The sequence below is a fragment of the Clytia hemisphaerica genome, unplaced genomic scaffold, assembly GCF_902728285.1.
Source record: "Clytia hemisphaerica strain Z4C2 unplaced genomic scaffold, Clytia hemisphaerica genome assembly, whole genome shotgun sequence".
Classification (NCBI taxonomy): Eukaryota; Metazoa; Cnidaria; class Hydrozoa; order Leptothecata; family Clytiidae; genus Clytia; species Clytia hemisphaerica.
In genome coordinates this window covers 558319-831845 of record NW_027104293.1, presented here as the reverse complement: position 1 = coordinate 831845, position 273527 = coordinate 558319, and the positions used below count along the sequence as shown (strand labels likewise).

Below are 273527 nucleotides of genomic sequence, written 5' to 3'. Positions count from 1 at the left end.
CTAATTTTTGAGTGGCAATAAAGCTCCTGGTGATTATTATAGTCAGGTAGAATTAGTTGAAATTTCACCACAACCTGGACAAAATTGCCATCAAGCTGAAAATTGGCACAGATGTTCTTTAGGGTATACTGAGTTAGCAAAAAAAAAGCCCCATCAATCCGGACAGGGGAAACCACTTTTTCGGACAGTTTTAAACCAGACATGTCCGGAAAATATGTCCGAAAAAAAAGTTGTTCAAATATACAAGGATTATATATCAAAAGAAAGATAATTTCAAGACAAACAAAAAATTTCCTTACAAGAAGTCATGAAAATAAACACATAAAGAGTTATGAGTATCAGAAAAAACCCTACTGTCCAATTATTTTTGAATTATGTAGTAGTATTCCCTATTCTCAATGGCAGCGAATCTCCTTACAGCTTCAAGCCAAGTGTTTTTAGACCAGCTCCTGAGTGCCGGGTAGCGCCAACCTAGAGGGGTAGTAACTTTCTATACGATTTTCGTGCTGCTCAACATCCAGTTTATGGAATGAAGAGGTAAATAGCGTTTTAAGGGGACTTTTGAATTAGGGGGTCTTAATAGAGCTTGGGTAAGGAATTACTATTGAGAAGCCGTTTTATGTCAGTAACATCAGTCCATATCTTTTTAGCTTAGCCATGGGAATGTCTTGAAACTTGTTAAATATACTCAAAAGAAGTAGTAAAACAAAAAGCTTCGAAAGATGTTTTCCAGGTGCTCGCAAGGAGAAAAACGGGTAAAAAGAAGCCGTTTTTGCCTATTTTTGGCCTGTTTTGACCCTCTTTAACAAATTACACGCTTTAAAATACTCAAAAACTCGACAAAAACATAGAAAATGTTGGACTTAATCGAAATCGTTAAGGTTACGTTGTTATTATTGGCACTTTTTAACGTTTCAGGTGGTAAAAATGCTATTTTTACCTATATTTCTCCTATTTTGTTCACTTAACTTAGTTCGAGAGCGCACCGTCATTCGTCATTCAAAACAGCTTTGACCGCCACAATCACTAAGACTTAGTAATGAGGAGCAAGGTAAAACAACACTTTACGACCTAAGCATTAAAGCAAAAAAAGTCCGTTACAAGAACTTTCCCAGAGATCTGCTTGGATGATATATTGTCGAACAACCCGTACGATACAGTTCCTTAGACATGAAATAATTAATTTGGACCCAACTTTTCCGCCCGATAAAAATCAACTTGCTATACGGTCAATTGCGAACCCTGAAAACAAAACGTTGAAGCAAACCATAGTGTAAAAATGTAATACTTGGCTACGATGCGCGAGGTCGTAGGTTCAATCCCTGGTCGGGTCATTTGTACTTGATATTCACTGCTTAATGCTCAGTATTAGAGAAAAAGATAAAGGGTAAGTGGAGTAGTCCAGGGAGAAAGAGTGGCACCTTCCCCCACCTCTGGGTTGATAGCCAAGCTTTCGGGTCGCATTCGAATGCAGCCATGGTCTATTAATACAAGTGCATATCGTAACAAATAAATAAATCATATTCTTGTAAGAGTAATTACCATGGTGACACATTTTTTTTCAATTCGACAAACATTGTGTTGAACTCATGCAGGTCATTAAAAGTGGGGGGCGTACGGTTTTTCGGAATTGCGGAAATCGACCCTTTTTTCTTCGGAATTTCGGAATTCACGCAAAATTTCTTCTGTATTTCGGAATTCTGAAATTGTTTCGATATCGGAAATCCATGAACTTTTGCTTCAAAATTTCGGTATTATAAAGTTTTTATCCCCTTTTTCGGAATTCATACATGAAAAATCAAAATTGATGAAAAATTTGTCAAAACGAGGAAAAATACCCAAAATAATCGGCATCGGAATTGCAAGTATTTTTTTACGGAATTTCGGAAATTTTGGCAAAATTATTCGGTATTTCGGAAATCACAAACCCCGTACGCCCCCCCCCCCCTTAAAAAAATGAACTAGATCTTTATATCATTAAGAAAGAATTGTTGAAAATAAATGACCAGACAACGAAATTAGTGAACGTGAGAAAAAAAACAGATATTATGTTCAATGTTGGAGGTACCTACTTACCGGTAGAGGGAATACTGACACCAAAACATCACCTCAATCAGAACATGACTACCGTGAAAATCACATGTCGAAATCATATCCGACATGTGACAGCGAATATCAATTCTATTCAGCGCGCATTCAACGCTGTGAAAAGTAAGCATGGCGAAAATCTAAGATCTTGAATTAAGTTTAAAGTTGATACTTTTACTCACGTCGTGGAAAGCATATCTCAAAAATATCATCGACGCTTTTAAAAAAGAGTCAGTGATAGAGAATGATAACATAAAGATCTGCGCATTATTTCGATTCCATTAAAGTATAATTAATAAATTGTGCAATTACTGTTATACATTTGGAATGATGTAGAGGATTTCTTTTGAAAGAAACACATTTCAAACATTTCAATTAAACTTGGAGGTTTCTGGGGGAATTCGTCAATAGTAAGCATGTATACTGATACAATCTGCTAGACGTTAATACGGCATTATGCTCTTCATCTTTAATTCTCTCTATAGTGATTAGATTGACACATGCGCGATAAAATTTCTATACTTGGTCGTCCTGAGGTTGATACTTAGGGTACAACATGGAGGTCGGAGAACGCCCCGAATTTTGCTCCCTGAGATGCCAAAAAGTGCAAATAAACGTGTCGTGAAATTGTAGTACGAGTTTTATATTGGTCAAACCTTCCTCACTTCTGTCCAGGATTTTAAACATACTTTGAGCTCTTCATTATTCAATTAGGTTATGTAGCAAATATAGGCGAAAAAAGATGATGTGCACATTATTACCCCCTGAAAAGTCAAAAAGTGCTAGCAACAATGCCACATCCTGGTTGAGATTTGTATGATTTTTACATTGGCCGCACTTCTATGAGGTTTTTAAACTAGCTAAGTTAGGTAAGCAAAATTGGTGAAAAATAGGCAAAAGTTTTGAAGTTCAATATTATCCACACTTCTATGAGGTTTGTGATCATTCTTGAGCTCTCCAACTAGCTTAGGTAAGCAAAATAGGCGAAATATAGCAAAGAATAGCATTTTTTACCCCCTGAAACGTTGAAAATTGCCAGTAATGACAATGTAACCTTAATTTTCTTAACGAATTCGATTAAGTCCAACGTTTTCTATGTTTTTGTTAAATTTTTGAATATTTTAAAGCGTGTAATTTGTTAATGAGGGTGAAAACAGGCTAAAAATAGGCAAAAATGGCTACTTTTACCCCTTTTTCTCCTTGCGAGCCCCTGGAAAACATTTTTCGAAGTTTTTTGTTTTACTACTTCTTTTGAGTATATTTACCAAGTTTCAAGACATTTCCATGGCTAAGATAAAAAGATATGGACTGATGTTACTGACATAAAACGGCTTCTCAATAGTAATTCCTTACCCGAGCTCTTTTAGGACCCCCTAAATCAAAAGCCCCCTTAAAACGCTATTTACCTCTTCATTCCATAAACTGGATGTTGAGGAGCACGAAAATCGTATAGAAAGTTACTACCCCTCTAGGTTGGCGCTGGTCTCAGGAGCTGGTCTAAAAACACATGGCTTGAAGCTGTAAGGAGATTCGCTGCCATTAAGAATAGGGAATACTACTACATAATTCAAAAATAATTGGACAGTAGGGTTTTTTCTGATACTCATAACTATTTATGTGTTTATTTTCATGACTTTTTGTAAGGAAATTCTTTGTTCGTCTTGAAATTATCTTTCTTTTGATATATAATACTTGTATATTTGAACAATTTTTCTTTCGGACATATTTTCCGGACATGTCCGGTTTTAAACTGTCCGAAAAAGTGGTTTCCCCTGTCCGGATTGATGGGGCTTTTTTTTTGGTAACTCAGTATACCCTAAAGAACATCTGTGCCAATTTTCAGCTTGATGGCAATTTTGTCCAGGTCTCAGGCTAATTCTACCTGACTATTAGATCTGTTTCGACTTGCTTGTAACAAACTAGATTTTTAACCAACTGAACAAAAAATCTTTGAAATAGCGCGCCATTTTGAAACAACGACGTCATCGAAAAAGTTTTATACGGATTATTTTGTGTGCTACCGTATAAAAGATTACATCATGAATAGATGATGGAAATTTTAAGTCCTACCTTTTTTTCATTCAAGAGAAGCTTAACTTTTAATTTTCCAAAATTTCCTTGTTCTTTGTGCAGAAAAATTTAGTAGGATATTCGAAAATGCTGACGTCAGCAAATACAAAATCTTTGTATAACCTTTTTGGAAAATACACCCAAAGTTGGCAAAAGTCACAAAGTTTCGATACCATATTAGTACGAGCTGGATAGCCATGTGAAAAAAGTTTGAAGGGAGGATGATTTGTACCCCCTCCCCATGCCAGTAGTGTTAAGACATTGTGTTTAAAGGGGTGTCCGTCTACTACGCACCGCGAAATCAGTTCCCTTAGTAGGGTATTTCCCGTCCAGGCAAAAAATCCCGCAATTCCGTACAAACATTTTTAAGGTTGAGAGATGAAAGATTCACTTTAGCCCTTTCGGGGCTTTAAATTCAAAGGGTAAAGAACCACAAATTCGACAAACGCTCCTGTATTCCAATATACATGTTTTCGACAATTTGTTGTCCGTTTACGGGTGTTCAAGGAATTACTAAAGATCGAAATTTTATGTTTGTGACACTTTAATTAGAGACAAATTTCATTTGGGCTAAAATAAAAATCTTTTTTATACATCAGTAACAATACCTACAAATATTACATGTAAAAATACTACTGTTGACAATTACATCTCATATGTCTAATTGAATAAAAAACAATCCCAGGAGCTCGAGTTGAATGCAATGCTGCTTTTTCTGGGGAATCCAAATTATAGACGTCCAATTGTTTGATCATTGATCCTGACAATGTAAATAAAAAAGTCAACAGCAGCAATAAAAAAACAAAGGATCTCTTAGGAAATTTCAATTTAATTTTGATTATTTTGCCTAGAAAAAAATTTGGCAAACTGAACGTTTTTGAGGCAATCCCGTGTAGCACCGTTACCCCGGTATTCTCGTATATAGTACGTTCACTCTAACTTGGATAATAGCGAGGTTAAGTATCGGTAGATAACTCAGGACGACGGACGAATTTTTGAAGCCTTCGTTCGCGCTACGGCACTTTTCTACAGTCTAACCCGGAAGCAAGGCAGACATACCCCGGGCAAATATATCGGGTTTGCTCTAGAACACGTTTCCGTTCAGTTTCTCGTTCTAGAGCAAATCCGATATTTTTACCCGGGGTATGTCTGCCTAGCTTCCGGGTTAGCCTGTAGAAAAGTGCCGTAACGCGAACGAAGGCTTCAAAAATTCGTCCGTCGTCCTGAGTTATCTACCGATACTTAACCTCGCTAATGTCTTTTTTACAAACACTCAATTTCCATTGTTTTCGGTGGTTGAAAGAAAAAACTTCCACCTGAAAGTCATTAAAAAAGTTAAAGTAGACGGATTATATTTTTGACCATTATTTGTAAAAGCTGGGCCTTCACGCCCTTGGGCGCCTTGTTTTTTTTCAAACACATTTTTTGAGTTTGTAAAGTTCAATGATTAAACAAAAGGGATAATAGTGTATTTATCAATAAGAAACTAATCATAATTAAAGTCAATCAATAGATACAATTTAAATTTTGCGCAAAGTTTAATTGATCTTAGGGGTCTTAAGGGAGCACGTATACAAAATTGGGTACGGGACGTGGCGCTGGTCGTGGTACCTTCTTTAGGCTGTGTAGATATCTGAAAGGGTCCTAAATTTTACTAATTTTCAAGATCAGATGTGTATCTGACAGACAGTGATGTTCTGGCAAGGAGGAGAGGTTTGGGAAGGAGCTTTTTTGAAGGAAATTTTTTTTCCCAGAACGACACTGCGGTCACAGGGTGGACATTTGGTCATTTTGGACAATTTTCCTCCTACATCAAATAATCGAAAATTTTAAAAGGAAAAAAACAGTGATTCACTGATTTTAACTGCGAGTTAGTAGCACGTTATTTGAAAAGAAATCAACATGAAAGGGGTTGCGGAACGAGCGTTCCGTTTTCGCAAAGCGAAGTTTTGTGACTCAGGAAATTCAGCGCTCGCTGCGCTCGCTGCTAAAAGCGATAAAAAAACATACTTTTGATTGCCTGGCTAAGGTTATTGACAAATCTTCCAAAAATGTAAAAATACTTTCGATTTACATAAGAAAAGGAATGAGAAAATTGCCAAAGATTACCTAACGGATTCGATCCACACCAAAAACGTGTAGTTTGTAAAACGCAAGAATTCCTTCACAACTCGAAGACGCAGAAAGTAAAAATTCTAATACACTAATTTTTTTTATAAGCATACGATAAATTTCGGCTGAAGCTTACTATGCCTAAAGCTCAATTTTGAGCCTCGAGTTATGCTTAACGCTATGCTAGGTAAGAAATTTATGAAAATTATGGTTCTAAAAATTTCTTTGGCTCAGCCTCAATGTATGCTTAGTATATGCTTAATTTTTCTGGAAATTTGAGCTTCAGTATGCTTATAAACGTTATGCTTATAAAAAAATGAGTGTACTAAGGTATCGAGCACTTCACTAAAAAGCGGGATTAGGTTAATAGAAATAGGGTAGCTTTTCTTCAAATCAATTTTGCAAAAAGAAGTCCTCAAATTCGACAACGTAACAAATTGGACCATTTAAAAAATACGTTATACCCAATGAAGTATAAGCCTAATTCTATCCCTCCGGGCTTATACTTCATTAGTTATACCCCTTATGTTAAGCTTGACAGAGTTTTAAACGGCTAGGTCTTAGCAATGGGCATGAGATGTATTGAATTATTCTTGATATCAAAATTTTCTGTTATGATATTGTTTACATTTTTTAATAGAATATTATCTAGTATAATAATTTAAAAAAACTACAAATTTCTTTTTTACTGTGCATAATAAATATAATAAAAATATATAATAATTAATAAATAATATATAATAATACTCTCGGAATTTTTCACTCGAGAGTAGTTGTATAAAACACAACTCATTTTACTAAATATCGATATCATAGATATCACACAAAATAGGTCCCTCACAATTCCTGTTGAAAAGTTGAAAGTTTGTAGATGAATCTAATTCAGGACACAAGAGATTTAGGTTGCTGGGCTTAAGTCTGAGCCCTGAAAGAATTTGCAATGTTTAAACTATTTATCAATCCAGAACCAATTAAGACAATCATGGATTGTGAGGAAAGAACTTGACAACTTTAAAATCTAGTATCAAACAAACGAATTAGTTGTGTTCGAACGTTGCCCACAAACTACTAATCAGAACAGATCAGAAAGCAAAGCAATAAATCTATTGCAGAGCGAGTATGAGAAATAATCTTAACGAATGAATAAACCAGCTGGAAGTTTAGCTCTCTAAGTGATTACACATGCACTTTCTTGCTTAAACAACCAAGCCCATCCCCCGCCCACTCATCCTCAACTAAAAAGTTCAAATTGGAGCAAGGAGATAAACATTTAGAAGTCAATATTTCCAAGTTCTATAAATTTATTTATTTCTAAACTTGCCAATAGCGAAGCAATGATGTGCCCCGTTGATTTGATTGTCCGGATAATATTTCGTTAATGGATAAACTTTCGCGAGGATTTAATTTCACGATTGGGGCCTACCCGCGAAATTTAAAAAATTTTGCAGGGATCTTACTTCGCGGGTGGCAATATTTTCACGATTTGTGACTTCTTAATGTCAAATCGTGCATTTTTTGTTGTTGAACATACACATTATTAGCACTTCTTTGATGCCAGTAAACATTCAAAAAGTATTTGCTTGACAAATTTTGAGTTTTGTTTAGAAATATTTCGCGGATGAGGCCTTTCCAAATTTCCATTGAGACTTAATTCGCGGATGACACCCAAATCCACGAAATCAGCAAAATTTAATCCCCGCAAAAGTTTATTCCATTAAGCCACGGTTTTTAGCTAAGCATTATTTTTTTTCTGCTGGGAAATACTTGGAGAAGAGTAGGATAAACCAAATAAAATGGTTCAATAGTGTGTATGTAATAAATATTGTTATATTTGGAAAAAACCTGTTTCGCATTTAAAAATGTTCAAAGGAACGGTCGCCCCAGCCAATGAAATTACGACAAAGTCCAAAAAATATTATTTTCAGTTATAACACTGAAAAATTTCTCCGATCTTGTTCAAATTTACGCAGGAATTGTGATTTAGTATCCTTTACTGAATTCTCATAGTGAATATGTTTGTAAAAAATCTGGGTTCGGGTTTGAAAAATCAAAGGAACGGTCGCTAGCCGCGCGCGGAAATTACGACAAAGTCCCAAAAACTATCATTTTCAGCCATAATTACTGTGAAAATTTCTCCAATCTTGTTTAAATTTACACAGGAATTGTCTTTTAGTATCCTTTACTGAATTCTCATAGTGATATGTTTGTAAAAAATCTGTGTCAGGTTTGAAAAATCAAAAGGAATGGTCGCCAGCCGCGACGAAATTACGACAAAGTCGAAAACGATCATTTTCAGCCATAATACTGTGAAAATTTCTCCGATCTTGTTCAAATTTACACAGGAATTGTGTTTTAGTATCCTTTACTGAATTCTCATAGTGATATGTTTGTAAAAAATCTGTGTCGGGTTTGAAAAATCAAAAGGAATGGTCGCCAAAAATGATTATTTGGGTTGGTCTAAAAAGCAGGGTAGCCAATGGGGTAGCCAATTGGGCTAGGTTATGGGGTACCTCTTTTTGCCTAAACTTTTGAAATCTGAAACTTGTTTAATGTGGAAATAACTATTACAACATCTTGTTAATGATTCCATGTAATAAAATTTAAGATTCCTTTCGAACTTCAGCCACAATAGCCTTTTTTCCAAATGTACTGAACTTTGTTACTTCTCAAGAGACCTGGCGCCATTTTGTCTTCCTTCTTGGCTTCGATTGAAAATTTACAGACCCAAATAAAAAATATATACAAAACAGTTTTTAATATTTTAGATTTAGATTTTATTTATGTTTTTAATTGTTATTTCCGTGAAGCTGTAATTCGATGATAATAGCTTTGGAATCGCCTTTAGGCCATATGATCTCTAATCTTGTCATATCTTAACAATCCTTTGTTATTGAATCTATTGTTTAATTTAAATCATGTTTAGATGTTTCAAACAATTAATTCCTTTCAAAATTTTTAAATATGGCAGCTTATAATAGGTACAAAAGGTCTTTTGAAATAGCTCTATTATAATGAAGCTCTATTTCTTACTCCTCGTGCATTAACACGTGGTAATCTATATCTTTGTTTATCTTTGGAATCATACATGATCAATCTAAGTATCAATCAGATTCATGCTCCCTGGTCAGTAAAATGTGGTTCTATGCATTCATTTTCGGTATTTCTATTCTGGTCTGTAAAATATTTAGGTACCCCACAACCTAGCCCAATTGGCTACCCCAATTGGCTACCCTGCTTTTTAGACCAACCCTGATTATTTTCAGCCATAACACTGTCTGACTGTGAAAATTTCTCCAATCTTGTTAAAATTTACACAGGAACTGTGTTTCAGTATCCTAAATTGAATTCTCATAGTGATATGTTTGTAAAAAATCTGTGTCGGGTTTGAAAAGTGAAAAGGAACGGTCGCCAGCCGATGATGAATACGACAATAACAAAGTCCAAAACAGGATCAATTTCAGCCATGCATAACACCACAAAAAATACTGTGTATCAATGGCTGTGTGTTTGAAAGTTTCATTGTCAAGTTTGAAAATCCAAAAGGGACAACCACCAATTATATCATCATGAAAAATGACCAAAAGTCCAAAATAGATCATTTTTACAGCATAAAATCATGAGTCGATAAGAAAATGACTACTACTACTACGATTTGGTTGATACTTTCAGCTTTTGGCTATCGTTTAGTAGCAAAAGAGATCTTTTTGGCTTTCGTTTAGCAAAGGAGATATTTCACGTGGTAACCTGATTGACTTTTTGATTTTTCAAGCATATACAACAAAATTCCCACATCTCGCATGCGCAGATCTAGAGAAAGGATGCTCCACTCGCTTCGCGCGCTTCGCGCGCTCAACGCTCGTTCCGCAAAAATCTAGAAAATTTGAAAAAAAATATAAATCAAAAATTAAGTTATTCCTAGTCACCCATGTCCTTTGTTAACAATTTATAATATCAGAACCAAAATACAAAAATTAATTTTCCCTAAATTTTGACTGCTTCTTCGAATATTTTGATCAGTGACAAATTACCACAATAACTCTTTTTAACAGCTGAGGCAATCTCCACATTACTAACAAAATCTGCACGTTTTTTGGCAAATTTGTTTAATCATATCGATAGCACATGTCACACCTTCATAAGATAATAAATCTCCACATTCCGCATTCTTATCCTTGCACACTACAAAGAAAGAATAAAAATAGAATAAAACCACGAGAGTCCGTTTATATGATTTATCTTCTTAAATCTGCTTACACAGTATTTTTTAAACAATGGAAAAAACCCGGGGAGGGGGGGGCAGCTGGGCAAAAGGACCGACGGGTATGTGCGGGTCCTAAGGGTACCTTCTCCAATATGTTTAAAATACACTGTAAGGGTCGGAAAAACTAGAGATGCACTTCAAGGGTAGAAATTTTAGAAAATTCTGGAAAAATCTAGATATTTTGACGAAAAATGCTAGAGTTTTGACCATTTTTTGCACGAAAGGGATCGAAAATTCGGGGGAAAATGCACTCTAAGGGTATGATTTTCACTGATTTTTGCTGCACTGTAAGGGTGCAATTTTAAAAGCCAATTTTTGGCCCGCACATACCGTCAGTCCGCAAACCCAGTGCCCCCCCCCCGGGTGGAAAAAACAACTTTCTCTTTTCAATGCGGCGCACCGCGTGACCAAAATAAAGTTATGTAATCAAACTACACTGTAATGGTTAGAAACGTTCGGTAAAATGCACTGTATGGGTACTTTTTCACTACTCAAGAGCTGCACTGTACAGGTTCCGATTATAAAAGCCTTTTTTTGGCTGCACGTGCCGTCGTTTAGAAATTGAGTACTCTTGTCTCCCGAATAGATGGGGGGGGGGGGGGCGAATAAGCAGGGGGTAGGAAAATTTTCTAAATTCTAATAAGCGGGGGGGGGGGGGTGGAATAAGAAGGGGGTAATTTGAAGACATGATTTTTTTTAACTTATATCAATTTCAACATCAAAAAAGAAACTTTAGCAAATGAACACGTAAAATAAGAACCAATACTAAACAAAAAGGAAAATTTTAACAAGTTTAAGGTCTATCTGCACTGTAATAAAATATTGAATTATTCGAATTGAATTAGCAGGGCGGTCTTAATAAGAGCGGGGAGGGGTTGATTTTTTTTTCTCTTAACAATTAGCGGGGGGTGTCTATTCGGGAGACAAAAGTACCAGCGAGCAATAATTTCTTGCGTAGAGCAAAGTAGAGCCTAAAATTGTCCTCGATTTGTATTACAATGATTTAACCTTTACCACGCCTTCTCTCTGGGAACTTCACCCCGTGCACGCCTTGTCGATTTGGGAAAAATGACAGTTTTACGCTTTCCGTCATAACTTTTGATCTACTAAACCGATTCAAAAAAATAAGCCCATTCTGGAAAGCCCAACTATCCTGCTTTCCAAAAATGTTAAAATAAAGGATTTTCCTCTATCAATGGTAACACAGTAGTCTTCTGCCTTAGAGTTGAAAAAAATTCAAAACGCAATTTGTGATATTTTTCAAAGTTCCGGTTAAAAAAAAGTGGGGAGAACATTTGCGATACCATAATTTTCTGGCTCATTGTTTCCACCATTATAACTACAACTGCTAGCCAAAAAATCACAATCATACCTTTACTAGAAAAGGCAGAATTCATTTTTAAAAAACCTTGGTTTTCGAGAAAATTTCCACGTAAATCAGAGGCACGTAAGGCAGAGGCCCCTTGAGGTAATTTTTATGGGAAATATCCCTAAAAACAGCTAGAAATGACTTTCCTATCATCAACCAGCATGAAAACAATAGAAATAACATAGTACATACACTTTGAAACTCTTTGCAGCCTTATCAGAAGCCTTAACTTGGGTTTCGGTGACGGTCGATGACGGCCGACAAGCCTCCGGTCCTCACCCTTAATGTACCGTCATACTAAAGAATAAGGAGGCAGAAACTTACCTCAAACACTGACTAAACTACAAAAAGCAATACATAACATTTCCAACCAATAAAACAAACCATTTTCCACTAAATAAACATTAAAAGTTAGTTACAACAGTCAATGAGCTCATAATTTCCAAAAGAATATTTTGCCTGATTTTCAAGTTTGTTTTGACCACTGACCTTTATATAACCCTAGACCAAGCAATATGTGCCATCTTTGATTGGTGTTTTTTTGGAATTGGTACCCAAGGAGAAGCCATTGCAATGTTAAAAATTAACGTCTAACGCCGCTACATCATCAAAAGAATTTGAGGAAAAGTAGACCTATCGCTCTCGATGCATTTACACCGCTATCGAGTAGTGCCGCCATTAGGGTACCAATTTTCAAAAAACTCCAATCAAAGATTTTGCTTGGCTGGGATTGAGAAGCTTGGTCCAGGGTATATAAAGGTCAGTGGTTTTGACAGTTAAAATCGAAAGTAGCTGGTTTACATTTTCTCTCCGTCATATAAGACATTTCCCGGGATTTAAAGGCGTCTTTAAGGCGGTAGGGCGGCTTTTCTTAAGACCGCACAAAAAACGTATATTTACGGCCTCGGCTATAGCTTAAAACGTAAATTTAAGGCCTAGGCGTGGTAAAGGTTAACACACTTCCCTGAGAGATAGTAGGTGTTTTAGAGTCCGTAAAGCCTTAAAACTTTATAACTTGTTCTGTTCGGTTGAGTTTTTTTCCCCAGATTCTTATTCATTTTTTCAATTTAATCTGAATCACATTAGTTCTATTTATACTGAGACAATTAATTTGTCTGGGACACGAGCAATTTAGAAAATGAGCATTATGGAGGAGTGTATTTTCCATTCATGTTTCAATAAATAGGATCTCCTCCACATATCACATTTTACAAAATTCTCGTCTCGGACGATTTCTCCGTCTCAGTATAAATAGAACTATTACTAAAACCATTTTTAAGATTAAAAAAAAAAAGAGAAAAATACCTTTTTTGTTTGGGTCCACGAAAGGAACATTAGCAATCAATTTAGCAGTATTAAACTGGTTTCCAGCCGGAGAATATCGACATACAACAACAACTCGCCATTTTCCTCCATAATGTTTTGATCCAATTGCACATCCAACATTCTTTGTGCTTTTCCATGACCTGAAAAGAAAGTAGGAGAAAAAACTTTATCAAAACTATGTATTATTCTTCTATGTGAAAAAGTCAAAGAAAATTGTCTCAGATTTTCTCCTAAAACTGTCAATTCTGCCAAAAAAATAATTTGCAAAAATTTAAACATTGTTGTCTTGCTAGATTAATTCATAGTATGTACCGCTTACCATTATACATCCCTTGACGAAGCTATTTTCGCCATCTGTCATCGATGTCTTTTTGAATTGGTACCCGCTATAAGAAGCCATTGCAGTGCTAATAATTAACGTTTAACGCACGACGCTACATAATCGAAAGTATTCGAGGGAACGTAGATCTAGCGCCCTCGACGCATTTACACCGCTATTGAGTAGTGCCGCCATTAGAGTACCACTTTTCAAAATAATCCTATATCAAATTTTTTTTTTGACCGGGATAGAATAATTTGGTCCAGGGAAATTGAAGGTCAATATATGTACAGAGATTTTTTAAATCACGTATAATCTATGTCCAAAACTCTCATTTCTAGACGAAAAAAAGAAGCGTATTAGATTACTTTGTCTTTCGCCAAAATATCACAAAATTTAACTCCTTTTTTAAGATTTTTTATGGATAAGAAAATCTTTCACTTTTTACATCCTCAAAACACCTTAAAACGATCATCTAATTGGGGAGAATAATAGTTTTTGTGGTTTGATTTTGAGACCAAAGCTTAAAATAGTAATTTATAAAAAAGAGTCATTTATGGCGTTCTGTAGATTTCGTCGATCCAACTTATCGAACTTACTGAATAAGAGATCAGAAATTATTACCAAATGTAGACACAGACGAAAAATTTAGCTTGATATCTTTGAACCACCTGATGACGCTCAAATGTGAAGTCAAAACATTTTGGAAGACAATATATTGTATTTTATTTTCTAACATCTCATTTCACTGATGATTGGTAGCCTGAGCACCATGAAACTCAAACAAAGATATTGTGTCAACGCTTTATTAAAAATGTATACAAGAACCAAAGAAAACCATGGTCAATTGGACCTATACAATATGCTTATAAGAAAACTTATCCCTCTATGTATGTCTCTCCTCTCTTTTTCTCTTAATTTCTCATCCACTAAATCACATATTCATGTTTTGAGAACGCAAACACGGAACTAATTGTTTAAATTCGTATCGTATAACATTAATCAGTGAAAACCGGTATAACCGCAATGGGAATTCACGTGAGTTGAGAAATGTTTATACTTAAACTCAAGAGAAATGTGAAACTGCGTAATAAAATTCACTCATATCTCTAATTAGAGGAAAGTCCTCTTCTTTTACTTCTCCTCTACAACTCAAGGGAGAGGGAAGGGAAACATAATAAAACTAGCAAGTAGCTGTTGCTATGAATGCCCCGCCGATAGCAGATATTAGCCCATAGGAACTTAGCCATGAAGAGAGCAAGGCAGCAAGGGAATCATAATCAGACTATAAATTGGTGAAATGAGTCTTCATAAATAGTGATCAATGATACTAGAGCTGTTTAAAGTTAAGAAACACGAGCCGATGCGGTTAAAATTTTCTCAGTAAGATCCATACATAACGAAAGTATCAATCTAAAAAAAACCCTGTTAAATCTACACTTTCTGATACAAAGTGACCTAAATTAAAACCATTACAGGATTCGCAACATGTTAAGAACTAGAATGATATCAAAGTTAATTTTCTTCAATCACCAGATAAAAATCACTTTTGAAAACCCAATCATAAGAATATGTACTATGTGAAACTGAAAGTGCTTCCCTCCCATAAAGAATACATAATGCAGATTAAAGGTGAATTCCAAAATGAAATTGAATACAATTTCAGTCATTTGATTTGAAATTTAAAAAGTAAATAACTTTGGACTGGTGGCATACTTTAGATATAATTTATTTGTATCAAAGGTTACTGAAATTTATCTGAAAAACTTTAACAATCTTTATACGTGTTTCTGCAAAAAGTTTTCAGTTAAAATAAAATCCTAAGAAAATCTGAAAAGGGGCCTTCAGCAAAGATTAGTCACCATGAAAGTATTATAAAACATCATCTAATCCGCCACTGTACACAATTTTTTCTATTGCTGTAACCCACTTCCACTTCCATGGCAAGCAAGAAAGCGGAGATTCTTCAACGAAATGACTATTAATACATAAAAATACCAAAACTTATTTTATCACTTTTTGAAAATAAACTTAACTTAACGTGGGAAAACACGAAAATAAGTCCTTATTGCGAAAAGCTTAAATTTTGTGGATAGTGGATGCCCAACCGTGAACGTATAAATTAATGGTAGAATAAATTATTATGCGGAATTAATCAATGTGAATGGCTGAAACATTGCCAAATTTAAATAATGCGAATTAGGGCCTAATTAATTAATCCTGCATTAATTAATCCTGCATTAATTAATCCTGCATTAATTTGTCCTCCGCATAGATTTATACTCTTAAGGTAATTCCTGCGAAATATAAATTGATCCAATTAAAGTAGTGCCAGACTTTGTATTTCAACAAGTGTGTTTGTTTCACTCCCATAAAAACAGATTCATCTTGTCTTCAATCAATATGTTTTGAAAATAAAGGCCAAGGGAATTTCAGATACCGTGTCCTGTTGTAACCACCGTCAAAATGGTTAAAAACTTTTCACTTCATAGGTAGGTACAACATTGTGTTTGTATTTTATTGGACGTCTGGTTCTAAAAAGTCAAAAAGTTTGTTCAGTTTTGATTTGAGCAAAGTATGCTCCTGCGTTCAACATCAACACAGTACAGTGTGCAGTGGTGGTATTAGTAGAGAGAGTGTTCGAATCTGTTCATAATATGAGGCTGAAAATCTTCGGCGTACATACATATCGAAGTACCCTTCTGGCACAGCAGTGACATAAACAGCATTTTCAAAGTTTGCTAAAGCTTCAATATTGGCGTAAAGAATTATTTATAAAATAGCATCAAATACTACATAATGCATCGTTTTTCGGCTTTTGTTCCGCTTTCAATTTAATTTCCTTCAAAATGAAGTCACTATATAGGTAAACAATATGAATTATCGGTCAATTTCCCTTTTGTCTATGCCTTTATAATATCAGTAGGGTTTCGGTACAGAGTAGCACATAACACTGTGTGTGAAACACACTGTCATTGAAGATGTCCGTCGTCCATTCTGACAATCGTATAAGGTTTGATCAAATATCAGAAGTTTGATAGTGATTCATTCAGTAGCAAACAATGTCCCTCAAGTAAATCCAGCTGAGCAACTACGTTAAAAAGATATTAACCAAGCAAAAATCTTGTGTGCTGTTTGGTTTGTTGTTTGTGAAAGGATTCCTTTGTGAAAGCTTAGCTGTATGGACTGGCAGTGCAGACGGAACTTTCGATTTCTCGCTTTCACCAACGCTCTGTGTAAAATGCACGAAAGTTAAAAAAAATATCGCGAAAAAAATCGGAAGAAACATGAATTCTGAACATGAATATTTTTCTGGCGAGCAGGTCCGCTACGTGAAGCAACAAAACACCCTGCGGGGCAATAAGGTCGTCACTTACAGCTTATGGGATAAATTCTGTGGCTCTCTAATAATGAAAGCCTCAATTGAGATGACCATCCAATGACCCAATGAGCAGAAATCAAAATATCAGACAAACAAACAAACAAATAAAAGCCACATTTCAATATAGTAATTCATTTGTGTTATCACTTGGAAAATTAATCTTGGTAGAGTCTCCATGTCGTGTATATTTAGGCCGATATACATGTGTTCTTTGTTTTTTGAGCTAAGTTTTAGAATCAGGGTTGAAATAGATTTGTCCGAAACATAAGAAAATGCAAAAAGACTAACCAACCAACCAAGAATTAATTATTCTGAATGAGAATTAATTGGAAATATTATTGAAGATTTCAGTCTCCATAGTTCGAATATATTATTATCAGGAATGGTTATAAATCATTACATGATTTAATACCTGAAAAACCCTATTAAGAACCTTATTAGATCTACTTCTACAACATAGCTATTTTTCGGAATTATTCTGCCCAGAATGCAGCTTTCAATTTCTGAATCAAATCATATAGCATTTAAAAGTAAATTTTTCTTTGCATATGCAATATCTTAGTTATAACCTATAGTAACCAAAAATGCAAAGCTATCACGATGATATTTCATGAATGAAGAATTAACAATAAAAGGATAAATCTGAAAAATATGTCAGCCCCCCCCTAAACCCTCAAAAAACATTTCGAACTCCGCCCTCCCCCCAAAATCCTTTCTCCCCCTAGTAGATACTTTTTGACCACTCCCTAATTCTTTCCATGCGATTTATAGGTGTTGGATAAGTGTTATTTATAATGAGTGGTCCCGGGGGTAGTAGGGTTGCGAGCTGACGGGGGGGGGTGCCCGACTTTCGAACTTTGGAACCTTACCGGGACTAAAAGGGAGAAAACAAAGGAAAATTTTGGGAATTTTACGACCCTTAGCAGGACAAAATTGACCAAATTTCGATCTTTCAGGGGGTAAAAAGTTGAAATTTTCTGATTTCTCCTACCCTTAGCGGGACTTTGGAAGTCCAAAAAAGGTAACCTCAAGGGCAGCACATACCGTACCCTCCATTTGCCTATGTATCCCCCCCCCCCGGGTGAGTGTTTAAGTTGTTTCACCACCTTGTCGTAATCTTTTCGCAAGTCAACTCGCCTTTTTTTCTTACACAATTTAGTATGTTTAAATCGCCCTCATTTACTCTCTTTTTTCCATAATATGGTTTTAACATCACACGATTCCTTTGATCAATGTGAATCTGCTCAAAGTTACACCTCATAATAAACCTGTTGCTTCTTTCTGTTCAAGGCTTTGCTAAAATTATATATTTTCCTGAAATAAAAGACCTGTGGTCTTTGATGCATCTAAGAATAAGCATCTAAGAAAGAGAATTTTTTGCCACTAATAATGGCGGCAAAGTTGATACGTCACATCTATTGTTTATGCGCAAAGATTACATAATGAATATCATGAATGTTGAATCCATTCGCCATAGTTTATAAAAAATCAAAATTTATTTCACTACATAAAAATAGAAGCTTTTCGGCTTACGCCATCGTCAGTATACAAGAATGGTAAAAAATCACATATTTGTATCTAAAATGTTGAAAAAATTGCCTAATTAATCTACAAACAAAAAAGTCATTAATAAGCGCTTAATAAAAAAATCGTTAAAAAACATAATGGGTAATAAAATTTTATTTTATTCCGTGGAGTAAATCAAGTGATGCCATTTCTAAAAAGTTGTAATTGTTTTGTTTCTATTTGGTTGTTTAATGATGGTCCCATAGTAGCAATAAATGAGGCTTCCAGAAATTTCCTTTCCTTGTCGTTAATTGCAGCTTTTAAAATGCATCTCCATTGGAAATGGTGGGTGGGGTTTTCCTTTAAATGTTTTGCGGGCTCAGAATTGTGATTAACATTTTCGTGTTCAGCCCATCTTGTCGTAACATTTCTCTCTGTTTCACCGATATAATTTTGGCCGCATGAACATACTCTCTCATAAATTTGGCATGCCATGTGGGGATTCTTATCTTTTAAAAAGAATAAGTTTTTAACTTTCTTAGTTTTCCAAATAATAGAAACTTGATAACGATTATCGGTGAGTTGATGGAATCTTCGGAGGAACTTTTTCGAGGCATTTTCGTTGTACCGGGGGATAAAGATTCTTGTGTTGTAATAATGCGAAGAGATGATTACAACAAAAAACTTCAGAAGAAGACGAAGATAAAAGAGAAACTTGATGAACTTGAAAACAAAGGAATAATAGAGCCAGTGAACACACCTCAGCCCTGGGTTTCCAATATTGTTGTTACACGCTTTTTTTTTATAAGAATGGTGTTTTTTCATTTCATCATGGACATTCTTAACTTTTTGGCGAAAATCATCCAAAAATATTCTTGCGCTATTCTTAGGTTAAGATCGAAATTGGCAATCTACAGGTTAAAATGCATTAAAAATGGCATTCTTAGGTTCAGTTTCTAAATTTCATGATGGTGATATTCTTATCATATTCTTAATTTTTTGGCCATTTTCATCATGGACATTCTTATAAAGTGTATTCTTATAAAAAAAAAGCGTGTACACCAAAAACAAACGGAGATATTAGAGTTTGTTTAGACGCAAGAGAACTAAACAAAGAAACCAAACGAAAAATCTTTTCCAATACCTACACTTGATGGTCTGCTCGATGACATGCATGATTCTAAAGTGTTTTCCGAGATCGACCTTCGTGATACTTACAACCAAATCGAATTGTCCGAAGAAGCTAAAAACCTTACCACTTTCATCACGGAGAAAGGACTATATCGTCATAACAGACTTTGTCTTGGTATATCAAATGCTAGTGAATTATTTCAGTGCGCTTTAGAACACCAACTTGGAAATCTTCGTGGAGTCAAATTTATCAGTGACGATATTGTTGTTCGTCCACCAAATGGTTAACAGCATGCTGAAGACTTAAAAGGTCTGTTCAAACGTATGAAAAAGGACAGCCTTACTGTAAACAAGTGAAAATGTAAATTTTTTTCAAAATGAAATCAAATTCTATGGTATCATCATCGGTCAAGATGGTATCAAACCTAATCCAGCGAAAGTCGACGTGTTACGAAATGCAGCATCACCATCCAACGTTAGCGAATTAAGATCCTGTTTAGGACTATGCACCCATTTATCACTTTTCATCCCTGATTATTCGACAAAGACAGCACCACTTCGTGAACTCCTTCAAAAAGGAAAACATTTCAAATAGACAGAAATTCATCAATCAGCTTTTCAGCTACTTACACGTGAAATAACAAGTGATACCAGTACCCAGTTCTTGCCATATACGATCCTAATAAGAAAAGTATCTTCATGGATACGAATACCCAGTCCATTATGTAGGAAACGCTCTCAGAAATCATGAGAAAATATACAGTACCGTCGAGAAAGAAGCTTATCCTCTAGTTTGGTGTATCGAAAAACTTCATTTGTATCTATATCAAACAGACTTTGATGTGCGAGTTGATCACAAACCACTTGAATTTATAATTTTGGTTAACTGCTAAACTTAGTGCTCGAATCAAACGTTGGCAGTTACGTGTACAACCATATCGTTTCAATATAATGTATCACAGAGGAAAAGAGAATAAGTGACTTTATTTCGAGAATCAAAAATCTACCCAAAGCCAGTCGAGACAACTAACACTGTGACGAGAATTACGTCTGCTATATCCAGGAGTCCTCTTTACTTACAACCGGCTTACAACATTAATGCTGAATGAAATCCGAGCGGCTACCGTAAACGATCCTGAATTAATTGAACTTATGGAAGCAATAATAACTGGAAAGTTTTATCAATACCCATCAACGAGAATTTATGAAAAACTAAAATACGAACTTTGTGTACAAAATGGGATAATTCTTCGTCAACATCGTATCGTCATTCCCAGCTCCCTTCGCCAAAGAGTTATTTCACTCGCGCATCAAGACCATCTTGGAATCATCAAAGCAAAACAACACCTGCGTGCCAAGTGTTTTTGGTTCTAAATGGACAAGGACATTGAGACTGCTATCAACAACTGCCAACAATGTCAACGTTTATCTAGACCGAACATTCCACCACCAATCAATAGAACAGAACTACCAAAGTCACCATGGAAAGAGACTGGAGCAGATTTCTACGGTCCTACACCCGACAACAAGAAACTTTTAGTTATCATTGATTACTTTAGCCGTTATCCAATCGTCGAAATCATGACAACCACAACAGCCGCAATGATCACCGATAACGGACCACCATGGAACAGTAATGAAATAAAGCTGTATTTCAAATCAAGAGGTATCAAACACACAAAAATCACACCTCTTTGGCCCCGAGCCAACGGCTTAACCAAGCGTTTCATGCAGAATCTAAGCAAATGCATCCAAACATCAATCACCGAAAACAAGAATTGGAGGGATCAACTTCGTAATATGTTGATCAACTATCGTACCAAGCCACACGTAACAACTGGTTATCAACCATTACAACTTTTCTTCGACCGTAGAGTTCGAAACTTCATTCCCGACAGTCAACAGCAACAGCAAACATCGCCTTTCTACGTTAAGTTTTTGTTCATGAAGAGATTGCATCGAAGCGAAAAGACTTGGTTGACGCTAGAAAAAAACGTTGTTTGAATGTCCGATATGAATAATAATAGTAATAGCGTTAAGTTTTCGTTCGTTGTTGTCATTAATTCTGCCCTTGCAGTTTGATTATTAGAAAAAAACATTTTTTGGTCACTTGCGGCCCGCTCGCAAGGGTACTCAAAACTTGTTAAAGTCATTGCATTGAAGATATCTAGACAAATAATCAAACTACGCAGGCAGAAAATAACAACAACGACCTCAAACTGAACGCTATTACTATTATTATTCATAACGGACATTCAAACAACGTTTTTTTCTAGAGTCAATTTCGCTTCAATGCAATCTCTTCAACAAATTTTTAGCACCTTGCGAGCGGGCCGCAAATGACCAAAAAGTGTTTTTCTGACGTTATTTTAGTCACTTCGCTTCAATGCAACGACTTCGATCCAATTCTGAGCGGGCCGCAAATGACGTTATTGCCCTATACCCGGGTGGTTAATGATATTTCAGCCCTCTGAAGCCTGGTGCTTTAGTTTCCTAAGCGCAGGTATGAAAATTTGAGTCAAAAAAACCTTTCAATACCGCCCACCGAGTGAACCTTTAATGGCTTACTTAATGACCGCTATATGGATAATAATGCAGTCATCATGAAAAAAGATCAATGTACCTCGAAATTTGACAGCTACTTCTACAATACGAACTTCACCGTAGTAGCAGTTAAAAGAACTATGATTACGGTAGAATCAAAGTCTGGAAAACGCAAAGGGGAGGAAGTACAACATCAACAAGCAGAGAAGAAACAATCAAAACAACGGACTGAAACGAAACAAAAAGAAACCACTGAGCCTAGAGTTTACCCAAAACGAAATAGAAAGTCAGTAAATCGATATGGAGTCTGAAACGGTTACTCGAAGTGAATTCAAATCAAACGGACTTGTCAAACGAACGATTAAAACAGTAAAACTCGGATGTGTCAAATCAGCTGGTCTGATAGTGTTTTAAACTTTTAGTATATTCTTTTGTTAGGAAAAGGGGGAAGTGTAATATCTTTAATATCATACGGTCCTTATTTTACACGCTATTTTGATTTGTATAGTTAGGCCGTCTTTATATATAGAAGAATTTTAGTTTACATTCAATATTCCACGTGTCTGGTTATACTGCTATTTTACAATGCTGAACTGTAAATTTCACGCCACCACGCCTAAAAAAATCAAATTTCACGATCACGTTGGCACTTCATTTTCAGGCCATCACGCCGTTTTGTTCAAAATTTTACACCATCACGCCACGAAAAACCCTCCATCACGCCATCACGCCAACTGCTGGGGCGGCTTCTATAGACATTGAGAAAAAAAATCTGGGGAGGCTGAAGTCTACCCGCTTCCACCGGGCCTGATCTTTCTAAATAAAGCGAGTCTTTGATTCATGCTAAATATGCTAAACGTGTTTTTGTTCTCCTTACTTGTTATTGAAAACACTCAAAGATCCTAAAAATTACTAAAGTACACGTTTTTTTATAAGAAAAAACTATATAACTATAAGAACATAAGGTTTCGTCTTTAGCCAAAATGTTAAGGACATTTTAAGGCTTTACAGGCTCTAAAATGGCCAATTTCTTGAGGAAATGTACAAAAATGCTCAGAAAATGGAGAAAATAAGAACATGTAAAGAACATTTTAGGCTTAAAACTGAAAAAGTTAAGAACATCATGAAGCTTCAAAAATGAAGGTGTATGTGGACACTTCAGATTTTGAGCATTTTCTCAGCATCTATATTAATGTATCCTGAGTATCAGAGGTTAAGTTTTCAAAGAATATATTACCCTCTCAAGACCAATAATAGAAATTTTATCGCGCATGTGTCAATCTAATCACTGTAGAAAGAATCAAAGATGAAGAGCAAATATTACCTTATTAATGTCTAGCAGACTGTATCAATATGCAGTTTACTATTTACGAATTCACCAGAAACCTCCAAGTGTAATTGAAGTGAGTTTCTTTCGAAAGAAATCTTTTACATGATCCCCAAATGTATAACAGTAATTACTAAACTATTAATTATGGAAATGTCACTTTTAATTGAATCGAAATAATAGACAGACTTTATGTATGATTCTCTATCACTGACTCTTTTTAAAAAGCATTGATGATAATTTTTAGTTGTGTTTTCAACGACGGGAATAAAAATATCAACTTTGAACTTCATCCAAGATCTTGGATGGTCGTCATGGTTACTTTTGTCTTCGTTGGTTGCGCGATGAATAGAATCTCGATTCGTCGGCACAGCCTCAATATATGATTTTGACCCGTGCTTTTCACGGTAATATTAATGCTATATTAGAAACGGTAGTGAAAATTTCTGTTCCGATACACACATACATAAAGTAAACTTATGTGTAAACTGTTGAACACGGTTTTATTTTTTCTACTGACAAAATAATGGCAAATCCAGCTCGACAACTGAACGACCAGACAATCGCCCGTTCTTTAGAATGTAATATCCTTCCATTTGTGAGTAACAATTAATTTATGAGTAGCTTTATTTTTTTTATTTTTCGTTTCATAAATTCCTGATCTTATCCATGGTTCTCAAAACTATATCCTAAAACATCCTCTCTCCATTTTAGATAAAAAAGACGGATACTGTTACTGCATGTCGTGTGATGCTGACGGATAACAACAGGCTTCTGGTTACAGACATAAGGCATAGGTTGGACGATGCATTGGCAAATATGGAAATCAAATTTTTCATTTCTTGCGTTTCCGGGACGGAGTCAAATGCAAAGAAACCAGTCGAAGAACAGCCAGTCAAACCTAATTTCCGAGCATCTATCTCATATTTCATTGTCCATGGAAGTAAACTTAATCTGAACAAAATTAAGCAGCAATTCCATAATACCTCCAAAATTAACTTTGAGATCAAACCTTTGAGATCAAACAGTAAACACAAAGACACTGAGAAGAAAAGTGCTGAAGAAATGACCCTATCTGTTCACTTGAAACAGATAGTGAAGGTTTAAAATCTTTATTTCATTTCGCTTTTGTTTGGGTTTTAACAATTTTTCTCTTTTTTAGTGCTGAATAAGACCCTTAAAAATGTTACGTACTTTTAGCCGAAAAAATTGAGGAAATTTCAAGTAGAAGTAATGACTAGTTTTTTATGGCTCAAGTCCAACATTTTTTTGTAGCGCACATTTTATTTATTTTATAATTGTATTTGATCAGGACCATAACCAAAAGTGCATCAAAGACCTGATCTTCCAAAGTATGCTTCATTGCTTTAAGACGGCCAACCCTTTGATGAAGGAAGAAGATGCTTTAGAGTTATGTCAAAACAATATAATGAAACCTTGCCGTCTCTACTGTGGGGATGGAAACATAATGAGATCTTTTACAAACGCCAGCAGAAATTTGTTGACAGATGGACTGGTCCATGTTAATGATACGTCAGACGAAATCCCACCTTCAGTGTCTGAATCAAAAACAACAATTTCTAAAGTGATTGACAAGATTGCAGCGACCATGATGGAACTCAATCATCGGCTTTTTCATGGCAATATTTATCAATTGCACAAAAAAGGTCTGGAATACTTTTCGAGTTGTTGATTGATACCACTGAGTCACATTGCATTAAATTTTTCAAAGGGATAAGTCTATTCTTTATTTGTCAATCTTTATTTATTAAAGAATCTTTTCTTTTTGAGATTTAAATTAAAAATTTGATATTTTTCAAACAAATTTATGCAACTCAAAATTTGGGTTTGATTTTCTTTCAGCTCGATTCACCTTTATGCTGTTCCTTGATGTCAATGCTTATCTTTCGAAACTACAACTAAACCCTGATTTGCGAGAATCTATCATGATCCACGAAACTAAACTTAAACAAACAATGTCCAACGAACATACAGTGGTATGTATTTTGACTTTTGAAATTTTATTTTTTTTCCTTTTCAAAGAAGACCATTTGAAGACCAGTAGCCCAAGACGTAGACCGTCGTTTTTATGAGACTTTTGTACTGAAAAGACCGTTGGCCCGTCGATACTAGGGGAAGTCGCTTTGATTTTATTCACACTTTGAGACTTAAAAGAAATTTCTATCATTTTGAAAGAAGACCATTTGAAGACCAGTAGCCCAAGACGTAGACCGTCGTTTTTATGAGACTTTTGTACTGAAAAGACCGTTGGCCCGTCGACACTAGGGGAAGTCGCTTTGATTTTATTGACACTTTGAGACTTTAAAGAAATTTCTATCATTTTGAAAGAAGACCATTTGAAGACCAGTAGCCCAAGACGTAGACCGTCGTTTTTATGAGACTTTTGTACTGAAAAGACCGTTGGCCCGTCGATACTAGGTGAAGTCGCTTTGATTTTATTGATACTTTGAAACTTTAAAGAAATTTCTATCATTTTGAAAGAAGACCATTTGAAGACCAGTAGCCCAAGACGTAGACCGTCGTTTTTATGAGACTTTTGTACTGAAAAGACCGTTGGCCCGTCTATACTAGGGGAAGTCGCTTTGATTTTATTGACACTTTGAGACTTTAAAGAAATTTCTATCATTTTGAAAGAAGACCATTTGAAGACCAGTAGCCCAAGACGTAGACCGTCGTTTTTATGAGACTTTTGTATTGAAAAGACCGTTGGCCCGTCGATACTAGGGGAAGTCGCTTTGATTTTATTGACATTTTAAGACTTTAAAGAAATTTCTATCATTTTGAAAGAAGACCATTTGAAGACCAGTAGCCCAAGACGTAGACCGTCGTTTTTATGAGACTTTTGTACTGAAAAGACCGTTGGCCCGTCGATACTAGGGGAAGTCGCTTTGATTTTATTGACATTTTAAGACTTTAAAGAAATTTCTATCATTTTGAAAGAAGACCATTTGAAGACCAGTAGCCCAAGACGTAGACCGTCGTTTTTATGAGACTTTTGTACTGAAAAGACCGTTGGCCCGTCAATTCTAGGGAAAATCGCTTTGATTTATTGAACTTTTGAGATTTTTAGGTTTTTGACTGACCCTTTATTCACTTTTGTAAATCTTTACGTCCCTTTTTTTAAGCTTTTGTACTGTGTAGATCGTTAGACTGTTGATTTTAAAAATTTATATAAATTTTTGAATGTTTATTTGTTTTTCTTTAGCATTTTCCGAACATCAAAATTGATTACGACTACATCGAGGTTCGAAACAACGTTTATCTTAAGCTGTCAAGTCGAGCGTATGTGGAATGTCCCTTTACAGGAGAAGATTTCGGAAAAATAACTCCGAGAAGTTTCCAAGATTTCGACGCACATCGAACAAATTCTCATGGTTGGTATCTGGCGTCTGCAATGGAACGATGGTGCCCTACACTTAAATCACAGGCGAAGCTTGCCCATAAGATCTACCTTTGTTTATTAACCTATCAGGTGCCTTACAAAACCAAAAGGCTTGTTTTAACAGGCGACATTGACTGTGGTAAAACCTCGGTAGTCAACTTGTTCTTTGGGTTGATTCCAAGATCTAAAATTGCCATTATCACCAAAGAAGGTGTCTTTGGTTTGCAGATGGTCCGCCCAGACACAGAGCTGCTATTCATTGACGAATGGAGCAAAAAGATGGCATCAGCAGACATGGTGAAGATGTTATTTCAAGGTGGTTCATTTCCTCAATCCATAAAATATGGCAGCCCTCTTATGCAAGAAATGAACGCAGGAGTGTTTGTGACCTGCAATCACATCCCTAAATTCCCTCAAAAACAACGAAAATCTGTCAAACGGCGAATCTCTAAAGTGAAATGTCGCAAACTTGAAGAAGAAATCCCTGAGGCTCCATCCTGGATAATGGAGAACGCGATGCATTGTTTGACCTACTTGATCAATCTGATCAACAACAACTTGAATGTGATTGAGCCCTCTGAGTTGACCTACACGCTTCCAACGGACGTCAAATGTGAGAAAACCGTGCCAAAGGATGACGTCGACGAAGAATCTCTTGAGCGAATTAAGAACTGTTTCGTTGATCCAGATGAGTCCGTCCCTTTGGCCGATCAAACGAACGACGAGTTGGAAGTGTTTCGTGTGGTTGAACAAGAAGACATGGTATTGGAAGATGGTAAGCATAGATTTCATTCATTTTTCGTTGGAAAAATAACCAGTAGAGTTTCCATTTTCTTGGACCTTGCAGTATCTATGCAATGACATGTGATACGTAGATTGCAAAAAAATGATCCTATAAAATATTCTTTTAACTCTAGAACCGAGCGAAACTCACGACGAAGGAATTTCTATTTTAACATCTCCTGATCATTCAGTGTCTAAAGGTATGCCTTCTTTTAAAATTTGTTTTGGATTATGTCAAGTTTTCAAATATAGTTTGGACCAAAAATCTTCGAAGATACGTCAAATGTATTGGTTAAATAAATGTCTCAGAAATACTTCTTTTTTCATTTAGACGAACTTGATGCCGAGAAACTTATTGGTTATGTATCATCAACAACAGACTTTGAATCAGATATTGAGCCCCCACGAAAATGGGCACGTGGAAACACAATCAGAAGCCCTGTACAAATGCCAAGTACATACACAGTCGCGAAGACTGTGTTGGATTCAATCGTTGAGCGAGTTGTCGAAATTGAAAAAAATGGTGAGAGTTTTCTCTATTTATGTTCCATTTTCTCAGCAATCTTAATTCTTTATTGTTCCTTGAAGACACAGATTAGACTTTGCAGTAAGGAAATTCAGCTTGTTTTTAGCTTATTCTATTTGTTTATTTCAAAATAAAACGAAACTTATCAATTTCTTTTTTAGGAGACGTCAAGTCATCAGAAATGATGTCGACGTCAAAGTCAATGGATAGTCAATGCTCTAAGCTACACGGTAAGTTCATGTCATTTTTCTATTCTGAATATAGTGAGCGTCATATTAACCAGTTAAAGCAAAGCATAAGCACTTGTGGTATGGAAAATTGACATAAGGTATTCTCCCTATTTCAGCCAGCGAGAGTCCAGTCAAGGAGAAGACTTCAATCAAATATACACAGCGTTTCCAGCTTGATCTCATCAATGGAGCCCAGTATTGGCAACTGGTACGTGCCTATCTTGAGTACAACCTTGGGTTTGGAACGTTGAACGACGCCGTGGCTTTCTCGTTGTTTCAAACCTATGACAAATTTCAAGCCTCGATGAACAGCCCGAGACCACCAGCGACGGCCGATCCAAAGATCGACGCCTCTTTGATAGTAGTTAACAAACTACGTCCAAATTTTGATCTGCCTGGATTCTTGAAAAAGTATCCGTCATGCGTCGAAACCATCAAACAAATACGCAAGAAAATTGGCGTCAAATTCAATGCTTCTATTTTGTAAATTTTTTCATATATATTTTTCACTAAATGTCTTCACTGGAGTAGCTCTTACAAGAATCAAATCTGTGCCTTTTTTACTGATGATTTTTTTATGAAATTTGGATAAGTATTGGCGATTTCAACAGTCTACTGGTCTACTTGGTACAAAACGCTTAAAAATTTATTGGTCTTCTACATGGTCTAATGGTCCTTAGGGTGGTCTTCATTTGAGTTCTTTTTATCTTTAAAATTTTGATATACACATTTTAGAACATATTTTTCTTCTGGACAATTTCAAACATACCTCAAGAATATCAGACTTTGAAAATTCATCATATCCTTTTAAACTCTGACAAATCTGACGGCCTAACGGTCTACTCTATAGAAACTCTCATAAAATCAACGGTCTTCTATATGGTCTAACGGTCTACAGTATGGTCTTCACTTTCGAATGAAATTAGTGTAAAGTTTCTGATTAGAGACTTTGGATGTTTCGAAAAGTTTTTCATTTTCTCTTAGCCCTGTGATCTCAAATCAGATGGTCTGACGGTCTACTCTATAAAAACTCTCATAAAATGAACGGTCTTCTATATGGTCTAACGGTCTACAGTATGGTCTTCACTTTCGAATGAAAATGATTTAAAAGATTCTGAGCAGAGACTTTGGATGTTTCGAAATGTTTTTCAGTTTCTCTTAGCCCTATGATCTCAAATCGGACGGTCTGACGGTCTACTCTATAGAAACTCTCATAAAATCAACGGTCTTCTATATGGTCTAACGGTCTACAGTATGGTCATCACTGTCGAATGAAATTAATTAAAAGATTCTGAACAGAGACTTTGGATGTTTCGAAAAGTTTTTCATTTTCTCTTAGCCCTATGATCTCAAATTGGATGGTCTGACGGTCTACTCTATAAAAACTCTCATAAAATGAACGGTCTTCTATATGGTCTAACGGTCTACAGTATGGTCTTCACTTTCGAATGAAAATGATTTAAAAGATTCTGAGCAGAGACTTTGGATGTTTCGAAATGTTTTCATTTTCTGTTAGCCCTATGATCTCAAATCGGACGGTCTGACGGTCTACTCTATAGAAACTCTCATAAAATCAACGGTCTTCTATATGGTCTAACGGTCTACAGTATGGTCTTCACTTTCGAATGAAAATGATTTAAAAGATTCTGAGCAGAGACTTTGGATGTTTCGAAAAGTTTTTCATTTTCTCTTAGCCCTATGATCTCAAATCGGACGGTCTGACGGTCTACTCTATAGAAACTCTCATAGAATCAACGGTCTTCTATATGGTCTAACGGTCTAGAGTATGGTCTTCACTTTCGAATGAAAATGATTTAAAAGATTCTGAGCAGAGACTTTGGATGTTTCGAAAAGTTTTTCATTTTCTCTTAGCCCTATGATCTCAAATCGGATGGTCTGACGGTCTACTCTATAGAAACTGTCATAAAATCAACGGTCTTCTATATGGTCTAACGGTCTAGAGTATGGTCTTCACTTTCGAATGAAATGATTTAAAAGATTCTGAGCAGAGACTTTGGATGTTTCGAAAAGTTTTTCATTTTCTCTTAGCCCTATGATCTCAAATCGGACGGTCTGACGGTCTACTCTATAGAAACTCTCATAAAATCAACGGTCTTCTATATGGTCTAACGGTCTAGAGTATGGTCTTCACTTTCGAATGAAAATGATTTAAAAGATTCTGAGCAGAGACTTTGGATGTTTCGAAAAGTTTTTCATTTTCTCTTAGCCCTATGATCTCAAATCGGACGGTCTGACGGTCTACTCTATAGAAACTCTCATAAAATCAACGGTCTTCTATATGGTCTAACGGTCTAGAGTATGGTCTTCACTTTCGAATGAAAATGATTTAAAAGATTCTGAGCAGAGACTTTTGATGTTTCGAAAAGTTTTTCATTTTCTCTTAGCCCTATGATCTCAAATCGGACGGTCTGACGGTCTAATCTATAGAAACTCTCATAAAATCAACGGTCTTCTATATGGTCTAACGGTCTAGAGTATGGTCTTCACTTTCGAATGAAAATGATTTAAAGATTCTGAGCAGAGACTTTGGATGTTTCGAAAAGTTTTTCATTTTCTCTTAGCCCTATGATCTCAAATCGGACGGTCTGACGGTCTACTCTATAGAAACTCTCATAAAATCAACGGTCTTCTATATGGTCTAACGGTCTACAGTATGGTCTTCACTTTCGAATGAAAATGATTTAAAAGATTCTGAGCAGAGACTTTGGATGTTTCGAAAAGTTTTTCATTTTCTCTTAGCCCTATGATCTCAAATCGGACGGTCTGACGGTCTACTCTATAGAAACTCTCATAGAATCAACGGTCTTCTATATGGTCTAACGGTCTAGAGTATGGTCTTCACTTTCGAATGAAAATGATTTAAAAGATTCTGAGCAGAGACTTTGGATGTTTCGAAAAGTTTTTCATTTTCTCTTAGCCCTATGATCTCAAATCGGATGGTCTGACGGTCTACTCTATAGAAACTGTCATAAAATCAACGGTCTTCTATATGGTCTAACGGTCTAGAGTATGGTCTTCACTTTCGAATGAAAATGATTTAAAAGATTCTGAGCAGAGACTTTGGATGTTTCGAAAAGTTTTTCATTTTCTCTTAGCCCTATGATCTCAAATCGGACGGTCTGACGGTCTACTCTATAGAAACTCTCATAAAATCAACGGTCTTCTATATGGTCTAACGGTCTACAGTATGGTCTTCACTTTCGAATGAAAATGATTTAAAAGATTCTGAGCAGAGACTTTGGATGTTTCGAAAAGTTTTTCATTTTCTCTTAGCCCTATGATCTCAAATCGGACGGTCTGACGGTCTACTCTATAGAAACTCTCATAGAATCAACGGTCTTCTATATGGTCTAACGGTCTAGAGTATGGTCTTCACTTTCGAATGAAAATGATTTAAAAGATTCTGAGCAGAGACTTTGGATGTTTCGAAAAGTTTTTCATTTTCTCTTAGCCCTATGATCTCAAATCGGATGGTCTGACGGTCTACTCTATAGAAACTGTCATAAAATCAACGGTCTTCTATATGGTCTAACGGTCTAGAGTATGGTCTTCACTTTCGAATGAAAATGATTTAAAAGATTCTGAGCAGAGACTTTGGATGTTTCGAAAAGTTTTTCATTTTCTCTTAGCCCTATGATCTCAAATCGGACGGTCTGACGGTCTACTCTATAGAAACTCTCATAAAATCAACGGTCTTCTATATGGTCTAACGGTCTAGAGTATGGTCTTCACTTTCGAATGAAAATGATTTAAAAGATTCTGAGCAGAGACTTTGGATGTTTCGAAAAGTTTTTCATTTTCTCTTAGCCCTATGATCTCCAATCGGACGGTCTGACGGTCTACTCTATAGAAACTCTCATAAAATCAACGGTCTTCTATATGGTCTAACGGTCTAGAGTATGGTCTTCACTTTCGAATGAAAATGATTTAAAAGATTCTGAGCAGAGACTTTTGATGTTTCGAAAAGTTTTTCATTTTCTCTTAGCCCTATGATCTCAAATCGGACGGTCTGACGGTCTATCTATAGAAACTCTCATAAAATCAACGGTCTTCTATATGGTCTAACGGTCTAGAGTATGGTCTTCACTTTCGAATGAAAATGATTTAAAAGATTCTGAGCAGAGACTTTGGATGTTTCGAAAAGTTTTTCATTTTCTCTTAGCCCTATGATCTCAAATCGGACGGTCTGACGGTCTACTCTATAGAAACTCTCATAAAATCAACGGTCTTCTATATGGTCTAACGGTCTACAGTATGGTCTTCACTTTCGAATGAAAATGATTTAAAAGATTCTGAGCAGAGACTTTGATGTTTCGAAAAGTTTTTCATTTTCTCTTAGCCCTATGATCTCAAATCGGACGGTCTGACGGTCTACTCTATAGAAACTCTCATAAAATCAACGGTCTTCTATATGGTCTAACGGTCTACAGTATGGTCTTCACTTTCGAATGAAAATGATTTAAAAGATTCTGAGCAGAGACTTTGGATGTTTCGAAAAGTTTTTCATTTTCTCTTAGCCCTATGATCTCAAATCGGACGGTCTGACGGTCTACTCTATAGAAACTCTCATAAAATCAACGGTCTTCTATATGGTCTAACGGTCTACAGTATGGTCTTCACTTTCGAATGAAAATGATTTAAAAGATTCTGAGCAGAGACTTTGGATGTTTTGAAAAGTTTTTCATTTTCTCTTAGCCCTATGATCTCAAATCGGACGGTCTGACGGTCTACTCTATAGAAACTCTCATAAAATCAACGGTCTTCTATATGGTCTACAATATTCTGAAATTAAGACTTGGAAGTTTTGAAAAAAATAACACGTTGCTTTGATTTGTTTGAATTTTAGCGTTTTATTTGGTATATAATGGATTTTTTGTAAATTCGGACCATAATGTTTTGTCACAGTTTAGCAGGAGGACACTCTCCAGAATTATTGAAAACTTTCCTTTTGGTAGAGATGGCAGATTTGAAACGTCAAAAAGAAGAGGAAATGTTCGACTAAAATTGCACATGTTTTAGCCAGTACACTATGGAGAAGCTATACGGAGCGAAAAAAAAAAGGTAATTTTGAATATTTGACGCATTTGACGCAGGATCTATTGATGCGATTTTGATATAGAAGTATTTCGTTATGTTTCTGCATTAATTTTAAGTCCAACATTTCACTAATATCAATGTTTTTTTAAATTTCAGAACCTGAGGTGATTGTCATTTCTTCAGACGATGAAGGATGTAGCGGCAAAGACGAAACGCTCGTTAAAAGAAAGGTTTCCAAGAGAATAATCGAAGTGAAGATAGAAATTGAAGATATTTTTTCAAAGAAAAAGAAAAAGAAAACTTTAAAATGAAACAAAAAGGATGTTTTCGTTGTCCCTGAACTCATTTTTATCCTTTAGGAAAATCCGTCTTCTTCTGTCTGTAATCATTTTCGAAACAAAAAGATTCAAAAAGTGAAAGGGCTTCAGTTTGAAATTTTCTGTATGCTCTCGTATATTTCCAGTAATATATTCTAAATAATAAACACAATTTAAGCTGTCTTAAGTTAAGTCAATTTACAAGTTTGGGCCCTACGACATAATGTTGCCCCCTGTCTTGAGGAATGAAATTTGAACTCGGGATCAGCCAAAATTTTTGACCATGCACAACCGTATTTTTGAATTCCTAGTTTTAAAAAGTTATCTTCGGCTGAAGAAAATGCAACTTTTTTCTGGCGTTTTTGAGTCTTTTGTGTTATTGATCCTGATTGTTCAATATTGAAAATAGGGGGTGGGAGCTTCGACATATCCAATGTTTCTGTAATTTTAGAGAGGGCATTTATTGATGGAGTCACGTTCGTTAATTTCTCCATTACTTTTTTTCCTTTTGATGCAACATCTCTTGATTGAAGCTTTTGATAGTGGACCCGCGCAACAAACGAAGTATGTTTTTGGTCCTGGGAAAGAACATGCTGTTCTTCGACTGTTAATTTCGCTGCGCTTTCCGTTTCAATGATCTGTCGGTATCTAGTTGGATTGATGTACTTTCCAATAGCTTGAAAAACTAACCTTCCAAAGACGTCACTAAGACGTGAAAGTTGCGTTCCGTTTCTTGTAACTAGAAGATAGTCACATGTCGGATTCATCCTTGGTCTAATACATTTGATGTATCCATTTACAATATCTAAGACTTGTTTTGTAAAAATTAAAGTGTCAAATCCGTATTTTTCCATAGTTTTGAAAACTGTTTGGTCGATCATTCCATTTTGGTCAACATTCTCTATCATTTCTACAGTCAGATATTGAAATGTCATAGGTCTAGTAGCTTTCACCAAAATGAACAGAACTGCAGTGAGAAACCCAGTACAAAATGACAGATCGTGTGACGATGGACGAAAGTCTTTAGTGGAGGTACTAAGTAAAATTTGAGTAAATCTTTCGGCATGATGAGGAATAACTGATTGCATATCTTCTAGGCTTGCCCAGCAATCTATCTCAGACAAATAATCGACACTAAGCAAAATGTTCCATTCACATCGCATTTTTCGAGCCAGCGTTTTTTTAACACGGTCAATATAAATCTCTGATACCACATATGTTTCGTTAAGTGCTGTGCTGTTCATTCTCCTAAAATCTAAAACATGTGACAATGAGTTCATATATCTTATTAAACCAGCATAACCAACATGCCAATCCTTTTTTAAGTATTCAATAAAGTCTGAGATAGAAGAAATTGAACCGACACAATAATCTACAATGGTTAGTGGTATATCCCACTCAGGGTAGCAATCTTGACAGCAAAATTTCAAGAATTTCAAAACTCTGCAACTAACTTGACTTGACTGTTTATAGCTTTTTGGACCACCGACGGCACTACACAGCCAGGATTTAAAGGAAATGTCAAATGAACAGTCTCGATTAAAAGATGGTATATCGGTAGTCCTGCTGCGCTTCGTTCTTGTTAGGGTTCTAGATATCACAACATGTTTCGGTAAAACATCCTCTACATTTGGCTTTGCGTCAAAAACCACCCATGTCTCTGATAAACATGCTTCCTGCAACCTCGTTGTGTTTGGTACGATTCACTATCACAACTTTTTACAGGACAATTAAATAACCCATCTTTATCTGGAACCAAACTCAAGCGTTTTGGCTTGGAAGCAGCTCCTATAGCATCTTTCCAAATTTTCTTTGATAACAGTTTCTTTGGCATTCCTTTTCCACGCACAATATACAAATAAAACCAATGTCGACCGAATCCACCCGTTTGAAAAGAAAATTGCATAAAGTTTCAAAGCGTAGCATAAACACCCTGATTTGTATTCAAAACAAAGAAATTCCGGGGATAGTCAATCAGAGTCAATCGCTTATTAATTTTGAATATAAATTAGCATAATTTAGCAAAATTTAAATTTGAACCAATCTCTATCCAGTAAACGAGTCGGCCGGTTGTACCCCCGGGCTTTCTTTAGAAAGAAATTATAAGAACGAAAATGTTTTCTTAAAAAGAAGACCCCCTTGAATTTCGAAAATTCCAGCTTGAATTACTAGTTTCAGCTTTTTAAAACGGAGGTACTTGATGGGAAATTTCTTATAGATAAATGGGAACTACAAAGTCAACTAAAACCCCCTAATTCTTTCAAACAATCAAGCTTTTAATATGAGGCTATTAAAACATCCAGGGTGTCAAAAGATAAAATGAAGCTTTTTAGAAGAACATATTTCAAAACAGTCTTAATTCCTCCCCTTTTCGGTCAGTAAAATGCTCACTCAACATAAACGGAGTAACGTTAGGTAAAATACTCTTATTCCAAGATTTTCTTATAAATGACAATAACTTTTAAGAGGAACGAAAATGACCTCATTAGATGCTCTCAAAGGACCGTTTATTTTCTTTCGATTTCTAGTAAAAAAGGAATCATAAAGTCCTTCATTGAAACACAGAAAGGAACGTTTGTAACAATTTAATTGAATACCAAAGCAAATATACTACAATCTCCTTTGAGACGCCTTGTACCTTTTAAAGTATTCCCATCCATAAAAATAGCAGATATACATTTTGGAAATAAAAAAAAACAGTTGATTTTGACTTGAACAAAAGGAACATAATTATTATGAAACGTATATAAGTAATTCACCGGTGGAAAGATTATTTCATTAACCAAACCCGAATGCCGTACATACCTTATATCAAGGAAAAAAATGTCGGGGTTTAAATTAGTCGGGGAAAAATCTCGTCGGGGAAAAGTTTCGTCACCTAGAGGCATTTTATTCGTCACTTTTCCCCGACCAAAATTTCAAATTCGTTACTTTACCCGACTATAAACTGTCCAAAAGAGATGGTCTCCTTCACTAGCTCGAAAATGGTACCCTGAGTATCAGAGGTTAAGTTTTCAAAGAATATATTAACCTCTGAAGACCAATAATAGAAATTTTATCGCGCATGTGTCAATCTAATCACGGTAGAAAGAATCAAAGATGAAGAGCAAATATTACCTTACTAGTCATAGCTTTCACTAAATGCCCCCACATAAAGATCATGTCATGCACTTATAAAGCTTTAATGCTTTAAAGATTAAACATTAAAAAATAATCAGGAATAATTGATTGATTTAATTATTGATTGATTGATTGATTGATTGATTGATTGATTGATTGATTGATTGATTGATTGATTGATTGATTGATTGATTGATTGATTGATTGATTGATTGATTGATTGATTGATTGATTGATTGATTGATTGATTGATTGATTGATTGATTGATTGATTGATTGATGATTGATTGATTGATTGATTGATTGATTGATGATTGATTGATTGATTGATTGATTGATTGATTGATTGATTGATTGATTGATTGATTGATTGATTGATTGATTGATTGATTGATTGATTGATTGATTGATTGATTGATTGATTGATTGATTGATTGATTGATTGATTGATTGGGGCGTTTGCTTGAAAAAAAATTATATTCCATTATAAAAAAAATACATACTTGAAGAATTCATGCAGCTTGATAACTTAATAAAATTTAAGGAAAAGCTGGAAAAGCCTCTCAAAAATATAATTAAAAAGTTATGGTATCATTATCTTACTGATTTTCACATCTCCTGTTTGTTTGTTTTTTCTCCTAGTTTCTTTCTTATAACGATATATGTCATGATTATTATTCACTAAATAGACCTTTTCTAATAATGTAGCAGACATCTTAGATTGTAGGCAAAATATATGGACATACGCAGTGAATAAATCCACAAGGTAACCAATCAGAAATAGCTTTTTTTTTTCATTGGCTGCTATATTTCAACATTTCTCTATTGCTACTTTGCCTAATAAACAATAGTCAAGAGGATACTGCGTATAAAATTTATCAAAAAGTTCTGCACCATCTTAAGTTGGGTGAAATAGAAACTCACTTATCCTAGTTAAGACCCGGGCTCCACTAGCGTACGCTGTGATTGCACTTCTCAAGCTAAATCTTCTATGTTGTTGGTCAAAAGAAAAGTAAAAGAATGCCATTGTGTGGTTCATTCAGACGTACAGTCGAGAAAAGTTAAAATGCGCCTAAATTTCTTTTCAAGTGCATAGTCCTTTTTCATGATGCAATCTTTTCTTCAAGCTGATCGCAGCGCAGACAATGAAGAGACGTGCCTTCAGGAAGCTAGACTTTTTGAGTTCATAGCTAGCGATATACTTTCCTTTTATGGTGTTTCTGTATGACTGTCTGTTTACCTAGTCTAACCACCGTCAAATGCCTTCGGGAAGGTCTCTCCTGACTTAGAGAGCCAGAATTTGGAGCTATTTCACCAAACCACTGGAGCGTAAGTTATTTAGGCTATATCACAACTGCATGAAAAAGTTTAACGTGCGCATGTAAAGTTTAACGAGTAGACAAACTTTTTTCAGGTTTTTGAAAAATATTTACCACACTGAAAAGACGTAAAAACACTCTAAGGCAAATACTTTTTTATTTATTGGTTTACGGATCCGCCGACGTTATTTTTGCCAAAATAAAAAATAAATAGAATGGAGATTTCAAAAACTTTTATTTACTTTTTCTCCTCCGACCTTCAAAAAAGAAGAAAGAAATAAAAAAACCTTTACTTAAACAGGAAAACAAAAGAAAAGAAGAGAAAAGAGTGGGGGTTAAATAATCTAACACAGCTGTGCTCTATTCTGCCAATGTAAAGATACTTTGATCCTTCCCTTAATGTCAGGGAACTTCCCCATGGAATTTCCCTATCCACAAAAACTCCAAGAGTACATTTTTCCTGCATATGTGCTAAGAAGAAGAGGTGTTGAAGAGAGACTTATTTAGATACTTAGCAAATTTCATAAAATTTTGTTTTATTATTTCCTCCGATTTCTGATTTTAAAAAAGAAATAAAAACAATTTAAAACATCAATTTTATTTTTATTTTTTTTCCATCCTCCTGTCCAAAACTTTTCCTCATAATGTCCGTAAACCAGAAAATAAAAAAGTAATTGCCTTAAATAGTATACTGACAGGAAAATGCATAGCAGGGTACGTAAATTTGTCAGGAAAGGTGCATTGAACTTTTAAAAACTACATATATTGCTATCGCGTACGGGACAAATTTTGAGCAAAATCCAAAAAATTCCCAATAAAGAAAATCACCGGGAATCTTTTTGCTTGTTCCAGCAAAACAACCCCATTACACTAATTTTTTGGCCAAAAAAAGTTTACTTATCTCACAGTGAGCTCAAATAATCTGGAAAACCGTGTCATTTTTCATTTTGGAACAAATTTGCGCAAATCACCCACAATTAGTACAAGGAGAGTTCGACACTAAATAACTGGACCACAATATTGCGAAAAACATTGTCAGTATATATAATATTCAATTAAAGTTTGATTATCATTAGCAAACTTTAATCGGTTGGCAAAGTTTGATTAAGTTTTTTCAACAAAGTTTGACTAAAAATAACCTGATCAATTTAAATTTCGATTGATAAATAAAGTCTGGAATATGGCGGTTATAGCGGAACTCTCGTTGATTGTAGTAAATGTACTAATCATACTTAAATTGCATTATCATTATCAAATTTTCAACACAATTCTTAATCTTATAGAATGCACCCCCCCCCCCCTCCTGAGCTTAGGGGGGCGCTAAACCATTTTTTGCTTGATTGGGGGCTGTATTTTTCAAAGAATACTGGGGGCTAGCTTTCTAGGGGGGGGGGCTGCATGCTTTGTAATAGAGCTGGGGGGCAAAACTGATAGGGTTATATATATTTTTAAATTATGTTAAAAATCTATGCTGTAGGGAAGGTTTTAATCCTCTTAAAAAAATTCTTTGATATTTTAGTCTTTGAAGAGGAGGGCTATGTTTCTAGAATTTACCCGGGGGCTATTTTCCTTAGCCCACCCTCCCCTGGAAAATGCTGGGGGCTGGACCCTTCTGCACACTATGAAATTTTTTTCAAAAGTTCGACTAATCAAATTCAAAAATTAATTAACTTTTGTGTTTGTATCCCAAGAATAAGGTGAATTTTGAGTTAGAAAAGGATAGTCAGATCAACACATCTCAACTCAATGAAATAAAATTTTAACAGTCTCTGGTATCTTCTATACTAGTTCTTAACCATACAGGCTAAATTTATCCAGCCATGAAAAACGAAATGATCTAATTAATAGTCAGGTAAGTAGGGATTTCTTTTTAGAGCTGGGTAATTTATTAAATATGCTACTTTTGATTTAGCTTTAGAAATTTCCAATCAGGTCAGATAATTAACTTTTTACTTCTTACTCAAGTAAGGAATGATTGTTCTCACTTTAGACTGTATAATTGAGCACCAGAGTTTGAAAGAGGCTTTATTAAATAAGGACTTCATTTGAAATTCCTCCTTCATGGAGTGAAGATGTGACAAATAAAATTAAATGCTATTTTTCATAAAGTTGATCTGACTGCATAAAATCTTTGTTTTTAATAAAGTGTGGAGGTTTTTCTCAGGAGTATGGCCACTCCTCTGGCAGAATGTACTCTGCACGCGGGGCATTCATAGCGACAGCTAATTGCTAGTATTATAAAAAAAACCTGTATCGAGGGAAAGAAAGGAAAATATTTGTGATATGATTTAAATGAATTGGTAAGTGGCGTGAGAATGAAATTTCGCAATAACAACAAAATGACAGCGATTTTAAATGACCACAGAGTAAATGTTTATACAGTTATTTGACTAAAAAAACAAGTATCTTAGCAACAAGACAACAGAAGTATCAAGTATCCTATCTTACATATTCTAAAGCATTACACGTGTTTTTTTTTAATTTTAGTATGTATTTTCATAGGAAGAAAGAAGGAAAATTTGCGTGAATGCATGAATTTCGAAAAAAAACTGCGTGATTGCGTGAATTGAGAGTCTGCTGGGGGGGGGGGGGTTCTCTTAAATTTTTAGGAAAAATCATTCTGAAATATTCTTATATAAATTTTTAAGTATTCTAAGATTAGGATGCAAATCTTACATAATTCTAGCATGCAACATATACCTCAATCTAAAATTTGGCATTTTTGTGCAACCTTAGGGTAATTCAATGGTTAAATGCTATAAAATGGCATTCTTAGGTTCAGTTGCCAAATTCTATGATACGTGTGATGGTGTATGGTGGCCCATAAGTGCCAAGTAATTTTTTATTGAAAAACTCAGAAAAATATTTTTTTTATAAATGAAAATAACTTTCATTTTACAATTTAAATTAACTTTCATTTCAAAATCAATTTAAAAGTAATTTCGTTTTCAAAATGACTTTAAAAACAACTTAAAATACGACCCAGCAAGGCCACACAAATGATTTAAATTTTGTTTTAATTCTCATTTACTTTTAGATATCATTTTAAAAAGCATTTTGATTTTTTATTTTTAAAATCACTTTTCTCACGTAGCCCATCAGTGCCAAGGACAGCTTTGTCTCCAGACCCCTACAGGCTTAAAAGATTGAAGTTACTATGGTTACTTATTGGTTTGTTTACAGTTCACGGCCCATCAAGGCCAAAACAACTTAGTGCTTAAACCCCAAATATTTTTACAAATGTGTAGGAGAGTATAAAATGATATCCTTTACTCCAGTGTTCTATGGTACCATAAATGAGAGATTTTATGTCCGTCACAGTGCTTTTCCTTTCTATTGTTTATTGTTTGGCTGGTGGGTTGTATTGTCTTGAAAAATTTACTTCTTTTTGCAGACAAAATTATTCATCAAACGATGGGGAATATGAAGAGCCTTTGTTTTGATGTGTAAATAAAGAGTCGAATTTTTTCTTAATATGCAGCATGCGAGCATAAAAGGAAAAATGTTGAGAAGAGAGGAAATACACATTTTTTATATAAGAACAATTTAAGAACAGTGGAGAGGCTGAAGTTAGAGAGTTATAGCAAAAAGAATCCCTGGTTGCCCTGGTTTCTAAAATCCTCTAAATAGTAAAGTAAATAGCCAAAACTTGTTTTTTACCTTGGAAAAAATAAGAAAAAAATAAGAACAATTCAAGGCTCAAAGTGCCAAAAAATTAAGAACAGCCGAGCCTCAGCAAAAATTTACTGGTTCTTATAAAAAAAGAGTGTAATAAGAGGGAAGTTTTATTTACTTCCAACCCCTTTCATGTTGCCGCCCTGGTTCGTTCTATTATCAAAAGAAACTTTATCTGTTGAAATTTACTCATTTCTATGAGTGGCCTCAATGGGCTGTCAGATCAATTCATTTAAAATAATTTAAAATTGATTTTAAAATGACATGGCCTCGATGGGCTGAGTTGGAAATCTTTTTTGAAAACAAACCCGTTTTTAATTTGAAACGAAAATAGAAAGTAAATCAATTTTGAAATCAAAATTTAGTTCAAAACTGAAATTAAAAGCTATTGCAAAAATGAATGTGAAAAGTAAATTATTTTGAATTTTTTTTATAGAAATGTCAAAACAATTTAACTTGGCTCCCATGGGCCACCATAGTGGTGTTATTCTTACCATATGCTTAATTTTTTGCACAATTTCGTCATAAATATTCGTTTAAATCATTTTCTTACAGTATAAAAAAAGTGTCTCAACCTCAAAAATCTTTTTTCTTGGAGGGCAATATGACACACCTGTTCCTTTGGTGAATATCTGGGGGCCTTTTTTCATTTTTCAAAAATTTTGATTTTTTTTTTGACCTGGGGACGAGTTTTTCGCCAAAACGAGGCTAAAACTATGGGGCAGCCTGGAGACTTCAAAAATTGTTTGATCTGGCGCTGAATTTCGGCTCGCTTGTCTTGGCCAAACTTGTTCCTGGCCAAAGTCTGGAAATATGTAGAATTTCAGGTTAGATTGACTGATCTTTATTAAATATCTTTTGTGACTTCAATAATGAGTTTTAAAGTTAGTTTGTTTTGCTACAATCTGGAGTCTTTTTTTGAATAATTTGAAGCTACTGAAGTTGAGCCCAGTGCATTGCGCACGTTCGACTATTCTGTCACGCTATCCCAGAAAATATTATAAAAAGTTTGTTTGATTCAAAGATTCAAATTCTGCAAATTTTATCTTTCCTTATAAATTAAGTTCTATTTGGCCAATGAAAACACCCCTGTTTAACTCATCTCTCTGAATCCTGCTGTAGCATCTTTTACTCAAAGATAATAATCGACATATTGTGTTACACGCACACTTTTTATAAGAATGTCAAAGCCTTTGGTGTTCCTGACTTTTTAGACTTAGGCTTGAACATGATTTTAACATGCTCTTTTTTAGTCGAGTATCTAGAGTAGCCTTTGAAGAAATGGGCTCTTCCAGAAAAAATCTATTCATGGGGGGTGGAGGATATATTATTTTTTTCATGAATTAGCCCTGGACATTTTGATTTTAAACCCCCTGGACACGGGTTATACCCCTGGGCAAACATCAAATCAACCCCTTGGATACAAAAAAATTACCCCTGGACATTGGAATTTACCCCCTGGACATTGCAATTTTTTGGTATTTTTCAATACCCCTGGACAATTCATCCTCCACCCCCCATGAACGGATTTTTTCTGGAAAAGCCCAATACACGCTTTTTTTATAAGAATATCTGCTATGACATATTGTGTTGCACGCAAACTTTTTATAAGAATGCCTTTGGTGTTCTCGACTTTTTAGACTGAAGCTTAAATAAAAACACATGAAGCTTGAACATGATTTTAATATGCACTTTTTTCTGCGAGTATTTAGAGTAACTTTTGAATAAATATGTTCTAATTGCCCATTAAGTCTTAAAGTGTTCTTATATTTCTGACCCCGAAGCCTTATGGTTAAGTAAAATGTGTTCTTATATCGAAAAAAAAAATGTGCTTATAACAAATTATAAATTATAAAGGTATACAGTAATTGGAAACCACAGGCTATGTTATTATAGCCCATTAGATAGAGTCTTTTGTTCCATCTTGTGAAATGAAAATATTGGAATAGCAGTGTTATATGAAATTCTGTTTGTTTGTTCGCTTTATAAAGAAAACCACAAAATATCCTAATGTCTTACTATACGTTTTTCTTATGAAAACATCCAGAGATTTTGAAACCTCCGGATTTTTTGGGTTTTAAGGGTAAAAGTATTTTTGACATCTCTTCTTTTCGCCATTTTGTAAGTGTTTTTGCTTTTAGAGTCAGTTACTTAGAATATATCAGACCTTATTTTGAATAAAATTTCTTAATGAGGGTCCCGTGGTATGTCTATAATTGACAAGAGTCTGTTTATAAAGCAAACAAGATAATTTCGAATCTTTGAACTATCACTTTCTCTATTCTGATAAAAAGGCTATTAATGTGTTAATTTTAATATCTACTGTTTTTTCTATTTGCAAGTTTCTTTAAAAAAATAAAATGGCATCACAATTGAATTTACAACAGAAAATCAATGCATTGAAATCGAAGAATATCAATCCATCAAAATGCACCAAACGAACATCATTGTATAATCAAATAGTGACAAATGCACAGTCTACCATTGACAACCAAAACCGCAAGTTCAACCTCGGGAATGGTCAGTTATTTAACGACCCTATTCTTGCCGCTGATCAGCTTCTCTTTAGAGAATATGCTGATTCAGCATTATTCAACACCAACCGCCACGATCCTGTATTTATTCCCCCGGTTTTTCAATCACACCAATACGCGAAGAAGGATTCAACCGTGCATCTCCTTGATTACGATGTTGACATAAACACTCTCAAGAAATGTTTGGATAATTTGAAGAAGGATTCGCCAGACCATTGGTTCACACGTGAGCTCCAATATTTCCATTATCTCCATTGGTTAACAAAGGGACCTCAAGCTTTCTCTGAATTGCAGGAAAACAAAACTGACAAGGAAATCAATGGAAAAGAATTCAGCAATTGGATTCTTAATCTAAAGATCAAGTATCTAATGGTCAAAGAGTTGGCAACAGTTAATATGACTCTACCATCAACAACTGAGGACAAAAACACATTCATCCAAGCATGTATTCAGGAATTGGCTTCAAAATCACCAAGATCAAAATTGGAACAAACTCTCAAAAAGGTAACATATCAATTATTTGTTTCTCGAAATTTATAAAAATCCTTCTTGTAGTGTAACAAAGGACATCTGAAGCTAATCGTGATTATTATTGTCAATTGTCTTGTGTTGAATCTTTTCGGATGTTTACTCCATGCAGGCAGTACTGAGCCTCTCTTTGAATACTTTGTGACTGGTTTTGCCTCAGCGACAATTTTTGGCAGTTTATTCCAGGTTGGTATAGTTCAGTAAAAGAAGGAATCAACGGAATCCATCGCTTTCAAAGAGTAAAGTTGTTTTTAATCCCTAATTTCATTTACAGACGTTAAAAGACGTTAAAAAAGAAGTCGAAAACTTGGTCAATCAAAACCCACCATCTCATCCAACAATAAAACGGCTTTTCGAATTAGTTCTATCGGAGCTCGGTGAAAAAGGCGAACGCTCGTTTTTCGAAAAACTCTATTCGATCAAAGATGACCCTGTTCTTGAAGATACTGTGATTCTCAGTTCCATCAACTTTCTCACCAATGTCCAAAAGAAAATGCATCAGGAGATTGACGTCCTTCTTTACTCGTGGGCCAAGAAATTAATCATAGGCGTTGAAATCAAACGGACACTGACTATAAAAGCTTTTGACCAGTTGGATAAATACCATAAATTGATAGAGGAGAGATTGAGTGATCAATTGGGACAAGGCTGGACGTATCATCCAGTCATTTTTGTTGAGAAGGACAACCTGTTCTTCAACAATCAACATTACATTGACCAAGAAGCAGATTTGAAATGTTGGTTATCCAACTTGCTTGCGAAATATCCGACCGTTCCCTCTGGAATCATTCCACCAGTAAATCAAGTTAAAGACCTCCTAAGAATTGTTGTGTTTGCCATTCATGCTTCAAAAACAGCACCCATTACGACATCGAACTGGGTAGAGTATATCTCAAAAGCCATAGATACCGTCTGCACTACTGACAACATACTCTTTTACAGTCAGCGTCAACTTCCCATCATGAAGACAGACACTTCTGAATTCAATAAGATCCTCTTTTGTGCTCCGTATGGATGCGGAAAATCCTTCATCCTTCAGGAGAAAGCAAAACAATTGAGTGAAATGACGGAATACAAAGGACGTGTTATGTATGTCATTGAGAGGAAATATGATTTGGAAACCCTTCTTGAGTGGAGATTGAAAGACGAATTGGGAAAAGAACATGGAGTCGACGTCTATGGATACAGAAGATTCGAAGCCTATATAGTAAGTTGCATTTTGAATCTAATTTTGAATCTTTTTGAAATCTAACCAAATAAAAAAGATATAAAAAAATTCTAGTTTTTAAGACTTTAACGTAGGTTTTCAATGATTCATAATTAGCTTTTTCCAGCATCTTTTTACAAAAAAAAAACACCGTTCAAATTTGCATGCTGCAAGAGTGAGAAAATTTTAACTGTTTCTATATGAACATACGTGAACATTTTAATCAAAAATGAAAAAAAACTTATAAACTACATAATAGTGCACTGTTGTGATCTTCTTCTCCTAATGTTACTGATATTGTTAAAAAAAGTCAGAAACGCTTGAATGTTCGATTTGGTCGTGAGCTTTTCCGTGGCAGATTTTCCTTAGATTATTTGCAACATCGCATTATTCCATATTTTTGAAGAGATTTTGTTAAAATAAAATTTTTCTTTTTTTACAAACAGCAAATTGAAAACCTGATGAAAAAGATTCGAACGAAAAACATCAACGCATTATTCATCGATGAGTGTGACATTACCGGTAATCAATTGAAAGAAATGATAACGAAAGTCAAACAACACGTTGATGTGATTTGGATTGCATCAAATGGATACAGTCATCGGGAAATTTTAAAAGGTGATAAAGATTTTTCGATGTATGACGATTTCATGAAATATGAATTTGACGTAAATCTAAGAAACTGTGAAAGCATAGTAAAAGAGGCATTAAGCTTTGAAGAAAGAGAAAGTTCTGAATATAAAGAAGGTTTAGTACTTCCACCACCGAATCACCCTAATGGAAAGCAACCCTACCATTCCAAATCATTTGAAGATGCCATCACAGAAATGAGAAAGATCACGAACGATGGAGTGCTAGTGATATCTGATATTCCATACGAGAAGGATGATCTTCAAACATTGAACAAGTTGCAATTGAAATGGAAATGGTATGGAAAATATCTAAGCGATTTCAATGAAGGTGAAAGTCCATATCAACATCTTGTAGATGGAAACATTTTATTGATGAGGGACTATGGATTAATTTCCGGTTTCGAGTGGAAGAACATCATCATTATCAAGGAAGGAAAGATGGGTAAAGTTGATTACCATCCATGTAATTACATCATGAGATGTACCACGAATCTCATGATTGTTGATGAAAGAAGAAACCGGTAAGATTTTTTAGATGATTAAGTTTTAAAGTTTTACCAAAATCTTAAAACATAAAATTCACAGTTTTGATATCAGATTTTTCATATCTTGTTCACAATATTAAATTTTATGAAATATATAGAATCTTTTCTCACAGTCTTTCTCGATGTGGACGAAATAGGTTACTTAATCAATAATATATTTTAGATGGCCGTCTTATAACGTTTACTTCGATAAACCTTTTGTCACTTTATTCATTTTTTAAAACTACTTTTAGCTTTAATAGGCATATTTTATAACCATATCATTTCTCTTGTATACTTATGTAATAGCAAATCACCAAACGTTGTGTAGTTTTATTTTAAAAGAAAAGTTTTAAATACAAATGTTATTTCTTTTTAATTTTTCATATTTTAACTAAGGAAAAAAATCAAATAAATCACCCCAAAAAAACTTGTTCACATATAAAACGGCAGTATCCTCTTACAGGCTTTTTTATTAGAACGTCCAAAATTTTGAAGCCTTCGGATGTTCAATCAATTAAAGAAAATTGTCATGGGAAGTACGGCTCCAAAGCCAAATATATCAAAATTTATTTTTCTTTAAAAAAAGCGACCTTCGGAAATTCTGAATTCTTCAAATTACCCTGGAAATGATTTTCAAATTTTCTTAATTTTACTAATTTGTGAATATTTTTGTGCAAGTTTCAAAAAATTGACTGCTTCATAGTCCATTAAAAGCTTTAAAACTTTTTTTAACTTGTTTTTAACATTAAGGCCATCGAAGCATTTTTTCTCAAATTGTTTGTTTTAGCCAAAAATGTGTAATCGATATTCCGAGAAAATAACTAAAATGATACAAATCGAATGTTTTTGGCATTGTAATGAGTAAAGGTCAACTTAAATTTTGATATACCTTAAAAGGAAGAAATTTTAACGGGAATTTAATTTTGCTGATTCGGCGGATTTTATTAACTTCCCGTCAAAAAATTTTATTTGTAATCCTCCAATTTAACCCTTTGGATCCGAACATAATTTTTGTATTTTAGGGTTCCTTGACACCTAGGCGGATGCGATGAAGAATGATTTTTTAATTGTTTTATATACACCTGTAAAACTATACATTTTCTGAAAGCATATGAAATGTACAGTCTGAATACATATTCGAAAGTCAATGATATTTTGCTCCTAGCAACCAAAATTTCTGAAAAATTTTCGTCAATTTTTTAACTTTGAAGTCATCTGAAGTAATGATTAGTTAAGTTTAAATTACGATTATCCACATAAATAAGACCAAGTATTGACCAAATGCAGAAAAAATATTTGAAAGACTTGTCTAATTTCCAAGATATTGTAAGAAGCTGAAAGTCAAAAGTGCTAAAAATGGATATTCCCTTGATAATTAGTACGATTATTTTAACCTGTGATAGAGACAGAAAAATTCATTGACTTCGCTCTTACAAACCACTCAAGAAACATGGTTTTCAGATGGGTATATTTTCTTGAGACCATCTGGTGAAAATTTCATAGAAATCCAGCAACCTAATCAGATTTTATGGTAGTTTGTTTTTGACCCGTCACGGATCCAAAGGGATAAATTCCCGCCAAAATTAATTTCATATATTATAACATCACACAATCCAAAGTAATTTTCTTTAACTTAACGACCATATTCCTTATCACTTTTTGATCAATTAACTTTTTGACAGCTAAGGTCGGTCTCCACTTCTGGTTTCTTTTGTTGCGCCCGCTGCGATCGCACTGTTTCTCTTCAAGCCTTTTTGCTCGGAAAAAATATTTCGTCATATCAAATGTAGCGCACGCTCGAAGAAGAAGTTGAATACATTTCAACTTTTTTCAATCGTTACGTCAGATCGCGCAATTGCTTCATTTTTCTTTTTACCATTTATCGCGGAAGCTTTGCTCGAAAAAGTGCAATCGAAACGCGCGCAAGTGGAGACCGGCCCTTACTTTCTCACCATATTTATACTAGGCTTTAGAATTATTTTCTGTATTACCCCTTTTTACAACTTTTGTTTTAGTGTCGTCGTCATTTTCGAATGGACTTTGATACACAAAGACCCTTGTCGTATCATATAAAGTCAAATTGACGATAAATTTTGTTTTTGATGACGTCATTTAAATCAAATGCTTAAGTGAGCAAAAAAACCGAAAATTCTCTTTGTTTTCCAAAAACTGTTTAGAATTAACAAAAGCTTTTTTTTTCAAACACATTTTTTGAGTTTGTAAAGTTCAATGATTAAACAAAAGGGATAATAGTGTATTTATCAATAAGAAATTAATCAAAGTTAAAGTCAATCAATAGATACAAAATAAATTTTGCGCAAAGTTTAATTGATCTTTGGGGTCTTAATGGAGCACGTATACAAAATTGGGTACGGGACGTGGCGCTGGTCGTGGTACCTTCTTTAGGCTGTGTAGATATCTGAAAGGGTCCTAAATTTTACTAATTTTCAAGATCAGATGTGTATCTGACAGACAGTGGTATTCTGGCAAGGAGGAGAGGTTTGGGAAGGAGCTTTTTTGAAGGAAATTTTTTTCCCCAGAACGACACTGCGGTCACAGGGTGGACATTTGGTCATTTTGGACAATTTTCCTCCTACATCATAAATATCGAAAATTTTAAAAGGAAAAAAACAGTGATTCACTGATTTTAACTGCAAATTAGTAGCACGGTATTTAAAAAGAATTAATTAGAAAAAATTAGAAAATTTGAAAAAAAAAAAATCAAAAATTAAGTTATTCCTAGTCACCCATGTCCTTTGTTAACAATTTATAATATCAGCAAAATACAAAAATTAATTTTCCCCAAATTTTGACTGCTTCTTCGAATATTTTGATCAGTGACAAATTACCACAATAACTCTTTTTAACAGCTGAGGCAATCTCCACATTACTAACAAAATCCGCACGTTTTTTGGCAAATTTGTTTAATCATATCGATAGCACATGTCACACCTTCATAAGATAATATATCTCCACATTCCGCATTCTTATCCTTGCACACTAGGAAGAAAAAATAAACAAATAATAAAACCACGAGAGTCCGTTTATGATTTATCTTCTTAAACTTGCTTACACAGTTTTTTTAAACAATGGAAAAAACAACTTTCTCTTTTTAAGGCGGCGCACCGCGTGAGCAAAAAAAGTTATGTAATCAAACTACACTGTAATGGTTAGAAACGTTCGGTAAAATGCACTGTATGGGTACTTTTTCACTACTCAAGAGCTGCACTGTACAGGTTCCGATTATAAAAGCCTTTTTTTGGCGGCACATGCCGTCGTTTAGAAATTGAGTACCCGCGAGCAATAATTTCTTGCGTAGAGCAAAGTAGAGCCTGAAATTGCCCTCAATTTGTACTATTTTAATTTAACACACTTCCATGAGAAATAGTAGGTGTTTTAGAGTCCGTAAAGCCTTAAAACTTTATAACTTGTTCTGTTCGATTGAGTTTTTTGCCCAAGATTCTTATTCATTTTTTCAATTTAATCTAAATCACATTAGTTCCATTTATACTGAGATGATTAATTTGTCTGAGACAAGCAATTTAGAAAATGAGCATTACGGAGGAGTGTATTTTCCACTCATGTTTTAATAAATAGGATCTCCTCCACATATCACATTTTACAAAATTCTCGTCTCGGACGATTTCTCCGTCTCAGTATAAATAGAACTATTACTAAAACCATTTTTGAGATGACAAAATAAAAGCAAAAAACGTTTTTTGTTTGGATCCACGAAAGGGACATAAGCAATCATAGACGATGTTATCGTCCGTTACAGTGATAGTAAAGGCGGGAAAAAATGGCGGTATCGGCGGGAGAGTTTCGAGAGCAACTTTACCGACTGTAAACTCTTTTCGGCAAAAAAACCCGTTTGCGAATTTTCTTCGGCTTTGGGCTTTTTTCTTTCATAGTGATTCGTCTTAGACTATAACATAGTCTAAAGCAATCAATGCAGCAGCTGTAAACTGGTTTCCGGCCGGAGAATATCGACATACAACAACAACTCGCCATTTTTCTCCATAATGTTTTGATCCAATTGGACATCCAACATTCTTTGTGCTTTTCCATACGACCTGAAAAGATAGTAGGAGAAAAAACTTTATCAAAACTATGCATTATTCTTCTATGTGAAAAAGTCAAAGAAAATTGTCTCAGATTTTCTCCTAAAACTGTCAATTCTGCCAAAAAAATAATTTGCAAAAATTTAAACATTGTTGTCTTGCTAGATTAATTCATAGTATGTACCGCTTACCTTTATATATCCCTTGACGAAGCTATTTTCGCCATCTTTGATCGAAGTTTTTTTGAATTGGTACCCGCAAAGAAGCCATTGCAGTGCTAATAATTAACGTTTAACGCACGACGCTACATAATCGAAAGTATTCGAGGGAACGTAGATCTAGCGCCCTCGACGCATTTACATCGCTATTTATTGAGTACCACTTTTCAAAATAATCCTATATCAAATCTTTTTTTTTGACCGGGATTGAATAACTTGGTCCAGGGAAATTGAAGGTCAATATATGTACAGAGATTTTTTAAATCACGTATAATCTATGTCCAAAACTCTCATTTCCAGACGAAAAAAAGAAGCGTATTAGATTACTTTGTCTTTCGCCAAAATATCACAAAATTTAACTCCTTTTTTTAGATTTTTTATGGATAAAAAAATCTTTCACTTTTTACACTCTCAAAACACCTTAAAACGATCATCTAATTGGGGAGAATAATAGTTTTTGTGGTTTGATTTTGAGACCAAAGCTTAAAATAGTAATTTATAAAAAAGAGTCATTTATGGCGTTCTGTAGATTTCGTCGATCCAACTTATCGAACTTACTGAATAAGAGATCAGAAATTATTGCCAAATGTAGACACAGACGAAAAATTTAGCTTGATATCTTTGAACCACCTGATGACGCTCAAATGTGACGTCAAAACATTTTGGAAGACAATATATTGTATTTTATTTTCTAACATCTCATTTCACTGATGATTGGTGCCTGAGCACCATGAAACTCAAACAAAGATATTGTGTCAATTCTTTATTAAAAATGTATACAAGAACCAAACAAAACCATGGTTAATTGGACCTATACAATATGCTTATAAGAAAACTTATCCCTCTATGTATGTCCTCCCCTCTTTTTCTCTTAATTTCTCATCCACTAAATCACATGTTCACGTTTTGAGAACGCAAACACGGAACTAAATGTTTAAATACGTATCGTATAACATTAATCAGTGAAAACCGTTATAACCGCAATGGGAAATCACGTGAGTTGAGAAATGTTTATACTTAAGGGCTCTGACCATAGTGAATTTTTCATAATTGCCGTGTTTAAAATGTGTTTTCTGACTGATGTAACCAACAAAACTATGGCATGTTATACATTTTCTCTTAGACAAACTATTCCTGAATCTGAAAATTCAAAAATTGCAATGAAAAAATTTGATGAAGAAGAAAAGGAAGACTTTTGCGAGGAAGAGTATTTCAACTTTGAAGAGCTTAGTTTCGGCGAAGAAAAAACATTTTGAAAATTTTTTCGCAGTAGATGGTGTATCTTTTAGCGAACAATAAAAATTTTTGCGGAAAATTTTTGTAAATGCTTCTTTGTCTCAAAATCTTCAAAATAGTGGTTTTTCATCAATTTTTCATCTGGATTTTGCTTAAAAAACAGTCATAACTTTTGACACATCTTTTTAGAAAAATTTTCCGCAAAATTTAAAATAGTTCAATTCTTTGCGGACAGTGTAAAGAAATTTTGAAACAAAAAGGTTAATTACCCATTAAAACTTAGCACTTTTTATAAAAGAAGGTGATGCAACATATTATTAACGTCTTTTTAAAGTTCATAACGTCATTTCTGCAATTAAATTCTTAATTACTCTGAAGGGAATTGATTAAAAAGCAATTTATAAAGGCAATTCTTTGTTAAAAGTGTTAAAGAACCTAAAACATAACTTTTATGTTCAAATACTAAAATCAATTTTCCGACTATGGTCAGAGCCCTTAAACTCAAGAGAAATGTGAAACTGCGTAATAAAATTCACTCATATCTCTAATTAGAGGAAAGTCCTCTTCTTTTACTTCTCCTCTACAACTCAAGGGAGAGGGAAGGGAAACATAATAAAACTAGCAAATAGCTGTCGCTATGAATGCCCCGCCGATGGCAGATATTAGCCCATAGGAGCTTAGCCATGAAGAGAGCAAGGCAGCAAGGGAATCATAATTAGACTATAAATTGGTGAAATGAGTCTTCATAAAAAGTGATCAATGTTACTAGAGCCGTTTAAAGTTAAGAAACACGAGCCGATGCGGTTAAAATTTTCTCAGTAAGATCCATACATAACGAAAGTATCAATCTAAAAAAAAACCTGTTAAATCTACACTTTCTGATACAAAGTGACCTAAATTAAAACCATTACAGGATTCGCAACATGTTAAGAACTAAAGTCTATTCACGATAAGTGTGCACTCTTTTTTCATTTACCTATAACTTTTGAAGGAATTCTTCAATCTTTATAAATTTGGTATCATTGGAAAGATATTAGTGAGTGGAACAATTAGAAATAAAAAAACTTTAAAAATATTATAAAAATGAAGATGAAAATGAAGAAGAAAAAAATGAAGATCTTGTAGAAAAGTGCTATAACTTTCATTTTCACTGGAAAGATTTTTTGATCTTAGGAGATCATCACTGTGAAGAAATTTCATTAAAATATTTATTCAATATAAAGTTATGATACAAAGTTAATAAGTGATTGACCCCAAAAAACTGCAAAAAACTGCAGAAAACAGCGTTTTTAGACGTCAATCAGCTTATAACTTTGTTTGATATCTTTTGACTGAATGATTATTTTTGAGAATTTTTTTCACAGTGATGACGTTCGAAGATTAAGAATTCACTTCAGTGAAAATGAAGGTTATAGCACTTTTCTACAAGATCTTCATTTTTTTCTTCTTCATTTTCATCTTCATTTTTATAATCTTTTTAAAGTTATAGGTAAATGAAAAAAGAGTGCACACTTATCGTGAATAGACTTTAGAATGATATCAAAGTTAATTTTCTTCAATCACCAGATAAAAATCACTTTTGAAAACCCAATCATAAGAATATGTACTGTGAAACTGAAAGTGCTTCCCTCCCATAAAGAATACATAATGCAGATTAAAGGTGAATTTCAAAATGAAATTGAATACAATTTTAGTCATTTGATTTGATATTTAAAAAGTAAATAACTTTGGACTGGTGGCATACTGTAGATATAATTTATTTGTATCAAAGGTTACTGAAAATTATCTGAAAAACTTTAACAATCTTTATACGTGTTTCTGCAAAAAGTTTTCAGTTAAAATAAAATCCTAAGAAAATCTGAAAAGGGGCCTTCAGCAAAGATTAGTCACCATGAAAGTATTATAAAACATCATCTAATCCGCCACTGTACACAATTTTTTCTATTGCTGTAACCCACTTCCACTTCCCTGGCAAGCAAGAAAGCGGAGATTCTTCAACGAAATGACTATTAATACATAAAAATACCAAAACTTATTTTATCACTTTTTGAAAATAACTTAACGTGGGAAAACACGAAAATAAGTCCTTATTGCGAAAAGCTTAAATTTTGTGGATAGTGGATGCCCAACCGTGAGTATAAATTAATGGTAGAATAAATTATTATGCGGAATTAATCAATGTGAATGGCTGAAACATTGCCAAATTTAAATAATGCGAATTAGGGCCTAATTAATTAATCCTGCATTAATTAATCCTGCATTAATTTGTCCTCCGCATAGATTTATACTCTTAAGGTAATTCCTGCGAAATATAAATTGATCCAATTAAAGTAGTGCCAGACTTTGTATTTCAACAAGTGTGTTTGTTTCACTCCCATAAAAACAGATTCATCTTGTCTTCAATCAATATGTTTTGAAAATAAAGGCCAAGAGCATTTCAGATACCGTGTCCTGTTGTAACCACCGTCAAAATGGTTAAAAACTTTTCACTTCATAGGTAGGTACAACATTGTGTTTCTATTTTATTGGACGTCTGATTCTAAAAAGTCAAAAAGTTTGTTCAGTTTTGATTTGAGCAAAGTATGCTCCTGCGTTCAACATCAACACAGTACAGTGTGCAGTGGTGGTATTAGTAGAGAGAGTGTTCGAATCTGTTCATAATATGAGGCTGAAAATCTTCGGCGTACATACATATCGAAGTACCCTTCTGGCACAGCATTAACATAAACAGAATTTTCAAAGTTTGCTAAAGCTTCAATATTGGCGTAAAGAATTATTTACAAAATAGCATCAAATACTACATAATGCATCGTTTTTCGGCTTTTGTTCCGCTTTCAATTTAATTTCCTTCAAAATGAAGTCACTATATAGGTAAACAATATGAATTAACGGTCAATTTCCCTTTTGTCTATGCCTTTATAATATCAGTAGGGTTTCGGTACAGAGCAGCACATAACACTGTGTGTGTAACACACTGTCATTGAAGATGTCCGTCGTTCATTCTGACAATCGTATAAGGTTTGATCCAATATCAGTAGTTTGATAGTGATTCATTCAGTAGCAAACAATGTCCCTCAAGTAAATCCAGCTGAGCAACTACGTTAAAAAGATATTAACCAAGCAAAAATCTTGTGTGCTGTTTGGTTTGTTGTTTGTGAAAGGATTCCTTTGTGAAAGCTTAGCTGTGTGGACTGGCAGTGCAGAAGGAACTTTCGATTTCTCGCTTTCACCAATGCTCTGTGTAAAATGCACGAAAGTTAAAAAAAATATCGCGAAAAAAATCGGAAGAAACATGAATTCTGAACATGAATATTTTTCTGGCGAGCAGGTCCGCTACGTGAAGCAACAAAACCCCCTGCGGGGCAATAAGGTCGTCACTTACAGCTTATGGGATAAATTCTGTGGCTCTCTAATAATGAAAGCCTCAATTGAGATGATCATCATCCAATGACCCAATGAGCAGAAATCAAAATATCAGACAAACAAACAAACAAATAAAAGCCACATTTCAATATAATAATTCATTTGAGTTATCACTTGGAAAATTAATCTTGGTAGAGCCTCCATATGTCGTGTATATTTAGGCCGATATAGATGTGTTCTATGGTTTTAGAGCTAAGTTTTAGAATCAGGGTTGTCATAGATTTGTCCGAAACATAAGAAAATGCAAAAAGACTAACGATCCAAGAATTAATTATTCTGAATGACGACTCCTAACAACTTTTAGCTTACCTCAAAATTAATTGGAAATATTATTGAAGATTTCAGTCTCCATAGTTCGAATATATTATTATCAGGAATGGTTATAAATCAGTACATGATTTAATACCTGAAAACCCCTATTAAGGACCTTATTAAATCTACTTCTATTTACATGAAATATAGATCTTCCTTCTATGGTTAACAATAAGTTTAATGATAATTGGACGATTCCTTAACTTCAAGAAGGCGTGTCGTGTCCCCGGGGGGGGTACTAGGGTTGGCGAATGAGGGGTATGTGCGGACGGGACCTCCGAAAACCGACCCTTAGAGAGACTGATTTTTGCTGAAAGGGTGACCCTTAGAAAGAATTTTTGAAATTTCTTTTTCGATTTTTGAAAAAAGTCATACCCTTAGAGAGACTTTAATACAAGTTTTTCTCTGAAAATCAAAAAACTTTCGTAAAATTTTGAATTTTCCGACAGGAAAAAATTTTGATTTTTGACTCCTGATTTCCTTCAAACATAGCTATTTTTCAGACTGATTCTGCCCAGAAATGCAGCTTTCAATGTCTGAATCTAATCATATAGCATTTAGAAGTAAATATTTTCTTTGCATGTACAATATCTTAGTTAAGACCTATAAACCGAAAAGGTGAGGCTATCACGATGATATTTCATGCAGAATCAACCATAAAAGGATCGAGAAAAGGATAAATCAGAAAAATGTCAGCCCCCCCCCTAAACCCTCAAAAAACATTTCGAACTCCCCCCCTCCCCTAGTAAATACTTTTTGACCACTCCCTAATTCTTTCCATGCGATTTATAGGTGTTGGATAAGTGTTATTTCTAATGAGTGGTCCCGGGGGGTACTAGGGTTGCGAGTTGACGGGGGGGGGGGTGCCGCCCGACTTTCGAACTTTAGAACCTTAACGGGACTGAAAGGGAGAAAACAAAGGAAAATTTTGGGAATTTTACGACCCTTAGCGGGACAAATTTGACCATTTTTGACCAAATTTCGTTTATTCAGGGGGTAAAAAGTTGAAACTTTCCTATTTTTCCGACCCTTAGTGGGATTGAAATTTGATTTTCTGATTTTTCCGACCCTTAGCGGGACTTTGGAAGTCCAAAAAAGGTACTTTTAAGGGCGGTACCCATACCGTACCCTCCATTTTGCCTAAGTACCCCCCCCCTGGGCTAGGAATTTACTTTTTTTTTCCTGTCTCGGGTAAAAAATTTCATAAACCTTTGAGTATCAGTATTTGAGATATTCAACTTTTTGAAATTATGACGTCATAAATAATGACGTTATAATCACGTTTTCCTAAAAAAAACTCAAATTCTGCTGAGAAAGAATTTAAGGTACACCTAATACGGTATTCTACATCCAAATACGCTTCCAAAAATGTATAGTTTGTTATGGTTTAGGGACTGGAACTGGGGCGGAAAAATTAATGCATTTTTGGGACATGCATTAAGTTACCCGAGGTGTTGTTTACCATGCTATGTTTTTATCTTCAGTTGAGTCTGTATTAGTTTTTGAATTCATTTTGTAATAAAAAAAAACCGTAGTGAAACCGAAAAAAAAATCATAAAAATACTCTGACTGCTTTAATAAACACCTTACGCTTGTCAATCTTACGATTTGTTTAGTTGATTCTTTCTCTTTTGCGAGATAAGCCATTAAAAAATCGACCGGATGGTCAAATGCTGTGTAGGATTCGTCTTCTTTAATAGGATAAAATTTTGGAGGGATTGAATTTCCCCCACAAAAAATTGCTGATAAATTTGATATATTTGTATATTTGAGTTCTAATCGTTTTGTCAACTACTCATCCCACTTTAAAATTTGCACACTCTCGATAGCGTTATTGTAATGTAGGAAACTTTCTTTCTTTTCAAGAGAGATTTCCCATTTCATTGTCTTGACTAATTTTCAAAATATTCAAAATATTGTGATTCGCGAAATTAAATCCCGACGAATTATTAGGACGCCCCCAAAATCACGAGATCCAATCCTATCAAACTTCTAAAATTTTGTGTTTACGTAGAGTACTGTAAGGCCTCCATCCACCGAGGAAAAGAATCTGCGGTATAGTCCTACTAAATTAAATTGTCGAAAGAAAAAAGCCTCTGGATCAAAATAATGAAAAAAACAAACAAATTTAGATCAAGTGCTATCGGTTATGTTGTTTTTTAGGTTTTTGTAAGCTTAAAACAAGCTTCTTCACGTAAAATTCGTAAAATTTTAATGTCAAATTTTAAGGACTGGCATAATTTTTTTGGACTCACGAGATACCCACGTAATTGTTTTGGACCCAAGTAATTTTTTTTCGAACCCACGAGATACCCATGTAATTTTTTTTGACCCACGAGATACCCACGTAATTTTTTTTGCACCCATGAGATACCCACGTAAATTTCTTTTGGACCCATGTAATATTTTTCTGGTCCCACGAAATACCCAGGGAAATTTCTTTGGACCTACATATTTTTTTTTTTACCCACGAGATACCCACATAATTTTTTTCTGGACCCACCACGAAGGCACGAGACCCACGAGGGAATGAGACCCACGTAACCCACGAGGACATGAGCCACGTAACCCACGAGACCCACGAGGGCACACAAGGCACGCAAATAATCAAACTCTAAATTTTTGAAGGGAGCCTATATTTATATAAACTTTATTTTCATCAATGGTGATTCACTTTTTTTGTGCATAACGTCAATTTTCACAAGCACGATTGTTTTATGCTTCTGAAAAGTGAAAAGTGACAAATCTAGGCAAGCTCTCGTGAAGAAAACACATATCACAAGTTATAGATATTTATACACCGTTGGAAAGAATGAAGAGTGAAGTTTTTTCTTAGAGGGTTGGGAAAAAACAGGAGTGACGTTTTTTTACTTTACAAAATGACGTCAAAATTTCCGAAAAATGAAGTCATAACTCGGATTTTTCGTAGCTCGGTATTTTGTTTCGAGAAAAATAACTTGGGATTTCCGAGCCTCTTTTCTAAGCTTCTTTCCATTCCGTCCATATAATATAACTAGTCATAGCTTTCACTAAATGCCCCCACAGAAAGGTCATGTCATGCACTTATAGGGCTTTTAATGCTTTAAAAATTAAAGCTTAGAAAATAATCAGGAATAATTGATTGATTTAATTATTCATTGATTGATTGAAAAAAAAATCATATTCAATTAACAAAATACTTGAAGAATTCATGCAGCTTGACAATTTAATAAAATTCAAGGAAAAGCTGGAAAAGCTTCTCAAAAACATATTTCGAAAATCATGGTATCATTATCTTACTGACTTTCACATCTCCTTGTTTGTTTGTTTTTTCTTACAACAATATATGTCATGATAATTCACTAAATAGACCTTTTCCGATGATGCCGCAGACATCTTAGATTGTAGGCAAAATATATAGCGGTGAATAAATCAACAAGGTAACCAATCAGAAATATCTATATATTTCAACAATTCTCTATTGCTACTTTGCCTAATAAACAATAGTAAGATGATAACATCGTAGTCACACTATGAAATTTTAAAAATTTTAAAATGGTTTTTAACAATAGAGCTTTTCAATAGTGCTTTTTTCTATTAGTTTTTCAGTTTGTTTTTCTCTTACCAGGAAATTAATAAACAAACTCATTCAAACTTTTTGACCTTTTACATTATGGACACCGAATCAAAAGCACTACTTCTGCTCCTTCTCAAGCACTATCAAAAGAAGCATAAAAAACGACGTTTTAGCAAAATTTGTTTCAAAAACGCAATATCCCATCATCGCTCGTTAACTAGAAGATTCTTTTTGTCATCCATCATGCGTACTTCTTTGCTACAATTAAGAGTTCGTAGAGCACGTTCGTTATGGGCTTACCCCAGACAAGAGTTTTGGTTTTCGCGTATGCAGGCAGATCAGATTTTTAATCATTTTTGGCGTAACGATTTTCGAATGTCACGGGAGACCTTTCTGTCGTTAGTAGCACTTGTTCGGCCAAGATTAGAAAGACGTGACACACAGTTACGCAGAGCAATACCCATAGAAAAAAGAGTAGCGATTGCTTTATGGAGGCTGGCAACTGGAAACTCCTTTAGGACTGTCGCAAAAACATTTGCCGTTGGAAGCTCAACGGCAGTACAAATAACAAAGGAATTTTGTTTAGAACTAACGAGACTCTCCCAAAGGTTTATCAAATTTCCTCAAACAAGAAGAGATACTGCTAAGGCGATAGAAGAATTTAAGATGAACTACCAAACCGAATTTCCCCAGGTAGTTGGCGCTTTGGATGGAACTCACATCCCAATATCTGCTCCCAGTGTTGAATCGAAAGCTGACTATTACAGTAGGAAACAGTGCTACACAGTATCAATACAAGGGTTAGTTGGGGCAAATTTAATGTTTTTAGATGTTGCAACGGGATTTCCAGGTAGTTGTCACGACGCTAGAAACCTTCGAAACTCCTCACTCTTTAGAAGGGCCGAAAATCAAGAAATTTTGACGAAACCTATTGACGTAATCGATGATTCGGAAATAAGACCCCTTGTCCTCGGAGACGGTGCCTATCCCTTACTATCATGGCTAATCACACCACACCAATTCGGACCAGGGCTAACAAGAGATCAACGTGTTTTTAACCGAAAATTATCGAGTGGTCGGGTTCATGTCGAGAGAGCATTTGGGATCTTAAAAGCTCGATGGAGAATCTTACTCAAACGACTTGATAATAGGATTGAAAATGTCGCTGCTGTGACAATCGCCTGCGTCACTCTACACAATTTTTGTCAAATGAACAATGAAACTTATACAGACGAGGATGGTGTTCTCGAAAATATTTTGAGACAAGAGAGACAGTCAAGACAAAGAAGACTGCAGAATTATGATCGAAATCCTAATGGAAATACTTCTCGTATCTCATTAACCAACTATTTAAATCAATAAACGACATGTCAAAAGAAAAACTATGATAAAAATCCTAATCTGGGCTCCCAGAATACTGTCCGTGACAAGTGATCGAAGTGACAAGTGCCAATTCGTGTCAATGTAAAATTTCAAAAGATACTACTGCGTACTACTGTAATAATACCGTTTTTAACAAAAGAATTTTTCTGAACTTAAAAAAGTTATTTGTTGTTGTTGTTATTGTCTTTATTACCGGCAAATATCTGTCCAAATTTTAAGAAAAACTCTCTTTCTTTTTCTTTGTCTTTGGCTTCAGCCTCAAGCTGTTTTTGGTGCATTGATCAGATTGATAGTTGAAATTTTTGAAAGTTTTCTTCACTTCTCTCAAAAACTTTAATTTGCTCCTTTTGCATTTCGATAAGCTGTTCCTGGAATGTTTTCGGTTTTTCTTTCTTTGGAACTTTCTTGGCGGAATGTTTACGCACTTCAGTTTCTAACTGTTTCACATATTCTAGTGAACTATCTAGTCATCTTGTGTATCGTTTTCTTCGATAAGTTTTCTCTTGATAGCTGAACTTGCACTGCAAGGTTCAATGCCCGACGCATCATCTTTCTCAACTGCTGGTGGTGTGGTTACATCAAAGTTCTCAGAAGGCTCTAACTCGTTTCCTGCGCCGACTTCAAAAAATTCAGGTAGATTTTCAACATCTCTGTCGGATAACACTTTGTCAATATCATCAAAATATTCACACTTTTTAACAGCGGCTCCACCAGTTGATTCGTTCATGAGCTTTTTGCATTTATGATATTTGTCTTTCATTCCCCATATCTTTTGCTTGCATTGATTTAGATTTTTCGGTTGTCCATGCTTTGAAACTTTTTTCACGATGTCCGGCCAAACCTGGTTACAACGACTTGATTGAATTTCGTTGAAATTTTCGCACCATTGCGTGATTATTATATGTTTTTGTGTTTTAGTGAAACGAATTTTCTTTGGTTCAGGTTGTGTTTGAGGAGCTTGGTGTGGAACGACTTGTTGTGGAAACATTGGAGGTACCATTTGCTGAGGTGGAAAGGGTTGCATCGGCGGCATTTGTAAAGATACCATTAGTTGTGATGCCATTGGTGGCATTTCGTTAAGGTGACTTGGTACAGGATAATACGTAGGTTTGTAACCTGGACCACAATAATTGTTATAATTCATTTTGCTTCGCTTCACAAACTCAACACTTTGCACACAGAAACAGTGCACAGCTTTCTTTGAAATGATTTGTGTGAGAGAAATCTTCTCACGTTTATTTATATCACCACACCCATCCCATTATATTCTGTATGAATGATACACTACTTCTTTTATGGAAACAATGAAATCATTTTTCTGAGAGGTCCATTGTTTTAAAATTCAAAACAGAAAAGAGGAGCTCGGGGGCACCTCGAAAATTTTTTAAAATTTAAACAATAAAGTCTTCTGTGTCTGCCTTGAGCAAGAGAAGAAAAAACTCAAAACTTTTCAGACCGGAATTGATTTGAGATCGTAACTGAAAAGAATTTTGCTTCTACCTATTGTTATCCGATTTTATAAAAAGTAAAATCTCTAGTGTGACCACAATGTAAGATGATACTGCGTATAAAATTTATCAAAAGGTTCTGCGCCATCTGAAATAGACCAATCAGAGATTTGGAAAAAGAGGATAAGAAACGCCGCTGCCGCTCGCTGTTTTCCTATTCTTTCCCTTTGAATTCGGCACCCTTTGAAGAAGCAAGGCTGTAGAATAGTTGAGCAAGAAGGAAGGCCGAAACAAAATGGCGTTACGTACAGGTTAACCAATGTTCAAGAAAGAAGTCCTTGAATAAAGCTTTCCAGTGGGTTCTCTGTGAAAAAAGAGACTGGGGAGTGAAACTTTGATCTTTTGGGGGTTTCCCCTGAGAAAATCGAGGAAATTCATTCTATATTCTGGGAGTAAAGATGGCGGACATGAGGCATGCTTGAAATTTTGAAAAATTGGTACTCATTTCTCTCTGGCTTGTATTGCACTGAATGAATTTTTTGTGTTGCAGACATAATTTTTATGGGTAGTAGGAAGGTTGATTGTGACCACCTATACCTTAGTTTTCCATGGCACTCCCTAGAACTTCTCGGCATTTTGATTTTAGAAGGGCAAAATCGATTGATAGTTTTGTTGTTTTTTTCAACTTTTAGATGAGAAAAATAGTGTAATCTTAGAAAAACTTCCTCCATGGTAATGGAATTGAGATTCAGTAAGTATACTTGATTTCCTCTGTGGTACTTTTAGCGTTGTTACTAAAAGTGGTAACACAGGGTAACACCTGGTAACAGGGGGTAACACTAGGGTAACAGGGGGTAACACATGGGTAACACATGGGTAACAGGGGTAACACTAGGGTAACAGGGTAACAGTTTGAAAATGGTGGCTCTGAGGGGTCGGAAATTTGAAAATTGACTTAACCAATGTTGTTGGTGAATACAATGATGGAATCAATGGTGCTGGTGATTGCAATGGTGGAATCAATGGTGCTGGTGAATTCAATGTTGGAATCAATGGTGCAGGTGACTGAAATGATGGAATCGATGTTGCTGTTGAATGCAATGATGGTGTTACTGGTGAATGTAATGATGGAATCAATGGTGCTGGTGAATGCAATGGTGGAATCAATGGTGCAGAGGGCTTAAATGATGGAATCAATGGTGCAGGTGACTGAAATGATGGAATCGATGTTGCTGGTGAATACAATGATGGTGTTACTGGTGAATGTAATGATGGAATCAATGGTGCTGGTGAATGCAATTGTGGAATCAATGGTGCTGGTGAATGTAATGCTGGAATCAATGGTGCTGGTGAATTTAATGCTGGAATCAATGGTGCTGGTGAATTCAATGGTGGAATCAATGGTGCAGAGGGCTTAAATAATGGAATCGATGTTGCTGGTGAGTGCAATGATGATGTTACTGCTGAATGCAATGATGGAATCAATGGTGCTGGTGAATACAATGCTAGAATTAATGGTCCTGGTGAATGCAATTTACATTCCCCCTAAATGCAAACGAAGTAATCAAAAATATGTCTCGATAGTTTAAAACTTTCAGAACAAGGAAAATGATAATTCTATAATTTAGGCTATTTTAGTAAGAAATTGTTCTACGGGATATAAAAAAATCAATTAATTTTTGAAAAGATCTACCCCTGGACACAAAAGTTTATCTGCTCTCTCAACCGTAGAGAACATCCAAATCAAGTCCTGATGTAATTTGACAAAGAGACGCTTTTTTACAAAAAATATTGATATACTTTTGTATATAAGTGTGGTATCTTTAAGCTTTATTAGCCAAATATTCTTATTGTACCGAATGAGATGCCTTTAGTAAAACTAGATTAAAATTGTCACCAAGCAAACACCCCGTGAACACTGGGAAGGCCAGTTTTAGAGGTACAATGTTCTCATTATTCTATTTTCCTTATATTGACAAAATGACTTATTTTATTAGTTTGATATTGATGATATAAACGGATAGAAAGTGAAACCCTATTTAACTTTCAATAGCTTTAAAACACGTGGCTTTTATAATTTTACCCCTCAGTCCTCAGGGCCATTGTATTAACTAGCATTATTAATTCTATCATTGCATTCAACAGTAACATTGATGCCATCATTGCATTCACCAGCACCATTTATTCCACCATTGCATTCACCAGCACCATTGATTCCAGCATTACATTCACCAGCACCATTGATTCCATCATTGCATTCACCAGTAACAACGATTCCATCATTTCAGTCACCTGCACCATTGATTCCAGCATTACATTCACCAGCACCATCCATTCCATCATTGCATTCACCAGTAACACCATCATTGCATTCACCAACAACATCGATTCCATCATTTCAGTCACCTGCACCATTGATTCCAACATTGAATTCACCAGCACCATTGATTCCACCATTGCAATCACCTGCACCATTGATTCCAGCATTAAATTCACCAGCACCATTGATTCCACCATTGCATTCACCAGTAACACCATCATTGCATTCACCAGCAACATCGATTCCATCATTTCAGTCACCTGAACCATTGATTCCATCATTTAAGCCCTCTGCATAATTGATTCCACCATTGCATTCACCAGCACCATTGATTCCATAATTACATTCACCAGCACCATTGATTCCATAATTACATTCACCAGTAACACCATCATTGTATTCACCAGCAACATCGATTCCATCATTTCAGTCACCTGCACCATTGATTCCATCATTTAAGCCCTCTGCACCATTGATTCCACCATTGCATTCACCAGCACCATTGATTCCATCATTACATTCACCAGTAACACCATCATTGCATTCACCAGCAACATCGATTCCATCATTTCAGTCACCTGCACCATTGATTCCAACATTGAATTCACCAGCACCATTGATTCCACCATTGCAATCACCAGCACCATTGATTCCACCATTGCATTCACCAGTAACACCATCATTGCATTCACCAGTAACATCGATTCCATCATTTCAGTCACCAGCAACATCGATTCCATCATTGCATTGACCAGCATCATTCATTCTATCATTGTATTCACCAACAACATTGGTTAAGTCAATTTTCAAATTTCCGACCCCTCAGAGCCACCATTTTTAAACTGTTACCCTGTTACCCTAGTGTTACCCCTGTTACCCATGTGTTACCCCCTGTTACCCTAGTGTTACCCCCTGTTACCATGTGTTACCCTATGTTACCACTTTTAGTAACAACCAGTCAGTTCAATGCAAAATCTCGTATTACCATATTTGGAAGAAACCATTGCGTAATGTTATATAAATGTACTACATCACATATAATGCGCATGCGTAAACTTTAACCACAAGCGATTATTACACGCTATGATATACCACAAAATGAAGACGAAGGGGTGGGCACTCTTAACGGTCGGGGATGTGGAGGTTCCTTATAAGAAACATTTTTTATAGGAATATCGACTTTTTATAAGAAACATTTCTTATAAATATCGATGTTTTATAAGAAACATTTTTTATAAGAATATCGATCATTCTAGTTAGGGTTAGGGTTGGAGACCCAAACAATAGCATAATTATACTAATTATGCTATTAATGATGTAATCTTTACTATACGAGATTTTTCATTGACCGCCCAACGCAAGGATAGCTAAAAATTGCTCTGAAAGGTGAGTCCGCCCGCTGTGATAATAAAGAGAAGAGAAGTCACATGGTTTATCCTTGGTCAGTCATCCTTTTTTGACATTGCTAACAAATAGCAGTTTTTAATCTTAGTAAATTAAACCAAAGAATAAAAACAAATATGGCAGATTTTTTAAATTTTCTGTAGGGTTTGTAGGGTTTGAATGTCCAAAAGATTTGCACATTTTGTTTTGCTGAGAAAAGATTGAAATTCAGCTACAACTCCTGTGATATCTGCAAACAAAGTAGCTCAAGAGGTACTGTGTTTGAATCTCCTTCAAACGCTGCAAACCCTTCAAATTCGTGACCAAAGATTTTCAAATATGGGTTTTTTGCAGGGTTTGCAGGGTTCGTAGTGACCAATAGTTTGTACCCATTGATGTTTGTAAGTGCACTTTATAGTTTTGATTCCCATTGAAGAATCATACTCATGTTTTCATGTTATTAGATGCTGTTTTAGAGCTTTAGAGCTACACTGACAGGGAATATTGGACGCCGGACATTTATGAAACAAAAAATTAAGAAAAACCGGACGCACCGGACTCGTCATGTCCGGTGTTTTGATTGTCAGGTGGGAAAAAATATCCTTCTCCGACACCGGACATCCGACTTACTTACGAGTTACTTTTACTTCCCTTAAAACTTGTAACAACATCTTTCTATTTTTCCACTTTCATATTTCTTCCTTTCATAAGCTCCTTCTCAATCGGCTAGTTCGAAACACGGGTCACGGGTTACGGGGCACGGGGTACGGGTCACGGGGCATACAATTTACAGACCGGAAAAAATATAACGATATCATAACGTATAATTCATAACACGTACTACATAACACATATAATAGTACTAATACTACTAGTATAGTATGTCTGAAACAATTATATTTATACGAATAGTATTATCATGAAAATTTTTAAATAATATTGTCACCCACAAATTTTGACAAAATGATATTGAATGACAAAAATATTGTCAAAATTATGAAATATAAGGCCTCTGAACCAATTTACAGCAAAATGTTTTTTCATACTCAATAGGATGCTAATCATGTGACTGGATATAGATTGACATGTTTTAAAACGATTAAATGCTGCAAGATAGTGGTTTTAGAGATATGAGTATAATTACGTCATTTTTATTAAAAATTCATAATGGTAGGTGGAAAATATTGACACATTTATAAAATACGATCATTTCTACGTTATTATCCATTAAAATTATATTCATACTCAAGGTGATGGAGGGGATATAATGAGATATGATTTAACAATAGCCGTACTATCATTTTCTTGAGAAAGCTCGCTTTTTCAGGCGATGGGAATTGTAATATGTATATTACTTACGTATAACATATAACAGGCATATAACACTAAAAGTGTATTATTGATAATATAAGCTTATTATATGTATGTAATATGTAGCGGTGTTTTCTGGTCTGCATTATACACGACGCAAACTTCGAAAGCACGTGGAAAGCACGTGGTTAGGTTTGAGCGTTTTAAATAGTCATACCTGGATAAAATACCTTAAAATTGATTTTTTCGATAATTTTTAGTGTTTTTAAAACATTTTCTGTTTGAATTACTTTGATCTGAGCTGCCCCGTCACCCCGTGCCCCGTGACCCGTGCCCCGTGACCCGTGTTTCGAACTAGCCGCTTCTCAATCCCATAATGAAGAAAACTAAATTAAACGGAGCACGAGGCTGTTTAAAAAAAGAAACAAGCGAGGTTAAGATGGTCGTGGCTTCTTCGTAAAGACGAAAGACAGATCTGGACTTATTTCGTACTTTCCAGTCTCTTGTTCGTAGTTTTTCTGACTTTCTGGTTCTTTGTGAGTTATTTACTATGTTTTCTAACTTACTGAATGACTTACCGACAGATCGCCACCGGTGGGGTTCGAACCCACTAAATGCAAAGTTCCGATGTTTTGAAACCCAATGCCTTATCCACTGCGCCACGGATTCATGCCGATAGAGCGTTTCTGACGGCTATTTATATTGTACAAACTGCAGACCAGACTGTATTAAGAGAAAATCACAAAAGAGTGCTTGTTTCAAGCTCCAACCCTAACCCTAACTGATAATAACCAAATTCCTAGCCAATCTGATACGTAACCACACCCAAACCACACCCATTCCCAACCCTACCAGGTCGCCTGCAGGTCCTGACACTATTCCCGCATGTCGGATCCGAAAAATAGGTACATGTCTTTCGCCTTTACGAAGAAGCCTTCACCGGTTAAGATAGCGTTAAAAAACTGACCTACAATCTTACCGCCTACTTTCTAACTGCGCAAAAGAGCCGTGGCATAATACCGACTTTTTTCTAACGCCGCAAAAGAGCTGCGGCATTAGTTTAGGTCCTGGACACGATCAATAATATGAGACACCATTGTGGACATCATAAAGTTGTCCAAAAATTTGTTTTGTTAATAAGTTTCTGAATTTTAATTGTCATGGGCCGAAAATTTAACAGAAGTTAGATATTAATACGTTCTTTAAATATTTTTTTTCAAAAAATTAAAAACTTCATTTTTGACAAAGATATGATAAAAAATTAACATTGTTAACATTTTATCAATTCAATGAAAGTCTAAAAAGTCTGAAATCCCCCAAAATGAAAAATAATTTATTGCTATGTTTAATTTAGCCATATATTAAATATTTACAAAATTTATCAGAGCGTTAACAAAATATTGATAAATTTGTAACACTGGTACACTCAGGAAATTACAAAAATGGTTTGCTGCTGTTGGAACCTAGTAAATTAGATTTTAGACAATTTCATGAAAAAGTGAATTTATCAGATAGAAATACAGCTAAAGGGACCTCAAAATGCAGTGGGACCTCAGGATGTCAGGTTTTGAATTAAGTTGAATGGAACTCAAACTTTTCTATTTAAACTAAAAATGACAAACAATATGAATAAAGGGTATAATATTACATAGTAAAAACAAATTGTATTACTTGCTACCCTAAAGGAGCATCCTAAATGAATAAAAAGTCAAAAAAGTTTCAAAGACTTCAACAAAATTTTTGGAATTAATTTTGAATTCTGCAACTCCTTCTAAAAATAAGTTTGTAAAGCGTTATGAAAAATGTTCTTTTAGGACTCTAGAAACATGGTAAAAAAGATGGTTTCTCAAAGTTATTACAATTTCATTTAAATAGACTCCAAAACCACCTAGCGTTTTGAGGTGCCAAACCTAGCGTTTTGAGGTACAAAACAAAAACGCAAAATCTTCTCTTGAATCTCCTTTGAAATTGTAACAAATAACTCTAAATAACTATATAATGAATAAAGAACTATAAATGAATAAAGAATATGAACATTTTTGAAATTTTAACAATACATTTAAAAAGGGACTGCAGAATGCTAGGTAGTTTTCTTGAAAAAAAATCAGTCAATTAAGGAAAGCCTACTTGAAATAATAATGTGATCTGTTGTCCATTGTAAAGTTCTCCACCTTTTCAAGGTCTCCTCTCTCTCGTGAATCTAAATCCTTTTCTTTTAGGACCCACCATTTACTTCTATGCTCAAAATAGTTAAGTTCTGTCTCTCCGCCGTATCCATCGCCAGTTACCAATGCAAAATATCCAAGAAAATTCCCCTTAACTACCTTTACACAATCGCCTCGTTTTAAACCAACTTGCTGCTCATCACTGCTTGAATCATGATCCGCATTATCAACCACCTTTTCAGAGCCACTCATATCGTCATCATCTACATCAGTCAAGTTGTCTTCAATTCCGATGTCATTTTCATCATCTGATTCAAAATGAAGGCTTTTCTTTGAACCATTATCACAAATTGGCTTGATCATTATTGGTTTTGAGCCTGATTCATCTCTGCATGAAAGTTTACTGCATATAGATTTTAAAACATTATGACAACATGGGCATTCTCGAAGCTTACTTGCAGCACAAATATTCTTACCACATGTACATTGATCCTTACACTTAAAGAAAGCTTCAATTTGCTGCTGTTGATTAGATTTCTTATCTTTCTTTAATTGCTCCTTTTTGGCTTTAGCTTCCTTGATTTCTGAAACTTTTTCTAATATTTCTTTCCCCTCCATTGAGCCCTGAACCTGGGTAACTCGAACATTTTCTTTGTTGGGTTTTGGTGTTACTTTGGTCACAGGTAGCAAATTAGGAATTTCCTCTAGTGATAGTGCTTTTTCAGATATTGTTTGATAAGCTTCCATGGCACCATGATATTTATGCTTCCAATAGGCTGCAGAGTCATAACGAACTTGTTTTGGAGATGAAATGGTTACTGAAGAAGATGAAGGTTGTTCAGTATTTTTGGTAATACACAGCTCGGCTCTTGCAAACTTATCTGCTTGCATCCATTCAACACTGAGGCCTTTGCATGAGATGCCAACCTTTTTGCCTGCATTTGTAATTGTCTCATTTGATGCCCACTCTGGCCACAACTCTGCAAGTATCTTCATGAAACCTTCCCTGTTGATTGTCATAAATGGAGAGAAAAGTTCAGACTTAGCACTTCTGTACTCAGAGTGCAACTTTTGATTTATCTGATCAAGGAGCTGGGTAACACCAGTTGTATCAGGAGGGCTGATGAAAAGTCTAATGTTTTTGTTTCTTAAAAATGTCAATACATCACTGTCAAATCGTGAAGAATGACCATCAGATAAAACAACAACAGGTCGTTGAATACTATTCTCATCTAAATAGTGGTCAAACATTTCATAAGCACTCAGAAGTGTACTGTGATCTTGGCTGCCACTGTCATTTGTGGAGATTAAAAGATTGGGAATCTTTTCGACTGCTTCCTTTGGGGCCATATGGGCACTAATACCTTTCCCCTTGAAGATGATATGGCACATAGCTATTTCTCCTCCAAAAGAAACGAAAGGGTGTAAAGTTACACACTCCCTATTTTCTCTTATCATTTTCTGGCAGCTTTCCCCTCGCCCAGCATATGCTAAACCATTTGGAGTACCATCTACTCCATAGTTTACAAACTGGGGAGTTTCATCATGATTGAAAACTCTTGTTGTATCAATATGCCCCTGCCAAACACCAGTTTCTAATTGGACTGCATCAACAAAAATATCAGTTTTTATAAGCTCTTCAGCTAATTCATTCAAATGGTTACAAGCCATTTCTCTTGTGCAATTTAAAGCTCGATTTATTGATACAGTCCCTTGTCTTTTCTTTGTGATCTGCTTTTGATACTTTGAATCCCAACGCCTCCAAAAAGATTTGCTAAGCTTTTTTGTTGTGAGTGCTCGTAGTGCATTTGGGGATAGTTTCTTGATGTTACGTCCGCGAAGGTTTTTGTAGGCATGCTTTCTTACTTCCAGAACATTGAGCATTGTCCTTGTCAACTCTGTTTTGTTCAGTCCTTGGAGGCATCTAAAATATATGAAGTTTAATTATAGAGGATTTCAATGTTTCTTGGAACAAGAAGAGGAACTACAGGAACTTAGGAAAGATTTTCCTTAATTCAGCAGAAATGAAGAGAAAAAGGGATAACTTTCCAAGTCCAGTGTATGTTGACGTTTCGTTTTACATTTAATTATTTCCAAGCTTTAAGAAATATTGCCAATATTGAATCTTACCTATTTTTGTTCTTTATATATTGAACTAGCGACTCTTCTTCCTCTGTGGTGAATATTGAGCAATACTCCTTCTCTTTTCCAGTCTCAATGATACCATCAAGCCGTGCATTTATTGTTCTTAGATCTTTGACTAGTGGAAATTTTCCTGAATTAACTGCAGCCCAGCCACGTTTTTTGTTAACTCTACACCATTCAACTGCCTCCTCAATCTGCTTACTTTTCATGTTTATGTTATCTCTTAAAACACTGCATCTTGATTTGCTGGTGGGTTTCACTCTCAGATTGAAAGGCTTACCCATTTCTTATCTATATTTTCTCAATTCTTTACTCTAGAGGAAGATCAAAACTGCAGTAAGTTAACATATTAAGCTAGATATCCATCTGTCATGCATATTTCTTTACTAAATAGCTAAAAGCAAAGAGAAGAAGGAGAACTCTGATTTCTATTATTCTATTTCAAAGAACTTTTTTAATTTCTATATACCAAAGTTGGGCAAACATAACCCATAAAACAAAATAAAGAAGAAATAATTCATAAACACCTGAATTAAACAGCCTATTAAAAAGGCTGAAATAAATTGAAAGAGGGAAATTGATAGTTGAATTGTGACAAGAATATCCATGTCATTATGTGAAAAAGAAATTGAAAAAAAGATATTCTTATAAAAAAATGTATCTTTAGTTTTATTTACCTAGCATTCTGAGGTTCCTTGACCTAGCATTTTGTGGTGAAATAGAGAAAATTTTAGGCATAAAAGAACCAAACATTTAAAATATACTCAACATTGAAAAAAAAGGTGTTATGCAAAAAATTGTCATTATCTAAGCAAAATTGGCAACATTATTGACTAATATGTGACCTAGCGTTTTGAGGTCCCTAAAGAAAAAAGTATATATTAGAACATTAATTCAAAATGTATGAAAACTGTATCCAAAAAGTTTTCAACCTTTTTGGCATTCAAGCAGGTATATTTTCCAAACACTTTAAAGTGAAAACCAAGTGTCTGGCCAAATTTATCAACTTTGATGGGATCTCAAAAAACACCTAGCATTCTAATGATTGTTGCATGCATTTTGGACATAAAAATGATAAATTTTTAACAATTTTGGCAAAAATTGAACTTAAATCTTAGTGTTGTGTCTCTTTGTGGACGGATTGTAACAGAGTAAGTGGATTTAAATCAGGTAGGTTTAGAAATAAATTGAGTCAGCTAGACGCCATCTTGGCTTCATGGTAGTCTTGCTAGAAGTAAATACGATTCGTGTAAATACGCACGAAATCTCAAATGCTAAACAAAGATGGTAGCCGTAGCTGTGGATATAAACATAACATCCCTCCCTTACTGGATGCCGTCTTGACAAACTCAGCACTGAAAGGCTACGAAAGGAAAACAAACAAAACGAACTGTGAAGGCACAGTGGGGCAAGCAAAGGCAAAACCCTGTGCGACTCTCTGGAGGACCTGAACGGCATAAATCGGGTCTAACCGATAACAGGGATGTAAAAATATAAACTATTTTCCTAGAAATACTAAAAATTTCATGTGTCATAATCTTCCATCCAAGTTGGTTTCTTTCTTGAGCGTTTTAGTTCTGTGCTATTATTAGCACCAAGTTCAACAGTTTCTAAATCACTAATTTCCTCTCTGTATGGGACAGTGTCCATTTCTGATGAATCAGAGTCAGAGTCTGTTTCTGAGTCTGAAGTGAGTTGTGGCATTTCTTCTTCTACCGTCAGTGACGCGATGGTGCTGGGAGTACTGGTTGGCTGTGTTTGACGTGTCGGTGCTGTTGACGACTTGGTAGCAGCTGTGTTTTGAGAAGGGTAATATTCCTTGATGTGTGATGCGTGTCTGCAGTAGGTTTTCTTCCCATTGGATATGGTGATGCCACTGTGATGAACGCGAACAATTTTGTACGGAGTGGTCTCATAGTATGGCTGGGACTTGCTACGTCGACGGAGGTTCTTGCATAAGACAAGTTGCCCAGGCTGAAGGTTGTGATGGTGAGCACGACGTTTCTTGTCGGTGTACGATTTTGTTTGACTTTTGTAGGTGGCGTCCTTTTGAATGACGTGTTGATTTTGGGGTACCGGCTTTGTAAGTGTTGGAAGGTGGCTTCTCGGTGTGTGTTTGTACATTAACGAAGAAGGTGACGCACCTGTAGCAGGGTGAGGTGTGTTGCGGTAGGATAACAAGAATGAGTCGAGTTGCTTCTTCCAGTCTGTACGATTGGCGCTGCATGTTTGAAGGAACTTGCCAAGGGTACGGTTGAATCTTTCCACTTCACCATTTCCTGCTGCATGGTACGGTAAGACTTTACGGTGGTTGATGTTTCTCGACTTGAGGAATTCTTCAAAGTTGGATGCAATGAATTGTGGTCCGTTGTCTGTGACGATTGATTCAGGATACCCAAAGATAGCAAAGGTTGACATCAGCTTTTCAATGATTCGGTCTGATGTGGTGTCTTTGTTGAGAACATGAACAATCGGGTACCTGGAGTGGTAGTCAAGGATTACGAGTAATGTGTTCTGATCTGGAAGCGGTCCTTTGAGATCAATACCGAGTTGCTGCCAAGGTTCTTCTGGTAATGGTGTTGGTTTTAACGGTTCGGCTTTGCTGTGTTTCGGTATGACGATTTGACAGGCATGACATTGTTTGACTAGGTCTTCTACGTGCTGGTTGATCTTTGGCCACCATACGTGATCTCGGAGGTAAAGCTTTGTTCGCACAATACCTTGGTGTCCTTGGTGGGCGATGTCGAGAATTTTCCTTTGTAACGACTGAGGTATGACAATTTGGTTGTTCTTGAGAAGGATGCCATTAGATACAGATAGTTGATCTCTGATCTTACGGAATGGCGTGATGTCTGGGTTGTTGCTCCAGTTGTCTCTGATAACGCTGTTGACTACGGTGGACAAGGTTTGATCTGTGGCTGTCTCCTTTGCAATTTCTGTGATGGAGAGCGATTCTGGGACAGCTTGGCGGGTGATTGTAGCAATGTGATGGTCTGCAGGATTTTCTTGGTCTGCTGTCTTGATGGGGCTACGCGAAAGGATGTCTGCTGCATTCAGTTTACCTGGGATGTACGACATTGTGTAGTGGTATGCTTGGAGTCTGAGTAGCCATCTCTGAATACGTGGTGTTGGACGTTTTGCCTTGGATGTTAGTAGTGACAGAAATGCTAAACAAAGATGGTAGCCGTAGCTGTGGATATAAACATAACACTTAGCAAGGAAAAAATATAAGATATCAAGTTTTAAGTCAATTTTGGGCAATTTTTAGGTTTTAAATCAGGCTTCCAAAACTTTAAATTAGTGAAACTAAATTGCAGAAATGTATTTTATAAGATATGCGGATGCAACGTTTCAGGATAATAGAATATGAAAATTTGTAATTTTTAAGTACTCTAGATTTGGAGTAAACGCTGTTATAGTGTTTCACGTTAGTTCTGTTTAGTATTTTGTTAATATTTTATCAGTATTTTTGTTAATATTGGTGTTTGATTTATTCTAGGGTGTTTTTAATTAGGTTGTAGATCAGCTTCTTGAGTATTTTGAAAGTCATAATTAAGTATCCTTTAAGTGGCAAAGACTAATAAAACTATAATAACAGAAAGTATATTGTTAAAATATTATCTTCTTTTCTATTGTCTGTTAACATTTTATCATTTGAATTCTATCTTTTTCTGATTTCGCTCCATTGATACTCAAGATTTTGTTAATATGCAAACAATAGGTCATTTTTTAACCATTTATGTCAATTTTGATAATATTTTAACACACTACTTAAACTTAATTAGTGTAATATTTACAAGTACATTATATACTAGTTTTGGTTAAGTTTTTATCTATTTTTGTTCAAGTTATTCGAAATTGTAGTTCTGCGTATAGTTTAAAGAGATATGTATCAAAACAAAGAGTTAAAAATAAACGACCCAAATTTTAACAGTTTCCAACAAATTTATGATAAAAATTACCAAGTTTTGAACTTCAATCTGTTAAAAAATTATCATTTCATTGTTTTTGAGCCTGAAACCTGTCAAATTTGATAAAAAATTATCATATTTTTGGTCTGTCCGAAGGATTTTCAATTTCAAGGTCAAATTAAAGTTTTAGACTATTTTTTATCATTTCCAAAAAATAGACCTTGTTAATTTTTTATCATTTTTATGTCATCACTTTAGGTGTTAATAAGTTGTCTTGATTTGATCATTGTGACACAGGATCTCAACAGTGTTAAAGATGTATCAATTTTTGAAGATAACATATCCACTGATATTTGTCAATATTCACTATGTTCAAATAATTGATAAAAGTTTAACACATGGTATCAATGTCCACAAGTAGGCCAAAATTGGTCTCATATTATTGATCGTGTCCTCCTGGTTGCGATTCCGTAAAATAGATATTTACAACCAATCGGAACGCGTCTTATATATGTTCATCTCAACTGCGTTTCTACTGGTTTTCAGGGCGATTCCCCCCGTTTCCATATTGTTTCCACCCGTTTCTCTGACGACCCTCGACATGGCCCGAGAATTCTCGGGCCTCTTCGGGCCATGTTCGGGCCGGGAGTCCCTATCAATTCTTTTGGCCCGAACATGACCCGAGTCATTCGGGCCATGTTCGGGCCATGTTAAATGTTAAATTGATTCAGCATGTCCAGTCAAACAAAATAGTACAAAATAAGATTTGTCTGTTTTGTTTATATCGCTCAAAAAAACTTTACGAGCTTCCCATGGACACGCTTCAGTTTAAAACCAGGACCAGTTTACTAGCAAATATTTCCACCCTAAGTATATTTATAACTATGTTTTCATACCAAATAAGACATTTAATATTTATATGAATTTACAACATTCATATATTTAATATAATTAAGAGAAACCAAGTTTTTCTCAAAGAAAATGTTAAAAAAATTCAGTCCTGAAATTTATACACGCCTGTTTAAATCATGTTTTCAAAAATTGGCCCGAGTGTGGCCCGTGCGTGGCCCGCGTGTGGCAAATTCTCGGGCCATATTCGGGCTTTACGCGAATTCCAATAAAAGTTTTGGCCCGAGAATTCTCGGGCCATGTCGAGGGTCGTTTTCTCTGACGTTTCACGTTTTAGTTATTACGAAAATAAGTTCCCTTAAGGTAGTTATTGAGTTTGAGAATAAGTCTGTGTACTGTCATTTATGTACTAATAAAACATATTACAGTATCAGTGAGAATGATTATTTGATTTGTTTTGATTAATTGCTATTAATGAAAAAAAGGAAAGGTGAAACCTTGATCAGATTGTGATGCTTCAAGATGTTCCAAATCTTTATATAATAGTTATATTTTTCGTGATTTTATGATGTCTACTGTTTTTTAAAGGTTATTTAGGAGTTGGATTTAGTTTCATCAATTAGTTAAACCAGGCCAACCAGGGTTTATTTCAATCGAACTAAGTAAGGCGGCAATCGAAAAATAGTTATGTTCGTGTCAGTTCGCGTTGAAGAAGGTCTCAAAAATTGATGTGGACGGGTGGGCAGAAAATTTTCCCGGTTTTTGAAATATCGTCTGAAACTCTCCTTGAAACTCTGAAACTCTCCCCAAAGAAAAAGTTATACATTTGAAGAACAAGTTGTAACTCCTAGATTTTTCCTACTTTTTTTTTTTGCATCTCTGCACCGGATATCAGTGAAGAATATGAAGCGGGTGGACGGCGCGAACCGAACAATCTTTCGATGGCTACCTAATCAAACAAGTTTTTTAGTTGAACTTTGTTGACCTCGATACACCTTTCCCGATTTTTTCCACAGTCTTTGCACTCCATCGTTTTATTTAAAGGAGATAAACAAACCCAATTTTTCTTGCGTTTCCTTAGGGAAGAGAGGTTTTTGGCCTTTTTTCTCAACTTTTATGGCATATAATTTTTGCAATCTTAAGTATGTTTTTACATTTTATGATACTAAATAATAATACTCTTGGAATTTCTTTCGAAACGAAAACTGGGACATTAAAAATATAAGACAAAATATCACTTCCCTAAACAAACTCAGGAAAAAAACGCGTTTGTTTACTTTCAGTTTATTTTTAACACAACGGTGGAACTCACATGTTTCCTGGCAAAATCTGAATTATGGGAAAGGTGTATCGAACTTTGTCGGCTGATTAGTGCCAGACTGTCTTACATCGAAACAGTTTGATTTGGGAGCAATTGTACGATGGTTCATCAAACATAAGGATTTTCAAATTTTGTCGCGTACGGGACACACAAAGTGTGAAATATCCGAAACAAGAAAAATACATATGCTAAAATTTTTAGTGTATTTGATACATACATAAGAGTGACTTCAGGGAATACAAAACATTTTTTGTACATATTACTAACTTTAAGTATTTCACTCTGTCCCGTACAGTACGGGACAAGTGTGATTTTTTTTCAGCATGATGAGCGTCTCAGCGCAAATTTGGTTTAAAAAAATAATTTCTTTTCAAATAAAAGTGTCTGAAAAGTATGACACATACATAGGTAGTAACCTAAAAGAAAAAAAAAACTAATTTTGGGCAGAATTTCTTTCCTCATTGATATTTGAAGCAGTGTAATTGGAGTTATTGCGTACGGGACAAAAACTTGGACTGCTGTGATAAAGGTGCATAGGCCTTCACAAACTGAAAATGTGAGATTAATTTTTTTTCTGAAGTAATTTTTTAAATAGTATACAGACAGGAAAATGCATAGCAGGGTATGTAAATTTGTCAGGAAAGGTGCATTGAACTTTTAAAAACTGCATATATTGCTATCGCGTACGGGACAAATATTGAGCAAAATACAAAAAATTCCCATTAAAGATATAATCACCTGGCATTTTTTTGCTTGTTCCAGCAAAACAACCCCATTACACTAATTTTTGGCCAAAAAAAGTTTACTCATCTCACAGTGAGCTCAAATAATCTGGAAAACCGCGTCATTTTTCATTTTGGAACAAATTTGCGCAAATCAACCACAATTAGTACAAGGAGAGTTCGACACTAAATAATTGGACCACAATATTGCGAAAGACATTGTCAGTATATATAATATTCAATTAAAGTTTGATTATCATTAGCAAACTTTAATCGGTTGGCAAAGTTTAATTAAGTTTTTTCAACAAATTTTGACTAAAAATTTAATTTAATTTAAATTTCGATTGATAAATAAAGTCTGGAGAATGGCGGTTATAGCGGAACTCTCATTGATTGTAGTAAATGTACTAATCATACTTAAATTGCATTATCATTATCAAATTTTCAACACAATTCTTCCCCCCTGAGCTTAGGGGGGCGCTTAACCATTTTTTACTTGATTGGGGCTGTATTTTTCAAAGAATACTGGGGGCTAGCTTTCTAGGGGGGCTGCATGCTTTGTAATAGAGCTGGGGGCAGAACTGATAGGTTATATATATCTTTAAATTATGTTAAAAATCTATGCTGTAGGGAAGGTTTTAATCCTCTTAAAAAAATTCTTTGATATTTTAGTCTTTGAAGGCGAGGGCTATGTTTCTATAATTTACCCGGGGGCTTTTTTCCTTAGCCCCCCCCTGGAAAATGCTGGGAGCTGGACCCTTCTGCACACTATGAAATTTTTTTTCAAAAGTTCGACTAATCAAATTCAAAAAGTAATTAACATTTGTGTTTGTATCCCAAGAATAAGGTGAATTTTTTGAGTTAGAAAAGGATAGTCAGATCAACACATCTCCATTCAGTGAAGGAAAATTTTTAACAGTCTTCATAAATTTGGTATCTTCTATACTAGTTCTTAACCATACAGGCTAAAATTATACAACCATGAAAAACGAAATGATCTAATTAATAGTCAGGTAAGTAGGGGTTTTTTTATTTAGAGCTGGGTAATTTATTAAATATGCTACTTTTGATTTAGCTTTAAAAATTTCCAATCAGGTCAGATAATTAACTTTTTACTTCTTACTCAAGTAAGTAATGATTGTTCTCACTTTAGCCTGTATAATTGAGTACCAGAGTTTGAAAGAGGCTTTATAAATAAGGACTTCATTTGAAATTCCTCCTTCATGGTGGAGTGAAGATGTGGCAAATAAAATTAAATGCTGATCTGACTGCATGAAATCTTTGTTTTTAATAAATTGTGGAGGTTTTTCTCAGGAGTATGGTCACTCCTCTGGCAGAATGTACTCTGCATTCATAGCGACAGCTAATTGCTAGTATTATAAAAAAATATTTGTGATATGATTTAAATGAATTGGTAAGTGGCGTGAGAATGAAATTTCGCAATAACAACAAAATGACAGCGATTTTAAATGACCACAGAGTAAATGTTTATACAATTGTCTGACAAAAAAAATAACAAGTAGCTTAGCAACAAGACAACAGAAGTATCAAGTATCCTATCTTACATATTCTAAAGCATTACACGCTTAACTTTAGAAGTGTTTTATTTTATTTTAGTATGTATACTTCATACCCCCTCGGTTAGCATGAATGGGTATTTTCGGTTGCGGGAATGTGTGAAAATTGATCTTTATTAAATATCTTTTTATGACTTCAATAATGAGTTTTAAAGTTATTTTGTTTTGCTACAGTTTGATCTTTTTTTGAATAATTTGAAGTTATTGAAGTTGAGCCCAGTGCATTGCGTACGTTCGTCTTTATCAGAATATATTATAAAAGTTTTGTTTGATTCAAATTCTGCAAATTTTATCTTTCCTTATAACTTAAGTTCTATTTGTCCAATGAGAACACCCCTGTTTAGCTAATCTCTTTGAATCCTGCTGTAGCATCTTTTACCCAAAGATAATAACTGACATATTGTGTTGCACGCACACTTTTTATTTAAGAATGCCAAAGCCTTGGTGTTCTCGACTTTTTAGACTTAAGCTTAAAAACATGATTTTAACATGCTCTTTTTTATGCGTATTATGCGAGTATTTAGAGTAACTTTTGAAGAAATATGTTCTAAGTGCCCATTAAGGTTCTTATTATTCTGACCCCGAAGCCTTATGGTTAAGTAAAATGTCTTCTTATATCGAAAAAAAAATGTGCTTATAACAAATTATAAAGGTATACAGTAATCGGAAACCACAGGCTATGTTATTATAGCCTATTAGAGTCTTTTGTTCCATCTTGTGAAATGAAAATATTGGAATAGCAATGTATATGAAATTCTGTTTGTTTGTTCGCTTTCTAAAGAAAACCACAGAATATCCTAATGTCTTACTATACGTTTTTCTTATGAAAACATCCAAAGATTTTGAAACTTCCCGATTTTTTGGGTTTTAAGGCTAAAAGTATTTTTGACATCTCTTATTTTCGCCATTTTGTAAGTGTTTTTGCTTTTAGAGTCAGCAACACCTTGAAATGTTCTTAATTTGTTCTTTGTATTTTAATAATTGAAGCCTTATCTTCTTATAATGTTTGTTCTTATAAAAGAGAAATTTCTTGTAAGACCAAGAAACTACTTAGAATAAAACAGACCTTATTTTGAATAAAATTTCTTAATGAGGGTCCCGTGGTATGACTATAATTGACTAGAGTCTGTTTATAATGCAAACAAGATCTTTCGAATCTTTGAACTTTCACTTTTTCTATTCTGATAAAAAGGCTGTTAAGTGTGTTAATTTTAATATCTACTGTTTTGTCTATTTGCAAGTTTCTTTAAAAAAATAAAATAAAATGGCATCACGATTGAATTTTCAACAGAAAATCACTGCATTGAAATCGAAGAATATCGATCCATCAAAATGCACCCAACGAACATCATTGTATGAGCAAATATTGAAAAATCCAAAATCCACCATCGACAAACAAAACCGAAAGTTCAACCTCGGGAATGGTCAGCTATTTACCGACCCTATTCTCGCCGCTGATCAGCTTCTCTTAAGAGAATATGCTGATTCAGCACTATTCGACACCAATCGCCACGACCCTATATATATTCCCCCAGTTTTTCAATCACACCAATACGCAAAGAAGGATTCAACCGTGCATCTCCTCAACTACGATGTTGACATAAACACTCTCAAGAAATGTTTGGATAATTTGAAGAAGGATTCGCCAGCCTTTTGGTTTACGGGAGAACTTCAAGCTTTCTATGATCTCCAATTAAACAACTCTGGCGGTAATGAAATCAACGCAAAAGAATTCTATAATTGGATCTTCAATGTCCAAATCATTTATCTTTTGAGGGAAGAAATTGCCAATCAACCGATCCAAAGTTATTTCAGAATGTTATTTCTATCACTCTCAAATTTTTTCTTCCGTCAACCAATTACAACCGACCTGACTTTACCATCAACAACAGAGGATAACAACAAATTCATCCAAGCATGTATTCAGGAATTGGCTTCAAAATCACCAGGATCAAAACTGGAACAAACTCTCAAAAAGGTAACTATAAATTTCGATTGTCCCGCAACAGACCCAAAACGCCTATTTTCATCTGTCCCGCTTTGCACCTAAACTAGAAATATGACACACCCATTCACTGTCCCGCTTCGTACCCAAACTAGAATAACGCCACACCCATCCACTATCCCGATTCGTACCCAAATCGGAAATACACAACGCCCATCCACTGTCCCGCTTTGCACCTAAACTAGAAATACACCACATCCATCCACTGTCCCGATTCGTACCCAAATTAGAATAACGTCACACCCCTCCACTGTCCCGATTTGTACTCGAACTAAAATAACGCCACATCCATCCACTGTCCCACTTCGTACCCAAACTAAAAATAAGCCACACCCATTCACTGTCCCATTTCGTATCCAAACTAGAAATACACCTCATCCATCAACTGTCCCGCTTCGTACCCAAATCGGAATTACACCACACCCATCCACTGTCCCGCTTCGTATCCAAACTAGAAATGCACCACACCCATCCACCTACACCCATCAACTTTCCCGCTTCGTACCCAAGTCAGAAATACACCACACCCATTTACTGTCCCGCTTTGTATCCAAACTAGAAATACACCACACCCATCCACTGTCCCGCTTTGTATCTAAACTAGAATAACGCCACACCCATTCACTGTCCTGCTTCGTACCCAAACTAGAAATACACCACATCCATCAACTTTCCCGCTTCGTACCCAAATCGGAATTACACCACACCCATCCACTGTCAAAAGAAGAGAAGAACAGTATAAATCTTGGCAAAGGGGTCAGTTCACCAATTTTCAACCAAATTAGGAAATTCTTATTTGGCTGAAGCTGTGGTATGTCCAACCACTACTAGTACTTATATGTATTTCTAAACAATCTTCCCGTGTGTTTGTCTGTTACTTTTAGAGGATTTTAGCTTTATGCTATCAAATTACTGTTAGTTAGACCATGTTCAGACGTCATAGATTTGAATCGCTTTGGTATGGTTTTTGTAACGAAAGAGATGAGCTCTGTTCGATATGTTTTACTTTGTAACGTCTACCTTTTTGACGTTTTGAATTTTGACGTTCACACAGTGTTTCGGAGCGTTTTGTTTTGGAGCAAAATGGATCCGTAACGTCTGAACATAGGACTGAAAAATAGGTGCATATGAGTACTCTTTTGAAAAAGGGAAAGATTACCACTGAAATGAGGTTGATAGACAAATGTCATTTAGTTGAGATAATTCGTATTATCTATTTCGCTCACTGCCAAATACGAGTATACTCGTAGAAGGGTAGAAGGGTCAGAATAACGGTAGTTTTTGAAAGAGTATGTAGCTTTGACACAGAAATATCTTCTTTTCTTTCACATTTTTAATATCGATGTCAAATTCTGCGTCGATTGGTATACAATTTCGATTTAAAGTTATTTGAGGATTAATTGAAAATTAAAATAAGAAAGGAACCTTCTGTGCTCTGGAGGTGGAGTATGCACAATATTTGCATGAGACAATCACGGCAAAAAGTAACAGACGTTAAATCGCGATAAAAAAAACAGTTTTCGTCTAACAGGCTACTGGATGATGTGATATTTTATAAAAGATATTGCGGTCTTTTACGCGAAGAAGAGTTTTGTACTTGACAAAATGAAAAAAATTCCAGTTAATTCTAGCTTGAAGGGAAATTCCAGGGACAATCACGGCAAAAAGTAACAGACGTTAAATCGCGATAAAAAAACGGTTTTCGTCTAACAGGCTACTGGATGATGTGATATTTTATAAAAGATATTGCGGTCTTTTACGCGAAGAAGAGTTTTGTACTTGACAAAATGAAAAAAATTCCAGTTAATTCTAGCTTGAAGGGAAATTCCAGGGACAATCACGGCAAAAAGTAACAGACGTTAAATCGCGATAAAAAAAACGGTTTTCGTCTAACAGGCTACTGGATGATGTGATATTTTATAAAAGATATTGCGGTCTTTTACGCGAAGAAGAGTTTTGTACTTGACAAAATGAAAAAAATTCCAGTTAATTCTAGCTTGAAGGGAAATTCCGATGAAATATTATAGACCCGGACGATTTGGAATCACTCTAACTTAGTTTTAACTCTGAGTTTTAACGCTAGACTTTAAACTTATGACCCTAGGATCTGAGAATCCAAAAGTTTAAAGGTCTAATAAGGCTCAGAAATAAGCCTGGCAGTCTACAGATAAACTCCTCCCAAATTGTGAAATATTTGGTTACATTTAACAAAAAGCCCAAAAGCGACTTTCGCCCGATCTTCAAATTTCGAAAAACGATAGAACCACTGAAATTCTAAAAGATTTTGGACACAGATTGTAACTCAACCGAATTATTTAGAAAACAATCAAACTTAACAAAGTTAAAAAGTTGAAAAATCATTTTTCAATTTTTTTGTCAATATAAATAAATCGGCTATATTCAATTTAATTTGAAAAATTTGCTAATATCTATCCATCTCTTTCAAAATCTAAAACCATTTTAGGGCCATTACCAAAACTTATCAAGATAGAAATTCAAAAAACATTTTACAAGTTTGTTAATTAATTTTCCTTCCACAAAAAAAGCTCAAAAACTTTATGTTATGCACGAAAAAAGCTAACTCGATAAAAGTTTTGTGAAAAATGAAATTGATATAGCTAAATGGAAAAACTTTTGCGAAAAAAAAATTCTAGTTTATTGTTACTCGGAAATCCTTTTTTGAAAATCAAAAATCGAATTTTGCAGCGCTTTCATTCTATGCAACTTGCCAAACTAAGTGTAACAGTCAATGGGTAGGGCGCAATTCCAGTTTTGGTACGAAACAGGACAGTGGATGGGTATGGCATAATCCTAGTTTTGGTGCGAAGCGGGACAGTGAATGGATGTGACAAAATTCTAGTTTGAGTACGAAGCGGGACAATGGATGTGTGTAGCATAATTCTAGTTTGGGTGCGAAGTGGTACAATTGATGGGTGTGGTGTATTTCCGATTTGGGTGCGAAGCGGGACAGTGGATGGGCGTTGTGTATTTCCGATTTGGGTGCGAAGTAGGACAGTGGATGGGTGTGGCGTAATTCTAGTTTAGGTACGAAGTGGGACAGTTGATGGGTGTGGTGTATGTCTAGTTTGGGTACGAAGCGGGATAGTAGATGGGTGTGGCGTAATTCTAGTTTGGGTACGAAGCGGGACAGTTGATGGGTGTTGTATAATTCTTGTTTTGGGTACGAGGCAGTACAGTCAAAAATCGTCGTCTTGGGCGTAACGCAGGACAGTCGGAAATAGTGACAGATAATTTTTTGGTCTCTAAAATTGATGAAGGGCAGGAAGCGGGACAGTCGCTCTCACTGTCCGGGCTATACCTATAAGTACAACGCTAAGCCGACCTTATCCGGAAAACTGCTGTAACAATCCTTTATACTAGCAGAGACCCCTGTTTGTAATAAAATCTCTCAAATTGCGTTATATACTTTTTAAAAAATCTCATTTTATTTCCAGACGTTAAGAGACGCTAAAAAAGCAGTCAAAAACTTGGTCGAACAAAACCAACCATCCCATCATACAATAAAATGGCTTTTCGGATTAGTGCTATCGGAGCTCGGTGAAAAAGGAGAACACTTATTCTTTAGTAAACTCGATTCCCTCAAAGACGACCCTGTTCTTGAAGATACTGTGATTCTCAGTTCCATCAACTTTCTCACCAATGTCCAAAAGAAAATGCATCAGGAGATTGATGTCCTTATTTTCTCGTGGACCAGGAAATTAATCATAGGCGTTGAAATCAAACGGACACTTACTGGAAAAGCTTTTGACCAGTTGGATAAATACCATAAATTGATAGAGGAGAAATTGAGTGATCAGTTAGGACATGGCTGGACTTATCATCCAGTCATATGTGTTGAAAGGGATGACCTTTTCTTCAACAATCAACATTACATTGATCAAGAAACAGATTTGAAATGTTGGTTATCCACCGTGTTGGCAAAATATCCGACCGTTCCCTCTCTCATCCCAGCATTAAACAAAGTTAAAGATCTCCTAAGAATCGTTGTGTTTGCCATTCATGCTTCAAAAACAGCACCCATTACCACATCAAACTGGGTGGAGTATATCTCGCAAGCCATCGATACCGTCTGCACTACTGACAACATACTCTTTTACAGTCAGCGCCAACTTCCCATCATGAAGACAGCCACTTCTGAATTCAATAAGATCCTCTTTTATGCCCCTTACGGATGCGGCAAGTCTTTCATCCTTCAGGAGAAAGCAAAACAATTGAGTGGAATGACGGAATACAAAGGACGTGTTATGTATGTCATTGAAAAGACTGATGATTTAGAAACCCTTCTTGAGTGGAGATTGAAAGACGAATTGGGAAACGAACATGGAGTTGACGTCTATGGATACAGATGTTACGTAAGTTGTATTTTGAGTCTAATTTTGAATATTTTTGAAAACTAACCAAATAAAAACAATATGAAAAAATTCTAGTTTTTAAGAGGTTTTCAACAATTCATAATTTGCTTTTTCCATTATCTTTTTCCAAAAAAAATACCGTTCAAATTTGCTGCAAGAGTGAGAAAAATTTTACTGTTTCTATATGAACATACGTGAACATTTTAATCAAAAATGAAAAAAAAAAATAATAGTGCACTGTTGTGATCTTTTCCTTCTAATGTTACTGATATTGTTAAAAAAAGTTAGAAACGCGCGAATGTTCGATTTGGTCGTTCACTTTTCCGTGGCAGATTTTCCGTAGATTTTTTGCAACCTCGCATAATTTGACTCTACTTTTGAAGAGAATTACTTAAAACAAAATTTTTCTTTCCTTTCAAACAGTTCGGTTATGAAGAGGAGAATAAAGAGGAAACTGAAAAGCTGATGAAGAGGATTCGAACAAGAAACATCAACGCATTATTCATCGATGAGTGTGATATTTCCGATAATCAACTGAAAGAAATGATAACGAAAGTCAAACAAGACGTTGATGTGATTTGGATTGCATCAAATGGATACGGTCATCGGGAAATTTTATCAAGTTATGAAGTTCTTTCGATGTATGACGATTTCATGAAATATGAACTTGACGTGAATTTAAGAAACTGCAAAAGTATAGTAAAAGAGGCATTAAGCTTTGAAGAAAGAGAAGGTTCGACATATAAAGAAGGTTTAGTACTTCCACCACCGAATCATCCTAATGGAAAACAACCCTACCATTCCGACTCATTTGAAAACGGCATCACAGAAATGAGAAAGATCACGAACGATGGAGTGCTAGTGATATCTGATATTCTATACGAGAAGGATGATCTTCAAACATTGGACAAGATGAAATTGAAATGGAAAAGGTATGGGCAAGATGAAAACGATTTTAATGGAGGTGAAAGTCCATATCAACATCTCGTAGACAAAAACATTTTATTGATTAACGACTATGAACTTATTTCCGGTTTCGAATGGAATAACATCATCCTCATCATAAAAAGAATAAGAGGAGTTGTTGCTCACCATCCAAGTAATCGGATCATGAGATGCACGACAAATCTCATGATTGTTGAACAAAGACGAATTTTCTTCAGATGAAACCGATAGTGATCTTCAGATGATTAAGTTTTACCAAAATCTTAAAACATAAAAATCACGGTTTTGATATCTGATTTTTCATATCTTGTTCACAATATTAAATTAATTGTCTTTTGTGTTTTATTTGAATTTCATGAAAAATCTAGAATCTTTTCTCACAGTCTTTCTCGATGTGGACGAAATATCCTCAACAGCCGAAAATTAGCGGTAAAACTTATGATGGTACTAAATAATATGTTTCAAAATTTCTACCTAAATTTTTACAATATTTTTGAGGTTACTTAATCAATAATCCATGTTAGATGGCCCGTCCATGCTTTCGGCATTTTGTCTTATAACATTTACTTCGATAAACCCTTTGTCAATTTATTCATTTTTTAAAACTACTTTTAGCTTTAATAGACTAATTTTATAACCCATATCATTTCTCTTGTACACTTATATAATAGCAAAAGCACCGTTATGTGTTTTTATTTAAGAGAAATTTTTCAAATATTAACGGTATTGCTATTTAACTTTTCATATTTTAACTAAGGAAAGAAAACAAATAAACCACCCAAAAAGATCTTGTTCACATATAAAACGGCAGTATTCTCTCACAGGTTTTTTTATAAGAACATCCAAAATTTTGAAGCTTTCGATCAATTAAAAGAACATTGTCATGGAAAATGCTCAATACGGCTCCAAATCCAAATATATCAGAATTTATTTTTCTTTAAAAAAAGTGGCCTTCGGAAGTTCTGAACACTTCATATTACCCTGGAAATATTTTTCAAATTTTCTTAGTTTTACCAATTTGTAAATATTTTTGTTTAACTTCCTTTAAAATTGACTGCTTCATAGTCCATTAAAAGCTTTAAAACCTTTTTAACTTGTTTTTGATATTAAGGCCATCGAAGTTTTTTATTGATGCCATTAATCTCATATAGTTTGTTTTATAAGAAATGTGTAATTGAGATTCTGAGATAATCACTATTTTTGTTTGGGCAATGTAAAGAGTTAACTTAAATTTTAATATACCTTAAAAGAAAGAAATTTTGACGGGAACTAATTTGGCATATTCGGCAGATTTCCCGTCAATTTTTTTTTTTTGTAATCCTCCATTTTAACCCTTTTGATCCGAACATAATTTTGGTATTTTAGCGTTCCTTGACACCTAAGCGAATGCTTCTATTTTCATTGAAAGTAGCAAGACGGACGTCTACAGGGAAGGCGACTGGGTATATAATGCGAGGTTGAACTCTAATCTCTACCCGGATAGTGGGCTAGAAAGGTTTTTCCAAATAAAAAAGATAGAAAATAATTTTCAAAAATTTATTTTTAGAGGTGTCGCAAAATCGGAACGTAAAGAGGGGCTGAGATGTGAAGATAAACCGTCTATCTATATATGATCTATTTCCGACGACCGTGTTTCATAATGAGCCTGTCCGAGACTCTAAGACTAGCGGCGGCTGAAGCACCGCCTGACCTCAAACTGTGAACACCATATTTTTTCTTGCTTAAATCAACATCTGTAATCACTTTCTTTACATCGTCTCTAACGGAACTGCATGATCTTAGAAAATATTTATATCAGATCTTGGCTAATTTCCTTTCTATCTCCTTAATTAGTGCTCATAAGGAGATGAAATTTGGTAAAGAAAGTCTCCTTATAACAATGTAAAAGTAGCGAAAATCTTATTTTGATAAATCAAACTGTTCACCAGTTATTGGGCACTTTCGTTTTCGAGAGATCCCTCCATGCCGTCCTCATCCTGGTTGAGACCCCTCTAAAGCGGAATCAAGATGACTCCGGATAGGAAAGTGCAAAAGACTTGAAATTTTCACAGAATGTACTTTTATTTGCCTTCTAAAGGATAAAAGAAAAAGAAACCATTTTTTCTCAGTCAATTTTCTAAAATTTGCCTAAAACAAGGAATTCTGAATCCGATTAATACAATGAAAAATCGCCGTGTCAAACCTTAGGAAAGCTGCAAAAGACAGCAAACATATAGTTAGAGTTCCACAATATTTTAGATAGATAAGATAAACTATTGATTTTTTTTAGATATTTTCCTCAAATCTTCAACCTTTAAATTTCTCTTTTTTTAGGGGGGTAAGACAATAAGCGTTTAAATGCCTCCAATAGGTGCTTTGTAATTGAAGATGACCCAACAGTATACCCCAAAATGGAATGAAAATGTTTTATAGCACAATAGAAAGCTTCTAACACCGGAAAGGTCTTAGAAATAAAATGAAGTTCTGTTCTTGAGAAGGTAACGGGTTTACTTCAGTCAGAGGAATGTAAAGAGATGGAAAAACAGCTTTTCTGATTACTCAAAGTTCAACGATCACTTGAACTTGAAAATTCTATTGTAAAAACGTTGATTAGGTCATTAAATGAAAGTACGGAAAAGACGGCTCGCCATACAAATCGGACGGTTTCTACATGATTTGACGATAAAAATGAAAATTTATTTTCATTTTTTGCCGATTACTAGTTTAACTTTTAAGAATAAGGAGCAATATTTTTACCAATGTATAGCAAAAGAAATTCTTAACGCAATGAAATTGGTTCTTGTAAAACTGTCAGAAGTCGAGTAAAACCAAGATGAAGTTATAATTTTCTCGAGGTCTAGCTTTCCATATTATGGTGCGGTCATGATGCGGTTATATCAGTAGAATCGCTAGGAAATTCTGAGCAAGAAGATATGTACCTTTTCGTATAGAAGAGGTGTACCCAATAAGCCCTAAAAGTTTGCGCATAATCAGGCTTGAAACAAAAGAATTTTGTCACAACACGCTAATTATGCAGATTTTTTATAGCGACAACAAAAGAAACCTATTTACTCCTATAAATCCCAGGAGATTCTCGCCTTTATTACTTTCTAAAGATGACGAGTTTTTAAACGAACAATGTTTCCCAAAACAAATTTTGTTGACATGATCTTTCCTGTCAGACGAACAAGCGTACGTGCAGTTACATGACGAGAGGTATAAATCATTTCAAAATAGATTCTATCCTTGGTAAGGAAATTTTAAACACTTTACTTCTTGTTTCAATAAGAATGCCTAGCCACTGTATATGAGACTTGGGGATCCACTCAGATTTTTCTTCATTACAGATAAAACCAGAAAGAAAAATGGTATTTTTGACGAATTTTGAACTTTTTGAGGCTTGTTCAAAATTACAGCTTAGAGAAATGTTAACTTCTTTGCAAAGTTAAAATTTGCCGTGAGATAATTACTATACACTCGATGTCCCGAATCAACAAATCTATTAAGAAGTAGTAGTCGAGCGCGGGCATAGTAACGCATAGCAACGAAGCTTCCTTTTGTTCTTAAGAAAAAACGCAAAATAGAAAACTTCTCAAAAAGAGGGATGTTCATAAGCGGCCCTGAATTGAGTAGCTTTTTGATAAATTGTGGTATCTCAGGCAGAAAGTGAATAAGTTCTTTAGTTCTTTATCTGGTAAATTACATATCGTGAGAAAGTAGAAACGTGAGTTTCTTTTTTCGGTGTCAAAATTAATATCGTGTAAAGGAAGATGCTTGTAGGAAAAAGTTTTAGGCTACGTAAAAACAAGAAAAATGGTACAACAAAGGGAAAAAGTAGGTCCTCGGGTAAGTTATGGCATGTCTTAAAATTACCATAATTTTTAGATCGCATTAGCCGACAGAAAACGACCAAACAAATGACTGAACATGAAAGGTACTATGATGTAGTTTCTAACCTGATGTGTAACCTAATTGTTTTTTCGCCGATTTTCGCGAAAAACCGAAAAAACTGATTATAACGTCATAATCGATGACGTCATAAAAACTAAAAATTGAATTTCTCAAGGGCTTTTTATACAATCTTCTTCAAACTTTTACCAAAGATGTATCTCACTAAAATCGATCATTTGAAAAAAAAATTATTTCGAAATTCTGATTACGTCAGCAAAAAAATAAGATTTTTCCTTTTTTCCTAATTTCTGCTGACGTCATCAAAATTTTGGAAAGTTTTATGTTTCAAATGATCGACTTTGGTGAGATACATCTTTGGTGAAAGTTTGAAGACGATTGGATAGACCATTCTTGAGAAATTTAATTTTTAGTTTTTATGACGTCATCGATTATGACGTCATAATCAGTTTTTACGGTTTTTCGCGAAAATTAGCGAAAAAACAATTAGGTTACACATCAGTTTAGAAACTTCATCATAGTACCCTTCATGTTCAGTCATTTTTTTGGTCATTTTCTGTCGACTAATGCGATCTAAAAATTATGGTAATTTTCAGTTTTTGAGACATGCCATAACTTACTCGAGTCATTGCTTAGAATCTTGCCCGTCTGATTATCACCTTCCACGGACGACCACGAAATAGAAAGGTCATTTCATTTCCTATAGTGAATCTTCAAATTTTTCGATTTGTAATTCGGGTTACCGCTAAACCTTAGGTACATGGGTTTTTTACTTTATAATGCTCAACAGCTAAATTGAAAGCTGAAAATTCACAAAATTGTAACGGCATTGTACTTAATAGAATAGTGAATTTCTAATTGGGACGATTTATGGGATTTTTCTTTAGTGGGGTCCTACCGGATCTATGACATGGGGAGTGCTTTAAATGCGATGCTACATAAACAGCATGATTTCCGTTACTAAAGTGTAGAGAGATTAAAAACCGAAACCAACTCTCCGGTGACAAAACCTTGATTGTATTCATAAAATGACCGCCTAATTTTGCTTTACAGCGTCTAGAACAATCAAGAAGTTGAATATGGAATCTTTACTGGATTGTAGAGAATTTAAGAGATTAACAAATACAATTTTCAGGAAGGTATGATATTTATGCCACGGAGTCTCTGTATAGTCCGAACACGAGCAAATTTAAATCATGAATCATTTTTAGGATTCGCTGAGGGAAGGGTCAGTAAATTTGATAGAGTAGTGAGGAGAATTCTAATTATATTGAGGTAACACCCCCCTGATTCGAGCTATATGGACTCAATTGTGTATGATAAAGAGTCAACAAATGATTTATAATCTTATAGTCTTTAAGACTCTACGCTTTCTATACCAAGGATAGATTTTAAAAAATCATCTCTCTTTTTAATTTGGATCGTCTAAGTACAATTTTTTGCTCGTCGTAGTCCATAATTGCATCGATTCGTTCTTCCAATTGCCTAAGTATAAGAAAAATTTAATCACATCTCGTAACTCTCTTAGGAGGGGCGTACTTTGGAATTTCCGTGATCCTATAAAATCTTTTCGTTATTTCAGAATCAAATATATACCTGTCTTTTTACTATTCTTTAATTCAGAGATAATTCACAGGAGAAAATTTCAAAGGCTGGAAAGTTTTCTTAGTTGGAAAAAAGATAAAATCCAATGGGAAATCCAACATGGAAATGTGGGAAACTCCCTAAGGATATAAATTTTGCATTTTCCATGGCTTTGAATTTTCAAAAATCTAGGTTGAAAAAAGCCAAAATCCAAATCAAACAAGGTTCGAATTTTTTTAAATTCAGTTGGAAAAAAGCCAAAATCCAAGCTAAACAAGGTTGGAATTTTTGAAAATCCGGGTTGAAAAAAGCCGAAATCCAAAAAGTGATGACAGAGATGTGGAAAAAGAGATCTTAAATAAGGTTTTTGCTTTTGTGAACAGTCACTCGCTAGCCTAGGCTCGATTGCTCCTGGTCAATATCTGGTTATAAGGCCCCCCCAGCGGAGCCAAAATTCACGCCATCACGCCAATTTTTTTTCGATTTCACGCCATCACGCCTGAAAATTTTGATTTTCACGATCACGCCAATTATTTCTCAATTTCACGCCATTACGCCTAGAAAATTAGTTTTCACGCTCATATTCTCTGGATAAATGCAGTTTTATACCACGTTATATACCCATTAGTATGGATAAAATGCCGTTATATAAACTTTTGCCCACAAATAGGTATGTGTTGGTCGTCAATCAGTTTTTCGGCATTCTCATACGAGTAAGTCACGATTATATCATTTTGCTATCGGAGACACCCGAAAAATCTGGAAGGAATTTGACCTCTGTTTTTCTATTTCTAGTAAAACACAGGGATCAAATTCCAGTTTTTTCGGGTGTTTCCGATAGGAAAAATGACGTAATCTTGACTTATGCATATCAAAATTTGTTTGACAACTGGTGGGTCACATCAAAGGGTCCCAGCTTGAGGGCTGAGGTATATTTGAGTAAATTGACAAAGCCCACCATGGTTGGGCAACGGAGAAAATTTTTGAATTTTTAAGGGTTCAATTCAATTTGAAAAATAATTCATGTAAAAATAATGGAAATCTTTTAAAAGTAGCTATTTTGGTAAAAACATGAGGGGCCATGCCCCTTGGGTCCCCCGTTGACGGGACCCATGGGCTTTAATTGTGAATTAGCGTGAATAGTTTTCAAAAGAGGAACGGGGAGGCGCAACCATTATTTGCGCCGACGGGAGAAATTTTCAATTTAGTATAGCTACAATCGCTCTCATTTACTCTCTTTTTTCCAAAATATGGTTTAAACATCACAGGATTCCTTTGATCAATGCCAATCTGCTCAAAGTTACACCTCACAATAAACCTGTTGCTTCTTTCTGTTTGAGGCTTTGCTACAAATATATATTTTCCTGAAATAAAGGACCTGATGTCTTTGATACATCTAAGAATAAGCATATAAGAAAGAGAGGAAGATGTTAGTTACAGAGGAAGCGCGACCGACGGGAGAAATTTTCAACCCTCTCATAGCATTCGACTTTATTTTGAAGACTAGCTAGCAACTGCTAAAGACAATTGGAACTTATAAGGATAAATGACAGATGAATAAAACTGTTTGCACCGTTTCCTTTATATTCTAAAATGAGATCTAAAGGAGGCCCCACCATAGTTGGGGCCGATCAAGAAAATTTTGAATTTTAAACCCTCTAAATTGGCTAAAATGGACATAGAATTACGATTCAAGTAGTAAATATAATTTTCACGATCACGCTGAACTGCAAATTTCACGCCATCACGCCTAAAAAAACTCGATTTCACGATCACGCCGGCACTTTATTTTCACGCCATCACGCCGTTTTTTCCAAAATTTCACGCCATCACGCCACGAAAAACCCTCCACCACGCCATCACGCCAACCGCTGGGGGGGCCTCGGTTATTGTTCGCACAGATACGTGGTTGATCAATTTTTCCGCGCGAAAAATCGCTTGTACTTTTCTCAAAGGACATGCGCAGAAAATGGTACAAAAACGTAATTTCCACATGGGTTTTTACCGTTTTCCAAACTGTTTTGAGAAACACACATTTTCAACGCAAAAAGACTAGTTTTCCAAGGAGGGGTCTCAATTTCACAAAAATGTTATTTCCACATGAATTTTTAACGTTTTCCAGACTGTTTGGAGAAACACATTTCCGACCCAAAAAGTCTAGTTTTCCAAGGAGGAGTCTAAATTTCACTAAAATGTAATTTCCACATGAATTTTTTACGTTTTCCAAACTGTTTGGAGAAACACACATTTCCAATGCAAAAAGACTAGTTTTTTAATACGAAGTCTTAATCTTAAAAAAAATCTTATTTCCAACATCGATTTTTGACGCTTTTTTCAATTCCCAAACTGTTTGGAAAAAAAATATATCCCATCTTTCCCAACCAGCCTTGGAAAATTGTCATTTCTACATTGTTTTTTTTTTTTTCACTTGATTTTCAAAACCAAAATGGGTAATTTACGTTTTCCAAATCAGCTTAAGGTAATCGCTCAAATTTCCAACCAAAAAATATTGAATTTCCAACCTTGGAAATCGAAAATTTTTTCCTGTGTAAGTACCCTCGTCATGCTCTTTTACAAATTTGAGGGGATTGGTTTATTCTACAAAACCTATGGGTAATGTACGTTTTCCAAATCAGCTTAAGGTAATCGCTCAAATTTCCAACCTAAAAATATTGAATTTCCAACCTTGGAAATCGAAATTTTTTTTCCGTAAATACCCTAGTCATGCCCTTTTACAAATTTGAGGCGATTCCAGTCAAGTTACTAAATACGTGCAGGTGCATCTCAATCTAGAGGCAGGGGTCAGCAGATATAGAAAATATATAAAAATATATAATGTATACTTGACTGTCAGCTTGTCTATATTGTTTGCATCTTCACTCGTTATTTTTTGGTGATGAATACTATTTTCATTGGGAATTGACGTTTACTTAAGATAGCATTCATTTTAACAGTCTTGTGTTCTTTGATGGTGTCTTCGAAGTAAACATAAGTTCTTCATCCAATTCTTCTTCGTCCCCCAAGGAAGTGAGGCTGTTGATATCTAGAAATAATAGGAGTTTGTTTACGATCAACATTTTGCTTACAAAAACATTCTTTCAAGCATGCTCAATACGAAATTAGCATGCTAAAAATTTGGGTATGTTAGTAAGATCAACTGAATGACATAATTAATTAGGCGGTTGCATAAACAAGACCAGTTGTAATGGTGATCGCTTCCTTTTTTGACAAATTCCTGGGCACTTGTAGAAATTATAGCCCTGCAATACAACTGTCAATCATTTTTAAGAAAACTGATTGAATGATTAATGTCACGTGGCCGGTCAATATTTCTCCATAGTGACCAGTTATGAAATTGACATCATTAAAATGTCAATTACTTTTATTACTTTATTTTTGCAGGGCTATAAATGGATTATTAACCTCAGAAGCCTGTCTCTCTTGCAAAATATCGACCTCGTTCGCTCGTATTGGACCTCGCTTCGCTCACGAACTCGGTCGATATTTTGCCAGAGAGACCGGCTTTTCGGTTAATAATCCATAATTAAAGCCATAGTCAAGTGCCAACTTTTGGAAGAATACGTGCCAATTCCAACCAACAATTGCCTTGCAGATATTCATTTCAATATGAAGCAGTCCTAAAAAAGTAACATGATTATTTGGTCAGGGATTTTCGTTCGCTTAAGGGCTCTGACCATAGTGAATTTTTCATAATTGCCGTGTTTAAAATGTGTTTTCTGACTGATGTAACCAACAAAACTATGGCATGTTATACATTTTCTGTTAGACAAACTATTCCTAAATTTGAAAATTCAAAAATTGCATTGAAAAAAATTGATGAAGAAGAAAATGAAGACTTTTGCGATGAAGCGTATTTCAACTTTGAAGAGCTTAGTTTCGGCGAAGAAAAAACATTTTGAAAAAATTTTCGCAGCAGATGGTGTATCTTTTACCGAACAATAAAAATTGTTGCGGAAAATTTTTGTAAATGCTTCTTTGTCTCGAAATCTTCAAAATAGTGGTTTTTCATCAATTTTTCATCTGGATTTTGCTTAAATAAACAGTCATAACTTTTGACACATATTTTTAGAAAAATTTCCCGCAAAATTTAAAATAGTTCAATTCTTTGCGGACAGTGTAAAGAAATTTTGAAACAAAAAGGTTAATTACCCATTCAAACTTAGCTATTTAAAAATAAATGACATGATTCTTCAATTGTGCAAAAGGTTTTAACAATTTTAGATTTAAACTATAATTATTCTTAATGACATCATTGCATAAATTGATTAATTTTATGATCATGAAAGTAATAAATGATTCATTGCTATTATGGGAATTTACTTTTATTAATGGTGAACACTGTTTAACTTCGAAATCCAATGTGTAAGCGATGAACATTTTGCGTCTTGGCTTGGCTTGGCTTGTAATTATTCTGCCGTAATTAGCTTGATGCATACTTTATAGAGAGTTTTGATTTTAAAAGATGAGGTTTTAGATACACAAAGTTTGATACTAAATATCTGACGAAGGAACTAATATTTCACAATTCTGTAAACGCAGTTTTTTGCTAGTTCCTAAAAGGAACCTTCAGCCAAAATATCGACATTAAACTTAAATACTGATTTTTGACTAAGGTCAGAGCCCTTAATTGTCGTGGAGTTATCTGGGTCGGGCTAGTAGAAAGCAGTGCAATAAGTTGAACTTTTTCATTCCACTTTTTTATTTTAAAAACAGGTGAGAAAAAAGGTACCTGGTAAAGGAAATATCCAGTCGAGCTCCATATCTACAGGGAGACCATCAATTTTGCAGCCATGTATCTAAAAAAACAAATAATAGCTTTGAAATCAACTTAACATTACGAGTCCGCTGCTGCGTATATATATTTTTCAAAACCACATTATTTTTATTAGCTGGGTTTAACATGTCTCAGGTTAGTTTGCTATTAGGGAACAAATATCGAAAATAGTACCTTGTAGTTTGCTTCTCCATATAAACTCTTTCCACAGCCCTTACATGCAAACGTGTTGTCGATTAGCTCCACCATAATACAAAATATAGTAGCATCTGCTTCAAGAAACATCCATTCTCCATCTCCAGTTTTGTAACGTTTGATTCTGAACAAAAAAGCGCGACCTTTTTAAGTTTTTTATGAACGTACAATGAAGGAAAAGACGACCACATCGGTGTTTTAGTTTGGTGTTGGAGATTACATAAAGGTCGTTGGAAATCGGAATGTCCTAACTTTCTTGTATGACATTTTAGAGAAGTAATTTAGGACAAATTACCTGCTCTGTGACCAAGATTGCGAAGGGTATCTGCAATGATCTCATAACACGGTGATCTGGTGTTGGAAGTATGAAAAATCGGGAAACTTTGACTCGTTTTTTTTAATAACTGGAGTTTTAATAGCCAAATGAAGATGAAAATTTGTGTATATAGTGCAATTGCTGTACGAAATAGACTAAAATCTAAAATTTCTGAAAACTATAATCAGGTTTCTTGAAACAAAGTACTTTCGTTTTCTCAGATCCCTCAAAATCCCTCGAAATCCCCTCTCAGATCCCGCAAATCGGAATTCACATAATTCCGACTGTAGTGATGCTACAGACCTAAAATTTTGACCGTAGGACAAGATCATAAATACAATAAGGATAAGACAAAAAGTTTTTGTTGATTGAAAAATTTTTCGACAAAAATTAAAATTTTTCGATATTTTGAATCCGATAGCAGATCGCTGTGTAACTGTTAGGGTTGGTCGTGTCAATCTCACCACATACATATTCAAGGTTAGCTTGGCTCAAATTTTTTCATCTACGGCTCAAATTTTGGGCAATTTCTCATACTTTTTGAAAATGTTTATTTTATTAACCGGATTTTTATAAATCACTCTAAAAGTTTTTCGGCGCATTTTTTTGCTTGCGAGTCAAGTAAACGATATAGCGCTTTCGCAGCATTAATCTTCGATACACATTTTGGCGGGACGCTAGTATGACTAACTGTCGAATAGCTTCCTCTCCTCGACCATTGCGGTAACCTTCTTGTCATCTTTAGATTTTAGCACAGTAATCCAATTTTCGCGTCTGCAGTTTCTTCAATAATAACCAGTACATCCTTCGAAAACCAAAAATGTTTCGGCTTGCACTCTTTCTCCCATTGTAACTTATCCTGTCCTACTGCAATTTGGGCGTGTACTGTAATTACACTCGAAGGATTTTCCAATTCTTGTCAATAATCTGACCATTATCGAAAGCTGCTTTGAGGTCAACATTTGGGATTTTTTTAAGGAATGCGGCCTCACGCATAACCCATTTTGTGATGGTTAGGTACGAGTCTGCTGGGGAAAGTTTGGAGGCCACTTCAACGGACTGTTTGGACCGTGTAACACGATGAAGCATCAGATTTTTCAAGAACGAAATCGGAAGCACCATATTGGGACTCCAGCACCCATAAATTAGCTCGATTACCAGGGCCAGCTTGACAAAGTCATTGCCACTGAAAGCATCAGTTATGTTGCACAACTGTTTCATCATCTTACAAGTAACTTCGGTCGCCTATGTAGCCATTCTTCAGCCTGATAGATGCTCGAAGTCAAGACTTTCCTCCCGTGCACGTGATAGGTCCCTTTTGATGTCTTCAAGTAAGACTGCATTTACAACCGTCGGTGTATAATATAATATATCATGTCCATGCGCTCCTCCCTGACAAAATTGTCACTTAACCCAGCCTCACAGCAAAGCTTGCAAATGTTTGTTGTTCGTTCTGTTATCACGTTTCCTTCTTCAATAGCTTCCTCTGTTGAGCATTTAGATTTGGCCCATTAACCTTAAGAAGTTGCTCCTCACATGTATTTGAGCCTTCAGTATGTTCACTTGCTCCACATCGCGCCTTTAATACCATATTTGTAGTGAATACCAAGACTTGTAAATGGTATGATACAATATTAAACTGTTAAATTATTTTTACGGAATAATTTTCACGAGATACTAATAAATGAAATAGAAATAGTTAAATTAAATTCCCGTCGAAATTACTTCCTTTAAGGGTACTGTATTTATTTTGAATAAACACCCCCTTCTTTTGAACGCCCCCTCGAATAGACAAACGCCCTTCCTAAATTCCGAAAAATTAAAAAGACGCCCGGGGCAATACGGTGTCCTGTTTTGATAGAACGAGCTTGAAACTGCCAAAATAATCCTGAAAAAGTTTTTACCAAAAACGAAGGAAATTTCAGACTGGTTTTAGAGAGGCGTATATTGACAATTTTTGATATACCAAAAGTAAATTTTGTCTCAATATACTTTGCACTAGGGACGAAAAGGGCTGCAACTTTTATAGTATTGGAATCAATAGCAGTTTCAGGCTCGTTGTAAAGATAATAAGTAGTGGAAGATTGCAAAATAGAAGAAAATGAAACAAATTGAAAAATGAAGAAGATGAAAAATGAACAATATTGATTTCGTGAATTAATTCGTAACTGCCATTTTCCCAACAGTGATTCTTTGATCTCAGAGTATCATCACTGTTAAAAAACTATTCCACAATATCAATTCGATCGACAAGTATTATAGCGCATGGTTTATCATTGACCGACTTTAAGTGTCGACCAGAAACAAACTAAAAAGAGCCCGTTTTAAAGTGGACCGGACAGAAGTACAGCTGTATCGTTTGTTCTAAATAAATGTTTCTTTCAATTTTTTTTCACAGCGACATTGCTTTTAAGTTCCTAATACTAAAATGAAGAGCATAGGACAATTTTAAAGAAAGTTTAGATTTTTCTTTTTCACTCTTCTTCTTCATTTTCCAAATGTTTTTGATTGTTTTTATATTTTGCGATCTTCCACTCCTTATTATCTTTAGGACAAGCTCAAAACCACCACGTCAGTCAAATTCTGTCTCCGCTGCAGATTATGTAAGACAAATGATGACGTCATCATTTTAATTTTTATTCATTTTAGCTAATGGAAATTGCTAAGATTCCCTCTATACACCCCTGTCTCACAGCCCCAGTGGAACTTTTTTTTTCAGCGGGGATGAAAGTTCCTATTGAAATCCCAATGGGGATATAATTTTATTGTTCCATGGTTTAAAAATTCATAAATGGGGATAGTATTGGAGTGTAATTTTTAAACATTGATTTTGAGTGGAGATGATATCAAAGTTAATTTCACAGTGGGGCTGAAATTTCAGGGTATTTTCGCCAATTTTTTTTACAGTGAGGATGGAGTCCCAGTGGGTCTGTGACACAAGGGTGTCTCTCCTGAAGATTTATCTTTATTTGAGTGATCGTGGAAAAAAAGTGCCTCTGTATCAGCAACGTCGCCAAATCTGCCCCGGTAGATAACACGAGTAAGAAAAAGTGACAAAGCTACCCTTAATTTTAAGTCCGGGTAGGATAATCAGTGAACCCTAACACTTAAATTGGTAATTGGTGATTAGCATCCATCCCGATGCGATAGCTTTCAAAACTTTAATGAGCATTAATCTGTAAGTGAGACAGGGGTGTCAGATAAGGTGTTCCCCTTGGCAAGTGCTATAAACTTCGTGATTATTCGGTATTTTTCGTGAATCACTTCCTTTCATCGATTTATCGGATTTATACTTTTGATGAAAATTTGAAGTCAAAACCTTTTTCCTAACTTGAAGTTTTTCAAGATTTTATTTTTTTTATGACGTTTTCAAAATTGGGCAAAATTGAGGTTTTCCCGAAATCTTTCAATTTTTCAGTAAGTGGGACCATTCTGACCATGCCCCATCTTATTCTCTATATTAAAATGCTTCGAAAAAAATATAAAGAACATTTACGTTAGGGGTGGAACCTCGTGCGACCAGTGAGAAGTGCCTTAGGTACCCCGAGAAGATCTGACCGGATTACCGATAATACCCTTTATAGAAAAATTGAGTGAGAAAAGTCCACAATGCAAACGTTTCAAAAATATATTAAATTTTTATAGAGTAGAGACTATTTACACTTTTCATTGGATCTCCAGTATTTTATTCAAACTCTTACAATTTTTGTGAAAATATGAGGGGCTGATCTTAACCCTAAGGGCAAAACCCGAAATGTAAAGTACTTTTTTGAACTTTCACACTCCCACGAAAATCCCAGGTATTTTTTAAATTCGTCATGAATCTCAATGTGATAGTATCCACTCTTAAGGGCTCTGACCATAGTGAATTTTTCATAATTGCCGTGTTTAAAAAGTGTTTTCTGACTGATGTAACCAACAAAACTAAAGCATGTTATACATTTTCTGTTAGACAAACTATTCCTGAATCTGAAAGTCCAAATATTGCATTGAACAAATTTGATGAAGAAGAAAATGAAGACTTTTGCAAGGAAGAGTATTTCAACTTTGAAGAGCTTAGTTTCGGCGAAGAAAAAACATTTTGAAAAAATTTTCGCAGTAGATGGTGTATCTTTTACCGAACAATAAAAAATTTTGCGGAAAATTTTTGGAAATGCTTCTTTGTCTCGAAATCTTCAAAATAGTGGTTTTTCATCAATTTTTCATCTGGATTTCGCTTAAAAAAACAGTCATAACTTTTGACACATCTTTTTAGAAAAGTTTTCCGCAAAATTTAAAATAGTTCAATTCTTTGCGGACAGTTTGAAAAAAGTTCGAAACAAAAAGGTTAATTACCCATTAAAACTTAGCACTTTTTATAAAAGAAGGCGATGCAACATATTATTAACGTCATTTTAAAGTTCATAACGTCATTTTTGCAACTAAGTTCTTAATTACTCTTAAGGGATTTGATTAAAAAGCAATTATAATGGCAATTCTTTGTTAAAAGTGTTAAAGAATCTAAAACATAACTTTCATGTTCAGATACTAAAATCAATTTTCCGACTATGGTCAGAGCCCTTAAAATAAAACTTGAAAAAATAAGCTTCCTGTCTACTGTCGATAAATTGCTCAAAAGTTTTCTAATCATCAAATTTTATATTTTCTTTCCACATAAAATTAATGAGAAAACTAGGCGTTTTTTGCCTATCGAACCTTTTGCTACTAATAAAGGGCTAGGAGGCTCTTTGACCTCGACAATAAAATCTTGCTTGATTAGTTTAGAAATAAATTCATCCACAAAGGTTTGTTTCTTTAAGAGCGAAAATGTTATTTTTGAACTTTGCAGAGCCTGGTAAATATCTCAAAGGGATTCTGTGCCGAACTTAATCACATTCAATATAAAATCATTTATATTTTAACTTTTAACTACTAGCCTTTTAACTCCCTTTCACAGAACTCTACAGCCTCCTTAAATTACCCTTTATTCTGTCTGAATTTCGAATCAATAGATTTTACTGTTGTTAGAGATAAATTTGAACTTGTGAATGTTTCAGTCTTATTAAAAGTAAAATTTTCATACCAATTTATTTTATGAGGACAGCTGTGCTTCCAGTGATCGAGACCACCACAAATAAAACAACCTGGCTGTCGGACGTGCGTGCCCATCAAGGTTGGTCGAACCATTGTACTGGGTGTATTGGATATCTGGTGGATAACTTGAGATGCTGGCCGAGGAACAGTGTAAGATGCATTTGACATAGCTTGAAGTCTTGGCGAAGATTCCATAGTTGATGACCAAAGTTTGATGGGCCTTGGAACCGCCTTTTGTTATTGAAGTTATCCAAACGTGTGTGTGTACCTTGGTTTTTGTTTTTTTCTCGACGCCTTCAACTTCTTGGACATGGCACGGGTCTCAGCTTTATGTCATCATCCGAATCAGTGGCCCATTCACCCGTCAAGTATTCGCACACTGTATCCCAACCAGCAGGAGAACGATCAGCAAGAATCAATACCTTCCTTCGCTTTTTGATTGTTTCAGTGATGTCATCAATCACAGAAGCAAGTCTTTTCTTGGAGCCCGACTGGAGTAGATCTTTGGCTTCTTCATTGAGGGAGTCAAGCTCATCTAACATCTCATTTTGAATTTTGTTAGATTTATACCGAAGTACATGCTGCTTTTTGCTTGTCTGTCTTTTGTTGATTTGTTTTGCTGAAGCATTAAGTCATTAAGTTTTTCCTTGATGTCCTTTTTTATCCTTTCGTCTCCATCGAGTCTAATTTTTGCTCTATTTGAGAAAGCATAAAGGTGGTTTGCATTCGCAACTCATGTCCTAAGGGTTGGACCTCATGATTTGTTAAATCAAGCTCCTCTCGAGGTTGATTGGGTTTTAATCTGCTCTTGGTCTTCCAGGAGTTCTTGCAGAAATGAGCGTTTTTCCTTTGTCGAATTGGCATCTGGTCTTAGTATTGAAATAAGACTAAGAGGCACATTTTCACTTACAGAAAGGTCGATGCCATCTGTTTTCTTTTTATTCTGGGTTGTTGCCTTCCTTGGTCTCAATCTAGGTACTTCTGATGTTATTGTAGCTGATCCCCTTTTCTTCCTTTTGCCTCAAGATGATTCCGTTATCCAATTCAAACCAGTTTGATTGACTGTTACTAGGTGTCATTGGGTGATCATATAATATTTGTCCTTCTAATTCAAGACTTGGCACATGGATGAATTTACCTATCTTCCGAATAGTTGTAAAGTCCGAGATGAGTTTAAGGTCAGTATAATCATGCGTTCGTGCATTAACCAGATACCATGCTAACATGAATTTTGGTTGTTCCAAAGGTACTTGAAAATGTAATAAAATTGAATTTGATCGATCCAGATAAAGTTTATCATGCATCTCAGCCTGTTTTATAATACTTGAATTACCAATAACCTCGAAGGTGTACCCTTGAATTTCGTAATGGGCTGCATAGCTGAAGCAGAGGCTCGAACGAAAAAGATTTTACGACCAGACAACCTTTTCAAAGCATGAGGATCATTTTAAGCGCACAGTAGAAGTTATTGAAAATTTGAATGATGCCATAGAACCGCTTGAAGCTGGAGAAAATAAATCTGCGATGACGTTCATGAAACAAGGTAAGTTCTTTTTAGAAGATAGGATTCAAATGCTGAGGCTTGCTGATAGGGAAGGATGAACGGTGGTGAAACTTTGGGACAAAATCTGTTGCTTTCGAATGGGGAAATGAAGGAAAAACAGTTGAAAGAGGCCAGAAAATCTGCCAAAAGAATAAAACAAAACATAGAGATTGAACAGAGAAAGATATAAACACGTCATCTTGTTTTTAATGATGTTAACGTGCTACAATTGCAAAAAGTTGGACATTATTCGACATTTTGTGTAATAAACATGAACGAAACATTGGTCGTGTTCAGACCTGAAAGTTTAAGTTTAAGGTTTAAGTAGTACTTTGTTGATATGGGAATTCAATTATAATCACTTTTCTTTTGTCGTCATCGATTGGCGATCTCGAGGAATCTCCTTTCCTAACTTGAAACCATGTCATCTTCTCTCTTGAGATACTTTAAAACAAAAAAGATTTCAGGGAATCCCTCTGCAAAACACTAATTCGTGTTCTTTGAAGCCATTACTGCTAGAGATGCTCCGAGCGTCTCTAAGTCATAAATTTCACGTTCTTTTTCTTCATTTACAAAAGGAGCATGCTTTTCACTTGCGAATTCTGATTTCGTCTATTCAGAAAACTGTAACGAAATCGTAAAAACTTTCTTTTTAAACCAGAGGGTGATTCCTTTTTAAAGTTTGGTTTAACTAATGAGGAGCGTGCCGTTAGATACAAAAGGAATATAAAAGAAACATGTAGACCTAATTGCTTTAAACCTTGGTCTGAACACGACCATTGTGTTTTTATATTTTTTTCTAATTGGATTTTTGTTTTCTATTCATTACTTTCGACGGTTGAGTTATCAATAACATCAATAAACATCGCGAATAACATTATTTTCTTTGTTAAATGGATCCCAAGGGAAGAGAACGAATCGGCTGAAATCAGTTCAAAATCTATAGAAACCGATAATTGGTTCATCGACATTAAGGATGGTTTTTCACTGAGACTGTCTGGCGAAAATCGATTAGCTGAAACAAAGAAACTCGATAGGAAAGCAGTGACTCCCAAAACAGTTGTCAAAGCGTTTACAACCCTTTGAATTTGAAGAAAATTTTATTACAAATCATTAACTCGCATATCAAGGGATTTAGAATTGCAGCCTTCTAATGAACATTTTCTGTGACAAGATTCCTCGTCTTTTGTATCAAATCAATACAGATGAAATTTTTCTCTTCAACTCTATCGGGAAAGAAAATACTTTTCCCATATGACCAATTTTTTAGAATCCCACTGCACATTCTGCTACTTTTATGGCAACCAATTTATTTATGCTGCCTTTTTCGCTTAATTTGTCATTAAGCCAATAGAGGTCTACCCCTCTCTTGGAGAACAAAAGGTTTAATGACCAATTTTCGACGTTAAATCTGGAATACTGATATGAAGCGATCAAAATCTGATGTTAAGCATGAATCTTCATTGTATATTTTTTACAACCCTTAGAAATTTATGAAAAAGACCGTTGATGAGAACCACTTATCTATCTAGCGTAGTATCTAGCAGCCTAAGATTTTCCTATAATTTCACATTTCGGGTCGATTAATTGATCGATTTTCAAATAATTTAAATACGAAGTCAACAAACTCATCTACTGGTATAAATACATTGCTTTCTGTCCCTGTTTACAGTATATTTTTTTTACTCTGCTGAACGATTATTGGAAATGCTTATTTTGTTGTTGTGTACTTGACACTAGAGGCGAGAACGTAGTTTGTTCTTTTTTCCATCCAAGTTTTTCATGATGCAATCTTGTAATTTGTTTTCTCATTTTCATGTGTAAAAATTGAGAACAACCGAATCATGGTATCGATGCTATATTTGCTGGTACCGACATTATTATCAATTTGTGGTTATCGTGCTCTGTTGCAGATATCAGTGTTTTGAGATTATGATGCACATATGTTGCACATTTGTGGATATGAATGCCTCGTTGCTCATATCAGTTTTTTTGGTATCATGCTCTGTTGCAATACCTTTTTTAAAGATATCGTTTGCGTGAATGCAGATATCGATTGACGATTATCATGGTATCACTGCTCTGTTGCATATGCCAACTCCAGAGGTGTAAAAATTGAGAACAACCGAATCATGGTATCGATGCTATATTTGCTGGTACCGACATTATTATCAATCTGAGGTTATCGTCCGGGTTATCGTGCTCTGTTGTAGATGTCAGTATTTTGAGATGATGATGCACATATGTTGCATATTTGTGGATATGAATGCCTCGTTGCTCATATCAGTTTTTGGTATCATGCTCTGTTGCAATACCTTTTTAAAGATATCGTTTGCGTGAATGCAGATATCGATTGACGATTATCAAGGTATCACTGCTCTGTTGCATATGCCACTTCCAGAGGTATGACAGTTTTTTTTATATTATTTGTTTTATCATTTTATTCGGAGGAGTACACATCCCTTCTCGAGCAAAGGATAGAGGCAATCAAAAATTAGGAACCTTGATGCTAAATGAAATCGAAAATAGCCTTTTACATCTGAGTTATTGTTGATCGTTACACCACTTTGGACAACCTAATTGATATGAGATTTATCTTGATGACCGTACTTGGTTTTTCCGGATTTTTTAGAATAAGCGAAATGTTAGAAATCCAGATCAAAGATATTTCTTTTTGTACAGCTGGAGTAGAAGTCTCACTACCAAGTTCAACAACTTAACTGATCAACTGAGAGAAGGAGAAACAGTTTTCATTACCAAGACAAAGACACCTTACTGTCCTGTCTTCAAAAATACCTTCATCTCACAAAGCTTAAGAAACCTAACGATTTTCTTACTTGTAGGCTTTTTCAAATGTAAGGTAGGTCATTCGACTCATGGTTATTATCATATATATCCTACACGACTGCAAGGAATTCTTTTAAAGAGCATTTATCGAGTCGAGATGAACATTTTGCAAGAATCCTCGTCATTGGATTGGTCGTTAACTATTCAGACAAAGCTTTTATTACATGTTTTCTAAAGAACGCGTCATCTTTATTGTTTTGAATAACTAATTATGTAAGCATCATATAAAAACTTCAACCCAATTGCATTCATCATCAAGGACAGTCATTCTAACAGGTTCAAAATTTTCCAACCGATTAGGAATATAAACAAAGAATTTTTTGCATCCATACCTTTTCTTTTTTTCCCCTCGTGTTTTTCATTGCAAGATGTATCCAATAAACAAACAAATTCATGTCTTTCATTATTTCTACTTTCTATGTATTATTCTTAAGCTTTGAGGAGAAATAGTGGAGAAGCGTGTTTCTCGGCGATCGAAGAAAGACGGGAAACGAGTTTCTCAACGGTTTCACACGCAAAGCTGCTTGATGATCTTTGCGCAGATTGGGACAGGCTGCGCGCATGCGTCAGAAATGCGTGTTTAAATGTCTCGTGTTTTCATTTTAAAATCCTCGCTCTTGCAAAAAGTTGTAGTTAAGTGAAGCTAATCATTTCTATTTCTATTTTTGCTTTCCTGTGAAAACGAGATGAATCGACATCAGCATTGGGAAGATAACGGGGTTCAACGACATTGTTCGATATGGTTCATGTATCCTCATTACAAGCAGCGAAGTTTGCCACTTTTATGGTTACACGCGATCTTTAATGATGACTGAACAATGAATGCAGATTATGGAACAACACTGTTTTTAACGTATTTTGTGTATTTGCTTGTTATTTACAAAGGGAGGAGCTTTAAACTCCGGAGGTCGGGGTGACTGATGCACTCGGTTCGGAGATAATGTTTCCTCCAGAAACAGCCAATGGGGGTTTTGCGCTACCTGCTTAGTCACCGTTAGTACTAATATACCCCTTTTTTATTGTAATAATGAATAATATTCTATTTATCGATATTTTTTATTCTGACCGGTCGTGCGGAACTATTCATATGTAACCTATTCAATTTTATCGTCTGATGATTGTTTTTTTACATTGCTTATTGGCACGATTGTGGAAGGACCGATGACATTTATCCTGTTATTCTCCTAACATTTTGCATGCTTATTGGAAATCATGTATATTCAATAATTAGTATATTTTAATTCGTTCTAGTTATGAAATTATGGTGCTTGATGTTAAAAAGATACAACAAATGATCGCTTAGCATTTCATTTTTTTATTTTATAACCTAAACTCTGCAAATTTATAAGAATATCTAAACTACATGTTTTTCATTGCAAGATGTATCCAATAAACAAACAAATTCATGTCTTTCATTATTTCTACTTTCTATGTACTATTCTTAAGCTTTGAGGAGAAATAGTGGAGAAGAAGCCTGGTGCTTTAGTTTCCTAAGCGCGGGTATGAAAATTTGAGTCAAAAAAACCTTTCAATACCGCCCGCCGATTGAACCTTTAATGGCTTACTTAATGACCGCTATATGGATAATAATGCAGTCATCATGAAAAAAGATCAATGTACCTCGAAATTTGACAGCTACTTCTACAATACGAACTTCACCGTAGTAACAGGTATGATTACGGTAGAATCAAAGTCTGGAAAACGCAAAGGGGAGGAAGTACAACATCAACAAGCGGAGAAGAAACAATCAAAATAACGGACTGAAACCAAACAAAAAGAAACCACTGAGCCTAGAGTTTACCCAAAACGAAATAGAAAGTCTGTAAATCGATATGGACTCAGAAACGGTTACTCGAAGTGAATTCAAATCAAACGGACTTGTCAAACGAACGATTAAAACAGTAAAACTCGGATGTGTCAAATCAGCTGTGATAGTGTTTTAAACTTTTAGTATATTCTTTTGTTAGGAAAAGGGGGAAGTGTGATATCTTTAATATCATACGGTCCTTATTTTACACGCTATATTTTGATTTGTATAGTTAGGCCGTCTTTATATATAGAAGACTTTTAGTTCACATTCAATATTCCACGTGTCTAGTTATACTGCTATTTTACAACGCTAAACTGTAAATTTCACTCCATCGCGCCTAAAAAAATCAAATTTCACGATCACGTTGGCACTTCATTTTCAGGCCATCACGCCGTTTTGTTCAAAATTTTACACCATCACCCCACGAAAAACCCTCCATCACGCCATCACACCAACTGCTGGGGCGGCCTCCATAGACATTGAGAAAAAAAATCTGGGGAGGCTGAAGTCTACCCGCTACCACCGGGCCTGATCTTTCTAAATAAAGCGAGTCTTTGATTCATGCTAAATATGCTAAACGTGTTCTTTGTTCTCCTTACTTGTTATTGAAAACACTCAAAGATCCTAAAAATTACTAAAGTACACGTTTTTTTTATGAGAAAAAACTATATAACTATAAGAACATAAGGTTTCATCGTCGATGGCCAAAATGTCAAGGACATTTTAAGGCTTTACAGGCTCTAAAATGGCCAATTTCTTGAGGAAATGTACAAAAATGCTCAGAGAAAATGGAGAAAATAAGAACATGTTAAGAACATTTTTAGGCTTAAAACTGAAAAAGTTAAGAACATCATGAAGCTTCAAAAATTTTAAATGTTCTTATAAAAAATGAAGGTGTATGTGGACACTTCCGATTTTGAGCATTTTCTCAGCATCTATATTAATGCTATATTTGAAAGTAATTCACCGGTGGAAAGATTATTTCATTAACCAAACCCGAATTCCGTACATACCTTATATCAAGGAAAAAAATGTCGGGGTTTAAATTAGTCGGGGAAAAATCTCGTCGGGGAAAAGTTTCGTCATCTAGAGGCATTTTATTCGTCACTTTTCCCCGACCAAAATTTCAAATTCGTTACTTTACCCGACTATAAACTGTCCAAAAGAGATGGTCTCCTTCACTAGCTCGAAAATGGTACCCTGACTATCAGAGGTTAAGTTTTCAAAGAATATATTAACCTCTGAAGACCAATAATAGAAATTTTATCGCGCATGTGTCAATCTAATCACGATAGAAAGCATCAAAAATGAAGAGCAAATATTACCTTATTAATCTCTAGCAGACTGTATCAGTATGCAGTTTTACTATTTACGAATTCCCCAGGAAACTCCAAGTGTAATTGAAGTGAGTTTCTTTCGAAAGAAATCTTTTACACGATCCCCAAATGTATAACAGTAATTACTACACTATTAATTATGGAAATGTCACTTTTAATTGAATCGAAATAATAGACAGACTTTATGTTATGATTCTCTATCAGTGACTCCTTTTAAAGAGCATTGATGATATTTTTTAGTAGTGTTTTCAACGACAGGAATAAAAATATCAACTTTGAACTTCATCCAAGATCTTGGATGGTCGTCATGGTTACTTATGTCTTCGTTGTTTGCGCGATCAATAGAATCTCGATTTGTCGGCACAGCGTCATTGTATGATTTTGACCTGTGCTTTTCACGGTACGAAAATGGGTCTTGTAATTCGACGTTTAAAAAAATCGGGTACAAGTTTTGTTCGGGTGATATAATATCGGGGAAACATTTCGTCGGGGAAAAATTTCGTTAGACCCTCAAAAATTTCGTCACTACTTACTTTCCCCCGACATTTTTTCCCCGATAAGGTATACGCAATTTTATAGACGTGTCTTTCTCGCGCCATATCTTTTATTAGTTTTCTTGGTAATTGTTCAAAAAAGAAGAAAAAGAAAGTAGAGAGTCTAAGCTTTCGAGGCTCGGAAATCCCGAGTAAATTTTCTCGAGTTAAAAACAAAGTTACGAAAAAAACGAGTTATGACGTCATTTTTCGGAAATTTTGACGTCATTTTTTACCTGTTATGACGTCATTCTCGATTTCGTGACTCATTTTTTTCCGTGACTTTAAAATTTCGAGTTACTTCTGGTATATTAACTCGAGTAATTTTCCTTTAAGGTGGTAGTACACTTAATAGCAATTTTTTCGAGTTATTTCTCGTTTTTTAGCTCGGTTTATTTTCGTTCTTTTAAATTTTCGAGTTATTTTCCTACCTGTAAATGTAGATTCTCGAGTTATTATGATGTTCCTTTAAATTTTGGCAGGGAGCCTTTATTTATATAAACTTTACTTTCATCAATGGTGACTCATTTTGTTTGTGCATAGATAATCGTCAATTTTCACAAGAAAGATTATGCTTCTGAAAAGTGAAAATCTAGGCAAGCTGTCATGAAGAAAACCTATATCAGAAGTTATAGATATTTATAATACACCGTTGGAAAGAACGAAGAATGTAGTTTTTTTTTAAGAGGGTTGGGAAAAAACAGGAGGGACGTTTTTTTACTTTAGAACCCTTACAAAATTGATAAATTCTTAGTCTTAGGTTATACACTATGGCTGGAGAAAGGCTTGTCTTTATGTGAAATACCCTAGACATACATGAATTGGTGATCTATTTTTCTATATATTGATATTTTTTGAATTAAATCGTTTCGAAATAACGAATCAAGCGAAAAATACTTCGAGAAAAAAAATCGAGTTAAAACTACAAATAACTCGAAACTTTAAAGGAACGAAAAAATAACCCGAGAGTTGCGAAAGTTACGAGTTACGAAATACGAAATTGAGAATGACGTCATGACAGGTACAAAATGACGTCAAAATTTCCGAAAATTGACGTCGTAACTCGTTTTTTTTCGTAACTCGGTTTTTTAGCTCGAGAAAAATAAATAACTCGGGATTTCTGAGCCTGTGCTGTAAGCTTTCCGTTGCGTTCATATATAAATGATGTAATGTTATGATCACGTGGTGAGTCAGCACTTTTCGTGAAAAACACCGATTCAAGATGGCAGACGGAAAAACACTGATTTCTGACAGTCTGACTGTCTGAGAAAAGAGCGAAAAGTGACTGATGTTTGGAAAGCCACTGTGAGCAGTAGAGTTTTTTTTGGGTGCCTATTTTTGGTATATGGCTTCAGGAGTAAGTATACGAGTGTAAAATACTAAGGAAAGATTCAATGATAAAGTTTCCCCCACTTTTTTTTGCATAAAGGTGTAGGAAGTGAAAAATAAAACTTTACCAAAAAATGACAATGTTAAGGAAAATGTGTGGAGCTACCATTTTAGTTAGAGTATTTTATTTGAATTGAATTGGTACCTAGCCTGGTCCATGCTATGATTTCTTATTTTATGTACTGATGGCAAAATATACTGAAATATATAGCATGGTTCTGAGAGTTTGAATTTCCCAGATCCTACATTTACAATAACTGTAATGACGGTTGAGAACACACAGCCAATCAACTTCTCCAGACGGTACTAATTGAACGTTTGATTGTAATCGAAGTAATCAATAATGATCGATAATAATCAAGGTGGTCAGTAACCAAAATGCATAAAACATATATATAAAAGCATATTGCATAATGCATAATGCATAATATTTGAAAAATGTCAATTTTAGAGGCCATAATAAGGAGAATTTGAAAGATAATACTTTCAACAAAACAAATATACCATTTTCTACCAGAAAATAAAGGGTAGAAAGCTGTAAATTTGAATTTTGGATGATGAAGAAAATCCATGATCCACTGAAAATGCTTGTCGCCATTTTGATTTTCATAGTTGTATTTTACAGAACGTAGTATAGTGTAGAAAAAACACGAAAATATCTCCTCCGTATATTACTTTTCTAAGTTCTCAGAGATATTTTCGAACATTTGCATCAGGTTTTCCATCTTACAAAGCATTAACCATGTGAATGCTTTTATAATAAGCCAATATATCCAGCTAATATAACCAGACGATCTCAATCGAACGGAATCGACAATCGAACCAAATCGAACGCAATCGACCGATTGAAATTCGATTGTCGAACGCAATCGAATCTCAATCGAACGTCAAAATTCTGGGTAATATTCGATTGGTTCGATTGTTGTTCGACTGGTTCGATCGACTGGTTCGATCGTCGATTCCATTCGATTGAGATCGTCTGGCTTTATTCTTGCAGCTTCCCAACATCCAAGCTCTCAAACATCACAAGCCGAATGAAATTAATTTCGATCTCCCGTAGAAATTATGCGATGAACAATCTGGGGGTCAATGAATCGACGATCGAACGCAATCGAACATCAATCGAACGCAATCGAACATCAATCAAACGCAATCGAACATCAATCGAACGCAATCGAATATCAATCGAATCTGAAAATTGCGGTAATATTCGATTGCGTTCGATTTGGTTCGACTGGTTCGATCGTCGATTCCGTTCGATTGAGATCGTCTGGATATAAATTAAAGAGTTTCATGCAAAAGCTAGATCGAAGAAAATAGACTTCGAATCTTTTTACATTCGAATGTTTATGGTTTTTTTGAGAAAGAATAAGGGGGGAACCTTTCTGATCTGTTGCATCTTCTTATTATTTATGCTGACGCAAAACCCTTTTGTTATGATTTGAATGTTTTCTCTTTTGTTCGGATTCGAAAAGTAAATATAATATGTCTGGGGAAATCCCTCTGATTATGGAATGTTTACAAGAAACTCTTCTAAAGAGGTTTTCGTGGTTTTAGCCTCTACAAAGGAGAGTTTTAGAAAATATGAAATCGTTCTGTAAATTACACAATACTATTATGCATTATGCAATATGCATTATGTTTTATGCATTTTGTACCTGCCGACTTTGTAAATGCAGCTTGTACCTGTCCTGTATATAGAGTCCTCTGCCCAGTTAACGACAGAAATTTTTCAATTCAATTTTCCCACTTATATACATTTAACTTATTTAAAAATCCTTTCCAACCAAAGTTTACCACACTCTTCATGTTTGTTTTGATTTTTGTTTGAAGCAATCTTCTTGGAATAAAAAACTTTAAAAGTAAGGGTTACTAGTGCCCAGTTCCCAATCGACGTACCAGTCTGCGACCGATCGCTTAAAAGAGAAAATCAGCGCTCTACTTGCAGGTTAGGTCATACCGTGAGTGGTCCTTAATCTGACAGCCGTAAAAATCAGATTTTCTTTTGGGAAAATTCCCTTTTGCCAAATCATGTTCTTCTTAGAAGATTGTTCTTAATATTTTGGTCATCGATGCCTTATGTTCTTATGTAGTCTGTTTTTATAGTTTTTTGATAAAAAAATAACAATTTGATATGCTTTGGTCAAGTTTCCCGACTATGTTACATTATAATCGATTTTTTTATAGTTTGTTTTTGCCCCGCAGGGGCTTTTCTTGCTTCACATAGCGGAGTTACTCGCCAGAAAAAAGTTCATGTTTTTCTTCCGATCGAAAAAGGACGCAAAATATAGCACGCTTGTCGGTGTTTCTAATCCGCGGATACAGCCATAATCACCCATAATCATCCATAATCACCCATAATCACTCATAATCACCCATAACCACTCATAATCACCCATAACCACCCATAACCACCCATAATCAGCAATCGGCTACCTCATTGGCTGTTTTTTCATATATAAAGGAATGCACTCGCTTGTAAAATCATTTTAAAACACCTTTCCCGGGGTGTTGTTTGGGATTTTACGTTTGAGTGTTTCCCTTCCTTAGAGTTAGATATAACTAAGATAAGGTGCTGTGGTATAGTGGTCATTGACCTTGGTTACTGCACAGGCGACTGAGGTTCGATTCCCACTCGCAGCGGTTCACTTGGCAAGTGAATGAACCTTCGCCCGGGTCAACCCATGCCATGTGAGGGGAATTGGGTAGTCAGTCCAAGGTGCTGACGGGGCGCTCATTGAAAGTGTCTATAGTTGCGAAAATAGGCCTCAAAGCCTCCTGCAACTCAACCAAATAGAAATAAGATAGAACTAGAAATAGAATTACATGAAAAAGAGGCCTGGCTGTATGGAGGTCTGTAGAAGCCTCAATTTGTCCCACTTTGCCTGACTGCTTCGTCAGGCCTTGGGCGAGGTATAAATAGCCAGAAAAAGCACTCCAGGCATGCTCCACGTCCAGGGTTCGCTTCAAAGTCCCAATTTTCGACCAGGTTTGGATATTTTATGTTTTTTTGGGTGTAGATTCCAAAAAAAGTGGTCCCAAGTCCTGAAAAGTTCATGAGAAGGCTCTAAAGGGGGGTTAGAACTCGTACCAGACCAGCTTGGAGTCCCCGGTGGGATGGAAACCAGTGAGACTATTCTACAACTCGTGAACCACTAAAAAATACTCTGAGGGGTCCCTATTGAGCTCTGAGCCAAGCCAAGCTAGGGAAGGTATGACATCCCTGAGAAATTCCAATAGAGAACGGGCAGAAGTTGGCCCAGTGGTACAAGGCGTTGGGTTCACGCTCTAGGGATCCCAGGTTTGTATCGGGTCAAGGTCACCTTTAAAATTTTTTTCCAGGTTTTGATATTTCATGATTTTTTGGGTGTAGATTCCGAAAAATAGGTCCGAAGTCCTGAACAGTTGACGGAAGGGCGCTACGGGACCGTAAAGGACCCCCTCTTCTAGCGTCGGACTGGGTAGGTCTCACGACTTGGAACCTTCTGGGGACGTCAAGCATATCGAAGGGGGAAAGCATGCCAAATTTCATCACTACACCGTCACCGGTCGCCAGGCTATGGGCCGCGCAAGGTACGCTGCAGGACGTCCCCGTACGGACGATTGCCGTTTTTAGCTGGTCAAATTTTCCGTGAGGTATAATTAATCTAGTTCTATCTTAGTTATATCTAAGGAAATAATCTATATCTAAGGGAAACATCAAACATAAAATCCCAAACAACACCCCAGGAAAGGTGTATTAGAATGATTTTACAAGCGAGTACATTCCTTTATAAACGAAAAAACAGCCAATGAGGTAGCAATTGCTGGTTATGGGTGGTTATGGGTGGTTATGGGTGATTATGGGTGGTTATGGATGACTATGGGTGGTTATGGATGATTATGGGTGATTATGGCTGTATCCGCGGATTAGAAACACCGCACATTTGTTGCTTCTTTTTTTTAAAGTCTTTGCAAATTCGTAGCATCGACAGTCTCGCGAAGATTTGATAAAGGATGATCTAATTACGTTATGTTTTAAGTATGTGTACCCACTGTTTGGCTAAAAGGCATTGGTTTTTTGAGGGATTAGGGCAAAATGAGGGAGATGGTTTGAAACCATTGCCATAATATTACATCTAATGAGATTTGGTTCAAGAAGTTATTGTCAATCAGTGTTGCTTTCATATCCTTATCGAATCTAGTTGGTGGGAAAATGTAAGACATTAGATTATTGTCAAGCACTGAATCTAGAAATTGCTCAGATGTTTTGTGATCGTTTACCTTCAGCAGATTTAAGTTAAAGTCATCCATTAAAATATTTGTCTTTTTCTCTCTGAGTCAGTCACAAAATCCTGAGCTGTGGTGTTAGGATGTCTGTATATCAGTGATCTCCTCTGTACACTTTATTTCAATAATAAGGATTCAGAGTTAGTAAGGTTCTTACCTGTCAGGTCATTTCTTTTGTTGAATGAGATGTGATTTTTTATATAAGACCGAATGTATGTATGAATGATAGAGAACATATTGGAGTCAGAAAGGCCGTGAAAGAGTTTATGGGTACTACTTATGCTGTAGTAATCAAAATTCATGAGATTTTTGTCCGTGCCAAAAGGGTCAGGGATGCTTAGTGTAGGAAGTTGTTTGTTAAATATTGTTCGGAAAGGCTAACATCAAATATGTGTTTAGGATTTTTAGAACTGTTTAGGTTTTCTGATATAAAATCAGTTGTGTTAAGGTAATTAAATGGGAAATATAAGCAGGAGCTACAACACCATGTGCTAAAGGTTTTAAGTTTAGATGACATGATAGTTGATACCTTTAAAAAGGGAACTTATTTTGGCGGGCAGCAAATATCCTAAAATTCTATAATTTTGGCGGGAACTTTTTTTGGCGAGTGAGCAAAATATTTAATTTTGGCGGGAACTGATTTTGGCGAATTTGGTCTAAATTTGCCAAATCCGCCAAAATTAGTTCCCGCCAAAACTAGTTCCCTTAAGGTAGTTATTGAGTTTGAGAATAAGTCTGTGTACTGTAATTTGTGTATGCACCAATAAAACATATACAGTATCAGTGAGAATGATTATTTGCTTTGTTTTGATTAATTGCTATTAATGAAAGAAAGGAAAGGAAACCTTGATCAGATTGTGATGCTTCAAGATGTTCCAAATCTTTATATAATAATTATCTTTTTCGTGATTTGATGATGTCTACTGTTTTTTAAAGGTTCTTATTTAGGAGTTGGATTTAGTTTCGTCAATTAGTTACTTTAATGGGATAAAATTTCGCGGGGATTAAATTTCGCGGATGAGCTATTTTCAAATATTTCGCGGGGATTTATTTTCACGGATGACTCAATTTTAAATCTTTTTATGGAAAGTAATAACGATTTTAAGCAGTTTTTTCCTAAAAAAAAGACAAAAATTCACTGATCGGACATTTGTCAAAATTTTCGCGGGGATTTATTTTCGCGGATGGCCATTTCCAGATTTTCGCAGGGACTTAATTTCGCCCAAAATCAACGAAATCCGCGAAATTTAATCCCCGCGAAATTTTATCCCATTAAAACAACCAGGGTTTATTTTAATCGAACTAAGTAAGGCAGCAATAGAAAAATAGTTATGTTCGCGTCAGTTCGCGTTGAAAAAGGTCTCAAAAATTAATGTGGACGGGTGGGCAGAAAATTTTCCCGGTTTTTTAAATATCGTCTGAAACTCTCCTTGAAACTCTTAAACTCTCAAACTTTCCCAAAGAAAAAGTTATCCATTTGAAGAACAAGTTGTAACTTCTAGATTTTTCCTATTTTTTTTTTTGCATCTCTGCACCGGAAATCATTGAAAAATATGAAGCGGACGGCGCGAACCGAACAATCTTTCTATGGCTACCTAATGAAACAAGTTTTTTAGTTGAACTTTGTTGACCTCGATACACCTTTCCCGTAATTTAGGATTTCTGGATTTTTTCCACAGTCTTTGCAGTCCATCGTTTTTTTTAAAGGAGATAAAAGAACCCGATTTTGCTTGCGTTTCCTTAGGGAAGATAGGTTTTTGGCCTTTTTCTCAACTTTTATGGCATAGAATTTTTGCAATCTTAAGTATGTTTTTACATTTTATGATACTAAATAATAATACTATTGGAATTTCTTTCGAAACGAAAACTGGGACATTTAAAATATAAGACAAAAATATCACTTCCCTAAACAAACTCAGGAAAAAAACGCGTTTGTTTACTTTCAGTTTATTTTTAACACAACGGTGGAACTCACATTCCTGGCAAAATCTGAATTATGGGAAAGGTGTATCGAACTTCGTCGGCCGATTAAAGTTTAATTTTTAAGTTTGGTAATTGAACTCAGTGCTGTCTTACATCGAAACAGTTTGATTTGGGAGCAATTGTACGATGGTTCATCAAACATTTGAAAAAAAATCATAAAATTGTGATAATTTGATTAATTTCGATTTAATACATTTAGATTAAATTGGATTTAGTACGTACAAGGTTGATTTGCATGAAATTGTTCCAAAAGGCTGAAAAAAATCTCAAAAATTTTTCTTCTCAAAAATTTACCTTCTTTTGGTGTTTTTGTATCCTCTAGGGGTCAGGTTTAAGAAAAAAATAGTTTCATCACACTTTACAAGCTGTTTTCCTGTTTTTATTTTTTTCCACAGGTTTTACAGCTGAAAAATTGTCCCGTACGCGACACAATTGTAGCAATAGCCTCTCAATTTGAAGAGAAAATTGTAGTTCAGAACCAAATAACTTTTGGGAAATCTTTACTAACCTTTTGTCTTTCAGAAAAACTTAACTTTTTCATTCTATAGGCCTTCAGAGTGTATGGGTGTATTTGTGTTATACACTATATTGTACTTGAATAGGGGAAAAATCACTCTTTGACCCTCAATAACTTTCATTTATACAGCTAACTTAAAAAATCTTGGATATTTTAAAGAAGCAATATGGTGTGTAGATTTACCAATCAATGCAAAATATTTGGTCAAAATAAAATTTTCTTGTTAAATTTAAGGATTTTCAAATTTTGTCCTAATTTTTTCCCGTACGCAACACTCAAAGTGTGAAATATCCTAAAAAAGAACAATACGTTTGGTAAAACTTTTAGTGCATTTGATACATACATAAAGCCTTGTGTCCACTCCTGATAATTTTAAACGGATCGGTTTGGATCGGAATATTTTGGAAAACCGATCCGGACAGTTTTGCAATATCCACTTCAAATTTTCTGAACCAGATTCTTTCTGTTTACAATAGTTATACAATGAACATTTAATTAGTTTAATCTTCTACAGATGTTCTATTGTGTAAAATCAATAGAACCGTTTCGATCCGGCACGGTTCGCAAAAAAAGTTGAAAAAATCCAACTTTTTTTCTATCCGTTTGGACCAAAAACACGTGTCCACTCCGAATAATTTTCAACGGATCGGTACGGTTCGGAACGCTTTCTATTGTTCTGGGGATTATCTTCAACCCATTTGCTTCATATTTGTTTCACGTGAACGGTTCGAATGCTCACGTGTTTTTGGTCCAAACGAATAGAAAAAAAGTTGAAATTTTTCAACTTTTTTTGCGATCCTTGCCGGATCGAAACGGTTCTATTGATTTTAAACAATAAAACATCTGTAGAAGATTAAACTAATAAAATTTTCTTTGTATAAATATTGTAAACAGAAAGAATCTGGTTCAGAAAATTTGAAGTGGATATTGCAAAACTGTCCGGATCGGTTTTCCAAAATATTCCGATCCAAACTGATCTGTTGAAAACTATCCGGAGTGGACACAAGGCTTTAAGAGTGACTTCAGGGAATACAAAACATTTTTTGTACATATTACTAACTTTGAGTATTTCACTCTGTCACGTACAGTACGGGACAAGTGTGATTTTTTTTCAGCATGATGAGCGTCTCAGCGCAAATTTGGTTTAAAAAAATAATTTCTTTTCAAATAAAAGTGTCTGAAAAGTATGACACATACATAGGTAGTAACCTAAAAGAAAAAAAAACTAATTTTGGGCAGAATTTTTTTCCTCATTGATATTTGAAACAGTGTAATTGGAGTTATTGCGTACTGGACAAAAACTTGGACTGCTGCGATAAAGGTGCATAGGCCTTCACAAACTGAAAATATGAGATTAAATTTTGTTTCTGAATTACAGGAAAATGCATAGCAGGGTATGTAAATTTGTCAGGAAAGGTGCATTGAACTTTTAAAAACTACATATATTGCTATCGCGTACGGGACAAATTTTGAGCAAAATCCAAAAAATTCCCATTAAAGATATAATCACCTGGAATTTTTTTGCTTGTTCCAGCAAAACAACCCCATTACACTAATTTTTGGCCAAAAAAAGTTTACTTATCTCACAGTGAGCTCAAATAATCTGGAAAACCGCGTCATTTTTCATTTTGGAGCAAATTTGCGCAAATCAACCACAATTAGTACAAGGAGAGTTTGACACTAAATAATTGGACCACAATATTGCGAAAAACATTGTCAGTATATATAATATTCAATTAAAGTTTGATTATCATTAGCAAACTTTAATCGGTTGGCAAAGTTTGATTAAGTTTTTTCAACAAAGTTTGACTAAAAATAACCTGTTCAATTTAAATTTCGATTGATAAATAAAGTCTGGAATATGGCGGTTATAGCGGAACTCTCATTGATTGTAGTAAATGTACTAATCATACTTAAATTGCATTTTCAAATTTTCAACACAATTCTTAATCTTATAGAATGCACCCCCCTCCCTGAGCTTAGGGGGGCGCTAAACCATTTTTTGCTTGATTGGGGGCTGTATTTTTCAAAGAATACTGGGGGCTAGCTTTCTAGCGGGGGCTGCATCTTTTGTAATAGAGCTGGGGGCAGAACTGATAGGTTATATATATTTTTAAATTATGTTAAAAATCTATGCTGTAGGGAAGGTTTTAATCCTCTTAAAAAAAATTCTTTGATATTTTAGTCTTTGAAGGTGGGGGCTATGTTTCTAGAATTTACCCGGGGGCTATTTTCCTTAGCCCCCCCCCCTGGAAAATGCTGGGAGCTGGACCCTTCTGCACACTATGAAATTTTTTTTCAAAAGTTCGACTAATCAAATTCAAAAAGTAATTAACATTTGTGTTTGTATCCCAAGAATAAGGTGAATTTTGAGTTAGAAAAGGATAGTCAGATCAACACATCTCCACCAAAAACGAAATGATCTAATTAATAGTCAGGTAAGTAGGGATTTTTTTTTAGAGCTGGGTAATTTATTAAATATGCTACTTTTGATTTAGCTTTAAAAATTTCCAATCAGGTCAGATAATTAACTTTTTTCTTCTTACTCAAGTAAGTAATGATTGTTCTCACTTTAGCCTGTATGATTGAGTACCAGAGTTTGAAAGAGGCTTTATAAATAAGGACTTCATTTTAAATTCCTCCTTCATGGAGTGAAGATGTGGCAAATAAAATTAAATGCTATTTTTCATAAAGTTGATCTGACTGCATGAAATCTTTGTTTTTAATAAAGTGTGGAGGTTTTTCTCAGGAGTATGGTCACTCCTCTGGCAGAATGTACTCTGCACGCGGGGCATTCATAGCGACAGCTAATTGCTAGTATTATAAAAAAAACCTGTATCGAGGGAAAGAAAGGAAAATATTTGTGATATGATTTAAATGAATTGGTAAGTGGCGTGAGAATGAAATTTCGCAATAACAACAAAATGACAGCGATTTTAAATGACCACAGAGTAAATGTTTATACAGTTATTTGACTAAAAAAACAAGTTTCTTAGCAACAAGACAACAGAAGTGTCAAGTATCCTATCTTACATATTCTAGAGCATTACACGCTTCTTTAGAAGTGTTTTTTTTATTTTAGTATGTATACTTCATACCCCCCCCCTCGGTTAGCATGAATGGGTATTTTCGGTTGCGGGAATGTGTGAAAATTGAAAATAAAATGCGTGAATGCGTAAATTTTCCCTTTTTTTCCACCGATTGTGTGCAGTGTTCCCGATTTTCCAATGTTTCAACGATTTTTCCCGAAATCGGGTTATTGAAACTCGAGGAAAATTTGCGTGAATGTATGAATTTCGAAAAAACTCCGTGATTGCGTGAATTGAAGGTCCGCTGGGGGGGGGGGCTCTCAAATTTTTGGGAAAAATCTTTCTAAAATATTCTTATATAAATGTTTAAGTATATTAATTCTAGCATGCAACATATATCTCAAGCAAAAAAAGCTTTTTTGTGCAACCTTAGGGTAGTTCAATGGTTAAATGCTATAAAATGGCATTCTTAGGTTCAGTTACTTGTGATATTTGTGATGGTGGTATTCTTACCATATGCTTAATTTTTTGCCCAATTTCGTCATAAATATTCGTATAAATTATTTTCTTATAAAAAAAAGTGTCTCAAACCGTGGTAAAAAAATTTTTCTCCTGGAGGGAAATATGACACCCTTGTTAATTTCGCCTAGCGAAAGTATTACGATAGCCTTTCTGTGTGGCGAGAAAATTTTTCGGGCGAAATAATGGCGTGTGGGCGTTTTTATTCGGGCGTTCTGTTTTCCGTGAGCACGTGATCAAAACAATCTGTTTAGCCAATCAATGCTTACAATCCCACATCCGGGTAGTTTTTTTTATCAAATGTCCCAAATATGGTAGCTCAAAGCTGCTAACATTAAATCTTCCAGTCAATATACTGCCAGTCCAGTCGTGTCCACAGCTGTTAACGTGAGATCAACTTAATCAAAATTACTTTAAATTAAAGAAGAAATAGTAAGTATTTACTTTCATATTTGCCTAGCAGCTCTGCTCCTCAGAACTGTTCAAAGCCTGTTTTGCCACTTCATATTCATTCATTAACTGCACTGAATTTGATTGTGGCATTTTTTTTCTTTTTTGCTTTTTTTTTGCCCTTCGGATTTATGCACTACGGGCCACTAAATCTGATTGAGGCCTTTTTTCCCTTCAGGTTCATGCACTACGGGCCACTGAATTCTGTTGAGGCATCAGCTGTGTACGTATCGACCAGCTTTAAAGTTAAACTCACTTGCATTGTCAGTGATTACAATACCAAGCTGCATTGTCAGCTTTTACAAATATCTTATTTAGATACATTAGAAAATATTTGAGTCTCAGAGATTTACATATAGTTTTTTATTTTTGAAATGATATCCATTGAATCATACCGTGCGTTGATAGGAGGCTTTGCCTACACAGCTCAGAGAAATGTCAAGTCAATTTCTAAGTCCATTTTTATCGGCTCCAAATTTTCTAAAAATGCTTTTTCTCGATTATTGAAACCCGTTAGATTCATAGCACTTTTTACACTTTTAGTTTTTGCAATCCCTAAGTCTTACGAAACAGTCGAAATTCAAACACCTCTTGACCTTATGCATTTTTCAAGGAATGGAACGTTTGTTCAGTATCCAAATAATGCAGGGTATAATTTACCAGAGCCAGTTCTTATTACTTTTAAAGTCAACTATACATTACTATTGTCAGGTGATATAGAACTTAATCCAGGTCCACCACAGGAAGAGATAAAAAGTATTCAAGGTTCATTTCATCAAGGAAATTCAAAGTTTGGCGAGACTGCTGGTATACAATGTTCATCCAATTGTTTTTTTGCAATTTGCTATGCACAGCTCAGAAAATTATCACTTTGGAAGACTCGTGATTTGGATTATATTTTGAATCAAGGGGATCTAAATTTTAAAAATCTTGGCATCACTAGACAGTCACCATTAATTGAAGAATTCCAGAAAGTTATTGCAGTTGGAAATAGTATCTGTTCACTAGATTTCAATATCGTTGAAGGATATTTTGAGAACGAAGGTATTTCAGTTAATTTTGTCAATGAAGAACTTTTGTTGCAGCATTCTGGTGCAGTCTTAGTAATAGCTGGAAATTGTTTAGGTGTGCTCCATTACAATGAAAAATATTTTGTATTTGATTCCCATAGTAGAGATGTAAAGGGCCATCAAGTTCCTGGTGAAATCGGTACATCAGTACTTTTGCAGTTTGAAAATATTACTGAAATAAAGAATTACATAAGATCTGAGTATAAGGCAAATTTGTTTAATGTCATTTATTTGAAAACCAATTTTCAATCATACGAAAATACCAAAAGAGTGATTTCTAAAGAGGTATTATGTTGGCAAAAAAAAGCTTCGCGCAAAAGAAGGTTTGAAGAACTTAGAGGTAGCGAAAAACACCAACACCAAAAAGAAAAGAAGCGCAAAGCTGCAAAATCTTCACGTGAATTATATAAAGGATCAGAAAAACATGAACACGAAAAAGAAAATAAGCGCAAGGCTGCAAAATCCTCTTACATTAACAACAAGAAACTTAATTCAGGAAAAAGGGTCGAAAACTTCAGGCAGAAAAAACAGGAAGGTCCTTCTTACATCTGTGTGATGTGTAACCGCAGTATGTTTAAAAAATCTGTGTTTGGTTTTGATGAACTAAAGTACTCATTAATCAACTTTGAAGAAATAGAAAATTTTAATCCTGTAACCTCGTTCGATGGTAATTTCTACGTATGCACAACCTGTCATAGAAAATTAACGAAGGGAGAAATCCCATGTCAGTCTGTTACTAACAAGCTTCACATTTTTCATCTCCCAGATAATCTAAATGATATACGAAAACTGGAAAGAATTTTAGTGGCTCAAAGAATTTTATTTTCTAAAGTCATGATAATGCGTAAAGGAGAATTCCCTAAATTACAAGGTGCAATATGCAATGTTCCCATTGAAACACCAGGTGTATGCAAAGTACTTCCTAGAGGAAGTGACAGTAGCGGTGTCATAAATGTTGAATTAAAAAGAAAGATATCCTACAAAAACCCTGTTATTTCGCAGCAAGTAAGACGACAAAAAGTTTTTGAAACTTTGGACTTTTTAGTGAACAATAATCCTTTGTATCATGATATAAATATTGATATGTCAATTATTGACCAAGTAACTAATGATGAATATGTTGAAAGGGCTTTATCAAATAATGTTTCTATATCAAATGCTTCTTCCAATGATATAAGATTTGTTGATGATACAACAGTTACTTTAATCAAGCCTTTCGAAGAGCAATTAGAGAATGAATTTGATTCTGATGATCCACTTAGTATGTATCGGACACCAACATGTGAAACAGTTATTGTATCAGAAGTGCCAAACATTATTTTAGATGATGAAAATGCAATTTTAGCTCCAGGTGAAGGTCAAACCCCCAATTCATTAACTCAAGATGAATTCTGTGAAGAGCTAGCCCATCCTCATCTTTTTCCTACTGGGAAATTTGGTTATAATGTAGAGCGAGATGTGAAATTGTCGCCAACAAAGTACTTTAACCAGCGTCTTTTAAATTACACTCAAAAGTTTGCTTCAGATTCGGATTACATTTTTTTTGCTCACAAAACTTTACTACAGCTTAACCTTAGAAGTAAGATCAATATTGCAATGAGAATTTCAAATTCCAACTTGACTGCGGGATTATTAGCAAATAATTTTAATGATACAATTCAAAATTGCGTAGCATCTGATAATGCATACAAGTTTATGAGTACTATAAAAGGAACCCCTGCATACTGGCAACATATGTTATCTGATGTTCTTGCAATGGTTAAACAACTTGGTGTCCCAACATACTTTATGACTCTCTCTTGTGCAGATTTAAGATGGGAGGAATTTGTTACCATTATCAGACAATTAAGCGGGGATGCTGATACTGATCATGAACTTCTTGATTACCAATCTAGATGTGCCCTACTTAATAGCAATCCTATTGTGCTTGTGCGTCAATATCAATATAGAAAAGAGTTGTTTTTCAAAGAGATTATAATGGATGGCCAACTTGGAAAAATTACATACTATGCTCTCAGAGTAGAATTTACTTTCAGGGGTAGTCCACATGATCATTGTTTGCTTTGGGCTAAAGATGTCCCAAAACTTGAAGATGGAAAAGAAAAGTATATTGAACACATAGATAGTGTTATCTCTGCTAATGTTCCTGATAGAGAAGAAAGTCCTGAATTATGGAATTTAGTTACTAAATATCAAATACACTCCCATTCAAGAACGTGTAGTAAATATCGCAAAAATGAATGCCGATTTCAATTTGGAAAACTTTTTTGCAAGCGTACTATTTTGTCTGAACCGCTTCCTGAAGGGTTACCTGAAACTGAAAAACATGATATTTTGGTTGCTAGAAATAATGTGATCCAAACTGTTCAAGAGTATATAGATACAAATTTGCATCCTAAAAAGAGAAACATTTTGGATCCTGATAAGCCTGAGTATATTGAAGTTGGATCTATTGATACAATTTTGGATTCTTTAGGGTTAAATTATGAAACATATGAAAATTACTTATCAATCTCGCCAGACAAAGATCAGCATTTGTTTCTAAAACGTGACCCATATTCTTGTTTTGTCAACAATTATTTTGCAGAAGGCCTCCTAGCATGGGAGGCCAACATTGACATTCAGCCAGTGTTTAATGGGTCATTCCATTTTATATCTATACAGGGGGTGGACGAACTTTTCCAGAGGGTAATCTGAGAAGAATCTCCAGGGGTCTAAAGAAGTGTTTTTTCATTTTTCCAAGGGGTAAAAAGCTATTTTTAAACTTCCAGGGGGTAAACGACTGATATTAGTTTGTCCACCCTCATTTTAAGACATGAAAATTATTTCTTCCAGGCTTTTTTACAAACTTTGCCAAACATTTCCAAGAAATTTGTTTTGAATTGAAAAGGTTCGTCCACCCCCCTGTACGGAAATTTTTTTGGAACAGCCCAATGCATACAAGGCAGTTACATACATGTGTGCCTATTTTTCAAAAAGTGAAGATAAGTGTTCAACTGCAATGCAAGAAGCATTAAAACAGGCCAAAGATTCAAATGACAGTCAGTTTGAGCAAATGTCTAAAATTGCCAAAGTTTACAACTCTAATAGAGAATGCTCAATCCAGGAAGCAGTTTACTTAACAATGCCCGAACTGTGGCTTAGAAAATGCTTTCCTGCTATTTCATTCGTTAACACTAACTTACCTGATCAAAGGTACAGAATTTTCAAGTCAAAAGAAGAAATTGAGGAATTGCCTGAGGATTCTGACGATCTTTTCAAAAGAAATATGTTAAATAGATATATTGACCGCCCAAACACAGGGCAATTCAATACTATGTGTTATGCCACATTCTGTGCAAACTATACATTAGACACAAAAAAAAATACAAATGATGAAAATGATTGGCAGCCTACTGTACTAGATGATCCAACAAGTGCAGTGAATCATCAAGAACCCCAAACACTTCCAAAATCAGCCAAATTACTCAACAGTAAGGAAAAACTTAAGCTTCGTAAAGTTCCAAAAGTTTTGAGGTACTACACTCCTAACAAAAACAAACATCCAGAAAAATTTTCCCACCATATTCTAATATTCTAATGTTGTTTTACCCATTTAGATCAGAAGAGAATGATCTGAAACTTGATGGTTCATATGTGTTGAAGCTCAATTTAGATGAAGTCAATGCAATTGTTAATGAGAACAAGCAAATCTTTGAACCTGATGGTCATCTTGTTGATTTAGTACTTCAAAACTATCGCAATGACCTTTATGCATAATCAAGATGCCTTTGCTCAACAAGAAAATGATGAAATGCAAGACCTAATGAGAAACTCATCAGACAGTGAAAATGATGATGAAAGTCATGAAATCGAACAAAATTTTGCACCATTTACTCAAACAGTTCATGGCTTGCAAACTGATGACCAAATCAATACCCATATTAGATCTTTAAATTCTAAGCAAAGAGATATTTTTGATATAGTACTAAATTGGGGAAAAATGTATGTGCAAAATTCCAAGTCCAATAATCCTGTACTACTAGAACCATTGAGAATATTTTTAACAGGTGGTGCGGGCGTAGGAAAATCTCACTTAATTAAATGTATTTACAATTGTTTGTCAAAAGTCTTAGCATATAAAAGTGATGAGCTAGAGAAGCCACGTATTATTAAATTGGCCCCAACTGGTATAGCAGCTATCAATATATCTGGCACCACAGTACACACAGGATTGAGTATTCCAGTTGGAAAATTCAGAAATATGGCTGACAAACAAAGGACTGCCATTAGAAATAAATTACATCATGTAAAGTTGATAATAATTGATGAAATATCTATGATTTCGTCGCAACAGCTTTTGAACATCCATACAAGACTATGTGAAATTTTTGGTGTAAATGATAACAAACCATTTGCAGGGAAAAGTATCATTGTTTGTGGAGACCTCTTTCAATTACCTCCAATTTTTCAAAGTCCAGTATTTTCAACTGAGGGACCTATTATTGGTGCATTCAAATTATGGCACCTATTCAAACTAGCTGAATTAGATGAGATTATGCGTCAAAAGGATGACTCTGACTTCATTGATCTCTTGAACAATGTAAGAGTAGGTGAATTGAATAGTAATGATGAAAGTATGATTAAATCTAGACTGATAACACGAGAACACCCTGATTATCCAATAGAATCATTGCATTTGTTTGCAGAAAATGCTTCAGTCCATCTTCACAATATTCAAAGATTAGATACTCTGCCCTCGGAAACAATAAATGTAGAAGCTATGGACGTTTATCCAAGGGATTTTACTGAATCTCAAATTACCAAGGTTAAGAACCTGCCACTTAACGATACAGGTGGCTTATCAGTTCTATTTGATTTGAAAATAGGGGCAAGAGTAATGCTAATTAGTAATATTGATATAGAGGATAGGTTGATCAATGGTCAACTTGGAACCGTCACTGACGTAAAATTCAGAAACAATAAAGCAGAGCTAATTTATGTTAAACTAGACGATAAGACGGCTGGAATAAAAGCTCAAAGTAAAGACCAATATGCTAAGGCCACTGAAACTGTTCCCATTGAAAAGAGTGAGGTAAATTTTCCCTTTGACAAAAAAAACCCATACACTTCACCTATCATTTCTCGGACACAATTTCCTCTTAAGCTAGCTTATGCTTGTACAGTGCACAAAGTTCAAGGATTGACTTTGGATTCAGTAGTCGTTAGTTTTGACCTTGCAAGGCAAAGAAAGTTCAATGCTGGTCAAATGTATGTTGCAATGAGCAGAGTGAAAAATTTAAATGGTTTGTACTTTACTGGTCAATATCGACGTAGTGCTTTTGTCTGTAGTAATAAAGTTAGTGAAGAATACACACGATTGCGTCAGAACAAAGTTGAAAGAGTTGCAGATATTATGAGGTGCAGTTCTAATTTAAATGTTTGCCTATTGAATGTAAGATCTTTAAAACGACATGCAGTTGATATTCAAAAGGACAGATTTTTGTATGAAAATGATTTGTTATGTCTGACAGAGACACAGATGAGTTATGAGCATTCTGAGGAAGACAAACAAAGTATTCATGAAAAGCTTCCTTATTATATTCTTAGTCATAATATTGACCAGCATAAATTCAACAGTGTTACTGTCTGTCATTCTCCTTCTTTTATTGACATTGATGAGTATGATCATTCATCATGCTTTTCTCTTGTAAAATTTAGAAAAGCTGAATTTACTGAAAAGGAATTTTGTGTTTTGGTTCTCTATAAAAGTTCAAGAATTCAACGTGATGTGTTCTGTTATAATCTTGCTCAATTTATTGAAAGATACACAATTGATATCATTTTAGGAGACTTCAACATGGACGGCTTTGAAATGGAGCATGATCAATTGTTGGCTGACATTCTCCAAGATTATGATTTAGTTCCGAACTTTCCAACACATATCGATGGGAAAATGCTTGATCAAATTTGGACACATAAGGAATTGGTGCACGAGTATGGTATTGAAGTTATTCGTAAATGTGTGAACTTATCCGATCATGATGGAATCAAATTATCGCTGACTTTGCTAGCTTAGAATACCCGTCAGAGGCGATTCCCGGCGGGACAAGGGGGGTTGGAAACTGGGGTGGTGGATGATCTCAACTTTCTGATGATTAGTTTTGAGTGGTCAAAATTGCAGGAAGTAGTATCCCTTTTCTCATATAGCAAATTCTACCTAACTTAAAAATTAATCATCAGAAAATTAGCCAACGATTCAGGTACATTTGCTTATGTTGTCATAGGTGCTTCTTTAGGAACAGTTTGAATTTTTTGCAATAGACTGAGTAAACTAGGAATACTCTTTAAAGCAATGATGTTATCTAAAATCTGTTAATATGATATCAGTACAGGTTTGAGTCTGGATAAAATGAACTTTTTAATTAAGGATTGAAGCTTAACTCTGTTGGAAATATGCAATTAAGGTCATCCCACCACCCCGTCCATTCTTATGTAAGTTTTCTGACGTTTAAAGACTATTCTTAAAAGACATTTATTCTTTGGGGAGGAAGGCTTTTTTTCTGCATTAACCAAAAGGAGGGCTCTGTTGAATTTGACATTTGCAGATGAAGTTGGGGAGAGTGTGAGAAATTGGTCAAATATGTGAGTGTCTTTTATGGATAGTCTATGGTAGAAAAAAAATCTATAGACAAAGGACAATTAGTTTAATAATGCCTTTCATTAATTCATTTTTGATTACTATCTCGTCAGGAAACTTACATACCTATGGATATGGCATTTAATGTATTATTTTATTTATTGTATAATTTATTCCTATTTCTATATTATTTATTCCTATTTTTATATTTATCATTTTTCTTCTGTTTTTCATAATTATTAGATTTTTTTACATTATTATATTCAAAACAAAGTAATATTTCTACCATTTTTTAATAGGTTTTTGTTAATTGTTTTATTATTTTCTTGTATTCTTTTTGTTATTCATTTGCCTACTCAAAAATCAAAAAGACTGTCACAGAGTTTAAAAAATAGACAATATGGAAAAATATGGAAGTGCATTGCAAGTGAATTGATTCATCTATATATGTATGCATTTTGGTTGATATCATAAGGATAATTATTGAAACGTTGAATAGTGGTATAAGTGGATATATATTTCTATTTTGGAATTATTACAATTGATGTAATCGCTTATCCTAATGCAGCTTGAATTCATTGAATCTCAAAATATCCTAAATGGTCGTCATTTTCAGTCTTTATTAACAAAGAGTCGAATGGCTTCGAAAATTTTCATTACAATCACCAACATTCGATACAATCGCCAACATCGATACTGCATAATATGTGCTTAAAGTCATTGTATCATATTATCGTTTCATCCGATTTTCACAATATGCTGTATTTGCTCATCGGAAACATAAAATTTTATGATTTTCAGCATTCCTATAGTAAATCAACTGTCGCGCTCAGCCACCAACCGACCATTGATAATACAAAAATAACAATTCTTATCGCGATTTCCATGATTCCACTGTGACTTCTTCGACGTACGTATCCAGACTTGACCTCAATCTTCGAAATGTCTGGTGATTTGTTCCTATTGGAAAATAAAACGATTTGGTATGTAAACTTTGTATGGTTTGATTACTCGAAATGTGACATTTATCTAAACGAAACACTGAAAACTAATTTTTATTATTTTGGAAGCCGGAAATCCACCGGATGTGAAAAAAGCCAAATTTGCACAATACTTGTAGTTTTGTAAATTGCTAGCTATTTTCTATGAACTATGAACTATCGAAATTTTGGAATTACGAATACTTGGAAATATAATTTTTAGATTCATAAGATCGAGACTCAATTTACCCGTTTTTGCCCCTGTACCAACCTTTATTTTCCTGCTCATTAAAAAATGAAAGCAGATTTTCGGCTAGAATGAAAGAAAACTTTCCTACGGATTGCTTGGAATCTTGAATTTTGTCTTTTCGAATTCAAAATATTGGATATTTTCGACCGGAAATTACGTAAAATTTTATCTTACCTTTCGCTCTTAACGCACTCAAAATAGGTTTATCTTATTAATTTTCCGCATTCCTCTTCAAGTTTTAATTATGTGTATTGTTCTCCAAGGATTTCAAAAATGTTCTTTTCTTGTCTTATTTAAGGCGAAATTTTCGACTTCTAGTCGTCTTGTTTCTTTAGTTAATATCTGTGGGCCTTTTTTAATTGTTCAAAAATTTTGATTTTTGGGCCTGAGGACGAGCTTTTCGCCAAAACGAGACTAAAACTTTGAGGCAGTCTGGAGACTTCAAAAATTGTCGGATCTGGCGCTGAATTTTGGCTCGCTTGTTCCGGCCAAACTTGTTCCTGCCCAAAGTCTGGAAATACTCTCGGGTGCCTAATAAACGTACAAACCAAAATAAACGTACAGGGGAGAAATAAAATTGGAATTAATAAACGTACAGGCTGAAATAAACAGTCAGGAACTATTGCAAATTAGGCTATGATGGCCAAACTAGGATGTTCGCCTAATTAGGCTAGAATTTATATCCTAGTTAGGATATTAATGGCCTAATTTGGATATATGAAATATTCAAACCTAAGTATCTTGAGAACAAGTAAAATCCGAGTTAATCTTACTACATGAACTTGTTACTTGTACTAAGAAGAGTATTTAAAGCGAAAAACTTTTCTCTTTTTAGAGCGGAGTGAAAAGATGTGATTATCTTATTAAAATTATAGCTTAATTTGGCCACGATAGCCAAATTAAGCCGATTTAAGTTCTACATGCAGCGCGCCATTTTTTGTCTGAAAAACGAAAAAAAATTAGTATCATAATATATTGTTGTTATCGTGGGCTTTGAAAGTATAGTTTTTTGGTTTTGCTGATCTTAAAGATATGTTATATTAAGATATTTCATTTACACTTGATAGATTATTGATTAAATATTTAAAATGAGGAAGGTCTATTTTACATTTTTTACATATTATAGCTGACAAGGTTGTTTATAAAATCTAAAAGTGTACAAAACAAGTTTATTATGAAGATAAAAATAGATAGACAAAACATGTTTCAAAAGTAAAGTTTGGATTTACGTTTGTTTACATTAATCTTGAAATAATTTCGACTGTACTGCTGTATATATATAAACATAATTTTGCTGAAACAGCATAATATTTAAAAACTGAATATTTTCTCAGTCCGCTCAAATTTTACCCAAAAAACATTCGGAACTTATTCAAATAAATAAGAATTTGACATTTTAAGCTTAATATTGACGCGGATTTTAAAATCCAAGTCAAAAATTGGAATTATGTTCCTTCCAGCCTAATTAGGCTACGATTTCTGGCTTAATTAAGCCATCGCATCCAAGTTAGGCCAGAATCGGCGAACATAGCCTAATTTGCAATAGTTCCTGACTGATAAACGTACAGGCAAGAAATCAGAGCTAAAATAAATAAACGTTAAGGCTAAAGTAAATGTAGTACAACATTAGTACAGTATGAATATCGGGCGATATTGCGTCAAAATAAATAAACGTACAGGAGGGAATAAACGTACAGGCAGGAAAATTCTTCAAAATAAATAAACGTACAGGTCCTAATAAGGTGCGTACATGCGGGAAATTTCAGACGAAAAAAATAAACGTACGTTTATTAGGCACCCGAGAGTATGTAGAAAGTCAGGAAAGATTGACTGATCTTTATTAAATATCTTTTGTGACTTCAATAATGAGTTTTAAAGTTAGTTTGTTTTGCTACAGTTTGATCTTTTTTTGAATAATTTGAAGTTACTGAAGTTGAGCCCAGTGCGTTGCGTACGTTCGTCTATTCTGTCATGCTATCAGAATATATTATAAAAGTTTTGTTTGATTCAAATTCTGAAAAATTTTTCTTTCCTTATAACTTAAATTCTATTTGGCCAATGAGAACACCCCTGTTTAACTCATCTCTTTGAATCCTGCTGTAGCATCTTTTACCCAAAGATAATAACTGACATATTGTGTTGCACGCACACTTTTTATAAGAATGCCAAAGCCTTGGTGTTCTCGACTTTTTAGACTTAAGCTTAAAAATATGATTTCAACATGCTCTTTTTTATGCGAGTATTTAGTGTAACTTTTGAATAAATATGTTCTAAGTGCCCATTAAGGTTCTTGACCCCGAAGCCTTATGGTTAAGTAAAATGTGTTCTTATATCGAAAAAAAAAATGTGCTTATAACAAATTATAAATTATAAAGGTATACAGTAATCGGAAACCACAGGCTATGTTATTATAGCCAATTAGATAGAGTCTTTTGTTCGTTCTTGTGAAATGAAAATATTGGAATAGCGCTTTATAATAGGAGTGGGCTATACAGTGAGTGATTTTTCAAAAAATATCAAACTAAATTTATTTAAGGTCTAAATTGTGTAGACAGGATCAAATAGAATTTTCGAACAAAAATGAAGAAATGTGGGAAGCCTTTTTTTAGACTAAGGTTTGTGCCCTCAAATCAATCTTTTTCCTTCTACCCAACTACCCAAATTATGTTGGAAATGAGACACACAGTGATTGAATTCCACTCAAATTTGGCACATTCACTTCTCAGGGACAGAAATAAAGTATATCAAAACATTTATTCGAGAAATATAATTTTGGACATTTTGGGCCCAGCCCAGCCCAAAGGCTTTACGCAGGCAAAAAAGTGGAAGGCTTGCGACTATAAAGGCAAGAAAACATTCTTTCCTGCTTAAATTTGACACATTACCTCTTCAGGTGAAGATTTGTCAGTGTAAATTGTGAAATCTTAAAAATTTTATTTTTCCTACCTAGAGGGAGTGACTTCTCGTCCTAAATATATGAAAATTTGACAACCTTTTATTTCTATGATCTTGAACAACAGAAAATCCATCCAAATTTATGTTTGTGAATTGTAAGCACTTTTTTATATCTGAAATAATGTAGTTCTCGTAGTAGTTCTCGTAGAACTGCCGACAATTTGCTCTATGTGATAAAAACACTTTCCTTAATTTAGCACTACCTCAGTGAAGTTCAGAAGACGTAAAAAGGGATCTGAAAGCGGAAAGTTTTAACTTTTACATTAGACAGGCAGCTGAGGTCACAAAAAAATTGGACGGGGTGCGAACAATCCCAAACCACTTTTAATTGAAAATATACAACCTAAATATCTAGAAACCATATTAACCGGAGTTGTTGAAATTACTTACCGGACGTGTCCGGTAATATTTAAGTACCTGATGACGTCATGCGTGCCCATAGGCTAACTGAAAAAAATTTGAGAACCAACATAGACATATTATATACCGATCGAAGCCTTTTTTAACGTAGATTAAGAAAATGGTCAGTAACCATATCTGAAAATTTTGCTATAAAAAGTTAGAACGCTTTTCCTTTATGTCCGTACGTCAATTTTACCTGTCCGAGACGAAAAAAAAATCAAAAATTCAAACTTATCAAAATTGAAATCTAAGACCGCCATTCGAAAGCTCTCAAAAATCGATATAGAAGACTTTTAAGTGGATATGTATGATTTCTCAACTTAACTCGAGAAAATCGACCCTAAAGAAAGTGTAAATATGACGTCATCAAAACTTCGGAAGCTTGTAACTTTTTATTATCGAATTTTCAGACATAGTACTGACCTTTTTCTTAATCTACGTCAAAAAATGCGTCGATTGGTATATAATATGTCTATGCTTTTTTTCATAAAAATTTTCATTTAGCTTGTGACGTCATCAAATACGAAAATATTTTCGGACGCGTCCGGTAATTATTTTCAAACTGTCCGGTTGATGATTTTGTGTTCAGAAAGGTCGTATCTATTGAAAACAACTGTTTAAAGTTTGTTCGCAAACTTTGTAGCTACTGCACTTTTTTATGTGACCTCAGCTGCCTGACTACATGAATTTCGACTCTGAAAGGCTTCAAAACTGTTCTTGGATCAAGAATACCAATTTCTAGAGGGAATTTCAATTGAATTACACGATTTATGAATGAGCCCTAGCCCGTCTATATTTCCCCTTATTTACACGAAATAACGAATTTACTTTGGGAAATATTCTCAGGATTCGTCAAGATAGATTACTCAGGGTAGGTATGCAAAACCTTAGGGCAAAAATATCATTCCAAAGTTTTCTAGAGCTACCCAATCCTTTTTGCCCTTTTTGGGGTTTGGCCACGCCCTAAAACGTCCGATAATGAATTTTTTTAAATAATACTGATTCAAGGAGACTTGTACCAAATTGCAGCAAAATTGAATGATTTTTAAGGTTTCCAGGTCAAATTGGGGATTTTCTTGTCATACTTTATATGAGTCTAATAGGGGGCCAGAAAAGGGGCTCCCACATTATTTATATTTAAAATATATCAAAAATTATTTTTCATCCTGCCTAGATATGCCATACGGAGCTAAAGAAAATTTAGTTTGACATGATTTGATGAAAAAGATGACCCTGTATAGTCCACTCCTATTTATAAAGAAAACCACAAAATATCCTAGTGTCTTACTATACGTTTTCTTATGAAAACATCCAAAGATTTTGAAACCTCCCGATTTTTTGGGTTTTAAGGCTAAAAGTATTTTTGACATCTCTTATTTTCGCCATTTTGTAAGTATTTTTGCTTTTAAAGTCAGAAACAACTTGAAATGTTCTTAATTTTTTCTTGGTATTTTGATAATCGAAGCCTTATCTTCTTATAGTGTTTGTTCTTATAAAAGAGAAATTTCTTGTAAGACCAAGAAACTACTTAGAAAATAACAGACCTTATTTTGAATGAAATTTCTTAATGAGGGTCCCGTGGTATGACTATAATTGACAAAAGTCTGTTTATAATGCAAACAAGATCTTTCGAATCTTTGAACTATCACTTTCTCTATTCTGATAAAAAAAGGCTGTTAAGTGTGTTAATTCTAATATCTACTGTTTTGTCTATTTGCAAGTTTCTTTAAAAAAAATAAAATGGCATCACAATTGAATTTACAACAGAAAATCAAAGCATTGAAATCGAAGAATATCGATCCATCAAAATGCACCCAACGAACATCATTGTATGAGCAAATATTGAAAACTCCAAAATCCACCATCGACAACCAGAACCAAAAGTTCAACCTCGGGAATGGCCAGTTATTTACCGACCCTATTCTTGCCGCTGATCAGCTTCTCCAAAGAGAATATGCTGATTCAGCATTATTCGACACCAACCGCCACGATCCAATTTTCATTCCCCCAGTGTTCCAATCTCACCAATACGCGAAGAAGGATTCAACCGTGCATCTCCTTGATTTCAATGTTGACATAAACACTCTTAAGAAATGTTTGGATAATTTGAAGAAGGCCTTTTGGTTTACACGAGAACTTCAAGCTTTCTATGATCTCCAATTAAACAACTCTAGCGGTAATGAAATCAACGCAAAAGAATTCTATGATTGGATCTTGAATGTCGAAATCATGTATCTTTTGATGGAAGAGATTGGCAATCAACCGATCCAAAGTTCTTCCTCTCGTCAACCAATTACAACCGATCTGACTTTACCATCAACAACTGAGGATAACAATACATTCATCCAAGCATGTATTCAGGAATTGGCTTCAAAATCACCAGGATCAAAATTGGACCAAACTCTTAAAAAGGTAACAATTTGTTTCTCGAAATTTATAAAAACCCTTCATTATTAAGGTAAATAAAGTTCTGTGAACGAGGGCCTCTAAAGCTGATCGTGATTATTATTGTCAATTGTCTTGTGTCGAATCTTTTCGGATGTTTGAATACTTTGACTGTTTTGCCTCAGCGACAATTTTTGACAGTTTATTTCAGGTTGATATAGTTCAGTAAAAGAAGGAATTCTTTTGTACACCTCGACGGAATCCATCGCTTTCAAAGAGAAAATTTTTTTTTAATCCCTAATTTCATTTCCAGACGTTAAAAGATGTTAAAAAAGAAGTCGAAAACTTGGTCAAACAAAACCCACCATCTCATCCAACGATAAAATGGCTTTTCGGATTAGTTTTATCGGAGCTCGGTGAAAAAGGCGAACGCTCGTTTTTCGAAAAACTCTATTCGATCAAAGATGACCCTGTTCTTGAAGATACTGTGATTCTCAGTTCCATCAACTTTCTCACCAATGTCCAAAAGAAAATGCATCAGGAGATTGACGTCCTTCTTTTCTCGTGGACCAAGAAATTAATCATAGGCGTTGAAATCAAACGGACACTGACTATAAAAGCTTTTGACCAGTTGGATAAATACCATAAATTGGTAGAGGAGAGATTGAGTGATCAGTTGGGACATGGCTGGACGTATCATCCAGTCATTTTTGTTGAGAAGGACAACTTTTTCTTGAACAAACAACATTACATTGATCAAGAAACAGATTTGAAATGTTGGTTATCCACCGTGTTGGCAAAATATCCGACCGTTCCCTCTGGAATACCTTTCATCCCAGCAGTAAATCAAGTTAAAGACCTCCTAAGAATCGTTGTGTTTGCCATTCATGCTTCAAAAACAGCACCCATTACAACGTCAAACTGGGCAGAGTATATCTCGAAAGCCATCGATACCGTCTGCACCACTGACAACATACTCTTTTACAGTCAGCGTCAACTTCCCATCATGAAGACAGACACTTCTGAATTCAATAAGATCCTCTTTTATGCGCCTTACGGATGCGGCAAGTCTTTCATCCTTCAGGAGAAAGCAAAACAATTGAGTGAAATGACGGAATACAAAGGACGTGTTATGTATGCCATTGAGAAGATTAAAGATTTAGAAACCCTTCTTGAGTGGAGATTGAAAGACGAATTGGGAAAAGAACATGGAGTTGACGTCTATGGATACAGAAGATACTATGTGAGTTACATTTTGAATCTAATTTTGAATCTTTTCGAAATCTAACCAAATAAAAAGGATATAGAAAAATTCTAGTCTTTAACGTAGGTTTTCAATGATTCATAATTTGCTTTTTCCATCTTAATTTTACAAAAAAAATACCGTTCAAATTTGCATGCTGCAAGAGTGAGAAAAGTTAAATGTTTCTGTATGAACATACGTGTACATTTTAATCAAAAAATGAAAAAAAAACTTATAAACTAATAGTGCACCGTTGTGATCTTCTTCTCCTAATCTTACTGATATTGTTAAAAAGTCAGAAACGCTTGAAATTTCGATTTTGTCGTTCACTTTTCCGTGGCAGATTTTCCGTAGATTTTTTGCAACCTCGCATAATTCCATTTTTTTGAAGGGATTTACTTGAAACAAAATTTTTCTTTTCTTTCAAACAGTTCGGTGATGGAGAGGAACATAAAGAGGAAACTGAAAAGCTGGTGAAAAACATTCGAATGAAAAACATCAACGCATTATTCATCGATGAGTGTAATATTACCGATGATTTATTGAAAGAAATGATAACGAAAGTCAAACAACACGTTGAGGTAATTTGGATTGCATCAAACGGGTACGGTCATCGGGAAATTTTAAAAGGTGATAAAGATTTTTCGATGGGTAACGATTTCATGAAATATGAACTTGACGTAAATTTAAGAAACTGTGAAAGTATCGTTAGAGAGGCATTAAACTTTGAAGAAAGCAGCAGTTCGACATATAAAGAAGGGATAGTACTTCCACCACCGAATCACCCCAATGGAAAGCAACCCTACCATTCCGACTCATTTGAAGATGCCATTACAGAAATGAGAAAGATCACGAACGATGGAGTGCTAGTGATATATGATACTGCATTCGAGAAGGATGATCTTCAAACATTGAACAAGTTGAAATTGAAATGGAAAAGTTATGGAAAACGCAATAACGATTTCAATGAAGGTGAAAGTCCATACCAATATCTCGTAGACAGAAACATTTTATTGATTGATGACTATAACTTAGTTTTTGGTTTTGAATGGAATAACATCATTATCATCGTGAAAGAAAAAAGTGGATTTATTGATCGCCAATGTAATTTCATCATGAGATGCACGACAAATCTCATGATTGTTGAGGTAGAAGAATTTTCTTCAGATGAAACCATTAGTGAAGATTCTTCAGTACAGATGATTAAGTTTTAAAGTTTTACCAAAATCTTAAATCATAAAATTCACAGTTTTGATATCTGATTTTTCATATCTTGTTCACAATATTGAATTAATTGTCTTTTGTGTTTTATGTGAATTTCATGAAATATATAAAATCTTTTTCTACAGTCTTTCTTGCGATGTAGTCAAAATATCCTCAACAAGCGAAAATTAGCGGTGAAACTTATGATGATACTAAAAAATATGTTTCAAAATATTTACCTAAATGTTTACAATATTTTTGAGGTTACTTAAATAATAATCCATTTTAGATGGCCCGTCTTATAACAATTACTTTGATAAACCTTTTGTCATTTTATTCATTTTTTAAAACTACTTTTAAGTTTAATAGGCATATTGTATAACCGATATCATTTTTTTTGTACACTTACATAATAGCAAAAACACCAAACGTTATGTACTTTTACTCAAAATAAAATTTTCAAATATTAACGGTATTGCTATTTAACTTTTCATATTTTAACTAAGGAAAGAAAACAAATAAACCACCCAAAAAGAACTTGTTCACATATAAAACGGCAGTATCCTCTTACAGGCATTTTTATAAGAACACCCAAAATTTTGAAACCTTCGATGTTCAATCAATTAAAGAACATTGTCATGGAAAGTACGACTCCAAAGCCAAATATATCAAAATTTATTTTTCTTTAAAAAAAGTGGCCTTTGGAAATTCTGAACACTTCATATCACCGTGGAAATATTTTTCAAATTTTCTTAATTTTACCAATTTGTGAATATTTTTGTGCAACTTCCTTAAAAATTGACTGCTTCATAGTCCATTAAAAGCTTTAAAACTTTTTTAACTTGTTTTTAACATTAAGGCTATCGAAGCATTTTTTCTTGCTGCCTACCGTGAAAAGCACAGGTCAAAATCATATATTGACGCTGTGCCGACGAATCGAGATTCTAAAGTCTGTCTATTATTTCGATTCAATTAAAAGTGACATTTCCATAATTAGTAGTTTAGTAATTACTGTTATACATTTGGGGATAATGTAAAAGATTTCTTTCGAAAGAAACTCACTTCGATTACACTTGGAGGTTTCTGGGGAATTCGTAAATAGTAAACTGCATACTGATACAGTCTGCTAGACATTAATACGGTAATATTTGCTCTTCATCTTTGATTCTTTCTATAGTGATTAGATTGACACATGCGCGATAAAATTTATATTATTGGTCTTCAGAGGTTAATATATTATTTGAAAACTTAACCTCTGATACTCAGGGTACTTGCTGTCATGATCTCAAATTGTTCGTTTTATAAAAAATGTGTAATCGAGATTCCGAGAAAATAACTAAAATGATACAAATCGAATGTTTTTGGCATTGTAATGAGTAAAGGTCAACTTAAAATTTGATATACCTTAAAAGGAAGAAATTTTAACGGGAACTTAATTTTGCTGATTCGGCAGATTTTATTAAGTTTCCCGTCAAAATTTCTTTTTTTTTGTAATCCTCCAATTTAACCCTTTGGATCCGAACATAATTTTAATATTTTAGGGTTCCTTGACACCTAGGCGAATGCGATGAAGAATGATTTTTTGATTGTTTTATATGCACCTGTAAAACTATATATTTTCTGAAAGCATATGAAATGTACAGTCTGAATACATATTCGAAAGTTAATGATATTTTGCTCCTAGCAACCAAAATTTCTGAAAAATATTTTTTTTTTCGTCAATTTTTTAACTTTGAAGTCATCTGAAGAAATGATTAGTTAAAGTTTAAACTACGATTATCCACATAAATAAGACCAAATGCAGAAAAAATATTTGAAGAAACTTGTCTAATTTCCAAGATATTGTAAAAAACTGAAAGTCAAAAGTGCTAAAAATGGGTAATAATTTTTTCCTTAGAAAATTAGTTCGGTTATTTTAACCTGTGATAGAGACTGAAAAATTCATTTACTTTCGCTGTTACAAACCACTCAAAACACATGGTTTTCAAATGGGTATATTTTCTTGAGACCATCTGGTGAAAATTTCATAGAAATCCAGCAACCTAATCAGATTTTATGGTTGTTTGTTTTTGAATCTGACCCGTCACGGATCCAAAGGGTTACATTCCAGCCAAAATTAATTTCATATATTATAACATCACACAATCCAAAGTTATATTCCTTAACTAAACGACCATATTCCTTATCACTTTTTGATCAATTAACTTTTTGACAGTTCAGGTCGGTCTCCACTTCCGGTTTCTTTTTTTGCGCGCGCTGCGATCACACCGTTTCTCTTCAAGCCTTTTTGCTCGGAAAAAATATTTCGTCATATCAAATGTAGCGCACGCTCGAAGAAGAAGTTAAATACATTTCAACTTGTTTCAATCGTTACGTCAGATCGCGCCAATGGAATTGCTTCATTTTTCTTTTTACCATTTATCGTGGAAGCTTTGCTCGAAAAAGTGCGATCGAAACGCACGCAAGTGGAGACCGGCCCTTACTTTCTCACCATATTTATACTGGGCTTTAGAATTATTTTCTGTATTACCCCTTTTTACAACTTTTGTTTTGTTGTTGTTGTCATTTTCGAATGGAATTTGATACACGAACACCCTTGTCGTATCATATAAGGTCAAATTGACGATAAATTTTGTTTTTGATAACGTCATTTAAATCATATGCTTAAGTGAGCAAAATAATCGAAAATTCCCTTTGTTTTCCAAAAACTGTTTAAAATTAACAAAGGCTTTTTTTCAAACACATTTTTTGAGTTTGTAAAGTTCAATGATTAAACAAAAGGGATAATAGTGTATTGGTCAATAAGAAATTAATAATAATTAAAGTCAATCAATAGATACAAAATAAATTTTGCGCAAAGTTTAATTGATCTTTGGGGTCTTAAGGGAGCAAGTATACAAAATTGGGTACGGGACGTGGCGCTGGTCGTGGTACCTTCTTTAGGCTGTGGAGATATCTGAAAGGGTCCTAAATTTTACTAATTTTCAAGATCAGATGTGTATCTGACAGACAGTGGTGTTCTGGCAAGGAGGAGAGGTTTGGGAAGGAGCTTTTTTGAAGGAAATTTCTTTTCCCAGAACGACACTGCGGTCAAAGGGTGGACATTTGGTCATTTTGGACAATTTTCCTCCTACATCATAAATCGAAAATTTTAAAAGGAAAAAAACAGTGATTCACTGATTTTAACTGCGAATTAGTAGCACGTTATTTGAAAAGAAAAAATCTAGAAAATTTGAAGAAAAATATAAATCAAAAATTAAGTTATTCCTAGTCACCGATGTCCTTTGTTAACAATTTATAATATCAGAACCAAAATACAAAAATTAATTTTCCCTAAATTTTGACTGCTTCTTCGAATATTTTGATCAGTGACAAATTACCACAATAACTCTTTTTAACAGCTGAGGCAATCTCCACATTACTGATTACTAACAAAATCCGCACGTTTTTTGGCAAATTTGTTTAATCATATCGATAGCACATGTCACACCTTCATAAGATAATAAATCTCCACATTCCGCATTCTTATCCTTGCACACTACAAAGAAAGAATATAAATAGAATAAAACCACGAGAGTCCGTTTATATGATTTATCTTCTTAAATCTGCTTACACAGCATTTTTTAAACAATGGAAAAAACCCGGGGGGGGGCAGCTGGGCAAAAGGACCGACGGGTATGTGCGGGTCCTAAGGGTACCTTTTCCAATATGTTTAAAATACACTGTAAGGGTCGGAAAAAAACTAGAGATGCACTTTAAGGGTAGAAATTTTAGAAAATTCTGGAAAAATCTAGATATTTTGACGAAAAATGCTAGAGTTTTGACCATTTTTTGCACGAAAGGGATCGAAAATTTGGGGGAAAATGCACTCTAAGGGTATGATTTTCACTGATTTTTGCTGCACTGTAAGGGTGCAATTTTAAAAGCCAATTTTTGGCCCACACATACCGTCAGTCTGCAAACCTATCCCCCCCCCCCGGGTGAAAAAAACAGCTTTCTCTTTTCAAGGCGGCGCACCGCGTTACCAAAATAAAGTTATGTAATCAGACTACACTGTAATGGTTAGAAACGTTCGGTAAAATGCACTGTATGGGAACCTTTCCACTACTCAAGAGCTGCATAGACTAGTAAACTAGTCGTTGAAAACAGACCCATATACAAAAAATCAAGCTCCAAATAAAAAGAATCGAAGGGGTGAAGTTGTGTCTCTTTTCTGAATTTCAACGACTAGAAGCTACTTCCCTCAAAAAACGTTGTTTAATTTTACAACTTTTTTTAGGTTTTTGAGAATCCATCCAACTTTTTTGACTAAATGATATTTCATTGTAACATTGAACATGGGAACATATGAATAAATGAGAATTTCTAAAAACGCAATAAACAGAAAGAAAAATAAATTCAATCCCGCACGGGTCAGACATACAGAAATCTGTATGTCTCTCCTTACGATTTTAGGTGAAGAAAAAAAAGGCGTTGGAAGTAGCTTCTAGTCGGTTATTTTCCTTTTCTCTCACGCGCGCTGAATATTTAATTAGTGTTTACATTATTTGATTGACAGTTTTATTATAAGGTTATAAGTAATAACCGGCTAGTTTACTAGTCTAGAGCTGCACTGTACAGGTTCCGATTATAAAAGCCTTTTTTGGCGGCACATGCCGTCGTTTAGAAATTGAGTACTCTTGTCTCCCGAATAGACGGGGGGAGTCCGAATAAGCAGGGGGGTAGGAAAATTTCCTAAATTCTAATAAGCGGGAGGGGGGATGTCATAAGAAGGGGGGGGGGTAATTTGAAGACAGAATTTTTTTTAACCGATATCAATTTTAACAAGAAAAAAGAAACTTTAGCAAATGAACACGTAAAATAAGAACCAATGCTAAACAAAAAGGAAAATTTTAACAAGTTTAAGGTCTATCTACACTGTAATAAGATATTGAATTATTCGAGTTTAATTAGCAGGGGGGTCTTAATAAGAGCGGGGGGTGGATTTTTTTTCTCTTAACAATTAGCGGGGGGACGTCTATTCGGGAGACAAAAGTATCAGCGAGCAATAATTTCTTGCGTAGAGCAAAGTAGAGCCTAAAATTGTCCTCAATTTGTACTACAATGATGATTTGCCCAAAATTCTTATTCATTTTTTCAATTTAATCTGAATCACATTAGTTCTATTTATACTGAGACGATTAATTTGTCTGGGACACGGGCAATTTAGAAAATGAGCATTATGGAGGAGTGTATTTTCCATTCGTGTTTAAATAAATAGGATCTCCTCCACATACTTTAGGCGTACAAACTTTCGCGAGCAGAGACTTTCGCGAGGACGAAAAATCGCGAAATTCACGACATTTACTTTCGCGAATTTAATGGAAAAATATTCTTCGCGAGCATAAACTTTCGCGAATCAAGACGTAAAATTGAGAATTTTCACATGAAAAAATGGCTTAGAGACACAAATACTTCTTGGGTTGGCTTGAAACATTTGTCCTTTGACTTATTAGTCTTTTAGCAGGCTAAAAAGTGCCATAAAGTTACATTTTATTCAAAGTTTGAAGTTTTACAGATTTTCTATTTTGTCAAGAATTTTTCGCGAGCATAAACTTTCGCGAATGGCCCTTCCTAGAATTTTTAAAGACATTTACTTTCGCGAAAAGGGCCAAAATTTGCGAAAATCGCGAAAGTTTCTGCTCGCGAAAGTTTCTACGCCTAAAGTATCATATTTTACAAAATTCTCGTCTCGGATGATTTCTCCGTCTCAGTATAAATAGAACTATTAACTAAAACCATTTTTGAGATTTAAAAAAAAAGAGAAAAATACCTTTTTTGTTTGGGTCCACGAATGGGACATTGGCAATCAATTTAGCAGTTGTAAACTGGTTTCCAGCCGGAGAATATCGACATAAAACAAGAACTCGCCATTTTCCTCCATAATGTTTTGATCCAATTGCACATCCGACATTCTTTGTGCTTTTCCATACGACCTGAAAAGATATCAAGAAAAAAAAAGTTTATCAAAACTATACATATTTTTCTATGTAAAAAAGTCAAAAGAAAATTGTGTCAGATTTTCCCGTAAAACTGTCACTTCTGCTATCAAAAAAATAGTTTGAAAAATTAAAACACTCGTGTGAAAATGATAATTATAGCAGTTAATTTTCTTCTTCTTAATTTTAAATCCTCATTTTCCGATATTTTTTAGCTATTTCTTTATGCGAATATTCCACTCCTGTTTGTCTTTTCAAGGAGCACAAAATCGCTACTTAATTCAAATTCTATCAAAAGTTATTGAGGGCATTGAGGTTTGAAAAAACACTGGCAGCTAATTTGAAATAGACTTCAGTCAGCGACAAATTAAATCGTAGCACCGATTGGGAATTGCACACTGACCTTCCGCACGGAAATCAAGAACAATGACCACTACACTACTGCACCTTAGAGTGACGTGAGACAAAAACAGTTGTTTTGACGTTCAATTTTTGAACAATGCAATTTCGACAAATTTAATATAAAAGTTCATAATAAGAATGAAATTTTGAGAGAGTTATGTGAAAAATGTCCGTACCAAATTTCAAGGCAATAAAACCAATAAAGCTTGCTACATCAAAATTTGAATTTTATGGACACTTTTTTTGGACCACCCGGTATACCTGTGTGAAATGACCAATTGGCTTATTTGGATCATCCGTTCTCAACAAAAGCGCCCATAAAGGCTTGCCTTTCGAATAATCAATAAATTTCACTTCTTCAGCCCTGAATGTAAAAAAAAGATAGATAATTCATAATTGCCACCGGAGGAAGCCTAAAGCTTTCTGAGGATGGCATTCATAGCTTCACGCATGAGGAAGTTGGGCGAACATCTCATAATTTTGCGCGTGTTTTTCAGTATTTTAGTTCCGCTTAACAGTAGCATTCTTATCTTACGGTCTCTCTATTGTTTTATCGTCATCAAAAAGACTTTTCCGGAGTTATTTTGATCTGATTACTCATTTTGAAATGTCAGTTTGTCTTTTTCTTATTCCTGGAGAGTTAAATGAATCTAAGGAAATTCCCTTTTCTGGGAAATTCCCTTTTTATACCACAAGTAGTTATTAAGTACTCTACTCAAAGTATTCGAACAGTTATGTTGCTAAACGTGTACATTAGTAAAATAACATATGAAGAGCAGTATCTACATATATATACGCTTTTTATAAGAAAAACCAGTAAGTCATATGATTCTGGCTGGGCTGCTCTTAAATTTATATGAGTTTTTCAGCCTTAAATGTCAATATTAATTAAAATGGAAACATGTACTTCTCAGTAATTTCTGAAATCTGAGGTTCAGATTCTTCTTAATTTGTTCTTAGGTTTTGGCCAAATTTCAGCCTCGTATTCTTATGAAATTGTTCTTATAAAAAACGTGTAAGACAAGGCACGGATGTCACTCTAAGAAGACTGTAAATCACTCCCTTGACACATTTGTTAGCATTTGAAAGAATTTTGTCTCAGATGAGAGGTCACTCTTAACAAAAATTACTGTAGGGCTAAGATCATTCCTTTTGAACGCAAATTCAACTCTATGTGTTCGTTTTGCTGCGATGGCACCTTAATAAAAGTTATGGCTAGTTTAATTGAGTTTTCAGGCGGAAATTTGTAGGCCATTTCACAGTCGAATTGGATCATGGGTAATCAGGACTGATTGCGCCTCCATAACGGCTTTGTGTTAGCTATACAAAATATTCTTCAACATTTTTCAAAACTTTGGACCATAATAGTGCAGTGGCGTTGTGGGAAAATTTTTCTGGAGGGGCCAAAATCATTTTTTTAAAAATGGCGCCCCCCCAACCCAATTTTCGAAAGTGGTGCCGTCACCCACCAGTTTCTAAACTTTTACTAATTCATTTGCCTAGGCATAATGAGGAAGGAAATATTTAATGGAGAAGAGTAGATATATCTTTGATGAATGGAAAAAGGGAAAAACAGGCCCCACCATGGTTGGGGCCGACTAGAAAATTTTTAAAAATCGACTGCCAAGATACCCTAAATCACTAAATAAAAATAGACAAATTTGACACTTGCTACAATCCTTCAAGAAATATTTGAGACAAAGGGGAGTTCCCGGTGTAATTTTGAACACCACAATTGATTTCTAGGCGCCTTAAACTACAGTTGGAAAGTAGAGTTTTAACTCTGAGTTTTAACATGAGACTTAAGACTTAGGAGCTTAGGATCTCAGGATTTAAAAGCTCAAATTTGCTCGAATGAGGCTTGGAATATAGCCTAGAAGCCACCAAACCCCTCTAAAATCGAAACATTCAATGGAAGAAAGTGGAAGTGCTAAAATAGCAATTCTCGACCGAACTTTAAATTCTGAAAAACGTTAAAATACACTAAAATCTCAATATATTTCGAGGGAGATTGTAAAGTGAAAAGAAACTTCAAGAAACAATATGTAATGCGAGCGAAGCGAGCGGAAAAACTGATGGTTCATGATTTCAATATTGTTGTCAGCAAATTAGTCTTGGGGCGCAGTTAGATTTTCATTTAATAATTATGCTATATTATACAAAAAAACTTGTAAAATACCTAGATTGCAAAGAAGTTACCAATTAACTTTATTGCGAGCGAAGCGAGCGAAAAAAAATGCAAGTATTTTAAAATTATCTCAGTAAAATTGGTCCTGGGCGCAATTTAAGGCTTGATTGATTGATGATTTTTAAGATTGGGGCGTTTAGAAAATCTCTTTTGCGCCCCTTCAAAAAAGCTCCGCTGGGGGGGCCATGGCCCCCCGGCCCCCCCTGCCACAACGCCACTGATAGTAAGTCGTCATTAGCGCGTAGTGGCCCTGATTTCCCATTATGCTTTATTGATCATCTTCAAAAAGATTAAACTCGTTGAATGTAACGTAGCGCCATCAAAAACTATCAAGAAGTAAAGTAGACTATGCTATAGTCTAAGACAAATCACTAAGAAATAAGCCCAAAGCCGAAAAAAGTGCGCGAGCGGTTTTTTTTTTGTCGAAAAGAGTTTACAGTCGGTAGAGTTTTCCAGTCTTCTTCGAAACTCTCGTGCCGATTTTAACGCCATACCGCCATAACGCCATACCGCCATCTTTTCCCGCCTTTACTAATACTGTAACGGACAATAACATCGTCTAAAAGCAAAGATAAGCGAGAATCTCGTATGTTGATAGATGGCGCGTATTACTTGGGCATTAGAGCAATGTCATGTGTCCTCTTGATTTGACCTGCCTAGTTAGGATGTGGCGTTTATTTAATTTTTTTGATTTTAGGAGGGGCGTTTATTCGAGGGAAGCGTTTAAAAGAACAGGGCGTTTATTAAATTATTTTAGTCTACAGTCGAATATTTAGAGCAACTATACCCTTTGTTTTAGTTCTTTATCAGAATTTTAGTGCAAAATTTCTTTGGTTCAACGACTAAAATTGCATCGAAAACTGATCTGGTTACAAGACTACTAAAATCTTCCTTTTCAAACCCAGTTAACGCTAATATTGAAGTATTAAAGTCACAAGTTCCTAAAAGGGTGATTATTCGAAGGGGGCGTTTATTTGAGGGGGCGTTTAATAAATGATTTTTCTTTTAGGAGGGCGTTTATTCGAGGGGGCGTTTGAAGAAGGGGGCTTTTATTCGAAGTAATACGGTATGGACGAAATGACCTGGGAGGGGGTAATTGGGCCAGTAACGGGCACTCGGTATGTGCATGCCTTAAGGTTGGGTTTTTCACCCTTCCAAAGTCTCTCTATGGGTAACCAAAATAACAAATAAATCAACAGTCTCTTTAAGGTTCGTTTCTCACAACTCGAGTCAAAAAAAAAAGAACGAAAGTATTAGAAGTTTTTTTTTGAATTAATTCTTGCGATAATGTTTTTCTAAGGGTTATCTTTTTTAGCAATTTTCTCTCTCTCTCTAAGGCTAAGAGGTCTGTGGTCCCATACGCAAATACTCAGCATCCCTAGTATCCCCCCCTAGGGAAATGCACACAACTGCTCTGCCGCCTTAATGAAAGAAGATAATTGTAAAGAAATTTTTATAAAAACATATATACCAAGCTTCAATAGCCCACCCAACGTAGGTTTTTGTTTCATCATTGTTAACTTCAAGTTTATCTGGTCTAGCGGATGAAAATGATGTAAAATGTTTTCTCCTTGACTTTTTTTACTTGGATTACATGGATGATATTTAGATTGCCATTCAGGTTTTTCAATGTTCTACAATAATAAAATAGATTTATGTTTAGTAAATGAATACACGGTTTTTAATAAGAACCATTGACCTATTATTGATATGCGTAAGTCATTTTTCTAGCGGAAACACCCGAAAAAATCCGGGGTTTGACCTCTCCCTGTTTACTAAAAATAGAAACACAGAGGTCGAAAACCGGCTTTTTTGGGTGCTTCCGTTAAAAAATATGACGTCATCTTGACTTACGCATATCAAGAATACGCTTTTTTTATAAGAATGGTGTAAATCTATTTCATCATGGATATTCTTTTGGGTTTTGGGAATAGGAAGTAGGACTACACGCTTTTTTTTTATAAGAATGGTGAATTTTCATTCCATCATGGATATTCTTAACTTTTTGGCGAAAATCATCCTAAAATATTCTTACGGTATTCTTAGGTTAGGATCCTAATTGACAATTTACAGGTTAAAATGCATTAAAAATGGCATTTTTAGGTTCAGTTGCTAAATTCCATGATGGTGATATTCTTACCATATTCTTAATTTTTTGGCCATTTTCATCATGGACATTCTTATAAAGTGTATTCTTATTAAAAAAAAGCATGTACTGCAAAAGATTATTTTCAAGCCATAGATAGTAAAAATGAAGGATTAGATTCATAGCTTACTTGGAACATTAAATCAATACAATCTTTGGCGTCGTTTGCTAATTTAAGATTAACGGCCAATGGACCTTGATTGAGTAACTCGTTGTTGGTGTAGTCATACAGTTTTCGGATTTTGTTATGTTCATCGACTGCAAACTTGCTGTTCACTACGAATATAAATTTACTTTAACGTTTAAGACACCCCTGTCTCATAGCCCCTATGTAACTTTGGGATTTGACTATATCAAAATCTATATCATAATATGAAGTGACGCTCTCATATTGTTTTCTGACCAGCCACCAGAACCGTTGGAAAACCAACGGATCCAGCGAGACTCGAACTCACAACCATGCCATTCGCGGGCATTTGCTCTACCATTGAGATATGGGTCCATGAAGAACCCGAGAACTCAATTGCGACTCAGTAGAGCTGGAAGTGAATTCTTGTCTACTGACTGGTCAGAGACAGTGAATTGGGAGAAATCCATTTGGGATTTGGGCTGATTTTTATGAAAAAAATGTTGAGCATCTTTCCAATTTTTTCTCCTTTTTATTCCTACTAAGGGTGAGGGTCAAAAGCCGGGCGGAACCTCCCCCCCCCCGCCCTGTCAACCTGTAATTCTAATGTACTCTCCCCCCGTTGTATAGATGGGCTTTAACAAAAAAAAAAAACTTACCAATTACGGCAGGCTGTCCATCTGGTTGAGCGGTTACTTGAACAACCAAAGTTGCCATAGTAACACAGTAAATGAATAAACCCATCTTGCAGTGCTTTTGAATTTTTTTATTCTAAAATGATAAAATTTGACAACCAAGTTAACAAGGAAAATTTATGAAGTTAATACCATACTTTCCTAGAAACAATCCAAAAGTTCCCATTAACAATTAAAAACGCCAAAATCGCAAATATTCGTACATGTGCAGCGGTACAGCCAAAAGGCTCAATGGAAAATGTTCTAAATAATTTTTAAATCGCTTTTAAATCACATGTTTCCTTTTTGTCAAAATTGACTCTTCAAATATATGATTTTTACATTTGGAGATTTTTTAACTTTGATTCTCACTTGGCACACTTCTCAACTTTTATTATATACAGGATAAAACTAGTGCTCATACCTCTGACAAAACAATAACCAAAAGGAGGAATTATTTTATCAAGGGGGTATACGGTGGTCGACAACATCGACATACCGACACATTTTTCTTTTAATCTCCGTCAATACCGACAGCAAAATTTCTTGACTAAACTGCCTAGCTTTTTTAGAAATAAAAAACCGTTCTTTTTTCTTCAAATACTAAAAAACCAACAAAAAGTGGGGTAGCACTATTAAATCTTCAATCCCATAGACCCCCGTCTTTTTTGAAGCCTTTTTATATAAATTGAATAAAACGGCAAAATTTCAATTTACAATGCAGCCTTGAATGTAGGCACGCAATGTTATAGTATAGGATGAAATCTATTGAACTTTCACAACGTTCAAAAAGCATTTTATTAAGAACGATAGAACAACGTAGCGTGTTTGTTTGCCAAACCATGATATCCGTACATGAGATTTTTTATAAGAACTTTAGTAGATGTTTTAAACCTTCAGGTGTTCTTAAATCTTTGGGTTTTAAGCCCTAAAAATGTTTTTGTATTTCAGCATTATGTAAGTATCTTTATTGAAATTTTCGAAGAAATACACCTTTTCGACCATAGTCACCTATTGCCGTGCGGACAATTTTTTGTCCGCTTTATCCGTCCCAGAAACCGTCCCAGTTCCTTTTTTCGCACCTATAGATAATGGAAAAATGTGTCAAAAAAGGATTGGATCGGGTTTAGGTGGATATAATTGAATAATAAAGTGGCACGCGCCTGACCGCGTAACTACGGTCAAAAAGGTGTATTGTATGCCAAATAGCCCGTAAAGCTTCAAATGTTCTTAAAATTTTGGCCTCGAAGCCTCGTGCTCTCACATACTTTGGTTTTAAGACTAATTTAAGGGCAGAAAGTTTCGCGTTTTTCGCGATTTTGATCATTTTTCGCGAAAGTTTCTGCCAGGTAAGAAATTAAACCTGAAAAATGCGAAAAATAAACTTTCCTATTCAGTTTTGCACTGTTTGCTAAATTTTTGCGTGTTTCATGAGTTTTTGTTACCAAAAAAGGTAAATTTTATATGAATTCGCGAAAGTTCTATTTTTGAAATTTCGGTTAAAACCATAATGCGACTTTTTTACTATGAATAAGTGATCAAAAATTATACAGCAGTCTAACAGACTTCAATGTTAAACAATACACGTTTTTATAAGAATAAACTGTATAAGAACATAATGCTTCGATGACTAAAATACTAAGAACAAGCTAAGAACATTTTAAGGCTTAGCAGAATCGCAAAATGGAGAAAAAAAGAACATTTTATGAGCATTTTTTGGCTTAAAACCCAAAAATTTAAGAACATCCATCCAAAGGCTTCAAAAATTTTGGATGTTCTTATAAAAAAACGTGCACTAAAAGAAAGACCGCCACAACGGGTATTAGCATAACATGGTATGTAGCGTGAGTTTTTCGAGTTTTTCGTGCTTATTTAGGAGGGATAAAATTGCGGTTATTTATCAGCGGGAAAATTCATCAGAAAATTCAATTTAATTTTGATTAATATACGTGTTGGTTAGATTTTATCAAATTTTACTGAAAAAGCACAATTAACAACGATTTCTCGAAATTTCTTCTGGCGCGGTGAATTATAGGAGAAAAAATTGTTCTCGCTTCAAACTCTTATATGTTTTTATTTTGTTGATTAAACTTGACTTTGGATAAATTTGAACAGTTTTTGAGGCTTTTTTCGATATTTAGCACGTCCAAAAAACATATTCTATGATACAGACAGACGGTCCGCCGATTTTGCTGAAAAAGCAGAATAAAAAATAGAATTTCTCGAAATTTTTGCTCACGTGGCGCAGGGGCGAGTGGAAGGAAGTAGTTATTTTATTTTTTCTGTAAATGCTGCGTGTAAGCAAATTAGATATTGGTGTCGATTTGAGCAATATTTGGGGTTTTCGATTTTTTCATGGAGCCCTGCTAGATGAAATCGGGGTCAGATACACCTTTTCTACCATAGCTGCCAATTACCGTACGAACATATTTTGCCCGCTTTAACAGTCCCAGTCCTTTTTTCGCACCTATTGACAATAGAAAAACGTGTCAAAAAAGGATTGGATCGAGTTTAAGGGATAGTTAAATAATTCCTGACCTCGCGACTACGGTCGGAAAGCTGTATTGCTTTCAATGATACAAATTATTTGTGTACATTTATTTTGCACTCGAATGATGCGCATCACTAAGAAAGAATAAGATTCAATCTAGACAGATATTTTCTGATTATTAAATTTTACGTAATTCAAAAAAAAAAACTCGATTTTGCCTGGATTTTCACTGTTCTGATGATGTTGTAAAAATGCAAGTTCTCTTAACTTTTGATATAACTACTCAAAAATAGTAGTAAGATTTTGATGGTTCTAATTCACTGATGATTCTAATTCAATGCCGAAAGTGAGTGACACTACAGAAAGTGAGTGGCCGAAAGTGAGTGACACTACAGAAAGTGAGTGACACTACAGAAAGTGAGTGACACTACAGAAAGTGAGTGACTCTACTTCATTTTCCCTATCGGAAACACCCGAAAACACCGGAATTTGAGCAATGAATGTTACTAAAATTGCAACACATGGGTTCAAATTCAACACCTCCAGCACTACCTAAAGCGAGTGACACTATAGAATAAGTTCTAAGTGGTAAATAATTTTCTATAAAGGCCTTTTTAGTCTAATCATTCATAAGTCATAAAAAATAAGTACATTGACATTGTTGACAATAACAACATGTAAAAGATTTGATATATAGGTAATTATCAGCAACAAGAAACATGTGCGAAATAGCAACAATTCTAATTAAAAAATAACCTTAATAAGTCTTATTTTTAATTGTAAAAGACGAATTTGGAAACATCTTCAAGGCATTTGATTGAAAATTCTTTAAGCGTTTGTTAAGCTTGGACACTTTTTGAGGTAAGCAACACTGTTGCAAGTGTAAAAAATCGAGTCAGGTAAAACAACTCGAGGTGTTAAAATAAAATTGCCTGTTCTAAGCAAATCAAAATGAAATTCTCAAAATGGAAGAACAAACGAACATTAAATTTCATGTTGAAACGTTACTTTGATAAAGACAAGGAAGAATTTTTTATCATAACTCAACGACCCAGTGGACAACATTTGAAGTCTAAAGAAAATTCGTCAAGGAGGCTCGGAGGAGTACCCAGAGTCAATTATATTACTATTGTCCTAGCCACTGGAAACAAAGTGTTTCGTAGAAGATAGTTTTTTCGAACGTCTCGAAAGTTGTTAATGAAAGGGAATAAAAGAAATGTAAATATTTAGGATTTTAGAATTGTTTAAATGAATGTAAAGATGCTCATTATTATACATACGAATTTTTTATTAAGTTAATTTCTCAATAAATGAAAGAGTAAACGAGAAGAATCTTATGCGAGACTGTATGTTTTATGCTAGAACTATAGTTGAAACTCAAGCTATAATCCAAAAACCCTTGTGACACTACTTTGAGCTAAACTCGTAGAGGCAATATAAAAAGAAATAAGAAAGAAAACAAAAATATTATTGCTTGATGGTAATATATTTCTAGCTTACAAAAACAATGTTATCATTTACAAGGATCAAATCTCATTCTTTCATTGATCATTTGGAATTGTCGATTAATTAGAAAGCGACGTTTTTCAAAGCGAAATCCAGTGCTTCTTCAAAGTCCATATCTTCCTCATCTCTAACCTTTCTAAAGTTTCCATCACAGATTTATGTGTTTTTTATCCTTTTTCATTGCTCGAAGAAAAAGGATCTTGTATTTATAAATCTCATGAATTGATAATTCAGTCTCTTGACATTCGTTCAACATACTCTCCCAAATATTAAATGTTTCTTCAACACCTTGAGATTCTTCACTATCACTGGACATGGACTCGCTGTCTGTAAAAGTCCTCATCAGACTCTTCTTTTCTTCTTCTTCAGATTCTTCAGGGTGGCTTTGCAATATGTCGATTGTAATTGCTTTTATTGGAAAAGGTCTTTTCGCAATCGTCAATTCATACATCGTGTTTCTCCCGTTCATTTTAACTCATTTAAAGAAGTGCACCTTTGCTTATGAATTTATATGCAAAACACAAGAGTAATCCGATATCGGGTTTCGCTTTAGGATCCTGGTTTCTCTCTAAGATCTTTGTTATTCTTCTAGATTACCTAGTCTTTATTGGTCCACGTTCGTTTCCTGGTCCGGGACTAGCTTGAGAAATCTAGTCTTACTTGATCCTCTTTTGGGACTCAATAGTCCTATACCTAGTCCTTGTTAGTCCGTTTTTTAGACCAACCAATTCTTATTGGGCTGCCAAAGTAATCCCTTTTGTGTCAACATATAGTCCCTTTTAGACTACCCCGACTACCGGATTCCTGTTTCGGACTACTTAGTTTTGATAACTCCTTTTCGGAATTAGCTAATTCCTGTTTTGGATACCCAATTTAAGTTCCAGGAGTATCTAATCCTCTTTTGTATCTACATAGTCCTAGTTTAATTATCCTTAGGATTACCGGGATTACCTAATTCTTCTTTGGAACTAACCAATCCATATTTGGGATTGTCTAATCCCTCTTTGGGACTAACTAATCCTCATTTGGGATTGCCTAATCCCTCTTTGGGACTAACTAATCCTCATTTGGGATTACTTAATCCCTCTTTGGGACCAACTAATCCTCATTTGAGATTACCTGATCCCTTTTGGGATCAACTAATCCTCTTTGGGATTACCTACCCCTCTTGGGATCAACTAATCCTCATTTGGGGACTAGCTTGGGAAATCTAGTCTTACATGATCCTCTTTTTTGGGACTAAGTAGTTCTGTACCTAGTCCTTGTTAGTCCCTTTTTTGAGACCAACCAATTCTTGTTGACGGCTGCGAAGTATTATTTGTGTCAACATAGTTCCTTTTCGGAATTGGCTAATTCATGTTTTGGATACCCAATTTAAGCTTCAAGAGTACCTTATCCTCTTTTGTGTCTACATAGTTCTAATTATCCTTAGGATTGCCGAGATTACCTAATCTTCCTTTGGGACTAACTAATCCTCATTTTGGATTGCCTAATCCCTCTTTGAGACTAACTGATCCTTTTTTTGGGATTACCTAACCCCTCTTTGGGACCAACTAGTCCTCATTTGTGATTATCTAATCCCTCTTTGGAGCTAACTTATCGATGTTTGGGACTGCGTGATTCTAGTTAATCCCTCTTTTAGGTTTACTTTAATCACTCTAGTTGGATTCTTTCTTCCAATTCACATCAAAGACTTATGGTATGTTGTTGTTGTTGTTTTCTTTTCTTTTTTCTTTTTTTTTTACTCGTACGCGTGCGTTTTTTGTTTGGTGTGGGATTTGGTTATTTCGTTAGTTACACCCGTAAGTCCCGCCAAAGGCGGGGCTTACGCCCCGGGCCCCGTCAGAAGTGCAGTGAAGGTTAACTTTAGGGATGCTATAAATCCGATCAACTATCACTTTGTGATAAACACCTTTGAAGCTAATAAGTTTACAGTAAAAGTTGTAACGACTACTAAGAAATTAAACTATGATTGAAACAATAGATGTAAAGCTAAAGCATCTTTTTAGTTTACTTGTTAGCTGTTCAGGAGGTGCAGAGAAAGCTGTTTTTTGCCCGAAATCTTATCAAATACAGAAATTATATTTTCGATAAAGACTTTGAAGGAATAGTATGGTTGTTCACCAAGCATTAGGAAGATCTTTTGGAAGCGTTGAAGTCCTACTTTCTAACCGTAGAATATGTAAAATTGGATTGCACACCGATTTTGATGAAATGTTCGATAAATCAAAAAACAATCTGCAAAGATGTTTATCACAAAGTGATGACCTAAACGTCAAAGTTGATCGGATTTATAGCATCCCTAAAGTTAACCTTCACTGCACTTCTGACGGGGCCCGGGGCGTAAGCCCCGCTTTTGGCGGGACTTACGGGTGTAACTAACGAAATAAACAAATCCCACACCAAACAAAAAACGCACGCGTACGAGTAAAAAAAAAAGAAAAAAGAAAAGAAAACAACAACAACAACATACCATAAGTCTTTGATGTGAATTGGAAGAAAGAATCCAACTAGAGTGATTAAAGTAAACCTAAAAGAGGGATTAACTAGAATCACGCAGTCCCAAACATCGATAAGTTAGCTCCAAAGAGGGATTAGATAATCACAAATGAGGACTAGTTGGTCCCAAAGAGGGGTTAGGTAATCCCAAAAAAAGGATCAGTTAGTCTCAAAGAGGGATTAGGCAATCCAAAATGAGGATTAGTTAGTCCCAAAGGAAGATTAGGTAATCTCGGCAATCCTAAGGATAATTAGAACTATGTAGACACAAAAGAGGATAAGGTACTCTTGAAGCTTAAATTGGGTATCCAAAACATGAATTAGCCAATTCCGAAAAGGAACTATGTTGACACAAATAATACTTCGCAGCCGTCAACAAGAATTGGTTGGTCTCAAAAAAGGGACTAACAAGGACTAGGTACAGAACTACTTAGTCCCAAAAAAGAGGATCATGTAAGACTAGATTTCCCAAGCTAGTCCCCAAATGAGGATTAGTTGATCCCAAAGAGGGATTAGGTAATCCCAAATGAGGATTAGTTGATCCCAAAGAGGGATCAGGTAATCTCAAATGAGGATTAGTTGGTCCCAAAGAGGGATTAAGTAATCCCAAATGAGGATTAGTTAGTCCCAAAGAGGGATTAGGCAATCCCAAATGAGGATTAGTTAGTCCCAAAGAGGGATTAGACAATCCCAAATATGGATTGGTTAGTTCCAAAGAAGAATTAGGTAATCCCGGTAATCCTAAGGATAATTAAACTAGGACTATGTAGATACAAAAGAGGATTAGATACTCCTGGAACTTAAATTGGGTATCCAAAACAGGAATTAGCTAATTCCGAAAAGGATTTATCAAAACTAAGTTGTCCGAAACAGGAATCCGGTAGTCGGGTAGTCTAAAAGGGACTATATGTTGACACAAAAAGGGATTACTTTGCAGTCACCAATAAGAATTGGTTGGTCTAAAAAACGGACTAACAAGGACTAGGTATAGGACTATTGAGTCCCAAAAGAGGATCAAGTAAGACTAGATTTCTCAAGCTAGTCCCGGACCAGGAAACGAACGTGGACCAATAAAGACTAGGTAATCTAGAAGAATAACAAAGATCTTAGAGAGAAACCAGGATCCTAAAGCGAAACCCGATATCGGATTACTCTTGTGTTTTGCATATAAATTCATAAGCAAAGGTGCTACTTCTTTAAATGAGTTTAAAATGAACGGGAGAAACACGATGTATGAATGTGACGATTGCGAAAAGACCTTTTCCAATAAAAGCAATTACAATCGACATATTGCAAAGGCCCACCCTGAAGAATCTGAAGAAGAAGAAAAAGAAGAGTCTGATGAGGACTTTACAGACAGCGAGTCCATGTCCAGTGATAGTGAAGAATCTCAAGGTGTTGAAGAAACATTTAATATTTGGGAGAGTATGTTGAACGAATGTCAAGAGACTGAATTATCAATTCATGAGATTTATAAATACAAGATCCTTTTTCTTCGAGCAATGAAAAAGGATAAAACACATAAATCTGTGATGGAAACTTTAGAAAGGGTTAGAGATGAGGAAGATATGGACTTTGAAGAAGCACTGGATTTCGCTGTTGAAAAACGTCGCTTTCTAATTAATCGACAAATTCCAAATGATGCAATGAAAGAATGAGATTTGATCCTTGTAAATGATAACATTGTTTTTGTAAGCTAGAAATATATTACCATCAAGCAATAAATATTTTTGTTTTCTTATTTCTTTTTTATTGCCTCTACGAGTTTAGCTCAAAGTAGTGTCACAAAGGGTTTTTGGATTATAGCTTTGAGTTTCAACTATAGGTCTAGCATAAAACATACAGTCTCGCAATAAGATTCTTCTCGTTTACTCTTTCATTTATTGAGAAATTAACTTAATAAAAAATTCGTATGTATAATAATGAGCATCTTTACATTCATTTAAACAATTCTAAAATCCTAAATATTTACATTTCTTTTATTCCCTTTCATTAACAACTTTCGAGACGTTCGAAAAACTATCTTCTACGAACACTTTGTTTCCAGTGGCTAGGACAATAGTAATATAATTGACTCTGGGTACTCCTCCGAGCCTCCTTGACGAATTTTCTTTAGACTTCAAATGTTGTCCACTGGGTCGTTGAGTTATGATAAAAAATTCTTCCTTGTCTTTATCAAAGTAACGTTTTCAACATGAAAATTTAATGTTCGTTTGTTCTTCCATTTTGAGAATTTCATTTTGATTTGCTTAGAAATCAGGCAATTTTATTTTAACACCTCGAGTTGTTTATACCTGACTCGATTTTTACACTTGCAACAGTGTTGCTTACCTCAAAAAGTGTCCAAGCTTAACAAACGCTTAAAGAATTTTCAATCAAATGCCTTGAAGATGTTTCCAAATTCGTCTTTTACAATTAAAAATAAGACTTATTAAGGTTATTTTTTAATTAGAATTGTTGCTATTTCGCACATGTTTCTTGTTGCTGATAAAATTACCTATATATCAAATCTTTTACATGGTGTTATTGTCAACAATGTCAATGTACTTATTTTTTATGACTTATGAATGATTAGACTAAAAAGGCCTTTATAGAAAATTATTTACCACTTAGAACTTATTCTATAGTGTCACTCGCTTTAGGTAGTGCTGGAGGTGTTGAATTTGAACCCATGTGTTGCAATTTTAGTAACATTCATTGCTCAAATTCCGGTGTTTTCGGGTGTTTCCGATAGGGAAAATGAAGTAGAGTCACTCACTTTCTGTAGTGTCACTCACTTTCTGTAGTGTCACTCACTTTCTGTAGTGTCACTCACTTTCGGCCACTCACTTTCTGTAGTGTCACTCACTTTCGGCATTGAATTAGAATCATCAGTGAATTAGAACCATCAAAATCTTACTACTAAAAATTTGAAATTCTGGGTATATATGAAATTCATTAAAAGTTTTCAGAATTCAAATTCAAATATAATAATTTCATCATTTTTTGGCTAAAAAACTCAAATCTATCCAAGCCTTATGGTTTTATATAGTTTGTTCTTATAAGAAACGTTTACTATTTAGTTAGAAGAGACACTATATATCATATCTAAGATTTAGGGTCTAACTCACAAATAATTTTTTCGACTAATGGTCTATTTCATTTAAATTCAATTTTATTCCCTTTTCACCTCTTAAAAAATAGGATATCCCTGTAAAAATGGCAAATTTTCAGAATAATTTTTAACTACCGGGAAATTTGAATGAGGTCCCTGGAATTTTCAAAAATTCTCGTAACCAGAGCCTATTTGCACCAAAACTCGGACTTATTATACCCCTGGAAACGAGCCTGGAAAAAGGAATAATAGTTCAAAAAAGAAGAAAACAGCATTAAATGCAATTGCCAAAAAGTTTTTTCCTTAGACCCCACTGAAAATGTTTTTCCCCAACCCCGCCCATGTATGGATATAAAATGGAAGAACCGATCAGTTTTTTTTGTATTTATGAAGAAAACACGAGATCAAAAGATACCGCGTGGATTCTTAAAATCTCGTGCTGTAAAAATATCACGAGATCAAATTAGCGGTTAAAATAACTTACACCACAATCATAAAAAAACCTATATTTCCGTGAGAAAAGTCAGACAACGCAAAAAACGCGATAGTAAATGCAATAAGACTTTTCTATTATTCAATTATGATGTTGCAACTCTCGAAATAAATAACAAATTTTTGTTTTAATAAAACGGGCAATCTTTATATTGCAAGATTGTGCCGTGAACATCTTAGTACCCATATCTCTAAAACCAAACTCGAACCCAGTGCCTTATTTCGTTCTTTTATAATTTCGATAACCCTCATGTACGACCATGAATAAAATCAAGAAAAGCTCTGGGTACGAGGTTGCTTACAGACACATTGAGGTAGCACACAATCACCAGTGCCCGGGTTCAAGTTGAAAACATACGCCTTATTTACTAGTAATCACGGTATAAAGAACAACCTGATCTACATGATTATTTTTATAAGAACATGAAAGAATTTTTATCATGCTATAAACCTAAGAACAAACTATAAGAAGTCAAAATGCTAAAATGCTAAGGACAAGTTAAGAATATTTTAAGTCTTTGCGAGACCCGGCGAAAACATTCGCTTTTTTATGGAAATGGGTAAAAAAAAATGGTAACAAAATGAAGAAAAGAAGAATATTTTAAGCTTAAAACCCGAACAGTTAAGTTAAGAACACCCGAAGGTTTCAAAAATTTTTGGATTTTCTTATAAAAAACGTGTAATTAAGGAAAAAATTGATCTGTGAAAACTTGGAATTTTTCAATAAATTATTTGGGGGAACCTGGCTAATTAAAAGTAAAATTGTTCTGTGCATAAGTGACCTGATGCCACAAAAATCAGAAATCACGCAATACTGAGAAGTACCATATTTCCCTTTCATCGAGTTAAAAGCTTCGGGTCTAGAGCACAGATCAGATCTATAAAGCCCGAAGGGCTAGATAGGCTACTTTAAGGGGGTAGTCATATGAGAAATTTGAAATGTCATTTTTTAAACTTTTTGTTATATCTTCTGAAGTAGTAAATATTTTTCAATAAAACTTTCCACAATTGTAGCACAACTATAAAGGATTTGAAAAATTAAAAAAAAATTCTAAAAATAGTAAAGACGGGGGTAATATCGTCCAGGGGGTAAAAGCTATAAAAATATTGTGTCAACCTTTTAAGAAAAGCTAAGAAAGCTATTCAAAAAATTTCTTTTGGTAAAGGTTAGTATTATGAAAGTCTCCAGAATGAGTGGAAAATTTTTTCAAAATTTCAAACCAGGGGGTCTGGAACCTAAAATTTGTAATTTTTCAGTTTAAAAGTCAAAAAATGATTTTTTTAAAAAACTGCTTCATTCATCCTGAGGCTTACCATAATGGAAAACTACCCTGAAAATTTCAAGTCGATAGCTTTTCTCAATCCTGAGAAAAGGCTGACAAGGTGCACGAAAACCCCCTAAAACGTCTTTTGAGAAAACGGCGCAGAAAGTTGAAAATAGAGGTTTTTCTCAATTTTTCTGCGATACATAGACCGTTTTACAAAATTTTTGCTGTGGTTGGCTAAAATGGATTGACACATTACTTTTAATGTTGAAAAGGTACTGGAAATACTAAAATAGTCCAAATTTTTTGAAAAAAATGGCCTTCCCCATGCTCCGGGAATCTCCAAGTATTTTGCGTCAACTCTGCGTACGACGCGTAAACATGGCTTTAAGTCAATAAAAGTGCATTTTCTCATCAAAAAACATATTGCCAACAAAATATATCATCCTTGTGCTCTCTCAAATCTGTTTATGTCATTTACAGGTGAATTTCAGTGTTGATCTTAGGGAAACGTGTCTTCAACGGGTTGAACGTATCATGATATCATGATGCAATGCATAGTTTTACTCAATTTTCCAGGATCGCCTCTGGCGCCATGATTCATCAAAGACTAGATAGACCTTTTTTCAAAGAGCACGTCCTGTTGAATAATTATGTAGTCCAGCCATAAAAACAATGATAGAGCCATGCATAATTACTGTATCATGCATATTGTAATAATTATACATGGTTTTATCATTGTTTTTCTGCTGGACTACATAATTATTCAACAGGGTGGCCTCTTTGAAAAAAGGTCTATTTCCACTGGATCTAAGACTCACAATGGATACATCATTGAATACGTTTGGTTCCTTTTATTCATAGTCTATAGTCCATCACTTTGAAAAGTTTTTTTCGGTGTACAAGTTTTACTGCTCGAAAACATCAGTTCGCAGAATCAAATTGTTGCTTTCACTCAAATTATAGGCTTCCAAAGCTTTCCCAGATGTGAGAAATGAAATGAAACATTCAATAATATCATAATTCAATCCAAAACAATACATAAGCTCAGTTTCCATGTCAAAAACACAGCTGATTGCCTCCAAAATGTGAATGTTTTTGAAAATACCACTTCTTTGGTTACCATCTTTAATTACGTCATATTAAGAAATCCCGGGGAAAAAAGGCGGTATTGACTTAGACGCCCGAAAAGGGCGTAAAAAGAGCTTTCATTTGATATGTCATGATGCTATGTTTAGAGCAGCCATACGGAGATGAGGCCCTAGCAACGGATGTGATTTCCCGTTGCTAAGGAGAAAATTGTATACCAGGGCTCATAAGAAACCCAATATCTCGGCAGATATTTATGCTACGGTCTTGAAATTTTCAGGGTATGTTCAGGAAGCATAAAGGATCCTAAAAAGCCCTAAATCCCGAAATTGATAAATTTTTCACCAAATTTCAAAATCTCATATGACTACCCCCTTAAGCTTATTCTCCAGCGAAAAAAAGTAAAGCAATAAAAAAATTGACTTTTTAGATTTCGTGCCGATGGATAGGATCTAGCATTTTAATAGCTTTCGGAGCGCGAAATTGCTTGTTGTCACGTGATTTCCATGGTAGGAAATCATACCAAAACTGGCTTCACTTTTTCGATAAAGGCCGCGGATCTAGCCCTTTGTCTATAGACAAAATTTAAAAGAAAAAGACCAATTATTTCCTACCTGAAACGAGTTACCCGCATTGTTTTTCATATGAATGTCGCATTATCAGGAGATTTTTGAACAGTTGCCGTGCAAAAGCAAAGAAAGGGCTAGATTCAATCCATTATTCTAAAAGTAGAACTCTTAATTAAAGTTTTCACTTTTTATTGCTTGAAAAGGTTGATGATTTCTCTCCAGTCCTTCGGGCTTTAATGTGTTTCTTAAACTAGGTGCCGGCTGCGTTGCTTAAATTTCGCGATTTCACGTAGGAGGGCATGGCGGAGAAATCTGCAGATTTAGAACGCCATGACAAGGAGCCAATTTCCCATTCAGAACGCCCGTATGCTTGGTTTTTACACAAACGGCGGATTGAAAGTATAATCTATCGTTAAGTTTAAAAAATGCAGTCCTCAGAAACAAAGAAACCACTAGATACAATCCGTCGTCATGATTGCGGCGCGTTCTGGGATAGGAAATAAGTGGCTTCACCTTTTCTTGCCAGAGATATTCTACTCTAGCCCTTCGGGCTTTAAACTCAATGTTTAGCAACCGATTAGCCCGGGGGCCCCCCGGGGGCAGCTTTTTGATAGACTGGATGGGCGCTATAATAAGTGGTACAGTGTGATTTGGCCGACTTGATTTTTTGGCTTTTCTTGAGGTGTTAGCAAATTAGACAGACCACTTGAGCCAGTCCTCTTTTGGCGAAAAACGAACAGAAAATATGATTGGAGTAGAATCTCACCAATCGTGATCCAGGCCACCATATAAACTTCCAATACAAACAGAAAACTATGATTAATGGATTGATTATTTTCAAAGTGTTTCGAGGCATTTTATCGTTTCATAAACTTTTTATTGGATTTTTGAACATATTTTATTGTTTTGTTGTTTCCATATAATTTTTGAAAACAAAAGTGAAAAAAAAATCAAGATGGCGAAATTCTCTAGTCTACTTCACTAGACTCACTGGACGCCATCAAAATCGTCAAAAAGCAAAGTTCAGTCAGAAGAGGACTGTAATCTAGCAACCAATGAGAGTTTATTTACTTGGTATTTCTTTCGTGTGAATTACACAGAATCAAAGAAATATTAATATACCTTATCGGCCAAAACTTAGTTGGCCTTAACCATTAGTCGGCCCTAATTTTAGTCACCTCGTCAAAATTTAGTCACTAAGGGCCGACTAATAATTAAGACCGACTAAAAATTTGGGCCATTTCTCAATTTACAAGCAGATGGAAAATAGTTGGTCTGAATCAGAAAGCTTATTAAAATACTGTAAAATAAGGAAATCTTAATTATAAACTTTTGATTTGGCCCAAATTTTTAGTCGGCCTTAACTTTAGTCGGCCCAAATTTCAAGTCGGCCCTAATTTTAGTCACAAAGCCAAAATTTAGTCACTTAAGGCCGACTAAGTTTTGGCCGATACGGTAATTCAGAATTATATTAGGTCTTAAAAGAAAAGAAACTTTTGTCAATTTTCACTTCTTTTAATTAAAGAAAGTAGAACATTTTCATTAAAAAAAAACTATCATATTTACACAAAATATCAAGTTGACATTCGGAGGCGGATCGAGGGCGGATGAAGGGCGGATGAACTGCGGGGAAAGAGCGAAGAAGCCTCGTGAAATTTGAGAGAGCTTGACGAGCTTGATTGAAGTCTACCTGATTCGTAAAATTGTCGTAACGCCCCCGGGGGGGGGGGGGGGTACTAGGGTTGACAGATGAGGGGTATGTGCGGATGAGACCTGACCCTTAGAGAGACAGATTTTAGCTGAAAAGGTGACCCTTAGAGAGACTTTTTTGAAAAGTTTTCTTCCATTTTTGAAAAAAGTGCTACCCTTTTAGAGAGACTTTTTTACAATTTTTTCTCTTGAAAATAAAACAAAATTCCTAAAAATCGTGAATTTTCCGACCTTTACAGAGGTTTTGAAAGGTAAAAAATCCGACCCTTATCGTTTGCACATACCCAGCACCCATTTTTACCTAAGTACCCCTCCCACCGGGGGTACATATTGCTACAGCTTTAGTCAGAATACCTTGAAGGGATCTTTTTTAACGAGGAACGATTTTTGAAGTCTTTTTTTGGCTTTAAACAAAACGCCACGAGTTTTTTTTTAAAGTGGTACCCTAATAGTAGCACTATCCAATCGCTACCTCAACTTTTTCACGATGAACAACATTGGCTGAAGTTTTGAGAGTTCAAACCAACCCTTTTCTTCATCTGCCATCGATATAAAAATATATAATACCTAAAAAATACCTAATTGTAAAAACAAAACCTAAAAAATTACTTTGGAATATATCATTTTTTTCATGTTTTAAAAACTAACACCATCAAATTAAGAAACTGAACGAAAGAAACACGATCTCTCATTTACAAATACAATACAATAACTGAAAATCAGTCTGCAAACTTCAAACAGTCCTCAACCATTTTTTGTAGTCTACACAATAGTCTACACAATAGACAGATCCAGGCTTTTAGGCCTTACTCTTGGTCTATAGGCACTGCTATAGGCGGCCACTAGTGACCCCCACCGGGAATTGCTTATTAATAAGTTTAAACATAATAGACAACATTAACAAAAGATGTTTATCAATAGAGATTTTAAATAAAAGAATGTTTAAAACACAGCTGATTGGCTTAGGTTTCGAAACTCTCTATTGTTTCATTAAAACCTCAGTGCGCATGCGATTTATCTGGAGAATTTCAATATCCAAAACAAGAGCAGTGCTCATAGCCCGAAGAGTAGGAGTTTTACGCTCGAAACGAAGGAAGATATGACGTAGCCTAGCATGCAGCGGGATACAAAATCAAAACAAATGTCACATGTCAAAACAAAAAATAAAAACAAATATGGCTGATTTTGATTATTCAATTGTTTTACAAGTTTGTTTTGGACACGTGTCCAATGGTTTTAATTGTTCTCTTTAATGACACATGGTTCACGCAATGTTTACATTTTACTACTTTTATGTCCTTTAATATACCCTAGACACAATTTCTCAATCCCAACTAAGCAAAACCTTTGATCGCAGTTTGTAGCACTACTCGAAATTGGTTAAACAAAATCCATACTGAAAATTTTGTTGAATTAGAAATTGACCCACATCGAGTAGTGCTATCATTAGGTACCTTTTCCAAAATCTCTGGTCAAAGATGACAGGTACATAGATTTGTAAAAGCCCGAAGGGATACATGTCGTGCTTTTGCTGAAAAGTGTACCGAAGTTAGGTAGGAAATCCTACCTAAGTCACATGACATTACTATAGAATTTCAGCGCTTGACCTATCAGAAGCTTCGCAGGTTTTTGAAAACAATAGCAACAGTAGTTTTCCGATATTCACTTTTTTTTGCCTGCGATGGCTTAAACATCTAGCTCTTCGGGTTTTATAAATCTATGGACAGGTACAGTATAGCTTGGTCCAGGATATAAAACGTAGCACGCGTAAATTCAAAATTCGGCTTTATTCAAAACATAAAAATCCATAGCACAAAACATGGGTTGAAGTTACAGCCAACAAACCAATAGTTCAACTCTCAAGTAAAACCATCAACATTTTTCAGCACTGGCCTTATTTTTCATACAGAAAAATAGCGAAGAAAAGACCAGAGTAGTCGAAGTATTACGTAAAGGATATCAAGAATTCTACGTATTGACGTAAGGAACGTTATCCCTCTTTCAGCTTTTTTCACATGTACGTAAAATATTACTTAAGTGTTAAGACCTTCCCTAAGCTTACGTAGTGTTTTAAGGCCTTATGTGGAGTTTGCTTACGTTCAAAAAGTTTTGAACGGAAGGAAAAGTCACGTAAGACCCTCTTAATCAGCAAAAACTCTACATAATATCGGGGAAATTCCCATAAGACATTCTTACGAACGAACTTCCGTAAGGTCTAAAGTAAAATTTTACGTACATGTGAAAAAGCTTTACGGAAAATATCCCAATCGCACAACCAGTTGCCCAAAGCCCGACCTGCAGGATATGAAGCTGAGTGAAAGATTAAAATCCAAATAGAATAATATCTGGTTAAAATCAACGCTTGGTTTTATTGAGTGTTTCCGCATAGAGTATCTCTTCATAACGCAAGGGTTAAGAATATGTTGTATCTTTTTTCCGAGTCTCCATAATTCAAACACAAACGAGGAACACAAATTTTTTCGAGTTACGGAAATTTTGAGTCATTGACAGAGTATTCTCCATGCACTAAACGTTGATGAATAAATCTGTAAAGGGGATATTTGGTTGAATTTGACATTGCAAATCCATAATCACCATTCGTAGTCGATGTATAGATCCAGAGTATTTGCCAGGCGTTAAAACGTCGGTAAATTATTTGTGTATAGGGTCTTATGCTTGGATGTCAAGAGTCTTAATGAAAATCGATCTCTGACGTAACATCAAGTGATCTAACAAATGCTCCATTAAAACGGTTACCTCCGGATACGAGTCTTGATGAAAACCATCTCTGACGTAACATCAAGTGATCTAACAAATGCTCTATTAAAACGGTTACCTCCGGATACGAGTCTTGATGAAAACCATCTCCGACGTAACATCAAGTGATCTAACAAATGCTCTATTAAAACGGTTACCTCCGGATACGAGTCTTGATAAAAACAATCTCTGACGTAACATCAAGTGATCTAACAAATGCTCTATTAAAACGGTTACCTCCGGATACGAGTCTTGATGAAAACCATCTCTGACGTAACATCAAGTGATCTAACAAATGCTCTATTAAAACGGTTACCTCCGGATACGAGTCTTGATGAAAACCATCTCTGACGTAACATCAAGTGATCTAACAAATGCTCTATTAAAACGGTTACCTCCGGATACGAGTCTTGATAAAAACCATCTCTGACGTAACATCAAGTGATCTAACAAATGCTCTATTAAAACGGTTACCTCCGGATACGAGTCTTGATGAAAACCATCTCTGACGTAACATCAAGTGATCTAACAAATGCTCTATTAAAACGGTTACCTCCGGATACGAGTCTTGATGAAAACCATCTCTGACGTAACATCAAGTGATCTAACAAATGCTCTATTAAAACGGTTACCTCCGGATACGAGTCTTGATAAAAACCATCTCTGACGTAACATCAAGTGATCTAACAAATGCTCTATTAAAACGGTTACCTCCGGATACGAGTCTTGATAAAAACCATCTCTGACGTAACATCAAGTGATCTAACAAATGCTCTATTAAAACGGTTATCATCAGATAGAAATCTTCCATAAACGCAAAAACTGAACGAACAGCAACTTTTCAAAACATATTATCACCTATTAAACGGTTTATCTAGGACCACCACACCGGCGTAACTACGACCAGTACTCATTTGCGACGGTAAAAGGTCCCATTTATCCGTCCTAGACGAGTAAACTTCAACCGTTGAAAGATTTATCGATCCGTCATCACCACCGACAACATATAAAAGTCCGTCAATTGAAGCGACGCCGGCATTCCGACGTGCCAAAGACATGTCGGATACTATAGTCCATTTGTTAGTGTCGGGATTGTAATATTCGACGCTCTTTCGAACGAGTGGGCCGTCGTGCCCTCCGACGGCGTATAAGAAATCACCTATGAAAAATGAGTAAAAAGATTGAAACTTTTAAATTGAAAATTAGGAGGAAGCATACAGGGAAAATTTTCTCACTGAAACAAACCACTTGTGAAGATTAATGGCGTCAAGTTAAATTTTCAGAAAATGAGCTAAAATGCTAGGCATTGACCCTAGCTCTGACCCGAAAATGTAGGTATTTATAAAAAAAATGTGTACATATTTAAACAAGACCGTAAGGTTTAAAAAACCATTGCATTTTATTGATTTAGAATCTCAATTGAGACTATCCGTTGGAAGTTCTTCATGATATGCACCATTGCAATGTCTTCTGACATTGCATCATGGACCCAATAGCTGATTGATTGTAAGTGACGTAAAATCAGTCAATACGTCACTTGCAAACAATCAGCTGTTTGGGTCCGTGGAAGACATTGCAATGGTACATATAATGAATTCTTATTACACCAACCTAGCACTCCAACTCCAGCACCGCTTCTCTTCACAGTCATATCAGCGACGTGTTCCCATACGTTGGCAGCCGGGTCGTACCTCTCTACTGAAGATAGACATTGACGTGAATTTCCGTCATAACCACCAACAGCGTAAAGGAAACCTAGGTAGAAAAAGAAATGTAGAGAAGTTTAGTGAACTGATACCACTGATCTTTATATATATATATCCCTGGACCAAGACCATGTTCACACGTTACTGTTCCGTTTCGCTCCAGTATAGTTTTCGTTACGGATCGAGGGTGTTCATATTGGCATATTCATATTGCAAGAAAACGGAGCAGTTTCGTTCCAATGAAAAAAGTGGAGCGAAACCGTTTCGATCTGTTTTGCTTTGTAACATCTTCTTTATTGACGTTCACACTTGTTTCGAAACCGTTTCGGAACGGAACCGTAAAGTCTGAACATGGTCTTATACCACTGACCTTTATATATCCCTAGACCAAGTTTCTCAATCCCGGTCAAGCAAAATCTTTGATCCGAGTTTTTTGAAAAGTGGTACCCTAACGGCGGCACTACTCAATAGCGGTGTAAATGCATCGAGAGCGCTAGACCTAAGTTTCCTTGAATACTTTTGATGATGTAGCGCCGTAAGACGTTAATCTTTAGCACTGTAATGGCTTCTTGCGGGTACCAATTCAAAAAAAAACTTCGATCAAAGATGGCGGATATAGCTTGGTCCAGGGATATATAAAGGTCAGTGACTCATGCTAGCAACCAAGCAAGTGGACTTTTCAAGAAAAAAAATTGAATAAGGGGGGGGGGTGGAAGATATAAATTTTTTTACCCCCTAACAAAACAAATTTAATCCCGACACGGACAAGGCAAATTTTGTAGATTTTCCACTATAACCCACAGACAATATATTTTTCGTTTTGGAACGAAACGGTTCACCGTGACGTCTGAACATGGTCTTAATGAACGTTGAATTTCAAAATGTCAAAAAATAACAGACGTTACAAAGTAAACAGGTCAAAACGGTTTCACCCCACTTTCATCGGAACGGAAATGTTACATTTCTTGCTCCGAAATGTTCCGAAATCAGTATGAACGCTCCCTAACCGTAATAAACACCATACCGAAGCAATGCAAACACGTAGCGCCTGATCCATAGTATAAAAAATGACACCCCCGATTACCTTTGAGAACACCGACACCGACGGAACTACGGCGAATACTCATACTTGCTATCGCTTGCCATTCGTTATTTCGAGGATCGTAGACCTGGAAGTCGAAATAGATAAATAGATATAGTCGATATCTTACGTGGATAGCCCAGTAATCTAGGACTTTTAGAAATCTTTCGATTGTTTTCACGGGGTCCACGACCAGCCGGCTCGGCTATCTATGAACTGAACGGAACATTGGAAGGAGCGGGGATTCGATCCGCGAATCCCTGGTTTGAGACGCTGACGCCTTTAACCACTTGGCCATCGCTCCATAAAAGAAAAGTTACAATGAAATCTATAACTGCAACAATACAGTGGAATTAGTAATAGTTCGAGATTAGGAAGGAAGAAATTCCAATAATAGAGGCAAAAAAAAAACAAAAAAAAGAGAAAACGTTCTAGTAATTCGATCTTCAAGGGCACTAGAATTTTCTTCGAATTAGAGAAATATTCGAATTACAGAAAGTATTGTACACTAATTTCTAGCTTAGGGGACCAATATTTTAGTTCGAATTATAGAAAGATTCGAGAGATGAGTCGATATTTTACGTGAATAGCCCAGTAATCTAGGACTTTCAGGCAGTCTTTCGATTGTTTTCACGGGGTGTACGGCCAGCCGGCTCGGCTATCTATGAGCCGAACGGTACATTGGAAGGAACGGGGATTCGAACCGCGAATCCTTTAAGTCTCACCTCACAAGTATTTAGGCCAGTGGTGCCGTCAAACCCACCCACAGAATAAAGATGATCATTCAATACCGCCGCTCCCAGGGTGCTCCTCCGTGCTTCCATTGATGCCATACCCTGTAAAAAATATAACTGATAGTTTTAACTTGGCGAAAGTATTTATTTCATGACAATAAAAGTTCTTTAAAAAATAACCTATAAACTAGATTTCACGGTATTTTCTTTTACGTAGTAACGTCTTTCTTAACACGCTAGATATTTAAAAAAAGTACAAAAACAGAATTTAAAAACGGGAGTCAATACTTATATCTATAACGAGACCCTCATTTTTAAGTAGAAAATTAATTTGATCACGCAAAGACCTGTACCTTCCATTCATTCTTCTTTGTATCAAAAGCCGCCACAGAACGCACCCTTAACGCCCCGTTGAAGCCGCCCACAGCATAAATGACACCCTTACATACGGCCACACCGGCCCGACAGCGTCGCAGGTTCATGTCTGTGGAGTTGTACCAACGCTCTCCTTGGATATCGTAGCATTCAACGCTAGAAAGATAATAGAAGATTTCGTTCACATTCAAAAAAATTCCTTACTATGAACTTTGATTAATTTTTCACATACGCAGTTTTCGTTTCGGAAACCAATGGGGTCTTGACCATAGATTTATGGGCTAGATGTCGTGTTTTAAGCCATCGCAGGCAAAAAAAGTGAATGTCGGAAAAATACTGTTGCTATTGTTTTCAAAAACCTGCGAAACTTCTGATTGGTCAAGCGCTGAAATTCTATTGTAATGTCACGTGACTTAGGTAGGATTTCCTACCTAACCACGGCACACTTTTCAGCGACACCCCCTACTCACATTGGCACCCCTTTATATAAACACAACCTATGTGAACCAATCGTTTAAGTACACAAAAAGCTTCAAGTTTCCAAAGTGAATTGGTATAAATGGCGCCCGAGGCAAATATTTTCCAATTTGAACCCCCCCCTAAAAGCTGAAACCCCACTTTTATTCGGAAACAGTTCTATCACCTACTATAAAACCTTTCTAGAAAAGTTTAATGTTATCCCTGTACATCAGATATTAAAATATTATATCTACCTAGTTTTTGTGCGTATACAAAAATAGCTAATTTACATGGTGTCCATCAAATTCATAAAAACTTTTGATTAATATCGTTTTGGCTAAAAAAGGTTTTCGCTTCGTCGGGGAAAAGTGACGAAATTTTGGCCAAGTGACGAAAATTTTCCCCGGCTTTAATGCGCTTACCAACTACCAGCAAGTGACGAATATTTTCCCTGACGAAAATTTTCCCCGACGCAGTTTTCCCCGATAAGGTAACAACCTCCAATTCTCTCTTCGTACCGCCCTGTAACAACACTTTTTTCAAATTCAGGACTTTCCCTTTATCCGTAACCCTGTTCTTCCTTATCTCTAAAATTACCTTCGAATAGCTTTCGGCGCCTGTCCACCCACAACGTAAAGAATCTTCGGCCGCCCAGGCGTGCGACTCTTCGTCCGCGGCGTTTGAAGTAAAAGTCGTTGTGCACGCGGTAACAGGTGATATTTCATGGCTTCAATAAGGAAGTCTTTGCAAACTGAAAGGTAATATTGAGATGGCACACAACGTCAAAACAACGTCCATGTGACATTCATAACGTCCAAATAACGTTATTTTAACGTCAAAACAACGTTGTGTGACATTCATAACGTCCAAATAACGTTATTTGAACGTTAAAACAACGTTGTGTGCCAGCTGGGTGTTGAAATGGTAGTGATTCAATTTTAAATTGTTACATCTGTAAAAAATAATGGGATGTATAACTGACAAACTGACGGGAATTTTATACAGCATTAGCATCCCCTATATCAAAATATATCAGAGGGGATGCGTGCAGCCCAAGACAAAGATCCATCTTTAAAGAGTCCTGAATACCTGGGCTATACAGATAAGATACTAAAATCTTTGAAAAATCAATGATTAATGTTGATTACAATGCCCTCTTTTAAAGATGTATAGGAAGGACGGTCAGTCTCGTTTTCACAGAAAACTTGATGGCCAAGATAGTTCGAGACATTGCATTTGTTAACTTTGTGTTAAAATTAATAACAATCTTTTGGGGATACATATCAAATTATTTAATTACAATAAGTTACAAAGTTACAGTTGGCGCTTCCTAATTCGATTTTCAAGGGAAGTTAAATTTTCATCAAGCATCGGAGCGTATCGGATAGGAGAGTGTCATTTATGAGAGTTTCTAGTTGACAATGGCGTTCCAAATTATCTAATTCATGATATGCACCACTGCAATGACTTTGCGAAATTATGCAACTTTTTTGTTGTTGTTCCACCTAGTACGTCACTTTTTCTATTGTTTAAGTGACGTATTGGGTTGAAAATTTTAAAAGTTTTCAGAAGACTCTCCAGTGGTGCATATCATGAATAAAAGAGCGTATGGCAAAACGTCGAATTTTAGAGCGTTAGATGTATCATTTTAAGTCAAAACGCCGCACAAAATGAATTCACATATCTGGGCAAGAGTATTTTCTTACCTGAGCATTTCTTCATGAGCGGTTCCGTTTCCACGCGGTCCACGAGATAGTCACGTGACAAGAGAGGTAAGCGAACGTGTTGCATTAGTTCTTGGAAATGTTGTTCGCGTTGAACGCGCGAGTAATAAACCCACGCGCGCACGGCTTCGTAGACCTAGAAAGGTAAGCATTTTGTTGTTTTTTGGGTTTTGAAAGTTTCCAAATCAAGTCTACATCTGGAGCTCATCTGGAGTTCAAGTAATGTTTCCAGCTCACCCAAATAGAGACTTATACGCATGCGTAATTTGTCTTTCTTTTAAGCCACACGCGTGACGACCTTTAATTTGCCCAAAATTAAGCCATCTCAGGCTGAAAGCTGTTCTTAAACTACTCCTATATTTGAGATTATTGAGCCTCATTATTCTTGTAAAATTGCTCTAATAAAAATTAAAGAGAATGTATCATGGCGTTCTAAATTTAAAACGCCATGGAGTGTATCTTAACGCCGACTAGAACATTGGAAGGAGCAAAAGATTAAAATCACGAGCCCAGGGATTCGAAGTGTTGAACTTCATTACACCCTCTTTATAATACCTGCAGACTGAGCGATATCCGCCATCTTTGATTGAAGTTTTTAGAAAAATGTACCCGCAAAGAAGGCAGTATATTGTAACTTTGTCAGATTCTGTCCTAACGGCGCTAGATCACAAACATCTAACAAAAAATAGAGATCTAGCGCTCTCGATGCTTTTACACCCCTATCAAGCTATAGTGCTTCTATTAGGACCATTTTGAAGAAAACTCTCATCAAACGATTTGACTTTGCCGGGATCGAGAAACTGCTTCCAGGGCATTGACATGCATAAACCCTGGATAAAGCTAAAGCCACCTCCTTTGATCGGAGTTTTTTGATAAGTGATACCCGGAAAGAAGTCATCGCAGTGTTAAAATTTCGTCTGACTTGCAACAGCATTATATCGCAAGTGTTTAAAAAAAGTAGATCTAGAGCTTTCGATGCATTTACACCGCTATTGAGTAGTGTTAGGATCAAGCGTATTGCTACTATTAAGCGACCGTAGTGCAGTGGTAGAGCATCCGGCTACAGTGCGCAAGGTTGCGGGTTCAACCCCCGACCGGGTCATACCAAAGATTCCCAAAGTGATACTTGATATCTCTCTGCTTGATGCTCAGTAATTAAGAAAGTATCCAGGGTAAGTGGAGCAAACCAGCGAGAAAGAGTGGCGCCCTCCCCTGCCTTCAGGTAGACAGCTATCGAAAAAGGAGCCTTCAGGTCGCCTCCGACTGCGGTCGCAGACTTACTTACTCCTTTACTATTAGGATACTACTTTCAAAAAAACTCCGTTCAAAAGGTTCTGCTTGGCAAAGTTAGAGAAACTGCTTCGCCAGCTGGCACACAATGTTCATTTAACGTTTATCCAACGTTCACGGCGTCCATATAATGTTAGATGAACGTTGAAACGTTGTGTGTCAGCTGGGTCTAGGGTTTCTATAAAAGCTAAGTGCTCCTGAGGGGTTATAAGTAGGTCAGTGAAGCCTTGACACGTTAGACATCACCTTTGACTAAATAACGTTATATGGACGTTGTGAACATTAGATAAACGTTGAAACAACGTTGTAAGCTATCTAGAGCTGATGAGTAGCCTACCTTTTCTTCAGAGGGTACAGTCAGTTGGTCGCTTGATATGAAATCCACAACTCTACGACAATCCAATTGCATGAATTCTTCACTCGAGAGAACGTCTGTGAAATTCTGTTCTATGTAACTGAAGCGAGACAGAAAAGAAGAGAAATACAATCAACTCTTTCTAATTCGAACTTCTATAATTCGAATCTTTCTGTAATTCGAGCATGTTGCATTGCACCAACGCGAAAAAAACTTCTCGTGTCCCCTTTAAGCCTTTATAGTTTAAACTTTTTGTTAGCTTTTTCCTTTGTTAATATCTAAAAATAAAAATTGTTTTGCTCAGAGAGAACGTCTGTGAAATTCTGTTCTATGTAACTGAAGCGAGACAGAAATAAAAGTTCTCTCTAATTCGAACCTGTATAATTGGAACCTCTATTATCCAAATCTTTCTGTAATTCGAACCTCTACAATTCGAATTCAATCTTTCTATAATTCGAACTAAAACGTTGGTCCCTTCAGCTGGAAAATGGTTTAAATAACTCTCTGTAATCCGAATCTTTCTGTAATTCGAACTAAAAACATTGGTCCTTTCAACTGGAAAGTCAGATTTTTTTCTAATTCGAAGAAATGTCTTAGCCCCTTGAAGATCGAATTAAAGAGAGATAACTGTTATTAACAAAAAGTAACCCATACTTATCCCACCATACGCAATACACCAGTATTCCCCACTTTTAACGGATACACAATTTTTTTACAAGAAGAAACTATACAAGAACATAAGGCTTCGATGGCCAAAATATAAGAACCAGTTAGGAACATTTTATGGCCTTGTGGACTCTAAAACACATGAATTCTTAGGAAAATGGAAAAAATACTCAGAAAAATGTGAAAATAAACATCTTGAGAACATTTCTAGATTTAAAACTCACAAAAAGTTACGAACATAGGAAGGTTTCAAAGCTTTTGGATTTTCTTATAAAAAACATGTAAAACAAGACGCCATTTTGTTTGAAAAATTACATGCCATGATGAGGTATGAGTCGCCATGGAGATTATAATAATTCAAATAATACTTGAATAAGATGAGAGAAAATGAATATTTATATTTGACGCAGGCTTTTCATTTATATTTATAAGCACCAGTAAATTTTTGTTGGAGCTGTCTTTGGTTGTTCTTTGTATTTTCGTGACTCGAACATGTTCTTAATAAGATTATTCTGTTCACTTATTGACTTGAAATGATGTTCTAATCAGCATTATCTTTCTTTGTCTGTACACAGACACAGTATCTACGGCTTATTTCAAAATTCATTGTAGTGTGTAGAGGGTTTGTTGTCATTGTCTTCTCTCATTTCGGATTTTTAAAACCGACCGCTGCGATGGAGTGTTGATGAGAAGAGGGGGGGGGCGACGAGAAGAAGTGTTGCTACATACACATCGATTGTCAATTTTTATTGAAACTTTCAAATATTTTTTTTGAACATATTTGTTTGATGTGTGCAAAGTTTCATAATCATAATGCAAGTACTTCGGCTGATATCAGCCCTTAAATTGTACAAAATTGATAGAGACCCCCATTAAAAGCCTGGTATGAACCTTTTATCACCTATTCAGCCTGAAAACCATCAAAAAATATAAACTAAAGGTATATATGAAGCTAAAAGACCATGGTTCACAAATAGCCATTCAAGGTGGGATTTTGGCCATTTTTTCTTGGACTATTTATAAATCATTCTTCATCGCAGAGGTCTCCGTATGGGAATTTTTGTATCAAACAGACAGCGCGCACATAGTGTACTACGAAGCAATAAAACACTCTGGTACAGAGTAGTATTACCTATGCCATTTCTTAAATCTGAGGCTTTGGGTTGATCTTAATATGTTGTTACGTTTTTTTTGGCATCTTTAAGCTTCACTACTGTTCTTAAATAAATTTTCTTATAATAAAAGTGATTGAGTATGTATGTATCCGAAAGTGAATGCATGTTTAAATAAAATCGAATGTTTATTTCATATCAAACGAAAAGAAGATTATAGTTTTCAAACGAAAGCAAAGAGAAGGAAAGACGAGTTTTAAAAAACGCAAAAATATTCATGTTTTGGGCTTTCATTTTCCTTATTGTCGTAAACGCCGTAAATCCCGGATTGAGCTTTGGGACATGCTTAAGGGAGTATGATATTTCATTTGTGATAGATGTTGAACGCTGGTATATGTTCAATGCTGACTTTCTACCGAGTCTTGTATCAATTTTACAGCAAGTTCATCGAAGAAAATGCCACCTTTCTACATCCATATACGATTTCAAGCTTTTGGAATGGTTTCGAGTCGACAGTGGCCTAACGCACTCCGCATTGTTAAATCGCCTCGCAGGATATACTCAACCAAATGAGAAACAAGTTGCAGATTTTCCATCTCGAATTCACAAAACAGAGAGAACCCGTACGTCCCAAGTTTTGATGTTGTTTCATCAGGGACGTCGAGAAAATGGATGGAGTGAAGTTTTAAGACAGCTTAATGGAAAGGGATATGCAATCTTAATTGCAAGTAGCAATATTGGTTTTCAATCTACCGACATATTTGATTGGCTACCACTACATCGATTTGTCTTCATAGGTAAGGGGCGTATTTATGACGAGAAATCAGGGCATTTATTTGGAGGAGACACATTCTTGGGGAAAGTACTTGTGAAAACTATTATTGATCTTTTGTTAAATCCGAATCATGATCGTTTTCATTTTTACAGGAGTTTGAAGCCGAAATATCAAGAATGTAGAAACGATATTGTATTTTTAATCGAAAATCGATTAAAGTGGTATTCTATGGGCAGTTATTCAATTCCAGAGCCGTTTTCCGCAGCAAATATGGCCTTTGATTTATGTCCGTTCGATATTTTGTTACAAATGATTGCGCTTTTACAAAGCCAAGTGAAAGGCGCACAATTTCATTATACAAGTCTAGGTATTATGGACGAGACATTCGCGATGAAAATGTTTTCTCATCTAAAAATCATATCAGAAAAAGAGAAAAATCAGCTTAGATCACCCCTAAAATTGACTTTGGAGAACTTTAACGGAAACAAGAAAATAAATGCAACGTTAAAACTTGAGAGGAAAGGACCAAAGTCTATGAAAAGTGTTTTGGTAATCGCAGATGATTTGCTTTCTGACGAATTTATGTCCTGGTTCTAGGGACCGCAAAAGACGGGGGTAAAATGGTTGGAATCGACCAAAATGTTGTTTTTAGGTTTTAGACCACCTATAACCATGGGATAAGTTGTAGAAGCATTCTTATCATTAAATAAATGTCCTGTAAAAGTTTGGTGGCCATAACTTTATTTTTTATGAAAATATGAGCAATTTTGTAAAATTTTGAATGGCAGACGACCTACCAACAGAAAATTGGATTTAGACAGGTGAGCGCGTCCTCAAACCCCCATGATGTTATACATTTTTGGAACTGGAAGAGATCAGCGCTGTTTGTTTTTTTTGTCTCATTGACCCAATCAAATCCTACAAAAAATTATTCAGTTTTTTCTGGGGAAAAAGCCACTTTTGAGGGCTTTAGCTGTCCTCCCCGGCATTAAGACAAAGATAATATGAAATTTCAACCTTTTTTACATATTCTTTGTTAATAAAAATTAACATTTTCAACCCGCGCTCTGCTGTCTTTTTTGGCTCAAAGTTTATTGGTATTCGAGAAATTCTACAGAATTGTCGAGCGCGTGTTTGTTTACAATTCGAAAGTTCAAAGTCCACGGAGAGTGACAATCTGCCAGCTCTCCGGCATACAGGATATTTTCGATTCATTCGTACGGCAAACGAGAATTTTGAAAAAAAAAATTGATAAAAAATTAAAACTTTGTCTTGAGAACCTTCGTGCCAAGTTTCAATGTTATAGCATTAATAGAAGTAAAGTTATTGCAAAAAATGTATTTTTCGACATAACCCCCGGATTTTCACTTTTAAACCTATTTAACTATGATTTTTACAAAAATCCTCGAAAATCGTTCCATAAAAAGGGTCATTTTCAGGAGATAGAAAATGTCATATCTCGAGAACGGCTTGGCCGATTTTGATGAATGACCCCTCATTTTTTTTCTTTTTTGATGCTCTTTCCAATGAGCATGGTTTCAATGCGCTAAAAACAATTTGAAAAAATCATTGCGGTCCCTACTGGTTCGATGAATACTTGGAAATGATTTGTTGATTTTCTTATTCATACAGTAAACACTTATTCCACGGACTTCTATTATTCGAATCTTTTTATAATTCGAGATTTTTTCCAGTTTGTCTGTACACAGACCCAGTATCTACAGTTAGTTTCAAAATTCATTGCCGTAGAGGGTCTGTTGTCATTGTCTCTTCTCATTTGAGATTTTTAAAACCGACCGCTGCGACGGAGTGTTGGTGGCGGAGTGGAGATGTTTTAGAGAAAGTGTTGCTATTTATAAATCATACTTCATCGCAGAGGTCTCCGTACGGGAATTTTTTTATCAAACAGACAATGCGCACAGAGTGTACTACGAAGCGATAAACGTGAGATACACTCTGGTACATAGTAGTCAAGAACAAACACTCTTAAGATCTCTCTGTAATTCGAAAAAATTAGATTCTCCGTTCGAGTTCGAATTAACGGGAGTCAACTGTAGTTCATAAATTAACAACTTAATGTCCATTTTACGTTACGTTATATTATACAGTGTGTCCCAAAAAAAAAGGTGGACAAATTTTATATAAAGTAAAATCATCATTATTTATATCAAATCTTATGACTTGTATATAATTAACTTTCAATAATTCAAACTTGAGCGGGAATCTATATTTCTTGGAGTTACAGACAATTTCGAATTATACAAAACTTTTTGAACGTAAAATATTTTAAAAACCTTATAAATCTATAAAGTTCATTTCCAAAACACTCCACTGTCTAGTTTGTGTTATGGAAAAGAGCTTTATAAATGTAAAATAATTTATTCTTTTCACTTTTTATTTTATGAACAGTTTTTTTTAAACTTTAAGTTACAGGCAGAAGAACCATTTATTTATTTTATGGAAGCCGATTTTATGATCAAAAAAAAAAAAAAAAAAATAGAAAGTGTTTTGAGAAGGATTGTCGAATTATAGAAAGTATATTGAGAAAGATAGTCGAATTAGAGAAAGTATATTAAGAAAGATTGTCGAATTATAGAAAGTATATTAAGAAAGATTGTCGAATTATAGAAAGTATATTGAGAAAGATTGTCGAATTATAGAAAGTATATTGAGAAGGATTGTCGAATTAGAGAAAGTATATTGAGAAGGATTGTCGAATTATAGAAAGTATATTGAGAAAGATTGTCGAATTATAGAAAGTATATTGAGAAGGATTGTCGAATTATAGAAAGTATATGAGAAGGATTGTCGAATATAAAGAATTGAGAAAGATGTCGAATTATAGAAAGTATATTGAGAAGGATTGTCGAATTATAGAAAGTATATTGAGAAGGATTGTCGAATTAGAGAAAGTATATTGAGAAAGATTGTCGAATTATAGAAAGTATATTGAGAAGGATTGTCGAATTATAGAAAGTATATTGAGAAGGATTGTCGAATTATAGAAAGTATATTGAGAAGGATTGTCGAATTATAGAAAATATATTGAGAAAGATTGTCGAATTAAGAAAGTATATTGAGAAAGATTGTCGAATTAAAGAAAGTATTGAATGATAGAAGTTTGAATGAGCGAGTTTACTGTACGTATTTCAATTTCAAAAACCTATTCAATCATCTTGGCAATTGAATATCTATTGATTGATTGAACAGAGAATTTTTATCTCCTTTCAATTATTCTAAAAGTCCAGTTTAGATAACGATTTTCGAGGATTTTAATTTATATAGAACTTTATCCGCTTTTTTTTCGGACATACTGTTAATAAAAGTTTATTTATTTATAATTTGTGCTAAAGTTGTAGATTTTAAAATTCAAAATAATAAGTTTCAATTCTAGCAATTAGCATGTTGTATATTTTCAAACGTTTGTTGAAAATGAAGATGAAAAATGAAGTTCTGGAAATTTGACTAGTAAATATATTTTATCATGATTTTAAGTACTAGCTTCAACAAGTGTCTTTTTTTTGGCCCAAGGAACGGCGAGCAACTTTGTGAAAAGTTCTGACCTTCAATGTCATGTAATACCTTGTGGTACACTAAAGTCGCATTAACCCTTAGACCACGAGGGAAGCGTATATGCGTTCAAAACAAGCCAAAACAAGCCAAAACACTGAGTCTCAGACTTGAGACCATAGCTCCCTGACCACTTGATTTAAAGGGGCATGAGCCGAATGCTTTTAGAAAGTTTTCAAAAAAGAAAAACGAAAGAAGAAATAACTGAAATAAGGAAATCAGCAAATCAAATCCAAGAATCCATCTATCCACCGTATTAATTCATCAGAAAGTAAATCATCTGCCGTCACCAATAAACTTTGCGAAGAATTGCGTCCTTTTATGCCATGCGATGCCTTGTGATAATATCACAATCAACGTCGCTTTTATTTTCTTGTCACTATTATAATTTTCAAAAACTAGCCTTAGGGCCGGTCTCTACTTGCGCGCGCTTCAATCGCACTTTTTCGAGCAATGCTTCCATGCTATTGGTCAAAAGAAAAATGAAGCAATTCCATTGGCGCGATCTGACGTAACGGTTGAAACAAATGGAGACCACAATCAAGGGCGTAATATTTGAGAAAAAAGGGAAATTCCCCAGGAAGTTTTGAAACCACAATCGATTTGTAAGTGCTCTAAAGTAGGCTCGAAGGGTAGAGTTTTAACACTTAGGACCTTAGGATCTGAGGATCCAAAAGTTCGAAAATAGTCGAATAAGGCTCAAGTCTGCCAATCCCTCCCAAATTGAAATATTCGATTAAATTAAAGAGATACCCCAAAATCGACTTGATCTCGCCGGAACTTTAAATCCTGAAGAACGTTAAAATAACTGGAATTCTCAACCATGATTGCAGCTTTAAAGACTGTTGTATTTTAACCTGTCTCATTAAGTCTGTGAGATTTTTGGGGAGATTCACAGTTTGAAATTTAGAAGATTTCGGTAAGACAAACAAGTCTGATTCCCCTGAAATGATTTCTACGTCGGGTAATATTTTCATCGCGAATTTTTCATCCATACGGCACGTGCTTATCTGATATTCCGATGGCGGATGGGCGGCCGTCCACGCTAAAGCTCTAAAGGGAGCGGGCCAATTTCCAATCGGAAAGGAATGATAGTCGGCCTTGATGTGCCGCATCCCAGTCGGGTTCAACTACCCTTACTCGCAAACCCGAAAATATTTCAGTTGAGCCCGTTCATCCCCAAAAACGAGAGCAGGGTCAAAATCCTTGACGCAGTCTTGCAAAATTAATCTAAACCTTCCAGATGTTGGAAATTTTCCCGACATTCAGAGCTTTAGCGTGTCGGATGAAAGCTTCACCATCTGGGTGCCAGATAAAACCCGTGCTAGTATACTGAAATTTCGCACCTTGAACTTGGTTTTGCAATGGCGCAATCAATTGTAATATGACATCAAAGGGGAGCAGATCATGAGTTATCACTGAATAAGTTAAAGGCTCCGGACCCAGAATTTAAAGTCCGATCATCGATTAAAAATACAGCATCGTTTCTACATTCTTGATATTTCGGCTTCAAACTCCTGTAAAAATGAAAACGATCATGATTCGGATTTAACAAAAGATCAATAATAGTTTTCACAAGTACTTTCCCCAAGAATGTGTCTCCTCCAAATAAACGCCCTGATTTATCATCATAAAAATACGCCCCTCGTCTATGAAGACAAATCGATGTAGTGGTAGCCAATCAAATATGTCGGTAGATTGAAAATCAATATCACCATATGCGATTAAGATTGTAAATCTCTTTCCATTAAGCTGTCTTAAAACTTCACTCCATCTATTTTCTCGACCTTCCTGATGAAACAACATCAAAACTTGGGACGAGCGTACGAGTTCTCTATGTTTTGTGAATTCGAGATGAAAAATCTGCAACTTGATGCTTATCCGGTTTAGTATATCCTGCGATACGATTTAACAACGCAGAGTGCGTTAGGCCACTGTCGACCCGAAACCATTCCAAAAGCTTGAAATCGTATATGGATGTAGAACTGTGGCATTTTCTTCTATGCACTTGCTGTAAAATTGATACGAGACTCGCTAGAAAATCTCCATTGAACATATACCAGCGCTCAACATCTATCACAGTTGAACTATCATCCTTCACACTAATAACCATGTTCCAAAGCTTAATGCGGGGTTCACGTATTTACGACAATAAGGAAAACGATAGCCCAAAACATTCTGAATTCTTTTGCGTTTTTCGGGAATTAAAGAGAAGGATCAACAGTAAGTCAAGGGAGAAAGAATGGCGCCCTCCCCTACCTTCGGGGAGAGAGCTTTCGAAAGAAGAGCCTTTGGCTAGCCATTGAGTGCGGTTGCAGACTTACTTACTTATGGGACTCAAGAAACCGTTTGTAAATCATGAAGTTCAGAAAGTTTTACAGGGACGTAAAAAAGTAGCAATGAAATTTGAAAAGAAAGCTGTACGAAATCAAAGCAAAATGTCTAATGTGAAAACTAAAAAACATTAATTTCGAACGTTGTTTACAAGTTTGGTTTGCCATATGATTTTAACATTTTCCTTGCCCGCCATGTCAAGAATATTTTTTGACATTGCGGAAATTTTTCGACAGGCCCATGTCAAGTATATTTGACATTGGGCCTGGCGGCTGACAACTGGTGAGGACAAAAAATATACATGCCGCCATCGACTGCTCAAAATACCTTTTTCATTTTCTCCCGCCGAAAACAAATGCATCGCCTCGAAAATTATTTTTTCATTTTTCCCCCTTGGGCACAGAAAAGGGTTAAAATGTTTCGTTATATGACACGTGCCTCAAAGGATGCTCAGAAGTTACAATAGTAATGGTCCTTTTAAAAATAAAATGGAGTCTCCATAAGTCAAACACGCTCGAGGAACACAAATTTGTACGAGTTTAGAAAACGTCAAGTTATTGAGTAAGGTTCATTAGGCATTGTTAACTGTAAGGGTGAGAAACTTGTTCGAGTTAAAGAGACATTCGAGTTATAGAGGTTCGAGCTTTAAGAGACTCGAACTGTTTAACACGACGGGCCAAAAGATTTACTTACGAACGAGCGGCCACAACGAGGTCTGGACAAGAGTGAAGATCAGCGAATCTCATGATGCCAAGACAATTGGTGGGATGAAGTTGCGTCTTCAAGAATTCACAACACGCGTTCCGAACATCTGGCAATTGGAGAAGGTTAGCAGCAGGTAAGAGTGTCTGAAAAATTATATGAAATCATTCTAAAGTTATAGTCAACTTTTTCTATGGACTGGAGTACTTTTTCTAATTCGCGACTATTATTCGACCCTTATCGGCCCTTTTTACGTCGACCCTTATTGGCGTTATTTTCAGGCTCGTGGCGTAATAAGGGCCGGTGTTAAAAGGGCCGGCGTAAAAAGGGCCAACATTTTTTATCTAAAAGCGGCGTTAATTTTTGACCATTTTTTCTCAATCTAAAGGATTTTAGGCATGATTAAAGGATGAAAACTATCCATTTTTTTACTCTATATCCAAAACTTAACGAAAGTCAATGATTTTCAATGGAATTTTCAACAGTTTAATACTGAAAGATGACATTTTAATGTAAATTTTAGTTAATACTTACTGTTTTGAAACCTGAGAATAGCGATTTTTACAAGTTTTGGCATTATTTACGGCCCTAATTGGCGTAAGCCCAAAATTAGGCCGTGGCGGAATAGTTGCCAGCGTAAAAGGGACCGGCATTAAATTACGGCCGGCGTAAAAAGAGCCGAAAAGATAATTCGAACTAAAATATTGGACATCTCAGCTAGAAATTAATAAAAAATATTTTCTGTGATTCGATTCTTTCTCTAATTCGAAGACAATTCTTAGTCCCTTGATGATCGAATTATAGAGAGTCAACGTTACTCTCAAAGTAATCTCCAGCTCTCAAAGGACATATGAATTTCTTTATACCCTTATGTAAAGGCCGGTTTCCACTTGCGCGTGCTGTGATCACACTTTATTGCTTCAAGCCTTTTTGCTTGGAAAAAGATTCATAAAAATTCAACCGTTATGTCAGATTGCGCCAATGGAGTTGCTTCATTTTTCTCTTGACCAACGGCGTGGAAGCTTTGCTCATGAAAAGTGCGATCGAGGCGCGCGCAAGTGGAGACCGGCCTTAAATCGTTTTTTAGGAGGTGACATTATATGCACAGAATTTACTTAAGTCTCATGTTAAAGCTCAGAGTTAAGACTTAGATTTAAATTTTTCATAATTCAAATTCCAGAAGTAACAAAACTTATGTTGTTTAAAATGTTACAGGGAACGAACCCCCTAGCGAGCACCTCACTAAAAACCGGGATTTTTCATCTCGTTTCTTAGTGAGTTCCACTTTGACGATTTTCGAAAAATAGAAGTCTTTCAAGTGTTTTAACGCAAATTCGATTATTTTGCTACTGCAGGAGCTTCGAAAGTTAAAAGTGACGTAAAAAAATCGAATGTTTAGAGCCCGAAAACCTGGGCTCAAAACATTCGAAAAAGTCGCAAAGTGGAATAGACGTTAATTGCGTAAAAAACGCGGGTGACGTCCAGTATAGGCTACGAACCCCCCCTGTTTATCAAATATTTTGTCCATAATTTTAACACCACCCTATCAGCGTCCTATTAATAATAGCGTTGTATGAACGTCATGGCAACTTTAAATAATACAAGGGACCTTTTGGGACGTGGAAATTGTAATGAAGTGAGAAGTTTACGATGGCAGTCGAGCGCGATCAGGACACTTTTGATTAGCTTAGTTAACTAAACGGGGTGAGAGCTACTCCTTTCCCTGGATTTCTCTACTCATCCCTGACTCTTTTTTATTTTTGACCAGTATTTGACCATTTTTGTGCTTTTTGGTAAGGCGTAAGGCACGGCTTTGGGTCGAACCTACAACCTTGAGCGTTGCAGCAGAGTGCTCTATCCTCCATACATGTTTTTTTTATAAGCATTGCGCTTATAGCAATATCTAGGCTCATATATGACAAATATTTAAGGATATGCTAAACATTACTTTGAGCCTTCATTTTCAGAATTTGTTTGTTTTTGGCTGGATTTTCGAAATTTCTCTAAAATTTTGCTTAGGATAGAAGCATCCCTCAAAGCATTTTCAGCTATGTATTGAGGTCACGAACAAAGCCTTACCTGAACATTTTCTTCAGTCACTTTCACTTCCGCCGTATAACAATATTCGATCAGTTGTTCTAGTGCGCATGCGTCTACTTCTTTAATGTTCACCACATTTTGTTTGCTTTCGCTCATCTCGCCTGTGAACATGGCGTAGAAATACGGACTCGCCGCTGCTAAGGCTGATCTGTGAGCTAGAAGAAGAAAAGAAAATTCTGTTTGCTTTCACTCATTTCGCCTGTGAACATAGCGTAGAGATACCGACTCACCACTGCTAAGGCTGATCTATGAGCTAGAAGAGGAAAAGAAAATTCTGTTTGCTTTTTCACTTATCTCGCCTGTGAGCATAGCGTTGAAAAACGGACTCGCCGCTGCTAAGGCTGATCTATGAGCTAAGAAAAGAACTGGAAAAATAAGAAAATAAAATTATGTTCGCTTTTGCTCATTTCGCCTGTGAACATAGCGTAAAAATACAAACTTGCCGCTGCTAAGGCTGATCTATAACTTATGAGCTAGAAGAGGAAAAGAAAATTCTGTTTGCTTTTTAGCTCATCTCGCCTGTGAACATGGCGTATAAATACGGACTCGCCGCTGCTAAGGCTGATCTGGGAGCTAGGAGAGAAAAAGAGAATCCTGTTTGCTTTTTAGCACATCTCGTCAATGACCATGACGTAGATATACGGACTTGACTCTGCTAAGGCTGATCTGTGAGCTAGGAAAAGAAATAGGGAAAATAAGAAAATAAAATTGTGTTTGCTTTTTCGCTCATCTCGACTGTGAACATGGCGTAGAAATACGGACTCGCCGCTGCTAAGGCTGATCTATGAGCTAGAAGAAGAAAAGAAAATTATGTTTGTTTTCGATCATCTCGCCATTGATCATGGTATTGAAATAGGGACTCGCCGCTGCTAAGGCTGATCTATGAGCTAGAAGAAGAAAAGAAAATTCTGTTTGATTTCGCTCATCTCGCCATTGATCATGGTATTGAAATAGAGACTCGCTGCTGCCAAGGCTGATCTATGAGCTAGAAGAAGAAAAGAAAATTCTGTTTGCTTTCTTTTCGCTCATCTCGCCATTGATCATGGTATTGAAATAGGGACTCGCTGCTGCTAAGGCTGATCTATGAGCTAGAAGAAGAAAAGAAAATTCTGTTTGCTTTCGCTCATCTCGCCATTGATCATGGTATTGAAATAGGGACTCGCTGCTGCTAAGGCTGATCTATGAGGTAGAAGAAGAAAGAAAATTCTGTTTGCTTTCGCTCCTCTCGCCATTGATCATGGTATTGAAATAGGGACTCGCCGCTGCTAATGTAAAATGTGTGAATGAGGGGACAAGGGAGAAAATTCTTGATTTTCAAAATGTGAAAAATGTTATTTCAAGCTACATTCATGATGAATCTAAAGAACATTTCAATGAAAATTGGTAAAAATATTGGGACATAATACGTACATAATACATAATACTGTAGGACAATATACTCAACAATCAGTTGATAAAATTAGTAATTACCTCAAATACATACATTTTGCGCATGCGTATTGACTTAAAAAGTTAAACCTGCTTAATGAAAAATTGGCTTTACATGACATTTGTGAAATGATAATATAGACAAGCTACTGTATACTTACCTAAGATCTCTCTTGACCCAACACGGACCGTGACGTCACACAAAACACGTTGTTCACGCATCACGTTTAGTGTTTCGAACGAACGACCATGATGGAAATTATTTTTGAAGATGGAGGGTTGTTCGGGCGAGCCACATGTTGAAGTAGACGAGGACTGCGAAGACGCCATGTTGGATTTGCGATCAGGAAATGTCTGAAATTGAAAACAGAAAAGATGAGATTATTGTAAAACAGATAAGTACGGCGGACTCTCGCTAATTCAAACCTCTATTATTCGAATCTTTTCCATGTTGGATTTGCGATCAGGGAATGTCTGGAAAACAGACAAGATGAGATTATTGTAAAGCAGACAAGCAACTGACGCTCTCTAATTTGATTTTCAAGGGGAATTGGATTTTCATCGAATTAGAGAGAATCGTTTATGAGAGTTTCTCCTAATCAAATAACGGAACGTATCGAAGTGATAGAACGTCGAATTAGAAGAGCATACTTCAACAGCATTGCGGGCCTTGTTTTCAAATGAAAAATTTGGAAAAAGTATACTTTTGACATTTCTTATTCATGTTAAAACTCACAGGGTTAAGACTTAGAGTTAAGACAGTACATAGATGATGAGATTGTTGTAAAACGGACAAGTACAGTGTACTCTCGCTAATTCGAACCTCTATTATTCGAACCTTTCTGTAATTCGAACTTATTCTCAGTTCCCATCAAGGGTAAACCTTCGTAAAATGCTTTCTATTTATTCGAATCTTTCCGTAATTCGAATTAATTGGATCAATTAGATTAGTTGACGTTTTCTTTAAATTTGATTTTCAAGGGGAATTTAATATTCATCAAATAAGAGAGTAAGGTCGTTTAAATAAGAGTTTCTTCTTATCGTAAAATGGAATTCGTATAAAAATAATAAAATATCGAATTAAAGAGCACATTTCTCAAGATAAATTAACAGCATTGCGGGCCTCGCTTTCAAACAAAATAATTCCTTCAAACGACATTTACACATGTAATGTTTTCCCAAAAGAACGTGTATACAAAAATTCTCTCAAATCAAGATAAATCCAAAACTGTTCTTTTTCCCTATGATAAAATAAATATATACGTAAAAGCAAATTTTATTTATTGCCAAATCTGGCAAGTGAATTCAATTATGACATTTATACATGCAGAAATTTGGCAAAATACTGGGTTTATTGGTGCTTCCCTAGATCAGGGGTTACACTCTCAATTTTAGTAATGATTTTATGCCATAATTCAGAAAATTTTATGCTTTTTTTTATGTCAAATCTCCGAGTGTGATCCCTTGCTAGATCTATGTTTGAGATGGATTATTTGAAGTTCTGGTGACAGAGTTGAACCTTCATTCAACAATTCAACTACCCGATACTCAATTCAGTCCCACAAGGGGTTCGCACCATTGAGTTTATAACCCGAAGGGCTAGAGTAGAATCTCTAACCTTTCTCAGGAAAGAAAAAGTGAAGCCACCTATTTCCCATCCAGAACGCGCCTAGAACGCACCGCAATCATGACGACGGCGGGTTGTATCTAGCGGTTCCTTTGTTTTTGAGGACTGCATTTTTTGAAATCCAGCGGTAGATTTTACTTTCAATCCAGAGTTTGTGTAAAAACCACGCGCGGGCGTTCTGGATGGGAAATTCCCATCCTTCGGGCTTGGAAGTCAATGGTCCGGACCTCTGGATCTGCAAGCAGTGAAACTCCCCCGTTCGCCAATTGAAATTCAACGGCGGATTGAAGCCAAGAGTGAAAGTACGAAACGTCAGAAACATGTGAAGGAGTGCAACACTCGTTAAAAGACAATGAAATTACAATTACAAATCTCTTCCTCTGATAAGTTTGAACTCTAAAGGCTTGGGGACACCAGAAGTTTTTTTCGCGTTGGTGCAATGCAACATGCTCCATCCTACCACCACAAGAAAAAAGTGTATGTCCCATGGTTTCTTTCTTTTTGTTTCATGGGACAAAATATGAGTGAAAACAAAAGTGAGAGACACACAAATGTTATTAAAAGTGTTGTCGATTTCGCTTTTATTGGTAGAAAGAAAAATGGGGTGGAGACACGAGAAAGCGTTTCAAGTTGGTAGGATGGAGCATGTTGCATTGCACCAACGCGAAGAAAAAAAACTGCTCGTGTTCCTAAAGCCTTAATCATATTAAACATGGCATGAACCCCCCCCCCAGCCCGCAGGGGGGGGGGCTACAACCAAAATCTTCCTGAAAAAGACTGGGGGCTGGATTTTTTTTTAATTTCAGGGGGTACCTATGACCTCTGGGGGTATCTGACTTTTATGCAGTAAGGTCTGCGGGCTCGGGAACTATACTTTATCTTGCTTTTATCGAACTATCATTATTCTTTTTAATTGTAAAAATATACAAATTTTTCATTTCTTGACCTGTATACTCAAGTCACGGGGTGTACCAATCACAGGGGGTAGCTACTAACGTCTGTTGTTTGGGGGTACCTAAAATTCAGGGGGTACCTATTTTCTTAGGGGTACCTAAACCCCTGGTCCATGCCATGTTAAAAGCATAGGACTATAAACAATTTTTCAAATAAACCATGTGTATTACTTACAAGTAATAAATCATCGCAAGAAACAAATCTTCGATTCGATGTTGAATTTCTTCGATTAATTGATGAAACGATATAAGATCGTATTTCTCTCATTATTCTTTCTAATAATGATTCTTCTCTATCAAACAATATGCCAATTTAAACTCAACCTTATGATGCCGAAGAGAAGAAAGGTTAACCTTCATAGGTTAAAAGCAGACATTGAGAAAACTAGCAAAAGAAATCATTTCTCTTCTATATAAAAAAGTTTAAACGTTCTAAAAACTCTAAATATCTGTTTTGATATAACTCTCTTTTAACTTTGAGTAGCATTACATAAAGCATTATATCATGTCATATAATTTGCATGTTAAGTCTTCCACTTTTCAAAACAGAAAATGTTGGAGTCAAGGAAAACCTAGTCTAAGAAAGACAAAAAGTGAATATGATAATCTTATTTTTCAATATTTAAATTGAAAAATGAAAAAAATATTTTTCTCTGAAACAAGATACATGCTGTGTCGTTGTATAAACTTTTATTTTCAAAATTTCTTTGTCGGAAGAAGTTTTCTTTTTAAATGAATTATATAAAAAATGAAACCCTGTTGTGGAGCAATACTGAGTAATGAATAAATAAATTACATCACTGTGAATTTGAAGTTTGGACAAACACTTTGAAAAATACACGTTTTTTATAAGAACATCCAAAATTTTTAAAGCCTTTAGATGTGTACAAAGCCTTAAAATGTTCTTAACTTTTGGCCACCGAAGTCTTATGTTCTTATATAGTTTGTTCTTATAAAAAAACGTGTAAAATCTTTATTGTTTAAGATCATACAGGGGAAAAACTCCAGATATGTTATAAAACACAAGACCACTCTTTCTCCCTGCCTGCAGCAAAATAATGCATAATCTTTGAAAGTAGACCATAGATCTATAAAGCCCAAAGGGCTAGATGTCGTGCTTTAAGCCATCACAAGCAAAAAAGTGAATATCAGAAAAAATATTGTTTTCGAAAACCTGCGAAGCTTCTGATTGGTCAAGCGCCACCACGTGACCTAGGTGGGATTTCCTACCTAACCACGGCACACTTTTCAGCAAAAGTACGCAATCTAGCCCTTCGAGCTTTATAAATCTATGAAGTAGACCATAGTTCGGTGCCGGCATTTCGACCAATTAAAACCATTCTCGTATCCTTTCCAAAGTGTGAGTTGTGTTAAATGGATTTACAAAGCGTGTACATAAGTTTCAATGTGAGAAGTGGGTGAGGGGCTTTGCCCGTTGACAGGGCCCATGGGAATGCTCTTGCGTTTGTATAAAAAGAGATAACAAGTTACCTTCTTAGAAGCATCTTTACAAGTGTTTTTGTGTTTATTAAAAAACAAAACAACAAAAACAATCAAAATCCATGGCAACAAGAAGAAACAAAACAAAATTGCTGCCACTTTGAATTCAAATAAAAGAATTTATAAATAGTATATAATCAGAAATCGTTATAAAACCTGACAAAACTGAATTTACTAGTTTGAGTAATAGTTGATGTATAAAATATATCTCAGAATTTAAAACGTTATTTGTATAAAACTTTCTATAAAAAACACTGTGTCTAGAGTTTTTTTAATCGTTTTTAATAAGCTTTACGTCACACATCTGACAGTTTTTGTAACACTTGGTTATAGAAATTTGGCTTTAATGATAAGAACAACCTTTATTGGGCTGATAAGTTGGCCAAAATCTAAGAACAGGTCAAAATCATCTTGAGTCTGGGCTGGGACTTCAGAAGTTTTCTTGCAGGGGTTTGTACTGAAAATTGACATCATCATAAAAATGTCCCAAAAAGGGTCAAAAACATTTGGGTGCTCTTGGACTCTTAAAGGAATCTTTGTGTCAAGTTATTCTGAAATTCTATTCTGAAAGTTCAATTTCTGCTCTAACCTCTTCTGAGTTAATAAAGCTGAAGTTTCCCAGTGGCATGGGAAACACGACGTTTTTTCTAGGGGAATTAATCATGAGAAGGTGTGGCCACTCCTTAAATTAAAATGGAAAGTATATACCGGCTGAACCACAAGAAAGATTCACACTTTAGATTCAAGTTCTACAAAATATTTAAAGAATGGATTTGTTTTAAATCTGAAAGAATTTAATTTAAATTTTGATGGTTCATTTAAAAATCAAATTTGATGAAGTACAGTAAAGTAGATCATAATTCATGAAAAATAAAGGATGGAACATTTATTATCAGAAAGTGTTCCAAATCATCAAAAGTGACCATTTTGACCAATCAAATTGATTGATGATTCCCTGAAAATAACTCAGATATGCATTTCCTGCAATTACATGGGTTTTATTCTGATTTTAAAATGGTATAAACTATGAATTAAAGTATAATTCTGAAGGAAAAAATATCTCATTAAAATTTGATACATGATAGGGATTTCGCTTGCTGAGATGCTTGCTTCTTCTTTTTAATGTAGTTTGCTACAAAAAAAACACCTCCTTTTCATGCAAAAGCTTGTTATCGTTTTCCCCATTTGTCATTTCTTAATAAAAATTTAAGGTCGATTTTGCAGCTTTTAAATCCTTTGAAATTTCATTCTTTTGATCATAACATTTTTACACTGAATTTAAATTTGATAATTATGACCATCAAATTCAAGTTTATTTTTCCTCTTTCTAATGCAAAAAAAAATTATTTTGCTGAATTTGTTAGAATTTATGAAAAATGAATTTGAAAATTAAACTTTCTTGTGGGGCACTAAGTACAGTAGATCATTATATAATACTAATATAATCGCACGATGAGTTATTTTTCTTATTTGGCGCGCCTTCAAAGAGAGCAATAATTAATCGTTAATCACACTCTTCGATGCCGCGCTCGTCCTTTCGGACTCGGAAAATTAATAACAAAAAAATCACTCGTGCAATTATTCTCGAATTGCACTCGTTATCATGTGATTATATAATACGATCTTGTTACATACCTATATTTCAATCCATTCTTTCACAAAGGTAACACAGTTTTGCGTTGTTCTGCCAACATAAATTTCTGATGATTATAGATCAAACCAATCCTCCAATGTTAAACTTCGAATTTTTTTTCAGTGGATAGTGGATAGTATATAACCAATTTCAAAGTATATTTCCCTGTAAACAAAATTAAAGGTTAGAAAATTAATTATACACATTGAATTTAAAACTAAATCATGGCATTAAAGTCTATTCACGATAAGTGTGCACTCTTTTTTCTTTTACCTATAACTTTTGAAGGAATTCTTCAATCTTTATAAATTTGGTATCATTGGAAAGATATTAGCGAGTGGAACAATTTGAAATAAAAAAATCTTTAAAAAGATTCTAAAAATGAAGATGAAAATGAAGAAGAAAAAAATGAAGATCTTGTAGAAAAGTGCTATAACTTTCATTTTCACTAGAGAGATTCTTTGATCTTAGGAGATAATCACTGTGAAGAAATTTTATTAGAATATTTATTCAATATAAAGTTATGATACAAAGTTCATAAGTGATTGACCCCAAAAACAGCAAAAAACTGCAGAAAACAGGGTTTTTAGACTTCAATCAGCTTCTAACTTTGTTTGATATCTTTTGACTGAATGATTATTTTAGAGAATTTTTTTCACAGTGATGACGTTCGATGATTAAGGATTCACTTCAGTGAAAATGAAAGTTATAGCACTTTTCTACAAGATCTTCATTTTTTTCTTCTTCATTTTCATCTTCATTTTTATAATATTTTTAGAGTTTTTTTTTATTTCAAATTGTTCCACTCACTAATATCTTTCCAATGATACCAAATTTATAAAGATTGAAGAATTCCTTCAAAAGTTATTGGTAAATGAAAAAAGAGTGCACACTTATCGTGAATAGACTTTAGAAGCGGTAGAAGATGTTTCTAAAGGTACGGAAAATCTTGTATTTTATACCGTGAGTGGTCCTAAATCTGACAGCTCTGCCTAAATCCGACCTCCCCAAAATAACTGTTATGAAAAAAATTCTATGTTTACAAACATTCCCTCTCCAAGCTGCACAATAAACTATTGCAAGTACTCTTGAAACAAAACATCTAACAAGATTACAATGTCAAGATGTCAAATAAATATGATCAAAAAAGTGTGATCAAAAAAGTGTGAATTGTATATACAAATAATTACCTCTATTATTCTAAATTCGTTGCTCCTGTTTAAAACGTTAACAATTTTGTAATAAAAAATTATGTTTTTTGTATAAGAAGCAATTGGTGTTATTTGGTTCAATTGGTTTAGTGTATCAAATCTCTCAGTTTAGTGACACTTTGGTATCTTCGTGTCACAGCGAAAGGTTTGTTTTTATTTAAGTTTGTATCTTTGAAAGACCCCATCAGATTTAGGCAGGGCTGTCGGATTTTGGACCACTCACGGTACTCATGAAACTGCTGTAAGTTAACTTTATGAAACTAATCTAATTTCTCAACTACCTCCTGGTTATTTTCTGCATTAGAAAGGTAGCCGGCAAAAAAAAGTAATCATAGTGCTTAGAAGGATTTATTCATAAACATTTAAAAACAGATAATAGTTACTATATATATGATGAATTCGCTACCTTAATTCAAAAGGGGCCTATGTTCTGGAACCCCCAGTTCAAAAGGGGCCTAAGTCCATTTTTATGAGATTTGAGATCTTGGTTTTTCTCAATCTCTGGCATATTTTGCTCTCTTTTGAGAGCAACAAGTAGTTTTCAAAGTTAAAAAGGCTGAAAATTTCATACTGAAGCTCTGATAAAAGCCATGTTTAATTTAAAAGAGGCCTAAGTCCATTATCTTTTTACAATAGCAGGACCTAAGTCCATCATTTTTTTACAATAAAAGGGCCTAAGTCCACAAAAATAAGTTTGTTCAGTTTTGAAGAGGCCTAAGTCCAATTGAATTGCAAATGGGCCTAAGTCCATGCATCCTAAAAAGTTTAATTGGGTTTTTCTTTATTTTACTAAGATTGTCTTTTCTCTTTATCTTGGATCTTTGAAGTGTAAGTGACTTTATTTTGGAATGTCATATGTGCAGGTTTTGAACTTTAAAAGGCAGAAATTAACCCTCACATGTTTTTCAAAATTCATGTTAAATTCAAAAAAGGCCTAAGTCCACTCTGCAAGATTTACTAAGTTGCACCTGTTACATACAAAAATATCTACTTTCCAAACAAATGCCTTTTCATTAGAAAATCAACTTAAAGCAATGGCTTTCAGAAAACATTTACTTCAAAGCTTTACCATCAAAATGGGCCATTCCAGAAAAAAAACTTTACCCCCTAATGGATGACATCAATTTTTGAAATAAATTTTGGCATGCAATTCCAGGCAAACTTTAAAGAGAAAGTATCGGAATTCCATGAATTTTACTTAATTTTGCATTAAAGTATTGGAATTCAATGATTTTTTTAGGTTACATTACAGTAACGGAATTCAGAATTCCACGGTTTTGATAGGTATCTTGTAAATTTGTTACTGAAATTCCGGACTTTCTTGAAAGCAATTGGGGGTAACAAATACCACCCCTGTTGAATAATTATGTAGTCCAGCAGAAAAACAATTATAAAACCATGCATAATCATTACAATATGCGTGATACAGTAATTATGCATGGCTCTATCATTGTTTTTATGGCTGGACTACATAATTATTCAACAGGACGTCCTCTTTGAAAAAAGGTCTATTAATCGAATGCAAATCGAACATAAATCGAATTGATCGAACATTAATCGAACTAATCGAATCAATTGAAAAGTATATGCAATTGAAGCTAATCGAAACTAATCGAACATCAATCAAACACCAATTGAACGGTAATCGAATCCAATCAAAAATAAGATGTGAACTTTGATTGGCGTTCGATCAATTCGGCTAATCGAAAATCAATCATTCGATTTGATTCGGTAATCAAATTTTTCGATTGACATCCCCTGGATAACAATATACAGTGTAGCTGGAACCTCGATATTCCAGGATTAGAAAAAGCTATACCTGTTATCTTTTTTCTTTAAAGAATCAACAAGCCATCAACATCGATAAATTACACACATTTCCTCAGAAACTTTTAAAATGATCTGCCATTATGACTATCTTGAAGCCGTTCCGAAATTAACCAATCGGGTTAGGTATCGGAATTCCTATGGGAGTTCTTTTCCGAGATTTGTAAATTAGCTAAGTCGGCAAAAAAACTTTTCCTGGGGGTTTGAGGAATAAACAGAACTGTTATTATTTGTTTTTAATTCAACCATATATTCAAATTTGCGCTCTAAAATACTTAAATAAATAAGTTAATAATATTCAATATACTATTTGTATCTCTCAGAAAATAAACACTTACAGAACGATATAGTTTTTCATTTGGAATACCCCCGTGTTTGGAACATTTTATCGTGGGCGAAAAATAGGGCGGAAACTAAGTAGCACCCTCAATGCAAGATTTCCGCCTCATCTTTATTCGCCCGCGCGAAAACGCAAGCTAATCATTTTTTTCTCGTGCGCTCAATGGGAAAAGGAAAGTGATCGATATTCTTTGAAGGAAAAACGTCAGAAACAAACCCAAACACCAAAAGATGTATTTTGTTGTTGAGAATCGGTCATGTGAAGATGAAAAAATTTCTGCTATGCGTTTTTTTCGGAACGCTGAAAAACTCTAATTTCGATCTTCCTTAAGGTAAATGGGTTGCGAGATTTGGGTTAGCGAGGCAAAAATCGCTAAAAAACTGGTAAAATTGTAATCCTCAAAAATCGAAGGTCCAGCCTCACTGATATATATCATCTTTGACCTGCTCTATCTATGCTATTCTATTGCTCATAGTTAGAATTTGCGGATTTTGTTTGTTGGTGAAGAAATCTGAATTTTAAAAATCATATTCTTAATTAGGATTGAAAAACAAAGGGATAATCCTAATAAGAAAGTCCGTGCGATCGAAAAAAAACATGCTTAATTAGGATAGAACTCCTGCTGACTGTTAATACTGTAATATATACTGCCAGACTGCTGATAGACAGGAGACCCGTCCTGTATTTTTATAATCTGATGTATGAAGGACAGGTATGACATGTGAGGCAGATTTCTGCCTCAAAATTTTACAGAGTGGCAAATTCGAATTTTACCGCTGTCCTCACGCACTTGTCCTCCTCCTAAAAATGAAAACCAAATTTCAGAACTTGTGTTTTCTCTAATAAAGTGTGACCAGTAAAAGAATAACAAAATTTGATTAGCTGTGTTTTAAACTGTTATTAGGATCTGGGTAATTCAAACTCTCAGCCCATACCATGCTATATATTTCGCCATCATGCTTCATGGCATCAGTATAAAATAAGAATAAGAAATCATAGCATCATCATGATGGATCTCCAGGCTAGCAGCTTGGTAAAACCCGTGTGTTTTCATTATGTAAACGAAAGTACTTACACATAGTTGTGACGTCGAGAAAGTCAAAACGGGAGAGAACATCATAAATTCCTTGTCAATTAAGTAGTATAAAAAAACGAATCAATCGTAAACGACATAACAGGTTTCGTATTCCCAAAGGAGAATTAAAAACGGCACATTACATTTAATGCGCGAGTGACTTTTTAAGTTATAAAAGTTGAATACCAGGCGACTGTATTCGAAAAACTTAATGTCAAAATGACTTATGGAATGAAATTGGCATAAATTTGCATCTATTTTAGATAGACTATATTTGGCAGTCAGGCAAATCCTTAACGGGTTTCCCACCGGGGGAGGATACTAGGGTTGCAATCTGGCGAGAGGGGGTACCGCCCGACATTCGACCCTCAAACCCTTAACGGGACTAAAAAGGAGAAAACAAAGGAAAATTTTGTCCAAAAAAAAAAAACTTTATCCAAAAAAAGGTACCCTTAAGGGTGGCACATACCGTACCCTCCATTTGCCTAAGTACCCCAAGGGGTTTTCCCGCCCCGTGCAAATGAGCTAGAACGCGTCAGGCAAATACGCCAATTTCAACTTTAAAGTGAAAACGGGGGGAAATGAAGATGAACGAGGCTTTCATTTTTTCTTTACAAGATTCTTCATTCTTTAAATTTAATCAAAGTCTTTGATTTAATAAAGGATTGCGCCCATTGAAAAACATTCCACTCATTCAATCTTTTTTATATCATATAGAATACTATTCAGTGATACCTAACAATCCTAAATACACCCCTGCATCAAATTCATATCCGTATTCTCTTCCCAAAGATTAGACTTAGTTACTTGCTTCACTGCTAACAAAAGCGACTGATAATCCGTTGATTTCAATACTTTGAAAGTTTAAGTTCAAATAATGCTTTTACTTTCTTTTTATTCAGGAAAAACGGAAATGAAGCGGAGACGATTTGTCAATATCACAATCATTGCGGACTGCTTTCACTAAACTCAAGAAGTGTCCGAGACAGTGTAAGTTACATTGTTATATGTATGAAACATATAATCTCATCTATGTTGAAATCTAGCTTGTTTTTTGTGCTTCTCATCAATTAGTGTGCGTTGTTTCTTGTCACCGTAACTTCGGCAGTTTATCTGCCGACTTTTGAGCGACTGTCAATTTGTCTATATAGTTTCAAGCTTAAAAAATCTACAGTACCATTGATCTTCTAACAGTCATATGAATGATAATACTTTTTCTTCTTTATTTAGTTACCGATTGTTACCATTATTAGCTGTTCAGGGAGAGCGTGCTGCTTGAGAGTCGTGAAGAAGAAAATAAGAACCACCTTTTTTATTAAATTTAAGAATTCATAATAACATACGTTACGAAATACATAAAACATTAAAAAAAGTGGCGAAAATTAAAAATGAGGTCACTGATCATTACAATCAAGTTATAATAGAATAGAGACTGTAACTTCGTTGGTCTTTCTTTTCTTTCTGGGCGTTCTTTTCATTCTCTCATGCACACGCACCACTGTCTCAATGCCGACCCGGTGGAGCTTTTTCCTTCAGTGTGGATGAAAATTTCACCGGATCTCTGACACATAGGTATTCTCCAGAAGGTTTCCAGATTCTTGCCTTCGCCAACGAATGTGTATCATTATGATATTACGACAGTGGAAAATGTGGAAAATACACGTCTCATCTGGATAAATGATATTGCAATTGTGTTCCCATAAAAATGAAAATGACTGAAATGAAAAAGAAAAAAAGAAAATAGCACAAAAGAATTGTTGTGATTCATCCAATCTAGACCACTGGACACCTAGTAATAAGCATGGAGTGGCAAAATCAGGGTTCTGAAACATCGTTATCTCACAATGCCCGTATTCTATTCCTTCGCCACAGCATTTTTTGAAAATTCTTTTAAGGGCCATTCGCGAAAGTTTATAGACAGAAAAAAACATCTGTAAAACTGGGAAAAGTTAACATTTATACAGCCCCGTCTCCTTAAAGTAAAATGTAAGATTTATACACCCCTGTCTCGGTGAAGTTTTGAAACCTACCAGGAGGACTATGAAAAAAGTAAAATACACCGTTAGTATCGTTATAAGCATCTTTCAGCTTTTTCAAGCCCTCGACCGAAGCATCTCCGAGCCTGTCAAAATTTTACCCGATGAAAGTTCCCATTTCTCAATGCTCTTTATTTCTACTTGGCCTTCATATCCCTATCTCATCAAATGGAAATTTAAGGTAATTAAAAGGCAAACCGTACCGAAATTCTCATGTCCCTTCTAAGTAAAAATTACATCGAATGGAAAAACATCGAAACATTATAAAGATGTTTTTGCAGCTTGAACTCAAAGGAAAATCGAACTAAACTCGCTAAAAGGTGGAAAGTTTCACCCCTTGTCCCGGTGGACTGAGAGACAATATAATGTACCGTTTCCCCAATCTTCCCGTATTCATAAAAACTCTTTAACAGACATGCGTGACATGTGAGACAGGGGTGTGTTTCTTTTCGTAAAATTAGCCAAAAACCATGTCATCGTATTGGCGAATAAAAGCCATAAATAAAAGTCTCACCTGTCGTTCATAATTGACATAATTCTGTAACTTTTTTGTTACATTGTTTTAATTGATTTTCAGTTCATTTATTCCCAAGATAATTACTTCGCACTTTTAACGACTTTAAAATAAACAATCATCGTTCGTTATAATCCATTGCGCATCGTGTTTTAGACGATTCCAATTTCAGATAACTTGAGCTCCACCGCAGATGATTGAAAAAGTCAATTCTTCGTGTGCTTCAACTTCACAAACTTCTCCAATCCTGGTGGTGATAAGATTTATATGAGAGTAATCGTCACGAAAAGCGCTAATAAAATATCGAAAAATGGAGATTCCCAAGATTGGCGAAGGTATCTTAAATCTTGGTTTAAAAAAATCTCTTTGATCTTTCTTTTTTTTCTTTTGTTAATTGCTTACGTCATTGATGACTTGCGAGATATTTCTCATGATGAAAACACACGGGTTTTACCAAGCTGGCTAGTAGACTGCTGAGCTGATGGCTCGGATAATTATACTCTTCATTAAAAAAAAGAAAGTAAAGAAAAAATAACTTTTCTCGTTGTTACTAAAAGTGGTAACGGTAGGTAACGATAGGTAACGATAGGTAACGACAAGTAACGGTAGGTAACGACAGGTAACGATAAAGTAACGGTCGGTAACGATGAAGTAACGCAAGTAACGAGGGGTAACGAAAAAGTAACGAAGTAACGATGGGGGAAAAGCTGAAAATGGTGGCCCTGAGGAGTCGAGCTATCAAAATTTGTAGATTTCTGCGGCAGGGCTAATGGTGAATGGTGATTTTGAGAGAACCTAAGGACTTTGGTTAATCTATTCAAGAATTTTGGACATCTAATGATTGTACAGCAGGATCTGATCGTTCTGGTGAATATGACTGTGGAGATAATAAATCCAATCGTTTTTATTGTAAATTAGTGTTTGTGAATAAACTGAAAGCTTTGACGGAATCAATGGTGTTGGTCAACGCAATGATAAAATAAATGGTGCTGGTCAATGTAATGATGGAATCAGTGGTGATGGTCAATGCAGTGATGGAGTCAATGGTGTTGGTCAATGCAGTGATGGAATCAATGGTGTTGGTCAATACAATGCTGGAATCAATGGTGCTGGTCAACGCAATGATGAAATAAATGGTGCTGGTCAAAGTAATGATGGAATCAGTGGTGATGGTCAATGCAGTGACGGAATCAATGGTGTTGGTCAATGCAGTGATGGAATCAATGGTGTTGGTCAATACAATGCTGGGATCAATGGTGCTGGTCAACGCAATGATGAAATAAATGGTGCTGGTCAATGTAATGATGGAATCAGTGGTGATGGTCAATGCAGTGATGGAATCAATGGTGTTGGTCAATGCAATGATGGAATCAATGGTGCTGGTCAATGCAATGATGGAATCAATGGGTGCTGGTCAATGCAATGATGGAATCAATGGTGCTGGTCAATACAATGATGGAATCAATGGTGTTGGTCAATGCAAAGATGTTGGTCAATGCAATGATGGAATCAATGGTGCTGGTCAATGCAATGATGGAAACAATGTAGTGGTCAATGCAATGATGGAATCAATGGGTGCTGGTCAATGCAATGATGGAATCAATGGTGCTGGTCAATGCAATGATGGAATCAATGGTGCTGGTCAATGCAATGATGGAATCAATGGTGCTGGTCAATGCAATGATGGAATCAATGGTGCTGGGCAATGCAATGATAGAATCAATGGGTGCTGGTCAATGCAATGATGGAATCAATGGTGCTGGTCAATACAATGATGGAATCAATGGTGTTGGTCAATGCAATGATGTTGGTCAATGCAATGATGGAAACAATGTAGTGGTCAATGCAATGATGGAATCAATGGTGCTGGTCAATGCAATGATGGAATCAATGGTGCTGGTCAATGCAATGATAGAATCAATGGGTGCTGGTCAATGCAATGATGGAATCAATGGTGCTGGTCAATACAATGATGGAATCAATGGTGTTGGTCAATGCAATGATGTTGGTCAATGCAATGATGGAAACAATGTAGTGGTCAATGCAATGATGGAATCAATGGTGCTGGTCAATGAAATGATGGAATCAATGGTGCTGGTCAATGCAATGATGGAATCAATGGTGCTGGTCAATGCAATGATGGAATCAATGGTGCTGGTCAATACAATGATGGAATCAATGGTGCTGGTCAATGCAATGATGGAATCAATGGTTCTGGTGAATTCAATGGTGGAATCGATGGTGGTGTACTGGTGGATGCAACGCTGCACTGACTAATGGTACTGTTGTGCAGGTGAATGCAAGTTAGGGATTGTGCATTTTTTGTAAGCATCATCTTTATAAGAAATCCATCGATAATTTTTGATTCAAGGGGTATTGACTTTCGTTGATGGCTTCTTTCAAAGCAAGTTAGGGATTGTGCAAAATGTGAGCATTTTTATTTTTCTTATAAGCATCATCTTTATAAGAATACAATCCATAGCTTTTAATTCAAGGGAGATTGACTTTCGCCGATTGGTTCATTCAAAGCAACTTGGGGTTTGGGCAAAATGTGAGCATTTTTATTTTTCTTATAAGCATCATCTTTATAAGAATACAATCCATAACTTTTAATTCAAGGGGTATTGACTTTCGGCGATTGGTTCATTCAAAGCAACTTGGGGTTTGTGCAAAATGTGAGCATTTTTATATTTCTTATAAGCATCATCTTTATAAGAATACAATCAATAACTTTTGATTCAAGGGGTATTGACTTTCAGTGATTGGTTCATTCAAAGCAACTTGGGGTTTGTGCAAAATGTGAGCATATTTATTTTTCTTATAAGCATAATCTTTATAAGAACACAATCCATAAATTTTGATTCAAGGGGTATTGACTTTCGGCGTTTGGTTCGTTCAAAGCAAGTTAGGGATTGTGCAAAATGTGGGCATATTTATTTTTCTTATAAACATCATATTTATAAGAATACAATTTTTGTATCACAGTTCACCTTTTTTTCTCAGTACGCTTTCATTCAAGCATTCAAAAGACAAAAGACATCAACTTTCTCCTCCGTTTGGCAAATTTTGCTTATTTGGAGTGTATTTACAAACTTACACAAATCTCTTTCTTTGATACTCAACACGATGTAAAATAAAAAGATACAGCTGCTACCTCGTGTTAAAAGGTGTGAAAGTACGTTTCTTTGGGAAAACATTTTACATAAAGATGAGATTTTCCTTTCTAAATAGGATTGTTTACAACTTGTAAGCATATCTTGTATCATACTGCACGTGGAGCTCTACATTCGTGTATATTACAATAGTCAAGAAAGTTACTTTTTCCCATGAATCATGATTTTCTCACGGGTGTCGCGAACACCAAAATACCGACGCATTTTTCTTGAATCATTATCGCTTTTTTATATAAGAACCAGTAAATTTTTGTGATTTCACATTTTAAAACGTATCTTATGCTCAATGTAATATTGTTTTGTTAAATTGATTTGCAGAATGGAATGCTAAAATTTTGCTACAATGTCAATTGCACAAGAATCAATTAAGAAACGAGCAATCAGTGAATGGCGATCGTATTGTTAAGAGCTTAGTCATAAGCTGATTAAATTATTTCAATTTGGAATAAAACGAAACCGAAAAAAATTAAAATTAAAATGCTATTCTTATGTGAAATCGTTGACTTTCTTTGAATCAACCAATCACCAAAATTCAAAACCTTCAAAGGTTATGGATTGTAATCTTATGAAGATGATGCTTATGAGAAAAATAAATATACTCACATTTTGCACAATCCCTAACTTGCTTTGAATAAACCAATCACCGAAAGTCAATAACCCTTAATTAAAAGTTATGGATTGTATTCTTATAAAGATGATGCTTATGAGAAAAATACATATGCTCACATTTTGCGCAATCCCTAACTTGCTTTGAATAAACCAATCGCCAAAAGTCAATACCCTTGAATTAAAAGTTATGGATTGTATTCTTATAAAGATGATGTTTATAAGAAAAATAAATATGCTCACATTTTGCGCAAACCCCAAGTTGCATTGAAAGAACCAATCGCCGAAAGTCAATACCCCTTGAATTAAAAGTTACGGCTTGTATTCTTATAAAGATGATGATTATAAGAAAAATAAATATGCTCATATTTTGCACAAACCCCAACTTGCTTTAAAAGAACCAATCGCCAAAAGTCAATACCCCTTGAATCAAAAGTTATTGATTGTATTCTTATAAAGATGATGCTTATAAGAAAAATAAATATGCTCACATTTTGCGCAATCCCTAACTTGCTTTGAATGAACTAACGGCCGAAAGTCAAAATTAAAAGTTATGGATTGTATTCTTATAAAGATGATGTTTATAAGAAAAATAAATATGCTCACATTTTGCACAAACCCCAAGTTGCTTTGAATGAACGAATCGCCGAAAGTCAATACCCCTTGAATCAAAAGTTATTGATTGTATTCTTATAAAGATGATGCTTATGAGAAAAATAAATATGCTCACATTTTGCACAAACCCCAAGTTGCATTGAAAGAACCAATCGCCGAAAGTCAATACCCTTGAATTAAAAGTTATGGATTGTATTCTTATAAAGATGATGCTTATAAGAAAAATAAATATGCTCACATTTTGCACAAACCCCAAGTTGCATTGAAAGAACCAATCGCCGAAAGTCAATACCCCTTGAATTAAAAGTTATGGATTGTATTCTTATAAAGATGATGCTTACAAAAAATGCACAATCCCTAACTTGCATTCACCTGCACAACAGTACCATTGGTCAGTGCAGCATTGCATCCACCAGTACACCACCATCGATTCCACCATTGAATTCACCAGAACCATTGATTCCATCATTGCATTGACCAGCACCATTGATTCTATCATTGTATTGATCAGCACCATTGATTCCATCATTGCATTGACCAGCACCATTGATTCCATCATTGCATTGACCCAGCACCATTGATTTCATCATTGCATTGACCAGCACCATTGATTCCATCATTTCATTGACCAGCACCATTGATTCCATCATTGCATTGACCAGCACAATTGATTCCATCATTGCATTGACCAGCACCATTGATTCCATCATTGCATTGACCAGCACCATTGATTCCATCATTGCATTGACCAGCACCATTGATTCCATCATTGTATTTACCAGCACCATTGATTCCATCATTGCATTGACCAGCACAATTGATTCAATCATTGCATTGACCAGCACCATTGATTCCATCATTGCATTGACCAACACCATTGATTCACCAAGCCGTCAAATCTTCCAGTTTATTCACAAACACCAATTTACAATAAAAACGATTGGATTTATTATCTCCACAGTCATATTCACCAGAACGATCAGATCCTACTGTACAATCATCTTGAATAGATTAACCAAAATCGTTAGGTTCTCCCAAAATCACCAGGTTCGACACCTCAGGGCCACCATTTTCAGCTTTTTCCCTATCGTTACTTCGTTACTTTTTCGTTACCCCTCGTTACTTGCGTTACTTCATCGTTACCGACCGTTACTTTATCGTTACCTGTCGTTACCTACCGTTACTTGTCGTTACCTATCGTTACCTACCGTTACCACTTTTAGTAACAACGAACTTTTCTACAATTACTCTAAAATTGTTAGTCAGATTAAACTGTTAACTGTGAAAAATTTACTAAAATCTTCGACTTCTTCTATTTTTTCGTTTCGCCATTTTGTTTTCATGTTTACCTTAAAAAAAATTGATGTCTAAACTGTAGTTGCTCACAAAGATAAATTTATATCGGATCCGTTAAGAAGCCACAAAGAAAAAAGTTCTCTGCAACCGGTTTATACGTTGTTTACAAAAAACCTACATTTAAGCGATGGCAAAAAGTAATTATGTCTTCGAATCTCCATTCTACACGAAACGGGCAGCTAAAATGGTAGCTAAGCTACGGTACCTCATTTGGTCGAAATTGCTGATTGGAAGAAGTTATGGATCGCCCAAAGTTACCTTCATGTTTCTATTTTATTTTCTTATCTCTGATCCTGTCTTTCTTTTTTCTGACTGTCTGAGTTTCTGAGACTTAGTTTTCAATTCTGACTAAGTTTTCATACCTGTATCATATTTTGACCAACCACACATCATCGCACCATGCGTAATGTAACCACCTGAGATCAGATTGTGGTTGTTTTCTGCCCACCACGCTGAAGCTCTAAAGGGATGGGTGAAAACATACAATCTGACGAATATGCTATCTCAAAATCGTAAGGACCGCGTTCGTCTAAAAGGACTGGGAATGACAACAAAGTTGCGTGATTGTGTTTACGAATAAGGCGCCGTATCAGTTTTTGACTTTCTGGCACACAACAAGATTCTTGTTGTAAAATTTTCCGCGGGAGGACTATTTTCCTCAGACAGTTACATCAAAATGCCTCGAAAATGTCAATATGAAAATTGCGCAATCAGAGAACGTATGTCTCGCTTATTATAAAAAGGCTGAGACAAACTTTCAATAATTGGATTGAAACATCGAGTTAAGTCTCTTTTGTTAAGTCACCAGGGGGTAAATAAAACAGACCTTGATACATTTATCGTTCGTTTCAACTTGACAATTCGTTTAAAACTCAGCCTCCTAAATATTTGGGGTAGGTAAAATATGTACAAAGAAATTCATACTTTTCCAACCCGGCGAATCTTTAAAAAAGAAGCGAACAATAAAATATAATTACCCTTTCCAAATAAACCTCTTTGGTGGCGAGCGTAGTCTACTCTGACTGATTGTAAAATTTATGTGATGGGAGTTTGACATAGTAATGTAATGTTGTTTGGGGAATTACGAAGTGCTCTTGAATTTCGATTGGATTTATTCAGGTTGATTTTTTATGACTTCTAATGGTACTTTTTTTAACGAGTTTGATTACTCTGTTCTAACACTTATATGTCTTTTTTTTCGCATCGTTTTCCGTGATTACTTTTATTTATATTTTTAAAGACATGTAAGAAGGCATATTGATGTAACTGTCAGATGTATAATTTTCAAGTGCCTTCAGAGGTTTACCGTGCACGTAAGAAAATTATGAACAGCTGTTATCAGGTTAACCATGCGGGGTTCGAACCACCATCATATCAAGGCACCACAAGGGGCTGTCGACAAATGACTTTCCTTTTTTTTAACGGCCTGAGGCCGTTAAGGTTCAGACCCCCTCCCCCCTACGTCTTAGCGGCCAAAATAACTCTTCAAAAGTAAATACTTTCACTACTGGTAATGGTCCATGGCCGCCTAGCCTATCTCTCTATCCCAACACACGATTTTTTTATCACTCTGGAACGGTGTTGAGGAAAAAGCCGTGGTCGTCTGGTACAGGCTAATGGCCGCCATGTTCTTTCGATTCGTAATCCTCAAAGTTCTTCTTTTCGCACGGAATAAACATGTGGTTTTGAGCGCTGTGACCTTTCAATTTTGAAACTCCAAGCAAGCCCCATGGCAAGTCAGGGCGGGATGGGTGGAGCAAGGAGTCAAAATTGCCGACTTTTTTCACGTGACCAGTCATTTTTCTTGTCGAAGCATTAATTGGTGATCGGGAATAAGGTGAATGTTGTGTGGTTTTTTTGGTCTTTTAGCCCTTTCTTCACATGTTTCTACTTTTTGGACTGATGAAATTTGTAAGTGAGACTTTCCCTTTTTTAAAAACTTTTAAATCGGCATTGCAGTGACCCCCTCCCACCCCTTACGGCCGGAAACCGTTATAAAAAAGGAAAATCGTTTGTCGACGGCCCCCAAAGAAAGACCTTCGGATTCCCAGCACGTGCGTTTGCGTAGGGTAAAATGGCGAAATGCAAAAATCGAATTTGGCAAAAAAATTTTTAAAAATGACCCTACAAGATATATCTTTTTATTCCATGAAGAGATTACAGTACTTTCAAATAAAAAATGTATTAACAATGAATGGGTAAGCTTTCTAGAAATCCAAACATAAATTGCATAGCTTTTACCAAAAAATAGCACTTTTTAGGATCAGAAACAGTCAAAAACCAGCTTTTTCCAATTTTCTACGAGTTACAGGAATTAATTCCTTGTTTGTTTTGATCTGAAATTTTTAGTAGGGGTGGCCAACATGGTTGGGACCCTTGCTCATATCAGGGGGGGGGTGAGACGGGGGTAAGAGAATTAAAGTACTTCTAAGTAAAATATACTATACAGGTTTAAACGCTAAAGTAAAAATAATTCCGCACATGTAAATGGGTCATTGTTTCAGGTCTGGCAAAATTTCCAGGAAACAGCCTATCCGCTGGTGCCCGGATCTAGGTGGGTTCCGCCTCCCCCGTAGATCTTTTTCTTGGGAAGTTGATCTTCAAATTAGTTTTCAAGGTTGGCTTGGCTCAAATTCTTTCATCTATGGCTCAAATTTTAGGCAATTTCTCATAGTTTTTGAAAATGTTAATTTCATTAAATAGGGCCGGGTTATTTTTTCATGAATCCCTTTAGAAGTTTTGCAGCGCATTTTTTTGCTTGAGAGTCAAGTAAACAATATAGCGCATTCGCAGCATTAATCTTTGATACGCATTTTGGCGGGACGCTAGTGTGACTAACTGTCAGGAAGTGGTAGTGGAGGATAGGACAGCTCTCACCTCTCCCAGACACCAGAGGAAGTGGTAAAAAAACCTCAAGAATGATACTCATTTAAAATTTCCAATAAGTGTGAACAGTAGCAACGTCATTTTACAAGCAAAAGATGCCTTCCAGCTTAAAAAATCAGCAGGATCCTACCTTGAAAAAAATCGCCATCTTTGTTTATGTTTGGCAAGTGTGCAAAAGTGAAAGTAGCAGCAACGTCACAAAAATCTCGCACTGGGTTGTATAGTCAAACTAGATATAATTTTAGTACCACTTTTACTTTTTTTAAAAGTATGTATACTGTATTAAAAACAAAAAACGACAAAATCAGAACCAAAGTTTTACTTAATTTAATTTTCAATAAAATTTACGAGGTAAATGCTTCTTTTCGCTGGCTGAACAGGTGCCATTCTTCAATACAGAGCAAAGTCAACATTTTTCGTTTTGGAGGTAGCAGTTTTGGGGACATTTTTTTTGAACAAATTTCTACAAATTTACGCCCCACGTACGCAGATCTTGCCAAAGGATGCTACACTCCTTATTCGGGCGCTTCGGGCCCTCAAAACGGTCGTTTTGCAAAAAATTCATAAATTGCATAGCTTCAGTCAGGTTTCTAGCTCCCCCCAACAAAGTAAGGTCCCCCCAATAATTTAGCTCCCCCTGAAAATTACCTTGTGCTAGGTCCTTTAACACTTGAGGAAAAAACACAACCATTGTTCTCCCGCCCCTGTAGAGAATAAAATAAAAAATATATGCGAGTACAGTACTGATAAATGAAAACTCAATTTTACTTGTATTAATATTTATGTTTACAAATCTTTTGCTTTTTATATTTGATTTAATAGTAAGATAAGAGATCTTTCAAAATTAGCTGAACAGCCCCCAGTCTCAGTCAGATCATCTGCCCCTCCCCCAACAATCTAGGCCCCCCCCAAATATTTTGGTAATTTTAGCCCCCAGGCTCTTTAAAAGCCAAAATATTTCTTAGCCCCCCCCCCAAAAAAAAAATAATAAGGGGGCGGGGCTGATGCTATGATCGTCAAAATAGAATGAATTTCCGACCGACCAACCGATCAACCTCCAAAATCTAGGGTTGGGTGACGGCAAACTAACAGTATTTTAAGTCCAGCCTCATTGGTGGAAATTTGATAAACAGCTGCAAAGGAGCGCCAGGAAGCAATCAGTAGAAGAGACCACTATTGTTTTTTGTTGCAGATTTTGATATAAACTTCTCTCAGGGATTACTTGTCAATGAATGTACATGTACACATGTGTTGTGTCAACTTGTCAGCATTGTATTATTGTAAAGACGACCCTGGACACCGCCATACATTGTAGGTGTTGTCCGGTGGGCATTTTTTAATGTACGGTGGGATTTTAGGTTAAAATGCCAAAATACTGTACATTTTCCCACCGTACATTAATTTTCCCACCGTATATCAATTTTCCCACTTACATTAATTTTCCCACCGTACATTGTACAGTGTAGCCGCATCCGTTATATTGGATTGCCCAAAGTTACCTTCATTTTTTTATCTTATTTTCTTATCCACGGATCGCTGATAGTCACCCCACTGTGTTTCCGGGGGTTTTGTTGTTTGGAATTGATTAACTAACAGTAAGGTAGGGTTAGGGTTGCTAGTAACGGCTTGTCACTGTGCCGGGTGCATACTCGACGCCTTGGGCCCTGCAGGGTTGCTAGTAACGGCTCGAATTTCAGTCAGGTTTAAAAAAGGGGTACTTTTACCCATATTATAATAACATTACCCCCATCTTTTGCCAGTCCGGTATAATATGTTATGAATTGCGTGGCTTTGCTGTGCGATGATGGCTTAACGGTTAAGGCGTTGGTTTCCGAATCCCCGCAGACAATCTCAATCAAACAGAATCGGCGATCGAACCAGTCGCACCAAATCGAACGCAATCGACCGATTGAAATTCGATTGTCAAACGCAATGGAATCTCAATCGAATATTACCGCAATTTTCGGATTCGATTGATATTCGATTGCGTTCGATTGATGTTTGATTGAGTTCGATTGCGTTCGATTGTCGATTCATTGACCCCCGGATTGTTCGTCGCATAATTTCTTAGGGAAATCGAAAGTAATTTCATTCGGCTCGTGATGTTTGAGAGCTTGGATGTTGGAAAGCTACAAGAATAAAACCAGACAATCTCAATCGAACGAAATCGACAATCGAACCAGTCGAACAACAATCGAACCAATCGAATATTACCCAGAATTTTGACGTTCGATTGAGAATCGGTCGATTGTGTTCAATTTGGTTCGACTGGTTCGATTGTCGATTCCGTTCGATTGAGATTGTCTGGCACGTGCGTTTGGTTTGGGAACGCGAAACGCGAACACAAACTACCGATGTCTAAACTTTTCAATATATCTCCAGAACTAATAGATCTTTTGAAATTCTGTAAAAAGGTCTAAGTTCCTGAATAGTTTTACTATGTTCTATGAAAAATTCATAATCATCAGTCAAATACTTGTTCATCTATTTAAGATTGAAGACAAAAATTTGCGAAGAAAAATAAACCTTGAGCACAAAAAATGCTTTTTTAAACACTTTTTTCCACCGAAAAACAAATAACTTTTACAGACTTACCTTCCCCAAACATTGAAGAAGCCCCTCACTAATAAAAGTAAATGAGATAAGATAAGATAAAACCTTAAAATCAACCAGAATTTACAACCTTTCGTCCAAAGCAAAATACGTGCTTTTCTCGCCGCCATCTTGTTTTCAAATTGTCCCTCACATGACTTAAGGTTCAATCTCAAAATAAGTGTCTTGGAAAATCGGAAATCTTGCAATCCTGTTCTACCTTTGAGATTGGCCTTTTTGTCATATGAAAACATCAACTATTCCTCTACATGAAAAAAGGGCAATCTCAATCTCAAAGATGACCACCACAGTAAAACTCTAAATTTCATAAGGTATTAATTTTGAGATTAAACCTTAAGTCATGTGAGGGACGAAATCAGAATTCTAGAGAATTCCATTTGTTTCCAGCTCCCGCGGTCTTTTTTCATCCAATCAGATCGCGCGATTTCACTTTCGCTTTCTCTAGTCCAATAAGACTGCGAGATTTGAGTCATGTGACATCTCTATTATATACTATCTCAATTCGCGTTTCTATGACTTTTTTGAGACCTCTTTTTAAAGTTTCAGATTGATTTCCAGTGTTAAGTGGACGTCTTTTAGAATTATTAAAATTTCAATCCAAACCATAAGATTAACCAGGAATCCCATGCTTGTTATGCTTGTTTTCGTGAAATTCGGGATAAATTACCCTCGGTCAAATTTCGAAATGTTTTAAATTTCCCTCATTGCACTCGAGAAATTTCAAAACATTTCAAAATTGACCTCAGGAAATTTATCCCAAATTTCCCTCATAACCATGAGATTACTAGTACTTATTACCGTGAGTAGTCCTTAAATCCGACAGCCCTGCCTAAATCCGACCCCCCAAATATCTGCTATGAAAAAAATTCTATGTTTGCAAACATTCCCTCTCCAAGTTGAACAATAAACTATTGCAAGAACTCTCGAAACAAAACATCTAACAAGATGACCAGAATGTCAAGATGCCAATTAATATGATGAAAAAGTGTGAGTTGTAAAAATAATTACCTCTATTATTCTGAATCCGTTGCTTGTGTTTAAAACGTTAACAATTTCATAATAAAAAATCATGTTTTGTATTAGAAGTCAATTATTGTTATTTGGTTCAATTGGTTCTAACAGTGTATCAAATCTCTCAGTTTAGTTGACGCTTTGGTATCTTCATTGCGTCACAATGAAGGTTTGTTTTTATTTTCGTTTGTATCTTTGAAAGACACCATCGGATTTAGGCAGGGCTGTCGGATTTTGGACCACTCACGGTACCGCTTTCAATTTGTGTGTTTTGAAAGTTTGGTGTATCTACTCAATCTTTGTTGAATTTCTTAATGGCCTCGAAACAGAAAATGCCGGATAGATTTCTAAAAGGTTTTAATGTTTTGTATTTTGTATTGGTTAGAGATATCTTTTATGGTCCTAAGAAACACCTGGGGAATGGCCAGTGCGTGTCAAAAGTCACAATTAGTGTGACATAAAACCTACTCCTTCCTCTAGAATGGCCATACTTGTTGTGTGTCTTTTCAAGCTGAAAGAATTGAATTCCCTTGTAGCTCCTCCATCTGAGCTCTCATTAAAAATGACCAAAATTCTCATAATAACCAAAACTTACCAAAAGTTATAATAAATTTAAAGTTCCAGAATAATGGCAACTTTTCCAATAATTGATGTATCAGCATTGTCTGAAAAGTATTTGGAGGGAGATGGCTACCTGCAAGACATATCAAATGACCCAATAACCAAGGATATATCAGACCAAATTATCGATGCTTTTTCTCAGTACGGGTTTATTTACATCAAAGGACATGGAATACCCGAAAACCAAATCAATGGAGTATTTGAAGAATCAAGAAACTTTTTTAAATTTGATTCTGAAACCAAGAAAAGATTTTCAAGAACAAGTAATGATAATTGGGGATACGTTCCATACAAAGTTGAAACTTTCGAGAAAATAAGACCGTTCGATTTGAAAGAGTGTTTTAATTATCTACCACTGACTGACAAAACTCAAGACATGAACGCGACAACACCGGACTTTATTTCTAAGAACACATCTTTTTATGGGGTGTGTAAAAAACTTGGGGTGCTTCTAATAAAAGCAATTACACTGGGTCTGAACACAGACGATAAAGTAAACTTTTTATACAACCACCACAATGGTATTGGGAATTTCAGCAAGAATGCTACAACATTACGATTACTTTATTATCCGGCTATTGAAGATAGCAGTACAGTTCTGGAACACCAATTGAGATGTGGAGAACATTCTGATTATGGAACAATCACATTGTTATTTCAAGACGATGCTGGGGGACTACAGGTTTATTAAATTAATATTAGATCTTTTTCCCCAACCTATTTTTTCTGATTGTAGGATAGGACAGTACAAAGGGGGTCTTTTACTCACAGTAGTATAATGGTTTGAAAGGCTTCTTCCATAAAAATCTATACTCACGATATTTGAGTATATCGTTATGGTTTTGAGTATATATATGCACCATTGCAATGTCTTCTGACATTACATCACGGACCCAATAGCTGATTGGTTGTAAGTGATGTAAAATTAATTAATACGTCACTTTCAACCAATCAACTTTTGGTGTCTGTAGAATACATTGCAATGGTGCATATCATGAATAAAAAAGTTGCTTTAAAATTCCAACATTATGCCAATACCTATTACACGAAATAAGTCTAGACATGTGATTACCACAAATCAAGAAATTCTGTATTACTAAAATCAGCCGTTGCGTCCTTAAAAAAGCAAATAAAATTTGTGTAATTGTGATAATTTCAAGGCAGTTAATTATGTGTCTATTTATTTTTGTGTAATAAGGTAGTCTCATCATTGCCTTAATGTTATTTCAAGATGATAATGGGGGATTATAGCTGTATATACACCAATCAACCCTTTATGGTGCGGTTGACCCCTGAGAGGGTTGGTAATCAATTCACATGGAAATGACGTCTAAGTTAAATTTGTCTATGAGAATGTCAATTCTAGAATATCTGATTGAAAGAGGCTATTTCACTCTACTGCTACTCTACCGCAGTGTGAAGGGAAAAGATTTTTTCCATAAAAATATTTGTAAGAAGGCCTTGTTGAATAAAAAACCTGAAAAAACTTTAATTTTTATAAGAAGTCAGCCTGTCAGTCAGTTTGAAGGAATACCAGATATGTCATATTTGTCTAAGATTAGATTGGATATAGAAATTTTATCGACCACCTTTTAACTTTTAAAAAAGTTACTCCTCTAGGATCGAATAATCGAATAATGACCTCCTTAAACCCATGTTTAGTAAATAGTTTGCTAGTAAATACTTTTTTTCAGAATAACCCAATATTTTTTTTACTTTCAGGTCGTTTCACCCAGTGGTGAATACGTAGATGCCAAACCAATCCCAGGATGCATTGTGGTCAACGCTGGTGATATGCTTCAAATCTGGAGTGGTCAAAAATTGAAATCAACACGTCACAGAGTTGTCGTTCCTACTAATATCAATAAAGCAAGACAATCCTTAGCTTTCTTTTTACATCCAAATAATGATTGTGTGGTGGAAGATTTGGTAAACAAAGAACAGAATGTAAAAACTAATGCTTGGGATTACTTGATGAAAAAGTTTGGAGAAACCTATTGATGATGGAGAGGAAAAATCATCCAAAAAAATTCCGTGTTAGTTTCACTCGCGTACATATTTCACTTGCAAGGAGGAGGGAGGCTCTGGTCTCTCCAGGCAACCTACATTAATACAAACACTAATGAGATATAGACGAAACCTAGAGAAGAATTTTCAACCTTTCATAGGCGAGCAAAAAGGATTAATTAAACTTGCACCTCATTTTGGCTGACGGATTGAATCCAACAATTTCTTTGTTTCAGATTACCATTTTTCGAATTCTGACGCGTAAATGTTAGTTCCAATCCAGCGATGATGGTTTTGAAAATTATATATTCAATCATATGGTCATAATATTTGAGAAAAAAGGGAAATTCACCTGGAAGTTTTAAAACCACATTCGATTTGTAAGTGCTCTAAAGTAGGTTGGAAGGGTACAGTTTAACACTGAGTTTTAACATGAGACTTTAAGACTTAGGACCTTAGGGTCTGAGGATCCAAAAGTTCAAAAATGGTCCATTAAGGCTTCTAATATAGCCTGAAAGTCTATAAAACCGAGCCAAATTGAAATATCCGATTAAATTTAAGAAATGGCCCAAAATCGACATTCTCGCCCGAACTCCGAATTTCGTAAAACGAGGAAATAAGCTTAATAGCTCAATAGATTTCGACCATGAGCATGATTGTAGATGGGTGAGGGATAATACAAAGCTGGTCTGAGCTGGTTCGTTCTATATGTTTTTAAAATTTTATTTTTGATATCTAGATAAAAACAATGTTAAACAATTTTGATGACAAAGTGGCTACATCAAATATAAAATTACATTACAGGCTGTTTTACGCCTTTCAAAGATCGTCTGTAAGGTGTGAAATTCATAGTATTTAACTGTTTTAGGCTTTTTAAAAATATAATTTTATAATTGATTTTTATTTTTTGATATCATTATAATATATACTTCATACTTCATATACAATTATCTTGTCAAGTAAAAACCAATTTTCTCCATCTATGTGAGAGTGTATACAAAATAGCATACTCAAGAAAAACACATCATATTTTTATGAACATTTCGACCATCAGACCTTTTTTCAACATAGAGATGGATTTATTTGACAAGGTTTGTAATTCTTTATATGTGGAACATCTAGCTTCTTTATAAAATCTCAGCAACATCACTACTTTAGTCATAATCATTCGTATGCCAGTAACACGAACTGTCAAATTACTAACTTTCAATAACGATCATTACACTAAAAGAGGTCGGCCAACGAAATCGTTACTTGACCAAGCTATGGAGTTTAAAAATGTTTCATTAAACCAATATTTTACTCTTGCCTTAAGCAAGAAAAAGTAATTTTGAAGTTTTTTTCTTCTTTTTTGATAGCTCGACATAGAGTCGTAACTCTCTGAAGTGAATAGGCCTCATGGGCGAGAGTCATGACTCTATGTCCAACCTTACCCAGTAATGGGTGGTCAGGGGGGGGTTGGTACTAAGTTGTGGGGGCCAGTGCCAAGTGGTGGTCTGATACGGTAAGTAAAAAACAACTTAGTACATGGTACTAAGTGGTGGTCCTAATTGAAAAAACATTTTTGCAACTTTGTATCAAGGGACTAAATGGTGGTCTCAATACCAAATATGAGGCACCAAGTTAGTATCTGGTACAAAAAATCCTGAAAAATCACAAAAAATTTCTTATTTTAGGCAGTCAATATTTATTTCTTACTAAATTATTAGGATATTTATTACGTTTATTGTTTATTAAACTTTTGTTCTTTGTTTTCCCCTGGTTGTTATCATAGTAGGCCTGATTGGTGTAATTATCGTGCAAATTCGGAACAAAGCACCAAATTTGGACCGGACATGAAAAAAAATTTAAGGGTAGCCCTTATTTCTGGACCCATTTATTGAAAACCTAGGGTAAAGCCCAAGAGCTGATTTTTTATAGAAATTTCAAACTTATTTTAGGCCAAAACTAATTATAGAATCTGAAAGCTCTTGAAAAACTATGTAGAAGACTTTTAAGCGAGTATGGCTGATTTCTGTACTGAACGGGAGTTATTTGATGAAGAAGTGGTGGTTTCCCCCTCATTTTAGTCATAAATCGCTTATAAAATAACACTTCTATATCAAATAACTGAGGCCCGGAAAACCCGAGTTACAAAAACTCGAGTTACAAAAACCCGAGTTACAAAAACCCGAGTTACGACGAATGTGACGTCATAAGTCTCAAATTATGACGTCATAAGGGAACTTCTTAACTCGAAAAAGTTTTTACTGTTGTTTTGTAACTCGAAATATTTTTTTTAAATTTTGTTTTAGAGTTACGTAACTCGAAAATAAATTTTAAATTTCATTTTTCGAGTTACGTAACTTGAAATTGTAGTACATTATTTGAACTTTCGAGTTATCTTCAGGTGAAACCAAGTCGGCCAAAAATTCTAGAATTCATACCATTAATAAATATACACCCTTTCTTTCGAGAAGAATCAATAGATCTGATTAGAATAGAAACTTATTTTAAAGCGGAAATGATAGAAACAGCGTCGAAAGATCTAATTTATAAAACAATAATTATAATAAAATAAAAGAACAGACGTCATGATTTTGAACAATCAGAAGAATATTTTAAGCAATTATTTTAACGATTACAATTCATTATATTATTTTGTACATTGTGCAATCGAGAATCTTTTCAACGAAATATGTGTTGTGTTTTTTTATAAGAACATCTAAAAATTCGAAGCCTTCGGGTCTTTAGCTTTTTTAGTTGAGCCTTAATATTTTCTTAAAATGTTCCTATTTCACTATTAGCATTAGGTGAGTATTTTCTGTAATTTTCTAAGAAATTAGGTGTTTTTGAGTCCATAAGTAAGGCCTTAGAATGTCAAGAAATGTTCTTAACTTATTGTCATAATTTTAGCCCTCGAAACCTTCTGTTCTCGTATGGTTTGTTCTTAAAAAATGTGTGAAAACCTAAAGAAACTACAAGTTCTACCGAAGTTTTTAGTTTTTAGCGAAAGGACAATGAATTTGAATTTAACAAATATAGATTGTGGAATACAAAATATATTTCGAGTAATCGAATCTTTTAGATTTTAAGTCTACTTCACCCAACAAAACCTTCAGAAATTCCCATCAAAATAGAAGATTGTTTACTGTCCCCTTTCATTTTTATTCCCTTCCTCTTTTCTTTTAGTTTTATAGATCAAAGACCCCATTTGTAAACAAAAAGAAAAAGAGCGCTTCTTAGAATTTTTGGCCAACCTGGTTGCGCTTCAACATAACTCGAAATATTTTTTTAAAATTTATTTTCGAGTTACGTAACTCTAAAACAAAATTTTTAAAAAATATTTCGAGTTACAAAACAACAGTAAAAAACTTTTTCGAGTTAAGAAGTTCCCTTATGACGTCATAATTTGAGACTTGTGACGTCACATTCGTCGTAACTCGGGTTTTTGTAACTCGGGTTTTTGTAACTCGAGTTTTTGTAACTCGGGTTTTCCGGGCCTCCAAATAACTTCCATTCAGTACAAAAATCAGCCATACTCGCTTAAAAGTCTTATATATAATTTTTCAAGAGCTTTCAGGTTCTATAATTGGTTTTGGCCTAAAATGAGTTTGAAATTTCCATAAAAAATGAAGTTAAAAAAACAAAGTTTTTTAGAAAATTTAAAGGAGGTGTACCAGAAAGTACTATCACTAAGAATTAAAGGGTGGTATACCTATTTTGAGGGGGAAAATAAACTTAGTACAGGGTACTTAACGGTGGTGTGTCATTTCTTAAAGGTGATATCAAGATTGTACCGGGTATTAAGGGGTGGTATACCTATTTTAAGGGCTAAATTCAACTTAGTACCAGGGTACTAAGTGGTGGTGTTCTCAGATAAATTAAAAAAAAAACAAGAAAGTACAACTTTTTGGCACTGGTCAAGTACTACAACTTGGTACCCCCCCTGGGGTGGCTGTAGATAAATTATTATTATTATTATTATATCATATTTAGACCATATTATACGGAATATCTTGGCTCATTCTATTTCTTGATATTATTTGAAAATAACTTGGAATAAGATTTTAGCGTTTATTCTAAAGCTTTCCCTTCTTACCACGATGCTTGTTGTACATCAATTCTTTAGTGCAAGCGATCATGTTGATGCCCTCAGAATTATTTTCCTACTTTCAAATGCTTTCTACAAAATACCCTGGACGTATGATCAGTTTTATCTTCTAGATTTCATACTCACAAAGACAGGTCGACCCGTCCTGTATTTTTGTAATCTGATATATACACGAGCTGTGAAGCACATTTCTGCCTCAAAAAAATTTACAGTAGGGAATTCGAATTTAGCGCCGTCCTCACTTACTAAAATAAAAACCAAATTTCGGAACTTGCGTTTTCTCTAAGAAAGTGTGACCAATGAATAAATAACAGAATTTGATTGGCTGATGTGTTTTCAACCGTCATTAGGATCTGAAATTTTGATCGGAAATTCAAACTCTCAACCCTAACCATGCTATATATTTCATTATCAGTATAAAAAATAAGAAATCATAACGAAAAGGGTATTTTTTTATTCCTTTTTTTATTCTTTTCTTTTTCATTTTCAAAATTGTAACACTATAAAATTTTATTGCAAAGTACAGCCAGTATAGTAACTATAAATAATTTATTAACCGAATTATTGATTTTAATAAAATGAAATAAGAATTTCAAACGTTTTCATATCTGTTTGACGGTCCTTTTTTATTTTTTCAAAACTCTCCCATTCGTCAAAATGTTTTATGTACCTTATTTTTTTAATAAACATTCTTGTTTATACTATTTTATATCATCCTTGTTTTCTTTTTCCAATTATAGATTAGAAAAAATACATAGATAGAAAAAATAAATAGAATATTGTTGTGGAGCAAGATGAGCTACATGGCTGGAGGAGGAGCTGCTAATAGTGCTGAAGCTCAAATCAAAGGTCAGTCTTAATTAAACATTTGAGTTATTTTGACTTCTATTTTAATATGCTTCATCACGAGAGATTTGAAATACAAATGAAATGAACGGTCTTGATACGTTCACGAACGTTCCGTAGCGCAACTGGATTGTTCCCGAACGCTCTTATCGTTCCCAAACATCCAGCAACGCTCGCGAACAATCCCTTGTGTCCAAAGATTAACGTTCAAGAGCGTTCCGTAGCGCAACTGGATTGTTCCCGAACGCTCTTATCGTTCCCAAACATTCAGTAACGTTCGCGAACAATCCCTTGTGTCCAAAGATTAACGTTCAAGAACGTTCCGTAGCGCAACTGGATTGTTCCAGAACGCTCTTATCGTTCCCAAACATCCAGCAACGCTCGCGAACAATCCCTTGTGTCCAAAGATTAACGTTCAAGAACGTTCCGTAGCGCAACTGGATTGTTCCAGAACGCTCTTATCGTTCCCAAACATCCAGCAACGCTCGCGAACAATCCCTTGTGTCCAAAGATTAACGTTCAAGAACGTTCCGTAGCGCAACTGGATTGTTCCAGAACGCTCTTATCGTTCCCAAACATCCAGCAACGCTGGCGAACAATCCCTTGTGTCCAAAGATTAACGTTCAAGAACGTTCCGTAGCGCAACTGGATTGTTCCAGAACGCTCTTATCGTTCTCAAACATCCAGCAACGCTGGCGAACAATCCCTTGTGTCCAAAGGTTAACGTTCAAGAACATTCCGTAGCGCAACTGGATTGTTCCAGAACGCTCTTATCGTTCCCAAACATCCAGCAACGCTCGCGAACAATCCCTTGTGTCCAAAGATTAACGTTCAAGAACGTTCCGTAGCGCAACTGGATTGTTCCAGAACGCTCTTATCGTTCCCAAACATCCAGCAACGCTGGCGAACAATCCCTTGTGTCCAAAGATTAACGTTCAAGAACGTTCCGTAGCGCAACTGGATTGTTCCAGAACGCTCTTATCGTTCCCAAACATCCAGCAACGCTGGCGAACAATCCCTTGTGTTTAAAGATTTTAATGTCGCAAACGTTTTGAGACGTTAACGAACGTTAATGAACGTTCCTGAACGTTCTAAAACACTCATAAACTTGTAAATAGAACGAACGATATCAAACGTCCAAGAACGTTCTCTGGCGTTCTTACCTTAAAATCTTCCGTATCGTTCGTTCTACCAAATCGCTCCCTTTCTCTGGTCGGTAATATGGATCCTCTTATTTTCACCATTGAATCAGTATGTATTTTTTTCCAATGAAAATCCAATTCCCCTTCAAATTCAAACTAGAGAACGCCAATTGTAAGTTTGAAGTTTCAATCCGTTTTTCTCCAGAATTATTGAAATAATCCCCAAGACCTCTTGGGGGGGGGGTGGTGGTAGACTGACTGCACCTAACATTATTGAGGATCAGTATTTTTTCCACTTTTCTAAGAAATCGGATGTTTTCCAGTCTGCAAAACCCATAAATATATGATAAACTTGTTCTCAACATCGAAGCCTTATCGAAGTTCTTTTAAAGTTTGATCTGATGAAAAAGCTTGTACTCGCATTTCAAAGGAAGCCCTCTCTTAATCCAATGAAGCAAAACACAAAGCTCAACAAATCTGATAACGAGAATTGTCTTGTGTTCAAAAAACCCATATGCCTGGACCCTATAAGATAAAATATTGTTGGCTCTTTTTATAATTTGATCTTTAAGGGACCAAAAATTTTATCCAAATTCTCAACTTCAGTTGAGCTACAATCTGACAATGTCTGTGTGTGTGTCTGTGTGTCTGTGTGTGTGTCTGTCTGTCTGTCACAAAAACTTTAGGGCAGCCTGGAGACTTCAAAAATGCTTGGATTTGGTTGATATTTGGCACACTTGTTCCTTGGGTGAATATCTGGGGGTGTTTTTTTCATTTTTTGAAAATTTTGATTTTTGGGGCCTGGGGACGAGTTTTTCGCCAAAACGAGGCTAAAACTTTGGGGCAGCCTGGAGGCTTCAAAAATGGTCGGATTTGGCTGAAATTTGGCACACTTGTTCCTTGGGTAAATATCTGGGGGTGTTTTTTTCACTTTTTGTAAATTCTGATTTTTGGGGCCTGGGGACGAGTTTTTCGCCAAAACGAGGCTAAAACTTTGGGGCAGCCTGGAGACTTCAAAATCTGTTCGATTTGGCTGAAATTTTGCACACTTGTTCCTTGGGTGAATATCTGGGGGTGTTTTTTTCTTTTTTTGAAAATTTTGATTTTTGGGGTCTAGGGACGAGTTTTTCGCCAAAACGAGGCTAAAACTTTAGGGCAGCCTGGAGACTTCAAAAATGCTTGGATTTGGCTGAAATTTTGCACACTTGTTCCTTGGGTGAATATCTGGGGGAGTTTTTTCTTTTTTTGAAAATTTTGATTTTTGGGGCCTAGGCACGAGTTTTTCGCCAAAACGAGGCTAAATCTTTGGGGCAGCCTGGAGACTTCAAAAATTGTTCGATTTGGCTGAAATTTTGCACACTTGTTCCTTGGGTGAATATCTGGGGGTGATTTTTGCATTTTTCAAAAATTTTGATTTTTGGGGTCTGGGAACGAGTTTTTTGCCAAAACGAGGCTAAAGCTTTGGAGCAGTCTACAGGCCTCCAAAATGATCGGATTTGGTTGAAATTTGGCACACTTGTTCATTGGGTGAATATCTGGGGTTCTACAATTGGGCCTATGAATGATTTGAAGCCACTGAAGTTGAGCCCAGTGCGTTGCGCACGTTCGACTATTATAGAGAGAGATTTGGATTAGAGAGAATAATTCAACTTTTCAGTCAGAGGGGAAAAATATTTTACTTCGAATCACAGAAAGATTAGAATAATAGAGGTTCGAATTAGAGAGAGTTAGCTATACTCGCTTTTCAAAGGAAACCCTCTCTAAATCTAAAGACGCAAAAAGCAAAGCTCAACAAATCTGATAACGAGAATTGTCTTGTGTTCAAAGAAAATCAACTTGTTTATTTTTCTCTTATCTATCCGAGAATCCAGTCTCCCAAAGGTCATAGCTCCATTTTATTTTCATAAGAGATTTTATTTAAAGAGCGACTTTTCCAGCTGTTTTCCAGAGAAGACCGGTTAAAATTTTGTAACGGTGTACTTTAAGATTTACAAGTGTTTTTGCACTGTTTTTTATAACGTATTTTCTGCTATAAAACTGGAGTTATGCTTTTTTGGTACATGAAAGAGAATAAGAATTTGTTAGGTCCAGTCAGTCTGCCACCGCCACCTAAGAGATCTGGTAGGGATTATTTTTTAATACATCTATCTGGAGAAAGACAAATTAAAACTTCAAACTTACAGTTGACGCTCTCTGGTTCGATTTTCAAGAGGAATTTGATTTTCATCGAATAAGGGAGCGCATCGAATAAGGGAGCGCATCGAATAGTAGAGCGTTGTTTATAAGAGTCTCTTGTTGGTAGAGACTTTCAATTTTATCGAATAATGGAGCGTATATAATCGAGTAGCTCTCTAATTCGAATTTGAAGGGGAATTGTATTTTCATCGAATAAGAGAGCATATCGATTTTAGAGAGCGTCTTTTATGAGAGTTACTTGTTAACGGTGACTTTCTATGTTATCGAATAATGGAGAGTATCAAGGAGTAAAAAGTCGAATTCGAGAAAGTCAACCGTACGTTTTCATCCGGAAGGTAATGGAATCAGATATCCCTTGGTTTCTTAAGTGAAAATTCAATTTGCTTCATATTTTTACTTTAAGGTTATAATCACAGAAGCGCTGTTTATTATTCGGGATAATATAACGTAAATATTCGGGGAAAAGGGGATTTAAATAACCCCTCCAAAATTGAATTGTTCGATGACAGAAAGTTGAAGTGCTAAAAAGCTATAAAAACTCGGTCGTTTTATAATCTATTATACTAGTTTGAGTAAAGAAAACGATTTAAGTTAATTTCATACTCAAAGTTTCATGCCATCCAGGATGGCAATCTTCAGTGAAATGAACGTTCTATAAAAATCTACAATTTAATGTCTTCAAAAGGTTTTCTGACGTCGATTCAAAATAAGAATTATTCGAAAGTTTCGAGGAGAAATTTCCGTCTGTGACGGCATTTGGGGATGATTTCAGTTCGCTTGTTTAGCAAGTTCCGACCCGGATAGGTAGCAATCTCAAATCCAAATTTCACTAAGCAACACCGCATTACCCGCATCAGTTTCACCAAGCATCACTGCATCAGTTTTGAAGCCATTACGAAGGCGATTTAAATCCCTTGAATCTTTGAGTGTTACTTTTATAGATTGAGTAAATTTCTTTGTATGAACTCCTCTGTAATATTTTGAAAATGAGGTAAGCGTTGCTCTGTACGGCCTATTTATAAGTTGGACATAATCCGTGGGAGTTTTTTCGGAACTATATAATGATGAGAAACTTTGAATTAAGTAAGTCTGCGACCGCAGTCGGAGGCTACCCGAAGGCTCCTCTTTCGATAACTATCTACCCGAAGATAGGGGAGGGCGCCACTCTTTCTCCCTGGATTGGTCCGCTTACCCTTGATCCTTCTCTTAATTGCTGAGTATCAAGCAGAGAGGCATCAATTACCATTTTGGAAATCTTTGGTATGATCTGGTTGGGGGGCTGAACCCACAACCTTGCGCACCGTAGCTGGATGCTCTACCACTGTACTACGGTCGCTACGGTAGCTTTTTCTGAACTTACAGTATCCTTCGTTTTTCAGGTATTGTGGATCGTTTATCGAGCACTGGTCAAAACCAAACACGTATTGGTTGTCGTAAATGTGGTTATCGTATGTAAAAGCTTATTTTAAACTCTGATTTTAGCGGGAACTAATTTTCGCGATCGAAAAAAAATGGAAAAAATCGCTTTTCGCAGGAATTAATTTTTATGGTTTTGCCCTATTTTGGACACATTTTTTTCAATTTCCTAGGGATTTTCGATGAAAATGGACAAATTTGTTATTTGTGGGTTATAACACGCCCGGCGGAACAACCATAAAAGTGGGGAGGTTGAAGACTCAAAATGAGACAAAATTCGCCAGGATATTGAGAAAAAAAATCTCATTTGCTCAAAAGTGGGGAGGCTGAAGTCTCCCAAGTCTCCCCGCTTCCGCCGGGCCTGTATAATTTTCACAGGCTCAGGCAAAATTGGGTACGGGGACGTGCCGCTTGTCAGGGTTCCTTTTTTAGGCTCTGAAGATATGTGACAGGTTCCCAAATTTACTAATTTTCAAGATGTGTATCTGACAGGGTCGATTTTTTATTATTTTGGACAATTTTCAGGGTGGAAAACAGAAAATCTTTCAAATTTTCGTCTATTTTTATTTTCAGGGCGAAAATAGGAAACATTTTCAATTTTTTGTTCTGACAGGGTCCCAATCTTGCCAATCTTTCATATCTGACAGGGTCCACTTTTCAAACTCAAGCAGCACGTCCCCGTCGGCCGTCAAGGTCAATGCCCCCCCCCGGGAACCGTGGACACTCAACGAGGGGCAGCCTTGACTGGAGAAAAAATAAATAAATTTCAATAAAAATGCCAAAAATGAACAAAAGTGACGAAGGCGCAGTGAACATATTATAAAGCGCCCGCCTCGGATACTTTATCAGAGAATAAAGAACAGGTTTAAGACATTCTAATGAAAAGATTTATGTGTAATTCCAAGGATGAAATAATCTATCACATATTCAACTTTGTGTTAAACTTTTTTTTGTCTGAAAAATGAGCTTTTCAACATCTTTGGCTTTAACATCGAATTAGGTTTCTTGATTGTACTTTCTTCTAATCGTTTTAAGCTTATTGGGCTGACCTTCCAGCGCAGCTGGTTTATTCCTTTAATTATTGATCTTTCTATTTCTATAAAAACCTCAACATTTGTGGTATTTTTTTATACAAAAGAATCCAAAAATAAACTGGAGTAAAGTTTTCTGTTTTAAATTTTAACCGCTTAAACTCTATTTTTAAAGAATCCCACATTGAACTTTTAATTAGCTTTTTTCTGAAGGTTTATCGGTTAATTTGGCACAATTGCATCTTAATTTTAGGCGACCCGAAGGCTCCTCTTTCGATAGCTATTTACTTTAAGGTGGATTACCTGGATTGCTCTTCTTACCCATCATTCGATTTTGGACTAAGTATGAATTCTTTGGTATGACCCTGCCGGGGATTGGACCCACGACCCTCTCTGCACGCCGTAGCCGGATGCTCTACCTTTGCACTACAGTCGATCATTTTTTAAAGGTTACCTTTGAGAATATTTTAAAATTATTGTAAAATCCTAGCGGCATATTAGGCCATTCCATTTTATATCCATACAGGGGGGGATGGACCAATATTTCCAGAGGATAATCCGAGAAAAACTCCCAGAAGGTAATCCGAGAAAAGTTTCCAAGGGGTGTTCTTTCATTTTTCCAAAGGGGTAAAGAGTTTTTCTAAAATTTCCAGGGGTAAAAGACTAATTTTATCTCGTCCACCCTCACTTTAAGGTATGAAAAGAATTTTTCCAAGGGTATTTTTGTAAATTTTGCCATTTTTCAGGGGATATCCACACATTTTTAATAATTATTTTTTGACTTGAAAAGGTTCGTCCACCCTGTATGGTTTTTAAATGGAACAACCCATTTGGGGGTTTTCATATGAAAGATTACCTTTTTTTTCTTATTTTTCCAGCTGGTCATTTAACATTCCAGTGCTTCAACACAGCGGAAACTTCAGCACCGGTTGATGATGTCGAAAGCACAACATCCGATTCCGAAGCTGAAATCCAAGAATTGGAAGCTCAGTTGAGGGAGAAAAGAAAACAAGAAGAGTGTAAGTTACCAAGCTATAATATAGTTGTTGTGTGAGTGAGGAGAGAGTCTATCACCATATTTCCCTAACACCCCTGTCTGGAAGAGCTTGGGATTCGAACACAGTCCATTGCGGTGAAAGTCTGATCGAAACCTTCACACTTCCAATCGGCAGAATGTTAGTGAGACACAGCGATAGCCTTGTCCAGATGGCGTGTGTATACCGAGTTTATCGTTCTTTATCTGCAATTTGAGCTTTACTGTACTAAAGTTCCTTCGGCTATACCTTTACTGATCGTATCTAGCGCCCTTCTAACGCCCAACTGCGCCTTCCACGCTCCACTGGGCAGCAACTTAGCAATTGCTGTCCAGCCCTCCTAAACTTTAGTGTTGTTTCGGCAGCGATCGGCGGCGGACCTGCTCAGGACATAGGTTTGTAAGTATCCTTTTCTTATTTATAGCACGATTGTAGAGCGTTGTCATTATTAAATATTAGTTTATTGTAACTGCATAGTCTCCCGTTCCTGTCTGCAAATAGGATTAGGTTCTACTCCCCTAGGTTCCTTTAGCCCGCCCCTTTCGTAGTCTAGACTCACTCACCCACTGCGTCTTATTCGTCTGCTAGGCCAGCACTCGGATAAGGCTCCAGTACATTACTAAGCTCATTTTGACATCAATCGATACTTCGATTATCATATAGTTGTTGTTTTACTAAAGGAGTTTTGATTTTCCACATATGGAATTTAGAAATATCCAGACCTGCACGTTTTTTTATGAGAACAAACTATATAAGAACACAAGGCTTCGATGGCCAAAATGCTAAGAATTAGTTAAGAATATTGTAAGCCTTTGCGGACTCTAAAACACCCGATTTCTTAGGAAAATTGATCACAGAATGGGGAAAATAAGAACATGTTAAGAACATTTTTAGGCTTAAAACATGAAAAGTTAAGAACATCCAGAGGCTTCAAAAATTTTGGATATATATAAAAAAACGTGTGTGTGTGTGTGGTCGAATAATTAATTAACATCTGGAAATCGACGATCATTGGGCTAATTCTTTCCTGCGTACAGCCTGATCATTTTAGATGGAAGTTGTTTGAATGTCAAAAGAATACCTTTTATTACACGAATATTACTAGTCATTTTACTAACACGAATTGAACCCCCTAAATTAAAACCAGCCGTATTGTCCTTCAGAAAGCACAAAAAATTCGTGTTAATTTTTTGCGTGTTAATTTCAAGGCCGTTGAATACTTGCCTAGTAATATTCGTGTAATAAGGTATTTACTTTTTTTTATTGTCTAATGATGTTTGTGCCGTTATTAATTGTGTTCTATCCCCTCAAATTTGTTATTTTGAAAGCACTTGAGCTGATTAAAACGAGATGAATTAAGTCATTGTAGTGTTAACATTTTACGTCAAGCGGCGCTACATCGTTGAAAAGTAAGATCTAGCGCTCTCGATGCATTTATAGGACTGTTGAGTAGTACTACCTTTAAGGTACCACTTAAAGAAAACTTTGAAAAGCCAAAGAAAATTTTAAGTGGTTAGAATGGAAAAGCCTCCAGGGTTTATATGAAGCTCATTGACTTTAGCATGTCTCTCGGGAAAGTGATTTGTCAAAGCGTGAAAGAGATAGCATGTCAAAATTTAGAGCTTTTAATCTGAAGTTTATATAAAGTAGGTTCTAAGAAAAAAAAATTAAACGGAAAAGTCATTGAATTATGAATTGATCTATGAAGTGTGAAAAGTACTACCATTAGGGTACCACTTTTCAAAAATCTCCGATCAAAGATGACAGATAAACCTTGGTCCAGGGAATATTAGGTTCAGTGGTCTGAACATACAAAAACGGTTGAAACACACAGCACCTTCACCTTATCTGACGTCAATATAGTCAATTTAGTGTCTTCTCCTTGATCTGCGAGAGCATTGATTTCCGAAACCTAGACGTCACATACTGAACAAAATTTAAACCATGTTTGCTTTGTGGTGCCGTCTGACGGAATCTGATTTCCAATGCTTCTCGCACTTTCCTATCAAATTTTCCTCAATATTTTCACTCTTTTCTTTCCGAGAACTTTCGTGCTTAGCAGATAAAGAAATAATCAGTTCTCGACAATCTAAGACCATGTTCACACGTTACTCTTCCGTTTCGCTCCGGTCCGATTTTCGTTACGAATCGAGCGTGTTCATATTGGTTTCGAAAACGAAGCAGTTCCGTTCAACGAAAAAAGTGGAGCGAAACGGTTTCGATCTGTTTTGCTTTGTCACGTCTTCTTTTTTGACGTTTCGAATTTTGACGCTCAGACTTGTTTCGGAACCGTTTCGTTTCGGAACGGAACAGAACCGTAACGTCTGAACATGGTCTAAATAATTGGTTTTTGTAAGACGGAGGTAATTGAAAAATTACTTTGTTATAGTGAAAAGGAAAAAGAAGAAAGAAAAGAAGAAGAAAAAGGAGAAGAAGAGGTAGGAATTTCCATTGAATTATAACTAGCATCATATCGCCGATTACCTTTAGTGCATGACGCTCTCTATTCGACGCTCCATTATTTGATAACATTTAAAGTCAACGTCAACAAGAAACTTTCAAAAACAACGTTCCGCTATTCGATACGCTACATTATTCGATGAAAATCTAATTCCCTTGGAAATTGATTTAAAGCTAGCTTCAACTGTACAACACAACAATTACCTTTAAATTTCTGCAAAATCTGTACGGTGTTGCTGGCTTCAACAAAGTCATTTTCGTACGACGTTTTTTTTTTTCAGGAAAAGGAAGTATTCGGACAGCGAATCTAACAGTGAAAGTGATTCTGGTAAGATGTATTTAATTATGTTGTTTTAAAACAGTGTTAAAGTTTTTCTGTTTTTTCTTCATTTTACGAGAATTTTTCCTTGAAGGGGACTGAGAATTTGTTCGAATTACCCTATCGGCGAAAACTTAGCCGGCCTTAATTATTAGTCCGCCCTAATTTTAGTTACCTCGTCAAAATTTAGCCACTAAAGGCCGACCAATAATTAAGACCGACTAAAAATTTGGGCCATTTCTAAATTTACAAGCGGATGGAAAATAGGAGAAAGCTTAAAATACTGAAAAATAAGGAAAGCTTAATTATAAACTTTAATTTGGCCCTAATTTTTAGTCGGCCCTAATTTTAGTCACCAAGCCAAAAATTAGTCACTTAGGGCCGACTAAGTTTTGGCCGATAAGGTATAGAAATATTAAAATGGGTGTAAGTTCGAAAATTGGCGAGAGTTCTGCATAATTCACCAAAATCTGAAGAATATGTGCTGATTTATTGTGTAAGATCCATTTTTCTTGCTTCGAACACTTTTAAATATTACAGTGGTATCCCCCATAACTCGAACACGCACGGGGAACACAAATCTGTTCGAGTTAAAGAAATTTCGAGTTATGGAGAAAGGTTTTTATAAGTTATTGTCAACTAAAGGGATCATGAAACTTTTTTTCGTGTTAAGGAGACATTCGAGTTATAGAGGTTCGAGCTAAAGAGACTAAAGTGTACTTAAAGTATATGTCCTTATTACATCGACACGTTCATTCACTAATTGGCGTAGAAAGTGGCAAAGCTCTGGATTGATTTTATGCCGTGCTATATGATAATTTTCAACTAAATAAAGTTTGGTTCAGAAATTACTCGAACTTATTCGAACTCGAAAGTTAGTAGCTATGAATACCTTTTCGTGTAAGACTGTCTGGATGAACGGTTTTGACCTTTTTCAAAAATTATCAATTCATTCTGAATATTCTGTTTGAAACAATCCAATTGTTATATGATTTTCAGACGATAAAAGAAGAAGCAATAGTAGTAGAAGAAGGTGTAAAGAAGAGCGCGACAGGTATTCTATTAATCTGGATTAAATTTCGCATAGATAAATTATTGCAAAATTCTTTTAGGAATTTCGCCCAAACCTCTACAGGGTGGCCAGCGATACTGGAAATACTTGAAAATACTTGAATATACTGGAAAAAAATATTGGTACTTGATTATACTGGAGTTTTTGAAAAAATGCCCGTTTTTCCAGTATATACTTGAAAATGATAAATCGGAATACTTGAAAATACTTGAATTTCTTTTTTCAATCAAATCTTCTTTTTCCAGGGCTCTTACAGGCTGTTTTGAAGTATAAATTTTCCAAAATTTTCTATTCGGACCCAACCATGGTGGGTCCTCCTGATAACAATGTATTGTACCCTATTTGTAAGGTTAGACATTCTTGGTTGGTCTTAATCACTTAACCTATTTGATATGGCTTTTTTTTAAAAGATGAACCTTAATGGGCATACAAAACTGTACAAAAAATGAAAAAAAGTAAAAGCAGAATCTTAGATATTCTTCAGCTCAAGTTATTTACTGCAAGATAATCCTCATTGAGAATTTCAAAAATCTAGCCTTTGGAGCATGCAAAAAATGAAAAAAGTAAAAGCAGAATCTTAGATATTCTTCAGCTCAAGTTATTTACTGCAAGATAACCCTCATTGAGAATTTCAAAAATCTAGCCTTTGGAGCATGTATTGAAAGAATATATCCAATGTGCACATTTCCACTCTTTCTCTGCCAAATGGATATCTGATATTTGCAAATCAAGCTACTGCTGAAAAATGGAGCCCATGGTAAATGAATTGTGCAGGCTAATACTAAAGCGGTCAGGGAAAACCTGGAAAACCTGGAAAAAGGGCTATTTTTAGAAAAAGTCAGGGAAAACATGGAAAAGCCAAGGAATTTTTGTAAAATTCTTCAAAAGTCAGGGAAAAGTCAGGAAATTTCTTTCTATAGTCCCTTGAAATTGATAGTTTTAGCCAATCTTTGAATCCTTATTTTTCAAAATTTTCTGTGTCGGACCCAACAATGGTGGGTCCTCCAAGTACATGTTTTTTCTTTTATAAGCATAACGTTTATAAGCATATGCAGGCTCAGTTTTTGATACCTAAACAATGGCTCTATTGTTTGAGAACAATAGAATGCTAAGCATAATGCGAGCCTGATGTAGGGGCAGACACTTGCTTATAAAAAAAAAAACATGTAATCATGAAACCCACTAATATCAGGACACTTGACCTATCTAAAATTGATGGTGGTATTTTTGAAAAGTTTGAAAGGTAGTGACATGAAAAGTGCTACATGAAAAGTGCTCGCCAATTTTCTATGTTAAAAACATATGCTAGAAAATAAACCTTCTGGGAGCAGTGAGCCATAGGGAAATGATTCTAGAAATAAGAAGTTGAAAATTGGGAAAATGTCAATTTTTCAGCAAAGTTTTTGATTTGACTGAATTGACTAAACTCTTAATTACACAGTTTCTTTGTCTGCTCGAACTGGAAATGTCTTAAAAGTCTTGAAGTCTGATATTTGAAGAAAATATTTCTGATAGTCTCTAGAAAACATTCTGGAAATATCGGAAAATATCTTCCTACTACTTAGAATTGCAATAAAAGAAATTTTACCCACTTCGCTCGCAACCAAATCCTCTGATTTGACAACCTTGCTGCGTAAGCTGTTAGTAATAAAATTCTAGAAATTAGACAACCGCTGTAGTACGCCATGGTGTCATAAATCCACTAGTTTATAGAGCACATTTTGATCTGTTGTTTAATTTGAGAAAATGTCAAAATAATTCTGGCATCAGTGACATTATTTTGTGCACACAATTTTGTCATAATATTTTTAAGAAAGGGAAGCCCATAAAATTTCTGGCAAATTGAGGATCCGGATATCCCTATTCTAACGAAGCACCATACGTAAAGTTCAAAATATACTTGAATGTACTTGAATTTTGCACCTTCATATACTTGAAAATAGCAAAGATATACTTGAAAATTATCAAAAATGCTCCAAAAAGTACTTGAATATACTTGATTTTCAATGACTAAAATCGCTGGCCACCCTGCTCTAGGAAAATAGAAGAAAATAGGTGAAAAAAGAAACCGATTCGCGAAATTTTGTTCATGTAAAGCAAGTACGAATCCACCTCATTATTATTCAAAATCCCTTACAAGAATATCCGTAATGCGAGATTCGTTGCGTGAGCGGAAAACAGACTCATAAAGGCCGGTCTCCACTTGCGCGCGCTGCGATCGCACTTTTTTATTGGACCTACCTCCGGGTACCCCGGTGGAGGTCCTATAAATTAACCGTTGTCCGTTCGTCTGTTACCAGCTTTTCTCGAGATTAGCTCATTAGTTTTTTCTGATTTTTGGCACAAAGATGCAAAATGGCAATGGCCAAAATGTGACGGAGCCCGATTTTCGAAAAGAAAATTTCCGGAAATTATTTGCCGGAAAAACTGTTTTTTTGGCATTTTCTCGAGATTTTATCTTTAGTTTTTTCTGATTTTTTGCTCAAAGATGCGTATTAACAATGCCCAAAACATGGCCGAGTCCGATTTTGAGTTTTCGGCCGAAAATGCCGGAAATATGCCGGAAATCGCCGTTTTTCTGTATTTTCATTGGACTTTTTTTTATTATTGGTTGTTTTTTCATTCAAAAACATTATTAATAGCAATGCCCACCATCAAGCATGTTTCAATTTTCAATAAAATTGATTTTTGAAGCCGGGACTATTTAAAAATCACCGGAACAACAGTATTCCTTGAATTTTTCGAGATGTACTTTATATTTTTTTATGAAATTTTGCATATTGATCATCATCAGGTAGGTCCATTCAGCATCTAGCTTGTTTCAATCCTTTTTGCTTGGAAAAAAGATTACATCATTTTTTTCAACCGTTACGTCAGATCGCGCCAATGGAGTTGCTTCATTTTTCTTTTGACCAATAGCGTGGAAGCTTTACTCAAAAAAGTGCGATCGTAGCGCGCGCAAATGGTGACCGGTCTCAAGGATTACGCCCATCTCGAACAAGATCATTCTTCGCTTGCCTATTGTTCTGTTTTATTAGCTCAGATAAAGGTAGATGTTGACTCACTCACTTGGGCAGCGAATAATAAAGCCTTTCGAATAAATTCCTAAGGTTATCTTGTCAATGAATCTTTCCTTTGAAAGTATAATCGACACCATTGAAATTAGAGCCTAGAAGGGGCTGGAGACTAAACTCTTGGATTGGAAATAAGCCACTCATTTCCCATCCGAGACACGTGAACGTTGTGGTTTTAAAAACTAGATTGAAAATAAAATTCATCGTCAGGTTTCGAACAACGTGCCGTAGGAAAGCAAAGAGAACGCTAGATTTAATGCGTCATTCTAAAAGTAGCACAAATCTGAAGAATTCACTTTTTCTTGCTTGAGAAAGATTGAAGATTCCTCTCTTTCCCCTTCGGGCTTTAAGCTCGATCAATGATGATCACATTACTATTTAGCGACCGTAGCATGAAGGTAGAGCATCCAGCTACGGTGCGCAATGTTGTGGGTTCAATCCTCAGCCGGGTCCATACCAAAAATTCCCAAAATGGTACTTGATGCCTCTCTGCTTGATGTTCAGAAACTAAAAAGACGGATCAAGGGTAAGTTGAGAAATCCAGGGAAAGGAGTAGCGCCCTCCCCTACAGCTAGAGAAAAGGTAGCCTCCGGGGTCGCGCTCGACTGTGTTTGCAAACTTACTTACTACTTACTTACTACTTCTTTAGAAAGGCGTAGTGGTATAGTGGTTATGTTATCATCCTTGTTTCCCGCATGGGAGGCCCGAGTTCGATACCCACCGTGTCTCTACGATTCACTTGACAAGTGAATATACATTCGCCCGGGTCAACCCTTGCCATGTGAGGGGAATTGGGTACCAATACTCTGATACAAGAGTGTGGGTAGATTAGACAGACATTGTGACGTGTCATGGCATTCATAAGGTTCGGCCTCGCGTGAGCATCGCTCTCCCAGTGTCGTTCGAGTGTCATGGTATACGCCATGGCTTGACAGCTCGCGTCTGTCAAGTCGTAGCGTCTGTCAGCGCGGTGATTCATACTCCTTCGTGGGTAGGACCCATCCCGGATGCATTCGGCGGGCTCATATCTATCTATTTCTCTATCTACTTTAGAAAACGAAAAGAGAAAGAGAAAAAGAAGAAAAGAAGCCGGTATTCTTCTTCTTCATCTTCAAGCGATTAACTTGTGGTTTATACATGCATTAAAGGAAATTGAATGTTCGGGAACTGAGGTTTAGTTGACAAGATGTATTGCTAAAGATACCCAACTCAGGCTGATTCACACTGTTGAAGTTGTTGATAATTCAAGCATCGTCAATCCCCAAATGACTTCTTCACGGGCGAATTCGATTATCTTGCTTTTGCAGATTCCTTACAACAGTCTAGCTGACATCCGGTCGTTAGGACCATGGGTGAATGCCGCCTAATTTTTGAAAATCTGGACATTTGAGAGAAGTGTACTGAACAAAAGAATTTAATATATTGGTTTTTGGCAGACATAAGTAAAGCTACATTTTTAATACTTTCAGACTTTGAATATGGCTAACCATTATATTTTGTGTTTTTGACATTTTTAACAAATTCATAACCAAGTTGTACATGATTTGTATTCAATTTTTGTATATTTTTGCTTAGTAATTAGCTTTTATCGTTATTCAAATTAAGCTTTTTACCATCTGACTATGTATATGATAATGACGTCTTCTTTAGGCTTTTTAGGCCAATTACCACAAGACCAAACTTAGATCTTTGTAGAAAAGAGTTAGGTTGTCTCTTCTAGAAATTTTGAGTTTCAGTCTTGTGTAGCTTTTGTTATGCTAAAGAACTCTTGTTTTCATTTCAATTAAGGATACATATAACCATTTGTTCACCAGTACATTTTAGGCAGTTTTCGACCTTAGTGCTAAGGTAGAGTATCCAGCTATGGTGCGCAAGTTCCTTGGTTCGCTCACCGGCCGGGTCATATGAAAGACTTGGTACTTAGTACAAAATGATGCATGATGTCTCTCATCGCGATGCTTAGCAATTAAAGAGCGAGATCAAGATTACTCTTTGGTACTTAATTGTAGGGGTTTGTGGAATAAGCAGGGGGTTGGTACTCTGGGAGACAATCCAAAAAATGGGGAGGGGGTCAAAATTAAGTTATTTTGAGGTGATTTTATCAAAAAACCCTACGAAAATGAAGGTTTTGGCACTTTTTCAGAAAGATTTCATAAAATGGGGGGGGGGTCATTATAAAATGCTATTAGGGTGATTTTTATCCGAAAGATTGCAAAGTGATCCCCACAAAAGAGTAAGTGGAGAAGTCCAGGGAGAAAGAGTGGTGCTCTCCCCTACTCTCGGGTAGACAGCTATCAAGATCCTATATGTCGCAACTTCACTACTTCTTAATCTTTGTTTATTTTTTAGCAAACTAAAATAAAACATATCAATCATTTTCGAATCGTATAAAATTCAAAATGGCGGATTCAATATGCTGCGTGATTGCCGATAAAAAGAATGTCAAAAAAATCAAGTAAGTCACTTTATAACTATAGTTATCATAGTTATCCAGTCTCGGCTGAAATGTTTAACGTATTGTCTTTTCAGTTTTCAGTTTCAGTTTTAATTATCTGTTTCCGAACTCTGTAAGAATTTGGTTCAGTGGTTCTCAAGTCACAAGCTTTTGAAGTCAAAATTCACCTTTGAAAAAGTCCAAAAACACGTCAAAAAAGGGGTATCAAATTCAGCATTTCTTAACATTCTTCACTAAAAACTTTTTTGAAAATTCGTTCAGAATTACTATTTTCCTGTTTTTCACCATAACTTTTGTTAGGATGATTAAGAAAATGAGCTTAAAAATAGTGAAAATATGAGGTTTTCTGCATAGAATTGCGTTAATTTGACACCCCATTTTTGACGTATTTTTGGACTTTTTCAACAGTAAATTTTGACTTCTAAAGCTTATAACTTGAGAGCCACTGGACCAAATTTAAAATGTTATATACCAAATTTTAATTTTCAAAAGAATTACAATGACAAAGGAATTCATTAAAAGTTCACATTACTTCGGACAAAGTTAGCCATCAAACCTTTTATACTTTTTTCTGGGTCACCCGGTAGTTTGAAAATGAGGTAAGCGTTGCTCGTGACGTAATTTATGATAAAGGTCTTTTGTTATCATGAGACGAATGATTTTTTTTTTCTTTTCATTCTAGACAAGAATTGGAAAAGAGGAACATTCTACACTCCAAATATCGTATCACGAAAATGGACCCTAACACCTGTGCTATACCTGTCTCTACTGACAAGTGTTCTGTTGAAAATAATCTGCAGACTGATCTCTTGCCATCTTTCAAGGAACAACAGGCGGTTCAATATTTGAACGCTGATGAATTGCTCTGTAGTAAGGTTATAACGCCTCGCGATGCCCTCGTTCAAAAATTGGAAGGTTTTTTTAAGACAAAAACTGAGATTTGTGAAAATGAGAGGAATCGAATATTACAGCAAGTTCCACATAAATGGGAAATCCATGGAGATATGTTATTATTACCAAGGGATTGTTTAACAAATGCATTCTGGGAAACTGGGCAGAAAGAATTATGGGAAATATTTGCTAAAGTCTTGAAAGTGAAACGTGTGGCTGTTATGTCTCGCGTTCAGGATAATATGATTCGAACGCCAAAAGTCGCCCTTAAGCTAGGGGCGGACGGATGGGTCAAACACGTGGATAATGAGATAATTTATTCGTATGACGTCACAAAATGTATGTTTTCAAAAGGCAACATTACGGAGAAAATGAGGATCGCGCGGCTTGATTGTCGAGAAGAAATTGTCGTTGATCTATTTGCAGGTAAGATGTCATTCATACTTTCGGAGGCCTCGTATGATAAAGATAGACCAATTAAAACTCAAAATGTTAACCATCATTAATTTTCTTTATTTCAACGAGGTTAACTTCTTTAGGGTAACGGACCCCCGTTTGTTAATTTTTCGACTATTAGGATAAGACCTAGCGAGTACCTCACTAAAAACCGGGATTTTTCATCTCGTTTCTTGGTGAGTTCCACTTTGACGATTTTCTAAAAATAGAAGCCTTTCAAGTGCTTTGACGCAAATTCGATTTTTTCGCTCTGCAGGAGCTTCGAAATTTAAAAGTGACGTCAAGAAATCGAATGTTTAGAGCCCGAAAACCCGGGCTCAAAACATTCGAAAAAGTTGCAAAGTGGAATAGACGCGGGTGGCGTCTAGTATAGGCTAGATAAGACCTTATTAGGAACCCCCGTTTCTTATTCTTCGAAAATATTTGCAGCTGTCCAAAGAAGATTCCCTTACTTTGCTCTAAAAAGCCAGGTTTTAATCTATATTTACCTTTTTTTTTGGGGGGGGGGTGTATTTATAGGTACGATTCAAACCCCCTGCTAATTGAGTCTCCCATTATTAAAACTTGAAGAGAAGAGAAGATATTTCCAACCGTAGGTAGTAAAACAAATGTGGATCAGGTAGATAAAGATACTCAGGAAACTCACTTTTACCTTCTTTACTATGCAGTGTGTATTATAAAGTATAATCCTCAAAACTCATCTTAACTGGGCTTAGAAGTCGGGGGCTTCCGAGGGTACAAAATACCAGAATACCGGTAATTTTCTCGTCCTCTACCGAAATACCAGTAAATGTTTCTGTAAATACCGGTACTGGCAGGTATCTTAAATACCGGAATACCGGTAATTGTTCTGGCCAATACCGGAAGAAAATAGGCCCAATACCGGTAAATACCGGGTTCTCGGAAGCCTCTTTCCCCTTAGAATAATTGAAATAATAATTTCGCATACATTTATAAGGATTTTACTTTAATGAAAATATTTGTCCAATTTACCTTTTTTTTGGGGGGGGGGTGTATTTATAGGTACGATTCAAACCCCCTGCTAATTGAGTCTCCCATTATTAAAACTTGAAGAGAAGATTTTTCCAACCGCATACCTCCGTTCATCAGGCACCTGAGTGTAGGTAGTAAAACAAATGTGAGGACAAATGAAGATACTCAGGAAACTGACTTATACCTTCTTTACTATAATGTTCGTTCTCTCTAATTCGATCTTCAAGGGATCAAAATTTTTCTTTTTATTAGAAAAAGATTGGAAATATGGAGAGTATTTTATACAACTCTTCAACTGAAAGGAGCGAGATTTTAGTTCGAATTACAGAAAGATTTGAATAATAGATGTTCGAATTAAGGAGAGCTGACTATGTATTACCGTGATTTTTTTCTTCGTTTTCCTCACTTTAGGTATTGGCTACTTCACTCTTCCATATTTGGTCAAAGCACAAGCCAAGAAATTATACGCGTGTGAAATCAACCCTGACGCATGCGCAGCTCTTAAAAAGAATCTGGGTTTGAATCACGTGGACGAAAGTCGGTACCAGATCCTTCAAGGTGATAATAGAGAGGTCAGTAACGTTCTTTTTTGGAACTACCTCGGAGGTCCTTTAAATTAACCGATGTTAGTCCGTTCGTTCGTCTGTTATTAGTTTTTCTCGGGATCGGCTCGTTAGTTTTTTCTGATTTTTTTGCACAGTGATACAAAATGGTGATTCCCAAAAAAGTGACGGAGCCCGATTTTCGAAAAAAAGAATATGCCGGAAATATGCCGGTAAAACCGTTTTTTTGGCATTGTCTCGAGATTTCATCGTGATTTTTTGCACAAAGATGCATATTAGCAATGTCCAACTAACTTTCATCATCAGGTAGGTCCATTCAGCATCTAGCTTGTTTTAAAGAAAAAAATTAGCAAGTTTACATACATCATTTCTTTGGATAAGAAGGTCTATCAGTTACCATAAGCGGATTAATTTTTGCGAATTTTGAAAATGTTCCCTAAAATTTAATTAGTCATCGTGAAAAATTTTAGATACGAATTTCGACCCTTAGGAAAATGGAAAATTTGGTGAAAAATAGTCCGATTTGCGAATTTTTGTCCACGTCAAAAATTTAGATTCTCAATTTCGCGAAAAAAGGTAATGTGAAAATTAATCCAGTTAAAGTACTCTGAAATTACAATAGCAAGTTTCTACATCTACGTTATGACGTTCATGACGGAGCTTTGACTCAAACGAATTTAGAGCAATCCGTTCTTTTAGCGTCATCTTTAGTTATCTAAACCTTCCAGACGCAAAAATTTTCATCCGACACGCTAAAGCTCTGAAGGTTGAGAAAATCCTCAACATCTGGAAGGTTTAGATTACGGAATTTTGCAGCGGGAGGCCTGTTAACCCAGCCCTGGTTTTCGCGGATGGTAGGTCCAACTGAAATATTTTCAGGTTTACACGCGAGGGCTGTTGAACCCGGCTGAAGATGCGGCATATCAAAGGCCGACTATCATTTCCTCTCCGATGGGAAGTTGACACCTATCCTTTAGAGCTTTAGCGTGGGCGGCCGCCAATCCGCCATCAGAATATCAGATAACATTTTTAGCCTACATGGCTTACGCATAGATAAAGGAAGCGAAAATACATTTGATATTTTAAAAGGGCGCTCTTCTATTCGATACGCTCCCTTTGGTGAAAAATCCAATTTCCCTTAAAAATCGAATGGGAGAGTGCCAACTGTAGTTCTTTTCGTGATTGGTCTTGCTTTTAAATTTTCCAAAATTATACCAATAGACCTTTTCATAGATTACGTCACGAACATCACTTGCCTCGTATTCAAACAAATACCATGGTGATTATGTCTCTTGAGACATTAAATAATTTTTTTATGATTAGGAAGTAGTTTTAATAAAATCCGCTGGGAGTTAATCACCGTGGCATTAATTTCAAAACGAGGCAAGTGATGTTCGTAACGTAGTTTATGAAAAGGTCTACATGTTTTTTCTTTTATAAGCATAACGTTTATAAGCATATGCAGGCTCAGTTTTTGGTACCTAAACAATGGCTCTATTGTTTGAGAACAATAGAATGCTAAGCATAATGCCAGCCTGGAATTGGGACAGATACTTGCTTATAAAAAAAACATGTATTAACCTAATTCTGATTGCGTCTTGCTAAATCTTCCAACACCAAAACTTTCCCTTTTAAATCAAGCTCAGCCAAAACTTTACAAAAGATGTATTTTCTTATTCTAGGTATGTCCAAAGAACATTGCAGATCGTGTTAACCTTGGTCTTATCCCAAGCTCTTCACTCTCATGGGCGACCGCCTGTCACGCCCTTAATCAAGCGAAGGGCGGGTGGCTACATATTCATGAGAATGTCGATAGTGGTGCAAACGCTCTGGATAGTGGTACAGGTAGTGATGCTATTCTTCAAGATCATATTACGAATGCAGGAGAATTTGAGATATGTCAACATGTTGTGAAAACAGAATTTGTGCCGTGTCGCGATGGACTTGACGTAACGGATTCGGAACCTCCTGAAGATATAGAGTTGGAAACGTCGACATTGTCTGAGAAGAATAAAGCAGGACCCTTAGATACAGAAGTTGTCAACAAAGAAAGGGATTTATCGATAACGTATGAAAAATCTAAAGGTATGAGCGTAGATAATTATGTGTTTCCTGAATGCAACGACTTGGAAAGGGAAAATCGAAACTTAGTACGAGATTGCTACAAAGGAAAGCTCTCAAAGCATAAGTGTGTGGTATGGCAGGCATTTGTCGATGACATGTTGTCGAAATTGAAATCCTATTTGCCGCCATTATGGAAAGTAACATTACGTCATATAGAGTTTGTAAAATCTTATGCGCCCCATGTTGATCATTTAGTTTTTGATATTGAATGTCGACCAATCAGTGATCAGCTATTGTGAGCGTAAAGACCACGTGGTTTTATCTGTTGTTTTTATTTTGCAGATGGAGTACAGAATGTTGAACGATTAGTGATTAATACCCATATTAAAATTCTTTGATCTAAATCGATCTTCTGCCCGAGCAGTCCCTAGGTAAAATTTCACTTCGGAGCAAAACGGTATCATATTGTGTTCTGTTGTAGTTTTATTAATTGGGCCCTTCCATTTTATATCCATACAGGGAGGGGTGGACGAACATTTAAATGGGGGTTAAAAATGTATTCTAATAATTTCATGGGGTAAAAGACCGGTTTTAGTCTAATTTAAGGTCTAATTTAATTTTCCAAGGGTTCTTTTGCAAATATTGCCGTTTTCCAAAGGGTATCCACACATTTCTAGAATCTTTTTTTGACTTTAAAAGGTTCGTCCACCCGCCTGTATGGAAATTTAATGGAACAGCCCATTTACTACAAATAGAAAAACTCGACGTAGTTTTTAGCGCCAAATGATCCAGCTTATTTATAAAAAGCCGTCTTCAGTGTATAATCTGTAGGCCGTAACTTCAACGGTGGTATAAGAGGGAGACAGGGATAAAAAGCTATAATAAAGAGTGATTTTATGATTATTCTTTTATTAATCCGTAACAAAACATAATATGAAATTAATGTTGTTATTTGTCTATTTTACGAGCATCTTCTTCTTTTTATGAGAAAGTTTTACGAGATTTAAATCCCAACGGTAGACAATGAGAGCACTCGAACTGTCCCAATGAAGTATAAGCCCGAAGGGCTAGAATCGAATCTCCTTGGTAGGATTTGAAGCCAACAAAATCCTACCAAAGTTGCGCGGCCTTGAGCGGCCCGCCTGGATTTTACACAAATGACGGATTGGAACTAAATTTAACGGCTAAATTTCAAAAATAATTGTTGAGTTGCTAGATTCAATTCGTCGTCAAAAATACGGCGCATATTTTAAGGCTTCACTTTTTCTTAATTGAGAAAGGTTAAAGATTCAATTCTAGCCCTTCGGGCTTATACTTCATTGACTCGAACTGTCCCCTCTTTCATGGTGCTGTTTGATCAGGCACGACCTCAGGCTCAATTTGGGAAGAGAGCGCTCTTTTCTGTAACAACTTCAACGCATGTCTCTTCAGTTTTTTGCCCAATACCGTTGTAAAAACATTCTTTCCTCCTTGTCTTTTATTGTTTCCACCTCTACGTCCGTGCTTCCCTTCTTGTCCTTGGCGACGTCCGTTTTGGTTGGGGCGTTTACCTTTACGCCCTCCTCTTCTGCCATGGCGCCCTGTCCTGTTTTGGTTGTGATGTTCTGTACCAACTTGATGTAATCTGTGTAATCTTTTTCGTTCGTGTCGTAATCCTTCGCCTTCATTACGTAATCCTTTTCGCCCATGACGCCCGTGACGTAATCCTTTACGCCCGTGTCGTAATCCTTCGCCTGCATTACGTATTCCTTCGCCTGCATTACGTAATCCTTTTCGCCCATGACGCCCGTGACGTAATCCTTTACGCCCGTGTCGTAATCCTTCGCCTGCATTACGTATTCCTTCGCCTGCATTACGTAATCCTTTTCGCCCATGACGTCCGTGACGTAATCCTTTACGCCCATGTTGATTGGTCTTTCTTCTCAAATGCTATTGATATAAAAGTCAAAGAAAAATTGTAAGTCATGTATGTAAATTGACGTTGAAACAAGTTGCATCACCTTTGTCAGTGAAATTAAAAAAGTGGTGCTAGTGGCTCTGGGTACGAGGTTGCTAATTTTCTTTTCAATCTAAAGTTATCTTTATCATGTCTATTATATGTTTAAAATTCTTTTATCTCAAATGCCTGGGATACATGGATACGAGATTAACTGTCCTTACCTTTGGGCCGACAAACTGTGGCCGCGTTTTCTTGTCGTCATCATGGTGACCAGGTTTCGTGTGAACCTCGTTTTCATGTTCGTGAACCTTGTCTCCATGTGGGTGATCATGATGATAAGGGAATATTTTTCTTGTATTACCAATCTTTCGGTTTGTAATGTGATCAAAATTTTTGACTGAAAACCAAATTGAAAATTTTTGATGATTTTGACCTTAATTAGTTTAAGTGAAAGCATATGCTTCTATGCTCGTCATCTATCAAAAAGAGTTCCTTATTAAGATGTATATATAAGAGGTACCTTATCGGGGAAAACTTCTTTGGGGAAAATTTTCGTCGGGGAAAAATTCGTCACTTGCTGGTTAGTTGGTAAACGCATTAAGGCCGGGGAAAACTTTCGTCGGGGAAAATATTCGTCACTTGTCCAAAATTTCGTGACTTTTCCCCGACGAAGTTTTTCCCGATAAGGTATACCTATAGAGGTCTGCGATTCAGACTACCGTCGCGTTTTTTATAAGTTTCCCCGCACTAAGATTCTTGTCACTTTTCCGAAATCTTTCCGCTATTTTTCCCATAGGATAACCAGCAAGCGATTGGAAAGGGTTTGTTTCTAAAGGTACGGAAAATCTTGTGCAACAAATTTGCCTAACTTTCCGAGGCTAATTTTTTAACAAACCGTAGTCCTGGTCAATAGAAAAACGGCAAAGGAATCTTAGTGCGGAAATGGGAAACTTATACAAAACGACGGTAGTAAAATAAGTACAAATAGCAACCTGGGTTCGAGTTTACCATGAAAGTATGAAGTCAAAATATCTGAGAATCATTGGGATTTTCATGGACAACGATTCCCTCTTCCTTGTAAATTTATTACCAGCCCCCCTCAAAAGTTGACCCAGTAGGATTTTTTCAGCTAGTGGAGATAAAAATTAAGGACTGAAAACTCGATGGGGATTAATATTTCCATATTTTTTCTGGCTTGGGATTTACATTCTTTTGTTTTCAATTCAAGCCAGAAAATTCAGTGAGGATGGGAAAATAGCATAATATTTTGCAGTGATGGTTTATTTGATTATTTTCGGTGGGGACAAAAATTGGAGTGTAATTTTCCACTGACGATATTTTGGCCGATTATTCCAGTTAGAAAAGTATCTTAATATTTTTGTTAACTTACTATGTATATAATGGTCAACTGCGTCACCGTTTGCATTGGTCAAATGCACTTCGATAAAAAATACAACAAGCCATGCCAAAAGGCTGCAACGTAATAACCACATCATGTATGAATTTTGTTTCTTCTTCTTCTTCTTCTCTATTCCGATCTTTGTTCTACTTTATTCACAATTCAACTTTTTCTGTCTTTAAGTACCTTTACCATTAATCCCTTTTGTTAGTTTCCAATCCTTTTTTTTTTTTGGAAAACAGGAAATCCTATTATTAATTACGTAAACTTCTTGTTTATTTTATTATAAGGAAACATAGCTGGCATGCACATGACCCCCGTCACCGGGGGGGGATAGGGGGCCATTATCCCCCAATATTTTGCAAAGTAATTTTTTTTTACTTTAAAAGATTTTATATACCGTTTAGAGGGGTGAAATAAGGGTGAAACGTCGAACATTTTCTTCGTCGCCCAACCATGATTGGCGACATATGTTTTTGGCCCCCTTGATTCGATTAGCACGCCGGGGGCCATGATGCAATTATCCACACGTTAATTAATACAAACGTTTCGCGTTTATATGTATTTTTATATGTGCGCTTCTTTTTGCGCTCCCTCAGCATTTTTTAGTGTCAAAATTTGGTGTAATTCTTTTGCAAAATTGCATCTTCTGGACCCGAAAAGTCTTAATATGGTCTTAAAGTGGTTGTGAATTTTTGGCTTCGAAACCTTATGTTCTTATCTTAATGAAGAAAACGCTTGTATATAAAGAAAACAAGAGCTTGAACGGCAATTATGTTTTATTTTTGTTTAGATGTTCCGTGCAACAGTTATTCAATCGTATTAGTAGAACGATTTGTTTTTCTTTGTAAATTCGGGCATAAAGGATTGAATCTTGTCTTTTCCTCTTTTGTCGTCAAGTTTATTTCTCTGTTTATTTGATTACCATGACAACAATGAATTTCAGACATGGGTGCTATATGGTCATCACTAATCTCTTCTTTCCTTTTTCGGACACTTTCAATGCCTGTCCGGACATCTTTTGATAATGCGGCGGCGTGGGTTTAACTTGTTTTCTGTTTATTTCTGGAGAATAGAGCTTGCTTTCCGTACACAAGTGTATTTTGTCGCACGCTATATTTTTTGATAAAAAAACATGGAAAATCTCATCATTTCTTTTCCTGGCAATTTCCATCATCCATAATTGCTATGCAAATGTAATCAATTAGTTTAAATTAAATCTAAAGAGGAAGCGCTAAGGGTAACTATCAACAGTTATGCAAGCAATTTGAAAAGCCATTTTATTTCGAGGGCGGTCAATGAAAAATCTCGTATAGTAAAGATTACATCATTAACAGCATAATTAGTATAATTATGCTATTGTTTGGGTCTCCAACCCTAACCCTAACTGGAATGATCGATATTCTTATAAAAAATGTTTCTTATAAAACATCGATATTTATAAGAAATGTTTCTTATAAAAAGTCGATATTCCTATAAAAAATGTTTCTTATAAGGAACCTCCACATCCCCGACCGTTGAGAGTGTCCACCCCTTCGTCTTCATTTTGTGGTATATCATCGCGTGTAATAATCGCTTGTGGTTAAAGTTTACGCATGCGCATTATATGTGATGTAGTACATTTATGTAACATTACGCAATGGTTTCTTCCAAATATGGTAATACGAGATTTTGCATTGAACTGACTGTTCAATTGGTCTATTCTTATCACAGTCGAACTACAATAAGGGGATATTCTTTAGGACCCGTGACAGCAATTTCAAATTTCTTTCGGCTGATTCGAATAACGAGAATGTATTTAAAACTTTTTTGAGAGGGATTTGCTTTTATATAATTCTGATAGCGCTCAATAAAAGTACGACCATTGAGTTTAATGCCCGAAAGGCTAGAGTAATCAAGTAGTATAAAGCCATAAGATTTGCGCCGCCTTTAGAACGACGGAATGGATCTAAGTGTTTTCTTGTTTCCAGACAACGTATTTTTCGAAATTTGGTGATATTTCTCCATGACAGAATCCAGCATTTGTGTGAAAACCACTCAGGTCAAAGAATTGACTTTATCTCCAATCAGATTCATTTTGATTCTTTATACTTTTGACTATTTATTTTGGGAAGGGGTATGATAGAATTGCTACCGGCTAATAATTTTTCTTGTCGTTTTTTTCTTCAGTATATTGTTTTCTCTTACAGAGCCATGGCCTTTCCAGTGAATACGTGCCATGTGTGGAGTATCAGAATTTGCTCGGAGATTACATTAGTAGACATTTTGAAAAGCTTTAGATAGGAATCTGATGGGCAATTGGTTGGCGGGGCCAAGGGAGAAAACATTGAAAGTCAGTTACCTCAAACTTTATAATAGCATAAGCTATTATGTTAAGCTATTGTGTTACAGCTAATTCTGAAAAATCGAATTCTTTGAGTTTCGCTTTTTGATCAAAAGTTTAAAAAAACATTCCCTGAGTTTCCCTGAGATTTTTCTGAGAGCTTTCATTTCAGGTTTTCCAAGGTCAATCTGAACCCTGCAATAAGATCACGACAATCATATATCGGTTTAAATTGAAGTTGGAAATATCGTATTACGTCGACCTCGGGGGCGTTTATTAAGCTTTTAAGATTTTAGGATGGGCGTTCATTCGAGGGGGCGGTCATTCGAAGTTATACGGTACATCACTTTGAAAAGATTCGGCTCTAATGAATCAAATTTCAAATAACTTTAATGCACTTTTTTAGCTTATTGAGAATGTAAAAACCTTCAAATTTACAAATTAATATCAATACATCAATTTTATATTTTAAAAAATTCTTTAAATTCAAATAGGCTTTTATGAATGCCAACTAATAGTTGCACCGTTCATTTTTTGGTCTTAAAAGGCACAAACAGGACTAAAGCATATGTCGGCACTCTCAGGTACACCTTATAAAATAAGGGGGCAATATTTGCAAATATTTCTAATGGAGAAGTCCTAATAAAGTGCAGGGGAGTTGGAAAAGAAATCGAAAATTAACAAGCGGGAAGGGACCTTTATTAGCCACCTGAGATTAATCCTCAATATTTTAAAGTTTTGCCTGCTATAAACTGGCCCAGAAATTTGAGCCAAATTGTCTCAGTCCTAATGACTTTAGTCGACCATTATTTGTTGAGAAGAATTCTACAATGCGAACTTCAAAAACTGCAGATATTGAACAATCTTTAAAGTGCCGATAATGCCGTTTTTTAGCTTTGTGATTTCGAACTTTCTAAAAACTATGATTAGTCTCGCCAACAACTTTGTGTTAAAAAAAGTTTTTGAAAATGTTAAATGTAAATTAAGTTAACTGTATCCAGTCACGGATCACGGTAAAAGGATCAGCCGCACTCGCGGGCGAATTTTTATACCATTGCACAGTACGGGCGAACTTTCACCAATTTAATGCGGCGAGTCTAAGGATGTTATTTAAATTGTATGTTTATATCAGATTTCGTGCAAACACCTCTTGTAACAAAATGATGAAACTAATACAGAACCAGAACCAATCAAATCTTTCCAAAAAATGTCACTCACAACCAACGTCATTTCGAGCAATTCACGTCACACTCGGCAACGCGACGTAACAAATTCCCAGTGCGTTGTAGAGCTATCAGTTCAGAATAGCCACCAATCAAATTACCGTTGATGAAAATCTGCGGCACCTGAAAAATAAAAAAGAAGATTGTGATCAACCTCAAGAAAGTGAAAGTTATTTCAAGCCATGTAAAAATTTATGCAAACAAATAAAGCTATACTTGGCTTGCTAAAGGGGTTACGGGATAAGTAGAAAACCTGGCCCACCTCTCTGGCCCGGGCCATATGGCCAGGTTTTCTACTTACCCGGGGCTACACCAATTAGAACCATAATTAGAACCAACAAAAAGGCTTCATTTCTTTATCGGAACTACCTTAAGGAAAATAATTTTCGCAGGAACTCATTTTCGCTTTTTTCACATTTTCGCTATTTTTCAATTTAAAAAATCCCAAGGAAAATGAAAGAAATGAGTCGAGCTCATGCGCAAAATTTTAAGATTCCACAGGGACTTAATCTCGCGGATAGCGTTATCTGGAGAATATTTTCATGATTATGTCTTTTTGCTGCCAGATTATACACACTGACTTAATCTCGCGGATACCACCCAAATCCGCAAAATCTGCACAAGGGTCCATATAAGGCCTTAAAATATTTTAAATTCGTTCTTCATCTTTTAACCATCGAAGCCTTATGTTCTTATATACAGTCAACTCCAATCTTTGTTGTTCGAATCTCTCTGTAATTCGAACTAAAATATCGAATCTCTCTGTAATTCGAACTAAAATACTACAATCGTGTCCATAATATTTGGCAAAAGGGGAATTTCCCAGAAAAAAGTCAAAACCGCAAGTGAATTTTAAGTGCTCGAACTTAGGGATAGAAAGTAATGATCTGACGATCTAAAGTCTCAACAATCGTCCAAGCAACAAGGCTTAGAGGAAGCCAACAGCATAGCGTCAGCCTGGGTTTAGGTCCCAGGCAAAAATTAGGTCCCCCTGAGTTTTAAGTCCCCCCAAAGATTTGTGATTTTTTTGTTAGCCCCCAGGACTTTTGACCCTAGACACTTTCAAAAAATTGATCCAGTAAAAAAGTTTTTTCCAATGTAATTTGCATTCAGTTCTAAGTTTAAGATAAAATATTTAGCACACTTTTTATAAAAATATTGCGCCGCAGGGAAAAATTTTTCAGATTCATGAGCTTCAATTTGGGTAATTGAAGCCAACTATTAAGCTGAATTATTTTAGCCCCCATGTTAAGTGATGAGATTTTAGCTCCCCCCAATTACATAGGTCCCCCCAAAAAAGTGGTGTACTTCCAGCCCCCTCCTTTTTTAGGAAAGATTTAGGGTGTAACCCCCCCCCCCCAACAAGAGGGGGGGCTGACGCTATGAACAGGCCCCTCCCAACTCAAAATATCCAATGGAATAAAGTGAAAAGGCTGAAATTGCCATTTTCGCCCGAACTTTAAATTCTGAAAAACACCGAAATACTCAGAAATGTCAACATATTCTGACCATGATTGTAGTCCCCTGTCCCCTATCCTGGAAGATCGAATTAGAGAGAGTCAAATGCAGCTAGAAATTAGAATACATTACTCTCTGTAATTCGAATCTTTCTCTAACTCGAATAAAATTTTTGGATCCTGGGAGATCGAATTAGAGAGTCAAATGTAGTTTGCTCTTATAAAAGACAGGTATATTCACTGCCATCAAGGCAAAAGGTCCAATCTCAAAATTAGTGTCTGAGAAAACCGATAATTTTTCTGTTTGGCTAACCTTAAATCTTGAACTTGGCCCTTTTTTCATAGTGAGGGGGATCCCATCTACATGAAAAAGGGTCAATCTTAAAATTTAAAGTTAGCAAAACAGAAAAATTCTTAGTTTCCTCAAACACTAATTTTCAGATTGGACCTTTTGCCTTGATGACAGCGAATGCATACTTAGACTTACAGTTCTCATGTTGGTTTTCTCTGTCAAACTCCGTGAAACAACTCCTCCTTCCGATGGACTCAATCTGTCAATCTCCACCACTGAATATTGTAACCCCATCTCATCCATCAGTCTCTTTGCTTTGGTACAAAAACCACAGACCGTGGTTGAGTATACCACTATGCAATTGGTATTGATTTTCTCATCAATGTGGGTCGATGATGTGGAAGTGTTTGTTAAAGTATTTCCCATCCGTGTACTTTTAATAATGTTTATTATGTTTTTTTTGTTTTATTTCTAAAGAACAAAAACATTAACTGAGTACAGTTGAATTTCTATAATTCGATCTTCAAGGGACTAACAATTTTATTCGAATTAGAGAAAGATTCGAATTACAGAAAGCATTTTCAAGACTACTTTCAAACTGAGGAGAACAATATCTTAGCTTGAATTATAGAAAGGTTGGAATAGTAGAAGTTCGAATTAGAGAGAGTTGACTGTATGTCTGTCCTAAGCCTTATGTTTTTATGTAGTTTGTACTGTACTTATATAAAAACGTGCACATTCAAAATCATGACAAATTAGTCTTTGGGTGTTTCTTTATAATAGCTATTCAAGAATCTAAGGCTAAGTCTTGACATTTTAAAGGCCTAAAAACGTATTTTATCTAGAACATGTTTGATTTTGAACAAATGTTCCTTTTCTTTGTTTGAAAATGTTGAATAAGCAAAAAATGGAACATGGGTAAGAACTGGGGGGGGGGGGGTCACAGCCGCAAGGTACTAACCTGATTTTCAGAAAGATTTGCCAAAGGTATACAATCAATCAATCAATGACTTTTATTAGGAAAAAGAGACCACCACCCCCTATTTGGAAGCCTGCTACCAAGGAAAGTATTTTTCAAAACTAGAAAATACTAAAATCATAATATATTATTTCTATTGACTAAATTCCAATTTTGGGGGGATTTTTTTTGTGGAAAATTGGCAAAATCGTTACTCTGATTTGCCAAAATTTATAAGTTTTCATCCATTTCACCCACCGAATACCAAAATTCTGTACCAGGTACAAGCTGATAGACTAACCACCCCAAGTGTAGTACCAGGTACTAACTTTTTTTGAGATTCAAAATTAGACAACACCACCAGGCTATGGGTCAGTATCCTACGGCTGTACCCCCTGGTTAGAATTATGTCTTTTCTTAAAATTCAATTTTAGAAGAATGTACCTACTTTAATCGGATTAATTTTCGCGATTTCGCGATTTCGCGAATTTTTGCCATTTTCGCGAAATTAAAACTCGCGAACACGCGTGAGATTCCTAATTCGCGAAATTAAATACACCACAAAACTTTTAAAATTGTATTTTTGGCGGAGAAACTAGTTCCAAGTCTCCATTTATGACAACAAATGGCTATTTTCAGCTGTTTTCTGGCTTATTCGCGAAATTAAATCCACGCGAAATATTTCAAAACTCTGACACGCGATTTTTTTAGCTCGCGAAATTTAATCCGGTTAAAGTAACAAACAACACGGGAATTCAGACATCGAAAAATTGTAAAAACTAATTCAATAAAAAAGAAATGAAACATGTTTGAAAATTGAATACAGAAAAATAGAATTTTGAAGCACAGGTATAAATATTTAATTTGTTAAAAAATTTAAACAATAATCAAAGAATTTTGATTACTTTATAAGTTTTTCATCAATTGAGAGAAAAAACTCATCGAAAACAAAAACTAAACTATGGCGACGAAGTGTCACGGAGCTGCAAGAGAAAGGCTAAACTTTCAAAAACTAAAATTTTGCTCAAGCTGTAGCTTTGGTAGTCAAGTAGCTAAAGGAACTAGTTTTCATAATAGGTTCTCGAATTTTCATTAAAAATTTTATTTAGCAGACATAATCTTTGGTTTAGAAAACTGAAACCAAAATCAGAAGCATTAAAAATTATTTTTGAGAAATCTGGAATAGCAAAGAATCTAAGAGAGAGATTTTTAATTGACTGATGTCAGATTTTAGAATTATTCAAGTTAAAAGGTATTTCGATTTTCCGAAAAAGTTTAATTCAAACATTAAAAAGAAAAAGTTAGAATGATCATTTTTTAAGAAATCATTAAAAAATAAAATTAAGTAAAAATATGAACATTTTTTAAAATCGAATTTTTTTTTTGAAAATATAAAGTTAAAATTTTACTTTACACAAAAATCAATCTTTATCATTTTGCTGAAAACTATGGAGAGGATCAATCTTTAGAATTATCGAAACTACTAAAATAAATTACGTTTCAAAAAGTTTACAAGGTACTCGATGACTTTAATAAAACAAGTTTAACTGAAATTTTCCTTGCCAGACCCCTAAAAGTCCACCTGGCAGTCTCAATTTTTAACAAAATCAATGAAAAAGAAATATAACTGTAGGAGTAGAAATGCACAAAAATAGTCTTTGGAATTATTATAATAACTTTGATATAAGCAAAAAAAAATATTGAATATAATTTCGAAGTAAAAAAAATATATATCTAGGGAAGAATTTTATTATAGGCATAGAAAATTGAAACTAAAAATATTTAGGAATCTCTGATATATGAAAATATACATTTTACTTACTATATACTATGTAAAAATGAATTGGAATCTATGTATAGAACATTAAAATAAAAATGAATTATTAAAAATAAAAATAAAAATAACAATAAAGGACAAATCATAAAAATCATACTGTACACACTGTATTTTTTTATAAGCATACGTTTATAAGCATACTCAGGCTCAAATTAGCGGCAAAAAATAAGCATAATGCTAAGCATACCTCCAAGCTGAAATGTAAAACGCTGACCTTTTTAGGGTTGCTTTTAAAGCTGTTTGAGCTTTCCTTGACCAAAGATTTTCTTTCACCTGCGGCGCCTAATTTCAAAGAAAACTTTCGTTCTTTGAGCCAAATCGATGTTCAATGTTCGACTTAAAAATACAACATTTTCTTGAACCCGAAGCATAAAAATAAGCATAAAAATAAGCATGTAAATTAAAGGCTGAAAATGAGATTTTGCTAAGCATATTGACCCTCGACCCGATTTTCCCGTATGCTTATAAAAAAAAGAGTGTATTGTAAATCAGCTTTCAAATCGTCAAAATGTAAACAAACAAATATAATAAAGTAAACAAATCATAAATATTCTAAAGATATTCTAAATACTCATTAGAACGCGCCGGCGGGTTGAGATTCGCTTCTGTACACTTATTTTAAGAACACAAAAAACATATAGAAAACGATGTAAGCTGACACAAAATACATCTTTTATTCCCCTTAATTATTAGTAAATAAGCTAACATTTTAGTCTGAATATCAAGAAAAACTAAAAAAAACAGTTGAGGCTAAGTCAAAATTATTGGTTTGATTAAAAAAAGTTCTTTTTCTCAATTTTATCCATTTCTGAAAATGAAACCGACTCCATGGAAGAAATTGAAAGTGACATTTTCTTATGCTGCCTTTTCATTAATTCCGAATTTTGAACTGTAAACCGCGAAATTAAATTCTGTGAAAATTAAATTCTGCGAAAATTTCTTCCCTTAGCTTAAGGTATAAGGTTTGCTTAGAAGTATGAAGATATAGTTATGCAGTATGTGGCTAAAACATAAATCTAGCACTAATTATTTAGGATTTTCCAATCCTAGTCGTGCTAAATTAATATCTGCTCGTTTCTTGACCATTTCCCAGTATAAAACATTGACATCTTTCTTAATGATACCTTGCCTGATATACCTCAAGAAAGTCAAAAAGTCAATCACTGTTACAATCCGAGCACGACACGAACCAGAAATTGGATACCAATTATCTGAATCTCCAGTACGTACCCGGTACGGACACGGTCCATTGATAGACGTCAAAGCACATTTTTTAGGTTTAGATTTGATGGGTTCAATAGCTAGCGTATCACTTTGAGCAGCCTTATAAATGGCTTTTGATAAATCTTCATTAGGGAACCTTAAGCAAGGTACTACATCATCACGGTGCACAATACTCAAGAATTGGTGATCCTTTAACGGGCAATTATCTTCCATCCATGAGCAAAAACTTTGAAAAACAAGTGGATCAACTTCTTTTTTATTTATAGGATCAACACTAGACCAATCTTGCTCGTCCAGATCTGTTATATAATGAAAGGTATCACATCCGTTGCATATTTGACCAACACTTGGTGCTCTTTTATGGAACCTTTGTTTACCAGGGTTGGAGGGTGTTGAGGTGATAACGAGTGCTTTTAAAGCATGACATTCAGCTTGTAGACCATCTAACTGTAATTCTGCTTCGTGGAATTTCTTTTCCCAAGACATGCGTGCCACATTAGCTTCAATGACCATTTTATTTGCTTCCTCAAATAGACTAGCAGTCAGCTCCTCAATTTCTTGATCAACTGTATCTCGCACTTTAGACAGCTCTTGACATTGCGAATCCCTGGTTCTCAGCTCCTGTTGTGCGCGTTCCAAATCTTTCCGTAATTTATCGAAAGCTTGTCTAGAAAAATCTAAAGATTCCTCACTTAATTCTTCCAAAGACACTCCCTCTATAGGGGTGGCACCAAGGGCGGACCCATAACCTGAAATAGATCGAACACGTCCAATATCACCATTACCAATTGAGAATCCAGACACAGTACGCGACCTTGTCACCGGCAATAAATCTTCACCAGTATGATGAATATGTGTTGAAAGCTTTTTCTTAACTTTACTGCATTGTGATGCATTGCTTTTTGAGCGTATTATGTTATCAGCATTGGTCATATCTGGCTCACTGGCCGTTCTTTGAAGAGAAGTTCCACCACCATTGTTGTTATCATTGAGACTTGCAGATTCTGATGAGAGCATCCCACAAAATGTATCAAAATATTTAATGATGTTTTCTTTTTATTCTTAATTCTTATGTAAATATCTAAAATAAAAGAGAATGAAACGTGATGGTAATCTCTATCGTGCAATGTGCTGTATGCAAAAAATAAGTAAAGCTAGTGCTGATTCAAAATTATACATTTGTCAACAAGTACAAGTACAGTAATTTACATCTAGGGATCCCTCCGGGGGGAAATATTTGAGATCTTAGTTTATTTTAACATTTTTCAGAATTTAATGTTCATGGGCGAGAATGCTATTTTAGCACTTCCACTTTCTTTCATTATGAATATTTCAATTTTGGAGTAGTTTGGTAACTTCTAGGCTATAATTTCCAGCCTTATTGAAGCAAATTTGAGCTTTTAAATCCTGGCAAACATCCACATACCAATTCTAGCTACATTATGATCATTATGATAAATACCTTTTGCCTAGAAATGAGCATTTCATTTTTCTTTGGAATGCTGCTATTCTGTTGATTGTATTAACTATCAGACAATTAAATTAATACAGCAACCCTTGCGAAAAAGTTTAGAATGTGAACTGTAGCTAAAGTAAAAAAAAGGCTGATGAAACAACAATAAAAAGGAAATATATTTTGCAAGGTGACAAAGTTGCAAAACACCATTAAAAGAGGTTTTCTGTGGAAAGTTTGGTTTAGATGGCAGAATGTAGCAAGTATATATACCTCACCAAAAGCTGGGATTTTTCACTCCTAGTCAAAAAGTCTTAAAATGGAACTTTACTGGGTATAAAAAAAGCCTTGACATTGAGGGCTAGTAGAGGAATCAGTATTGATTTAGTTGGTTGATGGCTTGTTGAATTTGGCAAAAATTAAAGAAAAATATGAGTAGCTTTATAGGATTTGAGCCGTAAAGACAAGCCAAAAGATTGCAAAAATCATAAAATTGCTAAATATTATAAAAGCCATAAATTTTGGCTGTTCATTATTAAAGTCTGTTTACAGAAGTCTGTAACTGTAGCTATCATCCTGCAACATTTCTAAAATTTCCCCCTTTTTGATATTTTGTACAACCCAGTGAGAGCCTTCTTTCTATATTTTCAGCCTGAATTTCAAATTAAAAGCATGTTCGACCCTGTAAAGAAGTAGCCAGAGTGTCAGACGGGATGTCTAACCTTCGTTCAATGAGTTTTCACTACGCTAAAAAATACAAGTACGCCAAATTGCAAACAACTCTTGTTGTGGCTTGTTTTATAGCATCCAATAAGATTTTGGTATTTTCTCTCACAATCAAAAGGAAAATGTTTTGTTTTTGATTGTTCTGATGAAATAACGCATTCTAAACAAAGAAAAAAAGGTTTTTCATTCTTAATTTCTCTTGGGAATACTGTAACATGTCCAGACGGTGTCAATCGGTTAACTTCAAACGAAAATCGTAATTGAACCAATCAAACATAATTGCACGAGATCGAATAATTGCACGAGATCGAATAATTGCGACTCGATTGTCAAACGTAATCGAATCTCAATCGAACAGCCAATTCTTGGGGAATATTCGATTGTGTTCGATTGCGTTTGAGTAACGTTCGATTGGTTCGATTGATTGTAAATTACCTTCGATTGATCTTCGATTATGTTTGATTACCATTATGTTTGATGAATTTGATTGCGATTAAATCAAATTTGATTGCAATTAAATTAAATTTGATCACTCCTTTAGAGCTTTTTTAGCGTGGAAGGCCGAGCATGTAAGTGCGGTACGAGAGTGAACAAAATCGAACACAATTGAATCAATCACATGTAATCGAACATAATCGAACGGCAAATGCTGGGTAATATTCGATTGCGATTCGATTGCGTTCGACAATCGATTCGCAATTATTTGATTGTGTTCGATTGCATTCAATTGAGTCGGCATTCAATTGAGTCGGCATTCGACTCATTCTATTGACACCGTCTGGAGATGTTAAATTACTTTTGCCTTTGATAACAAACTATTTTTATTGCCTCATAGGAATACGAAAAGTCTTTGTCAAAGGCGAGTATGTTTTTACCAAGTCAATGATGACAGTGTTACCAAGTCAATGATGAAAGTGCCAATAGACCTTTTTTTAAAGAGGCAGCCATGTTGAATAATTATGTACTCCAGCATAAAAACAATGATACAGCCATGCATAATTTTTAAAATATGCATGATACAGTAATTATGCAAGGCTGTATCATTGTTTTATGCTGGAGTACAGAATTATTCAACATGGCTGCCTCTATAAAAAAGGTCTATTACCGTCAACTGCTCCAACTTGGGACGAGCAGTGTAGGTGGAACTTCGATATTCTAGGATTAGAAAAAGCTATGTTATCTTTTTTCTTTAAAGAATCAACAAGCCATCACATTGATAAATTCCACACTTCGTCAGAAACTTTTAAAATCATCTGCCATCATGACTTTCTGGAAGCCGTTCCGAAATTAACCAATCGGGTTATGTATCGGAATTCCTATGGGAGTTCTTTTCTGAAATTTTTAAAATAGCTAAGTCGGCAAAAAAAAAATTTCCCGGGGGTTTGAGGAAAAACAAAACTGCTATCATTTGTTTTTTATTTAACCAGATATTTAAATTTGGGCTCAAAAATACTTGAATAAATAAGTTAATAATATTCAATATACTATTTGTATCTCTTAGAAAATAAAAACTTACAGAACGACATCATTTATCATTTGGAATACCCCCGTATTTGGACCATTCTATTGTGGGCACAAAATAGGGCGGAAACTAAGTAGCACCCTCAGTGCAAGATTGCCGCCTCATCTTTATTCGCCCGCGCGAGAATACGAGCTAATCATTTTTTTTTCCCGCGCTCAAGGGGAAAAGGAAAGTGATCGATATTCTTTGAAGGAAAAACGTCAGAAACAAACCCAATGACTAAAATATGTATTTTGTTGTTGAGAATTGATCCTGTGAAGATGAAAAAAATTTTGCTTTGCGTTTTTTTCGGAACGCTGAAAAACTCTAATTTTGATCTTCCTTTAAGGTATGGAGGTTGCGAGATTTGGGGTAGCGAGGCAAAAATCGCTAAAAAGCTGGTAAAATCGTAAACCTCAAAAATCGAAGTTCCAGCCTCACTGACGAGTGGTTGCAACATGGGACAATTGTTGATATCTGGCCTGTATTTTCACTTACTGTTAAATCTCTTTGACAACAAATTTGTTTTGATAACTTCACCAAGTTTATCAATCATACTTTCTGTCATAACAATGTCACAATAACTTTCACTGATAGCACGCCCTTTAACTTTTGTTTTCATTCAAAATGACCGGACGCCAAATGGAGAAGTAGAGAACACCCGCCGCCTAACCACCTACCGCCCAATGGGATTAACAAAAGCGAGTGACGTCAAACGCTCCATTGTTTCGCCACTAATTTGGTCTTCTTCGTTCCAGACACTCGCGCATGTTCGATCATATTTCGATTTAAAAGCCTACTCGGTGCAAAAGAGAAATTGTGTATTTTTTAATGCGCGGTTCATTAAACTCAACTCAAATGACTTTGAAGGTTCGGTGAAATGGTGGTGGAATGGCCGTCCCATGTTGCGTCAGATACGACCCTCGACATGGCCTGAGAATTCTCGGGCCTCTTCGGGCCATGTTCGGGCCAAGAGACCCTATCAATTCTTTTGGCCCGAACATGACCCGAGTCATTCGGGCCATGCTCGGGCCATGTTAAATGTTAAATTGATTCAGCATGTCCAGTCAAACAAAATAGTACAAAATAAGATTTGTCTGTTTTGTTTATATCGCTCAAAAAAACTTTACGAGCTTCCCGTGGACACGCTTCAGTTTAAAACCAGGACCAGTTTACTAGCAAATATTTCCACCCTAAGTATATTTATAACTATGTTTGCATACCAAATAAGACATTTAATATTTATATGAATTTACAACATTCATATATTTAATATAATTAAGAGAAACCAAGTTTTTCTCAAAGAAAATGTTTAAAAAATTCAGTCCTGAAATTACACGCCTGTTTAAATCATGTTTTCAAAAATTGGCCCGAGTGTGGCACAGTGTGGCCCGCGTGTGGCCCGAACACGGCCCGAATTCTCGGGCCAGCTCGGGCCATACTCGGGCTTTCACAAATTCCAATAAAAGTTTTGGCCCGAGAGTTCTCGGGCCATGTCGAGGGTCGTCGTCAGATAGTCCCAAGTTGGAGCAGTTGACGGTATTAATTTTGTTAAATCTGACAAATTGATGTTTGTTGTGAGTGTGAGTGAGTGCACACTTTATATATAATAGTTTTGATTCCCATTGTGCATTGAAGAATCATATTCTGGTTTTCATATTACTGGATGCTGTTTTAGTAGAGCTTTAGAGCTAGTCCGCCAGAGCGATTGAGAAAAAAAACTACCGTGAGATTGGATAACTTGCATCAGTGGAGGCTAACATGCATAGCCCTCAAATGAATGACCTGGCTGGTCAGTCAGGCACATCCTGGCAAATGAACGGGGTGAGCATTTGCATGGGGTATTCGTCACCCAGTGTAAATGAGATAGGACGTCTCAGGCTAACAGCGTGAAAATGAATAAAAATGAACTTCAAACAGAAAAAGGGAAAAAAGGAAGAAAACTGGGAACTTTATTTTTTCATTAAAAGTTTTTTCAATCTTCGAAGACAAAATTGACCCATGGAAAAAAAATTTCATCTATGCAGTTCTTTGACCAAAATGAACTTAGCATCGTATTCAACATTGGATTCAACATTGGATTCAACATTGGATTCGCCATTCTAGCATTGGATTCACTTTACCGGACAGTATCTTTTTCGGACAGCATTTTTAGATCATCAAAACTATAATGGACGTTACCTGTGTCTATTAGCTATCCCTAGTGAAAAAATTAAGTTCATACCTCATTTTCCCTAGGAGGAGTTTAGCGGAAACCACTGCTGATTGTCAGCATTGGATTCAAATTTCCAGCATTGTATTCAATTTACCGGACAGTATCTTTTTCGGACAGCATTTTTAGGTGTTCAAAACTATAATGGACGGTACCTATGTCTATTAACTATCTTTTAGTGAAAAAATTACGGTCATACCTCATTTTCTCTTGGAGGAGTTAAGCGGAAACCACTGGTGATTGACAACAAGAAATTCAAATTTCGACCTTATGCTTGCTAATTATCGGACAACCTTATTCTTGGACAGCATTTTTAGGTGTTCAAAACTATAATGGACGGTACCTGTACCTATTAGCCATCATTTAGTGAAAAAATTAATTTCATACTTCATTTTCCCTTTGAGGAATCGCAAGCGGAAAGCACTAATGCCGCTGTCTTTTAGCTATCATTTAGTGAAAAAATTAAGTTCATTACTCATTTTCTAGAGGAGGAGTTTAGCGGAAACAATAGATGGATCATTGACAACACTAGCTTCAAATTTAGACTTCAGACTCGCTAATTATCGGACAATGGATGGTACTTATGTCTATTTAGCTATCATTTAGAGAAAAAATTAATGAATAAAACTACGGAAGCCCTAAGCGGCCACAACGACAACAATTTCTCACAACAATATAAATCACTTACAATACAACAATATTTGAAACTCTTACAGCAATATTTGAAACTCTCACAACAATATCAAAAGTCTCACAACATTATCAAAATTCAAAAAGCGTCATTATGAAAAATTGGAAAATCTAAGGTGCTCTCTCCCTTATTGATTTTTTACGTTTCATTGATGATGAAAAAACTTCCGCCTCCGGGCAGGGTCTTAAGTTACTACACCTATGAGGCGCGCCTGCGTGTGTGTAGTTCACGAAGTTGTCCCTACCGTGAGTATCGCAGCTCGAATAAATATCTCTGAAAACTTGGCCTCTGATACACCCAGGGTAGATTGTCCCCTTGCGATTAAAAAGAAATTAATTGAGCCTCTGGTGTTTAGCTGCAAAAGTTTCCAATTTCCAGAGAAACCATAAACATAAGCTTTATAGACGATATGGACCAACTTCTAATGATCAATCAGAAAATACTTACGATCGAATACATATATAAGATAAATGCGGTGTAGTCTCCTCTCACATTCCGTGCATCAGTTGCCATCGGCACTATCGGATGTATTTTACACACGAAAAAGAAACAAAAAAATCAAATGGTTTTCTTCTCTCTGTCTGATTGGCTAGTTCCAATAAATCGCGAAATTTGCGACATTTATTTTCGTGAATTTGACAAAAATCAAGACATAAAAATGAATAATTTCACACGAAAAAATTGCTTAGACGGACAAATACTTCTTGAATTTGGTGGAAACTTTTGACTTGAATCTTTGACTTCAGACGTTTAAGCAGGCTAGTAAGTGCCATAAATCTTACATTCTATTTCAAGTTAGAAATTTAATAGATTTTCTAACTTGTCAAGAATCTTTCGCAAGCATAAACTTTCGCGAATGGTCACTTCAATAATTTCCATTTCAAGACATTTACTTTCACGAAAAGGGCTAAAAATTCGCGAAAATTGCGTAGTTCGATCGCAAAAGTTTTTACGCCTAAAGTAGGTTGGCATTTTTTGGTATTTTAGCACTTTTTAAGTTCTTGCTTTATCTAATCGGGTCTTTCGATTTAGGAGGATTATAATGGCTTCCAGGCTATATTCTCGACGTGTAACATACGACTGAATTGTGTTTTGGTGATACCTCGCGTGTTTCCGAACCCCTAGGAACAAAAAAGATTTTTTTTCTGAATATAAAGATAAAAATGATTTTGAGAATATGGCCAAACACCTCAGCTAAAAACACTTGTTTGTATTAAATGCAAAATACCGGATTATACAAAATTTTGCCCAAAAAATCACTATTACAGTGCACCGTCTTTCATCAATATCTATCATTGCATACATTGTACTTTTGGAAAGCAGAAAACTTACTCTTTGACCAGCTTTGCTTAAATTGACCCAAACCGCCTTTCTTAGAGCAAGGTGATATTTCAAATTTCAGGTGGAAAAAACACCCGTACACAGAACTTTCCACTAGAAATTTATGTATGCAAACCCATTTTTAGGGGATGCGTATCTGTATAAAACTCCTGTCCGAGAGCTTTTACCACAATTTTGAGATAACCTGTTTCGATTTTCTTAAAAGACTTCGGAAATCCAATGATTGTTTTAACTTCTAGCTATTCAAAATTTTAATCAAAATTTACATAGTTCGGACCACCAATGACGTCTCAGGCTAACAGCGTGAAAATGAATAAAAATGAACTTCAAACAGAAAAAGGGAAAAAAGGAAGAAAACTGGGAACTTTATTTTTTCATTAAAAGTTTTTTCAATCTTCGAAGACAAAATTGACCCATGGAAAAAAAATTTCATCTATGCAGTTCTTTGACCAAAATGAACTTAGCATCGTATTCAACATTGGATTCAACATTGGATTCAACATTGGATTCGCCATTCTAGCATTGGATTCACTTTACCGGACAGTATCTTTTTCGGACAGCATTTTTAGATCATCAAAACTATAATGGACGTTACCTGTGTCTATTAGCTATCCCTAGTGAAAAAATTAAGTTCATACCTCATTTTCCCTAGGAGGAGTTTAGCGGAAACCACTGCTGATTGTCAGCATTGGATTCAAATTTCCAGCATTGTATTCAATTTACCGGACAGTATCTTTTTTGGACAGCATTTTTAGGTGTTCAAAACTATAATGGACGGTACCTGTACCTATTAACTATCATTTAGTGAAAAAATTAAGTTCATACCTCATTTTCCCTAGGAGGAGTTAAGCGGAAACCACTGGTGATTGACAACAAGAAATTCAAATTTCGACCTTATGCTTGGTAATTATCGGACAACCTTATTCTCGGACAGCATTTTTAGGTGTTCAAAACTATAATGGACGGTACCTGTACCGATTAGCTATCATTTAGTGAAAAAATTAAGTTCATACCTCATTTTCCCTAGGAGGAGTTTAGCGGAAACCACTGCTGATTGTCAGCATTGGATTCAAATTTCCAGCATTGGATTCAATTTACCAGACGGTATCTTTTTCGGACAGCATTTTTAGGTGTTCAAAACTATAATGGACGGTACCTATGTCTATTAACTATCTTTTAGTGAAAAAATTACGGTCATACCTCATTTTCTCTAGGAGGAGTTAAGCGGAAACCACTGGTGATTGACAACAAGAAATTCAAATTTCGACCTTATGCTTGCTAATTATCGGACAACCTTATTCTTGGACAGCATTTTTAGGTGTTCAAAACTATAATGGACGGTACCTGTACCTATTAGCCATCATTTAGTGAAAAAATTAATTTCATACTTCATTATCCCTTTGAGGAATCGCAAGCGGAAAGCACTAATGCCGCTGTCTTTTAGCTATCATTTAGTGAAAAAATTAAGTTCATTACTCATTTTCTAGAGGAGGAGTTTAGCGGAAACAATAGATGGATCATTGACAACACTAGCTTCAAATTTAGACTTCAGACTCGCTAATTATCGGACAATGGATGGTACTTATGTCTATTTAGCTATCATTTAGAGAAAAAATTAATGAATAAAACTACGCAAGCCCTAAGCGGCCACAACGACAACAATTTCTCACAACAATATAAATCACTTACAATACAACAATATTTGAAACTCTTACAGCAATATTTGAAACTCTCACAACAATATCAAAAGTCTCACAACATTATCAAAATTCAAAAAGCGTCATTATGAAAAATTGGAAAATCTAACGTGCTCTCTCCCTTATTGATTTTTTACGTTTCATTGATGATGAAAAAACTTCCGCCTCCGGGCAGGGTCTTAAGTTACTACACCTATGAGGCGCGCCTGCGTGTGTAGTTCACGAAGTTGTCCCTACCGTGAGTATCGCAGCTCGAATAAATATCTCTGAAAACTTGGCCTCTGATACACCCAGGGTAGATTGTCCCCTTGCGATTAAAAAGAAATTAATTGAGCCTCTGGTGTTTAGCTGCAAAAGTTTCCAATTTCCAGAGAAACCATAAACATAAGCTTTATAGACGGTATGGACCAACTTCTAATGATCAATCAGAAAATACTTACGATCGAATACATATATAAGATAAATGCGGTGTAGTCTCCTCTCACATTCCGTGCATCAGTTGCCATCGGCACTATCGGATGTATTTTACACACGAAAAAGAAACAAAAAAATCAAATGGTTTTCTTCTCTCTGTCTGATTGGCTAGTTCCAATAAATCGTGAAATTTGCGACATTTATTTTCGTGAATTTGACAAAAATCAAGACATAAAAATGAATAATTTCACACGAAAAAATTGCTTAGACGGACAAATACTTCTTGAATTTGGTGGAAACTTTTGACTTGAATCTTTGACTTCAGACGTTTAAGCAGGCTAAAAAGTGCCATAAATCTTACATTCTATTTCAAGTTAGAAATTTAATAGATTTTCTAACTTGTCAAGAATCTTTCGCAAGCATAAACTTTCGCGAATGGTCACTTCAATAATTTCCATTTCAAGACATTTACTTTCACGAAAAGGGCTAAAAATTCGCGAAAATTGCGTAGTTCGATCGCAAAAGTTTTTACGCCTAAAGTAGGTTGGCATTTTTTGGTATTTTAGCACTTTTTAAGTTCTTGCTTTATCTAATCGGGTCTTTCGATTTAGGAGGATTATAATGGCTTCCAGGCTATATTCTCAGCCTAGTCGGACCATTCACAGGCTAAATTTGGATTTTCAGCCTTAAGTCTGAAACTCAGAGTTAAACTTCAGGTAAGTTATAAGAGGAAATTGCATGAATTGATTTGTTTTCTTGTTATATATAGATGGTGAAAACGAAGATTGATTCTCAAAACGGATCAAAAAACTGTTTACGGCATTAGATGCCCTTGGATGCCGTAGCTTGGCTAATAGACGCAATAGAATCTTCTAATATAAATCGAAAGAAAATTGCCGAAACATGCGTCAGGGAAGTTCTTATATTTGTGCGATTTATTGGAACAAAAAGAACCATCGGTGAAATTTTTAGATATTTGGAAAAATCTCTTACATAAAAAATAACTGGAAATCGAGATTATTCAAAACAATCTTTCATTTGTATATTTCATTTGTATAAAAATTACAACAGTACTTTTCAATTTTATATCTACAACATTGAATATTGAAAAGCGTATTTCTCTTTTTTCGGGTAGAAAATAAGCTTACTTCCAAGGATTCGATTTATAGTACAATGTCCTATCAAGTGTCTTGGTTAATACTACGTGTTTTAACATGAGATTAAGGAGCTTAGGATACGAGGATCCAAAAGCTTTTGAATGGTCCGACAAGGCTAAGAATATATTCTGGAAACAATTTACTCCTCCTAAATTGAAATATCCGATTGAATAAAGTAGAAAGCCTGAAAATGTCATTCTCGCTAGAATATTAAATTCCAAACGCTAAAATACCTAGAAATGCCAACATGTTCTGACCACCATTGTACACCCTTGTCTCACACAGCCCCGGTGGAAGTTTTGTTCTCAGTGAGGATGAAAATTTCTATCGAAATCCCAATGGGGATTGAAATTCTATTGTTTCTCAGTCCAAAAGTTCCAGCTGGGATGGCATCGGAGAGTAATTTTTTCCGTTGAATTTCAAGTGGGGATAAAATCAGAGTCAATTTCCCAGTGGGACTGAAATTATAGGGTATTTTTCCAACGGAGACAAAATTTTGTGCAAATTTTCAAGAGGGGCTGGGGTCCCAGGGGCTGTGTAACACAGTGGTTTTAAGGTTTTCAGCATCATTGATTACTCATTCACGAAAGTTTTTTCTCAAGAAATAAATAATATTTTCCCTTATAATCTACCTCGAAGCCATCTACCTTTGGCCCATGGATCTTTGGATAGCTTTTAGGTTTGTGGATATGAAATAAGTCCGGTTTGGGTTTTATCCTCTAACGAAAAATCCGAGGAAAAAAACAAACAGATAAAACTCAACAAATCGCGAGTTTTTTTTTCTTGCGAAATTTGAAAGCTCTATTCGCCAAATCTTACTTATTACCAAAAGGTAGATGGCTGTTGATCAAAGTTATTGATCTGATTCTTATAAATTAAATGCTTATAAGAAAAATAAATATGCTCATATTATGCGCCATCCTTCGTTTACTTTATAAGAGCTAATTACCAAAAAGTATATGGCTGTTGATAAAGAGTTATTGATTTTATTCTTATAAAGTAGGTGCTTATAAGAAAAATAAACAAGCTCATATTGTGCGCCGTCCCTTGTTTACGTTGTAAGAACTACTAACCGAAGGGTATATCACTGTCTATCAAGAGTTATTGATTTGATGCTTATAAAGTAGATGCTTATAAGAAAAAGAAAAATGCTCATGTTATGCGCCATCCATTGTTTACTTTGTCAGAACTAAAACGTAAAAGTCAATACAAGTCGCAACAAAATAGATAAAACGATAGGTGCGTGCGAGAATTTTTTAGCCGTGGCGGCCCGCTCAGAATCAAAAGAAACAACATCTTGAACATGAACATGAACATTAATATTTTTCTGGTGAACAAGCCCACTACTTACGTGAAGCAACAAAAGCCCCTGCGGGACAATCATGCTTTCAAATACAATTTAGTGAAGCAAAGAGGAAAGAAAAAATCTTTCAACGGACTCTATCATCGAAAACGGCAGCAGAACGCCGCCAGAATGTCAAATAATTCATAGTTCATGTCTCTTTCAATATGATCGAAAGAGGGAACTCATTCATACCTTATAATACAGACCTTTTTTGCACTGGTCTTTAACAGACCCCTTTCTCACAGACTTGGTAAGACTTTTTCAGTCAGTGGGGGTAAGAATATCGGACAGAAAACTCGATTGGGGATCGGTATTTCCATTGCTTTGATGACTGGGGATTTAAATTCTATTGTCTTGATGATATGAGCCCTCCCCATTGGGGAATGGGTCCTACTCCTTTGCGAAATAAGAATTCCTCCTTTTGTAAGTCGGAACACTTAGCCCCCTTCCAGAGACCGCTGGTTCTGTACACACAAGAAACGCATACCATGATGGATAGCGATGATACTCGAACTACGCGGGAGAGCATATAGCTCGTCGCAAGCACAGAGCGGGATGAGTGACACCACACATCACAATGTCCGGCATATCACCCACACTCTCGTATCAGAGTAGTGGTACCCGATTCCCATCACAAGGTATGGGTTGACCCGGGCGAGTTGTGTTCATTTGCCAAGTGAACCGTAGTATTAGAGTTGGAATCGCGAAATCGGACCTCCAAGAGAGTCAAGAGCGATGACCATCATACCACTACGCCTTACATTCCATTGTTTTTAAGTCTGAATATTCAGAAGGGATTGAAAAAAGGCATAATATTTTAAAGTGATGATTTGCTTATTTCATTGTTTTCAGTAGGGAAGAAAATTGGAGTATATGTTTCCAAGGATTTATTATACACTGGATATACAAGTACCTGATTTTTGCTGATTATTTCTCATGTTCTAGCTACCTTAAGGGTATTAATTTTCGCGGTAACTTATTTTCGCGAGACAATTTTTTCGCGAAATAATTTAATTTTCGCGGGACTTATTTTCGCGAAGACGGGAATTCTAAATTTTCGCAAGGATAAAATTTCGCGAATCAGCCCCTTTTTAACCGAATTTCTTTCATTTTCCTAGGGGTTCAGGCAAAAATCATGATTTTAAATTTTTCGCAAGGATTATATTTTGCGAATTTCGCGAATCCACAGGTTTTTAAAATTTTCGCGGGGATTATATTTCGCGAATTTCGGAAAAACTCGCGAAATTCGCGAAATATAATCCCCGCGAAAATTAATACCCTTAAGGTATGTCCACAGTAATGATATTATTGTTCACTCTCCTTCCCTCATTAAATGATTTTTCGACACATTTTAATTGCGTTTTATATCAAAAATCACTCATCCAATTCCCAAAAGAGACTTAAAACTTTCCTATGAGATTCAGATTCTTCCACTTAATTGCTAATCATAAGTCGTTATGACGTTTCAAGCTGTGAGAAAGATGCAAAAGACGTGTTGTGTATAAGAAATTGAATGTTGACACCAGAAATTTTCAAACTTTAACCTCAAAAAAACCACCTTGCCACCACGTGCCTCCAAAGGATTTTCATACCACAGTGGAACCAAGACACTCAAGTTTTATGTATGTTAATTTCAGCTGTTCCGGGGACAGTCTTGGAATGATATTTCCAATTGAAAATTTTGTGTCATTATAAGCATTTTGTCTGAATTTCTTGTCTAATGATGTTTTTCTCACATTAGATTTCACAAATGTATCCAGCTCGAAATGCTAGCCTTACTTTCAAACTTTTTTTTCTGTAAATGTACAAAAAGAAAGAGCTAGAGAACTTTTAAAAAATAAGACTGATAAACATTTTCAAAAATCAGACATCTTCGAGCCGCCATGACAGTTGTCCTTTGCGGACAAAGCTAGAACATCCATTGTTTTCTGAAACAATGAAAATACAATGATCGCTCTCCATCGTTTTTTGAGTCGTTTATCCAGTGTATAATAAATCTTTGATGTTTCGACAGGGGACGATATTTTTGCTAAGTTTACAAAGGGATCCCGCGGTGCGTCAGTGAGAAAGGGTGTCTTAATCTACAGTTGTTTACATTTGAGTTTAACGCCAATTAGACCCGTTAGCAGCTGTGCTGACAATCACGAAGGGTTTCCGCTAAACTACTCCTAGGGAAAATGAGGTATGAACTTAATTTTTTCACTAAAAGATAGTTAATAGACATAGGTACCGTCCATTATAGTTTTGAACACCTAAAAATGCTGTCCGAAAAAGATACTGTCCGGTAAATTGAACCCAATGCTGGAAATTTGAATCCAATGCTGACAATCAGCAGTGGTTTCCGCTAAACTCCTCCTAGGGAAAATGAGGTTTGAACTTAATTTTTTCACTAAATGATAGCTAATAGGTACAGGTACCATCCATTATAGTTTTGAACACCTAAAAATGCTGTCCGAGAATAAGGTTGTCCGATAATTACCAAGCATAAGGTCGAAATTTGAATTTCTTGTTGTCAATCACCAGTGGTTTCCGCTAAACTCCTCCTAGGGAAAATGAGGTATGAACTTAATTTTTTCACTAAATGATAGCTAATAGGTACAGGTACCGTCCATTATAGTTTTGAAGACCTAAAAATGCTGTCCGAGAATAAGGTTGTCCGATAATTACCAAGCATAAGGTCGAAATTTGAATTTCTTGTTGTCAATCACCAGTGGTTTCCGCTTAATTCCTCCTAGGGAAAATGAGGTATGAACTTAATTTTTTTCACTAAATGATAGCTAATAGGTACAGGTACCGTCCATTATAGTTTTGAACACCTAAAAATGATGTCCGAGAATAAGGTTGTCCGATAATTACCAAGCATAAGGTCGAAATTTGAATTTCTTGTTGTCAATCACCAGTGGTTTCCGCTTAACTCCTCCTAGGGAAAATGAGGTATGAACTTAATTTTTTCACTAAAAGATAGTTAATAGACATAGGTAACGTCCATTATAGTTTTGAACACCTAAAAATGCTGTCCGAAAAAGATACTATCCGGTAAATTGAACCCAATGCTGGAAATTTGAATCCAATGCTGACAATCAGCAGTGGTTTCCGCTAAACTCCTCCTAGGGAAAATGAGGTATGAACTTAATTTTTTCACTAAATGATAGCTAATAGGTACAGGTACCGTCCATTATAGTTTTGAACACCTAAAAATGCTGTCCGAGAATAAGGTTGTCCGATAATTACCAAGCATAAGGTCGAAATTTGAATTTCTTGTTGTCAATCACCAGTGGTTTCCGCTAAACTCCTCCTAGGGAAAATGAGGTATGAACTTAATTTTTTCACTAAATGATAGCTAATAGGTACAGGTACCGTCCATTATAGTTTTGAAGACCTAAAAATGCTGTCCGAGAATAAGGTTGTCCGATAATTACCAAGCATAAGGTCGAAATTTGAATTTCTTGTTGTCAATCACCAGTGGTTTCCGCTTAATTCCTCCTAGGGAAAATGAGGTATGAACTTAATTTTTTTCACTAAATGATAGCTAATAGGTACAGGTACCGTCCATTATAGTTTTGAACACCTAAAAATGATGTCCGAGAATAAGGTTGTCCGATAATTACCAAGCATAAGGTCGAAATTTGAATTTCTTGTTGTCAATCACCAGTGGTTTCCGCTTAACTCCTCCTAGGGAAAAGGAGGTATGAACTTAATTTTTTCACTAGGTGATAGCTAATAGGTACAGGTACCGTCCATTATAGTTTTGATGATCTAAAAATGCTGTCCGAAAAAGATACTATCCGGTAAAGTGAATCCAATGCTGGAAATTTGAATCCAATGCTGACAATCAGCAGTGGTTTCCACTAAACTCCTCCTAGGGAAAAGGAGGTATGAACTTAATTTTTTCACTAGGTGATAGCTAGTAGACACAGGTAACGTCCATTGTAGTTTTGAATACCAGAGAATGCTGTCCGAAAAAGATACTGTCCGGTAAAGTGAATCCAATGCTAGAATGGCGAATCCAATGTTGAATCCAATGTTGAATACGATGCTAAGTTCATTTTGGTAGTTCTTTGAAATGAAGCAAAATATTTCCAACCCGGT

The 273527-nt window shown here is 35.4% G+C and overlaps 11 protein-coding genes and 3 long non-coding RNA genes across 20 annotated transcripts; 8 read left to right on the top strand and 6 right to left on the bottom strand.

The window, feature by feature from the left end:
- The first annotated feature begins 44196 nt into the window (after positions 1 to 44196).
- Positions 44197 to 47613, top strand: LOC136817158 (uncharacterized). The gene is made up of 3 exons (XM_067073497.1): positions 44197 to 44904; positions 45203 to 46135; positions 46582 to 47613. Exons 1-3 carry the CDS (start codon positions 44227 to 44229, stop codon positions 47290 to 47292), a joined length of 2322 nt encoding a protein of 773 aa, XP_066929598.1. The 5' UTR covers positions 44197 to 44226; the 3' UTR covers positions 47293 to 47613.
- A 2326-nt stretch (positions 47614 to 49939) lies between these two features.
- LOC136817157 (uncharacterized) lies at positions 49940 to 51047 on the bottom strand. The gene is made up of 2 exons (XR_010848038.1): positions 51009 to 51047; positions 49940 to 50294 (listed from the first exon to the last, which is right to left on the bottom strand). It is a non-coding gene; the product is annotated as an uncharacterized lncRNA (long non-coding RNA).
- Positions 51048 to 60766: 9719 nt separating this feature from the next.
- Positions 60767 to 61462, top strand: LOC136817177 (uncharacterized). Its single transcript, XM_067073513.1, has one exon. The coding sequence runs from the start codon at positions 60767 to 60769 to the stop codon at positions 61460 to 61462; it is 696 nt and encodes a 231-aa protein (XP_066929614.1).
- An 8606-nt stretch (positions 61463 to 70068) lies between these two features.
- Positions 70069 to 72675, bottom strand: LOC136817176 (uncharacterized). The gene is made up of 2 exons (XM_067073512.1): positions 72241 to 72675; positions 70069 to 72034 (listed from the first exon to the last, which is right to left on the bottom strand). The coding sequence occupies exons 1-2, from the start codon at positions 72537 to 72539 to the stop codon at positions 70069 to 70071; spliced, it is 2265 nt and encodes a 754-aa protein (XP_066929613.1). The 5' UTR covers positions 72540 to 72675.
- A 9204-nt stretch (positions 72676 to 81879) lies between these two features.
- Positions 81880 to 88720, top strand: LOC136817149 (uncharacterized). Its single transcript, XM_067073484.1, has 3 exons — positions 81880 to 82613; positions 86096 to 87013; positions 87437 to 88720. The coding sequence occupies exons 1-3, from the start codon at positions 81900 to 81902 to the stop codon at positions 88178 to 88180; spliced, it is 2376 nt and encodes a 791-aa protein (XP_066929585.1). The 5' UTR covers positions 81880 to 81899; the 3' UTR covers positions 88181 to 88720.
- Positions 88721 to 125301: 36581 nt separating this feature from the next.
- On the top strand, positions 125302 to 238450 carry LOC136817155 (protein SREK1IP1-like). Of its 4 annotated transcripts, XM_067073493.1 has the most exons (8): positions 125302 to 125312; positions 222978 to 223086; positions 227801 to 227869; positions 229747 to 229887; positions 232292 to 232340; positions 232644 to 232690; positions 233681 to 233735; positions 237881 to 238045. In XM_067073493.1, the coding sequence occupies exons 2-8, from the start codon at positions 223032 to 223034 to the stop codon at positions 237948 to 237950; spliced, it is 486 nt and encodes a 161-aa protein (XP_066929594.1). In that variant the 5' UTR covers positions 125302 to 125312; positions 222978 to 223031; the 3' UTR covers positions 237951 to 238045. The 4 variants fall into 4 exon arrangements, with proteins under 4 accessions (XP_066929594.1, XP_066929595.1, XP_066929592.1 ...); XM_067073494.1 differs by lacking the exon at positions 125302 to 125312 and having other exon boundaries at positions 237881 to 238450; XM_067073491.1 differs by lacking the exons at positions 125302 to 125312; positions 222978 to 223086 and adding an exon at positions 226221 to 226346.
- Positions 138036 to 141675, top strand: LOC136817148 (uncharacterized). The gene is made up of 3 exons (XM_067073482.1): positions 138036 to 138723; positions 139010 to 139939; positions 140371 to 141675. Exons 1-3 carry the CDS (start codon positions 138052 to 138054, stop codon positions 141151 to 141153), a joined length of 2385 nt encoding a protein of 794 aa, XP_066929583.1. The 5' UTR covers positions 138036 to 138051; the 3' UTR covers positions 141154 to 141675.
- Positions 144550 to 152753, bottom strand: LOC136817156 (uncharacterized). The gene is made up of 6 exons (XM_067073496.1): positions 152643 to 152753; positions 151987 to 152132; positions 151182 to 151344; positions 147784 to 147886; positions 146955 to 147117; positions 144550 to 144680 (listed from the first exon to the last, which is right to left on the bottom strand). Exons 1-4 carry the CDS (start codon positions 152725 to 152727, stop codon positions 147873 to 147875), a joined length of 408 nt encoding a protein of 135 aa, XP_066929597.1. The 5' UTR covers positions 152728 to 152753; the 3' UTR covers positions 144550 to 144680; positions 146955 to 147117; positions 147784 to 147872.
- LOC136817152 (kelch-like protein 3) lies at positions 169141 to 196420 on the bottom strand. Of its 3 annotated transcripts, XR_010848037.1 has the most exons (14): positions 196256 to 196420; positions 190702 to 190894; positions 189092 to 189267; positions 187004 to 187158; positions 177836 to 177953; positions 176191 to 176344; positions 175082 to 175235; positions 174004 to 174181; positions 173642 to 173752; positions 172920 to 173004; positions 171741 to 171884; positions 170788 to 171288; positions 169569 to 170063; positions 169272 to 169424 (listed from the first exon to the last, which is right to left on the bottom strand). XR_010848037.1 is itself a non-coding variant. In XM_067073489.1 (12 exons), exons 1-12 carry the CDS (start codon positions 193386 to 193388, stop codon positions 170984 to 170986), a joined length of 1866 nt encoding a protein of 621 aa, XP_066929590.1. In that variant the 3' UTR covers positions 170891 to 170983. The 3 variants fall into 3 exon arrangements, 1 of the variants encoding a protein (XP_066929590.1); XR_010848036.1 differs by having other exon boundaries at positions 169141 to 170063; XM_067073489.1 differs by lacking the exons at positions 169272 to 169424; positions 169569 to 170063; positions 196256 to 196420 and adding an exon at positions 193296 to 193388 and having other exon boundaries at positions 170891 to 171288.
- Positions 201624 to 203591, top strand: LOC136817147 (uncharacterized). The gene is made up of 2 exons (XR_010848035.1): positions 201624 to 201696; positions 203413 to 203591. It is a non-coding gene; the product is annotated as an uncharacterized lncRNA (long non-coding RNA).
- On the top strand, positions 216110 to 218215 carry LOC136817153 (uncharacterized). Its single transcript, XM_067073490.1, has 2 exons — positions 216110 to 216819; positions 217860 to 218215. The coding sequence occupies exons 1-2, from the start codon at positions 216145 to 216147 to the stop codon at positions 218136 to 218138; spliced, it is 954 nt and encodes a 317-aa protein (XP_066929591.1). The 5' UTR covers positions 216110 to 216144; the 3' UTR covers positions 218139 to 218215.
- Positions 238451 to 239180: 730 nt separating the features above from the next.
- Positions 239181 to 244831, top strand: LOC136817145 (tRNA wybutosine-synthesizing protein 2 homolog). 2 transcript variants are annotated; one of them, XM_067073481.1, is made up of 5 exons: positions 239181 to 239282; positions 239965 to 240599; positions 242034 to 242194; positions 243868 to 244576; positions 244681 to 244830. In XM_067073481.1, exons 1-4 carry the CDS (start codon positions 239227 to 239229, stop codon positions 244546 to 244548), a joined length of 1533 nt encoding a protein of 510 aa, XP_066929582.1. In that variant the 5' UTR covers positions 239181 to 239226; the 3' UTR covers positions 244549 to 244576; positions 244681 to 244830. The 2 variants fall into 2 exon arrangements, with proteins under 2 accessions (XP_066929582.1, XP_066929581.1); XM_067073480.1 differs by having other exon boundaries at positions 243868 to 244831.
- Positions 244832 to 251032: 6201 nt separating this feature from the next.
- Positions 251033 to 253352, bottom strand: LOC136817144 (uncharacterized). The gene is made up of 2 exons (XR_010848034.1): positions 253078 to 253352; positions 251033 to 251256 (listed from the first exon to the last, which is right to left on the bottom strand). It is a non-coding gene; the product is annotated as an uncharacterized lncRNA (long non-coding RNA).
- Positions 253353 to 255285: 1933 nt separating this feature from the next.
- LOC136817143 (guanine nucleotide exchange factor for Rab-3A-like) lies at positions 255286 to 258002 on the bottom strand. Its single transcript, XM_067073479.1, has one exon. It carries the CDS (start codon positions 257916 to 257918, stop codon positions 256704 to 256706), a length of 1215 nt encoding a protein of 404 aa, XP_066929580.1. The 5' UTR covers positions 257919 to 258002; the 3' UTR covers positions 255286 to 256703.
- Between the last annotated feature and the right edge of the window lie 15525 nt (positions 258003 to 273527).

Bases quoted from the DNA above. Each gene is read 5' to 3' on its own strand.
- LOC136817143 (XM_067073479.1), bottom strand. From the start codon at position 257,918: ATGCTCTCATCAGAATCTGCAAGTCTCAATGATAACAACAATGGTGGT.
- LOC136817145 (XM_067073480.1), top strand. From the start codon at position 239,227: ATGGCGGATTCAATATGCTGCGTGATTGCCGATAAAAAGAATGTCAAA. The intron at 239,283-239,964 runs GTAAGTCACTTT...TTTTCATTCTAG, and splicing joins AAGAATGTCAAAAAAATCAA to ACAAGAATTGGAAAAGAGGA. The intron at 240,600-242,033 runs GTAAGATGTCAT...TCCTCACTTTAG, and splicing joins TGTCGTTGATCTATTTGCAG to GTATTGGCTACTTCACTCTT.
- LOC136817158 (XM_067073497.1), top strand. From the start codon at position 44,227: ATGGCATCACAATTGAATTTACAACAGAAAATCAATGCATTGAAATCG. The intron at 44,905-45,202 runs GTAACATATCAA...TTTCATTTACAG, and splicing joins TGGAACAAACTCTCAAAAAG to ACGTTAAAAGACGTTAAAAA. The intron at 46,136-46,581 runs GTAAGTTGCATT...TTTTACAAACAG, and splicing joins GAAGATTCGAAGCCTATATA to CAAATTGAAAACCTGATGAA.
- LOC136817155 (XM_067073492.1), top strand. From the start codon at position 226,271: ATGCTTTTTTGGTACATGAAAGAGAATAAGAATTTGTTAGGTCCAGTC. The intron at 229,888-232,291 runs GTAAGTTACCAA...ACTTTGTTATAG, and splicing joins GAAAAGAAAACAAGAAGAGT to TGAAAAGGAAAAAGAAGAAA. The intron at 232,341-232,643 runs GTAGGAATTTCC...TTTTTTTTTCAG, and splicing joins AAGAAAAAGGAGAAGAAGAG to GAAAAGGAAGTATTCGGACA.
- LOC136817152 (XM_067073489.1), bottom strand. From the start codon at position 193,388: ATGAGAGAAATACGATCTTATATCGTTTCATCAATTAATCGAAGAAAT. The intron at 174,182-175,081 runs GTAATTTTAGAG...TTATCTTTCTAG, and splicing joins GCGCCGAAAGCTATTCGAAG to CGTTGAATGCTACGATATCC. The intron at 173,753-174,003 runs GTACAGGTCTTT...TATTTTTTACAG, and splicing joins CAAAGAAGAATGAATGGAAG to GGTATGGCATCAATGGAAGC.
- LOC136817176 (XM_067073512.1), bottom strand. From the start codon at position 72,539: ATGGGTAAGCCTTTCAATCTGAGAGTGAAACCCACCAGCAAATCAAGA. The intron at 72,035-72,240 runs GTAAGATTCAAT...CATATATTTTAG, and splicing joins TATATAAAGAACAAAAATAG to ATGCCTCCAAGGACTGAACA.
- LOC136817156 (XM_067073496.1), bottom strand. From the start codon at position 152,727: ATGGGTTTATTCATTTACTGTGTTACTATGGCAACTTTGGTTGTTCAA. The intron at 152,133-152,642 runs GTAAGTTTTTTT...TTATATTCGTAG, and splicing joins TGGACAGCCTGCCGTAATTG to TGAACAGCAAGTTTGCAGTC. The intron at 151,345-151,986 runs GTAAGCTATGAA...TTATTATTGTAG, and splicing joins GTATTGATTTAATGTTCCAA to AACATTGAAAAACCTGAATG.
- LOC136817153 (XM_067073490.1), top strand. From the start codon at position 216,145: ATGGCAACTTTTCCAATAATTGATGTATCAGCATTGTCTGAAAAGTAT. The intron at 216,820-217,859 runs GTTTATTAAATT...TTTTACTTTCAG, and splicing joins ACGATGCTGGGGGACTACAG to GTCGTTTCACCCAGTGGTGA.
- LOC136817149 (XM_067073484.1), top strand. From the start codon at position 81,900: ATGGCATCACGATTGAATTTTCAACAGAAAATCACTGCATTGAAATCG. The intron at 82,614-86,095 runs GTAACTATAAAT...TTTTATTTCCAG, and splicing joins TGGAACAAACTCTCAAAAAG to ACGTTAAGAGACGCTAAAAA. The intron at 87,014-87,436 runs GTAAGTTGTATT...CCTTTCAAACAG, and splicing joins TCTATGGATACAGATGTTAC to TTCGGTTATGAAGAGGAGAA.
- LOC136817148 (XM_067073482.1), top strand. From the start codon at position 138,052: ATGGCATCACAATTGAATTTACAACAGAAAATCAAAGCATTGAAATCG. The intron at 138,724-139,009 runs GTAACAATTTGT...TTTCATTTCCAG, and splicing joins TGGACCAAACTCTTAAAAAG to ACGTTAAAAGATGTTAAAAA. The intron at 139,940-140,370 runs GTGAGTTACATT...TCTTTCAAACAG, and splicing joins ATGGATACAGAAGATACTAT to TTCGGTGATGGAGAGGAACA.
- LOC136817177 (XM_067073513.1), top strand. From the start codon at position 60,767: ATGAACTACCAAACCGAATTTCCCCAGGTAGTTGGCGCTTTGGATGGA.